The sequence below is a fragment of the Gobio gobio genome (genome assembly GCF_949357685.1).
Source record: "Gobio gobio genome assembly, chromosome: 3".
In the NCBI taxonomy this organism is placed as follows: Eukaryota; Metazoa; Chordata; class Actinopteri; order Cypriniformes; family Gobionidae; genus Gobio; species Gobio gobio.
In genome coordinates this window covers 39,740,932-39,978,447 of record NC_137099.1, presented here as the reverse complement: position 1 = coordinate 39,978,447, position 237,516 = coordinate 39,740,932, and the positions used below count along the sequence as shown (strand labels likewise).

At 37.9% G+C, this 237,516-nt stretch overlaps 4 protein-coding genes across 4 annotated transcripts; 1 reads left to right on the top strand and 3 right to left on the bottom strand.

The window, feature by feature from the left end:
* Positions 1–13,108: 13,108 nt before the first annotated feature.
* Positions 13,109–124,558, bottom strand: arhgap10 (Rho GTPase activating protein 10). The gene is made up of 23 exons (XM_079812007.1): positions 123,985–124,558; positions 68,519–68,614; positions 68,356–68,417; positions 62,251–62,322; positions 61,965–62,066; positions 59,697–59,807; positions 58,354–58,458; positions 57,137–57,266; positions 56,911–57,017; positions 56,712–56,806; positions 54,616–54,697; positions 54,241–54,280; positions 54,051–54,119; positions 53,624–53,698; positions 50,065–50,149; positions 49,248–49,306; positions 47,106–47,211; positions 43,393–43,552; positions 38,701–38,839; positions 28,021–28,180; positions 18,610–18,714; positions 15,416–15,507; positions 13,109–14,273 (listed from the first exon to the last, which is right to left on the bottom strand). The coding sequence occupies exons 1-23, from the start codon at positions 124,136–124,138 to the stop codon at positions 14,185–14,187; spliced, it is 2,295 nt and encodes a 764-aa protein (XP_079668133.1). The 5' UTR covers positions 124,139–124,558; the 3' UTR covers positions 13,109–14,184.
* A 227-nt stretch (positions 124,559–124,785) lies between these two features.
* On the top strand, positions 124,786–134,919 carry prmt9 (protein arginine methyltransferase 9). Its single transcript, XM_079813566.1, is given in 14 exon segments — positions 124,786–124,963; positions 125,518–125,768; positions 125,879–126,027; positions 126,966–127,202; positions 127,310–127,477; positions 128,164–128,266; positions 128,829–128,938; positions 129,142–129,334; positions 129,935–130,118; positions 131,771–132,461; positions 132,540–132,693; positions 134,043–134,165; positions 134,549–134,766; positions 134,768–134,919. Coding segments are annotated over 13 exon segments (2,583 nt in total). The 5' UTR covers positions 124,786–124,963; positions 125,518–125,570; the 3' UTR covers positions 134,823–134,919.
* A 131-nt stretch (positions 134,920–135,050) lies between these two features.
* On the bottom strand, positions 135,051–144,636 carry tmem184c (transmembrane protein 184C). The gene is made up of 10 exons (XM_079813567.1): positions 144,080–144,636; positions 142,978–143,108; positions 142,809–142,845; positions 142,280–142,485; positions 141,674–141,748; positions 139,002–139,095; positions 138,555–138,667; positions 138,205–138,304; positions 137,813–137,984; positions 135,051–137,201 (listed from the first exon to the last, which is right to left on the bottom strand). The coding sequence occupies exons 1-10, from the start codon at positions 144,194–144,196 to the stop codon at positions 136,906–136,908; spliced, it is 1,341 nt and encodes a 446-aa protein (XP_079669693.1). The 5' UTR covers positions 144,197–144,636; the 3' UTR covers positions 135,051–136,905.
* Positions 144,637–151,416: 6,780 nt separating this feature from the next.
* On the bottom strand, positions 151,417–167,668 carry ednraa (endothelin receptor type Aa). The gene is made up of 8 exons (XM_079813565.1): positions 167,087–167,668; positions 165,150–165,639; positions 162,455–162,582; positions 159,781–159,979; positions 158,277–158,429; positions 157,717–157,850; positions 155,026–155,134; positions 151,417–153,995 (listed from the first exon to the last, which is right to left on the bottom strand). The coding sequence occupies exons 2-8, from the start codon at positions 165,567–165,569 to the stop codon at positions 153,858–153,860; spliced, it is 1,281 nt and encodes a 426-aa protein (XP_079669691.1). The 5' UTR covers positions 165,570–165,639; positions 167,087–167,668; the 3' UTR covers positions 151,417–153,857.
* Positions 167,669–237,516: the final 69,848 nt, after the last annotated feature.

The following is a 237,516-nucleotide window of genomic DNA, read 5'->3' as shown; positions in this document are numbered from 1 at the left end:
CAAACTCCCATGAACCCTCCAGCACCCTGTAGAGGGTATAGAGCTGGTCCAGTGTTCCACGACCAGAACGAAAACCACACTGTTCCTCCTGAATCCGAGGTTCAACTATCGGCCGAATTCTCCTCTCCAGTACCCTGGCATAGACTTTCCCGGGGAGGCTGAGAAGTGTGATCCCCCTATAGTTGGAACACACCCTCCGGTCCCCCTTTTTAAAAAGAGGAACCACCACCCCGGTCTGCCATCCCAGAGGCACTGTCCCCGACCGCCATGCGATGCTGCAGAGGCGTGTCAGCCAAGACAGCCCCACAACATCCAGAGACTTGAGGTACTCAGGGCGGATCTCATCCACCCCCGGTGCCTTGCCACCGAGGAGTTTCTTGACCACCTCGGTGACTTCAGCTTGGGTGATGGACGAGTCCTCCTCTGAGCCCCCAGTCTCTGCTTCCTCAATGGAAGACGTGACGGCGGGATTGAGGAGATCCTCGAAGTATTCCTTCCACCGTCCGACAACATCCCCAGTTGAGGTCAACAGCCGCCCATCGCCACTGTAAACAGCGTTGGTAGGGCACTGCTTCCCCCTCCTGAGGCGCCGGACGGTTTGCCAGAATCTCTTCGAGGCCAGCCGATAGTCCTTTTCCATGGCCTCACCGAACTCCTCCCAGGCCCGAGTTTTTGCCTCCACAACCACCCGGGCTGCAGTCCGTTTAGCCTGCCGGTACCTGTCAGCTGCCTCAGGAGTCCCACAAGCCAGCCAGGCCCGATAGGACTCCTTCTTCAGCTTGACGGCATCCCTTACTTCCGGTGTCCACCACCGGGTTTGGGGATTGCCGCCTCGACAGGCACCGGAGACCTTGCGTCCACAGCTCCGAGCAGCCGCTTTGACAATGGAGGTGGAGAACATGGTCCACTCGGACTCAATATCTCCAGCCTCCCTCGGGATCTGGTCGAAGCTCTGCCGGAGGCAGGAGTTGAAGATCTCTCTGACAGGAGACTCGGCCAAACGTTCCCAGCAGACCCTCACAGTACGTTTGGGTCTACCGAGTCTATCCAGCTTCCTCCCCCGCCATCGGATCCAACTCACCACCAGGTGGAGATCAGTTGACAGCTCCGCCCCTCTCTTCACCCGAGTGTCCAAGACATACGGCCGCAGGTCAGATGAAACGACCACGAAGTCGATCATTGACCTACGACCTAGGGTGTCCTGGTGCCATGTGCACTGATGGACACCCTTATGCTTGAGTTATTTATATATATATATATATATATATATATATATATATATATATATATATATATATATATATATATATATATATATATATATATATATATATATATATATATATATATACAGTGTGGAAAATAAGTATTTGAACACCCTGCTATTTTGCAAGTTCTCCCACTTAGAAATCATGGAGGGTCTGAAATTGTCATCGTAGGTGCTTGTCCACTGTGAGAGACATAATCTAAAAAAAAAAATCCAGAAATCACAATGTATGATTTTTTAACTATTTATTTGTATGTATGATACAGCTGCAAATAAGTATTTGAACACCTGAGAAAATCAATGTTAATATTTGGTACAGTAGCCTTTGTTTGCAATTACAGAGGTAAAACATTTCCTGTAGTTTTTCACCAGGTTTGCACACACTGCAGGAGGGATTTTGGCCCACTCCTCCACACAGATCTTCTCTAGATCAGTCAGGTTTCTGGCCTGTTGCTGAGAAACACGGAGTTTGAGCTCCCTCCAAAGATTCTCTATTGGGTTTAGGTCTGGAGACTGGCTAGGCCACGCCAGAACCTTGATATGCTTCTTACAGAGCCACTCCTTGGTTATCCTGGCTGTGTGCTTCGGGTCAGTGTCATGTTGGAAGACCCAGCCTCGACCCATCTTCAATGCTCTAACTGAGGGAAGGAGGTTGTTCCCCAAAATCTCGCAATAAATGGCCCTGGTCATCCTCTCCTTAATACAGTGCAGTCGCCCAGTCCCATGTGCAGAAAAACACCCCCAAAGCATGATGCAGTATGGATGGTGTTCTTGGGATGGTACTCATCATTCTTCTTCCCAGTCCGAGGGAGATTGACAGTCATGTTTAGCTTCTTCCATTTTCTAATGATTGCTCCAACAGTGGACCTTTTTTCACCAAGCTGCTTGGCAATTTCCCCGTAGCCCTTTCCAGCCTTGTGGAGGTGTACAATTTTGTCTCTAGTGTCTTTGGACAGCTCTTTGGTCTTGGCCATGTTAGTAGTTGGATTCTTACTGATTGTATGGGGTGGACAGGTGTCTTTATGCAGCTAACTACCTCAAACAGGTGCATCTAATTTAGGATAATAAATGGAGTGGAGGTGGACATTTTAAAGGCAGACTAACAGGTCTTTGAGGGTCAGAATTCTAGCTGATAGACAGGTGTTCAAATACAACCCCAAATCAGAAAAAGTCGGGACAGTATGGAAAACGCAAAAAAAGAAAGAAAAAAAGAAGTGATTTCTAAATTTACTTTGACTTGTATTTCATTGCAGACAATATGAACACAAAATATTTCATGTTTTGTCTGGTCAACTTCATGTCATTTGTAAATATACATCCTTTCCTGTCATTCAGACCTGTAACACATTTCAAAAAAAGTTGGGACAGGAGCAATTTAGGGCTAGTAATGAGGTAAAATGGTTAAATAATGATGTGATTTGAAACAGGTGATGTCAACAGGTGATTGTAATTATGATTTGGTACAAAAGCTGCATCCAAGAAAGGTCTAATCCTTTAGGAGCAAAGATGGGCAGAGGATCGCCAGTTTGCCAACAAATACGTGAGAAAATTATTGAAATGTTTAAAAACAATGTTCCTCAAAGAAAGATAGGAAGAGATTTGGATATTTCACATTCAACAGTGCATAACAATGAAAAGATTCAAGGAATCTGGAGGAATTTCAGTGCTTAAAGGACAATGGCGCAAGCCTAAGCTGAACAAACGTGATCTCCGATCCCTCAGGCGGCACTGCATCAAGAATCGTCATTCATCTATAAGCGATATCACCACATGGGCTCAGGACTACTTTGGCAAACCTTTGTCAAGTACCACAATACGTAGTTACATCCACAAATGCCAGTTAAAACTGTACTGTGCCAAAAGGAAGCCCTATGTTAACAGTGTCCAGAAGCGCCGTCGACTTCTCTGGGCTCGGAGGCATCTGGGATGGACCATCACACAGTGGAAACGTGTACTGTGGTCAGATGAATCAGTATTTCAGGTATTTTTTTGGAGGAATGGACGCCGTGTGCTCCGGACCAAAGAAGAAAAGGATCATCCAGACTGTTACCAGCAACAAGTCCAAAAGCCAGGGTCTGTCATGGTATGGGGTTGTGTCAGTGCCCTTGGCAAAGGTAATGTAGCGACTATGATTCAGATAAAATAATAACTCAACGGGGAATTGAATTAAAATGAAAGAGACTCGAATGACACTATAATTTATAAATAATTCAGAATTAATGTTTACACCTTAACTTATTCGCCCGCCGATATGTAAGAACTTAAAGGGGACTCTGTTAAAGGGAAACATGTATATTTAGCTCAAATTAATGAATTAATGAATTCATAGGGAATTTTGAGAGTCTATTTTACAGCCGAGCAAATGGCTCTTCCAGCGTTCATTTGAACGGGCCGTAAATATCAACTCTGCAGCATATATTAATATCCGAACAATAGTGAAACACTATTTAACAGCCAGGTAACTTAGATCGGCAGTTCAAGACATTAAATTGATAAGCACATAACACAAGAACAGTTATCTTTGAATACAAACGGAACTTTATTGATTACTCTAACACATCAAACTAATATCTAACATAAACACACGCACTCGCACATTCACACGTTGCAGAAAGGAAGAAGGTGAGGAAAAGAATAAGTTCTAAGAGAGAGAAATTATATGAAATCCTAAGCAATATAGGCATTTATGACACATGATCTAAAGAAACCATTGATCAGTAATTTAACCTCCTATCGTTTCTTAGGCAGGGTTATTACATTTGATATAATGCACCAGTTCAGCTTGGAATCTAGAGGCATTACTTGCGTTTGTGTCTTGTGTGTTGTCTGACAAGTGGGGGTTTCCTTCTTTTGGCTGGATAGGGGTTTTCCCGGTTCTTTGATTCGCTGAAGGTCTGGTCGTGTCTTGAATCGACGTCTTGGGAAGCCAATCACGTGGCGTGTTGGCGGCTGGATGAAAGTCTTGTGGACGTTGTTTGAAGTTAAAGCGCGCTGTTAGAAACTCGTTGTTGAAAAACTTTTGCGGCGAAACTTAACAGAACCCGAGACTTAACGGAAAGAAAATAAACTTTAAGTAAAAGAAAGGAAAGTGAGAGAAAAGCAGATGGTCTGAATGAAATCGTTGTTTAACCCATTTTCTCTGATCTTGGTCTGCCACGATCGTCAGATCGTCTCCTGGGAGCTCTCCGTTCAGAACTCAACTCTGGTCAAACTGCTAGGACTTAACTCATCTCTAAAGGAACAGGCCTTGAACCGGCTCGAACTGCTGGCTCTGAACAGGCCGCGAACTAGCTGTGACGTGAACTGGAACCGAACTTGAGCTGACTTGAACTGGATACTTCGTTCGTGTTCTGAGATTAAACTCAAATTTTTGCCCATCCCCTGGATGGGTTCTGGCCAATTAGGCTTCAGGGGTGACTGTGTCTCCACCTCTCCCATAAAATTGGGTCATCTATAGTAATTTAGTTTCCTGCTCTTAAGCAGGGAGTAAATTTAGACCTAATTTCTTAATATAAGGACATGATCAATTCTATAAAGATTTCATTCAGCTCATCTTTTGGATTATACCCATACGAACACACAGGTATCAAACACGATGCCTTTTCATCCACTCATTCAATAGTTACATAATTGCATGAATTGGGAGTGATATACATGCATAATAGTCACGTGTATTCAGTTGTAAACACACTAACAAGCTATGTCGAAGTCTATTTGAATGAAAGTCCAATAATCAGTGATTTGATGCACTCCATATGTAACAGTTTCTGTGAGTTTGCTTGGAGTTTTAGCTGTGTCACGTGGAGTTAATTTACCGGTCATTGAAAAGACAGAGATCTGGTTGTTTCTTTGTCTTGTGATCACAACGAGTCCTTTGTCCTCTTTAACTAAGTTTTGGTCACATAGGAAGTCCATAGGAAGTCGGTTAATTATTTTCTACAACTGGCAGCTCCGGGCAGAATCGAGCCTCCATCTCTCTCGTGATCGATGGTCGATTTCCTGGGGTCTGGAGCTGAATTGGGCTTTGTGAAGGGGATGTTCATTTGATCGAATCATTTGGAAGATTCTTTCATCTATATGTCTGCGCCCATAATTGCTACATTCACTACAGTAACTTGCACTTCTGTGAAGGCACCATTAATGCTGAAAAGTATATAGAGATTTTGGAGCATAATATGCTGCCTTCAAGAAGACATCTTTTCCAGGGACGTCCATGCATATTTCAACAAGACAATGCAAAACCACATTCTGCACACATTACAAAGTCCTGGCTGCGGAGGAAGAGGGTACGGGTACTTGACTGGCCTGCCTGCAGTCCAGACCTGTCTCCAATAGAGAATGTGTGGCGCATTTTGAAGCGCAAAATGCGACAACGAAGACCCCGTACTGTTGCCCACCTTAAGACTTGTTTGCAGGAAGAATGGGACAAAATTACACCTGAACACTTCATCACTTGGTGTCTTCAGTCCCTAAACGTCTTTTAAGTGTTGTGAAAAGGAATGGCAACATTACAAAGTGGTAAATGCTTTACTGTCCCAACTTTTTTTCTAAATGTGTTGCAGGTCTGAATGACAGGAAAGGATGCATATTTACAAATGACATGAAGTTGACCAGACAAAACATGAAATATTTTGTGATCATATTGTCTGCAATGAAATACAAGTCAAAGTAAATTTAGAAATCACTTCTTTTTTATTTGCGTTTTCCATACTGTCCCAACTTTTTCTGATTTGGGGTTGTACTTATTTGCAGCTGTATCATACAAATAAATAGTTAAAAAAATCATACATTGTGATTTCTGGATTTTTTTTTTTTAGATTATGTCTCTCACAGTGGACATGCACCTACGATGGCATTTCAGACCCCGCCATGATTTCTAAGTGGGAGAACTTGCAAAATAGCAGGGTGTTCAAATACTTATTTTCCTCACTGTATATACTGTATATATTGGGTTTCGGCCAAATACCAAATCCACTGGTTAAGATTCGGAATCCAAAACCGAATACCGAATCTTACTCCCATCCTCAGTCCATTATCACAGAAAACACTGATGAAAAAAAATTAATGAAGAAAACAACGTCCACAGCAGTGTAGGGATGCTATTGACCATTTAACCGTTAACCGAAAGTAAGAACTTTGGCCGATTAATACTATCTGTGAAACAGTTTAAATGTTTTTAACGCTTTAAAAAAAAAAAAAAAAAGTTATGCATGGTTAAGAAAAATATGCTGTATAGCGTTATTTATTCACTCACGGAGCGCGTCAACATGTGCAACCACAAACCAGATATATCGCGCAAAATTAAGCAATGGAAAAGCTTACTGTGTGGGACCATTTTGATAAAAATACAGCAGTAGTACAAGCTCCTGACTGGTGGAAAGCAAATGAACCGTGCTTCCCGAGGCTGGCCACTTTAGCGAGGCGTTATCTCTGTATTCCCGGGGCATCAGTGCCATCTGAAGCCTTGTTTAAGGCTTTTTGTAGTGTGGTTTTGGTCAAGTTTACTGAAGTAAACATTGTCGCGTATGTTCTTCTCGCCGCTGTTTCCTGATGGTTTATAGAAAAATTACCCCGAGTCGCCCTCTGTCGTTTCAAAGAACAGCACAACGGAGAGCGCAGGAGGCGTGCGCGCTGCAGTGTGGAGACAGAAGGATTGAGAGGTTGTTTTCTGCCGCGGGTTTAACTGTCAACAGGCTGTGCTCCAGACTAACCCACATCACTTGGACATGTTACTTTAAAAAAAACAAAAAAAAAACATACAAGGTGTGGATTGAGGTAGCCTAGGCCTGCTATTTTTATTTGACAAAAAAATTCCGGTTTCTTCAAAGCTTCAAACGGATTCTGTCAGAGCCCTTACACTCCTGTATTGTTTGTCTTGACTTGTGTCTTCTGTCCTTGTGTTTTGTGTGCGGGGCGTGGTGTTCGGATCCCAACATTTCAGTCTAGTTTGGGTTTCAGTTTTGTGTTGGGATTCGGACATTCATGCTCCGCGTGTTTGTTTTCTGTCACGAGCGCACGGAATGAGCATTCGCTCGTTCTCGTGCGCTCTGTCTTGTCATGTGAGCCTGTGCTCTTCTGTCTGTGTTCTGTGTAGCACACGGTTCATATTTACATCTTTCATGTTTTGTCTTATGTTGTGTAGCACGTGGTTGGTGTTCTTCACTGGCTGCGTGCTTTTATGTTGTCATGTTTTGTGTGAACATGCAGCTGATGAGTTCTCATTAGCTGCATGTTCATGTCACGTTTGGTGTGAGCACGTCTTGTCAAGTGTTTCTTTGAGCCATGTGCTCATGTCTATTGTCTAACCCCGCCCACCTTGTCCTGATTATTGGTTCATTTGCCCCACCTGTCTTCCCTCGTTACCCTCTTTTGTTTGTTCCCTATTTAATCTCCTTGTGTTTGCAGTCCAGTGCGGAATCGTCGTCAAATGTACCTCTTGTTTTCCAGCTCCTGTCAAGTCTAGCCTAGCCTAGGCAAGTCAGTTTTTCCCCTTCGGGGTAGTTTGTTTTGTCTTGTTTTATTTTATTATTATCATTAAAAGACTCATTTCATCTGCCCCATTTTATTATTTTTATTTACATTTTATCTGATCAGTATGCGGCCGTTTGCACGGTAAAATAAAATACATTTTGGCTGCTGTCTTTAGATTCCCTCATGCACAACTCGTATTCTTTCGGGTGTTTCATATGCAAATGTTTTAACAGCGGCTGTTGTTTAGGGTCTTTGCCACCACGAGACAAATGGGCATTGCAAACTGAACATGTAGCTTGACTTGAATCGCCTTCTTTTGACTTAAAGTAGCTACTGGCACGTTTTCTGTTCATGAGTTCCATTTTCACTTTCAACGGCGGCGTCATTACGTTCGACCAGCGGAGCACGCATAGTGCAAGCCTAGGGTTCGGTTCGGTGGAAAAAAATTCTGAGGTTCGGCAGAAACCGAACCCCGTCAAAACGCCCAATATTCAGCTGAATCTGAACCCGAATCCTGGATTCGGTGCATCCCAAATATACACAGGCTTATAATTAACGTGAATAGTGCATAATGTATAATTCATTCTAAAGTGAAGGTCATGGTAACCCATAGTAATGACTCAAGTATTACCAAATCCTCAAGAAGGAAGTACTAAATATTTGGAACATTATTCTGAAGTGAAAAACATGATACCTCTCTAGTAATGACTGCAATCATTGTAAGCTTTTGAGTTTTTTTTTAAGGTTTTGGATAGTAATGACTAGCGTGCTACTACATCCTTCAAAAGGAACTAATCATTATTTGGATCGGTATTCTAAAGTGAAAATCATGATAACTCTCTTGTAAATACTGAAGCCATTGCAAGCTTTTGAAGTTTTTGGATAGTAATTACTTCTGACAGATTAGTAACACTTGAGTCCTTACTATCCGAAACCTTACAAAAACCTCAAGAGCTTACAATGACGTCAGTCAATATTAGGGAGTTATCATGCTTTTCACTTTAGAATTAATTATGCATTATTAATGTTAATTATGTATATAGTAGTTCTTAGTAGTCCTCTGGGAGGTATGAAAAAATAGTTACTGATTAGCTAATAGTGAACTACCTCATTCAACTACCTCATTCATTACTTACAAAATCGTTATTCTGAGTTTCTTGTAAGTTAATAGTAGTTACTAGAATGTTAATAGTGCGTTATTAATTTGTTCCTGTGTAGTTATTCATTAATGACGGAACAGTATTCTAAAGTGTTACTGGGAATGGATAAAAAAAAACAAAAAAAAACCTGGATACAGTATGTGGCAAAGCCCAGTGGAAAACATAGAGAGAGAGAAAGAACACTAAAAGAGGAGAGTAAGTTTGAGTGACCAAATCATAATTCAAACCTCTGTGGCAGATTTCAGTTTTAGCAAATTATATTTCTCCTGGGGAATTGAGCATGAATGAGGGAGTAAGTGATTATGGTAATATGAGTAGGAAAACAGCAAGTCTCGTCTGTATTTACTGGTGCAGCAGTGACGGAAAAATCCTCGGAAAACAGCACAAGAGAGCGAGATCTTCTGACAAAGAACATAAGCATTAACAATGTAACACCTCAACGTCCCCAGAGAGAAAATTCGCCATTAACCTCGTTAGAAGCCTGATCTAAAAAATGTGCTTGTTTGCCAGACTGTGAGAGTAGACAGTATTACTTTTGCTCTTTTGCGCAAATCCGCAGCCCACTCCAAATCTCTCCCAGATTGCCAATAGCGCAAGCTGTGTAGTCCTGCCAGATAAACAGAATCTATTGGATCAGGCAGATTTCAGGGCTGTGGCTTCACACATGGCGGCTTCTGTGCCCCAGATTCTCTGCTCGCAGACACACAATCCTTTTCTGCTTTGTTTTTCAATGTCCCACCTTCTCTAGTCTCATTCATTCGACATACAAAAACATAACCGTTTGCCTATATTTCATGCATAGCTGCATCCAGGGCAGAAAACGAAGCATGAAGTGAGTATTTTTAAAAAGTACAAAGAAAGTGTAGTATCTTTTACTGTACAGTACAAAAAATGGAGGAGGGAGGAGATGCTGGCTGCAAAACGAATGCGCCGGAGGAAATTAAATGAAAACATTCAGAGTTTGGTGGATAATACCAAAGTACACAGCAGCTTCTACATCTGAGATCGGATGCAGTGCTCCATTGCGCCGTCTAACTCTCTATGGCAGAGAGACAAAGGAACAGGCAACATGGTGCAAATAGTGCTTTGGTCTTAACTCATGACCATGCACAACAAAATGGACAGATGGGGAACTTTGTGGTTAAACGGCATCCAAGGAAACAGAAGTAAAGGGGAGACACAGAACGACAAAAAAAAAAAAAAAAAAAAAGAAAGCCAGAGGGTGAAAAAGTGAGATGAAGCGAACAGGAATGGCGGGAGGGTGAGTTTGCCCATCTCATTAGCTCGGGCTCATCTGATTATGTAAGCACCCGGCTCTTCGACACGTCACCTATTTTTAGCCCACTCTCATGTCTCGTCCTATCATATGCTCTATTAGTTATTGGATGTCTGTGACTCCGCCATGTCATGATAATTATGTAATACGTGGTACTCAAACACACCCATTCAGGGACACACATCTCACAGCAGTCTGGAAGACATTTGTGCGCTAATGATTTGTACAGTGCACTGAAGTGTGACAACATGCACACACACACGGCAAAGTCCGGAGGTGCTTTGTAAGCTAATTAGACAGAGGCTGTGACTATACTTCACTCTACAAGAAATCAAAATTAACTTTTTTTGTTATTTTGTGTGATCCACTGCACATTATTTCAAAGACAAAAGTTGGTAATCTTTGTTCGTCCTTTGAAATGTCTTGTTTTTTTTGTATGATGAATGAGTTTTATATTTCTCAATAGCTACATTTACATAGCCTGACAAGCCAGACCCACATCAAGATGTTGGGTCTGGGAACACACCATTGGCAGGGCTCAATCCGAGGGGCGGGATAAACGGTAGTCTTTCAAATTAACTCTGCACGCAATAGGATAATGCTACAACCAACCAGAGCAACGAAGAAGGTGAAGGTGAAGAATGATTTCAGTGCCGTTCTTTGCTCAAATAAAAGCTTAACTCCAAGTCTTCCTGAGTTACGGCCAAAGCAGATTCGAAAGGCCGCTGTTCGCCAGCTTCGTTTCAATGTAGCACGCGGAACCGCCGCAACTCTGCCGTCATTATGTTAAGCCCGCCCACCGACTCTATACACGATGTGATCGGCCTGACTAGAGTTTGGTCAAGCCAACGGAGAGTTGCTAGACGCCCTGGCTGCAAATTACATTTGCTGTTGCTAGGGTGCGTCTAGATTTCTTGGCTAACATTTACATGCACCCAAAAAGTCTGTTTATAATCAGATTGATGGCTCAATCAGACTGAAAAACCTTTATGTACAGATTGAGCTCGTCGCTCGATCTGAATGAAATTTCAATCAGATTGAAAAGGTGGTGTAGACCTCAAAAAGTGGTTCTGAACAGGGCGAATGAGCTCTACTCATGCGCTGAACTTTTTTTTGGAATACTTTTAGGCTAATGTACACGCAAACAGATTTGTGAATCAGATTGCAAAGTTTAGGGTTGACATAACCAGATCTTTCAGAATGTGAAATCAGATTGGATACAATCCAAACAGATTTCTACACTATATATGCACCAAGACAGTGCTCTTCTATTGCTATGAATGGAAGAAATTGCAACATGCAATATGGCAGCTCTAGATTTGCAAGTTCTGCCTTCCAAATAAAAGAGCCAATTGCAAATTAGTAAATTCATTGATCACTAAAGCTGCCATTAGAAGCTCTGGTTCTCACAGAAACCAGAAACCCGTGCTTAGGATTGTAATGCACATTGGCGAAACCAACCTAAAACATACTTTTTTTTAACGCTATTTGAGCATAAGAAACCACATTTATTAAAGTTATTTGAATGTCAATGGGCTCCAAAGTTGTTTTGGACCAATGAATGGGCAACAAACACAAACATTCTTTAAAATATATTCTGATCTCCGCAGAAGAAACAAAGTAATACAGATTTGGAACAACATGAGGCTGTGTAAATTAACTAAACTTTTATCAATGAGGAATCTATATTATATTACAGAAGTAAAATGGGATGTGGATGCCATTTTATGTTGACAGGAGCAGGAACCTCGAAAATCCCTTTAAGTGCACTTGAACAAACTAGTTATGCTGCAGGAAATGTCCACATATCATGTGTATCATCATGAAAGGGAACAGGAAATAAACTAAACCAGATCCAGTAACTCCAATCACAGTGTGTGTGTGCTAACCACTGCACTGTGGCTCCAACAAAATAGTCTATTTTTATTTCAAATGGCTTGTTTTCAAGCACTCCATCCAGTGTATGGTAAGGACCTAGCCTGCAGTGTGCTACAGTTCAAGCCCAGTATATGAGGAGGCAGTCAAAATCTGCTAGGAAATGAGGATTTAATCCACTTAATGGGGGAGAGGTTCAATGTAAAAGCTTCAGGGCTAGAATTGTGTGGGAGAGAGAATAAGCCAGTATACTCTAAATGTAATAGACAACAGTTCATTTACATACAAAACAAAATCGAAATTGTCACAATTGGTGACAAGTGGCAGGATATTTATCTATGTATGTATGCATATATCTGTCTGTCTGTCTATCTATCTATCTAGTTTGAAGTCAATCACAAAGCGCTGAAGAATCTACCGCAGCACACAAGGAATTAAAAATCATCATTACCTACATTATGGAAAATGTCATTAAATGGGACACTAAAACCAAATGTGTTAACAAAAAATAACTAACCTTGACTGAAACGAAAGAGCTTCTTTTCCAGCAAATGCATCTGCAAGTTTTAATGGCATTTTGGTGCTTGTGTGAATGGTAGTAATACAGATAAATGATGGACAGACATTGCATGTGTGAACAGCAGATGTGGTACATTTACCTGAAAAGATATCCAGCTATTTTACTGCAATTTAACAGGTTTTATGTGTGAAAGTGGCTATTGTTTATCATTCATACGTGCAATATTCATATTAAACAAATCCAAACATTTATGAGAAGACAGTAATAGTTTTGAATTTATTCAAGCTTAAGTTTTTCAGCAGAAGCCTAAAAGAAGACAGTCTTTTAAACCTTGATGAGAGCACATCCACACAATTAAGTTAATTGACATTAAGAAATTACACACAAAGTTTATTTTTCCTTAAACAACAGCCATATCACAAATGTTGTGGTTTATTTCCCAGAAAGCACATCAGGGGGTCCACAGAGCCTGCAGCATATGGCTTACATTATTTATATACACTTAGTTTGGCATATAAATAGAAATAAAAACCAAGATATAAGAATAAAACACTTTATTTATTTAACATTGATCAACAAGAGAGTCACCGTCAGAAAAATTATATCCATGCCAAAACCTTTGCAGAGGTCATAAATCACTGTATTAAATAACCGCCGTTACAACCAATCACAAAAACGAACTCTTGGAACAAGGGGTCTTAGAAAATGAAAGTGGTCTCATTAAACATCAGTGAAGTCCTGCCACTTTTAAGTTCTTTGTGTGTGTGGTGTCTTTAAAACTTTTAACCACTTAAAAGATGGAAAGTGCTTTGCTTTTAAGTGTTTTTGAACAAAAATAATTCTATGTACACAGCACCGATGTAAGACTTGGCAATATTTAATTTGAAGTCAATGTATGGGTTATTTTTTTTATTTACCGGTCTCTGTACTTCAAAATAACAACATTAACCTATGTACAGAATATCAAAAAAAGGTTGCTCTGTTCAAGTTGTTGAACAGCGTCACACATGCCATGCATACATTTAAGGCACTTCGATGCGAACGCATATACACTAATCGCATATCAATTTCAATAATCAATCATTTTGTCTAGCAAGCGCTCAAGTGTTCCAAGAAGCCAAACTGTTTATTTCAAAGTGAAAATGGTCACTGGGCAGTCATAACTTGACACATTTCCTCATATTTACTACTATACATCATACACCAACAAATGCAACTTGATAATATTAAATAGAAAAGATATTCAAGGTATCTTTGAGTATTGAGTAAACTAATGCTGAACAACTCAAACTAATTTTCTAAAATCATGAGACATGCATTTTAAAAGAAGAGAACACAAACGGTCACAATGATGTACGAATCCCAGGCAAAACTATATTTACATTTCCAAACTTTAAAAGTGCAGTCTCTTTATATGTATATAGCACTTCTTAGCTTATACTTGAACTTAATTCCTGTGCTAGCAACAGCTGTGTTTTTGGATACAGTATATATACTCTCTCAATGTCTTTAGTGTGAAGAAGGATGGATGAGCGACAAGCAGTGCTATTGTGAAAGAGCCGCCGAGACCATGGATACCATGTATAGAGAAGTCAGAGGGTTTTTCTTTTCGAAGTTACAGTATCTCCACATAGTTTTCAGGGATGAGTCCTCGCTTTCCCTCTAGCACACCCTCCAGCCATCCGGGCTCCCTGGAGAGTGTCACTGCAGAGTAAAACCCACGGACACACAGGTAAAAGTCTTACTGCGGCTCTTCTGTCACATTGCATGTAAGACAAGTAAGAATTCCTCATCGGATGGAAGACATTTCTTATGTGGATGGTTAGGCATGGCTGATGAATGTCAATTAGATCACAATGGGTACGAGTTTGGAAAGTTTACATAAAAAAATAAATAAATAACAATATTAAGAGATATAGCCAGGCCCTGACAAAGTCTGCTGACTTTTTCAGCATTTACAGTGCTAATTTGAGGAGGGGGGTGGGGTTGATTAAAAAAAGGGAAAATGTGGTACACACAGTTGAAAGAATTATTATTTAATTATTAGCCAAAGTGTTTAGTAAACAAACACAGAAGTGGTGGGAGAAAGACAGCAATATGGTAAAAAACACAAAAATGATTTACAAATGAACATGCGGATGCTGTGCTATCAAAATTACATTTACAATAACAAATTATGCAAATTGACTATATGCAGAAAAATAGACAGAATTTAAAATTCTATCTGATATTTTCATTCATATAAGAAATGTCTAGCAAAATATATTAACTTTTTTTTGTCTTTCTTGGCTTTAATGTTTTATGCCCATATTTTGACTATTTTTGTAAATTTTTTGCATGTCAGCATCAACACAGCATTTTTGTGTAACGCATGTCAGCATTAACCAGGGTGACTGTAATGCATTCGCTGGTTTAAAAAATTGAGCAATATTATTATTATGATTTTTTTTTTTTTACAATCATGTTTTTCATAAATGAAAAAAGTTACTTCCGCAATCTGTCACCCTAAAATTTCACTTTGTTCACTAGTTATAATCAAGATTTTGAGCCAAATCAGTGGATGTTAAATTCACCAAGACTGCTGAAAGGCTTCGCTGAAGATGTTGAGATAATGGCTTCAGAAAACAAGAGCTCTGATAGTTATTAAGGCCCTTATTTCCATTTGCTAGCTCTGTCTCGTTCTTTGTGGATTTATTTTAGGGGATGCTACACCCCTGCCCCACTTCCCTCCTTCCGCCTATGCTGATACAAGATCAGATTTTTTTTTGTGCTGGTAGGACCCGCCAAATCCAATATGTCTGCGGATTCGGGTGAGTGCCTGTGGCAGTGATAACGTTAACACTTACCGTCATGGAAGATTGCGCCAACCTGGAAAGAGAGTTCAGAATCGTGTTCAGCCTCACAGGGGTACACAGCCTTGGCTTTCATGAGGGTGACACTGAAAAATGGAGGCAATCAGTTAGTGGACCTCTCGCTTTTCGGAAGGGTGGGGATTAGGACACGACTTTCCAACTAGCTGTAAAGTGGACTCAGCTAAAGTTATCAGTGAAAGCAGTCTGTGTGATTAACGTCTGTCTGTAAAAATCCCTGAGCTGAGTTTTGAAGAAGTAGAGAAGTAAGATAGTCAACAAAGAGTAGATATGATTCAAATAGAGAAAAAATCTCAAGCAAGTGTTGGCAGCATCCAGGCATATCCTGCCATTTATTGCTCAAAAAATAAAACTCCTCTGGAGTGGATTTGGAGCATGTTCTCAAAGCACAGAACCGTTTCCACACCTTTTAATGCATTTCAATGGCTTTTCCATGACTTGTCCAAACATTCATACTTACTGCATACATATTTCCATAATCTTACAAAAAAATACAACTTATAATAGTAATAAAGCAATTTTAGTCAATTAAATAACGTCCAATGGATTTAAAGACATCCAAACCATTTGACTTATGGTTGGGCGACAAAGTGATAACGATAATTATCACAATATAATTTTCCTCAATGAGATAAACATAAGATATCAAGAGTTTTGATAAATGTTTATGCGTCAGAAGTGGAACGAAACGTATTTATAACCCTTTAACTCATACCTTGGGTCTTTAGTGACCCGGGACATCATTCACTACCCTCCTCCTCATAATTTTTTTAAAAGTTAGACATCAGCCATCTTAGTATTCCTCAATCAATTCATTATAAACAATATAACAAGAAAAAAAAAATGATTGCCTGTTTTCCAATTAAAAATTGTATAGGGTCACTAATGACGCGAGGTGTGTAACAATGTAAGTATATATTTTTTCTGCACAACAATAATTGAATCTTTGATGACTGAATAAATGCAATTTACCTTTATTCCACAAGGAATAAAAGGAATATCTGATACAAAATGATGAGGTGACATTTCACTCATAGTTAACACAGGAAGAAAACGAATAGGAAGTATCATCAGCAAAATTTGAAATGGCTCAGTGATTTACTGCAGAGCAAGTGCTAAACACAATCAAATATTAGTGTCACTGTCACTTGATGGTGGATCTGGTGAAGAAGCTGTCAGCGATCAAAATATTGATTTTGAAGATGATGGAAATTATAGTTTTGAGAATATGTCTGAGATGGCAAATATGAGCCAGAAGCTGGATGTCCTGGGAAATGAGCTCTGATGAGGACAGTGATGATGACATTAAACATCTGCTCAAAATTAACCCTTCAAAGCTCGAAAAGGTAACAAAATATGCTTTATTATATACCGCGCCACATGGACCATTTATCCGCTCGGCTCAAAGTCTAAAGAGCAGCGCAGCATGAGTTTACTAGAGCAGATGCGTTTACTCGCTGATCGCCTCAGTCACGCGACCACTAAACATCAGTGTGAGATCTAGTGAGAAGAGCTTGAATTCAGCGAAGAACACAAATGTCTCTGTGATTTAAACTAGTTTAAAACCAGACGAAACAGTGCTGATAAACAATAGAAACACTGTGCGCAATGATACAGGCTCTTCAATCTACAAATGGCCATCATTTACCATGGATTTACTGCAGTAACACTAACTGCACCATGGTATTGTGGCAGAAATAGACAGAAATTACAGTATTTTTTGTGATTAAGCTATAACAGTTGTGCATTTATACTAAATGTATTTAGGCTACTGGTTTTCATACAAATACCACAGAAACCGTAGTTACATTTTACCATGATATTGAGGTGCTACATGCATGGTTTTAACTGTGGTTATCAAGACTTGCATTTCTAAGAGACAAAATGTAATATTATTGCAGCCTGCACAGCAAATTGTACTGAAAATATGTCATCAAAGTCAGGCAGCACAAACCTCATGATTTGAAACAATATCACTCGTTAGCACATGCAGAAACTGAGAATTACATTTTTCTATTAAGATATTTTTTTTTTTAAGGAAAAATGTGAAATGTTTGTCATGTTCTGACAATAAACTCGAAAGAAATAAAGATTTGACATCACAATAAAGACATAGCGTGATAATTATCGATATCGACTGATATGAACATTTTTATTGGCTTTTTTTAACATTACGGGTTTTTTTTTGGCCATATCGCCCAGCCCTACAATGACTTAATGAATTGAGATTTTATTACATTTATTATTTTAATAAATAATACTGCGGTTACTGAAGATATAGCAACGATGTACTCTAGACTCTCTTCACTAGTACCTAACTTAATTCGACACTTGACAGTCTGCTGAATGTTTTATATATTGCCTCCAAACAACAACTTGCCCTTAAGTTAATACACCAGGCAGACACCCAGAATCCAGAAAGTTACTGCAGGAGTTCTAATGAAAGTGTGCTCTTTACAACAGCAACATAACAAAGACGTCATTCCTGAAGGTCAGTCGTTTTTTTCCAAACAGCTTTTTAACAGATTAAAAGACTTTAAATTGAATGAGTCTGATCACCTGCCACCGGGCATCATTAATTTTATAGGTTGGAAAGTTAATCCATCTTTGTGTCTGGATCAGAACCATAGATCATTGCAATGGCCCCTGCTTGGAAAGTGTGAGACTGAGTGAAAGTATGTGTGTGTGTGTACAGGTGTAGAGTCAGAAATAGAGCTGAGAAAGCAGAGATGAGAGAGAGAGAGAGAGAGAGAGAGAGAGAGAGAGAGAGAGAGAGAGAGAGAGAGAGAGAGAGAGAGAGAGAGAGAGAGAGAGAGAGAGAGAGAGAGAGAGAGAGAGAGACAGTTGTGTTGGCATGTAGGAGGAAAGGAAAAGTTGGCGAGTGTGTGAGTCGGAGGCTAAACAATGACAGATGAAGACTTTGCAAGTGAGTGAATGCATGTGTGATTGAGTTAATAGCCTGAGGCTGAGAGCTTAAGTGAGACTTGGAGTGCGAGTGAAAGAATCAATGAGACAGTAAGAGAGTGTGTGCGATAAAGGTTGAGCCAAAACCTGGCCAACTTGACACTTAAATCAACAGATTGAAACAAATTAATTACATTCTATGAGAATGGAGGTGTGGATGAGTGTATAATACATGTTCTTCAGCAACAAATGTGTCTACATCTTACCTTTCCTCTGGTTTATTCTTTTCCATTCCTACTGATCCAGGTTTCACTGGTATAAGAGAGGCAGGGGAGGCATTATTCATCCATGAAGCTGTGGCAGTGCATATCCTGTGAAAAAAAATGCAAAAAAAATGTATACTGTACCGCCTTCCTAAAGTAAAAGACACGTATTCTAGAAATACTGTCAAGCAGAAAAACATATTGACCCAAATTAGGACTGATAGAATTTTGATAAAATCCCCAAATTGCATACATGTTAAAAAAAACTCCCTCAGTTCCTAGCCTTATCGGTCTAGAAAATCGCAACTTTTCATTTTCCGTCGGTCTTAGTACACAATGTACCTATACACATCACAACATGTAAATAGGAAAATGTTTTGTATTACATTATTTTGTATTGGCGTTATTTTGTCACTTATTGAGAGCCATTTACCTCCAGTCTTTGTGCTAGGCTAGCGGTGGGTGCGTCAGACAGTTATGGCACGCACGGAGATGAGAATGGTATGTATGGACTTATCTAACTCTGGGGGATACGGTGAATAACCTAAAGTCCCCAAAAGTCGGCGTGTTCCTTTAAGCGTCTAAGCTACTTTTTGAACTACTAAAAAGACATCAAAACATATAAACACAACAGAGGCAAATAAAAAAGGGGTTTAAAAACACACAAATTCTGCTGCATATATTCCCCACACCCAAACCCCTTCATCATTATTCTTAGAGAAGCTGTGCAGCTCACACACAGTCTCACAATCTCAGAGAGGGAGAGAGAAATGAAGGTTATGGGGAAAACTGCCCAACGTCCCTAAGAATCTGAAGGATTTAGAAAATGCAAATACTGCAAATGAGCACTTTAAATCAGCAATATCTGACAGCAGGATCAGGCACTGCACGAGATGCACTGCAAATGTCAACATGAAATATTGACTACACTAAAAAACTAAACAAAAAAAACAACATTCCATAGTAAGAATTTGCATCTATTTGAGTTTAAATAATTTAATAATTTAAATAAAATAATTAATTTAATAACTCCTTAGAATCAGCATAAATCAGTTAATTGTGAAAATTCAATTTAATCAGTTGAAAAGTATGAAATTGGTTTGGATACAGCTAGTTGTGAAACAAGCGAGATTCAGTTAGTTAAAATATGAGATTGGTTAACATATAATATATTTGATTTATTGATGATAACCTGGTAAACGTGGTTATTGCATATTTAAAACAAGTTTGTTTTATTAATACTATTACATAAATCTTATTTTTAAAACTGTGTATTCCAAATGAATGGTCATTTTATATGCAACTGAAATGCATAAATCTTAAATATAGGCCAAACTATTTCTGAGCATAACTTTTTTAATTGATTAATCAGTACACGTTAAATAAAGTAACATAAAATAAATTAGTAAAAGGATGTTGCTAGTACAGTACATTAACAGAGGCCAGTTGTCAGGTAAAGAGCATAGCTGACCGTATGTCATTGAAAACAAACTAGACACAAGCTGAACACAAACGGTCAGCAGTACCGTTCGAAAGTTTTTGATCAGTAACATTTTTTATGTTTTTAGAAGAAGTCTCTTATGCTCAGCAAGGCTGCATTTGTTTTATCAAAAATACCACAAAAAAAGAAGATAAAAATAATTTCTGTGATGCAAAGCTGAATTTTCAGCATCATTACTCCAGTCTTTAGAGTCACATGATCCTTCAGAAGTCATTATAATATGATGATTTGCTGCTCAAGAAACATTTATGATCATTATCAATGTTGAAAACAGCGTAAAAATTTTTTTCTGGATTTTTTGATAATTAGTTCAAAAGAACAGCATTTATGTTAAATATAATCTTTTGTAATAAACATATTCAGATATCAAGAAGGAAACAAGTTTATGTCTTTTGCTAATTCAAGACATACTGTCTGGCAAACTACCCATGTAGACAAGGAAGTCACATTTTTGTATCCTCGTTCTGACATTGTATGGAAGTCGACAAAGCTGAACAAATACAACAGTTGGATGTTTGGATGCACTTTACATAGACAAGTTTGACTAGAATAATGTTGTTAGTGCATATAACAGGGCCAACTTTTCAAAAAAATCTTTGAGTGACATTTGGTGGGGCCAACCAAAAACTTGTCGCGTACAGCATCATTACCGTACACAGAATTTTTTTTAATGAAAAAGAATATATATATATATATATACACAGACATTACACACACACATCAGTGGTTCACAACAGAAAACCCTCTGCAACAGCATTTGAATGGGGTAGTATTGTTTTTTTTTTTTTTTGCCTATGATAGATAAGTATAGGTTGATAATTAATTATCTCTATTAAGACAAAATGCATCTATATGACGCTTTGTATATACAGTATATCCTATACTGCCCAACAAAACAAAAAGGCAGTAACTGCATTTTTGGTCAAAAATGAGTTATTATCATTTTCATGACATTCAAGGCATCCTTTGTTATGTGACAAAACATCTTATCTCAAATGTGTGTCGTTTTGGAGAAAAAATGGTAGTCGTTTGTACAGTAACTGCAAAAAGCCCTAGTGAAACAAAGCATGAGTACAGTAACATCCATTACTGTTTTCTTGTTATGTTTTACCTAACAAAAAATAACTGTGTCGCTGCGCAGTGAAGTTACTGTTTCCATGGTGAACACACACAGCTGATTTTGCGGCGTCCTCACGGGACGGTTTTAACATTTGCGATTTCACCCTTCTAACTTAACACAAATTTTGTTTGAGATGGCACAAAGCTGGTGGAACGGGCGTTGAAAAGAAAATACCCAGAGAATGGTAAGTAACAGTGACAGATTAAACATTTAGAGGCTAGGCTATCACAATATAAACACCTGTCAGCCGCCAGGGCGGGACTTCCTCTCAGAGGTCCACTCAGATAGTATTATGCTAATTGACAGGCGACGTTTTAAATAGCTGATCCCCTGATCCTCCCTGCTCCTAGCTGTAACTTTATCCTCTGTAACTTCACATCATCGCCGATGCCATGTCATCATTTTATTGTTCATGTCACAAAGTTATAATTCAACCAGCGGTGGAAAAATATTCAATAAAAAATAGAAAAGCACTCAGAGAGCACTAACCTCTGTCAAGGTAGCCTAATAGGTCACTGAGGCAATACAAATTCCAAATGTCTTGTGGAAAATATTGACCTAAAATGGTCAAATTATTTTGGGTTTGGTATATCCATGTTCAGGAAAACAAATGGTTCCAATTATTTCAAATACAGTGTATCTAACACACCCAGAGCCCAAGTTGTGGTAAAATAGTTTTTGGAGAATCTGTAGTTACTGCCTTTTTCCTTGGTATGGTGCCACGTATTTGGTAAGTAATACATAGCAAGAATACGGAACTGCAAAATTATGGTAAAATATCAAATTAAATATGAGGATTTATGTACAAAGAATAAGCTAATATAAAGTAACAAAACAGCCACATGTCCAATAATCTACCTACAACTACTTAGGCTGGATGACAGGATAACTTTAAAGTCATTTTTCTCAGTTCTGCACTCTGCGTAGTTACTGCCTTTTTGCTATGTAGGGCAGTATAGACACACAATTTTAAAGCACTATATAGAACCACTTTAACTTACAAGCTACTTGTAAGTTGAAGTATTTAAGTTACATTCAAGCTACCCTTTTGAAAAAATAGCTACACTACAAGTTACTATCAAAAAGTAGCTAGCAACATTGAAACTACTTTTCTTTTTTCTTTTTCTTTTAACAATGACATTGTTACAAATAACTGAATAATTGTTAATGAAGGTTATATTATGTGGGATTTAAAACAGCATAATGCAATGTAATTATGATTTCAAATTACGTTTGAATTTAATTCATTTAATTGGATTTTCATGAGTATAGGGTGAATTCAGGGTTATTGGGACACTTTTTTCCCAGTCATTTCAATGACAAAAACTGGCAATCAAACTATCCGATACACACAATAATCAAATATAGCCTATATCTCAAACTGGCTGTCAAAGTGCAACATCAGTGCAAGAACAAAATGTATGCAACTTAAATTAAATACTAAACTCAATATTAAACTCACAGCACATGCAGTGATGAAGCGCAGCATTCTGATCATAAACGCTCTTAAGCTGCTCGTGTGAACATTACACTTCGCTTGACTATTTCTTTTAGTTTAGAGTTGTTTCATTTAAAAGGGACATTTCAAGCTTTATATACACATATTTCTCATGTCTGTGAGGCAAGTAGCTGGCTGAGTTTCGGTTTATTTATGAGACGCGCTCTAGTTCATGTGCAATGAAAGTGATCGCTCCCGCGCCTTCGTGTCACGATTATAGTCTGCTATAGCCTATTTGCTTCTTATTTATTAAATCCAGGCAATTGAAACATTGATTAAAATTAAGATACAATTTATACAAAACGAAATTTACTTTAAAGAAAGGCTTTCTACAAACCAAACTTAATGAAGTCTTTGACATATTACGAATCTTTGCACTTTTCATAATAGCCTAGATGAAATTTAAAAATAGCATTATAATATTTAAACATAAATATGACACAAAATACATTGTTTAGTGGCTACAACAAGTACAGATAAATGTTATGTCTGAGCAGGATTTGAGCGAGCATTGTTTTACCGGTGAGCGCGCGGTTCATGAGTGGTGCACGTCTGCATAGAGCGGATTATTGAGCTGAGCGTTACACCGCACCGCTCCGCTCATTACAGGCTCTTTCTCGCCAGAACCCAAAACGGAATGTAGCTTTTGGTCGCACTACACCGTATTTATTTGCAGATTTATCTTGAACCCCCTAACCGAAAGAACATCTCTATAAATAAACTCATCTTCCAGGCATTTAACCGACCGGGTTGACACTTCAGCGTGAGAAATCGGGGGTGTGGCGTGTGAAACCAATCAAATGCATGTGTCTCACGGCCAATGCGTGAGAGTTGGCAGCTCTGTATATGGTCGGTAAGATTTTTTTTTTATGTTATTAAGTCTCTTGTGCACAAAGGCTCCATTTAATTGATACAAAGTACAAAAACAGTAATATTTTTAAATATTGTTAATTTAAAATAACAGTTTTCTATGTTCATATATGTTAAATTTTTTATTTATTCTTGTAATTGCAAATATCATTACGCCAGCCTTCAGTTACATGATCCTTCAAAAATTATTCTAATTGATTTGGTGCTCAAGAAACATTTCTTATAACGATCAATGTTGAAAACAATTATGCTGCTTAATACTTTTGTGGAAAGCAATTCTTAGTAAAAAATAGAAATCGTGAATTTTGATCAATGTAATGCATTCTTGCTAAAAAGTATTTAAGAAATCTTACTGACCCCAAACTTTTAAACGACAATGTACTTCTAATTTTCTTTTCTCTTCATATATATAAAACAGAGCCATACTCTTAATTATATTTGGGTAATACTGGTTTTGAAACTCAAGAGAATGGAGACGAGAAACATGTGTGCTGAAGGTGAGGGGAGGGGAGTGAAGGACGCACAGAAGCAGGGATAGCAGCAGCAGCAGTGGGGCAAATGAGGAGAAGCATAGTCCAGCAGGAGAGACAGAGGAACAGAGAAAGAGAGAGAAAGAGATATACATGTACAGTAAGTATATATATAGAGAGAGAGAGATGCTGTGATTTATGACTCTGCAGTGGGTCTGTGAGTCCTCAGCTGCTGCACATCAGCATGAGACTCCAGCAGCGCTGCAGTGCAGCAAATCCACTCATTAACCTCACACCAGCCACACACACACACACACACACACACACACACACACACACACACACACACACACCTCACACCAGCCGCATGAGTCCCAGCTAACACACCGCACACTGCTCGATACATAACGCTCATGCTCACACATTTCAAATCAAGGTTATGCTCACACACAGCAGATGTCACCAGGGTAACAGGAGTCACTCCAGAAAAAAAGGGGAGGGGGGGAGAAACATTTACACACTCTTAATCGTCAAATTTTGAAGAAAAACTAAATGAAGTGTGTGGGGGGGGGGGGGGGGGGGGGGGGTAAATAAAATCCAATATGGTTGCCCTGGCAACCAGCAGAACCACAGGGAAATGGTTTTAAAATGGTTTCCGAATATGCGTCTACAATTACAAATGAGCCAAACCAAGAAAATCACGCTCATTTTGAGCTATTAAAACCAGCACTTAGCATACAATTACATCTTATGTCTTATTTTCTGATCCTCAAAAATAGTGTCCTACTTGAAAGGGGCAAAAACGGGAACTAAAGACTAAATAAGAACTGAAAAACAAACACTGATCGACTGTGTTTAACAACTTAACCCAAAGTGTTGCTTACTGCTGAAAAATCTGTAAATATAATAAGTACATGCAGCATTGGATATATAGTAGATGACAAAAAACTTTTTCACAATTTAAAATAAAAATATGATTAATTACAACTTAATAATAAAAATGTTTTATGAGTGTATAAACAAATTGATCTAGCGCGTATCTTTTGTGTAACGGATAACATTTTTCTAAATGATGCCAGTTGTGGATACGCTAGATTAAAGAAACATTCTGTGCTGCAACACATTATCTTCAACAAGGCAAGACTAGAATGAATGTTTCATCAATTACACGGTGACCTGTCAATATCCAAAGCTTCATCAAGCGCGATATAGCACAATTCAGCATTTATCTTGACTAGATATATACTACAGCATCACTGTGATCTGTGCTCTACTTCAAGGCCAGGGGCTGAGAGATTTACAGATAAACAGGTGACAACCTCCTGACATATGGACAGGAGTAGCTCTGTAAGCGACAGCGCCTGCTAGAAGGGTAAACAAGGCGAACATCTCTCTGTGTCAATAGTGTTTACGGGGTAGGGCTGTGGCCACCTGTCCCTCGGACAAACAGCAGGCAGGATTTACAGGCGCACAGGGAGCCGCTTCCTCTGATGGCAGAGAGTGGGAAACGGCAGGGAGAGAAGCAGAGGGTTACATAAGACCAGCGCCGTCTGCGCACAGGACCGCAGGCCAAGAAGAGAGAGCAGCATGTGATCAAAGACTAGCTCTAATGTATATGGGAAAAGGGGGAAGGTGAGCACATGAACGGGTAATTAAGATATAAAGGGGGTGCAGGAACGGATGGAGGTTGTGGTTTGGGGAAATGAGAGAACAACATTTTTCCAAATTTGGAGTGGAGTGGTAAAAACAGTGAACAGATGTTTTTTTTTTTGTTGTAGGTGACTCTGCAGAAAGTGGTGGGCCCCTATTAGGATTCAACACATGAGTCCCAAACAAACACAGAGCATCTGAAGAGCTGTGAAAGAGCTGAGAAACCAGAGGCAAAACCTCTGGCAAATAACACTGGCACAGGATAAGACTCTCAGCCCAAGAACTAAATCAAGTTGACAAGCACAGGCTTGAGCTCAGAAACAACAAAATACCAACACAAAAACTCTGGAAGTGAATAAGGCAGAGCTGAAGGGATGGTCAAGTTATGCCTACAATGTATGCAGTAGTTTTCTGCTAAATTCAAATGATTTTAAATAGCTATAAATGTACAATAGATTAAACACATAATAAAGCTGCTTTTTCTGAACAGTGTTATTTTTGTTATTATTTGTATACTATTAAAGTTATTATTATTATTATTTTGAATGGGCTATTATGTTTATATTTTCATTTATATTTATATTTCATTTTAATTTTAATGCAAGCTTAATTTTTTGTCATTATTAGTTTTCTTTTTTTTCTAATATACTATATAATATTACTATATAAGTTTAATTTATTTTTATTTCAGTTTTGGTTTACTGCTTTAGTTTTTATTAATCTCCAGTTTGTAATGTAATGCTTCAACTTAAACTTATTTCAGTTAGTTGCCAAGGAAACATTTATAATTTATAAGTTGATTAGTTTAAAATATTTTATTTTATTATTTGAAAAATGCTACAAAATGTGGAATATTACAAAAATGTTTCAGTAGTAACAATGTACTAATAAATGTAGTAATTTTATATTAGGTAGCAATAATAGCCCTGCTTCTGACTTGCAGTAGACTGTTAGGGCCCTTTCACACCTACCTTGTTTGGTCCGGATTTTCGGACTTTTCAGTTTGGTCCGAATCAAAATTACAGGTGTGAAACCTCCCCCGTACCACGGTCCGGACCAAACAGATGAAATTTGGTAAGACGAAAAGAGGTAGTCTAGGTCCGGATCAAATTGAACAAAGGTTCGGTTCGTTTCTAGTGTGAAAGCATTTTCTGTATGGTTCGTACTTTCAGACCATTTGCAGTTCCTGTTTATGTTTAAATATTATAATGTTATTTTTTAATTTAATCTAGGCTACGTTGATTATGAAAAGTGAAAAGATGCGCAATATGTCAGAAGACAGAAGGTCACAAATGATTTTGAAAGACATTTTGTATGATTTTGCTTAGAAAGCCTTTCTTTAATGTGAATTTCGTTTTGTATAAATTGTATCTTAATTTTAATCAACGTTTAATCAGATAATTGCCTGGATTTAATAAATAAGAAGCAAATAGTCTATAGCAGACAACACGACCGTTTACAAACCAATCAATGTCCAGATGCAGCCCACATAGATGATGACAAGTGGACGCAAGTGTGTCATGTAAAGTTCTTTAGTCCGCTCGCATAATTGCAATGTGAAACCAAACCAAAACTAACCGAATGTATAAAATGTTTCAAAACATGAACTTCGGTTCGGACCTTGGTGCAGACTTTCAGGTGTGAAAACGCCCTTAAACAGCTTAGCACTAACATGCACAGAGATTACATTGACATAATTATTTAAGGTTTGTTTTAGGTTACACTATTTCAGCCATTAGACATTCTACTAACTATAAGTAACTTTAGTTGCAACAACTAATTAAATTGTGACTACTGCATTAGATTGGATTAGTAGAATAAGTTGGCATGTACTTGCAAAGTTACTTATAGTCAGTAGAATGTTTGTTGGGGGAGACCATCAAAATACAGCGTTAGAAGATATTAAGCAGACATATTCTAATGACTGGTAGTTGACATGTAGTTGTAAAGTTACTTATAGTTAGTAGAATGTCTAAAGTGTACTATAGAAATAAAGTGATACCTTACTTTGAAAATATTTAACTTTAAAAGTACAATCTGTCGTTAAGACTTTACACTGCAAAAGCAGCACAGGGGCGGCATTTGAAAATTATAAAAGCAATATAAAATTATTAGAAGCAAAGAGTGGCTTTTCTGAAGAAGCTAAACAATAAGATTTAATTTTAGTTTAAATTTTTTATTATATAATATTAACTCACAAGTCACAACTCTTTAATCATAAAGATATACCTTTTTATACATTCAACACATAAGCAATGCATATTATGACAAACGTTTTGGAGAGAGACGAGTCTTTGCTACATACCCGATGCTCCCTGGCATGGATGTGCTAATGGTGGCATGATGATTCTTGGATTTCTCGGGGGGCGTTCCAGAGGCGTTCGAGGACTGGGAGGAGGACGACTCATTACTGCCCGCTGATGTCTCATCATTACCCAGCACTGGGCTCTCAGAGGACGGAGAGACTGTCAGAGCAAGGGAGCAAGCAGAACGAAATCTATAATAATATACAACATATACTTTGAGAGGGAGAGAGAAAGTTTATGAGATCAATTCAGACTGTTAATGAATACATTATATGAATACTAAAATCCATGGAAATGAGTTTGGTAAGTCTCTCTCTGTGCTCTTGTGTTTGCATTACATCATGATCTAATGAGTAAAATATGCTTGACATTTTTTTTAAAGTAAAAAATTTGTCATTTAACCCTTTCCCAGAAAATCACAGAATTTTCCGTTATTGCTTAGAAAACGCTTCCCTGCCAATTTTCTGGGTTTCCGTGTTTTCACTGTTATACGCTAATGGGCACTATGATACATCTTCTGAAAAAGTACTGAATCTCCTGATCAAAGCACATGCGAAGACGTTACAGAAACAAGCAATATCAAATGTAATCATATGCATATATAAAATAACGCGATCACCAACATTAACCAGCATATAAATCAAAACTGCCTAATGTTACTGAATGAAATGTCAAGCAATAGGACTGTGAAGCTTTGGGGGCTGTTGATGGACTCGATTTACTCCATCTATGTTTTGATTATCGTTCGGAATCCAATCCAGATGTAGTCTTTGACAAAAACGTAATTTTCTCAGCTTTTTGCTCAAAACATAGCTTTTTTTATGAAACATACCCCTATTTAAGTTGATTAAAAAAAGAATGCATGAAGCTGGAGTAAAACAGTTTTTTTGCTTGGTATATTGCATGTTCAGATAGTCATACAACAAAATATTCTGGGGTCCATGACACTTGAAAAACGTGAAAAACGCTGGCGGTGGCAGGCAATAATAATAAAAATTAAAAAAACGCTGGCGGGGAAAGAGTTAAGAGTGTCAAATAAGTTTTTCAAGAAAAAAAACAAAACAAAAAACAGAGTAAAGGACTCAAATGGCACCTTCTTTTAAAATAAATTGAGGTGATATTTTTACTCTTTTCTTATCCTCTCAGTCTTTCTGCTAGCCTGGATGCCAGCCGAACTTAGCCCGCCCACAACATTTTTACTCGGGCAGTTCGGTCTGGACTTGATCCATAGAGAAGTAATTATGCCCGAACAGAAACTGTTCGGACCAATGAAATTGTCAGGGCGGGCTTTAGACGATGATGGACAGATGATCAACATTAACGTAATCATCCACGTCATCAAAGCCGCTTGGGTTGAGTTTGTTCTAATCCTAAACGGAGAACTTGTTCGTATATGCATTCACCTTTACTACTTCTCTCAGAAATGATGATTGTGTTGGTAAGTACTCTGTGTATCCTTAAATTCTTTTTTTTACAACACCGGCAAAGATCGTTTACACTCATCTTTTTCTTCTAACGTTAGGCTACTTATTCCAGCGTGCGTGCAGGTACAGGGTTGCCAAGTTTTTACAACAAAACCCGCCCAATTGCTAACGTTCCTCAAAACTAGCCAAAAACAAGCCCAATAGCTTTCCAGGGGGGTTCTCCGGGAAAAAAGGCATTTGGGGGGTAAAATATGTGTTATTTTGGCAGGGCTGCCTGCTAAAAATAGCATTCCTGGGTCTGTATATCACATAATTCGGGATCGCTTCAACCTGCGGACATGGCAACACAGTGCAGTTGAGTTCTGTTGACATTTGATAACTAACGTTATGCGTCGCTCCGTTGCTCTGATTGGTTGTAGGTCTATCCAATTGAGGTCTTTCCCGGTTCGGTTGAAACACGCCCCATTATCACAGCCCAACGGAGCAGTATCAGACTCATATTCTGACTAGAATTGAGTATGACGACGTCAGGCTATCTTTATGCCATAGGATGCATTAATTGACGTGTTTTATTTTTGAACCTGACAGGTCGTTATTGGTTTTAACACTCTTGTGTAGCCAACCAATGTGACTGCACTGCTGTCACAGTGTTAGAAGTAATAGAAACTGGTAACGCTTTTGTTCTAATAACAAAAAAAGACCCCAAATTCATAAAAAAGCAGAAAGTCATGGAAATCCCTGTTCTGTCCTATATTCTAGTTTTTTTTAAAATTAGGTATATTTGTAATGTTTTTTGTTTGTTTTAGCATAAAAAGCAATGGATTTTGTGTAGTTTTCTACATCAATGCCCCCTTCACATGAGTAACAACATTTTATCATGGTTTTGCCGTTGAGTATAATATAGTTTGCACTGCTCTATCCTTCACAAACAGCCTCTTTTCAAAACCATATTACATTGTGGCACCCCCAAATCTATACTGAAATGTGCCACACACACACTGATAAACTCTGAAAGACAAAATCTGGGATCTTGGAAAAAATCAGTGTCACGCCGTTCAGAAAGACAGACACATCCCTGTGTAACCATTTAAAAGGTCTACCATTTTCAATTTATTTTAACAGTTTAAATGCAGCACCACAACCTAGAGACATTTACAGGTGCATTCTCAAAGGCTGCATTTATTTTATTAAAAAAAAAAAAAACTGTATTATTATGAAATACTATTACCATTAAAATTTTCTATTTTAAAATGTATAAATATGTGATGGCAAAGCTACATTTTCAACATCATTACTCCAGTCTTCAGTGTCACATGATCCTTCAGAAATCATTAAATTATGCTGATTTGCTGCTTAAGAAACATGTATTAGTATTATTAATGTTTAAACAGTTGTGTTGCTAAATATATTTGTGGAAACAGTAAAAAAATTATCTGTATTCTTCAATGAATCGAAAGCTAAAAAACTAAATATTAAAAATATTTTTTTGTAACAATGTAAAAGTATTTTTTTAATCATTTTAATGCACCCTTGCTGAATAAAAGTATTATTCTCTTTTAAAAAAAGTGACCCCAAAACCTTTTGAACAGTAGCATGCGATTAATTTATTCACCAATAAAAGGTCACCAATATAAATTGTAAGTATAGTACCAGTAATAGAAGTATAATAGAGGGTATGCATGTGGTGTAATTTTTTTTCCGCCGGAACACGGAGTCAGTGGCAGAAGAGCTGCTGCGTGACTGGATTTAATAGGGGAAAACATGAGTAAAACAAACAAGTTTCAGTTTAAACTAAAGGTTGGACTCAATATAGTGTTCCTCACAACTTACCAAATATCCGGTGATCCATGGATATTGACATCACCGTTTCCTGACATTTATATATGCCTGATTTCGACGCCAGTGAAATACATGAATCAAATTTGCCTGTGAATGCTTTAAATAAATACAATATACGTAGGTCTAAATCCGGGTCACCACTTACATCACTGTTATATCGTCATATCGACTCCTGCAGCCCTAAAACTTGTATAGTTTTTGTCAGTGTTTATTTAAAAACATCCAATAATACAAAATCTAAGATGTAAAGATGTAAATATTTAATCGATGAGTTGTCAGTACAATATTTAACAATATATAGGTTATGTTTTTACCTCAAATTTAAACATATTGACACAATGATAACTGCAAATCCACATTTTGCTGACTGGAGTCCAGTTTCTAAATGTGTAGAATTATGGACCCTTTTAAGAGCTGCGTGCTCCCTGTTGAACTGTCTTTTTGAGTAAGATGCTACAAACTTGGCACACCTATTTTTGGGCAGGTTCTCCCATTCTTCTTTGCAGGACCTCTCAAGCTCCATCAGGTTGGATGGGGAGCATCGGTGCACAGCCATTTTCAGATCTCTCCAGAGATGTTCAATCGGGTTCAAGTCTGGGCTCTGGCTTGACCACTCAAGGACATTAACAGAGTAGTCCCGTAGGCACTCCTTTATTATCTTGGCTGTGTGCTTAAGGTCGTTGTCCTGTTGGAAGATTAACCTTCGCCCCAGTCTGAGGTCCAGAGCGCTCTGGAGCAGGTTTTCATCAAGGATGTCTCTGTAAATTGCTGCATTCATCTTTCCCTCAATCCTGACTAATCTCCCTGTCCCTCCCGCTGAAAAACATCCCCACAGCATGATGCTGCCACCACCATGCTTCACTGTAGGGGTGGTATTGGCCAGGTGATGAGCGGTGCCTGGTTTCCTCCAGACATGGCGCTTGCCGCCCAGGCCAAAGAGTTCAATCTTTGTATCATCAGACCAGAGCATTTTGTTTCTCATGGTCTGAGAGTCCTACAGGTGCCTTTTGGAAAACTCCAGGTGGGCTGTCATGTGTCGTCTGGCCACTCTACCATACAGGCCTGATTGGTGGAGTGCTGCAGAGATGGTTGTTCTTCTGGAAGGTTCTCCTCTCCCCACAGAGAAACGCTGGAGCTCTGTCAGACTGACCATCAGGTTTTTTGTCACCTTCCTGACTAAGGCCCTTCTCCCCCAATTGCTCAGTTTGGCTGGGGCAGCCAGCTCTAGGAAGAGTCCTGGTGGTTCCAAACCACTGTGCTCATTGGGACCTTCAATGGTGCCGAAATTTTTCCGTACCTTCCCCAGATCGGTGCCTCAATACAATCCTGTATCTAAGGTCTAGAAACAATTCCTTGGACTTCATAGCTTGATTTGTTCTCTGACATGCACTGTTAACAGTGGGACCTTATATAGACATGTGTGTGCCTTTCCTAATCATGTCCAATCAACTGAATTTACTACAGGTGGACTCCAATAAAGTTGTAGAAACATCTCAAGGATGATCAGTGGAAACAGGATGCACTAGGGGTGTAACGGTACACGTATTCGTACCAAACCGTTTCAGTACGAGGCTTTCGGTTCAGTGCACGCATGTACCGAAAGGTTTCCGAATACAATCTTTATCAGTTCACAGTCCGCTTGTTTTAAGAGCGGAACACACTTCAATCCGAGTTCCCACACGAACATATTAAGTATTCAGTCCATTTTATCCCGAAATTCAAACGACAAATGCCGTTTTGACGCTCTTTGTGGCGTGACTGATCACTGATCATTACACAGTTCAAGCGGCCGCGCGCGAAGGCGATTGATCAACTCTTCCTAAAGAATAAACATGAATGAACATCTGAAGGTGTGTTGAGGATACATTACAACTTACTGTCACGTATCATATGTGGTGTAATCGCTCAATCAGTGTTTCAATGGCGGAAAGACCTCAATATAACAGCTTGTAAACAATGTAGCATCACATTTACCTCAGGCAGTCATTCGATGTTCACAGCTGTGAGATGACTATAGAGATGAACTCTTTCGCTAAATATATGGACTATATGGACCATGCCTGAGGTAAATATTCATTATATTCTACTTAACCTGTTAGTGATGTCTTGTTAAATGTACTATGTTTAAACCTGTCATGAAAATGACAGACAGTGTGTTTAAATGATTATATTTCAAAAACGAATTGGTGAAAAAAATATTTTTTTAATTAGATTTTGAAGTTATTGCAAAAACTGCCTTATGTGAAGTTTACATGTTTGTGTACTATGTGTTATTTGAGTGTTGATTATAGGCCTGTCGCGATAGTCAATAAATCAATTAATCGCACGATAAAAAAAAAAATGAGCTCGATAATTTTTCCGGCCGCGATAATTTCGACTTGCATGCTTGTTTGTTTTCCTTGTCTCTCTCTCTCTCACTGACTGCGTGCGTGCCTCGTCCGTTTGGGGAGGTGTTTATACTCGACGCATAGACTATGTGTCGACGTGATGAGACGTCATGCTCGGCCAGATTCGCCTGGAGCTTGTGCATCTTCGGTAGCGGTAGCAAAGTTACAAAATTTGACGTGCTCACTGCCAAGCGAAATGGGGTCTCGCGCACTCAACGCGCACTACTGCCCACTCCGCGTTGACGCCATTTTTTGGCTGCGCGCACCCTCGCGCTCGTGCGGACGTGTCGAGTTTAAACAAGGCTTAAAGCTACACTGAAGTTGGCAGTTTGATAAATGGAAGTTAATTCTTCAGCTTAATCTTTGTGTGCTTCAAGTTCAATCTTTGTGTGCTAAAAAGGCACATAAGTTCCTGTAGAGATAGCAATACATATTCTCCTTTTTTTGCCAAATAAATGAAAAGCATGTCATCAATGTCTTCTCTCTTGCTGTATCAAAATCTCACCTAGCTTTCCTCAGAGATGCTCCCAATAATGTGCATATATGGATAATTAAGCTATCAAATTAAGCTAAATATCATATGCTGAAGTAAATTTCTGGAGAGTTAACGGTTAAAAGAAAAAACAACAACAAGAACCGAACAGAACAGAACCGAAAACCGTGATATGAACCGTGGGTTTTGTGAATAATATGCACCTAAAACACAATCATCCGTTGCAGTTTTTATCCATTTTATTAATTTTTTTGGTATTTATTCAAGTTCATTTTTAGTTAACAGACTGAGAGTCCATTGCTTTTATTGTTTTTGGTTGTTTTGTTCATTTATTTTGGATATTTAAAATGTTTTCCATTTTCAGTGTTAAATAGTCTTTAGAAATAAAAGTGTATTGATCTTTGAAAAGGTGTACCTGCATTATTATGCCATTATCATTATTTTAGATGAAAATGGTCTCAGAACTACAATATTATCGCTTATCGCAATAATTTCTTGGCCAATTTATCGTCCAGCAAAATTTGTTATTGTGACAGGCCTAGTTGATTATTATATCTAAAAATAAATAGCAACTGAATTTAGGCTAATAGTTTGGGCTCTGTTGTTAACCTTTAATATTAATGTGCAAGTAAGGGCTCCCTATATAGTTTACAGCAATATCTTCAATAAACTTTTAATTATAATTTAATTAATTTAAGGACAGACACTTTTTTTCCAGTAAACCACTGTTAAAAAAGAAAAGAAAAAAAAAGCCATTTTGTAAAACTGCTGTACCGAACCCGTACCGAACCGTGACTTCAAAACCGAGGTATGTACCGAAACCGTCAGTTTTGTGTACCGTTACACCCCTAGGATGCACCTGAGCTCAATTTTGAGTGTCATGGCAAAGGCTGTGAATACTTATGTGATGTTTCTTTTTTTTCTTTTTTTTTTACGTGCAAAGATTTCAAACAATCTTCTTTCATGTTGTCTTTATAGGGTATTGTTTGTAGAATTAAGGGAAAAAATAATACATTTAATCCATTTAGGAATAAGGCTGTAACATAAAATGTGGAAAAAGTGAAGCACTGTGAATACTTTCCGGATGCACTGTGTGTGCGCCTCGATCACCCCGTGTATACGGGTTATTTCTGACTTTCTGTTGCTCTTTTTAATGTAATTTTGTTTATTAAGTAACGCTGTGGACTTAGAACATTTGTGACAGACATTTACAGTTTCACGTGGTATAAAGTGCAAGCTGTAAAATGTCAATCGGCCCTGTGAAGTCTCCAGCCAAGCGAGCTATCCCTATTTCCTCCGGACACAATGCGTTACTGTGAATTGCAATCCATTTGCTTCCGTTTTCTGTAGGTTTGGTCAGTTTTTAAAAATATTCTTCTGGGGGCGTATTACAGAAACGTTCTATCTTAGGTCTTAACTTAAGATATGATAAGTAAATTTAGGATTTTTTACAATTTCGTATTACAGAAGCAAATCTTAACTTGATTTAGGATTCTTATCCTATCTTACAAACTCTCATCTTAGGAAATCTTAAACCGCTCCATCGAGTTCGGTAATCAACTGTATGTTACCAAGCAACCAACAATGCGAAAACTGCTTCTGAGGCAAACCTAAAATAAAAATGGAGAAATAACGGTGTATTTTTAAAGTCGGCATGAAACGGAAGTTGAGATCGTCTTTTTCTCCTTATTGTGACGTATATCCGAGTGAAACGGCTTCTGAAATTAGAAAAAATGTAGGGCGAGGCTTGATTTCGTCCTTCGGGAATTGATTGGATCGTTGGAAGTTGGGCGTTGCTAACAAAATGGAGGCAGATTTGAAGTTTGCACTCAGTTGTGGAGAAAAACTCAATCTATCTCTAAAATAAATGTATTTTCTTTCTAAATCTTTTCTACATAATGTTACTGAGCATATTTCCTCACTTTTCGCTGGTTTATGATACAGATTTTACTTATTTTAAGCCTTTTATGGCTTTATTTCTGTAAAGCTTTTTTCTCAGCTCTCCCTTATAAAGGGGGCGCGCCGTAAGCGCGTTCACACGCTGCATTCCTCAGTGCGAGTCGTCACGATAAGCTGTTCGTCCGACTATATTGAGTAATTTTTACATTAAAAAAAAGCTTTTATTTCTCATATATTTCTCTCTTTTTGCCTCAAGTCCTTCTTGAAGAAGGTATTGTGTATACCGAGAAAAATGCACCTAACCACGATCAGTGACAGGTTTCTGAGAGGAGGTGCAGAAACGAGACGGGGCGATAACCCCGCCCTCGCGCCATAGCACATGACCGGGGGAGAAGAGAGGTCGTTTCATGGGGGAGGGAGAGTTAACATATTTGATTAAAGATTATAAAGGTAAATGAATTTTTTAAAAATAATGAAGTGAAAAGATAAATCAGTTATAGTAAACACTACAATATTAATATAAAAATACAAATTGTAAAATTTTATTTCATGCCGCCTTTAATTCCAGTGCGTCAGAAAATGAAATGAAAATGAAAAGGATAAGGCGTTAGTCACTTGAACAATGAACTGGCATAAAGTTGGTTTGACATTATTAACCGTTCGATATGTGCTGTAAACCAACTGTAAAGTGTTCAACTAGGTGTCAGTCACACATTTTACATATTCCGTTTAAATGCTATTGAAGTTAGAAATGTCTAGGTATATGTTGTATATAACTTTAGAGACGGTCCTCAAATTTGCGAATATCGAACATCCAGCGTCAAACCAACTTTATGCCAGTGAACGACCGGTAATGCTCCGTGACGGCTCGTTGGCCGCAAATCATGTCGTGGGAGTCTGTAATTATTTACCAGCATTTTATCAAAGCACAGCACATCGTCTGGGTCCTCCAAAAGTATCTCCACCCTCAAATCATGTCGTGCACTGCTCTTCATCTTATATAATTAATAAATGTAACCCACTCTCGAAAAAGGCTTTTGTACTGTGATTTTTACCGTTGGATTTCAAAAACGTTTGAAGTTAGGACACCAGTGGGTTTGTCCTAAAGTTAAGACAGCTTTTATGATTTTTTGTCGAGTTAGGATGCTTCTGTAATACCCGTTTCCTATCCATAGTTAAGATAAGATTATGCACTTAATAAATGTCATTCTGTAATAGCCTTTGTCCTAAATGCGGTACTAACTGAAATTGCCATGGTTACCAAACAAATAAGATGGGATTCTAAAGTTAAGATGTTTCTGTAATACGCCCCCAGATTTACAGTCAATCTCAAAGCTCTTTCCCATTTTAGCTGAGTTTTTTCGCAACATTCACGCTGAAAACCAACGCTGCCGCTCAGTCTTTCTGCCACTCAGTGGGCGTAACCGCAGCCACTCCGGCCAACGGTGACCATGCGCATACCGTACATAATATACAGTAATATGTATAGTGTTTAGCTACATTTTACATACCCCACACAAAACTAAAAAGTGCATAGAGGTCATTCAACCCTGCAAATGCTTATGTAGAGATTAATAATGATGGTTTGGCCTTTTCATAAAACCGTAATTAATACACACATTTATAGTTTTCCACCTTAGTGTGTTTATTTTGGCAGTGGCCACCTCCCTTTTCTGAAGTAACATCCAAAACCACAAAGGGATCTCTACTAAACAAGTAACCAGTGTTTACTCTCTTGTGTGGGAAAAGTGTGGTTAATCTGAACCTGAAAACTGCAGTGTTTTCGAAACCCAACACTTTCTGGAAAGCCTTGTGACAATATGCTAATTCACTTTGTGAAAAGACCCAATACTAGTTTTAGTATACCTGCACAGCTGTAGTGTGGAAGAACAAGTAAAGACATAAAAACCTCATAATTCTTTAGCTGAAAAGTGAAACTTTAGAAACGATCTGCTTTGCTCTGTACTAAAAATAAAAATTATTTGCTCAAAACCTAGCCTAATCCTGCATTGATCCCAGTCTGAAATAAATCTGTTGGGTGGCATATCAAATCCAAATAGGAAACTGGGAGACACATTTCTAAGCAGTCCAGGGCCACTTAAGCATCAGTTATCCACCTAAATATGGACTGGCAAACTACATCCTGTAGCCCAGAGTGACAATGGGTAATCATCATGTTTCAGTAGAGCATCACGTCTGATTGCTCAGTGTGCAGTAGTCCTACATAGTCATGAACCCTCACTGAGACAAACGGTCAATGTCCACATGGAAATAAACTGCAAACAAACTGCAAAAAAGGCTGATTTTACCACCAGGTTTATCCAACTGAACATTTACCTCTATGGATAGCCGCAAAGTCTCTTTAATATTAAAGAAAAAGTAATATCTTAATAATTGATATATTATGTATCATATCTCTGGGCCCAGGCGGAATCTGCTGAATTTTCCCCCCTCAGTATTTTCTGCGATTTTGGTGCAATATCTATGAGAGTGTGGTTCTGCTCATCTTTCTCTTTCTGTTGATAAAGGCCCTATTTTATGTCATTATGTATTTAATAGCAAATGTATGTGACAACTCTAATTCCTTGTGCTGTTTCCTTGACCTCATTGTGCTTAAACCTGATTAGTCTCTCATACCTGTTTGAATATCCAGCACCTGCGGGTTGTACACAGCCAGCGGGCGATTCTGGCGGCTGAGCCTCTTGGACTGTCTGGTTGGCGCAGAGAGGGGTGTAGTTGCTAAGCATGGAGAGGTGCTCGGAGCATCCCCGAATATCTATAAGAACAAAAAGTTAGTGGGATTTGCTGGCTAGACTGAATGTGTGTGTGTGTGTGTGTGTGTGTGTGTGTGTGTGTGTGTGTGTGTGTGTGTGTGTGTGTGTGTGTGTGTGTGTGTGTGTGTGTGTGTGTGTGTGTGTGTGTGTGTGTGTGTGTGTGTGTGTGTGTGTGTGTGTGTGTGTGTGTGTGTAAAAATCAAAGTACATTTTTTTTTTAGAGTTTGTTTGTTTAGAGCAGACGCCTGCAGAGAAATAACAATGATTATGAATGCAAGTGTGAACGTGTGGTGGAAAAACACGAATAAAGATTCTGGATGTGCTCGAGACCTGTATCTTAATGGAATAGTCAATCCACACTCATGTATTTTAAAACTTGCATGACTTTCTGAATTTTTTTTTTTTTTTTACTGAAAACCAAAACTGAAAATAAAGTTTCAATAACTACATTTTGATTAGAAATCTTTATTGTTCACACATGTTGAAATTCATCTTCAGCCTCACAAAGACATATACATTTGACTTTACAATCCAATACAGCAAACACACAAAATACCTAAGAAACTTGCAAGAATTACTTACCCCATGCATTACAAACACAAGACATAAAATAAATGTATAAACTAATTACACTAAGACCATAAATAAAATGACTAAGTAATATTACTAAATAAATAGCCACCCTTAGTTACATAATGTACATAGACCTAATACTTAAGACTTAGTACATAGATAAAATAATGGCAGATGGTATGATGATATTTCTTTAATATATACATTTTTTCTGTGGGTACCTTATATCGTCTACCTGAAGGAAGTTTCTCAAATTCATGTTGGAGAGGGTGAGTAGAGTCCTGCGTTATTTGTAAAGCTTCCCTCCTGGTCTGATTTCTATACAGTTCCCCCAGCTGCCTCTGAGGGTCCAAGATAATCTTACTGGCTGTATTAATAATCTTTACTTCTAGCCCCCAAATTCCCATACCAGCAAGTGATGTTATATAAAATAATACTTTTCAGCAAACTGGTATAGACCATCCCCAGGATTTAACTCACATTAAAACCGTTTAATTTCCTCAAAATAAACAATCTTTGTATTGCCTTCTTATAGACGTAAAATTAAGACCACAATCTAAAATAATCCCTAAATATTTAAACATGTTGGCCCCCAATTATAACCGTCCGACGTATAGATGGCCATTCCCTAGTACTTCCCCTAGTAGTTTGAACAGTTGGGTAAATGAAATGTTGTTCAGGGTGTTGTGTTCTGAGGAGATAGTAAAGTTCTTTGGCAACAAGCCTTTCGATTTTACAGTCAAACATATTCTACATATTGCTACTACAGTGAGATTTCACTTGCTGTCTGTAATGTGATCCTCTCTGAGGTATAGCTGTGTCTTTGAACCTCACTAGTTTTGAGATGTGGCCACTCCAGTGAGAAGTATCCCCTTTACATGCTGTTCTATGAGAATTTCCACCAAAATGTTCTGGAACTTGAGGTCCATAATGTCTGCAACCGTTTCGCCAGCAGCCTCATGAGTGTGGGGCCAAACACTACACCCTTGTCATTAGAGAAACGCTATTTAAACTAAATCGTTTAGGTCAATGATTTCAACCCTTCAAAACCATTTCAGCAGAAAATTCTTTAATTTTTAATATTTTCAGTTGCCGAACTGTTGGTTTATTTTTTTTATTTGACTTCAGAACACACGGAATACAGGACACAATTTTATGATGCTTTTATGGTCCTTTTTAGAGCTTTTAAGTCATGACACACCAAGCCAATAGTCAGCCATCAGGCGATGTCATTGTCAGGCCATAGTTGAGCATCTGTCGACCTAGTTTTTGTGGCTTTTTCTGCACTATTGGCACTAGTCAGACCCCTGCCGGGTATGTTGAGCATGTTGACTTGCTGGCAGGGCCTGTCGGTGAGAGAGATCATTCTGATTAGCTGTTCAGCTTAACGAACCAGTCCAGTATAAAAACTGAAGTGATGAAAGCACAATAGGTGGCGCTGACCGAGAATAAATTTTTCCTCGTATGCATCTCGTAGGTTTTCCCAATTAAGATATATAAAGTTTGGTACTACACAGAAATCATCATGGAGTGCATGTAATAACTTGACGACTGCGATCTAAAGTGAATTTTTTTAAATGCATTATTTGTAGTATTTTATAATAAACTGAACGCTACACCTGCTTAGCATTTTTCATTCTCTATTGTTATTAAAATACCCTGAGCTGCATGAAAAACACATACAGAACATATAGGCCCGGTTTCACAGACAGGGCTTAGCTAAAGCCAGGATTAGGCCTTAGATCAATTAGGACATTTAAGTAACATTTATAAACATGCTTTAGAAAAAAGCATTACTGGTGTGCATCTTGAGACAAAACAATGGCATTGTCATATTTTAAGATATATCAGTGCAAGTTGCTTTCAGTTAAAACAGCTCAAAAATGCATTTTAGTCTGGGACTAGCTTAATCCTTGTCTGTGAAACCGGGGGTTAGTCGTAATCATATATTTATTTGGCTTCTGTAGAAACGTTTCTCTCAGTAGTTTGTGCGGAACTCACGCTGCACTGTTTACACTATGTCAACAGCGTAAGAGTTTGACACGGGCTAGAAGAAATTGTTGAATAAAGTTATTTTGGGGGTTTTATTGCACACAAAAAGTATTCTCGTCTCTTCATAAAATTAAGGTTGAACCACTGTAGTCACATGGATGATTTTAACGATCTCTTTACTACCTTTCTGGGCCTTAAGAGTGGTAATTAAATAGCAGAGCTCTTGGATTTCATCAAAAATATCTTAAATTATGTTCTGAAGATGAACGAAGGTCTTATGGGTTTGGAACGACATGAGGGTGAGTAATTAATGACAGGATTGTCATTTTTGGGTGAACTAAACCTTTAAAATGGGTAAATAAATAAACTTCACATTTTAGGTGAACTTAAAAAACTGACATGCATTTGAACGAGTGGCAGTCGTTTCCGTTTAGTCACAGGAAACATGTTTTCATAATAGCGTCCGCTTCATTATAGTCACGCAGTGTTTACATATGAACACCAGACGGGCAGTGTGAGTGACAGAGGTTAACAGAAGTGTGGAAGTCTGGACAGGGATGAACAAAGGAATGAGGGAGCTGGTAGAAGGGATAGAAATCTGATACCGTTGTGAAATTCTGCAGACGACAGCAAAGCCTGCTCTCTCTCTTTTTCCATCTCAGTCTTTGCCCATTCCTCTCTCTCTCTCACTCTCAGACTTTCTTCCTCGTCTTTCTCCATCCAGCTCTGCCTCTCTCGTTACCCTCTCACCCCTCTCTCTCTCTCTTTGCCCTTAGTCTACACACTCCCCCCCCCCCCATCTCTTCATTGTCTCTCAACTTTTCGAACTACTCTTTCTATCTCTCTCTACAGATGGACCTGAATGCAAAACACTGTCTGTTGAGTGCATCTGGGGGTATCAGCAGTCTGGAGAGGAGCTAATCAGTCTGCTGCTCTGCAGAGTCATTCCTTCTGAATCTCAACGCTGCCCACTTATTTTAACTTGCCTCAAAACAACATCAAGGTCATACGCAATATCATTTTGTCTAGAAATGCGGTATATCAAACATTAATCTGCTCATATATGGAATTGTGGATGCTGCTTCAAAGTGCTTTTCAGAACACTGACAAATTTTTAGATTTTATACATACACTAAGAACACATACTGAAATGAGTACTAATGTTGTAACGGGTAATAAAACAATCATAATGTTAACAACACCTTGCTTGGATGCATGTATGTCTCTTAAAACTGTGTATATTATATACAAAAAATTCAGAATTGTTGTTCTGTCAACATTTTATTATTCAAATGAAAACGTTCAGTTTAAGGCTTCTGTTTTTTTATAATAATAATAATAATAATAATAATAATAATAATAAAATAATAATTTCAAGGTCAGTTTAAAAAAGGATAATACAAAACAGTGAACATTTTATCTGCAAAAGTGATTAATAGATTCTAGTGTTTATTTTGAATACAGAACTAAAACATGATCACTGGTCACAACATTGCGCATAGTATGAAAGCAATTCATCAGCCTGTTTTAAATGTAGGCTAAATAATTCAGAGATTATGAATAAATCTCACTCTTGCTCTCTTTGTCTCTCAGACTGAACCCCATTTTTGGATTAACCAGATTACTGTCATCTAAAGCCGATTAAATCAGTGTTTTAACCTGTATTTTAGTCAAATGAGTATGGCAGTCCAACTGTATTTGAGCCATCAGAAAGAGAAGCTAAGTGAGCAGTGTTCAGTCAAAACACACATGGCTCCCCCTCCTGGCATTGAAGAGAAGTACAACAACCTCTGCTTGGGCAATGCCTTACAGAAAAGTTCTAAATTCAAACATTGTTCAAACAAATTTCACTCGGTCTGCTGTCTGTAATGTGATGCTCTCTGAGGTACTAGCTGTGTCTTTAAACCTAGTGATCTGCAAACCTAGACAACATTTTGGGCAGCTTACTGGTTTTGAGACATAGCCACTCATCTCCAGTGAAAAGTCTCACCTTTTCATGCTGTTCTATGAGAATCTCCACCACAATGTTCTGGAACTTGAGGTCCATAATGGCTGCAACTGTTTCTTCCTGCGGCCTCATGAGTGTGGGGCCAAACACTACGCCCAGGTTCGCCACTGTCATCAGGTTTTGTTTGCTGTTGGCAGCAACACTACACACACACACACACACACACACACACACACACACACACACACACACACACACACACACACACACACACACACACACACACACACACACACACACACACACACACACACACACACACACACACACACACACACACACACACACACACACACACACACACACACACACACACACACACACACACACACACACACACACACAAACACAAACAAACAAACAAACAAACAAACAAACAAATGTATCAAGTTATGATCAAATGTCTTGAAAGAACAGGAAAAATAAACATTACAGATATAGGAGATATAGCGAGTACATTGAATTTATTTGCATTACTTGTTTTGATTGTGAGACTGGATGCAGTTAACCTCTTATTACAAAGATTCCTTAGAGACACAATCTTCAGTCTCACTGCCTTGAATCCTTGCTGAATTTACTCTGGTTGTGTTAATTATAGACAAATTACAAAATAAGAGAGGTGGGTAAAAGCCATTACCCAAATTACTTTCATTAGGGAGGAGAGGGTTGGCAGCATGTCAAAAACTTGAGATATTTGAAGTGTTTATTTTTTATTTTTAAATGCATGCTGAATGACTCAAATTTAGTTTTCACACTTTCTGGCTATTAGCTTCACATTTGGAGAAGTTTTAGCCAAACTTCTTAACTCAATATTTTTCCTTGTACAGTAGGTCAAATTGTAAAACATCTGAAAGTGTTACTACCCTTTGGACGAGAAACCATTCCTTCCTAGGTCACGATGAAAAACAGTCTAGTGCAGTTAAATACCTACTTCACTTGGATCATTTGACTCAGAACCTGGTGCGTTTTCTCTTTTTAGTTTGGCTAATGTCAGCATATACTGTATGAACATGGTAATTCAATTCACATCAAACAAAACCAACAATAAGAAATACGCTCAGAGACCACCTTAAGGAAACCTTGGCCCTGGTATTAAGATGTGTTTTGGTCAATCGAATCATAAAGCTCCCATTCGCGGAGACACATTTCTGTTTATACCTGGTATTTTAATCCGTCTTCTTTGACCTCTTGATGCTATTCCAAGCAGACTCCAACACATTTGGTGAGAAGGCACTTTGATCACAATAAGTACACTACCGTTCAAAAATTTGAGGTCAGTAAGTTTTTTTTTAAAGAAGGGTCCCCTTACAGTCACCATTTTGCTCCGTCATGTTTCTACAGTAGCGCGTTTCTACATGTTTCTTTGTTCACCTGGTAGAAAAAAATGCTCTACAGAGTGCTAGTAACTCTCTGCTGTCTCAGATGACATCTTTGTCCTGTGTCGGCCACCATAACTTCTCTATGTGCTTCGAAAGGGAGGGGTAAGCAGTGGGCAGTTGCAATTCACAACCTCTCCACTAGATGCCGCTAAAACTTACTCAGTGCACCTTTAAACTGATCAAAAGTGATAAAGACTTTTATAATATATTAAAAAAAAAAGAGTTCTATAAAAATGAAATGCTGTTCTTTTGAACTTTCATTGCATTACATAATCCTGCAAATGCATCATAATTTCCATAAAAATTTTAAGCAACAGTTTTCAACATTGATAATAATAAGAAATGTTTCTTGTGCACCAAATGAGCATATGTGACCCTGGACCACAAAACGTCATTTTTTATTTATTTTTTATTTAACCTTTCAATTTTTTAAAGGGTAACTAAACCCCTGCTCAGAGCTTAACTCCACCCACTGGCAATTTTTGAAAAATGCTGGAAAAGTGGGCAGAGCCCAGCGGAGACAGAGGGGACGAACCGAGGGCGGCGCTGAGCGGAGGGCGTGCACCTGAGACCCGCAGTGACGGGTTGATTGACAGCTGTCTGACACGCCAGTCGTAAAGATGGGGAACGCGGCAACCACTTGCGTGTCAGGGTTTGAAAGCGCGTCTCATGTATGAAAATGATCCGTACACATGACGGGCGGCAATAATATCGCAAGAAAAGCCTGATGTATACTGACAACTGCATTATTTAACCGTATTTTCTTCATTACAATGTTAAAACAAGTGTCAAGTAAGTTTCATTCATAATGTTTCCACTTGATGTAACATGACAGTTCATACTGGAGTGAAGCCGTTCTCATCGTGTGATTGGGGGAAACATTTCTGAGGGCGTGGTGAGCTCGTGCTAGGGGTGCGGATAGTGAGCCGTTGGAGGTACCATCCTACGTCACGATGTACCACAACGTCCAATAGGAAAATTCAACTGCAGTAGCCACCGTTCAACCTTAAGAGGGCAGCACTTTGGCGGTTTTACACCATATTTTATAGAATTAAAACACTTTATACTCAAATGTTAAAACATTTACTCTAATCAATGAACAGCATTAATAAAGCCCCAGTATTACAGATCATTAACTAAAAAAAGTTGGTTTAGGGTTTAGTTACCCTTTAACAGTATTTTTGATAAAACAAATGTAGCCTTAAGAGGTGAGCATAAGAGGCCTCTTTCAGAAACATTAAAAAAAAGAATCTTACCTACACTAAACTTTTGAACGGTACTGTACATCCAATAGAGAACATTTGAGAAAAATATAGAGAATAGAGATAGAGAAAAAAGAAGAAGCATTTCCTCTGCAAATGGCTATTAAGATTCAGAAGATTGGAAGATTCAGAACTGGAAAATAACATTTGGTTTCAAAACAATGCAAACAAACTACAGACCTGAAAATGTCTGAATGCTAAATGCCTGAAACAGCCCAGTTTACCATTTTTAAAGGATGCACTTTTGAAAAGATCTGTGCCACAGACAGACAGCAATTAATCACCTCTCATATTCCATTTCAGATAACATGTCAACATTTGGCTTTTCCCTCTCCATCTCTGATGGGTGTGCAACTGCGCCAACTCCTAAAGCATTTTGCGAGGGCTGGAGTGGATGGAGGAGGAATTTAGCGGTGGATAACCTGAATTTAATTTCCAATTGCACATCATTGGCTGCCAGCAAATCCCACTCTATATTTTAAGGAAACGCGGCTGCCCAGTCACTGATTGCCGGAGGTTAGAGAGATTATGTGCTTATCTTCAATTTGCTTACATTCACATTATATAAAAATGTGAGGCCTGAGGTAAAGCCTTGTAATGGTAGGTAAAATTCTTTAGAAATATCTAACTGATCTAATCTCTAACAGAAAGCTGTTGCTTGACTCTCTACTCTAAGTGGGCAGTTGTTCGATGGAATGGTAAAGGCTTGTTCTCTCTAGAAAAAAAGTTGATCTAGATAACAGCATGGAGACTATGACAGTCAATGTGGAGTTGTCTTTGCTCGGCCTCTTTTCTCTCCAGAGTGCTGTCTGCCTGTTTGCTCTGTTGCTCAGCAACAGAGGTAGCCTACTAGCGCTGCCTGAAAGAAGGGTGTGTGTTTGTGTAGTGAAGGTAAGCACGGAAGAGAGGGAGTAAGTCAGAAATAATGAGAGAAAAAAGTGGCTGATGGCCGAGAGAAGTAAAAGGTTGGAGAAAGCAGAGAGAATGTACACACGCAAAAAAAAAAAAAGGTGTATGCAGAGAGAAAGAGAGAAAAAAAATGGTTTTCACTCACTTGGCGAGATGCTTGGTAACCAGACTGAGCACTAATCTGTTCCTCTCTGGCAGTTTATGAACCAGACAGTGAATGGCCTGCACTCTAGATTCTGGACTGGCACTCTCTGTGTAGATATAAAAAAAAAAAAAAGGTTTTTTTTTAGAAGACATCATGAAACATGCAGTATCACAATTCACACTTTACAATAAAAGTGATACGAGTTTTAAATTCAGCCCTAAAAGTACCATCAATACCTGATCCATTAGTTTCTTAAAGACGGAATACAAACACTACCAGTCAAAAGTCTGGACACACCTGGCTGAATTTGTTTCCATGAACCTACATGTAAATGCATATGCTTACATGTTTGGAATTAGTTTTGTAGACAAATATAAATTTTACCTATGAATACATTTTCTGAAAAAAATAAAATAAAATAAATAAATAAAAAAATTTAATTAGTAGGACCAAACAGTACAGGAAAAGTAGCCAACAAATGACCAGCATAGAAACTCCTAAAAACAGCTTAAAGAAGCATCCCAAGATACTGTTCAACTTTTCTTCTGGTTTGTACATACCTTGCATGCTTTCAGGTTTTGATGTTTTATTACGGCTGGTGTAATCAGTTTTATTTTTGTATTATTTATATACAGGGGTTGGACAATGAAACTGAAACACCTGGTTTTAGACCACAATAATTTATTAGTATGGTGTAGGGCCTTCTTACTGTGCGTTCACACCGCCGCCGGCGAGAGCGTCAAAGTGGCCGGAAGTCATTCATTCTCAATGGGAGCCCGGCGGCGAGCTCCGGCGAGAGCGGCGCGGCGCGTCTTGGACGATTTGGGCGTCAAGGAGAGTTGAAGTCAGGTCAACTTTATGGTAATGAGCTATGACGCGGTTCGGCGGCAACCAATGGGAATGTAGTAGTGCTCCGCTTGAGATGATTCTAGAGAACGCAGTGCTGTAAACTTCGGTTCCGACCACATTAGTTCCCAAGCAAATTAGAGGAGGTTGATCACTGCTGGTGCGGCGGGTTTGATAAGAAGACGTGCAACATTATTTATCCACCACACAAATGGCTTTTAATTGGTTTATTTCGTTAGCAAACATGTAACTATAATTGTTAAGTTCTTTCCATCGATCTGCTTTTTTTAAACTTTCACATTTAAATGATTTCATGAGGTTATATTATACGGTTATACCCTACTTGTGGTCAGTCAGCACAAATGCCGGTCAACATGAATGTTTGCTTTGCAGCCCCTTTAAATGCCGTTTCAAAAAGACCAAGCATTCGATCTACGTCAGAGCGGCAGCGCGTCCACGAATCTTTCTACAGCGTCGATGGCAGGGCGGCCAGAGCGAAGTTTGACGCTCTCGCCGGCGGCGGTGTGAACGCACAGTTACGCAGCCAAACAGCATCAGTTCGTCTTGGGAACGACAGATACAAGTCCTTCACAGTGGCCAAATGGATTTTGAGCCAGAGAGACGCACACCAACAATTTGTCCTCTTTTGAACTCTGATATGTCTCCCATTATGTTGTGTGGATTGCAACATTTTATGTACAGCTGTGCTATTGATCTGCTAATTCAGTTTTCAATAAAATTTTGGTTGATTTTCATTTTGATGTTTTGTTTTTAATTTTTTAGTCATGTGCTTTTGTCATTTTTATTAGTTTTTTTATGTCTATTTAGCTTTACTAACTGAAATAAAGTTTTTTGTTTTTCATCTAATATTTATATTTTATTTTATTTCAGCTGTATAGATCATTTTTAATAGTTTTAGTTAACAACAATATATCGGCCAAAGTGGAGTAGTGGCTAAATGTTGCTCCAACATTTAAGTCCCTGTGCCCCTGTCAAAAGATAAGTAACTAACAGTGTTATTAGGCCTGCCACTATTGACACCTACCATAACCTATACGACAACCTTCTGAGGACAACCATCTTTGGCGATGTCATTTTCATATTTCAGATGCCCTTCAATGGAATTTAATTCAGTGATACTTTTGACAAGCAAGCCCCCCCCCCCCCTCCCCTCAGAGTTTCACAAATCATAAGCTCTTTTCTCACCGACATGAACATATTCTAATTTTATGGCATTTGTCAAGTAATTGATTGAGTATTGCTTGATTATTGTCTAAGCAAGGACAAAGACCTTACTTGCAGGGACGATGAACTCCTTATACAGCTCGTATGTCATTAGTGGCTCTGGAAGGCTCCTTGAGAGAGAGGAAGAGATTTATTGGCTTTATTGGGCATTATTATATACACAACACTATGATTAATGTGGCTGATCACGGCAAGAAATTAGATGAGCACACACACACACACACACACACACACACACACACACACACACACACACACACACACACACACACACACACACACACACACACACACACACACACACACACACACACACACACACACACACACACACACACACACACACACACACACACACACACACACACACACACACACACACACACACACACACACAGTGATATCCAAGTTCATCTGAAGGTACTTTCGCTCAGTATCTGGCACACGTCCCAGCACCGTTAGCCCAAAATGAGCGCAGCACACCAATATCATTCATACTTGTAGTGGAGTACAAAGACGAAACACACATACAACTCTTCTGCTGCTGCGTTACTAAATCTGCCTTGTTCCATTCTATTGTTATGCATCAATTACAGGAATTAAAAGGAACATAAATTAAGTGTTGTAAATATACATGGAATTATATTGTCACTGAAAGGAATGTCCCCTTATGAATTTCATAAAATGCTGACATTTCACATGGACACATTTATCCTTGATACTTTTATTTGATATAAAAGGCTGAATGGACATGGTGAAGGCCTATTCTGTCAAATTAAAATCAGTACATTTAGAGAAAGGATATACAGAAACTATGCTGCATTTATCATCTGCAAACAGAAACGTAATGTGGAAAGTACAAACTCACCTCAGGTAAAGCTTTAACGCACTGGTGATGGTTTTGACATCCCAGTCCTCACTGGCTGCTAAATCGATTTCATTGCTCTTCTCATCTACAGATCACAAAACAAAGAATTTAAGTTCAAATTATTTTTATTAGGGGGCCAAAAATCTATAGTCGGTAAGTATTTAATGTTTTTGTATTGTCTTGTATGGCCATCAAAGCTGCATTTTATGGCTGCACAGTAAAAACAATTTAAAATATATTTATTTTATTTTAATATATTTTAAAATGTAATTTATTCCTATAATGGCAAATATGTTTTTTTCAGCAACCATTACTGCAGTCTTCGTGGTCACGTGATCCTTCAGAAATCATTCTAATATGATTCTCAAGAAACATTTCTTATTATTACTATGTTGAAAACAGTTGTGCTGCTTAATATTTTTGTGAAAACCATGATCATTTTTTTTCAGGATTCTTTGATGAATAGAAAGTTAAAAAGAACTGCATTTATTTGAAATATAATTTTTGGAACCTAAGTATTAATAGTAAAGCATTCATTTTAAACTGCTAAACTTTTCAACGGTAGTGCATTTTGAAAAGTCTGGCCAACAGTAAAATGGTACAATCAAAATAAACAAAACTCATTAAAAAGTAGCAGAAATTAATAATAAAATCTTTCTGAGCAGTATCAGAATAGAAGAAGTACAATGAGAAAGATAAAGAAAATGAGACAGAGTTCAGGGTACGGATTTGCTCAATCTTTTAAGATTGAACATTCTGCTCTGTATTTTCTATTGCACAAGAGGCGTGATCAACGGGCATAGTTCAAAAGACTCTGTACGCAATTGGATAGTCCTTCAACCAATCAGTCCAACGATCCGGGTGACGTACTTTACAGAGCGACGCAAAAACTCCAGGCAGGAAACGTGTCAACAAAACGTGTTGGTTTGTGGCTTTGATCAGCAGTTTGCAGAAGCAGCACAAAAAAAAAAACATGAAAGCGAGTGGTATTTACACCCACTCAAGGGATTTGTTTGCTAAACTAAAGAAGCCATTGAGCATCGTCAAGTGGTTAAAAGGAATTGGATTGACGGTCGTGCGAGAGACGCTTTTCTATCGTCATCCCGCCAATAGCGCACCAGGTGGATAAGCCAGTTTGTGATTCGTCCCCGCAGATTTGAACGGAAACAGGATAGAAAAATGTACAGGTTTCCAGCCTGAGCTGCAGGGCGAAATTAAATCGCCGGCAAATCCGGTTGGGTTTACCCTCTCTAGGTATGGATGATATGAGGGCCAGATATCTGGAGAACTGATTAATTCAGTTAATTTCTCTTCCTCACTTTGAGGTAGTATCACTGCTCATAAATGGATTTATGCATCTGTAAATAGTTTCCCGCTGGGAGGTTGGACAGAGTATACAAATGTGTGATGTGTAAAACTTTCTGCTTTGATTTTAAAACTCTTTTACACATTTGAAGAATTCAGCCAAAGCACTGACAATCACGTCTTGCTGTTACCATGGAAATGTCTGAGTATTTTTATATAACACAGTATATAATCAAAAATCTCTAAGGTCACTTATGTACATTTTAGTATATTTAAGTAAATTCATTCTCAATCAAACCTGAGCGACAGTTTGAACCGTTTGTGCTATTTGCAAAGGCATATAAATATTCTCCGTCTTAAACTGCAAGTCTGATGGTATTCAGTCAAGTCGCGGTTTAAAACTATTTACATTTTATAATGTAGTCTGCTGTTGACGACACAAACAGCAAAGAGGAGATGGAGAGATGCATTCTCTTTCCCAGTTCTGCTCTTTTAAAACGCTTTTGTTCTATATACCCTCACCTCAACCCTCAGACAGCCTGGAATACACATATACACAACTTGAAACTACAGTTTAAAAGTTTGGAGAATTTTTTTTTTTTTTTTTTTTTTTTTTGCAGAAGTCTACATTTATTTGATCAACAGTACAGCAAAAAAAGTAATACTGTGAAATATTACTACAAAATAAACTTTTAATTTTAATATATTTTAATATGCCATTTATTAAAGTGATGACAAAGCTAAATTTTCAGCAGCCATTACTCCAGTCTTCAGTTCTCAAGAAACATTTCTTATTATTATCCATGTTGAAAACAGTTGTTCTACTTAATCTTTTTAGTTGTGATTGTGATTAGTTTAAACTTGAAGTTGCTATAAGATTGATAATGTTCTGAATTTGCTGTTAATAAATGATAATTAAGTTGCATGGCCTCTCAAGACATGTCAACTACACGATATAATCATGATAGATATCCTCATCCTCCTGAGTCACTTTGGTGCAAAAGAGTCTGTCAGGAAAATGAACATAGCAACTGATATTGGCATACAGGCGTTATGATTATATCGGCATGGAACTGATTCATCTGGATACTTACATATGTGGTATGTTTCAGATTTCTTTGTAAAGTTTCACTTACATAATCCTACATCACTAATAAAAAAAATCATAATGCATCATTCTAATTGTGTAGAACTTAAAGCTATAGTCCACCCAAAAATTCTGGCATCATTTATTCACCCTAAAGTTCTTCAAAACCTGTATGAATTTCCTTCTTCTGTGGGACACAAGAGAATAGATTTTGAAGAATGTTGTTGGGGGGGGGGGGGGTGTATTGCAAGTGTATACGCCACAAACGTATAGTGAATCGACAGTTATCCAGGGATAATGCCATGATGTACTGTGTGTGTGTGTGTGTGTTCATATATGCGCCCACTGCGCGCCTCCCAGAGTTTGGCTGTTTTTGGAAAGAATCGGTACAGCGTATCTGTCTTTTATCAATATGATGAAGCTAAAGACTCTTCGGAGATATGAAAGATGCAATACTACTTTATAGGTACTCAAGAACCTGTTAATGACAGTGCTCTGAATTTGAAAATGAGATGGATAGTTGGTTGTGCTCTGGACATTTGGCAGGTTTTAAGTTCATGAACCAACTACAAGGGCTCAGGCTGTTCTCAGATGAGGACAATGGATCCGAATAGAGTGTTAATGGCTATTAGACTCTGGAGTGGCTGAGTTCATGTAGCAGCAGGGGCTCAGGCAGCCTGCCGACTCGACACAGCATTTAGCATTCAGAGCAGAGAGATACCAGCTCATGCTACGACTGCAGGAGAGAGAGCGAAAGAAAGAAAGAAAGAAGGAAAGAAACAAACAAAGGAAGGAACATAAGAGAGATGATGACAGAGCCTGAGAGTGTTGGATTTTTGGGAGAGGGGAAATAGGATCAAGGAAAAGTGACAGAGACAGAGACAGAGAGAGAGAGAGAGGAGAGAGGAGAGAGGAGAGAGGAGAGAGGAGGAGAGAGGAGAGAGGAGAGAGAGACTGGAAATCTGATTGCCTGCCTGCAGTAATGGAGTCAGGTGTCACCTAAAGGACAGGACAAAGGGACATACAGACAGACACCAGACAAGATGAATGTCTGAATGCCAATGAGACTCAATAGGACACAGGCTCAAGATACAATTATAGGGCTTCAAAGATAATCAACTAAATATGACCAACAATTACAGACCTATCAAATAAGGCTCAACTTACCAATCATTAAACTGAGAAGCTTCTGTACTTTTGAACTGACTCCAACCACTCTGTACAGACCCTGATCATTAATACCTGCAAAAAAACAAAACAAAAAAAAACAATAGCAGTTAGGTACTACAAACCCATCCCAGGCGATCAATCTGGAAAACTAAATACAAGCACACTAAGCTTTTCATGCATTATCCTGAATGAAGCACAACAGGTTGTTGGTTTGGGCTGAGAAAAACTGCTAGATCGTTCTGCTCTCTAGTGTTCAGAGGGTGTTACTACATTATGTAAACTTTTGAAGGTTTTAGGAGATGAGTCTTCCTTTGTTGATAACAATATACTGTAAATAATGCCTGATATCGTTTTATATATGTATAATATGCTGTTATTTTTTTTGTATATCATATTCATATATTAAAACATTACTGGGATTTACCTCTGGCTTCAATGGCGTTTATTGAATTTTTCACAAAGCTTATTCCCACGTCATCCAACTGGGCATCAACTATGGAATACACAAATATCATCAATATCAGCACTATATATATGTACCAGCAATAAATACAAGCATACAAAAATTCTTTAGCAGTAAAAAGTAGCTCTGATATTAATTTGCCTTCACTCACTTCCTCTTTCTCTTGAATGTGTCCGGTTGAGATACTGCATCTGTGCGTGAGAGATAAACATCAGAAAACACACACCAGACCAGCACGAAACATATTACACCAAACAGAACAGAATTTATATACCAAACAAGAGACTATTACTGATCATTAAAATGCTTTGATGTACACACTACCATTCAAAAGTTTGAATGAGTTTTTTTTTATGTTGTAGAGTCTCACCAAGGCTACATTTATTTGATGAAAAATACAGCAACAACACTAATATTCTGTAATATTATTACAATTTAATTTAACCTCAGGTTGTGTCAACTGAGAATCAGAGAATTATTTTGACTGAATATAGCTGTAGGGAGTTAAAGTGAGGGATTGACACACCGGCTCCTTTCCTCCCATCGCATGCATCCAGAATCTGTGGTCATCTTCTGAGAGAGCCTGAACTGTCAGAACTGTGCCTGGTCTAGAAACAAACAAACAAACACACAAACTTAGCCTGCTGCTATATACAAAATTAAAACGTATTTATTGAAGATTACTGGTCTTACGGTGCATATTTAATTTCTATGTAATAACTGTGAAGCGTCTTTCCATTTCATGTTTCTATTATTTAAAGGTTGTGACTCTGCATCTGACACGAGTCGTGTTGAGGGCAAATGCTTTGAGGTTAATGAAGAAAATAAAAGTCACCACAGGAATACAGACAGACCAGCCCCTTCATCAGTGAGGGCTATCTTTACATACAGGAGAAAAGTACACATGCAGCTTTTATGGTGAAAATCTGCTGTATCTATTACTTCCTTTTCCTTTTCACTTGGAAAAACATTTGATTCTGGAAATCAAAGGCATATTCATTTTGACATTGAGTCATCTCCTAATTTGGAAACATTCTGATGTGCTATTCATAAGATTCCACTAACCAGCCTCATGATGCACACGATTAGCATTCATCATACACTCTGTCCGGGTCAGCTTTGCCTTTGATTAATGAGGGCTCTGAGTGTATCCTGGATGATCAAAATATTTTGATTTTCCTTATCCTCTGACAGATGAGATGCAGTGCCAATAAATCTCATTTGTCTCGCACTCATGTTAAACCCAGTAGTTTCAGAGGGTTTTACGGTCCTATTGTTTTTCTTTTCTTGTCTTGTTTATTATCATCTTAAGTTAAAAGTATAACCAATAACAATAAAAAAGGACAAATTATGTTTGATTTATTTTTAAAGGGGTTATACAATGCATGTTCACATCTTTATATTATGTTTCTGGCGGTTAGCTTATGAAAAAATATTCAATGTTATCAAAAAATTTAGCATAAAAAAAAGATGTATTTGTAAAAATGATCATTTCTATCCTCATTTTCACTGTCACAAAACACTTATTGGCAAACTTCACACCACATCCACACCCTCCCCCACAGCATGTGACGTGTTTTGATGGTCGAGATGGCCAGCGCTTCAATAGATTCATATTTGCAAGAGTCAGATACAAAAAAATTTTTTCCAATGGAACCACAACTATTGCCTCTTAAGACAAAATACTTGCCACTGCTATAGCTTTCAATACAATATACTTAGAAAAACTGGCAGCTTTTTGAGAATAATTAAGAAAAGAATCCGATGTGAAATGAGACGAACAAACAAAAAACATTCTCTTTCAGTCACTCAGGCACGCTGTTAAAATAAACATAAAACATGCATTTCTAATAGCTTGATCTCTTGGAAGGGTATGCATAGTTTTGGAGGTGCAGTTTGTCTACATCCAGGGACAACACTTTTATTCATTACAATATTGCGTTACTCCCTTAAACAGTAACTATTTGCGTTACTTAGTTACTTTTTATGAAAAGTAATGCGTTATATTACTTTCTCTCAAAAAAGTCATTTTTCGCTTATGGTTTAACTGAATCATCAAAGGTCAGCAGCAAGTTGGTCAATAAAGTGAGAATAAATGCATACAAATATTTGTTTCATGTAACATTTAATTATTGGAGGTTTACATAGTATTCTGATTTTGCATTTCACTGATTTTATTAATTTTGAGGAATACTGAATCTTTTTTTGTGCAAGCGAGATTAGTAGAAACATGTTCACATTTAGTCTAGAACTAGAATACCCATCATGTTTACACACAACGCCTCCGCACTTACTCCAGATTTCTCTCAACATGAGGTCAGGAGAGCTGTCAGTCAATAAATGGGAAAACAAAGTGACTTGCGTTACTTATTTGAAAAAGTAACTCAGATATTTTGTTTTAAATTTAAAAGTAATACATGTTACTTTACTAGTTACTTGAAAAAAGTAATCTGATTACGTAACTCGAGTTACTTGTAATGCGTTACCCCAACATTGGTCATAGTAAAACACTGTACATGTTTTTATTTTTGATGTATAAACAACATTATTTCTGGTGAATCAGAAATGCATCATAACATGTATTCATGCTAAAAATCATAACTGGAGGCACGGCCAACATACCGATCTGTGATCTCTATGTCTAGGCAGAACCTCCTGTCAAGTGTGTCTGTAGTTTTGCGGACACAAGACTTCAGTGTAACAGAGTCCGTCTCACCCTGAAAGGATACAGAACATTCTGTGAACAGCAGATCAGCAATATATTTATATTTTATGAAACATGACATTATCAAGACTAATGTGTTGTGTGATGAGAACTTACAAGCTTCCCGCCTGATCTCTGGTCAAACGTTTTCATGTGTATAATTTTTTGTTCCTTGACAAACGTGCAATAGCGTTTCACCCAGCTCGATCCAAAAGGAGGAGGTCCTGCAGAAATACCAATAACTATCAATAATGCAACCAGCAAAGCACAGGATGCATGCCATGACAGTCAGTATAAGGTAATAGGCACCCCAGAGTTACATCATAAAAATTGTCTTGCGTACGTTTCTCCTGCATGTAAAGATAGCCCTCACTGCTGATGGGGCTGGTCTGTCTGTACTCCTGTGGTGACTCTTTGATTCTCTTCAATAACTCGAACACCTCAGAGCGTGTGCCCTCAAAACGACTCCGTGTCTAAAAGCAGAGGAACAACCATAAAATAATAGAAACATAACAAAATAACACAATCATTGAACAAGTTTTACACATTCTGTGAGGGCTTGGTAACTGGGAATTTACACTGATAGATTACTAAAAAAACAACAAAAAAAACACCTCAGTGCTTAAACATGCTAATCCATGTTTTTCAAGCTATACATCCTCAGAACTCTGACCTTGACCATCACAACTGATTTATAACTGATTAAAAACAAAACACCAGGGAGGACAGTGACATGGTCCAATCAAATAGGACGGGGGAGGAAGTCGGCTCTCAAACTTCCGGCTTAGAAGTTAAACACAATGGAAGGTCAATGCAAACAAAGGCCTTTAAGTTTCCCTTGGAAACCTTGGCCCTCTCAAAACGCTGCTGAATCCTGTCTTGGTAACTCTCTTTCCATGTCACTCTGTGAGCCAATAGCATTAACCAGAAGAATGTGAGTAAAGACAGTCAAATCTTGGAAAATCACTCTACATGTGTTGATAAATTTGGAGGACCAAATTACTCAAAATGAAATAATGAAATAAATAATGAATTTCAATTGAAATAATTAAATATGTGTTTATCTATTACTTAATTAATTAAATAAATGCATCCATTTATTTTGTTACAATCCATGAAAACACAAAATTTATTGTTTAATATTTTTTCACAATATCCTCTTTCACACACTATAATTTTTTCACTATAAGCTTTTTCAAAAAGCTGTTTTTTCATAATAATATGCTGAATTTACATATGATGCCTATTTGACGAATGTATTTCCAAAGCACGGTAATAATAGAGGACATTTCACAAATGCCAATCAACAGACAGTGGGCGGTGAAATTATTTAATTATTTCAGCACAAACAGGTACATTTAATTGTTGTTTTATTGAATTTATATTTTATTGAATTATTTCATTTTGAGTAATTTGGTCCTCCATAGATAAACAGTTTATATGCTGTTTAATGCAAAAAATGGATTTGGATATATGCAATGAAAAAAAAAAATCTTTATGGGTAAATCATTGAAAAAAGATTTAAAGTCTTGTATTAAAGTAATGACATTTTTTACTTACATTTTGAATATTGATTTGAAGCGCCTTTTTGTAATGGTCAAAATCTTTGGCCAACTCATATCCCTGATGATAGAAGGTAAATACAGTCTGAAAGAATGCCAGCATCTGCGAGAGAGAGAGAGAGAGAGAGAGAGAGAGAGAGAGAGAGAGAGAGAGAGAGAGAGAGAGAGAGAGAGAGAGAGAGAGAGAGAGAGAGAGAGAGAGAGAGAGAGAGAGAGAGAGAGAGAGAGAGAGAGGGGATGATGGGAATGGGAAAAATAAAAAAATTATAGAACAGACAGACATTAAATTGTTCATATACGTTAGTGTTTGTGTCTAAAAAAGTCACACAGGCATCCATAAACTGGAAAGTAATCAGCTAAAGTTTTTGCTCTGCTAAAACACTCTTTTAAATTAGAAGGATACTAATTTATTTGCTCATGCAAACTATCAAACTGTGTGTCCTAGGTGAATTAGTGAGAATTATTGAGAATACAGGCCCAAACAAACCCACTTGCAAATGGACTGGACACACCCATATTTAAAAGAGGCTTTTGTGTGTGGTAATTGTACCAAATGTAACCATGCTGCACTTACAGCTCTGACTAAACATCATTCTATTTCATTTATTTATTTGATATAAGGTAGCTACACTACTGTCTAAAAGTCTGGGGTCAGTGAGATGAATCACAGACGTTTCCACAAAAGTATTAAGCAGCTGAATTACTTCTGAAGACTGGAGTGATGGCTGCTAAAAAATATAGGAATAAATTACATTTTAGATTATATAAAAACTGAAAACAGTTACTTTAAATTGTAATACTTTAAAAAAAAAAAAAAAATGAACGCAGCCTTTGTGAGCATAAGATAATATTGTAAGTAGGGTTATGGTTAATAATATTATTATGATGTAACATATCTGTATATACTGTATATAGTGTCCCCTTTCATTTTATAAATCTAAGTGATTTTTAGTTTTTATTTTAAATTCAGTTTTGTATAAAATTGCACACTTACAACATGCCAAAGAAATAGTAAGGATTACAGTATGCCATTCCAAACATAGCCCTTATTTTTGCCCTTATATTCTGTTCGGTGCACATATCAGCTAGTTACTAAATGTTATGGCAATACTTATGAAATAATGCATATGTATAAATAAATGAATTAATGTCTATTTGTCATGTATTCTAGTGCTGTACAATCACTTCACAGCCTTGAGAGTATTTGATTAAATGTGCTTCCTTTCTGTTTTAGTGGCATGTGAAACCATATCAAATGCTGTTGATAGACAAACATGAAAGCAAACCATGTTGAAATAAATCAAGTTGAATGACCATCTGGATGAAGGGTCATGCACTCACAGGCTCAACACACTCAAATTTCTTCCTCTCCTGTATCTCCTGCAGCTTGCAAACGTACTCCAGAGATGTCTCCTGAAAATGCTGTTTCATTGTGTCCACCGACACGTCTGCCTGAAAAACAGACGGAATGAAAAAAGTGTCATAACAGTTAAGATGAAAAGGTTGAAGAAAGCCAAGAAGAGAAGTCATCATCTGAAAATTAGGAATGTCTTAAAGGGATAGTTCATCCTAAAAATGAACATTGCCACATGATTTACTTCAGATGACTTAACACATTATAAAGTAAAATATAGCTTCCGGCGGACCGCCTTCTGTATTCAACTTACGGAAAAAGTGTAATGGGCTCGATGATGACGTCTTTTTGAACTGTGAGAGGCGTTACACTTTCTGCGCAAGTTGAATACGGAAGGTGGTCTGACGGAAGCTAGATATTTTACTTTATAACGTGTTCAATATGTATTCTTATACAAACCCATCGATTCAATTCAGAAGGCCTTTATTAACCCCCTGGAGCCGTGTGGATTACTTTTATAATGGATGCATGGATTTTTCGACTTCAGATTTTGGGCTGTCATACACTGCCATTATAATGCTTGGATTAACAAGGACATTTTTTAATATAACTCCGATTGTATTCGTCTGAAAAAAGAATGCCATATACACATAGAATGGCTTGAGGGTGAGTAAATTATGGGATAATTTTTGGGTGAACTATCCCTTCAAGATGGAGAAATGGGTTTTTCCAAAAGGTGTCTGCCTGTCCATGTGTAGTGTAGCCTGCCTTACAACACAAAGGGCCTTATTCAGAAAAATTGAACATTTGAAAACAAAGAAATTACTTTGATGATGCAATTATGTAAAGTATTGTGTGAATGCAAACTGTGCCAAACAGTAACTACTGTAATATAGTTATTAGTGCAAATACAGTTAAATACAGTGCATCACAATGAAGTCTCTTAGCAACATTCCTTGGGGAACTCCATCATAAATAAACACTGTTATGTAGGCTTAAAGTCTGAAAACGTTACCAAAAAAAAGAAACTTGGAACTTGAACTTGCAATTGAAGGTGTCTATGCCCACATACACACTGCCAAGTTTTGGCAACTGCATTTAAATGTGGGAATTAATCACTTAAGCGGTTGTCCTGTGCATGTTATGGGTTCTGGAGTATATATTGAATACAGGAATAACTCCCAGATTCATTCAGTTGACATTGAAATAACCACAGCAATGTTTAGATTTCTTGTAAACAAGAAAATGTGATGCCAATAGTTTAACCCAACTGGTGTTTGTGACATTAGCTAGTTATACATTTTATTATAGTATTACTGGAGATGTAAACATCTGATTCTTCTTCTTATTTTTTATAAACCACCACCAAGAGTGGTTTCTGTGTTTTTTTATTTTTTATCTTTAAGCACATGCTTTAAACAGAGTGCCTTTTCTGCATTGTAAATGTCAGACTGGTGGGAGAAATTACTGCAGAGAAACACAGCATAAAACATAAACACATAAATAAATAGTCTGCATTGACACAGAGCAGCTCAGTCGGAAATCGATTTAATTAAATGTAATTTATTGAAAGCAGTCATCTAGAGATGTAACAGTGTCTAAAGATGTTTAAAAGTTCAGTAGAACTATTTGTTGCGTAATTGATTAGACTGAATGACCAAAATGCCCATCCCTAACCATATTTGGCTGCAGTCAATGTGTACATTGCCCATGATAACTTAAGTGTCTTATGAACTGAAGAACAATTTAGCAGTCCTCTAGCATTCTTCAGCATTTCTATGAATCATAAAGTTTGTCAGCTGTGAACACCAGTCTGACTCTAAATAGCACACTGCTAAGACCAAAACACACACGTCATATGGTCCACAGGAACATAATGACCCACCATAAATTTATCAACAGTCTCTAGTGCTTTTTGTTCTCAATGTATACAACACTCATGCCTGATGGGCATGCCTTAAAAGGTTATGTTCCCCCAGACCTTGTTCGGTCAAGACTTGGGATAATCATTTTTTTGGAGAGGTTTTGGGTGAGATGCCTAGCTTGCTTCTTAAATGTAGTAGAAATAATGACAGACTGTACCTTCACTAAACAGCTGCAATAAACAGTATTGTAAATAATATAGAAAACCATTGACCTTGACTTAAAAATCTGTTTTTTTTTTCTTCATGAGCAACAGAAGAGAACCAGCATTTCTGAAAATAGTTTGCATTACACATTCAACTTGTGTGTGGGAAGAATTAAATATGAAGTACCTCCTGTAATTGTGGCTCCTTCTTCTTTGCTGACATGTTCAAAAGTTTCTCTAGTGAACTGTAGTACTTCTCGGTTTCCTTCTCGTACCTCTTTCTCTCTGCCTGAAGATAGCATGAGAAAATATGAAATGGAGGAACTTGCTATTTTTAATATATGGAACGAGAAGAACGTTTTAAAAAGTTAACTGGTTTCAGTAAATGTACAGTTTTCCATTTCTTTTAATTAAATCAATGCAAACATCCTAAATGTGGGAGCTGACAGTGTAGATCTATTTTTTTTTTTTACCTTTGCTGAGCCGAGATGCTCTTTCCGAAAGTTTTCTAAAGGCTTCATCAGTGTCTCTGTGATGTTTCTCATCTGTGAAAATGCAATTCAGTTATTTAATATATGACATTTGAAAATGTTATGATATTAAACATTAGCAGAAACAGGATGATTTCCTTTCATTAAAACTTGAACACATTGTAGGTTTCAATTTTAATTGTCAATTAAAGCTGAAAACAGAGATGAAAGGGCCTTGGCACCCGGGGCCACCACCACCCGGTGGACTCAGGAAAATAGTGAATAGTGGGCGACATGCATGTAAGCAGGTAAATATAAGATAAATATGGCAAAGTCACTTCGATGCGCCACACTTCCAGCTGTCAGCAGGTGGTGCTTTGATTATAACTGAATATTGCCGTGTAGATGTCTTCAGGTCAGGACTATTATCAAACATTTGAAGTTTAAAAGGCAGATTGGACATTGTATGCCTAAGTTACAACAACTTCCTGTTTCGTGGCGTAAATCGCATACATTAGCACTTAGCCAATGTCTGGAAATGGCAAAAGCTGCAAAAATTTAGCAGAGAAAATTAAAAATATCTCACTTCCTGTTGGGCTGCCAGGGACTTTTTTGTAGGTATTGGGCTGTTACACGTGTCTACCGAATTTCATACTTGTATTTTGCCACGCCTTAATCTGAAACCCATATCAGATGTAAATTTTCACCACTTCTGACGCGTGTGCAAAGTTTCATGATTTTGGAAGAATCTTTAGGCCCTTAAAAATGCGATTAATTTCAGAGAAGAATAACAATAGATCGAGCAATTCCAAAAGGGTCCTCACACCATCAGTGTTCGGGACCTAATAAAGGTGACATTCCGTGGTGAGAACTAAACCTATACAGAAACTGTAATATACATTCACAGAAAGCTCCACAGATTTCTAAAGAAATTGAACGCCTGCCATTCATAAAATTTTACACTTTCCCCATTGCTTCCATATTTGTTAACCCTCTCGAGTCGGCAATCACGCCGGCGTGATTGGCTTGCTTTTTTTCTTATCAGTGCCAAAGAGACTCAAATAACTCTGTCGTTTTTTTATCATTCCGGCAAGTGTTATACATCATTATAATCTGTTAAGTTTCTCTTTTTTTTTTAGTACAGTCACAATAAAAACAAATGGTTGTGCTTTTTGCAAAATAAAGAAATCAAACATGATGCACGATCTGCAGCCTCTCTGTCAAAGACGTTCATTCAGATCTTCAGAAAATGACCTCTAGCTTAGTGAATACTTGTCTCACAAACATGAGACATACGTCTAAAGAAACGCTGAAATGTCAGGTTTTAAACACTGTAAACCAAATCAAAAACAAATTTTCTGTGTTTATGTAATCCGTTTGAAAGCAGATCGATGTTAGTCGTTCCTGAGCGGCTCATTATAGACTAATGCGACCACGCCCACAAAGCGTGCTCTATTGAGATTCAAATACTGAGGCGACGCCCACACACATTAACTCAAACAAACACATCGTGCACGAGGCACACTGAAGCTTTCTTTGTTTAAATTAGCTCAAAATTACTGTCAGATGTAAGTAATTACCTTGACAAACTATACATCATTTAAAAGATCTAAGACTCAAGCTTCCATTTTTGACCTCTGTTTTATTCTCAAAGTCATATAGTGACCGTCATTTGTTAATATGTGTCAGGAGTTATGAATATGAAAACCGTCGGTACCTTCTAAAGATTGTAATATGAGCGTCAGCTGCTCTCATTCATAAAAAACTCTTCATACTTCATACTGGCAGCCGGAGGGCGCTCCGTGCACATGTAGTCCATATATAGCACGCATGAAGAAGATATCTACATGTGCTATATATGGACTACATGTGCACGGAGCGCCCTCCGGCTGCCAGTATGAAGTATGAAGAGTTTTGAAGAGTTTTTTGAAGATATAAACAGCTTCCAGAAATCCCTCTAACAATGTTAGACTAACATGCAGATAGACAAGTTTGAAGATAATAAACACACAATCGCGACAATATATGGCTTATCTCTGTTATTTATACCATATTGGGTGTTTTCATAATAGATTATATTTATAATGCAATGCTACTCGAGCTTTTATAATTATGCAGAATCAGAGGTGTCAAAAGTATTCGCATTCATTACTCAAGTAGAAGTATAGATACTAGGGTTTAAAAAGACTTCTGTAGAAGTTGAAGTATCAACTCAAGCGTTTTACTCAAGTAAAAGTGTAAAAGTACTGGTTTCAAAACTACTTAAAGTATAAAAGTAAAAGTAATGTAAAGGGAAAAAATGCCATTAAAACTTTAAACTTTAACTGTCAAAATAATGTGATATTTTATTGCCATACCAATCAAGGTTGATAAGTAAGTTACCATTTTATCTCCTTAAAACATAACATTGATGATAAAAAAAATAATAATCTATTTCCCAGTAAAACGGATCAAATATGACTATATAGTATATGTCCAGGTAGAAACTGTCAAAACGACAATCCCTCAGAAAAACACATGCATCATTTTCAATGTCAACAGTAAGAAGCCAATTTATGTGCAAAAACTGCCTAATAAACCTATAGAGATTGGAAAAAGCAATGTAATTAACAGGCATTTCACACGTTAATGCACACACCACTGCGAAAATGCGTAATTCATTAATACTGTACAATAATCCGCCAACAAAAAATAACAACAATGCTCTTACCTTTGTGTTGCACTTTGCTTTGACAAAACTACAGTATGTCTTTCGTGAAGTACATGGCACATAAACTTAGCACAGTCAAAACTGATTAATGGTTGATCTAAATCTCTTTCAGCAGCTGTCGGGGTTGCAGATGTCCTAAGTGTGTATATGACGATGGACAGGACTCACGGTTATATTTATAAAGAGTCTTCGAGTCACAGGTGTAATTCACGTTTGAGAGTTAAGTCACTCTCCCACTCTTTACTGTAGATACAACTTACTGTATATTTATGCCACTGGCATAGCGATCACTGGAATATACAGCTACGAGTTATCGCGCTAAAAACATAGGCTAAAAACCCGGCTAAAGTCATGAATGAGCACGTCTGCCTGCTGATCGCTGATTGGCTGAAAGTGCGTGCTCGTCGCGAGAACCCGCCCTATCTGGCCACATGGTGTGTGTGATTTGTGCAGGTGCAGGCGTGATTGATCGCCTACAACCCAATAGGGTGTCTGAAGGGTTTGTGTTTATCCTTCTCATCCAACCACAATCAAATTCACTCTATCCGCATTGCGCGATTTATCTGGATAGTTTTTTTTTTTGACGACAAGTCGGAATGATCCAAAGCCAAATGAGATCACATAAGGTTATTTAAAACAATTGGTGTAATAAATCATAAATTATAGTTCAATAAATCATAAATTGTTGTGGCAGAGAATATAGATTGTTTTAAGTTATCTGGTCTACCTTTATGAACCAACTCTGCACTGTGCCTAAGCAGAATTTCCCCTTGGGGACAATAAAGTTAACTAACTAACTAAGCAAAAACTCACTTCATTTTGATTTTCCCCCCAGAAATGTTTACTTATCTAGTAAATTAATCTTAAGAATTTTAAATATTTGGACTGGAAACAAGAAAAAATACCAAATAAGAAGAGCATTTTTTGCAGTGTAGTCAAATCTTCTGATCATTTAAAATATAATAGGCCTTTGTTGATTACATTCCAAATAAAATAAACTACAAAAAATATATATTTCCTTTGCTCTGTTGCTCTCTGTCATTCATTATGCATCTCATTAATGCGAGTCCTTTGTTCTCTCAGGTGCCATCTCATCATTATTCATTAGATATCACGCCTCCTCGCATATTGGCTTTGTGAAGAGAAACTGTCTTACAAATTTTAAATCAGTGTATTGTTTTATGTGAATGAGTAGGCTCAATGATTCTCACATCAGTATAAAGAAAAAACTATATGCAAATACCGACAGGAGTCAAAAGTCTTGGGAACAGATATCTATTGTGTGTTTTGAGGCCTTAATTTTAAAACAAATTTTTTTGTTTTTTCAAAATCTGTGCATAAACATTTTTCTCTCAAAAATACAAGCATGTACATACAAGTTGCTCACATATTATGGTAGCCCAGTTTGTGCTGAATACAGTGTAATTACACTTTTGCCATTAACGTGTTTATAAGCAACTGAAAAAAAAACAAATGTCAGAGCATGTCAAAACTTCTAAAGGGCCCCAAAACAGCTCAGACTCCTAGGGGTTAAGTAACGCTGTGGACAGTATAGCGTTTGTGACGGACTGTTACGCGAGTTCGACAGGGAATAAAGTGTGAGCTGTGAAATGTCCATTGCCTCCGTGTCTGCAATAACTCCAGTTAAGTGAGCTATCCTATTTTCCTCCAGACACAACGAATTACAAAATCCTTTAAATTTAACGGTATTCAGGACAGATCAAGAATTTAAAATATCAGGAGGCTATAAATCAAGCAAAAACAAAATCATTTAATTAGAAACTTAAAGTAAGCAGTATAGCCTGACTCTCTCATTCGAATCTAAATGTTTCCATATTCGCGATGTATTTGGATCCTAAACCATTATTTATTATAGTACTTAACTCACGTCCCAATATTGATGGAAAAAATCATCCTCTTCACATGTGCAAAAATGTGCTTGGAAAAACCACAGCGGCGGAGCTCACGCTGAAAGGCACAAATTGTAGGCTACTACTGACTATTTAAACTGAGCTGTGTAACTTTTTATATGTTAGGTTGACTATTTTATGTTGATAATGAACCGACTGCGATGTCAAGGTTGCAATGCTGGAATATGTTGTGTGCGCTTGAGGCGCCCGCGCGAACAAGCAGAGGAAACATAACATTTTATGAAAACATTTTATGTTATTTTTTTTATTTTTAATGTAACTCCATTTTCCTTAAATCATCCATCGACCCATTTTTTTAAAGTCTTGCGACCCAGGGTTTGAAAACAACTGCTCTATACAATAATATGAATGCAGCTCTGCACATATTTAAGATTTGTCTTTTTTTTTTCTCTGTGTAAATGATCAAGCTTTTGAAGTTAAGGAACACTTTTCCCCATTTGAGGACATTCTTTGAGACTTCAAAAGCATGTCAGAAACCAACTATTTTTTAAAGCTTATATTTTAATAACAAGGATTCATAATATTCGTTAACTTATAAAAACAAATCTTTACCCTGAAATAAACCCATGATGCGACTGTTGTTACTCATTAAGACTAAGAATTAAGAATGAGCATCTCCGGGCTACCATTACTCTGTTTCTAACCCTGTCAGGGCCTGTTAGCTCTGCCCCTTCCACACATGCCTCCAGTGAGCCAAGGGGCCATATCATCACTGGCCTGCTGTGGGGTTAGGAACGGGTGGGGCTCAAAACTGAGCTCATAACAACTGTCAGCTGTTGCACTTTGAGTCATGGGCAGGGCCTTCAGCTCTCTAATTCTGCATACTAAATACTAACATGACCTACGTGCAACATGAGCCCTTCCTACCTAGATGGTTAACCACCTATTAGAATATATAGCCCTCTCATACCTTAAGAATGCACACAAAAATGTGCCAGAGATTTGGCAATCTAATAAGTAAAACTGAAATCTTTTATTTTATGTCTAATTCTTTACACATTTTACACGTTACAAGTTGCTAATACAGATAACACACACATTAGTCTTTGCAATATAAAGGACTTAAACCAAGTGCCATTGGACGTTCCAGCAGAGCTTTTGAAAGTACAGTTCCTACTCAACACAGTTGAGGTGACATGACTCAACATAAGCAGCGGTCTTGCGCAATCTCTGAGTAATCTGTGAGAAAGGACACAAATAACTTATGGCAATGTAACTCATTTCCTGTGTCAAAACTGTGACTCAAACAAAACTACAGCATGAAGGAACAAACAGAGGACTGACGTGGCTTCAAGGAGTATGTGACGACAAGTGTGCTGAACTCAATGTTAAAACTGATTACAGTTTGTGTCTCTCCTCAAATGGCCATGATGGCATGTTCCAAAAATATATTTTAGCCTGCAAGGAATTGAGTGAAATGTATAACAGAGAGTGTGTTTAGTGCAAGTCTCAACTGGTTGTGCTCACCATCAGCTCTCTTTGGTCTTCCAAGTTTCTGAGAAAGGATGAGAACTCTTGCAAGGATTCATCTGAAATGACACATATTCAGACACTGAGCAAAGCACGATATATGCAAATGTATGCATGTATGTAAATTAATATGCAAAAAGGGAGAACAAAAAAAACTCACCAATGCACTTCTCATCATCAGTTTTGGCATCCCCGATGTACTCAAATTTGAACTCACCAAGGCACTGAGCAAACTTCTTCTGGGCCAATGAAAGCTCTGCAAGGAAAAGGGCAAAGGTTTTTTTTTAAATCTGAAGGGAAATTAGGAATTGCTTTATTTTTGGATGTTCTGGCAGATATATTTCCCATAATTTTCATTCGGGAAGGTGTGCCACACATTAACTTGTGCTACCATTCAGAAATGTAGAGTCAGTAATATTTCGGTAACACTGAATATAATAGTCTCATTTGTTAACATTAGTTAACATATTAATTAACATGAACTAATGAACAATACATTTGTTACAGTATTTATTAATCTTTGTTAATGTTAGTTAATAAAAATACAACTGGTCATCATTTGTTCATGTTAGTTCACAAAGCATTAACTAATATTAACAAATACGACTTTTGATTTTAATAATGTATTAGTAAATGTTGAAATTAACATGGACTAAGATTAATAAATGCTGTGGAAGTATTGTTTGTATTCTTATCCTTAGTTCATGTTAACTAAACTGGTAATATTAACTAATGAAACCTTATTGTAAAATGTTACCGGAATGTCTTTTAAACAAATTAATTGTATTCAGCAAGGACACATTCAAATAAACCAAAAGTGACATGATATTTCTAGTTCTTTTGAGCTTTCTATTCATCAAAATGCCCTGAAAAATGTCCCACTTCTTTAAAAAAAAAAAAAAAATCCCCAAGACCCCAAACTTTTGAATGGTAAAGTATGTAAACCAATCCATGACATGACCTTAAACATTTAAAACACACACAATTGTTTTATTGTATCGCACTGGGAATATTTGGATAACATTGTCCTCTGTTCAGGTGACGCATTCCTGAAGAATAGCTTAACAATAACATCCATTTACAGATATGAGCTGGTCATAACGAAAGTTATGCTCTGCAAACATCCTGCTGGACTCTTATGTTGCCAAGAGCATCCTGAAGTAGCAGGTGTTGCTAATAGATACCAAGAATTACCCTTCCCTCAGAAAAAAGTGGAAAACCCAATGAAAAAAAGAAATGGAACTTCGCCTGGAACATGAGGCTGGGATATGATTTGTAAATCAGAGGGAGCAAATTTCATTCTGTGGATTCCCAAAGGATGATCCCGATATAAATGAACTCTCACTGTGGTCCGTGGGACAGAGGGCTAGGGTATTTTAGGCCGATCACTATGAGCAGTATCCAGTAATGTAGTGTCGTCAACATTGACAGCTGGGCCTGTTCGTGTGAAATGAGCTGGCAGTGTAGTAGACCTGTCAAATCTTATCCTGCACTATGGTGATTTCAAAAATGTTCTTACCATAATTGTCTCAGATTTACAGTCTTTTATCATTGTAATCCACTTGTAAAAAGTCATTAATTGATTCCATTCAATCATTCATGAATGACCCATATTTCATTTATGGCCACACAGCTACCCATTAAGCTGCTTACTCCACCCTCTTGCCCAGTCCGAACTAAAAACGCCTGGTCAACTCATCTGTGCGGGGTGAAGTGAATGTGGATTACAATACAACAAAGCTCAATCATGTGTGTCTGGCAGAGTGGACTTGCTGACTACATGCCCCAGGACAGAGCGGACTGAGAATGTCAAGAGATAAATGTGAATGATAAACACTATGCTCTAGGGCAGGGCAGGGGTAATCAATTAAAGTTCCATGAGACCCAATCTCTAAATTTTTGACTCCAAGAAGATATCTGTACTATGTGACATTCAGATTGTGTCTTAAAGTTTATGTAAACATATCATGGTATGTTGGACTTTTATTCAAATTGTGAATGGATTATACTGTATATAGCCTAGAAAGTGCACAAAGACATGTTCTTTGACACTATTATAATCACTAAAAAACGATCACTCATTGCAGTTCACGATCGCACAAAATTCCGTAGTAATCAATAAAGTTGTCTACACTGTACAAAGAATCTCTTATTTACATTGTATCTACACTTTGTTAATGAGAGGATTCACAAGCATACAGAACTCAGCACTGAAGACTGAACAAAAACAATGACGTTTTAAACACAAATTCACATAAATAAAAACATTTGACGTTCTCCATAACGCAAACACTAATACACACTGGAGCGTTTACCAAATCGGTTTTGTCAATATCAGTACGTTTACATGGACAACAATACTCCGATATTAATCTGATTAAGACCATACTCTGATTAAGAAACTACCATGTAAACAGCGATTTCTAATTACCTTAATCCGGTTAAAGCCATACTCGAATTAAACAAAAATCGAATTAAGACATGTGGAGTATGCCTGTTTTAGTCGCATTATCTAAGTGCGTTGTAGACATGTACACACCTTAATCTAACTATTAACGTCGTGAAGGAGTTTCCGCCGCGTTTTGTGACAGACAGGTCACACACACACACACACACACACACACACACACACACACACACACACACACACACACACACACACACACACACACACACACACACACACACACACACACACACACACACACACACACACACACACACACACACACACACACACACACACACACACACACACACACACACACACACACACACACACACACACACACCAGGCAAGTGCAGAGGGGAGGGCTTTGGGGGCTCGTATCAAAAGTATATAAAGTGCCCCTCTAAACAATCATCAATAATATTGTGACAAATAAAACAGAATTTGAATTATAATTAATATAACCGCACGTACAAAACAATGCGCTTAAATTCCCGTTTATCTTTTACGTACCTTTCAGTCTGAAATGTCGTTGCCATGACGTGTTGCTATGGTGCGTGACTGCGTGTCTTGCTCATAGACCGTAAAAACTCTGCTCACTCGGACACGGCCTCCTCTATATTTTTTTTCTTTGTGTTGCAATAATGCTCATTTTAAAAGTAAAATACGATCATTTTGTATCTGTAATCCCAGATTCATATTTGTCTGCTTACAACAGCGGTCGGGAACCTCTAGGCTTGCGAGCCATATGCCATTCAGTGAACGCTTTGTGGCTCGATAGCAGAAAAAAAACAATCCAAACAATCACGATTTTGAAACCTTTTCATCACATTTTCATCATTTATCAAAACTATTATTCGAAATGTAGGCTGTCAAGAAGGAGGCAAGATGGGCAGTGTCTCTTAAAAAAACCTGAAAGACAATATTTAATACTACAAAAAATAAAACTATATATATATATATATAATATCATAATATCATAAAAAAAAGTATAAAAATCACTCATTTTTATAAAGTCGCACTGTCCAACAGCGACACCCGCAGGTAAAGTTACAGCGGGTTGCCTGAGCCCATTGATTTGAACACACCCACGAAAGTCGCGCTATGATTGGACCCCGGACAGCGTAGCGTGGCATGGGGACGTAATGACGTACCAATAATCAAACTATGTTCTGTAACATGTAAAACGGGAACATGAACGTAATATTCTAAAAGCAACTCATGTAAACACCTTAATCAGATTATTGCCTTATTCAGAGTAAGGTCAATAATTAGATTACTGCTGTCCATGTAAACGTAGTCAGTGATATTACAGTACCAACTGGTGCTCTTGCTTTTGTTTCAGTGTGATTAGTTTGGTTCAGGGTTAGTTACTTGTAATTATGCATAATTTACTGTCATTACTATAGTAAGTACATGTAGTAACTTGTGCCACATAATTCAGTGTGAGGTATGACAATTCTGTTTATTGCAGAGAAGTGTATTAATGTCTAGAATAGATCTATGACAGCACACACTTACACAGCATCCATCCACCCATCTGTGAAGACAACATCTGTCTAACTAACAATGCCTTTCTTGGCTCCACAACACCACTGTGTGCAGGGGAGGTTGATCGCCTAATTCCAGTGGTGGAGGAAGTACTGAATCTCAGTACTTACGTAAAAATACAAATAACCAGAGATATATTTACTTTAGTAAAAGTAGAAGTTCCACAATGAAAACCCAATTTAAGTAAAAAGTACCTGATTTTAAATGTACTTTAAGTATTAAAAATTTTAATTTTAATTAAGTTGGTTTTGGGTTAATGTAATATAATGTTTACATTCTGACTTACAATTCTGGTGATCTGCAGAGTTAAATATCATTATTCTGAAGCAATTTTCTCAACAGTGTTCAATCAGCTTTGACGTATTTAAATTAGGGATGGGCAACAGTGTTCGAGTAATCGAGTACTCGAACGTGACAGCGATCATCGATCATGAGAACGATGATCGCCCTGAAAAAAATATATTTGTCTCTTTTTTATTGGTTATTGCATCATTTTGCGGAGGTCTGATTGGTTAGCGTTTTACAGCACGCCTCCAGACCGCAGCGAAATAAAGGCGTGCACTGCAGTGATGTCTGGAATCATGAGATCATTAAATGGTTAGTGCAAGATGTGCAGCGCCAATCTGTCATAGCCTACATAGCATTATAATGAAAACACGATGGAAATAGAATGCTGTAAATGATCTGGGCTTAGTTCCCCGTGTATCAGCTGATCCACAGAGAAACTAGCGAGAACACTCAGACTAGCGCGTGAAGTTCATGTGAGCATCCGCGTCCTAATCTGCAGATGCACATTGTAAGATACTTTTATGTTGTCTATATCTGATTAATCTAATATAAGCAGCGTTTGGTTGAGCTTAATAAGCTAGAAAAGCGCTGCCGTTATACCGGCTGTTGTTCATTCTCTTCAGTTTCAGCTCAAACGCATATTTCATGCTCGACATGATGGTTTAGAGACGGTCATATTCTTTTCAGATAGGCTATTTCTTTCTCAGAATCATTGATATTAGTAGTGCAGCAGTGCTATACTGTTCTCGTATTTTTTAACAGTAGACCTAGTTTATTTAAAGTTGGTTTTTCGCTATGAGTTCGAAAACACGCAGTTTCTTTCCCATTCTGACATTCAGTTTGGAGTTCAGGAGATTGTCTTGACCAGGACCACACCCCTAAATGCATTGAAGCAACTGCCATGTGATTGGTTGATTATATAATTGCATTAATGAGAAATTGAACAGGTGTTCCTAATAATCCTTTAGGTGAGTGTATAATATGTTGAATATAATGTGTAATAATGCAATGGGGGAATATTTGTGGGTCCTGATAATAATACACTAATAATAATATAATTATTTGAATAATAAATAAGTAAAATAAAAAAAACCCTCTTCTTTATTTTGTCTTAAAATATCGGGATACATATCGTATTGTGAGTTCAGTATCGCGATTCATATTGAATCGTGACAAGAGTGTATCATTACACCCCTACTATTGATTCTACTTAAGTAAAGTACAGATACGTGAAAAATGTACTTAAGTAAAGTAACAAAGTATTTGTATTTCGTTACATTCCACCACTGCCTAATTCTAGTGGGCATTAGAAAGGGCAAATGGCAGCCAGTGGGCACTGGACTAAATTAATGCATTGTTTGTTGAGCTTCTGTTCTTTCAGCCAGACTCAAAATAGAATCGTCAGGAAACTGTTTTCTTTCCTTTCTTCCATATGTGTGTAAAGTAAGCATCACTCTGTAAACACATGAAGACGTGGCTGTGGAAGTTGCCACATGTTACAACATGCTGTCAGAAATGAAATTCAAAACTAAAAGTGCCATGAAGAATGTAAGCAGATCAGAGACTGGCTCAACAGAACTCCAGGTAAACCATCTGCAATATAAAGGTTAAATGATAGTAAAAATACACATTTTATATATACGCAGACTACTGTTCAAAAGTTTGGGGTCAGCACGTTTTTTTTTGGAAAGAAGTCACTTATGCTCACCACGGCTGCTTTTATTTGATGTTGTGAAATATTATTACAATTTAAAATTACGGTTCTTTTTGAATATATTTTAAAATGCAATTTATTCCTGGGATGGCAAAGCTGGATTTTTAGTATCATTACTGTCTTCAGTGTCACGTGATTCTTCAGAAATCATTCTAATATGCTAATTTTCTGCTCAAGAAACATTATTATCATTATTGCTTTGCCATCACAAGAATAAATTACATTTTTAAATATATTCAGATAGAAAATATTTGTGATCAAATAAAAGCGGCCGTGGTGAGCATAAGAGACTTCTTGCAATAACATAAAACATCTTACAGACTCCAAACTTTGAACGGTAGTGTATAGATTCAACAGTTTTCACTAAACCTCCTCTATGTTAACCAGCTATATAACACATATCCTAAATAAACACTTACCAATCACCAAACTATATTAAAATAAGGCTTATGAGTAAAGTTCGGTTTTAACTGTATTATAAAAAGCGCCATTACCAGTTTTGAACTGCAGAACAATAATTTGACCCTCGATAATGTAGGGGACTTGTCTGGCTGTTACCAGACCAAGCTCAATTTAAGATTGAACATTGGTCTGGGGAGTCTGCTATGTATTATGTATATGTATATGTATCTGCTGCACAAGAGGCGTGATAAACGAGCATAAATTAAATGACTCTGTACGCAATTGGATAGTCCTTCAACCAATCAGACCACAACAGGCGTGATAAATGGGCAACGACCCATTGCTTCTCTATCAGTCATCGTGTTAAACCCGCCAATAGCGCGCCAGATGGATAAGCCAGTCTGTGATTGGTTCCCGCAAAAGTGTAACAGAAGCAGTAGAAATGAATGTACAGGTTTCCAGACTGAGTTGCAGGGCGAAATCAAATCGCCGGCAGATCAGGCTGGGTTTACCCAGTCTAGTAAGGGACATGACTCATGAGCAACTCAATTTAAGGCTATCAAAGAAATCTTTAATCTTTAAATCTACTATATACTTAGAGCAGTCATCTAGGCAAAGTCAGGTGAAAAAAACAAGTTCAGAAACTTGAGATGGGGTCTACCCCGTATACCCTGGTTGGACTCTAAACAACATCACTGACCCAGCAGTAATGTGCAGGCACAAACCGGACAGTCAGAGACCTGACTCATGGAATTGAGATCTGTTGCTCACTCATGGGGAATGCTTGAAGCATTGATTTGCTTTGGATGGAATATGACTTAAGCGGTCTTAGGATGTGCAATCAGAAAGGGCATAGTGTTGTGGGAATATCAAGAGGGGGGCGCTAACAGCACGCACACATGGAGGTTTGGCCCATTGACAATCCCCCAAAAATTCCCAGGTCAATTCGAGGGAATTCCTCAACAGTAAAGCATTTTGAAAACACAAACCAATAACAACACACCCTGGAAACAGTGATTGTAAGGTCAAACTCTGAGTACAGCCAAACCCTGGTGTTGACCCAAGCAAAATATTTTGTCAAATTAATGACAGACTCAGTGACCATTACAATTTTCTGCACCAAGCATAAGCCAAAGATTTGATAACAAATATATTTTGTAGAGCAAAAGGTCACTTGTTCCATGAAACTGACAACTGTCGTGTCAACCTATATATTATGGAGAGGATAAATACAGGTTTGGTGCCTTATTGTCAAAACAAAGGCACTGGCAGAGACATGTATTTTAGTTTCAAACACAGATGCCTGCGTTTAAAGTGACATTATATGTTTTAAATTGAGAGTGAACATAGACACACTTTGCTGATAAATTAAACTACAAGGCTTGTGCACGCCTGCACAATGACTTTAAAATACCCTTAAAATGTATTTTGTTCTCATGCGGCACACAATGAAGTTGTAAGGACTACATACTTGCTTTACTGGAAAAAACAAACAAACAAACAAACAAAAAATATTGATAAACTTGAGCAATATTTGATACCTAAATCTAGACGATCGGGTATGTTCTACACATTTTTGTCTACCACACACACACTCACACAAGCATGTATGAAGCTCATGGTTTTTCAGTGTCTGTATGATGACACTCCACATGAACTTCATGAACATGAACCACAGGAAGTCGATGGTGGAAGATTTGGGGCCTTATCAAACACCCGGCGCAATGCGGTGCCAGCACAATGCAAGTGTTTTTTACTACTTTCAGCCTGACGCAGTCATCATTTTCACATCCTGCGCCATGTTTAATTAGCAAAGGCATTAGCGCCCATTTGCATTACCACCTCGGGAGTGCATTATTTTTTGAATAATTTAACAGCCCGTCATCAATTATTCCTTACTTATTACACACCCAAAGATGGCAGAAGGAGGGCAGTTACAGCAGCGTTTGGTGAGCAAAAAAGGCAAAACCAACTCCGTTGTCTGGGAACAGTTTGGCTTCGAGGAATCAGACGACGAGCAGAAACATGCTACGTGCAAGATTTGCTACATGTAGTGGCTGCAACGCAAGGGAACATCACGAATTTGTTTAACCACTTGAAAATTAAACAGAGTGACCTATGACAATCTAAAAGAAACTAAAACTGACGAGAGCAGGGGTGCCGTGTAAACGTCCTTTTTTCCCCCTCATATTTTTCAAATAATTCTCTCTTTGTAAACTTTGCTCAATGCATGCGAGTGCTGCCGTATGTTTGAATATGACCAGTCGTTTTCACCGTCATCACCCGGGTTTAGTGCCAGAAGACGCGAATGAGAAGCCGCGCGCGCTGTGAGGAAATGTATCTCTGTGCACTCATCCGAGAGCGCGCACACGTCTCTCAGCGCGCAAATATTGAGTTCTCTTTCAAGTCTTGCTCTTGAACGGACAAACTCACACAAAACGTATGTCAACATGTCCATCTTGATGAGTATCCTAGCAGACATAGTCTGTATATGCCTAAAGTGAACTTTATACAGTCGATAAAGACGACGCATATCCGATCCGGATTGAATAGCTTTTGTAAGTTTAATAGGATTCATCTTTAATTTATGCACTCAAATATGCAATGTTATTTTACATTTGAGACATTTCTGTACCTGAAAACTAATGTTAGACGTACCTGAAAAGCATATCTAGCCGAACCCTATTGTTGATCTTATTTATTTGTGATTATCATTTTTACGTGAATACTTTTATACTTTGATTTGAATATATGTTATATTATTTATTTTAATAGTTCAAAAAGTACAACAAATGTTACAATTTCAATTGAATTGTTGAAAGGTGTATTTTTCATAAATACAACACATTCCCAAAGTCATGAGAAATAATCGTGTTACATAATCGTGATTTCAATATTGACCAAAATAATCGTGATTATGATTTTTTCCATAATCGAGCAGCCCTACTATATACAGCATGTTATTATGCATATGTGTTTGGGACAGAGCGGAACCAGGTCGCATTAACAGCAGATATATGCAGCCCATAATAAATAAAAGCACGAGACGTCCTGGGGTCGGAGAAGAACCCCGGAAAATGTGACCGTCTGTTGCAATACACGCGCCACGGTTCAGCTGCGCGAGAGAACTCTGGCAGCAGGGTTGCCAGGTTTACACAACAAAACCCACCCATTCGTTACTCAAAACTAGCCCAAAACAAGCCCAATCGCGTTTCGGGGAGGTTCTCTGGTAAACATCGCGTTCGGGGGGTTAAATATGTGTGTTTTTTTGCTTCAACCCGCGGACATGAGACACAGCCCGCGGCAACAGTGTAGAAGTAGCCCAATTCCGTGGGAAAAAAAGCGGACTTGGCAACACTGACTGGCAGTGTGAAAGCTCCCGCTCTCCACGCGCACAGCTTCTGCTCTGCCACCGCGCGCAATGTGAAACCGGCGTTACAGAGCGAACAAAGCACAGTTTTATTCGGCTTCTGTTTAAAGTACTCCCACACTTTTGAATGTCGCGGTCTGGCTTTATATGATAAATGATCATTTTCACTATGCCCGGGAACAGAAGCTGCCATTATTCTAGATCTTCTGTTCCATTCTAGAATGTAAATAATGTGCCGCCGACGCGTCGACGCATTTCACGCACGTCGACGTATTTTCGTAGTCGACGTCATCGACGACGTCGACGCGTCGTTGCAGCCCTAAAACAAAGATTTCTTTATTTACTTAAAAGTTAGCTAAAATAGGAAAGTCTTACTGCTCTCTGACAAGCAGGTTTACAGACAGCTGAACAGGACACACACACACACACACGAGACACTGTCTCAGCCTATGCTGTGTAACAGAACAGTGTTACTCAGTGTCTGATTACACATAAATGTCTTTGCTAGACACACCTCTCACTCCTTTGTAATTTGTGTACCGTCTGAACTGTCTTGTATAGTGCAGCAATGGTAACTCATGTCAAGTGTGGGTTTATTGAGCTTTGATGGTTTCTTTCCAGAGTAATAATGCATGAAACATCAGTTGTGTTGCATAGGGGTGTCACGATTCTCCAAATCCTCGATTCGATTACATTTTCGATTCTAAGGTCACGGTTCGATTCGATTCTCGATTTTTACTTTTTTTTTTTAAAGCACAGGTTGCTATGCCATTTTTAGACTAGACTTTTATGCAATATAATATCTGACCTTTGTTCGCAATGTAACACACTACATTGTCAAATTTATTTTAGTTAACATTTATTTACAACAATCTAACAACTTATATCTTCAGTGTTCAGTCAATTGAAAACTTGAGCAAAATAACCTGCCATCTAGTTTCTCTTTTGTAAGTGCAGTCTTCTTCACAGAAGATGACATTCAAGTTCACAACAAAACGAACAAAAACAATAAAACAGCCATGTCCATAGTCTTCTCTGAACAATTAAGTGTCTTAACAAACTATTTCCGAACAGTTGAACATATACCACACTGATGATAACTACTTTTTATCCCCTGAGAATGATGACTTTATTTTTTCATTCTTCCATGTTCTTCCTAAAGACGGATATGTTGTTTAGAGTTGTCAACTCTAAGTTGTCAAACATTTTTTATAATAGAACAAGACAAGACACCTGTAACAATTTTGCAGTTTCAAGTTCTTCTTAAAGAGGAATATGGAAAGAGACTGCTAAACTATTGCTAAAATACTGTAGTCAAGGCAAATTACATTATTGTACATGGAGGGAATCTCCGTAGCTGTGAGATGCGATCTACTAGGGATTTCTTAGCGTGGATCTAGCATGCTAATTAAATGCCTAAAACCGGAGTTTTCCACCACCCCCGAATAAGGTTGCATGTCTGCGGCTATGAATACTCCTAACGCGCGCGTAATTGCATTCGCACGCGAACGTTGTCAACATAACTGGAAATCCAAAATACTTCCACACTGGCGACTTCAGTGAAAGAGGAGGGGGTTCAAGTTCTGTCGATGGGTCTCCTGCATCTGCAGTTGCCATGCTATCTTTTGAATGGCTGTAGCGGAGGTTGACTCGAAGCACTTCAACACGTGTGTTTTTTTCCGCTTGGCAAGCAAACGAACGTGACATGGGGGCGTGGCAGCATCGATGATTCCATTTTTTAATTCGAAGTTCGAGATTGTGACTCAATTTCGGTCGACCCTTAGTGTTGCACTAACGTTGCAGAAAATACATTAAAGGAATATTAGCTGATCTTATTATGACAGATCCAACATTGCAATGATTTGTGGTTTATCTTGGTTCATCTATTTTTTGCCACTGAGCCCAGGAAACCAGAGAGAAAGAAAGAAAGAAAAAAACTGGAAAATGCCCCTCCTATTGCTTATCACAGGAAATCACACATCTGCACGCATGCAATACTGTAAGAACAGGGTACAGTCAATGTGACACGACAGTGAGGTATGACTTTTCTGCAACACTTTTCCCCAAAGGCATTTCGTACAATTTTAAAGGATGATCAAAACACGGTGTATTCTTTCCCAAGAAATAAAGACATGCGCTTCAGCAGCAGAACTGCCTTTGGACTGAAGACACACACCCAGTCTGAGTCTTAATCACTGCAATCATTCATATGCACTGTGAACCAATGAGTAATAAGAACTTTTGGAAACTTGTCATTAAGCAAATGCTTATTATCTTGAGCAATTTACAGTAAATGTCATGGGCTGTCTTTCTGAAATACCTTTGAGTGCCTGGGAAAGCGAATTTCAGTAATTCAGTTGTTTCAGTTCATGGCCAGATCTACATGGGATCAGATCTAGTTCAACCAGTTAAGATGTTGTGGATGTTTTAAAACCATCTAGTAAGAGTCTAGTACAATTGTTGATTAAGATTTTGTGAGAAGTCTGGTTTGAATTTACGTGTTCACCCAGAAATCCCCATTGAGTCACATACTGAATATAAAACAGAAACTTCATTTGGGAAAGTGATGTCACTCACAATGACGTCCTGATTGGACCCACATGTGTGATTTAGGTCAGGGGGTAAAAGGGAATCAAGGCTCAGTGTGCCTCTTGCAGATCTAAACAAACTAGCCGACTACATGAGCATACAGTTAATTAGTACTGCTGCATTTATGGAGATTTAAGGGAAAACAATGATCCTAACTTGCTCAAAGACTGATTCATGAAACGTGATGAAGAGAAATTAGCGTCTGATGAAAAGTTTTACATATTAAGAAATAAAATGTATTTTTGTTAGGAATCATCTGAATGGTGTATACTCACATGAGATTAAGACTGTACTCCCAGACTGTAATATTTTTTTAATTATGTATAGTGCGGGTCACTCCCTTAATGCATTTCACCATGTAGAAAGGATATGACTTCTTTTGTTTCACTAAATGTCGGAGAGAATCCTCATTGGCTGTTGACTGTAGAAACACTAGTAGTGTAATGTAGTTTGGTGATGTGGACAGGTAAAAAAAAAAAGATTTGCTAGAATTTAGGGGTGGGAGAGGGGAAAAAATAGATTCACATATGAATCGCGAATCTATCTTCTACCAATTTGCATCGATTCACAAATTTCAAACATCGATTTTCAAAAGTGTTACACTTCTTTAACTGCGCAGTACTACTTAAAGTTATTGATCTATTAGTGTTATTAATCACAAATTTACAATAAGTCGCAAAAAATTACTCAATGCGGAGCACAGATGCCGCCTCTCAGATGCATGCGATCCCAAATTCAGTTCTCTTTCACAGCTTACATACACACACACACAATTATGTCAAAATGCATTGTGTGGAGTATTCACATAAATACAGTCTGTTATGTCTAGGGATGTAACGATTCAGTTGGAGCAGGTTGAAAATCAATACAAATGTGTGACGATTCAAGTCGGTTGAGATGTTAAACGAATCGCGATACACGTTTTAAACAGCCTCACTTTACAGGCACGATAGCAACCAGCAAGTTGTAGCTAGCATTACGGACTGTACGTGCACACTGGCACGAAGAGCAGTGAAATAAGCAAATGTTTTCAGTTCATTCATATGGAAGTTGGGCACGCGCCGTCAAACAGAAGCATGGCGACGGCAAGCGCATAGTTTACGTTTATTTTCTGAAGACTAATAAATCACCACAGTGACAGGCTCCAGTCACCTCCGTCTGCATGTAAAAAGATAATTAAGGCCTCAAAACACAATAGATATGTGTTCAAAAGACTTTTGAATAATGAGTGTATTTGGATTGAGTTTTTGCTTCAAACTGATGTGAGAATCATTGAGCCTATTCATTCACATAAAACAATACACCGATTTAAAATTTGTAAGACAGTTTTTCTTCACAAAGCCCGTATGCGAGGAGGCATGATATCTAATGAATAATGATGAGATAACACCTGAGATAACAAAATAACATAATAGCCCGCATAATGAGCTGCATAATGAATGAGCTTATGTGACTGAGAGCAGCAGGACAAAGGACATTATATTGTACTTATCTAGTAAATGCATCTTGATTTAAGAATGTTTAAATATTTAGACTAGAAACAAGACAAAAATTACTAAGAAGAGCATTTAAAAAAAAATGTTATACTATTTTTTGTTTTAGAAAATATTATCTTTGTTATCTCAAGCTAAAAAAATAAATAATAAATAATTAAAATTAAGAATTTATACAAAACGAAATTCACTTTAAAGAAAGCAATTATCTTTCTACAAAACAAAACAAAAATCACTTTCTACAAAACAAATCTCTAGAATCATTTCTGACAAACTTTGATATTAAATAAAAAAATAACATTAGGCTATAATATTTATACATCGATATGAAGCAAAATATGTTTGACTGGTACTATATTTATAGCATCTGAGCAGACATTTGCAAATAAAAGCTTTATTGATGTGACACTAGGCTCTTTTACAATAAACAAGTTATAATTGTTCAAAACAAGCCAAAAAAATCTTGTCTGAACAGTCTTGCGTGTATGACATTTAATGTTGCAACAGGATTCATATTTAAACGGTCTTTTTGCATTTAATATTCACAGATGCTAACAGAATAAACTGACCTTATAATCAGCGGCGGAGTCCTTTGCGTTCAGAAATGAACAGCTTTGCATGAGGAGGATATTTGCATGAGCAGGATTATTGCTCAAACGCATCTCAAAACGATGTAGCTGAAGTAATGTTACAGCGCTTCACTAGATGTGTTTGTATGAGTTGATGTGTGGGTGTCGACTCTGGATCGTCAGTATTTGAATCTCAATAGAGCGCGCTCTGTGTGGGCATGGTCGCATTACTGGATAATGAAGTAGCTCGCAGGTTACTGATATGTATCGCTTTTAGGGCTGTCACTTTTGTAAAAAAATCCTGTTCGATTTTTGAGACACAAGTGTTCATTCATTGAATCGATTCTAAAATCGATTTTAAATGACGTTTTCATTTTCAATGCTAAATATAGCCTACGCCAATCCACGGACAACTAACGGGCATTAGGATGAAAGTAAAGAGGGCGCTTGAGACGCACAAGTCAGCAATATTTCTGATGATTTATTTTGTGCACAAAGACTGAATGTGAAGTTTGTGTGGATAATTATTTAACGTAATTATTCAACCGTTCAAAATTAAACTTTGAATGAACTTAGCTTGCGAACAGGCCATGTGTTTTTTTTAATTGAACATAACCGACACTTAGGCTATGCGGGCGTTACTGATGAAATGTGCAAATAAGGCTCTATTACAAATAATTGGACAGGAAAACAAGTCTATCAACATTTTCGGGGTCCAGAGCAGAGCGTTTTTTAGGTGGTTCCTTTTCATAAATCGAATTTCGTTTTATATAAATTGTTTCTTAATTTTTATCAATTGTTTTATCGACTAATATTGCATTGATTTAATAAATAATCGAAAATATAGCATACAATGACATGGAGGCGCTGGCTCCGCGTGAACAACGGCTTAAATGAACAACTACCCTACTAGGAAAAAAGCTTTAGTTGGGGCAGCCCTATAGCCATTTATTTCAGATAGACCTATATTTGTTCCAGCATGTCACAAAGGGCATTTCGGGTTGAGCGAGCAGCGCTGAGAGGAATGAGAAAGCTGCTCTCCATTCTGGAGGAAATAGTGCTCATTCTTTTCTACGCACACAGCATTGTCACAATATCAGGGTTTTTCCTACATTGAAAATGTTTTGGCGGCCGCCAAAACAAATTTTTGTCCCACCAAAGCCTTATTTGATCAGTTATTGTGATTTATGAGTGATGTAGAATAGAGGACTGCGTTTGCGTTAACTAAGTGACAGAGCGAACGATCAGAGCTCCTACCCCGCTCGCACTCTCTCTGTCTTCAAAATAAGCATTCTTAGCTTTTCTAATATTTCACATATTATGTTAATCAAAATCAAAAGGTCGGAAGACCGAATCCATGTTGCACGTGGCGCTATCAGACGATGTTTTCCTTTAATTACCGCTGGGTGTGAATTGCGCTCAAAATGTTGACTCTTCTCTGACCAGCTGACATAAACCATACTTTCAATAAACGGGAAACAAATCCTATCCGGTTATGAAGGGTTTTCTGTGTGTTGACAAAACTTTCGCGATGCTCTAACAGACGGAATTCGCACACACGGGATTCGCGTCTGCTTATGTCCGATTCGCGACCTAATGACTCCTTTCGACTGGTTAGAACAACTGATCTGTCCAACACTGAACTCACGAATCAGTTTAATCATTTACTCTGAACACATCTGAAAGGAGAACACAATTTAGCAAGAGTGGGTATAAGAGTTAGTTTTAATTATCCACAGTCTTTCAGCTTATTTATGTTCACAATGTGTAGTAAAATAAATAGCCTATAAATCATTTAGTTTAGACTGGAGTGAGGTAAACCCAGAACAAAAGTTATTATTAGCTAGCTGATAATTTTATGAAATTGTATAGGCCTATGGCAGAAAATTAGGCTATTTGTTAATTTTTTTAATACTACTTTTTAATATTGATATGATTATATACCAAAACAATTATCTGTAAATAGTGTAAAAATAAGGGAGCAAAATAAGATAAGCAAAAATTACAAACTTTCTATGAATTTATTTAAAATTTATTGTCAGTATTGCGCTTGCAGATCACGTGGGTAGGGTACTTTTTTACTGTGCGTGTGTGTGTGTGTGTGTGTGTGTGTGTGTGTGTGTGTGTGTGTGTATGGATGACCATGTCTGTCAGCCACCACCGAAGACCATTTTTGACCCAGGAAAAACCCTGAATATGACCTCATGCAAGTTTTAAAAACATATTTCAACATATTAATAATACCTGTTAATAACTTTATTTGTTTAATTCGTTAAAAAATAAAAGTGTACATATTTGGTTAAAATTGATTCCCTATTTTCGTTTTCGAAACTTGTGTTGGTTGGTCCGATCGATTGTGCAATCGATTTTCGAACGTAAAGTGACAGCCCTAATCGCTTTTCGAACAGATTACATAAACACAGAATATTTGTTTTCGATTTGGTTTACATTGTTTAAAACCTGACATTTCAACGTTTCTTTAGACATATGTATCATATTTGTGAGACAAGTATTCACTAAGCTAGAGTTCCTTTTCTGAAGACTATCTGAATGAATGTCTTTGAGAGAGAGGCTGCAGATCGCACATCATGTTTGTTCTCTTTATTTTGCAAAAAGCAAAACATTTTGTTTTTATTGTGACTGTACACAAAAAAATAGAAACTTAACAGATTATAATGATGTATAACACTTACCTGAATGATAAAAAACGACAGAGTTATTTGAGTCTCTTTGGCACTGATAAGGAAAAAAAGAGAGCCGATCGCGCCGGTGCGACCGCCGACTCGGGGGTTAAGTTAAGTGCACCTAAGCATTAAATGACTAGGTTGTAAATAGTTGGTTACTTTTAAAATTAAGTACAGTCAAGTGTGCACTTTATTATGCTGCTTGCTTGTTGCTACTGTGTGCAATAAATATTTATTTTCAAAATTTATTTTCAGCACTGAACTGAACTTTTTTTACTTGTTCTACCTCACCTGTTTTTACTATTTGTTAAATATAGTTTTTTTTAGTACAATAAATGTTCCTTTTTTAAATTGAGACTTGTAACATTGTTATCATCATGATCATTGTGTCATTTTTATAATGTAAATTGAGGGAGCAAAAGCAGTATCGGCTCCAAATATCGGCTCAAGTAAATCGCCAGCCTGTATCGGTCATCGGTTAAGGCTGATGAAAAAAAATCTGTATCAGCACAAAAAAAATCTGTATCTGTCAATCCCTAGTTTACAGCATTAGTTGAGAGATTTTTTTTCCTTGAGAAAATTTGCCATGTACTGTACTTGATATAATATCCAAAAAAATCTATATCGAATTGAAAGATCAAATCGTGAAATTTGTGTCAATACTCAGCCCTAAACAATAGTATTCAGGAAGAAATAATACAGAAATAAAATTTTGAATTTTGAAATTGAATTAGTTCACCCAAAAAAAAAAATTATGTCATGAATTACTCACCCTCATGTCGATCCAAACCCGTAAGACTTTTGTTAATCTAAAACAAGTGAAGATATTTTTTATGAAATCTGAGAGCTTTCTGTACATCCATAGACAGCTACGCAACTTAAACTTTTACACTTCCAAAAGTTCATAAAGAGATTGTAAAACTAATCCATACGAATGGAGCGGTTTAGTCCAAAATATTCTGAATAGACATGATCGTTTTATATGATGAACAGATTGAATTTAGGCTTTTCTTCTTTTATTTTTTTATTTGCTCTGATAACCTGTTTATTTATTGCTCTGATTAATTTACTTATTCAGCCTACATGCTATAGTTCAAAAACGTTTACAGGAATATCCTGCTTTATAATCGCGGAACCTGGAGGAATGTATAAAATTATGCACAATACCAGCAATTTTAGGCCGCCAAATTTCAGGCCCTGCAGATTAATGTACATCATTAGCACCTGCACAAAACAGATAAGAGTCACCAGTTGGTCATGAGAATGAAACTCCAGGAAGGTTAATAATAAAAGTTCTGAATAAATACCAGCACAATCTCAGTGTTCAGCACAGACATTCCCCAGTGCTCTCAACCAATTCCTTTTAAGGCATGCTGGGAGAAATACTGGAAACTGGCAAGATCTCCCTTATGAACACAAGAGGCCCATCTATTACTATTACTAGTCATCCATTACTTAAATAATTGAGTTTCAGTTTCCTCTTACTGCAAAAAGGACAGAAAGAAACTGAGACATTTATTAGATTAAATTGTGAGTGCAGGTTAAAAGAGCACCCAAGTCTCAAGGATGAAGGGGTTATGTAACAAAAGTATGCAATGGGATGTGGGGTATGACAGTAAAAATTAACAGATGGAGATGGGTTTATGGTAATAGTGATGGGTTTATGGTAAGGTTCAGGTCAAGTCCATTCTGAACTAATGAAGACGAGGGACGTGACTAAATGGGGACGTATGACAGTCTCAATGTCATACAAATGGTGTTCTTTTGAACAATGGTTCTGAAATTTCAACAATATATTAAAGTAGCTAATTCCCAAGCACTAACAATTGACAAAAAGGTGACTGTATAGCAATTAGGGATGAAACGATTACCGGTTTCACGATAAACCACGATCAAATTTAGTGACGGTTAGTAATATCGTATAAAATTTAATTATCATTAAAACCGCGTGTGATTATCACGATTGTGAAAACTCGCGGTAAATCTTGTCCAGTCAGCGTCAGTCTAGCGCAGCGCACCGCTGTTTGAATGAGAAGAAATGGCAGAAGGCAGTGACAGCACCGGGAGATTGATCGTTGTCATGTTTTGGCTTTTACAAAAGTCCTGAGGGGAACTTAATCGAAGTTGGTCACCCTGTCTGCAGAACATGCCAGAATAAAGTCGCTGTAATAGGGGGAAACACTTCAAAACTACGAACACAAGGCAAGTGGACTTTGACCTGAATACCAAAACTACGTCTGAGAGATAATAACGTGAAGCGAACTAACAAATTCAGACAAGACTAAGGTGACATTTAAGGGATAATAATCAGGGCTTGACATTAACAACAACCGCCATTTGCGGGTGTAACGTAACGTTATTTCGGCTGCACACTAGCCAATCTGGCTGTTGAATGTAATGTCTCATAATCAGAGGCGTTCAGATTAGCCGTGGATATGTTCAGAGCGCGCGCGGCTCTCACTCGCTGAAATCTACACTAAAAGCGGAGATGTGTGTGCGATGTACGCAGGAGATTCACTCATCATACAGAGGTTGACTGTTTTAGTTCTATTTCAGCAGCGAAAATAGTTTCAAACAAAAACAGCAGAGCTACAGCGCATCTGATATGACTGGCATAACGCTGGCGAATTTAGGGACCGTCTCTAAAGTTACATACAACCTTGGTAACGTTATACACGTTTCTGACTTCAATAGCATTTGAAGAGAATGACAGTCATAAAACTGACTGTAAAGTGATCATTTAGGTGTCAGGTATGATGCACACATTATGATATTTAATAAAATAAACTGTCAAATCATATGGAAATATGGATATGCATTATTTCACCAGGATACTGTTTGGGCTCTTACACAAACTATGCTAGATTTAAATGCATCATTGCTGAACACTGATGAGAAAATTGCTTGAGAATATATTTACAGAGATTATATTTATGACAAATTATTATTATTTATGCGTTCCTATTGACAACGGCCATTATAAGGAAGGAAATCCCACAGAATCTAGCTTTAAAAAGTGCATAGAGCTGCTTTAGTTATTTGTTGTTTGTTGATTTTCAAATATTAAACTTGTTGAAATGTTTTAAGTGTGTGCATCTGTTCTATTTGAACACTTTCATCTCGTTTGAACAAAACCGTGATAATATTGATAACCGTGATAATTTGGGTCACTATAATCGTGATGTTAAATTTCCATACCGTTTCATCCCTAATAGCAATATGATTGACAGGAGAGGAAACTCCAATGCGAGTGAGCGAGCGAGAGAGAGAGAGAGAACGAGCGAGCGAGAGAGCGGTGTGCCATATCATATCGTCCACGATAATACCGGTATATATTTTTACATGATAAAAAAGTGTCATATCGCGATATCAATGATATAGCGAGGCGATGGCGTATGGCGCATTTACGTTCCCTAGCATGCACAACAACGACACCTGTCAGAGTATACAAGAGCAGCATGTCAGCATCCGACAAGGACTTAGTACCTAAAAAGGGAGCTACTTGGTTACAAGAGGTCAGCCGTCTTGACAACTGACTAAACATTGACAACTTAAAGCTGCTATTGATGTTTGCAGCGCAATATTTGACCGGAAGGGTAACATTGACAGTTATTTTCGTCAGTTACGGCTCGTTAGATCTAGCATTCTGCCTTCTTTGAATCAGACACAGAGATAAAGTAGTGCGTAAGATTACATTTATTTGAATGAATGGATTATAGCATTTATTTGGATTAATGAGAGAGAGAGAGAGAGAGAGAGAGAGAGAGAGAGAGAGAGAGAGAGAGAGAGAGAGAGAGAGAGAGAGAGAGAGAGGTTCGTACCTGTGTGACTGCATCTGTTCAGCGTCTTTCTTAACGAAGATGTGGGTTTTTTACAGGAAAAATAGCAATGTAACCCCATCATTGCTGAGAAATATAATGTAGTGATCCAGTAACTTAGCTATTTTATTGCTAAAAGTCACAGGGCGGCGTTAATAGTTTCTGTGCTCATAAATGTGCAGCGCGATCTCTGCTCTCTGAATGCGAGTGACGCGTGTGTGTGTGTGTGTGTGTGTGTGTGCGCTTCAATAGCCCCGTTTACATGTCATTCCGATTAAAATCATTCCGATTGAACGATTCTGTGGACAGTTTACACGAGACGTTATCGAAACCGATCTGGTGTTGCTGTAAGAAACACCTCAGAAAAATAAATTCTTCTGTCAGGTGCAGTTGAAGTAGAAAGTGCCTGGGACGCTGTCAGATGAGATGGTGTAGCCAAGCTATGTCTGTGTCATTATTCCAACATTTATCTTCATAACTTGTTACTAAATAAAAAGTTTTACACTTCAGAAATATTAGTGTATCCTTATGAAAACAGTGTTTATATGCAGCATTTTCATTCGGACTTTCAGACTTTTAAACCGATTACAGTGCTCCGCCTAAACAGACCTGGAATGAAAACAGCGCATTAATATAGAACAAGGATTCATCTGACTTGGAACTACCTGTGCATTAAACAATTTTATTGCACACCTTCCAGCCAATCAGAATCAAATATTCAGACAGACCATGGCATAAATTACATTATTGTTAAACTAAAATGTTATGTTATGGTTGGGTTTGCACTAATAAATGCTGCTGCCTACCAGCTGCAATAACTAATAAAACTTTGTTCCATACATTTTTTTTCTATATCGTCATAAATATCGTTATCGCAAATATTCTTGAAATAGTGATATAATTTTGAGGCTATATCGCCCACCCCTAGAGAGAGATATCACCTTCATATTTGAGGCCCAAGTTAAAGTACAATTATATTTAGGGATTCACTGATTGTTCAGCAACCAAAATTATTCGGCTGAAAATAGCAAAAATTGCACTTTCGGTGTTCGGCCGTGAAAAGACTGAATAAATTTAGCCGAAAAATGACGTTTTTAATGAAGCGATCAAATATAGCAACCAGTGTGTGAGAGAGAGGTGCGCATGCTTCTAAATGCAGCAAACATGTCGGAAGTGTGGAAGCATTAAAGCGTCCGAGATAGACGCAAAAATATCCGTTTGCAGTCACTGTCCAAGCACCCTCAAATGCAAGCAAGAACACCCTCACTTGATACTGAATATTGGCAAATGCTCCAGTGCATATTTGTGTCTGTAAAACGTCAAATGTATCCATTTATAACGTATTTCTTCAGGGGTGACAGGCTCACAAAACCTATCATGAACAAACAAACAAAGTGTAGACACGAATCGATGCAAGTAAGATATTTATTGTGCATTGTTAGCAGCTTCATTGAACTGTGTACTTTGTGAGATCGCAATGAACTAACATAGCGACAGCGTTTAGTGATCATAAATAGAGCGGTCTTGGCTCGCTTTCGAGTCTACAGTCTATATAATCCATTGAATAAAACTATTGTTTCTCATGTTGCAAAAAGGATTAAAGGCACGCTGCAAAGTTTTGGAAGTGACAGTGAAATAGTAACGCATTAAAGTAATGTAAAGGCACACTAATAGATTAATAGAAAAATATTTGTTGCAAAATATTTTTGAAATTCTAAATCTTAAATAGGGCTGCAGCTATCGATTATTTTAGTAATCGAGTATTCTATCAATTATTCCATCGATTAATCGAGTATTTGGACAACTAGTACTTTTTCTTTATTAACCCTCTGGAGTCGGAGCTCTTTTGGGGCCCTTTAGAAGTTTTGACATGCTCTTACATTTGTGTTTTTTTCAGTTGCTTATAAACACATTAATGGCAAAAGTGTAATTACACTGTATTCAGCACAAACTGGGCTACCATAATATTTGAGCAACATGTATGTACATGCTTGTATTTTTGAGAGAAAAATGTTTATGCACGGTTTTTGAAAAAACAAAAAACTTTGTTTCCAAATTAAGGTCTCAAAACACACAATAGATATGTGTTCACAAGACTTTTGACTCCATCTTGAATAGGGTTGGGAATCGTGAGAAATTTTCCGGTTCCGGTTCTGGTTCCGGTTCCGCCTAACGATTCCGGTTCCATTAAAATTATTAAATATATATATTTAATATATATATATTCATATAAAATTAATTTACAGGTTGGCAATGTAAAAAAGTCCTGTACTGTACATATATTACAATATATTACAGTACAGTAATTAAGCTATTCTTGCAACACATTTTTTTTTCAAATGAACACCTCTGAAATTGTCTTATTACATTTTATCTCTCTGTCTCTAAATAAAACCAATTATAAATTATATTTATTAGTTATTTTTATTAATTAGTTGTATATTAATTTAATAGTAATTCAGTTATTCAGTGAACTTGTAAATAATAAATTGCAATTCAGCATTACAAAGGTAATTGTGCCTAAACGCTTACCTAAACCATGGTGACTCAACGGTTGACATTATATATATATATATATATATATATATATATATACACATACATACATACATACCATACATACATACATACATACATACATACATACATACATACATACATATATATATACACACACATACATACATACATACATACATACATACATACATACATACATACATATATATATATGAGGAGAATAGAGGAGTTTTATTATGAATGACATCAGCTGACGCTCATATTACAATCAAAGGTACCGACGCGGTTTTCATATTCATAACTCCTGACACATATTAACAAATGACGGTCACTATATGACTTTGAGAATAAAACAGAGGTCAAAAATGGAAGCTTGAGTCTTAGATCTTTTAAATGATGTATAGTTTGTCAAGGTAATTACTTACATCTGACAGTAATTTTGAGCTCATCGCACAGGTTTTTGCGTTTAATATTCACAGATGCTTACAGAGTAAACTTTGCCTACTTACACACAGCGGGGGATCGTTGCTTCCAGAAAAGAACAGCTTGTCATGGAGAATTATTCCAGGGTTATTAAACGCATCTCAAAACGATGTAGTTGAAGTTGGAATGCAGCACAGATGATGTGTGTGTGGGCGTCGTCTCCGGAGCCTCAGTATTTGAATCTCAATAGAGCACGCTTCGTGGGCGTGGTCACATTAGTGTATAATGAGCCGCTCAGGAGCGACTAACATCTCTCTGCTTTCAACCAGATTATATAAACACAGAATATTTGTTTTTGATTTACAGTGTTCAGTTTACAGTGTTTAAAACCTGACATTTCAGCGTTTCTTTAGACATGTCTCATGTTTGTGAGACAAGTATTCACTAAGCTAGAGGTCATTTTCTGAAGACTATCTGAATGAACGTCTTTGAAAGAGAGGCTGCAGATCGCGCATCATGTTTGATTTCTTTATTTTGCAAAAAGCACAACAATTTGTTTTTATGGTGACTGTACACAAAAAAAATTGAAACTTAACAGATTATAATGATGTATAACACTTGCCTGAATGATAAAAAACGAGTTATTTGAGTCTCTTTGGAGCTGATAAGAAAAAAAGCAAGCCAATCAAGCAGGCGCGACGGCCAACTCGAGAGGGTTAAAGCGCAATACTAAATATACAAGAGAAAATAAGACCGGTCTCTTAAGTTTTATTGCTGAAATAGCATACATTTATCTGTGAAAACTAAACCAATTTGGTGCATTCAATTGCCATATTATATTCAAAATGCAAATACAAATATATAATTTAATATACTAAACCTACGATCTATAAACCAAAATAATAGTAATAAATAATAATGCCTAAACATTGCATTCATGTTGCACAACTTAACTTTCAAGTTTCAGCTTCAGCATGACATAAGCCTTTAAGGTCTTCTTGAAAGGCTTTGTTGCTTTCGTAAGAAGCAAAAAATATTTGACACATGGACAAGAAGGTAACTTAGAATAAGACTGGAATAGAACTAGAGGTGCGCAGATCAGCTCTAACGTCACCGAATCCGCTGTTAAAGGTCCCATGGCATGACATTTTCATTTTATGAAGTTTTTCAACGTTAATATGAGTTCCCCTAGCCTGAATATTGACAGCCCAGACGAGCTGATCTTGAATTTTCCTGTTATGACCTCATAACAGGAACGGTTACCTCCCTTTCCTCCGCCCAGAGTTCAGTTCCTTCTGATCTGTGATCAGTGATTTCTGATGTATAGCTAATTATTCAAGTTCACACAGAACTGTATTATTCGTGCACACGCTGCGGCTTCTCTCTCTCCCGACAGACTGGTGTTTTCTATCTTGTGAGTCAGTGTTTTTGTATGTCCTCGTCGCGTCTATCTGATCTAAAATGTGGATACAGTCGAGAGTTTCTGCTCAACATCGGCAGAGTAACATCTTAAGATATAAACCTCACGCACGCCAAAGTTCAGGCTGCACTGACCGGTCGGCCTTCAACATCACCGACCCCCAGTACTGCATCTGGCCCACAGCGGAGGCACCAAACGCTGTGCGAGATTAAGCAGAAGGGGGGTAAGCGTGAGGGTATCCGGCTAGGCTAGCCAGCTATTCCCACAATAAACTGGATTACATTCGATTACTGCTGCTGCTTTGTTTGCGCTGTGTACTCAATGCGCGTCACTGACGCTTTTCATATGATAGGAAAATATCTAAAAATAATGCTATTATCAACACTTACTCGTAACTTGTTCATCTCGACAGCTGTAATGGTACATATGTGTTGGCAGAATAATGATGAAGACGGACTCGGCATGACTGGGACTCGTGTTTATTCAGAACTCTCAGATACAAACAAAATAAACTTGCGTTGACAGCGCTCTCACAACTCAGTAGTTACTATAAATAACTTTGTTAGCAATCGCTCCACTTCTGGTCCATGATGTCCGGTTCACAAACAAATCTTTCTTTTGAACCGGTTCTTTTTAGTGAACCGGTCGAACCAGTTCACCAAATCGGACTGAATCGTTCTAAACGGTTTGTGTTTCAAGTCAGCTCTGATCCATAATTTACTAAAGTTACTAACTTTCTGACATGAGTGACAGCCCCTCCGACTAGAAATAAACTAATAACCTGAAGTATATGCTAGTAACTACAACAGTTCACTGAACTGAGATGTGCGGAGAACTGATGAGAAGTGAACTCCGGTCCATCCGTCTCTCTGGCAGCAGGCTCGTGCCTGCTCGTAGACCTCGTTAAACCACGCCCCCTCCGCTTCAAATGCAAATATGTCAGCCAATCACAACAGTGGGTGTTTTTACTGAAGTCTCGCAGCAGACACGCCCCTTGAAACAGGGCATTCAGCCACAGGGCAAACATCAGTATAGAAAAAATTCCTTTTATTTCTAAATTATGATATTTTATGATGTAAAAATCATACTAACAATATAAGTACACCTCAGGAAACATTATAAAATAATAGAAAAATGCCATGCCATGGGACCTTTAATATGAGTTCATATGAGTTCATAGCCATTTATCTGCTGTCTGTTAGTCATCGCGTCACTTAAGCTCCGCCCACGTCCCGCCTTTTTGCCCATTTTCTGTTATCCGGGAGTGACACGCGATGACGCGCTGCCAAGATGGCAACGGCCATCTCGTCCCTACTTTGCGCTTCAGAACGGCTCATCAGAATCCTATGGGTGACGTCACGGACACTACGTCCATATTTTTTTACAGTCTATGGTGTAAACCGAGTTCTGGGTGTCCTGGGAGTTCTGCCTTTGAAAAAATGAGAGCTCAGACAAAAGCCGATCTGGAAACTTCCCTGTATGTCGTCATACGGGGAACAGTTACCTCCCCTTCCTCTGCTTTGCCCGCCCAGAGAATTTGGAGAAAATCGATCAACTTCACATCGTTTGTTAGTAGCATGAAACAAATCTGTTATTTCAATTTTGATTAGACGCTAGATTAGCGATTAATCAATCCGAACTCTTTATAATGTTCAGATCTGTCAATCACACGTCGCGAGTGTATCTGCACACTTGCCCAAACTGCCGTTATAATGAATAACGCTGTTATGCTGCACAAAGCTCTTACTGTATTCAAGTTGATGTCGTGTTTGCTGTTAGTTGTGGTGAAAGCATTTTGTGAGAGAAATAACGCTGCAATGACGAGATCACTGCATTCACGCGATCAACAGACTGTCTGTGTACTCAATACTCATCACTGCAGCTTTTCATGTGATAGGAAAATATCTAAAAATAATGCTATAAATCAACACTTTCATGAACCGTTCCTCTCGACAGCTGTAATGGTAAAAAAAACTTAGTAAAAGTATTCGAGAGGGTTCCACATGTTACAAAGTTCGTAGAATAAGGAGGAAGAAGACAGTCGCGTGACTGGGACTCGTGTTTATTCAGAACTCTCAGATACTAACAAAATAAACTCACTCTCACAGCGCTCTCAACAACTCGGTACAATAAAACTTTCTCAGCAATCTTTATCCAGCTCTCCGTCTGGTCCACATGCCTGTCTCTCTCTGGCAGCGTTTGTAAACCTCGCTAAACCACGCCCCCTCCGCCACATAATCTAATACTCATTTCAAATGCAAAGATGTCAGCCAATCCCAACAGTGGGCGTTTTCACTAAAGTCTCACATCAGACACGCCCCTTGAAACAGAGCATTCAAGCCTGAGGGCTAATATCAGTATAGAAAAAATGATTTTTATTTCTAAATTATGACATTTTTGGATGTAAAAAACATACTAACAATATAAGTACATCTCAGGAAACATTATAAAATAATAAAACAATCCATGCCATGGGACCTTTATAAACCAACCATCCACCCGCACATGATTTTCTCTGATTTAGACGCGATGCTGTCGTAACATACAAGCTACACTGAAGTATGTTGCTTTAAAAATTGCTTAAATAACCTAAACCAGGGGTCGACAACCTATACAGCACACGGAGGAGTAACCGCTGGAACGTGAGGAAAAACGAGAGATGTGTTTGTATTTAATTCAGATAAGGTAGGCTAGCTACATCACACATACAGATCTACCTTTTGAGCTAATCATTCATCATAGTACCACAGCTTGTTTTATTAAGTTAGGAGGTATAAATATGATTAAAGTGTGATATTTAAATTACGCAAATCAATGAAAGCAGGCAGCTCTGAATGAATTCAAGATGGCAGACATTGTGAGATAAATCTATTTTTTAAATTGCATTCACTGCCAAAAAGTATCTAAAAAAAATGTTCAGTGTAATTAAAAATAGATTTAGCCAATATTTGTATATGCTCTGTATTTGTTAGGGATGTGCACTACACTTCATTTCATTAACATTTTAACTGAAATTTTGTAACAGACTGAACTTCTAATAAACCCCCAGAGGACAGTCAAACAAGTATACAATCTATTTGAAATAGCCTACTTAAGTTATGAATCAGTCAAATCCTGAATTCCGTTGAATAAATATATACAATGTACTTATATATAATTTATGGGATGTGCTTGCCTAACATTATGATCATTGTATATCAAGTAAGTGTTCACTTCATCAGCATACTGAAATCAACTGAATCAATAGGCATTGCAGGGACAGTAAGTGCAAACTCAACAATAGCCTATTATAAACAAAACTCCTCAAATAAAAAATAGCCAAAATAAATAAGCACATGTCAAGGCATTGTTGTTCATTGCTTGCACATCCGGGTTAGAACGCGAATAACTTGTGTATGAAGTAGACTACCTGTACACATGACAGGCAGCAAAATTGCCAGAAAAGCTTGTACATTAAGCTAATACATTATTTATTGTATTTAATATAATTAACTATACATTTGTTTCCCTTTCAATTAGGCACATTATTTCATATTCTACATGCAACAAAACATTAAGACCTGACGTGTCTTCTTCATGTTACAGCTCTGATGTGACACTGAGGGCACAGTTAACCATCAAACTAAATTACGAACAGGACTGTGTTTACATCATCTCTTTGTCTGATCTTTCCTGTTCCACTCACTGATCTTTTCCAGGCCTCTCTTCTTTCCGACTCGCTCACCCTTTCTTTCTTTTCCTCCCCTAAGGCCTCTTTTGGCTTAAATGTCTCCAAGTTTATTAAGCACAATATTTTTTGTCAGAAGAGCATGACATCATTCTCAACCCTCTGGGCTCAGTTTCAGTATTAATTCCATGAATCCGTTAGAGATATGATCATTTTTGTGGAATACCACTGCAGCCGTTCCAGGGCTGCAACACATCTACATGCTGAACTGAGATAGAAGGCTTTGGTTTTGACAACTCACTTGACAGACAACAAAGATTTGTTCTGGCCTTATCGGTCTCAATTGAGTTTTCAAAACCAAAGTCTTCTAATTTGCCCTATTGTTTGTAATTTGCATCTTTTCTGTCCCTACATTGAAAGTGCACAAAGCCAAAACTTTGACGATTCAAAAAGTTCATAAAATACAAATCAAAGCACAAATAAATCAAAACAATAAAAATATGAATAAGATAAAGAGTGCTTTTAGGTTTTCAGGTAGGTCTATCGGTATTCAGGTACAGGAATACTAAATAAATAAAATGCTGCATTGTACAGATTAATCCAGATTAACACAGACAGCAGCAGGTTTATAGGCTGCTGTCACTTTAAGAGCAAGGATCCAATATACTGATACATATGTGTTTTCTTTCTTTCAGCTGTTTACGTTTACTTAAAGGGATAGTTCACCCAAAATGGAAAATAGTGTCATCATTTAGTCACCCTCAAGTTGCTCCAAACCTGTATGAGTTTCTTTGTTCTGCTGAACACAAAAGAGGATATTTTGAAGAATGTTTGTAACCAAGCAGATAGAGTAACCATTGACTACCAACCATAGTAGGGAAAAAAAATACTATGGTACACTAAAGTGTCTACCTTGACTAATGCCTATGGTGATGTTTCATAAAAACACCAACAAAACGTACTGTTCTCAGCAGTATGGCACGGCATCTGCACAACACATGAAGCTCATTTCCTAAAAAAGTAAACTTTCCTCTTCCATGATTTCATATCCATTTTAATTCTGTTTTAATTAATTATTATGACAATGTTTGGCAGACAATGCATTGAGATTACTGTGAGACTTTTGCCAAACTGAATCCTTGGCAAGAGTTGAGAACATCTCACAAACATTTATAAAACATGACATGCAGAGAGTGGAGGAATAAACTGTTTATTTGTTTTGCTTTGAAGACGTCAGGGGCCTGTACCATGAAGCCAGTTTTGCTGGCTAGCCAGGTAAGTTTCGGTTTAGATTGAGCCAATCATGGGTTTTAGGTACCATGAAAGTGGCTAGGCTTTTAGCTGTGTTCATGGTTATAGTATCTTAAGCTCCCCGGAGCAGTTCTGCGTTCCACTCCAGTTTTAGACACGCACTTACAAACTTCCCTAAGCACTTCCCCTCGGGGGAATCCCTGCCTCCATTTTGAAGTGCGCTCCACTTCGTGAAGTGGACAAGGGAAGTTTATATGGACAGACCCACGCTCCCTTGATTTTGACAGAGGGAGCGAGTCTACTTCATGTGTACACTTCAGGCAGCTTCATATACCACAATCCAACACGAATGTGACGTCACCCCACATCGTGTTTAATTTACCCCACCACAAACAACTCTATGACATTTTAATTATTATTTTAAAAAAACATTTTTTTGTGTGCTTCGATCATTAAATAATTATGAATTTAATCCCTTTTAAATTATCACTTTGCAGTGTAAGATTACAGCTAACACCTTTAAATATTTAAACATATATTCAATTCAGTAAATAACTGAAACAAGCACAACAGACAGGCAAAATAAAAGGGTTATAAATGTATGATTCATACATTTCTACATCACTATAGAATATCTATACATCTGTGTTTGTGGAACTAATGGTCACTCTTTTATTTGTTAAACACAATCCAGAATCCACTAAGTACACACTCATTATAGAAAAAACAATAAATGAATAAAAATATATAATCCTAAGCTATGACAATAATATATATTAAATTAGGTGAGTGGATAGTTAAACAATTGCAATTACAAAAAGTAATTCATAAAAAAAAATCTTTGGACTAATTTTATAAAATCTAAACATGTTAATGAAAAGGTACAAATTACTTTGTGTTCTTATTAAATACATTTATGAAAAACATTTTATATTTAATTTATATTTATATATGAATGTAAATAATTATATGGGCCTACACAAATAATATAAAATTACAAGATTTATAGTTTATTGTAAACGTAATGTGCAGCACTGTAAAGGGACAACAAATATATGATATATACGTGAGAACAAGATATTTTTTAATAATCTTTAAGTGCACAAAACTATGAATATATATGAAACGCTTCAAAACAGAGCGGCAAAAAAGCACTTATGCGCATCCCGGGTGCAGAATGATGCGCTTAAAGCAACATGGAATCAGTGTGGGCAGTGCAGCGCGAGTGCGCATTGAAAAGTTCACGGCATAAAGAGAAGATGAGCGTTGAGCGCACAAATGCTAGTCTAATATGTAGCCTATATCGGTCCAAACATTCACTGATTATTTGTTTCTTCACAGTTTTTAATTCCGGTTAATGTGCGTGTGATGCTAATTAATAATCCTTGTGTTGTCACCCGGGTAGCGAGCATAACATCGTTCAGAAACCGCTAGATAAACTCCAGGAAGATAAATTATTTTATCAACATATCAAGTATTATAACGGGAATATATCATCTTGGAGTGAGCTTTACCGTGCTGCTGCTGACTGGAACCGAACGCGACGCGCAGTTTGAATGCTGAACAGAGAATGATTGACAGCTACAGCTATGGAATGACTTTGTACTAGCAAATTATAATATACTAATAATGATTGCTGAAGGATCATGTGACAATATATATTTCTGATGATTATTTAATTACCACGACATGCCTAATCTGAGCAAGTGACTGCCTGTCTTGAGTTTTGTCGACAGACGGAGGCGGCACGAAATTTGACGGAGGCGGCCGCCTCATAATTCTCTGTGCAGGAAAAACCCTGTATACACATATAGAATGCTGCATTAAACAATTTCCATAGTGGATTTCAAGTGATCAAGGGCTTAGGGAGTTCCAGTTCAGCCCATTGCAAAGGTTCCGCCAGTAGTGGGCACTCATGCAACGTAAGCAATGACCCACATCCGAGTGAATGAGACGGAGGGAAGTTAGCAAATGAAGGGCATAATAAAAACGAACTGGAACGCAGCACTGGTTATGTTCTGGATAAGAGATCTCAAACTGAAATTGGACCAATCATGTGCATTTATAAGTGCACACACATATATGTAAACACAAACTTTTATTTTGGATGTAATGTATCGTTTTGACAGCACTAATATATATATAACTAGGCCTATATAAACTGATTTTACAGCAGGGTTGCTGCAGGTTTCACCAAGTCACATTTAAGACTTTTTAAGATCTTTTTAAGACCATTATGAATTCAATTTAAGACCTATATCACACAATAAAAATAAAAAAACTTACAAAGGGAATGCAGAATCACAAAATTACTTGGAAAGCAAATTAATTTATTCAAACTGAACAAATTATTAGTAAACTTGCACTTCCTCATAGCTCAATCTCAGGATTTCACTATATATATATATATATATATATATATATATATATATATATATATATATATATATATATATATATATATATATATATATATATATATATATATATATATATATATACATATATATACAATTTGTTTTGTTTTTGTTTTTTTCACTCACAAAATAGTCACACATGACAATAAAACAAAATGCATGCATCTTGTTTGGTATTACAAAAAAAGGCTGGTCCAGTGGTGTGCTATCTAGCTTTAATAACATTATCGCTTAGGGTGGTGGGAAATATGACCAAAATCTTACAAGTAAGCAATTGCTTAATATAAGTAAAAAGTTCTCAAGTAAATGGTCATTAATAAAATAAGAACTTATTAACCAATTACAATAGGACAAATAAATACAACCTAAAGATACGGATACAAACAGTGCTTTAAGTTGAAGTAACGTTACCGTTTTTTCCCTGTTGTTGTTGTTTGTTTAACATTAACACACAGACAGGAGCGGGTATAAGCTGTATTAGTATGCTTTCACTTTAAGAACTACAGTAATGTGCAGATCCAATACTGACACACGTCCCAAACTTTTTTACTCAAGAGTCAAGACATAACCGCCAATAAAAACATAGGGATATGAATGTGTGTATGATCGTTCAAGAGTAAGCCTAGAAATAGACACATTCGGTACACTGTAAAAAAAAATCCTAATTTTACGGAAAATAACTCTAAATTGTTTACAGTATTTTCCTGTAATTTTGAATTATGTTTAAAACTATGTAAAATTACAAACAATATCTGTAAATAAACAACTTGACTGTTATTTTAAGGATTATATCATTAATGACAAATTACAGTAATTCTCATTTTTATAAAGGAAAATTACTTCATTATTTATACAGTATTTTTCTGTTTTCATAAATTACATACAAATTCATATAAAATTACAAAAAATATCTGTAAATTAACAACTTGACCATTATTTTATCATTAATGACAAATCAGTCATTCTCATTTTTTTACAGGGAAATTACTGTATTATTTATACAGTATTTTTCTGTTTTCTTAAATTACATACAAATGTATGTAAAATTACAGAGCTAATCTGTAATAAAATATTTAGCTCATTATATTAAAGGTTTATGTCCATACTAACAATTTAACATTATTCTTTGTAATTTTAAAGTAAATCTTATTAGTTTCACTGTAAAAATAAAATCGTAAAAAAATGGTAAATGACTGGCAGCTACGGCTGCCAAACAAAAACTGTAAAATTAAAGTAAAATATCTTAATTCAAATAAAGTGCAAAAACTTTATGTAAATTTACATTAAAAGTTAGAGAGAAAAATTTTATTTTACAGATTTTTCCTTATTTAAATTAAGATAATTTACGTTAATTTTATGTTTTTGTTTGGCAGCCTGCTGCCAGTCATTTGATTTTTTAAATTATTATTATTTTTTACAGTGTAGGTGTATTTTTACACTCAAACTGTAATTCTGGATACAAATATAACTATATAGGAAACTAAATATCAAACAATAATCTGTTTTTAAAGAGTACAAATCTGCACTGCTCTCCAGGTTGAAACTTTCAAGCCTCTGCCCACACCACAAAACACCACTTGACCAATTAATTAAATATAACAGCAAATAAAAATAAAAATACACATTTGCTAGTTTAAAACAAACATTATTATTTGTAAGGTTATTTGCTGTCTTTACGTGTTCACTTGAGCGTGATTGGTCAATCTGAACGTCATCTAGAAATCTGGCCAATGACAGTGCGCGCCTTCTACCGAACAAATTTGAAAATGCACCCGTTGCTGTTGGAGTGCTCTGCTCGCGCGCACGGCAATTCTAATCTGCTACAGGACTGCTTCGTCGGTCCATTAATGGCATCACATGGATCATTTAACATCTGTTAATCTTATTTTGGACGAATTTTGATTGTGGGATGCATGGATATGAACAGAGATTTAAGTTACCGATGGCGGACAACAGACTGCAGAAGGTAAATAAATCCCTTTATATTTTTTCTACTGTCACATCAACATATATAACGTTAGTGTATTAAAGTTATATGCTAATTGCGAATAACTTGCATATTCTGTTTCAGTGTTTTGTTATGTTGTAATACTGTTAAGCTAGGACTGGGCACTATGATGATGATAGTGACTATCCAATATTGCACACAATTATCTCAAAATCCCTGTCATGTGAGGTATTCGCTTGATGATTTGAACAGTCAGTTATGTTTGAAGTAACGTTAGAGTTAAACGGTTCAAGTTAACGTGGGGAATCCCGGATGCTTGTCATTGTGCTTTCGTTCTTAAAGGGGCAGCAGCTTAATAAACTGCCGTCTCATAATTTGAATCAAACAACAAAAGACTAGAGAAGACCATCTGCGTTTTTAAGAATCAAGTGATATTAATGCATAGAATATCATGCAGTGAAGACTAAGCAGTATTATTCTGTAGTATTTCTTAATAAAATATCTATAAAATAACTATACTGTGATATTGTTATTGTGAGATAAAATTTCTCATGTATGAAGAATAATATGGTCATAATGCCCATCCCTACTGTCAGCTAGTTTTAAGATCAAGCTTGTCATAAAAGTAAAGGAGTATTGGAATGAGTAATCGGAGAACACTGTCATGTACACTCATTCAGCAGAGAGGACAGGAAACCACCATCCTTGGACTCTGAAGAATTACAGGAAAACCAGGAGTTTGGATCTACTGTGAAGTTTTTGTATGGACCTGGTGAGTACATTTTGCAAGTCCATGTCTCTGTCAGTAAGTTGATAATTAATATTAATATTTTATCAAATAAATTAATATTAATTTGTGTGTGTGTGTGTGTGTGTGTGTTTCTTCCCCCCTCATAATCCTGAAGTTTTGGGAATGAAAATCTGCCACATGATCTTCAGAGGAAGTGAGTATTCATGTCATATCCAACATTAATACTATTGTGGTACCCTTATGTGTGTGGAAATGTGAACACAGGCAACCCAAGGCACAACTCAGGTTCAAACGTACCTTCTAGAGTTTAAAAGCATTTCTCACCCTCATGTCTTATCAAACTTGTATGACTTTCTTCTGTGAAACAAAATATTTTGAATAATGTTGGTAACCAAGCTACATTGGACCAAATTTTATGGATAATAATTACCAATAACCATCTCAAAGCTGAGCGGACTCTGTGTTCATATAGCCAGAATATCTCAATGTCAAATGTTGTTTAAAGGAAAGGTACAAAAACAAAATCCTCCCTTTTTAAGGACTTTTCAGTAAATCAATGTCTTTTTCTTTCTTTCTTTTACAGATCCAGCTGATTATTGGATATTTGGAAGAGGATTGCTCATTATCTGCTGTGTCTGTCCCTTCTGGTGCAGAATCATGGACCTGTTGTATGTTTTGATTTATATTTCTTATTACACTATATAGCTTGGATTCTGAATTAAAAGGTAAATGTTTGTCCACATATATTATCAGAGCTATATGGAGCCCTCGGGGGTCAGTTGAATATAGAGGAAAAGAACATAAAACTTATTTGGAAAATACAAAGTAAATACAAAACAGTAAATGGCACAATTTGTTATTTTGTTATAAGGTGAAATCATGACCTCATCATGATATTAGTAACCCTAACTTACAGGATAAATGCAATTTTTAGTTTTTCAATTCCTCCTGGGGGCTCTGAAGAATTTGTTTACTTAAATTTACATCTGAATAATACAAGTTTTAGAATCAATAGTGAATCCGTGACAATCTTGTAAATGTATCAGTTTTGTACTTTTTTTTTCAGTTTGAAATTGTATTCAACTTTAAAAATTGTATGAAACTGTTCCACTGTTATCTGTATTTGAAATGTATTATGTATTGTATTGTTTACAGACTGTATTTTGTCTTCCAAAATAAAACTGTAAATTTAACACTTTATTGAATGTTTTTTTTATTGTAATAATCTGTAAAATAACAGTGTTTTTCTGCAGAATTTTTAGTACTGTCACTTTATTGAAGGTGTTTGATCATAATAATCTAGGAAAAAATCAGTAAAATAACAGTTTTACACTGTTAAAAAATGGTAAATGACTGGCAGCTACGGCTGCCAAACAAAAACCGTAAAATTAAAGTAAAATATCTTAATTTAAACAAGGAAAAATCAGTAAAATAACAGTTTAAAACGGTAAAAAAAATGGTAAATGACTGGCAGCTACGGCTGCCAAACAAAAACCGTAAAATTAAAGTAAAATATCTTAATTTAAACAAGGAAAAATCTGTAAAATAACAGTTTTTAACTAAAACTTTTAATGTAAATTTCTGTAAAATTATTGTTTTTGCACTTTATTTGAATTAAGATATTTTACCTTAATTTTATGGTTTTTGTTTGGCAGCCGTAGCTGCCAGTCATTTACCTTCTTTTTACGATTTTTTTTTTTACAGTGTACACTTGCGCAAACTGACAGGCGGCAAACGCGTGCACAGAATCCACAGCCATTCTGACATCGGTCTGTGTGTCTACCGAATTGAGTTTGTGGTTTACATCGCTTTTATTAACTCTTTTTAGTGCTATCGGACGCATCATACTTTTATTTGGTCATTATGCGAGATGGCAGGTGAGAAAGATTCACCTTCGCTGTCACGATCGCGTGAACTGGAAGAACTGGAGAACTGAAGCTGAAGAATAAAATCTTTGCATTTGATGCGTCTGAGAAAGACCCGTGCCAATAACATGAAAGCTGATTGGCTGCAATATAAGATGCATGCTGGTCTCATTTGTAGTTGTAATACAGCGAACTATAGTAGGACTAGCGAAAGAAAGAACTACAACAGCCCGGAATAAACACACACACACACAAAAGCGCTGCAAGCATTTCAATGAGCATTAGAGGTAGCATTACATGGACGTAGGATAATTTAAGACCTGTTTAAAACAATTTAAGACCTAGAACTCAATAGAGAATTTAACACTTTTTAAGGCCTAAAATTTAGATTTTGAAATTTAAGACATTTTAAGACCCCGCGGGAACCCTGTTTACAACTTTCACTTGCACTGATAGCAAGATATTTTCTCTATTTTTATTATCTTTATTTGTATTATTATCATCTTTCTTTATTATCTTCTGAGTAAATGCATTTCAATACTTTATATACTTCTATCTCTTAATCTTCAGCAAAAGAGTTTTGAATCACGTTGGTTCTCTCGCGAGAAGTGAATCACACTTTCTCTGTGTTGAAAGGCATGTGATTGGCTGTTCACTACTGATGTCACACTTTCATGTGCATGTGCTCGCCTCCACAAACTCAGGATCAAAGCCTGAGTTGACAGAGAAAGCTGATGATCAGCATCATGGTACCAACAAAGCCGGATTGGATTGGTTTGGTTTTGTCAACTCGAAACTATTCCTGTAAGTAACCTCGAGTTTGTTCAGCTACCATCATCATGGTACAGGCACCAGGTGTCCAGCTTTCTGCTTCCAGTATCCTCAAATGTGGAAATAAATGTTAACGTTTCAGCAGAGTATGAACAAATCCTGCAGAAGCTGATGCATGTATTCTATTTGTTTCCTATGAACAGTGATGAACAAGGACCACATCTCCCCTGGGGAGAGGGGAGGATACGAGGACAGGTCAAGAGGTTGTGTGACAAAGACTGGCTGCTCTGCAGAGGAAATGGACAAAAACAGGAGCGCATCCTCTGAGTCCATCTCATCCACTGAGGGATTCCTGTTCCACAGCAGCTGACAGGCTGGTTGTCACAGGTCTCTCTGAAACAAGAATTCCATGGCCAAATACATCCTCCCAGACTTCCGAAAGGTGGAAAAATTAAGCACGAAGGCTCAAGTTATAGTAAAACGTTCCTATTTGCAGAATATGTAGATTAATTTGTGGATTCTTGTCTTATTAAGTGGCATGATTTATATGATAAACAAGTTTAATTCAGAATTTCAGAAACATAACACACATACACTGTAAAAAAAAATCAGGTCTCCAATTGAAAATTTTCTAGTGAGCGATCACATCTAAAATTTTCAGTTGGCCAAATTGAATTTCTTGAATTTTAATTTAATTAAATTGCATCAATTCACAGAAATTCAATTTGGCCAACTGAAAAATTTAGATGTGATTGCTCACTAGAACATTTTCAATTGGAGACCTGAATTTTTTTTTACAGTGTACATAGATCACATCAAATATGGCAAATGGAAGTTCAACAGTGCTTGCTTGAGAACTAGGGCTGGAACTTTCAATCATTAATCTATAAATTATTAATTTCTTGATTAGTCGATTAATCTAATGATTATTTTTCCTTGGTAACTCTATTTTGTTTATTTTCTAAGTTTAAACAGTTTATTTTCCTATGCCATTTAATTTGTACAGAGAGTGCAGAGCACCATTTTATTTGGTCTCTGTATAAAATGTTTTTCCACACTTTACAGATTTTTTTTTGTAATAATGGCTGATTTTCAGCATGCCCAGGAGCCACCATCAGTGGGCAACATAAACAGCGTGACGAATCGACTCATTTCACACAAACTAATTCAACTAATTGACGTAATGAAAGAACCAATGTAATTTGTTCTCCCATGTCACGCAAGCACACTTCAGATTAAACAAGAACTGCCATCAACCATATTTGATGTGCTCTATGTTAGGGGTGTGATGAGACGAGACACGAGATTGGGTTCACGAGAACGAGACAAGATTTTTACATAGTATTTTTAAGAAATCCTCAATGATGAAATACATGACTAGAAAAATTGTTTCCAGGTGAATTTGAAGTGTTTTAACTAGAGGTCGAATTATAGTGGATTTTACCGATACCGATAACTAGGTTGGACTGCACTTGCCGATAACCGATTAATCGACCAATATTTTTTTCCCATGGATACTGGACAAAAAAACATCAGTAAAACTGTGCTGAACTTTATAACTAGAAAGAGCAGTACTAATCCATGAAAATGTGCTAAATTAAAAACATATAAGAATATTAAAATGAGAAGTTCTAACAGAACAAAAAATTCTGAAAATAATTTAAACATTAAAATATTACAGGTCAAATTTGTTTCTTTATCTATAACCTAGAAACATGCCTGAACATTTCATAGGTAACACTATGCAAGTCCCTATGCAACAAGGATGTATTAGCTTACATGAACTATAAGCATAATGCAATATACATTGAATATTGTATGTATTAATATGAGAAATACAATTTTACCTTCATGTTAGTTTAGTGCATTAACAAGGTTAACAGATAAAAATAAAAATTCAAACTCAATTTAATGTTGAAATACTAACTACTAACCATGAACAATACTTCCACCACATTTATTAACCTTAGTTAATGTTACAAATGGAATATTATTGTAAAGTGTTACCATTTCATATAATCAAACTGATTTTTTAGAAGGCGATTATCTAATAAAAAAAACAAGTGCGCTTCTGCTTTGTTTATATTTCTGTCGGCAGCATGACGATTAGTGATGCACCGATCATGATTTTACATGGCCGATTCCGATTTTTTTCAAGAAAACTGGCCGATTCCGATACCGATTATTTTTTTTATTTTTTACACAATAAAAGAATGAAAGTATACATGAACAAGATGTTCATTTGGTATTTAACAGGCTAAATTGGCTTTTGGCTAATGAAAACAAGTCAGCAATCTGAAATTAACAGGAAATTTAATTGGAAAGGCAACAACTGCATATTCTGCAATCCAAACAAAGATGTTACTTAAATCAACATTTGTTTTTAAATTCAGTGTAAAGAAAAAAAGTCTTTACCAGTGAAATTCAATAAAACCAAAGTATATAATTGTTCCAAAATGTTAAATCAAATAATGTTTAGTGCAACGAAAAAAACTAAGATGCTACAGCAGGTGCTTTATAAATCAAATTAAGTCAATGTAATTTTAAGGTAAAATAAAAGGTAACACTTTAGAATAATGGTCATTAGTTAACATTAGTTAATGTATTAACTAACATGAACTAACCATGAGCAGTACATTTGTTACTGTATTTGTTCATCTTTGTTAACGTTCGTTAATATAAATACAGCTGTTCATGGTTTGTTCATGTTAGTTCACAGTGCATTAACTAATGTTAACAAGATTTTAATAATGCATTAGTAAATGTTGAAATTAACATTAACAAAGATTAATAAACGCTTTATAAGTGCAGTTCATTATTAGTTAATGTTAACTAATGTAGTTAACTAATGTTAACTAATGACCATTATTCTAAAGGGTTACCAAATAAAAATTATCATCCTATTAGGCTACAGAACTGATAGTATTTAATTTCAAAAGTGTATGCATGTTCTTCTTTAGGCTACAAAAAGAAGTATTTCGGCTTTGTCACAAGTTAGTCTGTTTCGTTCTCATCCGATCCAACACGTGAGAAGCTGAGCTGAACAAACACTCACTATCTGCGCTTGTGCAGGGCGCGGAGAGGTAAGCTCGCGTAACTTCAGCTCACGCAGGAAAGCGGCTCTTCATTCCCTTCAGCGTATCTCGTCTCTTCCCTCAGTTCTCCAGTTTCCGTTTGTAACACACAAGTGACATGTTCGCAAATGATTGCAATATAGGCGTATGTGCACGCGGGCGCACTTCCGAATAAATCGACAGAAAAATACAGAGAAAACCGGTTCCGGTTTTTGGCCGGTCAACCGGTGCATCCCTAATGACGATATGGTTTGCTTACTCACGTCACTGATTTTATATATGCAACATTTGGGTCGGACTTGCGTGTGTTTTATCACAATGTTTTACCTGCTTGAGGTACTGCTAATGTTAGCGTCCTCTCAGCCTCGTCGACAAACATACACACTGCTGTTCTTTACTTGCTAATGCAGTATCTAGTCAACAAACTAATTACTTCATAATGATTTAGCAACAAGTACTGTAGTGTTCTGTATTCATACCGTTTTGCTGTCATGTTTTAAACGCGCATCTGATGTGTCAGCTCTCCGTGCAGCATGTGCTTTCCCTGCAGCGCAGCCTCACGTGTGAATGTAAACAACACGAGGCGTTAGTGAGTTGTTATTTGGCCTCTAGAGGCTGCTCTCGTGCTATATAATGGCGGCAGCCTCTTCTCAGAGCTCTCGTACTGTGTAATGACAGCGCACCAGTCTCAGCCGCTCCAGCAATGGACGCAACCCGGGAAAAACTATCGGTGTGGATTTTTGCCGATAACCGATTGTTCCACCAATCAGCTATCGGTGCCGATTAATCGGCAAAACCGATGAATCGGTCGACCTCTAGTTTTAACTCATCATCATCTTGTAATGAATGTCATTTCAGTTCTACTTTCTGAGTATGAATTATAATATGCAGTAAAAGACAACAAGCACTGTAAAGGTTTTGCCAAAAACTCAACTGACTGGCTTCTGTCCTGTATGATTGTCTCAGAACCTCAGAACTGAGCTTCTTTTGACCTCCTAACTGAACTCCATCCCACAAATTGATCATAGATATTAAGTGCAAACAATAACCATAATACCATAATCCATAAGTACTCAATATTCAAAGTGCAAATAGAGACCACATTTTTCTTCAAGCATGATACAGAGCTAAGAGATGGTTACAACGAGATTATATTGGGAAATATTCGCGTGCCTCAGGGAGCCGCTTTCAAACACCGTTGACGTATTGAAATTGCGTTTGAATGCGCGCTCCCGTTTACTTTCAATATTCATTTCGCGATCGTGCGTACTCTGTGAATAGGGAGCGGTGTTGCTGAACGCACATTTTAAAATATAAGTCTGACGCTTCTGCTGCGTAACGAATTCTCCACCACTGTGCAGTCCACTAACATGTAACACACACTCGTACACACGCTCAATGCGAGCGCTTCAATAACACTTAACACACACTCATAACACACTTATTTTACATTTATATATTGGTTTTATTTATACAAAGCAAAACTAGAGAGGAGGCATAATGTAAATGTAGCGTTGGCATATTCTATCCTAACTTCACCCTCACGCCCTGTCATGACAATATGACACGAGACAACTTTTCACCTCGACGGGAAATCTCATCAGTTTAGTCTTGCGAGATCTCGTCACACCCCTACTCTATGTGCATTGAATCAATGTGTACATGTGAATAACAGCATACATTAAAATGTCTAAAAAAATATGTCTCTTCATAAGACCGCTCAATTCATATGGATTCCTTTTTTTGTCTTTATTAACTATTTGAAGTGTCAAAGTTTTGTGTGGACTTTTAATAGAGGGACAGACTCAATATAGAGGGACAGACTTTTACCACACTCAGATATGCATACAATATGCATGTTACCGCCATTGTTTTAAAGGTGAACTATGTAGGATTTTTGCAGTAAAACATCCAGAAACCACTAGGCCAGTGTTATATATTTTGTTCAGTTGAGTACTTAGAATATCCCAAATGTTTTCAACTATTTGTAAATCGTGAGAAAATTGCTATTTGAACCAAGGAGCCGGGACGTGTGAGCTATGCGTGTGAGGGAGTCGCCTGTCGATTGCGTCATATCTGCGTCACCCTCGGTCTCCGGTTTTATTCAGTGAAACGCTTTACTCTCACTGCAGTGTGAACAAGTGTCATAGCAGCCGCCGAGCGAACGTCATAACTTCCTTTTCAACACACTCAGATATATCTAATACGATAAACAGAGCTGCGTTACTGCACACTCAGCACTGGAGAAGAGGAAGTGCCGCCGGCAACCGTGTCATAATAAAAGTCCCGCCGGCGACTATGCCATAATAACAGTCCCGCTCTTCAATCGCTCCTGCGGCCTTGCTCAGCTCCACAACACTCGGTCCTGCTCTGCTTCACTACAGTAATGTTAATAATCGCATCCATGAACATGATTTCTGCCCGAGTCCTATCCTGACTGTTTTCCACCGGCTGTGAGGTGAAGACCACATGTCCCAAGATTCTGCGCTCAAACGTGGCGTCATCAAACTACGCCTTTGTTTTGAACAGGCGACCTCTAGTGGACGGAAAAGTTACATAGTGTAGCTTTAATCTATAATCAAATGCAAAATACAAAAGTACTGGATATTACTTGGCGCAGTGATTGACATCACAATGCTGAGTTTGCCTACACTGCCGTTGTGATCTTTGCGCCATCTGGGTTGTGTTGACAGAGTTTAGCCATTTGGAGAAGAGAAAACTTCAGAATAATGTCACAGAGTTCATTCATGGAGCTGTGAGAACAACACACGGCATCCGTGTAGAACTGAGCACATACGCACTTTGGTTAGAGAGGTAATAATGTGATTAAGGTGTTTACATGCCTGTTTATTGTGATTAAACCGGTGTACCCCACATAGTTTAAAGGTGCACTATGTAAAACATTTTCAGTAAAATATCCAGTAACCACTAGGCCGTTGTTACATATTTTGTTCAGTTGAGTACTTACAATATCCCAAATGTTTCCAACTATTTGTAAATCATGAGAAAATTGCTATTTTAACCAAGGAACCGGGACATGTGAGGAAGTCGCCTATCAATTGAGTCATATCTGCGCTACCCTCAGGTTCCAGTTTTATTTTGCAGAAACGCTTTACTCTTAAAAAAAAAAATCTGCTTTATTCTTACTGCAGTTTGTAACAAGTGTCATAGCAGCCACCGAGCGAACGCACAGAGTAACGTCAAAACATAATTTTCAACACACTTTACGCGTTACCTCATACTCATGACCGGAAAAGTGGAAGTGGCGCCGGCGACTGTGGCATAATAACAGTCCCACTGCTCGCGAGGTGTGTGTTCCGCTCTTCTTATTAACAATCGCTCCAGCGGCCTTGCTCAGCTCCCACAACACTCGGTCCTGCTCTGCTTCATACTACAGTAACATTAATAATCGCATCCATGAACATGATTTCTGCCCGAGTCCTATCCCAATTCTTTTCCACCGGCTGTGAGGTGAAGACCACATGTCCCAAGATTCTGCGCTCAAACATGGCGTCAACAAACTACGCCTTTGTTTTGAATACGCGACCTCTAGTGGACGGAAAAGTTACATAGTGCAGCTAATGCAAATGCAATTAGCTGCTTTAATGCAAATATGGTTACTACGATATGAGCTTAATCACATTAGTTTGATGGAAGTATTGCGTTTGCATGAAAATCCTATGCCAAAATATTATGCCAAAATCCTATGGCTGGGTAAAAAAAATTATTTCTCGATTTTAATCGATTTACGAACTGATATCGATTCTTAAATCCCAATAATCAATTAATCGTCCTGTTTTCAGTTGATGAATGAACGGAAGATTGTAGCGTGCCCCCCATTCAATAAATCACAATAATATTTGTGCTTTTGGTGTTACTGTTGATATGAAACAAAGTCATATCAAAAATACTGTTTTGGTGCTGTGGCAGCAAGAAATTAACTCTAGAGAGGAGCATTTTGCTAAATATATGCACCATATCACATATTCATTATAATTTGTAATGTTCTTTAATATTTAATGAATGTATTAATAAATCTGGCAAGTTTTTATGACAGCCACCATTTAAATGTTTACATTTAAAAAAACTAATTGGAGTAGAAATATGATTATGTAATTGTAAAATTTATATTATAACTTTATTATTTATGTAATTTATTTATGTAATTTAAGTGTTTGTATACAATTTTTTTTTTACCTTCAATATTATAGTAGGCTAATGTAGTCTAGTAGGCTACAACTGACTCAGATAGTTTACAGCATAGTTAAGAGATTTGTTTTCCTTGAGAAAATATGCCATGTACTGTACCTGATATACACTCACCTAAAGGATTATTAGAAACACCTGTTCAATTTCTCATTAATGCAATTATCTAATCAACCAATTAGGGATGGGCGATATGGACTTAAAAATGTATCCCGATATTTTCTAGTATTTATTGCGATAACGATATCAATGACGATAAATGTAGTATCATTTCCCATGTTTTTGGATACAAGTGAAAGCTGCACGCATTCTTGCGAGTTTCAGAAAAACAAACAATGATCTAAAGTAAAATGTACATGTCATCAAATAGGCTCCTATAATACATAAACAAAATAATAAAAAAAAAAATTAAAAAAATGTGTATATATATATATAATTTAAAAAAAAAATTATGTGAAATTCCTCACCAGCCTTTTCAGAAATGGAAAAGTTGCAGATATAATTGTCTTCTGTAAAAGTGCAGGTAATGTTTAAGTAGTGCAACTGTGCTAAAAAACATCACACAATACAAACAATAATAATTTTGAAATCAATGACAAGTTTTAAATGTAAACCGATTCTGTATTTATTCATACATGGTGCAAACAGTGGTAAAAATAGCAGAGACAGCAAAAGTAATTATCACAAAAATGTCTTCAGATTACAAAAAAGTTTAAAATAATGATTTAATGATAGAACTTCAGTAATTTGAGTTAAGATAATAATACCACAAATTCTTCTACTAATAAAAATAAACTGCACTAAGGAATAATGAGCTTCTGGGTTCATGAATATTAATCATGTTGTCAGCGCTCATTCTAACTGATTTGCTGAAATCAAAACAGGCACAGTAATAGGTGCATGCCAGCCAATGAGATTCCCGTTTGTGCATTTGTTTCTTCCTGTTCATGAAAGGCTGAATAATTCCAAATAAACGCCATTATTTTACAGGAAAATACAACAAAGGATATTGTTTACATGTAGCACGTCAATTCTGTGTTGTGTAAGACTCTCTCGCTCTCTCTTTGAGTGTGTGTGAAACACTGAGCGCTCTCAGTCGCGCCTCACACTAGTGTTTAATGTGCGTCAAATACACTGCGCATTCATTGAGATTAACTGAAATAGTTTGCTTTACCGATCGATTGAGACAGAGCGAATCTCTTAAGCGCTCAGTCCAAGTGCTCAGCGAGTGAAAATACATCTGTATGGTTCAGATTGCCCTCAGGTGCCCCTCGTTTAGCTATGAACTCTTCCGCAGCTTCCGCTATAGTTGTTTTCGCTCTGCACGTGAGATGCGGATTCAGTGCCGCCGCTCCCATTGCGCGGCGCGTAGGACACCGGGCACCACAAGAAAATTCTCTCTCCAACCCCCGTTCAGCCATACAAAGTGACGAACGCAGCCACCGCGGCCATCATAGAGTAATAACGGCCAGCGGCGGCACTATGCGGATGGGTCGCGCCATCAACTAGGCTTTATCGTTATTATCGCGGGAAGACAAATTCTTATCGTGGGGAGAATTTTTACCGGTATATCGCACACGATAACATATCGCCCATCCCTACAACCAATCATATGGCAGTTGCTTCAATGCATTTAGGGGTGTGGTCCTGGTCAAGACAATCTTCTGAACTCCAAACTGAATGTCAGAATGGGAAACAAAGGTGATTTAAGTAATTTTGAGCATGTAATGGTTGTTGGTGCCAGACGGGCCGGTCTGAGTATTTCACAATCTGCTCAGTTACTGGGATTTTCACGCACAACCATTTCTAGGGTTTACAAAGAATGGTGTGAAAAGGGAAAAACCTCCAGTATGCGGCCGTCCTGTGGACGAAAATGCCTCTTTGATGCTAGAGGTCAGAGGAGAATGGGCCGACTGATTCAAGCTGATAGAAGAGCAACTTTGACTGAAATAACCGAGGTATGTCGCAAAGCATTTGTGAAGCCACAACACGCACAACCTTGATGCGGATGGGCTACAACAGCAGAAGACCCCACCGGGTACCACTCATCTCCACTACAAATAGGAAAAAGAGGCTACAATTTGCACGAGCTCACCAAAATTGGACAGTTGAAGACTGGAAAAATGTTGCCTGGTCTGATGAGTCTGGATTTTTGTTGAGACATTCAGAGTCAGAATGTGGCTAAAACAGAATGAGAACATGGATCCATCATGCCTTGTTACCACAGTGCAGGCTGGTGGTGGTGGTGTAATGGTGTGGGGGATGTTTTCTTGGCACACTTTAGGCCCCTTAGTGCCAATTGGGCATTGTTTAAATGCCACGGCCTACCTGAGCATTGCTTCTGACCATGTCCATCCCTTTATGACCACCATGTACCCATCCTCTGATGGCTACTTCCAGCAGGATAATGCACCATGTCACAAAGCTTGAATCATTTCAAATTGGTTTCTTGAACATGACAATGAGTTCACTGTACTAAAATGGCCCCCAGTCACCAGATCTCAGAATCTCATTATGAATCACATTATGAGGGTGCATGTAAACGCACTGATTGTCATCATCAAATATCAGTGTTACCCACATATAGATTAATTTGTGGCGGTGCGCCACAGAAACAACACCGGCCGCCACACATTGCGTGTCATTATTCATTAACTTTTTAACGCTATTTAAAACACACAGCGTGTTTGTTCATTTCCTTTCCCCGCTCTCCCTCCATCTCTCTGTCACTCATGCGTCTCTCTCGCTCTCTCTCTCAAACCTGCTTTTGATATTAAAGTCTAAGCTTTTAAAATTTAATACGAAATGCAAACAATAAATAGCGTTTTGGCACTAATGTGTAACAGTTAAAGCCAGAGGCGTTGAAAAACAGCGACCTGCTCTCATCTCCCGGCGCGCGCGCGGTCACGTGGTTCACGGAGTGCTCAATGTTATAAACAAACCCGTGCTGTCAATACATTTGAATGGCTTAAGCCGCGGATACACAACAGTTTCACTGTACAGGTGTTTGCAGCAGGTTTTGGTACAGTACAGCATAGTGTGCATTGATTATTACATCAACCACATACAGGATCATTTTATTATGGAGAGTGATGATAGACCCAACATTGTTACATTAAAGTCCTCGTGAAATCAAAATTGATCATATTTACTTTGTTAGCGCAAATTGCTAGTTTTGTGGTGAACAATCCATCCGTGCAAGTCAATCCGCATCAAAAAATTATTTGGCTTCGTAATCTTTAATCAAAATCTGAAAATGCTCCTCCCCTCTACATTGGTAGGCCTTTTTTGATGACGTCTGTTTGACGGCTTGGGCTTCGACACCGACATGCCATCATTAAACCAGGGTTTTTCCTACATTGAACTTTTTTGGCGGCCGCCAAAACAAATGTTTGTCCCGCCAAAGCCTTATTTGATGAGTTATTGTGATTTATGAGTGATGTAGACTGCTGCGCTTGGGTTAACTGAGTGTCAGAGCGAACGATCAGAGCTCCTCCCTCGCACTCTCTCTGTCTTCAAAATAAGCATTCTTAGCTTTCTAATATTTCACATATTACGTTAATCAAAATCGAAAGGTCGGAAGAACGAATCCATGTTGCACGTGGCGCTATCAGACGATGTTTTCCTTTAATTACCGCTGGGTGTGAAATGCGCTCAAAATGTTGACTCTACTCTGACCAGCTGACATAAAGCATACTTTCAATAAACGGGAAAGAAATCCTTTTCGGTTATGAAGTGTTTTCTGTGTGTTGACAAATCTTTCGCGATGTTCTAACAGACGGGATTCACACACAACACGTCTGCTAATGTCCGATTATGACTAATGACTATTTTGAACCGAATCATTTTAACGACGGGTTAGAACAACTGATCTGTCCAACACTGAACTCACCAATCAGTTTAATCATTTACTCTTAACACATCTGAAGTGAGAACACAAGTGTGCTTACACAATTTAGCAAGAGTGGGTGTAAGAGTTCGTTTTAATTATCCACAGTATTTCAGCTTATTTATGTTCACAATGTGTAGTAAAATAAATAGCCTAAAATCACTTAGTTTAGACTGGAGTGAGGTGAACCCAGAACAAAGATGTTGTTAGTTAGCTGATCATTTTATGAAATTGTATATGGCAGAAAATTAGGCTATTTGTTCATTTTTTAATACTACTTTTTAATATTGATATGATTATATACCAAAACAATTATCAGTAAATAGTGTAAAAATGAGGAACAAAAACAAACATCAAGGTATCCCATACTATAGTATATTATAGTAAAATTACTCTAGTAAATACTAGTGTTTTTGAACCATACTATAGTAAGTACTACAGTAAATTGTAGTATATTGTAGTATTTACTACACTTTGTTAATTTACTGTAGTATATTTACTATAATATACTATAATATACTATAGTATTTTTTCATGTGGGATCAAAATAAGATAAGCAAAAGTTACAAACTTTCTTTGAATTTATTTAAAATGTATTGTCAGTATTGCGCTTGCAGATAACGTGGGTAGGGTACTTTTTTACTGTGCGTGCGTGTGTGTGTGTGTGTGTGTGTGTGTATGGATGACCATGTCTGTCAGCCACCACCGAAGACCATTTTTGACCCAGGAAAAACCCTGTAAACACGCCCATCCAACTGATCAGTCTGCTGCCCGCAAGCTAATAAACAGAGATGGCGAGGAGGTGCGTTTTCTGAATGAAACGCCTACGTTTCTATATCCAATCAGTTCACAGGGAGGAAAAAACAAACCACGCCCTCTGTTCTGCTCATTTAGTATTCCGTTTCTCTCGGAAATACGTCAAATCACTGAAATAAAGTCGGTTGCAACTTCCGGTTCACTGGGACTTTAATGTCAATGTTTTTCTTGTATTTAGCCCTCATTGCTTACTAATTGGCTTTATGCACAGCTGCACTACTTCCTGAACTTCAGCCAGCTCCTTTGTTTCCTGTCTGCCATTATTGGACAAACTGATTAATCCAGGTGTGCCTGAGCTCTGTAGTCACAGCAACAATAATCAGGCACACCTGGATTAATCAGTTTGTCCAATAATGGCAGACAGGAAACAAAGGAGCTGGCTGAAGTTCAGGAAGTAGTGCAGCTGTGCATAAAGCCAATTGTTCACATCATACTCATTGATGGTCAAATGTGACCATACACCTTAACTATTTTTCAATTAAATAGCCTATATGTTCTATATTTTAGTTTAAAAATATTTATTGAATATTTTGAGGATATTAATATACAATATGCAATAATTGTGGTCCATTAATGACCACTTAAAATATTTTGTATTATTTATATTACAATTAGTGTAGTAATTAAGGTTAAAATAGAGAATTCCAATGCAAAGAGGCCTGTATGGCTCTTTAATAAATATACAGTACTAATAAATAATATGTATATATTTGCTCAAAGTATTGCAGATCATATCTTCTTACTTATTTTTAGGTTTTGCATTTGAATAAATATTTATACATGATCAAACACTATATTTCTTTAAATGTGAAATTTTAAAAAGTTAATAACTTACATCCTAATATTTTGAATAATACTTATATAAAGCACACAAAAGTGAATATTATTTGAATGTGAGCAAATATAATTTAAGAAAAGTTTAAAATAGTTACTTATTTTTCCTTATATGTACAGTAGGCTATATAAATATGAATTGATACTGAATCAAGATCGAAATCGATATTTGTGGCAATCACTGAACCCATCCCCTCCACCTGCCCCATGCCCCCGCCCGCCACCACAAATTGGTTTCTAATCTGTGGGAAACACTGAAATATGTATGAATTTTAGCAAACATATGACAAGCGATTTGGTCGATTTCACAACCACAAGAAAAACAAGAAAAAGTGGAAGAACTCGACCCTTTAATGGTTATTTGCCTCAGGGACAATTCTGTTTAAGATGACATTTGAAAGTCATTTTAAAGAAACTAAGTTCCTGCCTATTGAGAAACTTTTTCTGAAAAAAAAATTTAAAATACAAGCTTTTTATACAGAGTATTTATGAAATATTATGATGATTGTGAGGCATTACACTATACAATATGTAGGGCACTAGCGTTTTTACGTTTTAGATTTTACTGTCAATCAGAGTCAATTTTTTTTTATTCTCTCGGTTCATGACCATAAGTTAATTGGTCATTTTTTGCTGTAATATGTTCTTAGGTCACTGCATGGGCATCTGTACAGGACACCATCATTTTGAAGTCAATTGAGCAGCGAGCACTGGGACAAAGCCAATCCCTGCAACATTAAGACATACTCTGGATACATCCTGCTTCAGAAAGTCAAATGCCAGTGAAAAGTGAATGCATGCCAAGTTAAACTCTGCTAACATGGTGACCAACTGTTTGTATAATATTCAGTTATGCCAAAATTGTTGTCACGTTATTTTGTTGCCAAATACAGTTAAATGTCAAAATGTCATTTGACCAACACAGATACTGAAATGGTAATGCGCAACAATTCGGAATTATGGCCACATAAGCTGCCTGTTAAAAAGTGCATACTTCAATTACATTGCTAATAACACAGTTCAACATGTTGAGTTAATTCAGATCATCTAAATGGTAGCACATCTAATTTGTAAGCTAGCTGCAGTTTGCTGTATTTACTACTTGAGCGCACAACCAAAGATAAGATGCTAACTATAGGTTCTTTCACACTTTTTGTGTGGGCTGGAGCATGATAGTATAATACTCACATATACAATACATACAATACAATACATAGTGCGCGAGCGCAGGTGAGACCTGAACAGCACACTTTGTGTTTAAACTAAACTCATTTAAGTCTTGCCAATTTAAATATTCATGAGCAAGACGCGAAAGAGAACTTGCACACACAGAGGAGATTTGTGTGTGTAGTGTGCACTCATCTGAAGCTGCGCACAAGGCACGTCGCAAATAGCAAGGAAATATTGAGTTGTGTTTATTCAAGTCTTGAGCTTGAATGGACAAATTTACACCAAAAATATGTCAACATGCCTGTCTTGGTGAGTAATCCTAGCAAACATAGTAGGTTATGTCTTAAGTAAAAAGAAAACAGTCGATAAAGACGTGTGTTCATGTGTAACAGTATGTACTGGTGTGCATTATTTAGGGCTGTACGATTAATCGAAAAATAATCGGTTATTCCGGTTTTCACGTGACTCCGCCCCATCAGTCACATCAAGTGCAGTTTTTCAAGAGAGATGCAGGAGCGGTTATCTTTGTTTATAGATGCCCAGAATCACTATAGTAACTGCATGTTTTACACAATTTATACAGGTCAGTTAATTACTATTCTTATAGCCTATGTCCTGCCACACACACAGCGCCACGCAAGCCCCGAAGCCAGATCGTTTTCACTTTCATGCTCATAAAGTTTGTCAAGTACATGCGTTTAAAGGCTTGCCAGTTTCAACATTTAAAGCAATTGTGCACTATTCAAAAACAACAATACGGAAAACGTATCCGTTCAGTGCTCAACTTTTTTCTGACACAGAGAGCCGAGCCGTGTCGCGTCTCTGACAACGCGCGTGCCCTGAAGGCAGACCTCTTTCACCTGCGTCCTCACAAAGCTTGTCATTTGTATGTGGTTTAAGCCCTGCCAGTTTGAACATTAAAGCGAGTTTCAACCATCAGGTGTGTATTATGTTGAACTAATGCCTGATATATTGTGACAAACGAACACTCAGACAGAAGCTTGCACATCACGTGAAGATCGCGCGCAGAGAGGAGCGCAGAAACGCAGTGTCAACGCTGTCCTGTGACTAAAGTAAAGTCACTAAAGTAGCTTAGAAACTCAACCGTTATGGGCATATATTTTAATACCTTTGAAGTAAGTACAAACCACAGCTTCATAATGAATAGAAACGGTATGAGTAATTCACACACACCATCACTCTCTCATTAATGCATTCAAATAAATGTAATGTAGGACTACTGTGCTAATTTACCTGTAGGCTATCTGATGTACAACAAACAGAAATCTGCCCCATAGACAATAACTGCTGAAAGAGAACCGTTTCCTTCAAGTATTTTAAAATCACAAAGAAATGCACTTTTTCATGAGAATTTTTTTTTACACCTTTAATAGTAGATAATATTTACAGTACAAACATTATCAGTGAACTTACTCAAAAACCTTATGAGGGCAAAAAAATGAAAATAAATAAATAAATAAAAAATGTAAAATGTTCAATTAATCTATTATTTTTGGTCAAATTGCTACAGCCCTAGCATTATTTCATAAAGGGACAGAAGCCTATTCCTGCTGTCTGTGTTTTTTAACTTTCACTACTGAATAGCTTGTGTAACTTCAATAATGATTCATCTTTATTTATTTATACAGTGAAGATTATAATATGCAATGCTATTTTATATTTGATTACTTTATTTAATTTCTGTACCTGGAAAACCTGAAAAGCACTGTTTATTTTATATGCATCTTTTATCTATTGTATGTATTTGTGCTATTGCTTGTAGTTTGATTATTTATTCTTATTTTGTTTATTTTTATTTGACAACTGTCCTAATTACCTTGAACATAGCACATGCCGAACCGTACCGAAACCGTGACCCTAAACCGAAACCTTGTGCAGCACAAGTCCTGAAAAGTGAAGAAAAAGTACCTTGATCGGCCCCAGGTGGTTGGTCCTCTCCGTGTAATGTAATGCAACGTGGGACACACTAAACAACTTACACTTCAAATTTTTTATTTTTTTTTCCAAAGATGGTCTCTGTCATTTTAGGTAGTTTTTATAACTAATGTAAGTTCAAGGGTTCGTTTTTTTAAATAAGATTAATGACGGTCATAAGGAAAGAAATGCCACAGAATAGAATATTGTTTAAATAAAAAAAATGCATAGAGCTGCTTGTTTTATTTGTTGTTTGTTGATTTTCAAATGTAAAACTTGTTGAAATGTTTTCAGTGTGCGCATCTGTTCTTTTTGAACACTTTAATCTCATTTTAACAAAACCGTGATAATATTGATAATGGTGATAATTTTGGTCACTATAATCGTAATATATATATTACAGTGTCTTTGGTGTTTTCATGGTTTTTACGGAAATCATGGGTTGCACGGATATGACGTTATTGACAGGTGACTCAAGGACACGGCCCATAACATGGTTAAAATAGCTGATTTACATATTGTGCCTTTAAGTACAGACACCAATTGAACATGACACCTGCTGAATGACAGCACTCAAAATTACAAAAGAGCAGACCAAAAGGATAAAAAGAATTTGCTTGTTTTTCATCTTACTCCTGAGGGAAACTCTTGAGTGACCTAAAAATCAACCTCTCCCAATGGTTGGTTCATCTAAAATGTATGTTATTATTTGTTGTTGGTGATTGCTTTATGCTTCCTATGTTTTAAGCCAAATAAAACTAAGCTAACCAAGCCACGATTATTATGTAGGCAGTGGATGTGTGGGCTTATGTACCATGAGCCTGCTTTGCCGCCCTGCACATCTTAATTTAGCCATATTTACAGTACAGCATTATCTGGACGCTGTGACAAACCAAAACTGTGCATTGTGCATAGAAAAAAGAAAGAGGAACTAACCACACAATCTTAAAAAATACATCAAATAAAATAATAAAAAACAGATTCAGACAAAATGTGCTTTAGCATAAAGCCATCCAGCACCTAAAAACGTTTGGACTTTCTTTTTCATACAAAAATGTACTGATGTCAGAACACATAACGCTCATATTAAAGATAAGTCTACCCAGACACTGCAGATCCTAATAATTCAAACAAGTCCAAAAAAGGCCTGAACATCCAAGGCATAATACGCAAGCTTTATTTTTAGCCAATTTGTTCTGCCCCGTCCTAAACTCTAGAAAAATGAATGCATAAATGGGAAGAGGCATAAAATGTTTACAATAGGCCTTACACGTGGAGGTTAAGGGGAGGGTCACATGACAGAGGTGATAAGCCATAAATGAAGATGCAAAACTGCTGATGTCTGAACTGACAGTTGGCTCAGTAATGTGGACTTTTAACTTACAGATGTGGTGCAAAAATTCCCAATGTAAACAGATCAAAAAGCAGACTTTTAGGACACCTGGTGATTTGCACAGTTCAAAAAACGTCTAAAAAGGTCAGCAAATGTTATGCCACGCAAGCTCATTTCACCAAACGAACCAGCAAAACTACCCTCACACCCTCTCGCATAAGTAATGACATGGTGACCTTGACAATACAAAAAAAAAAACCACACAAAAATAACCTGTTGGACTGATTTGGGTTGATGATAGGCTATCATAGATAATGCATTTACATTATACTGGACCACGTTGACTGAATGGCTAGCAATTTCATTTAAAGCACACACTTCAAGTTTTAAGTGATAAAATGACACTTACGTTTTGTGGCATTGATGAGATTCTTTCCATCTTTATACAGCTCTTTGATAAATCTGCCGGTTTTGTCCAGCTCTGCTTCATGAGCTTTGATTTTCTCCCTGAAAGCAGGACTGTCCAGGTAACACTCACTGAACTCCAACGGGTGTAAACCCATTTTTACTGGATTCAGCTAGTTTACGGACTAGCTAGCGTTTAAATCCCGTTAGAAAGCGACCAGCGAATGAATAAAACCTGGTCAAATGGAGAAACAAAATGAAAAATGAACACGAAGCTGTACTAAAAACGATCTACTAACGCGTCCTCGTATATTTTAGTAAGACCCAAACGTGTCGGGACTTTTTTTTTTGGTAATAAAACTCTGTCCAAGTCGCACAAGTAAACTTGTTCCAATGTGTATAAACTATGTCACAGGGTTAAACTCTCGCAAGGTAAGATAAACAGTTATGCGCTACACGGATATCTGATAAAATAAAGGTAATAATGTCCAGTCAGGTTTTTGGTCCGCGAATGACAGTCGAGTGCGAGTCTCCTCCCGCCTCGTGCAAGAGTCGACTCTCAGGGCTTTTTCTGGCTCACGTCATCACGCTCGGCTCTCTGGAAAACAGGGATATTTCGGGGAATACTGTACCGCGGGGAGTGTTGTTGTGGACATTTAAATATGTTCCAGGTGTATAAATCATTCAGCATAGGTATTAGATTTTTTGTTCATCAAAAAAATTCTACATTAATACGATAATACTAATGGGCTGGTCAGAGTCAGTAAATCTTATGTGGAACTCGAAAATAGCGGATGTTGTTTCCGCCCGCTTGGTTGTACTGAACGGACCTGCAGTACAGGAGCAGAGCTTCTCCAGAGATAGAAAAAATATAAAAATATGTTTAAATCGCAGTTTGGGGTTTAATCACAGCGATAGACTGGAGTCGCAGAGACACTGATAAATATACATCCCCGTGATCTCAACTAGCAAACCTGAAGCAGGTAAATAGAATCATAAATCAGCTTTAACCTTTTCAATCCAGATTTTGGAAACGTTACAAATAATGCTGTAAAAATGTTAAATTAATTATTAATGTATGCATATTAAATTGCAAAATGCTTATGTATGTGGGGGGAAATGATAATATGCAATGATGTTATTCTGATATATGAAAATCCTTTCTCTTGTCACCACATCACATTTGCTACATCTACTAAATCTACACATTTTTGGAATTAACAGATTTTTCAGATTTAATATTAATAATTAACACTGCTTAATAATTAGTAATATCATATTATATTGCATTGTTATATTATTGTATTACACTACATTACAACATGTTATGTTATATTGTATTATTATATTATATGATTATTATATTATCACATGAGTAAATATCGATACTAGCTTCAGCCATCCAGTATAATCATATCAACTGAAACTGGACAAACACAAACGTGTTACATTTTACAATAAAACGTTTGTGTATTTATATTTGACGATGAATGGCTTGTATTGAATTTATGTATTTTTATTTGTGTCTATTTTTCAGGTTTTTCAGCTTTAGCAAGTGATACATTATTAGCTCTGCCATTCACAGAAAAGATGCCTAATGCCACTACAAGACCAAAGAGGACGAGGCGTCATAGACGAACTCAGAGAGAAGATGCTGCGAGAAATGAGCTGGTGTCTAGATCATTGGAAAGTGCTCAGCAGTGTCTGTTCAGTCAGGACTATGGCACTGCTTTTGTTCACTATCTTTTGGCTCTAAACCTTGCCCCAGCTCTAAGAGACTTTGCAAATGTAAGCTTGATTTAAAAAAAAAAAATCGTCTTCCATGTTTTATTTTTTTATTATTATTCAGGCTTCAGAACCTCTTTTGCAAAATCTGTAAATGTGTTTTGTATTTACAGGAGTCCTTTAGATTCACTCTGTTCAAATGGGCTGAGGAGCTGGACTCTCTCGGACGCATCCAGGACCTTTTTGATTGCTATGAACAAGCAATGGAATTGTTTCCAGCAGATGAGGTTATTGTGAACAGCATGGGAGAGCATCTCTTCAGGTTATTTATTAGTCGTTTTTTGTAAACTAAGAAAATTCACGTTCATCGCACCAAGATTATGTAATTATGTCTTACACACACTACCGTTCTAAAATATAGGGTTTGTACTATATTTGATCACTTTAAAAAGAGGACTCTTATTCTCACCAAGGCTTTTCATTTATTTGATGAAAAATAGGCCTACACTAAAACAATAATGTTGTGAAATAACATTACAATTTAAAATAACTATTTTCTATTTTAATATATTTTAAACTGTGATGGCAAAGCTGAATTTTCAACAGTCATTAATCCAGTCTTCAGTGTCACATGATCCTTCAGAAATCATTCTAGGTAACACTTTATTTTAAGGTGACGTAGTTGCATGTTACTGGATATACTTACTGTAGTAATAACAGTAAATTATGCAGAATTCCAAGTAATTAACACTTAACCAAACCCTAACTCTATAGTAAGTACATGTACTTAATTAATATTACTCCGTAATTATTTGAGTAAGTACAATGTAACTATATCACCTTAAAATAAAGTGTAACCTCATTCTAATATGCCAATTTAGTGCTCTAGAAACATTATTTTTATAAATGTTGAAACCAGTTGTGCCGCTTAATATTTTTGGAAACCGAGATACTTTTTTCCTCAGGCTTCTTTTTTAATAGAAATTAAATTTAGTGTATAGAAATAGAAATGTAGTTAATTTATTTGGAATATATATATTTTGCATATGCATACACGTATACATACATGCATATATATTGTAACAATGCATTTTGATGCATCCTTAAGGAATACAAATATTTATTTAAAAAAATAAAATAAAATAAAAAACAGACTGACCCCAAACATTTGAATGGTGGACCTGTACTGTACGTGTTGTTAATTTAAAAACATAATCAATCAAACATAGTCAATTGTTGAATTGGTTTCTTTTGTTTCAGAATGGGATTTCGGGATGAGGCTGCTGGCCATTTTTACAAAGCCCTTAAACTCCGACCAGACTTCCCAGAGGCGAAGGAGAACTTCTACCGTGTTGCAAACTGGTTGGTGGAACGTTGGCACTTCTTAATGCTCAACGACCATGGGAGGAACCACAAGTACCAGTTGGCTATTAAGAAAGCTGTTGAGGGAGGATGCAGCTCCGTTCTGGACATCGGAACTGGCACTGGCATCCTCGGGTGAGATTTTTCAGAAACTTTTACATAACATTGTTATATAACAAATGTCTGCTGCAACTGATATACAACTGTGAGTGTGGTTTGATACTGTTCGGTTGGTATGTTAGAATGTGTGCAAAGATGGCAGGCGCTGCTGAGGTCTATGCCTGTGAGCTGTCAAAGACAATGTATGAGCTGGCATGCGAGGTGCTCTCAGCCAATGGGATGGCAGATAGCATCAAGATCGTTCACCTAAAGTCTCTGGACATGGAAATTCCAAAAGACATTCCAAATAGGTAAAAAATCTCTTCATACAGTTAACAAGATCCATATTGAAATGTTTTTAAACTGGGAAAATAACATCTGTGGTTTCTTTTGCGAGCATAAATCCCAGAAGTTTTACACTATCGTTTAAAAAGTTTGGGACCCCAGTAAGATTTTTAAACGTTTTTGAAAGAAGTCTCTTATGCTCACTAAGGCTGCATATATTTGATCAAAAATACAGTAAAGTAGTAATATTGTGAAAAACCATTACAATTTAAAACAACAACAATTTTAAAATGTTATTTATTCCTGTAATGCAACCCTTCAGAAATCATTCTAATATGTTGATTTGTTGCTCAAGAAACGTTTCTTCTAAGTGTCAGTGTTCAAAACAGTTTTTCTTAATTCTTTAATTTTCAGGATTTTTTTGATGACAAGAATGTTTTTTACAATTTAATGTGAAAAAAAAAGAAAATCATTCTGACCCAAACTTTTGAATGGTAGTGTTTAACTTTTAGTAAATTATAAATTAAATACTAAAAATGTCATGTATTGTTTGTAAAAATATTGCATTCACGAAAGCAAATTCTGACCTACTTATGTGAATAAAAAAAGGGCTGCAGAGTGCATTGCATTTTTGTTTTTCATTTAAACAGTTCACTGTGGTACCCGTTTACAATAACAAGTGTTTTGACCTGTATTATGTTCCTTTCCTTAGAGTATCTCTGGTTGTAACAGAGACAGTAGATGCAGGGCTGTTTGGTGAGGGCATCATTGAGAGTCTGATCCATGCATGGAAGCACCTACTGTTACCTCCACCTGTAAGTCACTTTCTGAACGATTTTTCTATATGTATGCAGTATTGATTGTTCTGAACCTACAGTGAGGTCACATGATGCCACAAACTAAACTCTGATTATGGTGTAATCCTTTTATACAAATTACTTTATCCTGTCTGATCCTATGTTTATCCGGCCGTGGTCAGTGACTAAGAGATTTTTGACTCTGTCTCTCTTAATAGCAATCTTGGCAAAAAAAAAAGTCATACTTTGCCGTCTTAGAACCAGATCCTTTTTTCTAAATCCTTACATTAAATATGTTAAGCTTTTTCAGTATCATTATCAGAGAGTAGCCTCATGTTATATTCATATTTAGCCAATAGGGACACCTAGTGGCTATCCGAGATGCACACATTTGTTCAACAATAAGGATTTCTTCCACTGGTCTGAAAATGTATAAATTTTTTGTATTATATTTTGTCTTTATTAATAATGGTTAAAAAGTATATTTATATATAGTAGTTATACATTCATAGACTTTGGATTTAAAAGAAAAATATTAGTTAGTCATAATTTCCAACTAATTATTAAATCGTCTTAACAGAACTTTCGAGAACCCTTGTCCAATCCCTCGCAAACGGGCCGTGTAATACCTGCCGGTGCAACTGTGTTTGGAGTCGCTGTGCAGTGCCATGAGATCCGCAGACACCACAGGTGAGAAACCAAAGCTGCTTATGCACGAGTGACGCATTGTGAATGTCAAAGTTTATATTAAATTTCTCTTTAAACAGGTAAAAATAAAAGCAATTATCAAAGAAGCAGGCATAAGTGTAATCTTAAAACGAATACAGTGAACATTCAGTGACTGAATTACTAAAAGCATTGCACATCTTAACCATCCAATCAACCCTCTGCAGGCTGTGCGTGTCTTCATTGGGAGGCTTGGATCTGTCTGTAGTAGGACAGATCTATAGTCCTGTTAGTTGTTCGGCTGATACTGAGGACAGCACAGAGCCATACACCACTGAAAGACTGAGCCGCCTGCGTGGAGGATACATTCAGCTTACACAGCCTTTCACAGCTCTGGACATAGACTTCAATAATGTGCAGGTATTAAACTCAGTCAACATATAGAGCCATGTATTTAGCAGTATTTTGATAATAAAACAAGTCTCAAACAGGTCACAATGTTGTTGTAAGAAATTAATACTTTTAAGTGACAGTAGCAACAATTACAATGTCATAAAATATTTCTATTTCAAATAAATGCTGTTATTTTACACTTTCTATTCACTAAATAAACCTGAAATGGTTTGCAAAAAATATTAAGCACCACAACGGTTTTCAACATTGATTATAAAAATAATAATTAAAAAGATTGAGGAGCAAATCAGCATATTATAATGATTCATATAAGGACCATGTGACTGAAGATTGGAAAATTCAGCTTTTCCATCACAGGATTAAATTACATTTTAAAACACATTCAAATAGAAAACAGTACTACTTTAAACTGTATTTTTGATCAAATAAATGTAACCTGGGTGAGTCAAAGAGACTTGACAAAAACATGTAACATTTAAAAATCTCACCTGTAGTGCAACTGCAACATACTGTGAACATGGGGCAAATGGTAGAGAAATGACACGACTAAAACACATATAGTGACATGAGCATAGTAAGAGGTCCTAAACATTCTCTGTGTTGCAGGAGCTAGAGGGTCTTTGCTCTAGAGAGGTGATGCTGATGCGGCTGTGTGTGACGCGGGAGGGTATTCTTGATGCTCTGGCAGTATGGTTTCAGCTACACCTGGACCAGGACAACCACCTGTCCACTGGCCCACAGGAAGACACGTGCTGGGAGCAGGCCATCTATCCAGTACAGAGTCCATTCAGTAAGAGCTGCTGCCTATCAATTGAAAAATATAGAGAGTAGGGTAAAGAGGACCATTACTCTAGAGCTGTGGTTCTGAAGCCTTTTTATAATGAATGTGCAGAATACTAAATAAAATAAAATATATATATAAAAACAGTATATATACACCGATCAGGCATAACATTATGACAGGTGAAGTGAATAACACTAATTATCTCTTCATCACGACACCTGTTAGTGGGTGGGATATATTAGGCAACAAGTGAACATTTTGTCCTCAAACTTGATGTGTTAGAAGCTGGTAAAATGGGCAAGCATAAGGATAACAGCGAATTTGACAAGGGCCAAATTGTGATGGCTAGACGACGGGGTCAGAGCATCTCCAAAACTGCAGCTCTTGTGGGGGGATCCTGGTATATCAAAAGTGGTCCAAGGAAGGAACTGTGAAGAACCAGTGACAGGGTCATGTGCGGCCAAGGCTTATTGATGCACGTGGGGAGCGAAGGCTGGCCTGTGTGTTCTGATCAAACAGACGAGCTACTGTAGCTCAAATTGCTCAGCAAGTGAATGCTGGTTCTGATAGAAAGGTGTCAGAATACACAGTGCATCGCAGTTTGTTGTGTATGGGGCTGCATAGCCACAGACCAGTCAGGGTGCCCATGCTGACCCCTGTCCACCGCCGAAAGCACCAACAGTGGGCATGTAAGCATCAGAACTGGACCACGGAGCAATGGAAGAAGATGGCTTGGTCTGATGAATCACGTTTTTTTTTTACATCACCTGAATGGCCGGGTGCGTCACTTACCTAGGGAACACATGGCACCAGGATGCACTATAAGAAGAAGGCAAGCTGTCGGAGGCAGTGATGCTTTGGACAATGTTCTGCTGGGAAACCTTCGGTCCTGCCATCCATGTGCATTGTTGCAGACCATGTACACCCTTTCATGGAAATGGTATTTCCTGGGGGCTGTGACCTCTTTCAGCATGATAATGCGCCCTGCCACAAAGCAAAAATGGTTCAGGAATGGTTTGAGGATCACAACAACGAGTTTGAGGTGTTGACTTTGCCTCCAAATTCCCCAGATCTCAATCCAATCGAGCATCTGTGGGATGTGCTGAACAAACAAGTCCGATCCATGGAGGCCCCACCTCGCAACTTACAGGACTTAAATGATCTGCTGCTAACATCTTGGTGCCAGATAGCATGCCTTCAGGGGTCTGGTGGAGTCCATGCCTCTACGGGTCAGGGCTGTTTTGACAGCAAAAGGGGACCAACACAATATTAGGAAGGTGGTCATAATGTTATGCCTGATCGGTGTATATACTATACTAATCACGTGTTTGACAGGCTTTTAGTGTGCATGCTCAGAGAAGCGCAAGTTAAAAACAGTGCATAAGCACGCAAATTAAATGTTTAACCGGCAAGGCTTCAAAGCGAATGCAAATAAGGAACTTTCGTGATTGTGAATAACTATAGTGTTCCGTGAGTATAACTCTACCACTAACGTGTGATGTGAATGTATGTCGCCTTGTTCAGTATATTGGGATGGAGGCAAATGATAGAATGTGTAGAAAAAAAAAGAAAAAAAAATTAAAGCAAAAAAAAACTGAGAATTGTGGCATCCCTAATAGATAGATTTGATTGATTTATCAATTCATGTCATCCCTCAGACACTGTGAAATGTGGTGATGAAATACTGGTGGAAGTTTCCTGTAAGGACTCTTATCTGAGGCTGTGCTGCATCGCTATCGTAAGAGACGGACACACGTTTCATATGGACAATGTAACGAAAGGACCTTCCAAGATCCTCACTGCAAACCCAGAGTCAGAGCTGTGCAGTGCTCTGGCTGGCCTTCAAACCAACCAGGAGAAACCTTCTCGCGCTTTTATGCTGGAGTCCTCAGAGATCGCCCTCCTCAATAACACAGCATATCATAACAGCTTCCAGAAGGCCATGAGCAAACTTTTGGTTTCTCTAAAGTCAACTAGGAGGTCACAGGAGTCAGACACAGAACTCGACCCAATCTATGTGCTTGATGTCTCTGAGGGCTTTTCTGTGCTCTCCTTGATGGCAGCCCAGTTGGGCTTCAATTCAAGCGAAGATAAACAGACCAGCCCTGGATTGGTTCAAGCCTACAGCTCAGTTGAGAAGGAACATCACCAGACTATAATGAGACTGCTGGCCAAAGAAAATGGTGTGCTTGAGAGTGCACTAGAGTTCTGGTTGAGTCACGTGGAGGACGATTCTGCAGTTCTTCAACGGCCATCCATCGAGAAGCTCTGGAGCGGCATCATACTTGACTGCATAGAGACCTGCGGCCTTATTAGACAGAAACTGTTGGAGAAAGCGTCGTTAGCTAGGTAAGAGTGAGTGTTAAACATACTACGGTTTGTTCTTTTCTTTAGGTTTGCTTAAAGTTGTTCTTGTGAACATTTCAGGTGTTTGCTGGAGGACGGTGGACAGATTTTTCCAGAGCGCATTGTGATCCATGGTATGCTTGTTGAGTCAGACACGCTGCTTCTGGAAAGCGCCGTTCAGGGAACAGAGCCGACTCTTGGGTTCAACATTGCTCCATTCATCAATCAGTTCACAGTATGTTCTTCAGCAGCTCTGTGAATACTGTGCTCACTCTTCATTTCTTGTCTTTTGTGTATGAGGCCACCAAACCAAGTGCAACCAAATCTATATGCCTACATCAGTTTTCATAGTAATTTGCAAATGCTTTATTTAAAGCTTTGTTAAAGGAGAGGGTGAAAAATGGAAATGTTGGCTTTGCTCATCTCCGTCATAACATCTCACCATTGTGCTGACTTCACAATTTACTAGATATCAAATGCCACCAAGTTCATTATATGGGGAAATAGTGAGAAAAAAATAATGCATTTTCATTATAATGTAAACACAACCACAAATGCAGCTTTGCCATCACAGGAATGCATTACGTTGGAAATTATACAGTATTCAAAAAGAGACGTTGTTTTAAATTGAAAAAATATTTCACAATTATTTCGTTTTTTACTGTCAAATAAATGCAGCCATGGTAAGCATAAGAGACTTCTTTCAAAAATAACAATCCCAAAAACTTTTGAACGGTAGTTTATGTTTGTGTTTTTTCATGACTGTCTGAACAAAGGTCATTCTGCACTGCTATAATCAGAGTGGCTTATAAGACTTATATTTTTTTTTTAAAAACGATGTGAAGTATGGTAACCCATACTCAGAATTTGTCCACTGCATTTAAACCATCCAAGTTAGTGCTCAAACATTAGGAGCAGTAAGCAGTGAATACACACACATCAATAGCAGTGGGCAGCCATTTCCCTGCGGTGGAAGAGAGCACTGTTCATTCACTTCCCTGCCTACATTTTTCCTGCCGGTATTGAGAATCGAACACGCAACCTTTGGGTTACAATTCTGACTCTTACCATTAAGCCATGACTGCCCCCAATTGTGTAATGTTTGCATTCGGTTTGTTCAACTTGACTTTGACCTGCAAACTCAAGGGCACATTCTAGTGCAGATGCCAATATTGGGTCTTTGCTGTTTTTTTAGGACCTATTGAATTGAATTTCAGTATACGTTACATTTGCCACTTTCGGTACCAAAATGACCAGAAACAGCAATTCTATTTGGGTTATTGTAAAGCTGTTTAATCGAGTATTCCTAAATGCCATACGCCCTTAACAGGAACAACAGGTTCATGTCATACAATTAGAGAGATGAAAGATGATCATCTTATCAAATTTTCCATTTCATGACCCATTTTATTCAAGCTGTATATGGCAAGGCAAGGCAAGGCAAGTTTATTTGTATAGCACATTTCATACACAGTGGCAATAATATGTACGGGGTGAGAGAAATTAAATAACGTACATGTTGTGGTTTTCTGCAAATTACACATCTGATAAAGTGTCTTTTGTAATGTGTGTTTCCTCCCTCAGGTACCTGTCCATATGTTTCTGGACCTGTCCACTCTTGAATGTACTCATCTTAGTGAACCAGTTGAACTATTCGCGCTAGACCTCATGAACAGCACTGCCAATTACACCGACAAAGATGTCAAAGTGAGTTTTTGGTTCTCTCTATTAGTGTTGTTTTAACTAAAATCATTTTATTAACTGTAATAAAAAAATATATTTTAGAGCTTGGCTAAACTGGAGGAAAAAAGGTATATTCATTATAAAATTGCCTATGGCATTTTAATTTGTTTATTAATTTATATGACTTTTCCCAAGTCTAGAAAAAGTTGGGGGACCAAAGGAACCCTGTTTCTTCAGAGGAAACAAACAGTAGTTGAGGGGGTGAATTAAAACAAGAAATATCTTGATATTTGGTTGTTTTAGCCAATTTTAAAACTTCTTTTGTCTAATTGTAAGTCATTTCGAGTCCCCCACAGTTGCCCCGTGACTTTCTATCAAGGTGCCTTTTATTCTCTTGCATATGTTAGGTGCAGGTCAGCACCTCAGGCAAGGTGACTGCCATTCCTTTCTGGTACCAGATCCATCTGGACTCTGAGCAGAGCGTCAGCACCTTCAGTGAGGACTCGCACTGGAAGCAGGCGGCGGTGGTCCTCCAGCAGCCCCTGGCGGTCAGCAGAGAAGAGTGGGTCCGGCTCAGTATCCGGCTCCATAAGAGCAGCATCTCCATTACAGCTGTTAAAGAGGAATGTGGGGGCTGATGATGTCATCAGGAAGGCAAAGCCTGTGACCAGTGACTCATGATGGGAAGGATTCTGTACCGATATATAGTTTAGCACACTCCAAAACTCTGCTGCTAATGGGCAATTATTAAATTGCTGTATGGTAAACAAATGTATTATTTTTAGCAACAGAACACATTTTACATTAAAATAATTTCACCATGACTGTGTGGCGTGATGCTTCTTGTTCTCATATGTTTAAAAGGAACGTTTGTCCAAAAATGAAAATGATTTGAAATCATTTACTCACCCTCATGTTGTTCCAAGCCTGTATGACTTTCTTCTGTGGAATGAAAGAAGATATTTTGAGAGATGTCTCTGCTTTTTTTTAATTGTGTGTGTATAATGGAAGTCGTGGTAACCAAAAGTCTTGTCTCAGAAAAAAGAAAGTCATACAGGTTTGGACCAACATGGGGGTGAGTAAGGGGCTGTTAACACAACACCATTTTCAACTAAAAATGGAAAACTTTGTATGCGTTTCGGCTGTTCATTAACTGCATTTTGAGGCCCTGAAAACTTTTGAAAACAGGTTTCAAAGTGCAAATTTCCAACAAAACCGTTATCATCTCCATGTAAACTACAAAAACTCGAATTTGTGAAAACTGACGCCATGTACATGCGTATATTATGTTCAGTCTCAATCTATAGTGTTTATTTTCAAAGTGACATTTGCCAACTACTGGCCTGACATGCATAACAAGCGTTTTTTGTCGTTTACTTGGATCATTCTGACAACGTTGACGTCTGTATACGAAAAACGCAAAGGAAAACCTTTCCGTTTTTAGTACATCGTTGTCGTTTAAACACCCTAAATTACAAATATCCCTTCTATTTAAACAGACATACTCGATACACATTCCCATGTGAAGTTTAATTATTCGTGACAACCACTGTTAGATAAGGCAATGCAACAGCAGTACAACCCATTGCAGAAGTTGCATCTCTGAATGGAACAGAGAGACATAGGTCCCACAGGTCCACATCTGTAATGATAAAACGATCTTCCTGTGCTGTTATGTTATATATCTGACATGTATAGCTCATGTGCAGATAATGCTGTGTACTAACAGACTATTAAAACTCAAAATCAACAAAGAAAAAGACAATTTCTTAAAGGGAAGATTTCCCCCAAAATGAAAAATCTTCTGAAAAAATCAGAAATTTTCATTTTTGGGCAAACTGTCCCTTTTATAGCAATAAGACAGCTTTGGCTAATATTTAAACATTGCATCATTCCCCGAGGTGAACTTAAAAAGTCAGTATTCGACATTTTCAGTACTTTTCAAAGTTAGCTTTTAAACAATTTTCTTTGTCTAGCCATTAAAACAACTAAAAATAAAAATGTAATTACTTGTTTCTAATTACTAATTTCTGACAAATACAAAAGAAAGAAAAATGACCTACGCATTTATGTTTTGATGCAATGGCATGAAGCTGTTCAGAAGGCAAGCAGACCAAGAAAGGTTGCTAATCTCTGAAGCGAACTGAGCAAAGATATGAGTGTTTCAGTACTTTGTGCTTAAAAGCCGATGTACAGTCAAACTGTAGTTGCTTTAACGCATGCATATATTCAGAGACATAATGTTCCAAATCTCAATGACATCCTGGCAATTTCATATTACTGTCCATGAACAAGGTGCTGCTCCTCCTTGCATTAACAGATAAAACTGTCAAAGTAACACTAATGATAAAAAAGGCGTTAAAAATGACTTGCTAACAAAATCCAGGAGAACGTCAACAAAACTGCGAAGTAGCATTATCAATATATAGTGTTTCTTAGAGTTAACATTCATAAAGCTGTCTTTAAAAGAACCGTTAACTGATTATATGACATTTAAAACGGGTATTTAAAACTACTATTATTACTGTGCTTGACTTTAAGGTCAGTTTACAATTTGGTCATGTTTCCTGCAAAATAATGCAAAACGGAGGATAAAAACAGCGGACCAACACTGCCTAAGTCCTTCATATATGTTCTTGCTACCAAATCTTCGCCAAGCCCCTGAACACATATTAGCCACAGGTATCCAATAGTAACCAGAGTTAATGGTAGCTAGATTGATTGATGTGCTTTGAAAAGCTTTGGTAGCTGAAGCTCAGTGATGCTAAGTAATCGGCGGATAGTCTGATCCCTGTTGGTCTGTACAATCGCCAGATATCACAGTTGGTGGGATGTCATCCACATCTCCTTCCCATGGTATGCTACCAAGGTTTGCAGGAGCAGAGATGGAGTGGGGGGTTACGGTGTGGCCCATGCCCTGGTAACGGCCCTTGGGGGATGGAGGGGTGGAAGACGATTCAACTGGATCCTGAGCTCCAGCTGACAGCAGTCCTGTGTTCTCGTCCTGGCAAGCCTCTTCACCAAAATATGTTTTCCTTGGTCGACCCATGACAGTTCTCCCTGAAGTAATAAAACAAAGCACATATGTATAACTGTTTTAAAGGGGCTGGGAAGACGAATGCGTATTTAAATTGGGTCATTTATGTAGTAGAAATGTGAAATGATTTCAGAAGTTGGTGCCTTCTAGACTGAGAAAACCCAGAAAATGTATTTTTGGCTCATATGGATGAAAGACAACAACTCCCAGAATGCACTTGCTTCGCTTAACTTTCATAGAAATTCATTGAAAACACCCGACAGCTCCGTTATCAATGCCTGAGCAACCATGCTCATTTTGCATTCTGTGAGTGAGAAGACTAGATTTGCTGACGCTAGGGTGCGTCTAGATTTCTAGGCTAAGCGGACATTCAAACAGATTTTTTTATTATGAACAGAGGACTCACCTGAAGGAAAATGCTAACTCTGAATGCAGGTAATACACTCGATACTTCGCGTTCTCTCACATATGTTTTATATTTCCTCAAGAAACTTTGCTCGCTTTGTAAACAACAGTTTCTCGGGGGAATACAAGTGTTTTTCCGGGGGAAAGCAAAGTTTGTAAAAAAAAAAAAAAGGTTTCTAGACCCTCTGACCATGCAACGCTAATAAGAAAAGACTGTGTAGTGACTCACCGACATTGCGCACTTGTTCTGAGATGTCAGCCCGTATGTCTGAGATATCCCACATGGCCAGGAAGGAATCAAAGCAGGAACCTTCCTCTGCTTCCTGTATGTAGGGTTTGTAAGTGAAGCTGAAGTGATGGGCAATGGCTGCCAAAAACATTTCCACACAGATGATGAAGTCCTACGAGAACAGAGAATCACAGACTATTAATCTAAAAAGGTTACTTACACTAGTGCCTCAAGAAGTTGCAGCAGCAATGGTATATGGTGAGCCAGTCAAAAATAATTGATATAAATATCTTAAACTGGCAGATCTTGCAAGCCAAATTCCAGTCATAAGTCACATTTCCATAAGTGTTGTTACGAAAAAGTAGTTTAGTTCTCAGACCAAAGTACCACACCTGCAATCCAGTGGCTACAGCCTCCACACTGTCCCATTCCCAGGTGTGAGACTCTGAGATCACACCAACCTTCACTAGAAGCGCAATGACCACAGCTTGCCTAAGACAGATAAAACAACTGAATTAAATAAAACATTACATGGTGACATAAAAATCACCAATACATCTTTATAAATATCTGCCAATAATGACCATTAACTGCCATGACTCTAGTTGTGCAGGCAATCCTGATGCTATATAGAGTCTTAGAAAAGTTCTAGAAAACTACACTGAATAACACAGGAACTAAACATGATTATAACTGCAAGTAGATCAGAATTGTTATGTGTGATGTGTAGAGAACAGTTTACCAGAATGACACAAAAACCACCAGCTTGACACAGAGGAATTTGCCCACAGGTTTGATAGGACTCAGCTCTTCTCTGAGAGCTTTGTAGAACAGCACAAGACAGTACATGGCAAACTGAAGAGAGAAAACAAGCGCACCAATAGCACATTACTATTAGGTTATCAGGTTACCGTTTAACTTGAACTATCAATAATTTTACAGTGTTGTTGCTTCGTGTTCCTTAAGCTTGTATTGTTTATAAGCTGCATGAACACAACCGAGAGGCTGTCTGTTTTGTTTTACTGTTGATAAAAAAATCCATAAGATGTCTCTGTAAATAAGGCTTTAGTTACATTTGATCTTCCTTTTACTGCTGTTTGGTTCCTGGGTGTAACTGTAGACTTATTCACAGACATTAGCTCATGTGACAGTATTGCATAACATTCAGGGGGAAAAAACAGGTACTTACAAGCTGAGAGAGATTGTTGACAATAACCAGATATGTCCAGGCATTTTTTGAACTGAAGTTGCCTTCATCATAAACACCACAAAGCTGACAAATCCTAATTTGGTAGGACAGAAATGACATTGAAATTACTGACTAACAGCTAAAGTCTTATTTTGAACTGTTGCGTGCTCAATTTAAGTGTACATTTCAAAATATTGTCTATAATAGAGGATTTCATTTTAGTACTAGGAAACTAAATAGAGTCCTGTGTTTAAAAGCATCACAGCACAGAAACATGTGGAACCATTAATGTTGACCAAAGGGATTGTTGATCTACTTTCACTAAAATAAATGACACTACCATTCCAATGTTTGGGGTCAGAAAATAAATTACTTTTAATTCAGAAAGGATGCATTAAATTGATCGAAAGTCACAGTAAAGACATTTATGTTACAAAATGTATATTTTAAAGAAATTCTGCTCATCAAAAATCCTGAAAAAAAGTATCAGCTTCCACATAAATATTAAGCAGCACAATCTTTTTCAACATTGATAATAAGAAGAAATGTTACTTGAGCACCAAATCAGCATATTAGAATGATTTCTAAGGATCATGTGACTGAAGACTGGGGTAATGATGCTGAAAATTCACAATTCAGCTTTGTCATTACAGTAAATCAATTCCGTTTTTTATCAAATAAATGCAGATTTGATGAACATTAACAGACTTCTTTCAAAAACATAAAACAAAATTGTACAGACTTTGAAATATTTGCATATATTGTGTCTTTTTATGGTGTAAAACCAAATAAAACACAAAAATATAACAAAGCTGATATTAAATGCTGGATTAAAGCCACAATATGTATTTTTTCGCCGCTACAGGTGTAGCTTGATGACACCTTGATTTCACTGAGCTTTTATTATGCCGCTGACTAGGGGTGTGCCATATCATACCGTCCATTTTTACATGATAAAAAAAGTGTCATATCGCAATGTCAATTATATAGCGGTGCGATGACGTATGCCGCATTTACGTTCCTTAGCACGAACAACACCTGTCTGAGATTAAAAGAAGCATCATGTCAGTCTCCAATGACGATTTTGTACATAAAAAGGGAGCTACTTTAACAGTATGGTAGTGGTTTGGTTACAAGAGGACAGACCTCCAACAAAGGAGGTAAAGAACCGGCTGACGTGAAGCGCTTATGCCATGGTCATTTGTCAACATTGATAACTTAAAGCTGTTATTGATGTTTGCAGCACAATGTTTGACCGGAAGAGTAAAGTTGACAGTTATTACAGCTTGTGAGAACTAGCATTCTGCCCACTCTGAATCAAACACAGAGATAAAGTAGTGCGTACGATTACATTTATTTGAATGAACGAATTATAGCATTTATTTGAACTAATTATCAAGGGCTAGAGAGAGAGAGAGATTTATACCTTAACAATGAAGATGTGTGTTTATTATTTAAAAATAGCAATGTAACCACATCGTTGTTGAGAAATATAATGTAGTGATCCAGTAGCGAAGCGATTTTATGATTAAAAGTTGCGGGGTGGTGTTGATAACAAGTGTCTGTGCTCATGAATGTTTGTGTGTTTGCGCAGCGCGATATCCGTGCTCTGTATGCGAGTGTCGTGTGTGTGTGCGCGTGTGTGGAGCGATCTCTGCGCTCTATATACGAGTGGCGTAGGCCTATGTGTGTGTGTCTGTGCGCTTAAATGAAAACAGCGCATTAATATAGAAGAGTGATTCAACTGACTTGGAATTATCTGTCCACGATTTTATTGCACACCTTCCAACCAATCAGACTTAAGTATTCAGACAGACCATGGCATAAATAACTTAGTTATTGCTACATTCAAATGTTAAGGAGTTATGTTATGCTTTTACTTAAAATTTCCAGGGAAAACACTACCGACTTGTACCATGGCTACTTTTTTTTTTTTTACTTTGCTTACATTTGATTGCAATCACCAATAAAATGTTGGTCCATATATATTTTTTCTATATCGTCATAAATTTCATTATCGCAAATATTCTTGAAATATCATGATATAATTTTGAGGCTATATCGCCCACCCCTACCGCAGACGACCACTTCCGCTTTTTCCGGTCATGCGTTTGTGGGGTAACGCAGCGCTGTTTTATCATATTAGATACATTTCAGTGTGTTATAATACTACTCTGTTCGTTAACTCAGCAGATACTATGAGACACTTGTTTGCGTGTACAATGAGACACTTTGCAGAAAAGTAAAGTAAGCTAGATTGATATTAGGCATGGTAAAACATGGTACTCGTCGTAAATCAAGAAAACGAGATTTAAACAATAAGACTATATAAAGCTATATATCAATGTTTCGTTTTCTGTTGATGAATGTATCCAAACCTGCTCACCTGTCTAATAAAGCACATAATATATTAAAGCGTCTTTGGTGTTTCAATGGTTTCTACAAAATATCAAGGGTAACGCGGGTATGATGTCATTGATAGGCGACACACGGACAAGTTAAAATTGCTTATTTCTCTGTATTTAAACACTCTTGGAAACATTTGGGATAATGAAAGTACACAAGTCAACAAAATATATAATATTGTTCGAGTGGTTTTTGGATATTTTAATCCAAAAATCTTACATATTGTGCCTTTAACCTCTACAACACACAACATGAATGACACTTACAAAGCGATGACTGTGGTGACAGGTCTCACAACTGTGTACTGCAGAACTCCCAGTTTGCATCTCAGCAAAAGTACTCTGTTAAGAAAAAAAATTCTGTTCTTAATATAAAAATAGAGGAGAAGGGGCTTTGAGAAAATATTTCTACGATATAAATAGATGTTTCCACGGCATTGCATAAATTCACTTAAAGTTAAGTTAACAGGCCCAACAGAGCTTCACTGTTCTCTGAAGATGTACACAAACATAATTTTTCAGTTTAAAAAATTGCTGGTTTAAATCAAGAAACTCTTCACACATTACCACCACCACAGCCTAACGTAAATTTAAAAGTCTCTGCTGTCAGCAGCGATAGCTAAAGGCAGCCAATAACCACAAGAAAGTATTCAATCTGCAAGCAATTAAGACAAATCCCATCCTGCTGTATCTAAACTTTAATTTCTCATCCTGCACTTTGAAGAAGGCTCCAAAGGAGAAGATGGAAAACAGGTAATAGAGGCACTCAATATAAGAGCCTAAGCCAACGTCTTGACAACAGATATGCATTAAAAATCACATCCTGCCTCATATTATCCCCCATTTATATTCTGTGTTTACATAAACACTCACTCTCCCATGGGCCACGGTGGGCAGCAGCAAAGAGGAGGGAGATGCTTTTGTTGCTCCTGCACCTCCAGCATCAGCACCAGACTGGGATACTGGTTCCCCAGATAGTTGAGAAGGAATATCATGAAGTTGTAGATAACATAGGCCTCATAGCACTCTCTACATGTGTCTACATAGATGGCGATGCTGGGATACTTCAACGCAATCCACTGTGAAAACAGAAGAAAGGTCCAAACACATTACAAAAAAGGGATTCCACATATAGAACACAGACATGACAAACGATACCATGCTGCTCAAAAAAAAGATTAGATGCACATGAGTTTGGTCAAATGAGTTTCTGGTCTAACTCTTTAAGTAATCTAAGTCATGAGCATCTGCAGCATCAGGCCTCACATTAACGGATTGTCAAACAGAAAAAGGCCAGTATTGAAGTCATGCCAATCTAAATTGGATAGTAAACATCAAAGAAGCCATTTGCGAAACAAATACCAACATTTTAGCAACCATTAGGTGATCACATGATACTCACACTATCCAGGCTGTATATAGGAACCATCCATAGTATTCTAAAAATGTACAAAAATTAAAAAATAATAATAAGTGAGAAAGAGAAAGAACAATTGCACAGAAGATAATGTTCTATACAATATTGCATAAAATAAACTAACTGCAAAGTAATATTATCTATACATCCATACCTGATAATGGGTTTTTGTAGCTCCGGTTGGGTATAGTGTACTAGATGCTGCAGTATTCCCCACAGTGAGATGGGTATAGTCATGAACACGAATAACCCAGCGATGAACCATGCCTTATTTTGAATACTAACCTATGAGATTAGAAAAGAGAAAATGCCATCACTGAGAAAACCATTGTCAAAATGATCAAAACTTAAAAAATAAATAAATAAACACACATATACATACATACATACATATCCTATATAATAATAAACTAGCTTTTATTTTCAGATTTTCATTTAATTTGAGTTTTAGTAACTTTATGCACTTTTGTCATTTCAATTAGCTTTTTTAATATTTCTATTTATTTTAAACTTTATATATAAAATACTAGTATATCAAGTCTTAGTTAAAAATAACATTTGACCTTTTAGCATGTCATGCAGCTTTAAATAGTTCACATTAGAAAATGTTGATTTATAAATGGCAAAGGCTGACGCCAACCCTTGTGAGGACTTCAGATGGCGCCAACTCTGAATCAACATGCACCACTGCCAAATTATCATTATGATCACAACTTGTAATAACTGCTTTTATGAGATCAGGTCATTGTTTCTGCCGGAATACATGATGTTAGCTAACCGCACGAGTTCCATTATCTTAGAAGTTGAACTGTACATTTTTGACATATGGATATTTCTTTAACACAGTCACCTCTGATAACAGATACTCTAAATTGTAATTTGGAAACATGCATTTTTCTGTAAAGCTGCTTTGAAGCTATATGTATTATGAAAAGCGCTATACAAATAAATATCAATTGAACTACAGTAATTGCTATAAAACACATTAGTATGTTAAAGTTCTTTAAAATATTCAATTTAAACACCCATTCCCTATAACAATACATTTTGGGACTAGATAAAAAAATGTATATTTCCAGGTTTTTTTATTCCACAATAAAAAAGTCATGAATTATTTATTCATGGTTTTGATTGTAGGTCAAATTAGACTCAAGGGTTACATTTCAAGTTTCTTAAAACAACAGCATTTAAGCACATATTTGACAGTCAGCTGCTAAATGTTTAATGTGTGTAGTAGTTATAAAAAGATTTCTGACCCCTGATTTTTGAAGTTCCCATATACAGAGTGGAAGGACAACCAGAAGGAGCAGAATGTACAGCAGCACCACGAGAGGCCGAATCCATCTCCTCCAGTTCCCGCATGTGCACGGCATCTTTCCTACTGACACTGACCTCTTACATTACACCTCAATGGAGTTTGGTACATAGACATGTGCTGATAAAAGCTGAGTTAAGTTCTTGGCAGTTCTACCTCTGCGGTTTGATTTAGATGCATATGATTAGGATAAACACAACAGAGATCTGGATGAATCATGTGTGTTCAGCGAGTCAAATAATCAGCTGATTCCTCCCAATGCTTTCCGCCGCTCCCACATACATCAACATGCACTGCTTTCAAGAGCCGCTCGCGATCGTGTCCATTATAAAGTCAGCGCACAATCATATTTAAATCTCTTTTCGCTGAAGTCATGTCATAAACTCATATATAACTTTACAGACATAATAAAAAGTCAACGCGAGCGAGAAGTTGATAAACAAAGCTGGTCGGAACTTCCTGTTTATCTTGTTGTCGTCATTGTAGGTTCTTCGCCTCTTTGTCGAAACATTTTCAATACTTAGCCCCACCATGCGGTTCGGAGAACCGCCAAATCATGGCGTGCAAAAACTTTATTCGCCGCTGCACACTTTAACAAACAAAAAGTAAGAAACGAGGCGACCGGTGAGTGTTGTAAATCATTTTGTTTCGACGTCTGTTTAGTGTCGTTTTTCAGAAGGTAGCCTTTGATATATTCCCACAGGTCTGCTGTAAATTCAAGTAGTTAAAAAATATAACTATTCATAATTTGTGTAAATATAATCAAGTAAAAAGAGTGTTGTCACAAATTACCCCGGGGTGGGTTGTACTGCCGATTTAAAATATGTGCATTTTGAATGTTTGAATCTACTGTGGTGATTCAATTGGCAAAAAAATTGCCACCCCCTATAGCACCCCCAACCTGCCCTCATGCATTAAACATTTGAATTAAAAAAATGGAAAACATTAATTGAAAACTACAAATACAATGGGGAACAAATATAGAAAAACATAAAAATATACATTTGGCTAACAACTAAAAAAAAAACACGTTTGCCCATTTTGTGGGCAAAGTTGAAGTACTACATTAGAAAGTAGTGTGACAAACCTCATATGATCAACAATTTCTAGTATTTTTAATATTTAGGTGAAAAGCTTGTAATGCCATATATAAAATTAAATACATTTGCCAATTCAGATGATACAATATCCGTCATTCTGTGTGACTGCAAAACAATTAATTTACTAAACATTACATTTTGATTTCTTTCCTCAGATTTTTTTTATTTGTAACTCCTTTATATATTTTTTTCTCAGAGACTAATTTTGTGCACATTTTATATTGTGCACATGATACTCTTTTGTTAGCTTGTCTTTGAATTACTTTACTGATTTTTTTGTGTCCTTTTTCAAGACTGACAGCCTGCACTTCGATGTATTGCCAACGTCCTGCTACAGAATCTACTTTGGTGTTGTTACATGGAATAAAAAACGTCATATGAGACGACATGAGGGTGAGTAAATGATGACAGAATTTTCATTTTGGATGAACTGTCACTTTATATTTATAGATTTTTACATGCTATTTTGGCATATTTCTTTTTAATTAAAATTGTACTTAAAATTGAAAAGCAAAGATTAATACAATAGTCTCACAGAAAGGAATGTATTAAACAGAAATGACCTCAGAACTGCAAGTGAAAGTGCAGTGTGAAATAAAGGTGAAATTGTTCAGACTTAAGGTGGCTCACTAGATGGCAGTGTGTGGCAACACTTTCCATGCTGGAGTATCCCAATAATCCATTTGCTTCTTTTGTTTAAAGTGTTCCTGAACAAAAAAAACAACAAAAAAACAAGCTAAGTCTCTAAGCCCGTCTTTTTTAACAGGATGATTGTGCCACATGTTTTTAGTTTGTTTTCCTGAACAACAGAACAGTCGTCAAATTACTGTTTCTAATTAAGATTCCTGGGGTGTGAGAAAAAGATCTATTTATTTTTCTCCCTTTGCTAACCCAATTATGACAAATGCCGTATCAGCACGTAAGTACGTTCGGGTAATAAAGAGTAACACAACACAGAACTCCAGAGGTTGTCTGTTTCTTATAGTGGACTAGCTAAGCAACTGTTTTTATTTTATTAGGAAGCTTGTGCAAGTATACAAATGTGCTATCAATATACACAGCACTTTAAAACAGCACATCTTAAAAGTAAAAAAAAAAGAAAATGTGTTTATGCAATTTATGAGGTCAAAGAGCTCTTCCCATGCTATATTAAAAAAACAAAAAACTTGTGCATTTACTTGAGTGTGCAATGAAGAATAGCAATAATTTCCAGATGCTTTATTGGGTAGGCCTGATTTTATCTCAGACAGTCTTCCCTTGTCAGACCCAGCAGTCCCGCAGAAAACATAAGAGCGCAGTTTCACTAGCCTGTTTCAATTACCCACAAATGTGGAAGACGACTTTAATGGTCTTTTACATGAAAAATCAGCTAGGCTACAGCTTAAACTTTTCCATGATGAAAGCGGGGGCAGGAGCTTGACCTGTAAAACTCAATACTCATTCTTTCCTCTCTCATGCCGTCGTGTTTATAAAAGACACAGACTGCAATATAACGTTACCTGCCAGTAATCTGCCAGTCGCAAATTTAAGGTATATCCGGAAAAAAAATGATATTTGAGAACCAAGGAAGATGTACAATGCTGAAGTAATCCTGAATACGCGGAGGCAGAACTTTTCCTTTATGTCGCTGCGCTGTCATCATACTGCCCCCCAGTTACAGAAATGGCTCATTGTGATGGGACAGATTGTTCATGAATATTGAATCGATCCTTTTGGCTTTTATAAATTAGAAATCGTTCTTGCTACACTCATGTGAGTGCCTTGTTGCATGACTTGGAGGGATAGCTCTGCAAAGTGGCATGCGGGACTCTGCCATGTCGGGGCAGGGAAGACAAACAGGCGGTGTGTTTGAGAAAATTGGATACACATTTAAAGTTTAAACGCAGACTGACGTCCATAGTTAACATCTCATGTGACTCCCAGAATGAGAGTTCTGCTTCTGTGTTTAGTTTGGATTTAATTTAGACGTCAGTACGTGTTGGGCTAAATGAGGAGAGTTACTGGATCATGGTTTGTGGCTTTATGCCTTTGAACGTGTGAATTACAATCTTCATCAATTGGTGTTATGCCAGATGGATACCTTCAGGACAGAAAAAATAGAAAATATCGCCTATGTTTGATTATTTATTAATCTCAAACATCTGCCCAAAGATTTATGGCAGAAATTGTTTGAGTGCACAAATGATTCTATCCAATCAATATTGTAATATTTAAAAGTATCTGGATGCATTAGTGTTCTTGGAGCTCAGTCATCGCAATACATTTCTGGATGGTTTTGAAATCCCTTGCATAAGAGATATGGTTAGCCTACCTCATGCTCATAAATAGAGGTGACTGCACTGCTCGCTCTCACAGTCAAGACCAATTTATCCATTTGATCCAAATGCTGTTGGTTTCTTGCCTTTTTAAGTGTGATGGCAGTGGTGGTGTGTCAAATGAGAAATGTGTTATTAATATAATCCATGGCAGAGCACAGTCTTATGAAAAATGTTAGGATACAGTCAGAGCTCTATCTATGTTTGCTAGTTTGGCATTGGAGAGCACAGTGTTGTTTTTCCTCTGAAAATATGTGGTTTGTTAAGAGACGTGAGCTGAAGGCAGGATCAATTGTTATATTATATTTATATTATACCATGGTCTGTCTGAATGCTCAATTATGATTGGCTGGAAGATGTGCAATAAAACTTTTTAATGCACAGGTAGTTCCAAGTCAGTTTAATCACCGTTCTGTATTAAAGGTAGAGATGGTGATTTGTTGAATAGGCATGTGATGGTATCAAATTTTCATGTTGCGATAATTTCTGAAGTTTTTATCACGCACGGTATACGGTAGGGCTGTGTGTTATGACAATATATCATGGATAGATTCAATAAAAAGTCTATCGTTTCAAATCATGCTCTATCGTTTATTTCGTTGTGTCGCAAAACACATTGTTTACGGCAATACTTTTTCATAATTTGGATGACTGCAATCGTACATGCCACCACGAGGATGCAGGCAGAAACTTGAATAACAGCATGGCGAGTGAAGGGGAGACAGAACCGGGTGGCTCCGAGCAGGAGTATGTGTTCATGTGTGTGTCACAATTAGGCATGTGCCGGTATCAAATTTTCATGTTGCGATTAATTGCTGAAGCTTTTATCGCGGTATACGGTATTATCACGATATTGACATTTGTTGCAAAAAAAGCGTTGTCATACTATAACAGGTTTAATAACTTTCTTATAACAAAAAGAACCAAACATTTAAATACAATAAAGCAATACACAAAAATGTATAAAGTAAACAAATATTTAAAACATATTAAAGTGCTAAAGAATTATAAAGAACAATAGGTAACACTTTAAGGTCTCACTTGTTAATGCATTAACATCAACAAAGAGCGAATAGCTACATTTTTACAGTTATTATTCTTTAATAACGTTAGTTAAAAAAGCAACTGTTAGTGTGTGTTAGCTCAGGTCCATTAAATAATACAGTTCCAACTTTTGATATTAATAATGTGTTATTAAATGCAGAAATTTACATTTAACTAAGATTAATATATGTTTTAGAAGTATTTTTCATTGTCAGTTTGTTAACGAATGGACTAATGTTAAATTATAGAGCCTATTGTAAAGTGTGCGACTGAACAACAATCAGAACATATTCAAACAATATCTAGGGCATGTAATTTAGTCCAGATTAAAATATAACATTTTTAAGTTTGAAAATGAATAGCCTTACGCCTTTAAGTATTAAGTATTTGGTATGTGATGCGATTTGTTTTACGAGGATTACCGGGGAAATGGCTACATTTCTGCTGTTTCCGTCACTCCTTCCGCCATGTGCTCATGCACGTTGGGTTTGTTTACATCAGTCCACGTATTGTTCATTTTAAACGGTTGATGGGTAAAGTAATCTTAAAATGCATTCTAAAAATCTGAATAATTCGTACAAAATAATTATTCACGGTATTTTGAAGTGCCCACGATAACAATATTGTGCATGTTCATTATTGCGGTTTATCGTATTACCGTTTACCGGCACATGTCTAGTCACAATGCATCAGTAGCTCAATACAATGATACATATCAGATGGTCTACAATCGATTAAATGTACAAACTGGCAAGCCTTAAAACACATATAATTGACAAAGTTTAGTGAAGACACAAGTGAAAGTGATCTGGCTTTAGGGCTCGCGCGTTGTCAGAGACACGACGTGGATCGGCTCTGTGTTACAGAAAACAGCTCACGAGCACTGAAGTGCGATGTTTTCCATATTGATGTTATAGAATGGTGTAAAATCACTTGAATGTTCAAACTGGCAAGCCTTTAAACACATACAATTGACAAACTTTCGTGAGGACGCTGTCTGCGTGTGTTGACTGTGTTTGAGTACGCCTCCGTTTTGCTTCCATGCCACTGAATGGACAGGGCGGGGTCACGTGACTACATGTGCTGTTTGTGAATAAATCTTTTAAATGAAGGATTCAATGACAAACACCTCTAAATAAAGGGAGAAAATTAATGAATGAGTACGTCAGTTTATTGACTATTAATTGATCGAATTTACAGAAACGGTAGCCTACTATATCGTGATATATATCATTATCGGGATATGAGATGACTTATATCATAAGAGATTTTGTTCATTGCCCAGCCCTAGTATACGGTATTATCACAATATTGAAATAAGTTGCAAAAAAAGTGTTGTCATACTTTAACAGATTGAATAACTTTTTTCTTGTAACAAAAAGAACTGAACATTTAAATGCAATAAAGCAATACACAAAACTGTATAAAGTAAACAAATGTTTCAAACAGATTAAAGTGGAAAAGAATGATAAAGAATAGGTAACACTTTACAATAAGGTCTCATTAGTTAAGTTTAGTTCATGCATTAACTAACATTAACAATGAGCTATAGCTACATTTGTTGCAGAAGTGAAGGGAGTGTGGAATCTTATGCTTTCAAAGCTAGCGTGCTGTTGCTAGCCTCACCGAAAATGATCTACCCAATATTTAATGCTCTGTTTTTATTGCTGCACACACACACAGAAACAGGACCACAGAAACTTGTTGTAAATGCACAACATTTCTTAATAAATTAACTTCGCTACTGAATCGCTACATTATATTACTCTGCAAGGAGGTTGTAACATCACTGTTTTTGAAGTAATTAAACATCATTGCCAGTAGAGAGATGCTTCACAGATGCAAATCATTCACAAAATGTATACCCCCGCTTAAGCCTAGTCCCAGACTAAAATGCATGTTTGAGTTGTTTTAACTGAAAGCCACTTGCACTGACACATCTTAAAATATGTCAGTTCCATTGTTTTGTCTTAAGATGCACAGCAGCAATGTTTTTTTTCTAAGTCACGTTCATAAAAGCTACTTAAATGTGGTAATTGAACTAAGGCCACATCCTGGCGTAGTCTAAGCCCTGTCTGGAAAACCGGGCCTAAATGTTATAATTCAGTCAATCTCTGATTTAAAGCTAGAATGCTAGATCTAACGAATGGTAGCTAAATAACGTAATTTTAACACTTCCAGTCAAATTTAGCACTGCAAACATCAGTAACATCTTTAAGTTGTCGATGCTGGCAAATGACCAGGGTATAAGTGTGATAATCCACGATTAGCTGTGCACTAAACAATTTGAATGCACTCCGTGGAGGCATGCATCCTTTTGTTACTTTGAGCTTCATTGCTTCTTCCTTGGCAGGCTCAGTGGTTCCCACCAAATTCCTCGGACCTAAAACCATTCCTCCTCCCTGAAGGCAGTTTCATGAGAAAAAATATCTCAAACCTCTGACGAGAAGTCATTTTTTTTACATTAATATGCTTTCAAAAGTTTGACAAGACTCTCAAAACAGACTTGTCTCTGTCTTTAATTCAGTTTCTAATTCCATGTGTGATAAAGAATATCTTAAAACAAACACAAAAGACATTTTATAGTAAATTATTAAGTCCATGCTTGTTTTGGCTTGTGCACGGGGTATGTTTATATTCAGCCTAGAACATTGTGTTGCAATGACTTTATATCAACCAAAAAGTATTAGCATTTTAATTAATACACATTTGTAACTGTCAGAGCATAACTCTGCATTAAACAAATAATGCTCCTTTTCAGATGAATCATGTTTAAGACCAGACAATTTGTCTACTGTGCTTATAAATATGCGTAATCGTCATTATATAATTCTTTATTTACTTACAAAAACCCACACAAGCAAATAAAAAACACATTTATATTTCCAAACCAATATCAGACTGATTTAAACAGTAACTTACATTGCAGACAGATAATGGTTTAAGCTCCACGGTTTACATCAAGGCTTTTAATATACCCCATTCACATCCTCTGGGTTGACACTGTTGACCCAGAGGGGCCGTGTTGCCTTGTGGGTCAAAGTGCATCACAAATCACTCCCATACTGGAGCTTCTTCCCAGGCCAAAACAGACAGCTGTCACAAGGCACCTATATTTTAACACTGAAACCTCATTACCTTTGGAGATAAGACAACATTGCTTTAAGTGGTAGAATCAATAGTCTGGTCCAATACACTTAAAATAACTAGCAGCTAATCTAGAAAATTAGACTAATGCTATTACAGTCTATGAGAAGAAATGTTAAGTTTTAACCAGTCAGTCATGATATGTAAAATAATCTATAGTTCATTCATTCACTGTACTGCATAGCATATAGAGTAAACAGAGGTTCGGTTGTTATAGTTCTATAATACGTTTACATTCATATATAACTGTGCAACATTCCTCACTCAGTGGTCGTAAAGATTAAATAAGGTTAATCTGTGACATCAAATTCCACTACAAACATGACCTTTTGTGTTTTATTTCTTTCTGTCATGCACAAATATATTCCTCAACACGTAGCATGTAAAATTAACAAGACCTATGTAGATCTCTGTCAGAATGTGTACAATGTCATTCACATTAGTTTCAAATTATGTCAAGAAGAACATTTCTTAAAATTCCTTATACACTGCTGTTCAAATGTTTGGGGTTGGTATGATTTAATAATGTATTTTTAAAGATGTATCTTCAGGTAACTAAGGTTGCAATTATTTGATAAAAAAATACACTAATATTGTGTAATATTAGTGCAATTAGTAATAGCTGTTTTACATTTTAATAGACTTTAAAATGTAATTTATTCCTGTGATGGCAAAGCTGAATTTTCAGCATCATTACTCCAGTTTTCAGTGTCACATGATCCTTCAGAAATCCTTCTAATATGCTGATCAAGAAACATTTCTTGTTATTATTACCAGTTTTGAAAACAGTTCTTTGGTAAATTTTTGTCAGGGTTATAGGATAGAAAGTCCAAAAGCATTTATTTGAAATGAAAGTGTTTTGTAACATGAAAGTCTTCACTTTTGCATCCTTGCTGATTAAAAATATAAATGTCTTTAAAAAATGCTTATTGACCCCAGACATTTGAATGGTAGTAGTATATATTTTTGCTACAAGATAAAGAAAACCAATATTTCAACTTAAAATGCAGATAATATACAAATACTGAGGCCATTAAATATTAATAATATTAAAGTAATGTATACAAGGTTAATAGCATGCATGAGTTCTCTTCACAGAAAATTCACAGTGTCAAAATAAAGCAATGATATGTTTGTATATCTTGGGCATTATTATTATTTTTTTTTGAATTGCACAAAAGCCCCCTTTCCCACGCCCTTATGCTCTTTTTTTTTTCTTCTTCTTCTTTTACGCCATAACCCAGCATTTTTTGCAGTTGGATTCATTCCTAGAAATTATTCTTAAGGTCAAAGTTTAATTTGCATCCTCATTGCTGGAACACAATGATTTTTTGATTTCTAAGCTTACATATTTGTATAACACCTTTCAAGCATATACATATGAAACTTAATTTGGCATTCAAACACAAAGGTATATCTTCATTATCTTCCTACTCCACTAAATAAACAGAGGTGACGTCCAGCGCACAATATGATTCACCTAATAACTAAATAAACTTGGCAGGTGGTGACCTGAAAGTTCCTGTTTTACAAACTAGTTTTGCCTCAAGCTTCCATAACTGCATTCAATGTGCTAACAATAACAACCGGACACTGAATTTGAGGGATAGGCTGCCTCCTCAGCGGCATGGGAGTTTCTTTGGCAAAGCTCCTAGGAAGGAACCCAGAAAACACAGATTGACCCTCACCATTTCACTCTTCCTTTCTGCGACTTCCTTTCACATCAGACAGTGACGATCCAGAGCATGTTCATAGTGCAGTATTTATGTAAGGAAAACATGTCGAGCTCCTGATGAGGGTTAATTTGTGACTGTTAGGTTCAGCTGCATCCTGTTGCTGTTGGTCTTCACTCCCACCACTTCTCACACAGCAAAACAACACTCTGAATGTCTGGGAACAGCTGCTGTAGGTCTACGGAAGACTTTAAATATATCAGGTCCATTGTCTGGTCTGAAGCTATATATAAAAACAGCCTGATACTGTGCTGAGCACAGGGCCTTTAGTTTCATGTGAATGGTTACAATGTCTTCCACCTTAAAGTTTGACACTGAGGATGTCCGCTTTTCTAATGCGTTTTAAGCGTGTAGACTGACTGGAGCGAGTCCTCCACTTCTCAGTCGCTGTCTTTGCGAAGGCTTCTGTCGGTATTGAGGTTGCCAGGCTCATGGTTTTTGCACTGAATGCTAGTGCCGTTCATGGGGCCTGAGCTGGACACCTGGTTCCTGGTATAACACCAACAGCACAAGCAGGACTGAAATGGTGATAAAGAGAAAAAAAAACATCATTTGATTGCTGCAACATAGGCTCATTGGGAAAAAAACAAGCTGCTACTTTTTGAATTTTGTAGAACTTCAAAAATGTATACAATTAAACTCGCTATTAGCTCCATTTATTGGACATTTCAATTTGAAAGTATGCATGGCACATTTCTTTCAATGAGCTTGGTTTGGATTTTAAAGAGATAGTTCACCCAAACATGAAAACTCTGTCATCATTTACTCACCCTCAAGTTGTTCCAAACCTGTATACATTTCTTTGTTCTGCTGTACACAAAGAAAGAATGTTTGTGTAACCAAGCGTAAATCTCGGATCCCATTGACTACCATAGTAGGAAAAAAAATACTATGGTAGTCAATGGGGGCCGAGGTCTGCTTGGTTACAAACATTCTTCCAAATATCTTCCGTTGCAGAACAAAGAAATGCATACAGGTTTGGAACAACTTGAGGGTGAGTAAATGACGACAGAGTTTTCATGTTTGGGTGAACTATCCCTTTAAGTAGTGCACATTTGTATTGTATAAGAGGTGAATAGGTTTAAATGAATCCGTATTTCTTATCTGCAGCACTATGTTTGACCCATAGTAAATCAATGTTGAATATTTCTCTTGGACCCACACCATCTCTTGCATAGATCATTTGCTTGTATTTAGGGCCATGAACTTGGGTTGGCCAACTGAGTTGGTGTTTTGATTTGTCTTCAGCCACATTATATCTTTGGGATCATCCTCATTACTGAAAAGAGGCCCACTTAAGATTTGACATCATTGTCGGTAATACGCTCAGTATGAAGACAACCAGGTCCGGGCATGGCTTATCTCTCTCTGAGAATGACTCACAGGACTCTAAACATTCATCTCCATAAATCAAGCACAATTTGCTGATAGAATGTTCTGTAGCCGCTGATTTGGCGCAGCCGTGAGGAAACGTATCCATTAATTTGTTCTGTATGAGTCTGATTGCAGTGGCTGTTTAATGAAGGAAGCAAGCACTTTTAAACATACCTTAAAGCAATTCTTGAACTTCTTGCTTACGAAGTAGAGGATGATGGGGTTGATGCAGGAGTTCACAGTGGCCAAGTTGATTCCGAAATAATCCATGACCAACAGGAAGCTGAAAGTTTGGACACTCGTTTAGTTTTGTGGTGCATAAGTTTACATACCACTTTCAGAATCTATAAGATGTTTGTCATTTTGTTATAAGATTATGATTTTAGAGGTTGCACTCCCAAATACTAAATACTAGCTGACTATTTAAAATACAACAATTATTTTAAAGCTGAGCTTACATATAAGAAAAATCACACTAGAAATATTGTACCATAGTCACATAAACCAAAATAATAATAATAATAATAATAATAATAATAATATTTTATTAATTTCCATGACTTGTTAAAAAAAGTTTAAAAATTCCCTGATATTTCCAGGTTTTCCATTATTGTCCCTGGTCTGTCCTGAGAAGTGAAGCTGCCCAATAATCTTGACAGAAATTCCCTAAGGTCCTGTAGTCTTTGGTTTCCCATCATGCTCTATGCTTGAGTTTTTTTTTTCAACAGTGGCTATATTATGGCTGAATCCAAAATCACCCCCTAAACCCTCATTCACTATTTCCTACATTAGTCCACTAATATAGTTCACTTGAAGGAGTGAATGTGTGTACATCGGCTGTTCCCTCGTTATTGCGGTGCAATGTGGGATTGAATGAGTGCACTCAATAACGTCCACTATGGTTTTGGACACCACTACAATAGGGCATTATTTGAGGGTATCGGGGGCGTTCTCGGATTCAGCTTATGTCTTCAGTGGCCATCTAAGGCCCCGTCCACATGGAGATGCGTTTAGCTGTATACATTAAAAATTTGTACCATATCAGCGTTTCGTCCACACGGATCCAGCGTTTTGGGAGCATGAAATCGATGTTTTTTGAAACCGGGTCCCCGAGTGGATAAATCTGAAAACAACACCCTTGCGTTTTCGTCTGTACAGCCAATCTGTATATTTTGTGAAACGGTGATGTCATCACACCACGTCCCGCACGGGAAAGACTAGAAAGGGATACAACTACGGGCACTGGACATGCGCGCATCAATATTGCGTCATTTAATTACTGTATTTGCATTATTGTAAGGGTAGGTTTAGGGTGTAGGCGTTAATAAAACCCTTCTGGTAAGAAGCACATTTATTTATTTTTTATTTTATTGTGAGATTTTGCCTCACTTCCTACCATTGCTGTACCCCTTCTAGCCACAACTCTTCTTCTCCGTTTTTAGTTTATTTCTGAGGCAGGATTACAGCGCCACATACTGGCCTGGCATGTATACTACATCGTTTTGAGTCGTTTTCATTGCTCTAGTGTGTACGCAGATATTTCTTGAAACAAAGAAAAAAAAAAGATTGGATAGGGAAAGCTCTGGCTTCGTGTGGATGGGGCCTAAGACAGTGATTCTCAAACCTGTCCTGGAGTACCACCAGCCCTGCATATTTTTTATGTCTCCCTATATCTGACACACCCATTCCAGGTCTTGCAGTCTCTGCTAATGAGCTCATGAGTTGAATCAGGTGTGATAGATGAGGGAGACATAAGCTGCATCTCATTTCGAAAGGTTACGTCCTCCAGAGGTCGCATTTGAAGGCTGCATGCGTCATCAAGGCTGTCTCATTTCAGAAAAGTAAGTTGGACACTCCGAATGCGACCTTCAAATGTGCCCTTCTTTTCAGGAATTCGGAGTGTGCATGAGGTGTATCCTTCGCTGCTGCAGATAACCCACAATTCTTTGCGTCGCCATTAACAACCGTCATGTTTTTTAAATATTATTTGCAAAAATGGCGCCGCCGGCAGATATACATGCAAGCGAAGATATGGTGTTTAAACTTAAGTAGTTTCAAGCTTGTTTTTGTTTTTAAGCTGTATTACCTCAAATAAATAGTTGTAGTAAACAGGATTACAAGTGTTTAGTGATTTTTAAACGTTTAGAACAGTACTTTGCTGTCAAGGCAAGAAACGTTTCATAGTAATTTTCAAGTTATAAATAATTTTCATTCATATAACTGGTGTGAGAGCGCCACTTCACTGTGCACGTGTTGGCATAGCAACGTGATACTTCCTGCCTGTGTGTCCTACGAAGGACGTCTCGTGTAATTCTGATTAAGGACACTCCGTATACCGCATCCTTCACAGGATGTGTCCTCCAGAGGATGCAGCCTTCAAAATTAAATGAAATGAGACACAGCTATACAAAATGTGCAGGGCTGATGGTACGAGGTTTGAAAACCACTGATCTAAGGGACTCATACACAACTATCACTATTTATGCGTAACTATAGTTTATGACTTATTTGAATAGTCCTGTAAAACTCTAAACAGTACAATTTGTGTAAATTCATATATTATTTTGTCTTGTGTGTGTGTGTGTGTGTGTGTGTGTGTGTGTGTGTGTGTGTGTGTGTGTGTGTGTGTGTGTGTGTGTGTGTGTGTGTGTGTATATATGTATATATATATGTATATATATGTATGTATATGGATATATGTCTTATTTTTAAGATTTTATCTCATTTATATTTTATTGAAATTCTACAAATCTTACAGTTTCTGCACTGTATCAACACTTTAGAGTACAAATTAACTTTAATGCCAAGAAAAAAAAAATCCATATGCACAAGCATGTATAGGGTATAAAATAAAGGCTCACTCACTTAAATAGGTCACAACGTCTTACATCATCTTGAACATAAACCATTTTCTTCAACAGTCTACTGAGATGAAGGGGGAACCAGCAAAGAGCAAAGATCAGCACTAAACAGAAGACTGCTTTAGCCACTTCACGCCGCTGCAGAACATAAACAAGCCATTAGAACCACAGTACGTTCAGTGTTATATAATATACTGGCAGAGATATTGCTTTCAGACTTTACCCACAATAGCTCATGCATATCAGGCAAAAAAGATTATTATAATATAATCTAATTCAAGGATGGGAAACTTCGGTCCTAGAGGGCCACTGCCCTACAGAGTTTAGCCCAAACCCTGATCAAATACATCTGAAAAAGCTAATCAAGGTCTTCAGGTTTAGAAAGGCAGGCGAGTTTTTTTTTCTTCAGTGTTGGAGCTAAACTCTGCAGGACCGAACCCTGATCTGATTGTTAATAAAGAAAAAAACAAACACAAAATAAAGTCTAAATGCAAAAAAAAAAAAAAAAAAAATGTTTGAATGGTACTGACTTTAGTGGCATTCGTATTAAGGACTTTTTCTTACCTGTTTAAGGTGTTCGCTGAGGACAATCCGAAGGCTTCCGTTTCTACGGTTGAGCATTTCACATGTCATGAGGGTGTAGAAAACAGCTGTGCAGGCCAGAGGCACGCAGAAGTAAAAACCAAATAACCACCAGTCTTTCAAATTTACATAGAACTGAAAGCAGATGAAACACACATTCTCCATTATGTTTACAGTAACAAAACAACAACAGTTACTGTGTCATGCAGTGTTTACAGCCACTAAGAGATGTCACAGCAATTACTTTGTTAAATGTATTTTTTACTGTTGTCCATGACAAGATACTGGTGCTACTTGTTTTTGTTTTTTTTTCTCATACAAACATGAGTTAGAATAGCTAATTGAAAGTAGTAAAAATGGCCTCAGAAGACTTAAGTATTGTTTTAATTGTGAGCTTAAACCTTTTATGTTTAGAAGCCGGAAGAGCATCAAACCGGTAAGAAAAAAATAAAGAGATGGATTAGAAAAACAAAAACAAAGACAAGCTAGATATGCTATAAACGATTTTATTTTTTTTTGTTACAAAAAATCTATTTCAAATAAATCCTGTTCGTTTGAAATGTCTATTCACCAAGCCTGAAAATAAAATATTTCTAATAAATATTGAGCAGCACAGCTGTTTTTAATTGTTATAATAATAAGAAATGTTTCTTGAGAACAAAATCATCATATTAGAATGATTTTTTTTGAAGGATCATGCGAGACTGAAGACTGGAGTAATTCAGCTTGGTCATCACAGGAATAAATTACATTTTAAAATAATATACTGAATAAAACAATTATTTTGTAATTTCTGAATTGTAATCTTAATTTTTTGGTTTGTTTGCTATGGACTTAACAGAAGCACAGGAAGCAACTTAAATGAACATTTATTCAACGATTTACTTATTTGTAGCAGTGAAATGAACAGGAAAGACATTTTGCATTGCATCCAGATCATCCTGCTGGGTTTATTTTACGATAATGATCAGCTGACATTATCCCTAGGTCCCTATAGCATAACTGTTAAACATAAAACAGTACTCAAAAAAGTGAAAACAACACAACGTTAATTTAATTTTTGAAAATGTCATTTGTGCTGTATTAAATTGTCTATTGTTTCTGAGATTAATGGCAGGGTTCATATGAGAGAATGAATTCTGTTTCTCATCCACACATATGGCTCTGCTTGAGAGAGATACATCAGCTTGTAATTGCACTCATGGTCTGCTATCAATTTACTTATTTGGACTGAACAAAGAAAAAGAAATCTCCAGATAGCGTCTGCATAGGGAAACTGAAGAAAACTCCAAAGGTTTTACTCTTATTCCCTGAGTTGTCTGTGATTTACGCAAAATGTTGCTTTCAGGATCAAAGTTTGTAAAAGATCACAGAAATCGTGCATAGCATCCTGCTCAAGGTCAACCGGACAGGATGCACCGTTTATTACAAAGTGTTTGAGTGTTTATGTGAACGAAAGGAAAAGATCCCTCCGATAAAAGCGTACCATCATGAAGTTACTTTCAGGCTTGAGCATGCAAGCGCGCATGGTTTGGTTTTTGTAGGTGAAGGTGACCATGTTGAAGCAAACCGCCTCTGGTACAGCCAAGATAATAGACAGGACCCAGATGGAGAAGATCTCAATGGCAGTAAAGAGGGGAATGCCGACCCCCTGCACTCTGCTCCAGGAGGCTACAGCCCTGTACCTGAGCCACAAAAACAAAATCTGTTTTAACATTTCACAACAGAGACATGTCATTAGCTATATTTTCATCCAACGTTGTGAATGTGGAGTAGTGAAATATTGCATAAAAACAATTGCAAATAAAGCACCATTTCCATCCCATGTATTTAAGAGAACAAAATTGTCACTTCCTGGTAAATTGGCTCAAAATATCTGTAATAAAAATGGAAGTTCGGGGAAGCCAATGTGGCTCGTCTTCTACATTATAAATGAATTGTGCCTTGGAGCGTGCAGACGAAATGCAGTGAATGCTGTCATGTTATCTTGCGTTCGGAGGTGGATGCCTGCTGTTTGGGAAATCATTCATGCGAGACAGTTCTGGGAGGTTATTATACCCAACAATTTGATGACAGACTTTGGCTCAGGCATTTCAGAATGACCAAACAAACATTTAAGATGTTGTGCAATGAAAATGGTCTGCTGTTTAGGCCAGTAATCCAGTCGCTCCCTCTATCGAGGCAAAGTCATGTGAGTTTTTTTCGTCTTGCCCAATAAAAAAATCTAAAATTTTGCATAAAACAGGTGGATGGAAACCACCATTTAAGATCCCCTTCATGTTTAATCTTCACCGTTTTTAATTTAACACCATTTTCTTTTTTTTACCTCAACACCTGCAAAGCTTGACTGATCAGATTCCTATCGTGTGGGAAAGCTTCTGTGAAAATATTGCAGTGCAGCTGTGCCAACTTTCAGCTTCTGGTTTATAGCTACAGTATCTAAGATAAAAGACTGCTTTGCATTGTAATATGCACATTACTAAACTGCTCACAGATATACTTCAGCTGTTTGTTTGGATAAAGTCACTGGTTTGCCTGGCTGCTTGTTTCCCTTTGCTCATTGTCACGTTTGATTGTTTGTTTCATTAATATCTTTTCTCTTGTGGGTGTTTCTGTAAAACGGTGCATCAAGATTTTATATAACTATATATTTTTTTTATGATCCATTTGAATATTCCTGTTTAACAACAATGGGATATTTATATTTCACTATGTAGAGATGTATCCACTTTGCCAACACTCAGATGGATGGGAAAGACATGAGATGCAAGCTCACACGCACGAATCGGACGAGATGCGCGGAACATTTCCTCGGCATGATTCAGAAACTAATTGAAAGCGGCTGTGCTGTTGTGAAATTAAGGCCAGACGTTTGATTCAAGTGATTCATTCTTTAAAAATTGCGAGGCTGCAAGACATTTGTGGCTCAGATTCACTTGTGGTTCTGAATGTCAGTGAAACTTGAATCTATTAAGTCTTTTTTAATTAATATATCTGAAGGAGCTCAAATTATGTTGAGGTTATTTGTCAAAAGAAAATTGCACAGTATCTTAACAAGTTGGCCAAAATACAACATTTTAGTTTATTTTTAGTGTATAACCGACAAGATAATATCCATTCGTCCTTGTTTATGGTAGCGTTTAAACTAAGGTGGGCAGGTGGCTTCAGCCTCCTGATGAGGAAAATACTTTCTAATGAGAGGTGCCCATTAGAGCTGACCTTATAAACTGGAGGAAGTGCCCTGATTCATACAAGAACTTGACAAGGTCACGTCCCGCCTTTTCCCCTAAACCACATGGGCAAATGCACTAATGCTTCCTGAGAAGGTTTTCATTGGAACCACCCTGATCAGGATGATACGGGAAATACAGTTTGTTTGTTTGTTTTCTCATTTCATACAAAATACTGGTTTAAAAAAATAAAATTGCCAAGAGATCTCTGGTTTGTCTTGGAAAATTCTTAGAGAGAATACAGTGGATAAATTGAAAAGAAAGAAAATAAGCTACTTTTTGACAAATAATGTATATAATTTGATTTTCTATAGTCAAAATAATTGCAAATTAATGTTCTGAACTACAAAAAATACAGATGGACACCAAAGTTCAACGATTGTAATTGTATTGTTGTTTTAGCTGATAAAGACAGCATAATGCATTCTGTGTCAGAATATAAATGAATATAATTGTAGATGGATTCCACAATGCTTAGAACTTATTAGGGGGAAAAAAAAGTAGAGTCTGAAAAGTTAGGGAGATTCATTCAGGTTTAAAGATAAACAATAACCATACAAGTATTGTGATATATGCTTTTTTATAGATATCTGCATTACAATATAGTTTGGTATAGGGGGAAGAGTGAAAGACTATAACAAATCTAGGCCTAAAACCATAAACCCAGCTTCTGACCTTTGTCTTTCCCTGACCCTAAGACCTCAGCAGTGAAATCTGAACCTTGAACCTCACGGAAGCCTGATGTTTAAAAGTTGAATCAAAGAAAGGTGTGTGGGCAAAAGGGGTTAGCTTTTTTATTAGATGAGTTATTCTCATCAGTAGAAAAACTCTTTGACAATTTAAAGATTGTGAAAATAAATGAGAAAAGGCAAGTTTTTGGAATGAGCTTTAGAACATGCAATATTTCAAAATGGCGAAACTGTGATTTACCTGTCCACACTCAAAGCACACAGATTGAGTACTGTAATCCCAACAGATGCTTTCTGGAGGAATGGAACCAGTTTGCACAAGAAGAGTCCAAATGGGCTGTCATGAAATGGCCATGTTGTTACAAGCAGCTGCAAGAAAAATAGAATCATTCATTATGATTCCTCAGCCATATGACCCACAAGCTCTATTAGAATACATTGCATTGAGATGAATGAAATGCGGATGAATTGAACAGCATGTTCTTATTTATTGTAAGCGCTTATGTCTGTACATTTATTTATAAAGTAGGAATGAAATAGAGATGTTTAACCATAATTGAGGCAGTCTACATTTCTGGAAATTTGCTGGTTTCTGAAACAGATTTACTTAAATAAGTAGCAGATTTTTTTTTTTGCTTTGCTCTCTGTTCCAGTCTTTGGCCTTAAGGGCACACATCTTGTCTTAATGAAATGGCTTTAGAGCAGTTTCAATGACTACTTATTTATCGGCCCAGGCACTTCTTTGGTCACGGTGTATTTTTGATAGTCTTCACCTTGGAAGTCCCCATGTGTTGAAAACAAAATCCTCATGTCTTCTTTTTTGAAGTGTACCCCTTTTTGTTTTGCATCAGAAGAAGGTTTTTTTATTTTATTTTGTTGGTTTGGACTCCTGCAAAGTCTCATCATTCAAGTGGCCTTGACAAGGTTCTCTGAAAGGGTGTTGTCTTTTGTTAAACAGGAAAAGTATGAGGATTATGCTCAGATTTAGAAAGGAAACTCCTCACGGGTGTATCCTGGCCCTGTTTGTATGAGGAGTGCAGAGTTTAATCTGTGGGACAGCTGGAGAAGTGTGTTTGTATGCGTGTTTGATGTATATTGGAAGCCAGTGGTCTGGAGTGCACATAAGTCTGTGCGTCACAAAACAAGACATGCTAACTGCCGCACTTCCCTTTTAAAACTTGCTTTCTTTTTCTTCTTTTTTTTTTTTACATAAGCTTTCAATGTTAAATGGACATCTTCCATCCTAATAAAGACGCTCTCTAGATCTCCTCCCAATATCCTGTTAAAAAGTTCCTCAAAATGAAATTTGTTCAATATAATAGCTAACTTTATAAATGCTGAAAAATTAAAGACAAACATTCTGTGCTAAAAATGTCGTGGTGAATCTATCAAGTACAAAGTAATAAAAAAATAAAATAAATGTAAGTAAATAACATATTATTATACATTGAATACATATAAGTGTGTACCCTACATATAAGTATAATAAATAAATAAATAATATATTTTTCTACGTACATTTTTAAGTAAATTTTTTGTGGGTCACACCACATGCTATTTTACAACCTGAACTAACTGTACATTGTCAAGGTCAAATGTTTTAGAACAAATATTGACCATGTCACAGTCATGAGGGTTTGTAGGGATCCTCTCTATGATATCATTTCCCTTTTTTCTGCACCAAAAAAAAAATAAATGTGTGTGAATGTATATGTGTGTAGCCTATGTATGTGTGTATATATATATATATATATATATATATATATATATATATATATATATATATATATATATATATATATATATATATATATATATATATATATATATATATATATATATATATATATATATATATATATATATATATATATATATATATATATATATATATATATATATATATATATATATATATATATATACATTGAAAAGGTCATTGTATGTCAGAGTTGCTCTTTTAAAGGTGCACTGTGTACATTTTAGCGGCAACCGCTCACCCCTCCCTTTCGATACTACAGTGGCTGACACAGGACAAAGATAACGGCGCAAAATAGTGACTTCACTGTAAGGGGACCCGCGGTGTATGTAGATAGAAATGGCTCATTCTAAGGTTATAAAAACATAACGGTTCATTATGTAAGGTCTTTATACACCACTGAAAACATAGTTATGTATATTATATTGCATTTCTGTCAATAGATCCTCATAAATACTGCACACTGCACTATTAATGTATTTTTTTTTTTATTTAGAGCATCACATTACTGGCCAATCTGCTAGAGGCCTCTGTTCACTGTCAAGTACTGTGTTCACTGATGAGCGAAGAATCAGACAAGAGACTTTGGCTAGTGATGAAGCACTAGTCAAAACAGGGCTGTTCATTTGGATGATGGCCCTTCAATCCCCTGTTTATTTTATCAGGCCATATCCCAGCTGCACTCATCACAAAAGCCTCAGTAACCGTAATAGGACGGCCCTGGAGATAAACTCTGAATGACCGTATAATTGTTTAGGGCCCTTGCCCTGTGCATCTAAGCACCCTCCCAACTTCCTCTGCCAGCTCATTCTCCCTTCCTGTGCTCAAGTACTCTCTTTTGTATTGTACTTTATACACTCTTAAAAATAAAGTTTCTAAAAGAGGGTTTTCACAGAGATGCCATGGAAAAACAGTTTTTTTGATTCCTCAAAGAATCTTTCAGTGAACATTTCTTAAAAGAATATATATATTTTTTGTCTTAATGTGAAGAACATTATAAGAAACTTATTCCACTTTAAAGAACCTTTTGTACAATGGAAAGGTTCCATGAAGGTTCAAGAACCTTTATTTTTTAAGAGTGTAGACTTTCTGCCTGGTTTGTGAAGAATCCTTTTGAGAAAAACAAGATGTCACGTTTGCTACCAATTTAAAATAATGAAGAAACAAAGGTGCCTACCTTGTAGACATTAATAGGGATGACTATGGTGATGTAGATGAGGTCTCCAAGAGCCAGGCTGGCGATGAGGGCATTGGGTCCATTCCTCATGCACTTGTTTTGATAAATAATCCTCAGCAAGGTGGCGTTACCCACCATTCCCACCACAAACACGGCACAGGAAATAATTGTGTTAATATACTTAAAATATAGCTTGATAGAAGTGGGATCCTTGCAGGGTGGAGGCCCCTTAACTCTGGTATTGTTATCCAAAAGGGCTTTTTTGGTGGTGGGCTGGAGACTGTTATGCACATTGGTTTTGGAGGTAGTCGAGATTTGAAAGAAAGTGTCCTGGGCTTCCTCTGTTCCATTTATCTGACATATTCCACCAGTGGCCAGGACGGCCATTAGCAAAACCAATTGTAGTGTCGTAATGCCCATTGCAGAACGCAGTTCGCTTTTTGATTTCCAGATAAGTTGATAAGATCCTGATTACAGCTATTTAGCGCAGCTGCGGGAAAAAACAACAACAGGACAGACATCAAAAACACATAATGTTGTAAAGCAAGTTGGAGTTCAGTTTGTCACAGCTCGCACACACAAAATAAAGATACATACTATTCAGGCCTCAGAATAAAACAAAATCAAAGAGAATTACTTAAAAGTATAACACTAGATGCGCAAAACTTCAACACAACTTCAAAAGGGATTTAGCGGAGGAGCACAGATGGAGAGTGCCAGCACGAGTTACTGTCACGCTATGGGGACGAGACGTTGCCTTTCCTGTCATCCCCGGCAAGTACCCATCAGTGTTGGCATGGTGCTAGTGGCACAGCACCAAGCTTTTGTTTTTTCATTTGTAATTTTAAAAATGCACCCGTTGCATGACTTTCATCACTTTGGTTTCCTCAACACACATTTCCACTCTGGTTTGCGTTTGGCTTTCATTAGGGTAGCTTCCCAAACTTAAACATGAAAAAGATGTCTTTTGGAATTTCACAATAGGAAATGTTCAAACACATTAGCTTAATAACAATTCATATCATATCAATACCGTTTCGTATCAGATACCTTTTTGTTAACACTTTACAATAAGGTTAATACATTAGGTAACATAAACTAACAATATTTCTAAAGCATTTATTAATCTTAGTTAATGTTGATTTCAACATTTACCATTTCTACATTATAAAAATGAAAAGTTGTATTTGTTCATTTTATTTAACGGACCTGATCTAACATGAACTTAACATTAAAAGTTGTATTTTTATTAACTAACATTAACAAAGATTAATAAATATTGTAACAAATGTATTTCCTATTGTTAGTTAATGCATTAACTAACGTTAACTAATAGGACCATATCATGAAGTGTTACCAAATAACTTCATATTTTGACATTACAGTGCAGCAATATAGATTCCATCACATATGCTGTTCGAAAAGAGCATTAAAATGTCTGTAAAGCTTAGTGTACTTGCCCATGAAAATACTGGGTAATAAAAAGTAGCTACAGGTGTTAAGGTTATGTTCAAGGTTATTGTGATAATTACATAGTATATACATGGGCAACAGGACTGTTAAATAAAGTGCTACCTTTATTTAAACAAAAAAGAAATGATTTGAATCTCTTTCAAATAAGTTATATGATTTTATCCATAACAGATGTAGCCTATACGTACACAACAATCACAAGTGAGAAAAGTTAATCAACTCTCATCTTGTTTGGAATCATTCGAAACCCCCTTTCATTATCTTGACAGCAAAGGAACACTTCTGAGCCAAGATGTGTTTCCTGTTCAAAGTCCCTGCCACCACCTGGTACACAAGGAACTATTTAGTAGACAGCCCTTCAAGTAGCATCTCAGTTTAGCATCAGCTAGGCACTAAAGGGATCCTTAACGGCACGTAAACTGTTACACTTATGAATTATAAATGCCTCCTGGTTTTTCACCTACCGCTCCTTAAATGTCTGCCTTCCCCAGGATCCCGTCAGTCAGTCAGTCTGTGAGTTAGTGAGACGAATATTCGGCTAGAGCCCCCCAGACATCTGTGTGGTATCATATGAGTAATTAACCAACTATCAAAGTGTAGCAAGATCCCATTTGGACGCCACGACGCACCAAAGCTGCTGTGAAGGGGCTGCGCATTCTGTCTCCTGCTTTTCCTGTGGAGAGTTGCTCTATGTGTGTGTGTGTGTACGTGAGTGTTTAAGAGAGAGCACTTTGACGGGGTGGGATTGCAATTCTCCACCTCCCCCCTCGGCCGGGAGGGGGGCCCCAAAGGAAACACCAGCGCTCGGTGAGGCACAGCCTGCCTGACTGTCAACAGTCAGCCGAAGCTTGGGAAGCATCAGGAGGAATTACAAATCCTCTCCTGAGGTTTGCCTTCTTTCTCTCCCTCGATCTTTGTCGCTTTCTTTCTCTCGCCCTGACAGAACCCCTGCCACCATGTCATAACCTTCTCCCAAATGATCGGCTGCGATATTTGCATCTGACAAACTCACCTACGAGTCCTTTGCTTTAGATGCGATACTGACTGATATGCGGGAGGGGGTGTGGGGGACGGTGTTGGGATCGAGAGCCAAATATGCCTTGAACTTTCTATGCCTGAAATATCACAATGTGGGTGGTCAGACTCAGGGGAAACGTGATTGCTCATGTGAACATAAAAGCCCACATAAGCCTTGGGTTCAAGTCTGCCTTACCAGCCTTACATAAATTGGAGCTATTTTGGATTCTTTTTCATTATGAGCTCTGGCAGCATGATAAGCTTTCTTTAAGAAGGTCGAATGGAACATCAAGCTCATCTAAAGCAAAGTTCCTGGCTGACTACATCAATGTCCATTATGCAACCGATACGATGCCTAGTAAAATGGGCCATTATCAATATGGGGTCTAAGTGCAGGAAGGCTGCTATCAGTACTGCAAACAGCAGCTGTACTTGTTTCTAATAAAACACTGACCTGAATATCATTAAAACTCACTGGGCTATAGTGATGTTTTATATATGCCTAATGCCTCCTCATTACAGAAGCTTTATCAAATTGTCTTGAGATTTGAGATTGAACCTATCTGACATCATGCAGGCTGTTCCACTGGTAAAAAATTATTAACAAAACACGTTCATTCTTTCAAATATGTTAATATGTATTGCAATCAGCTGGTATATTATGTTCATCACTCCCTGTCAAAGACTTTTAAAACTGAAGATTTTAGCTGATGTCCGAGCTTTAAGCATAATACGTCTCTTATGCACACCATGGCTGGATTTATTTGATCAAAAATACACTCTGATATTACCAATTAATACAATTTTGTTTGCTATTTTAAAGGGTTAGTTCACCCAAAAATGAAAATTAGCCTAGGGCTGTGCAATTAATCGAATTTCGATTTCGATTTCGATTTTGCCTCCCAACGATCACCAAAATAGTACAATCGAGAAAAAACGATTATTTTGCCTTGCGTTCTGAATGAAACGCGCATGCGCTCATCCGCCCCTCCCGAAGCCACAAACTTTCTCAGATCGGGAGTCTCGTGTGCATATCATCCGCTGGAATTTAAAAACTCTGCGCGAGTAAAGATGGCAGAAGGAGGGCAGTTACAGCAGCGTTTGGTGAGCAAAAAAGGCTAAACCAACTCCGTTGTCTGGGAACAGTTTGGCTTCGAGGAATCAGACGACGAGCAGAAACATGCTACGTGCAAGATTTGCTACATGGTAGTGGCTGCAACGCAAGGGAACACCACGAATTTGTTTAACCACTTGAAAATTAAACAGAGTGACCTATGACAATCTAATAAAGAAACAAAAACTGACGAGAGCAGGGGTGCCGTGTAAACGTCCTTTTTCCCCTCATATTTTTCAAATAATTCTCTCTTTGTAAACTTTGTTCAATGCATGCGAGTGCTGCCGTATGTTTGAATATGACCAGTCGTTTTCACCGTCATCACCCGGGTTTAGTGACAGAAGACACGAATGAGAAGCCGCGCGCGCTGTGAGGAAATGTATCTCTGTGCGCTCATCCGAGAGCGCGCACACGTCTCTCAGCGCGCAAATACTGAGTTCTCTTTCAAGTCTTGCTCTTGAACGGACAAACTCACACAAAACGTATGTCAACATGTCCATCTTGATGAGTATCCTAGCAGACATAGTCTGAATATGCCTTAAGTGAACTTTATACAGTCGATAAAGACGACGCATATCCGATCCGGATTGAATAGCTTTTGTAAGTTTAATAGGATTCATCTTTAATTTATGCACTCAAATATGCAATGTTATTTTACATTTGAGACATTTCTGTACCTGAAAACTAATGTTAGACGTACCTGAAAAGCATATCTAGCCGAACCATATTGTTGATCTTATTTATTTGTGATTATCATTTTTACATGAATACTTTTATACTTTGATTTGAATATATGTTATATTATTTATTTTAATAGTTCAAAAAGTACAACAAATGTTACAATTTCAATTGAATTGTTGAAAGGTGTATTTTTAATAAATACAACACATTCCCAAAGTCATGTGAAATAATCGTGTTACATAATCGTGATTTCAATATTGACCAAAATAATCGTGATTATGATTTTTTCCATAATCGAGCAGCCCTAAATTAGCCCATCATTTACTCACCCTTAAGTCATCCTAGGTGTACGTGACATTCTTCTTTCAGACAAACACAATCAGAGTTATATTAAAAAAGTCCTGGCTAATCCAAGCTTTTTAATGGCAGTGATTGTTGTTCTGTTTTTGAAGTCCATAAAAGTACATCATATAACTGCTCCACACGGCTCCGGGGGGTTAGTAAAGGCCTTCTGGAGCGAATCGATGCGTTTGTGTAAGAAAAAAACAAAGTTCCGGCCGATCGCCTTCCGTATTCCACTAAACTTAAACTTAAAGTGCCTCTCGCAGTTCAAAATGCTTACGCTATGTCTGACGAGCGTAACTGGTGTGCAATGTCGTCAGATGTAACTTTTGGCAGAGGCACTTTTCAACACTTTTTCCGTAAGTTGAATACGGAAGTCGATCGGCCAGAACTTTGCTTTATAAAGTTTTAAATATGGATATTTTTTTTATACAAACTCATCGATTCGCTTCAGAAGGCCTTTATTAACCCCCCGGAGCCGTGTGGAGCAGTTATATGATGGATAGATGCACTTTTATGGACTTCAAAAACAGAACAACAAACACTGCCATTATAAAGCTTGTTTTTTTTTTTCATATCATTTTATTTGTCTGAAAGAAGAATGTCATATACACCTAGGATGACTTGAGGGTGAGTAAATCATGGGCTAATTTTCATTTTTGGGTGAACTAACCCTTTAATACATTTTAATGTAAAGCTGAATTTTCAGCAGCTGTTACTCTGGTCTTCAGTGTCACATGATCCTCCAGAAATTATTCTAATATGCTGATTTGGTGCTCAAGAATTAATATGCTGATTTGGTGCTTTTTCATCATCATAATCATTATTGTTAACACAGTTGAAAATGGTTGTGCTGCTTAATATTTCTGTGGAAACAGTGATATTTTCAGGATTCTTTGATGAATAAAAATGTTGTAATGTGAAAGTCTTTTCAGTCACTTTTGATCAATTGATCAATGCATCCTTGCTGAATATATATTTTTTTTCATTAAAAAATACTAACCGAATCTTTTTTTACATGTATCATTATTATATTACATTACATTACATTACATTACATTACATATTTAATTTCTGGCCTACATATCTGATGTACCTGAGGAGAGAATTATATCTATGTTGTCACACTATATTGTTACCCTCAGAAATTATAACCCTCAGATTATAAACGTAACATTCTCACTTTGACTTATCAGCAGTACTCCGTCTGTCCTGATTAACAATGTACAGAGACTAAAACAATATTGTTAAAGACTTTTAAAAATCTTCACAAAGACATCATATGATGCCTCTATAGTTCTCCTTTGACCATCTAGCTCATATTCTCATCACGTTTCCACATGGCCAGATGCTATGGGCAGTTTAATTCCCCCTTTCATTCCATTTGTACGTGCATCTTTTAATTGAAGTGTTCATTTGCAGCTAATCAGCCTGCTTAGTATTAATTGTGACTTAATTGGGTAATACTAATATTTATTGCCATTCAATTTTAAAACGATTGTGTTTTCTTTAATTGTAGGCATGAATTTATAATAGCTCTTGAATAAGTCATGGTCAACAGTGGCATATATTTTATTAATTGTAACGTGATTTGCTGACAGGATCCTTTTTCACAGAGTCCCTCAAGTCTGCCGGTAGTTTCAATGGTGTCACAACTTTTGGGGGAAAGGGAGAGAGAGAGAGTATGTGTGTGTGTGAGAGAGAGAGTTGAGTTTGGAGTCTTTGTTAATCAAGACATTAATATATAAAATGATGAAACCTTTACCTGGTCCCAGTTGTTTTGGGCTTTCATGTTGTTGTGCTGTTGTTGTTTGGGCTCTTCATCTGGTATTAATGGCATTCTGTCTGAACTCAAAGATGGCAGGCTGCCTGGTAATTCATATGCTTGTTCTCTGATGGCATCTGTGAAAATGTGCTCCGTGCATATTGGTACATACCCTGTGGGAGGGAGCAGGAGCTCAAACCTCTGACTGAGTGGGATGTACGTGGTTTCATAACTGGGGCACTTGCACCAAAAACAAAAGAGAGAGAGAGAGAGAGAGAGAGATGGAGAGAGAGGGGAAGAAAGATTGGGAAAGAAGGCCAATTTGATTTTCTCATGTGGTGACTGTGATAGACATGCTGACACAGGGAGTATGGTGATGGTGGACTGAAGAACCAGCACAGAATAGTTTGTATTGTGGTACTGAAGAGAATTAGAATAGTATAATGGGTCATATAGTATATTACTCATTACCTTCATCTCTGCCATTCCATTTGCGTCAAGTAATTCCGTTAAGTGAATTCGTTAAGCACATTTTATGGCTTTTTTTTTTTTCAACATTATGGGCCCTATTTTAACGATCTGAAACGCAAGTGTAAAAACGCGAAGCGCAAGTAACTTTGTGGGCGGGTCTCGGCGCTGTTGCTATTTTCCCGGCGGGATAAATGGCTCTTGCGCCCGGCGCAAATCTAAAATGGGTTGGTCTGAAGTAGCTTCATTATTCATAGGTGTGGTTTGGGCGTAACGTGAATAAACCAATCCGAGCGTCATCCAACATTCCCTTTAAAAGCAGGTGCGCAAGTTCCATAATGGATTGCTATTATTATGGCGTATTTACCAGGCGCACGCCAGGAGCGGTTCACAGCCGAGGAGACTGATGTTCTAGTAAGAGCAGTGAAAGACAGAGAAGTGAAGTTGTAATGTTGTACATTATGGTAAAGGTGATTTCACAGTCTTTTTTTTTTTTTTTTCAGTCTTTCAGTTTTTTCAGTTTTTCAGTCGATTTTTTTTCCTGGTTCTTGACGGACAAACCAATTTGTCAGATGTCCTTATATACATATATGTCTTGCCACTATTGGGCAAACAGGTCTTATCCTTAATTATTACAATTAGCCTGAATCATTTGTAAGCTAGATTTATGCCTATTTTTTCACATCTTCGTGGCACACCACAATGATTTCCGTCATCTCATGTGTTAATATTTTTTTAGTGTAACAATTTATGATTTGCAAAAATAACTGTTGCATCTGTGTAGATTACATGAGCAAAGTGTATGCGCGTTGTGCACGCTATACATTATGGTCAAGCATGCGCCCTTAAAATAGCATAATGAACAACGCGCAACGCGCCACTGACTTTAGACTAGTTTTTTTCTGGCCAGTGGCGCAATTGTTTAATGGAACAGCAAAATAGCATGTCACAAGACAAAGTCAATTGCGCTGGGTGCAAGATAGGGCCCAAAGACTTAAAGGGCCCTATCTTGCACCCAGCGCAATTGACTTTGTACACCGACGCATGTGTCATTCCTATTTTGCACCCGCGCAAAGCGCGCTTTTCCCTCCACAGAAGCACGTCGCTAAACTAGTGAATGCACTTGCGCTCCCTGGGCGGTTCAGCGCAAAAAAGGAGGCGTGTTCCGGCGCAAACAATCCCTGGTGCTATTTTGCTGTTCCATTAAACAATTGCGCCACTGACCAGAAAAAACCTAGTCTAAAGTCAGTGGCGCGTTGCGCGTTGTTCATTATGCTATTTTAAGGGCGCATGCTTGACCATAATGTATAGCGTGCACAACGCGCATACACTTTGCTCATGTAATCTACACAGATGCAAGTTATTTTTGCAAATCATAAATTGTTACACTAAAAAAATATTAACACATGAGATATCTTCATCTTCATCCGTCATATGACGGAAATCATTGTGGTGTGCCACGAAGATGTGAAAAAATAGGCATAAATCTAGCTTACAAATGATTCAGGCTAATTGTAATAATTAAGGATAAGACCTGTTTGCCCAATAGTGGCAAGACATATATGTATATAAGGACATCTGACAAATTGGTTTGTCCGTCAAGAACCAGGAACAAAAATCGACTGAAAAACTGAAAAAACTGAAAGACTGAAAAAAAAAAAGACTGTGAAATCACCTTTACCATAATGTACAACATTACAACTTCACTTCTCTGTCTTTCACTGCTCTTACAAGAACATCAGTCTCCTCGGCTGTGAACCGCTCCTGGCGTGCGCCTGGTAAATACGCCATAATAATAGCAATCCATAATGGAACTTGCGCACCTGCTTTTACAGGGAATGTTGGATGACGCTCTGATTGGTTTATTCACGTTACGCCCAAACCACACCTATGAATAATGAAGCTACTTCAGACCAACCCATTTTAGATTTGCGCCGGGCGCAAGAGAATTTATCCCGCCGGGAAAATAGCAACAGCGCCGAGACCCGCCCACAAAGTTACTTGCGCTTCGCGTTTTGACACTTGCGTTTCAGATCGTTAAAATAGGGCCCAAAGTATTTTTCTCACATAAACTTATCCTATGTCTTCCAAAGAGGAATACGTTCTGAAGGCTATTTATATCAAATAAATGATAAGGTTAGATCAGATAGAAATAGCTTAGAATTGCAGCTAACCACTTTCACTGATGGATTACTTTTGTGTTACTTCAAAAGGGCTTTTTTGCTCTTTTTGGAGTTTGAAAAAAATATAAAATGTATAAAAAATATAAAAAAATTGCATCAATTACTATCTGAGCACCCTTTTTCCATGCAATATTTTGTTTAACATCCCTCCCTGGTTTTGCGACAAAGAAAAAATAAAAATAAATTAAAAACATGGAGCAACATGAAAGTGAGTGAATTACGATGAAATTTTATTTTTTTTGTGGGAACTATTCCTTTAATTATACTACCCAGGCATCTGCATCTGTGGACAGCAGATAATTATTTACACTTAAAGGGACAGTTCACCCAAAAATTTAAATTCTGTCATGAATTACTCACCCTCATGTCATTCCAAACCCATAAGACATTCGTTCATCTTCGAAACACAAATTAAGATATTTTTGATGAAATCCGAGAGCTCTTCTACCCCTCCATAGACAGCAATGTAATTAAGACTTTCAAGGTCTAGAAATGTATAAAAAACATTGTTAAAATAGTCCATGTGACTCCAATGGTTCAACCTTAATTTACTGAAGCGACGAGAATACTTTTTGTGTGCAAAAACAAACAAAAATAATGACTTTATTCAACTATTTCATTCTAGCCTGTGCCAGTCTCCTATGCAGTTTACAATACAGTGCAGCTCCCACTCATGCGTTGAACAACATCGGCTGCCATAAAGTCTTTTTGTTTGTTTTTGCACACAAAAAGTATTCTCATCACTTCATAAAATTAAGGTTGAACCACTGGAGTCACTGTGTAGTCACTTTACTACCTTTCTTGGCCTTGAAAGTGTTAATTACGTTGCTGTCTATGGAGGGGTCAAAGAGCTCTCGGATTTCATCAAAAATATCTTAATTTGTGTTTCGAAGATGAACGAAGGTCTTACAGGTTTGGAATGACATGAGGGTGAGTAATTAATGACAGAGTTTTAATATTTGGGTGAACTAACCCTTTAAGAAGAAAACTGAAAGTTACAAAAAGTATTCGTTACTTTAGCAGTCTCCACCATCATCACTTTGTCCAATCAACCTCCTTTTGTAGGGATGATTTATGAATGATCTGGAAAACTGTTCACATTAGTCTTTTTACTGTGACACCAGAAGGTCTAAGGTCATGAGAAGTGTTCCTATTATCTGTTCGACGGCACAGACAGTTATGCTCTAGATTATGCTCCTGCATTTAAAAGAAGCACTTTTTAAACAAGAACGTTTAAAAAACTTTTGATGAGCTGCTAAGTTAGATCATTTTAGATGATGGTTTATTTCCTTTTGTCAAGCTTGTTGTACATGTACTTTTATGCATTTCAAATCCTTGAAAATGATTTGTGGTTTAATTAAATGATATAATGTAGAAAAATAACTTCAACAGACATACTTCAAACATAAAAACAAGACTTTTTCTTGTCTACTCAAACTTGATTTTAGGTCAGCTAGATGCCCTATAGTCAATAGGTGGACATTATCAAGTGAGACAACTTCATTGTTAGCACTGTGTGTCTGTCCATACAAAATTTAAATAAAAGACATACTATGCTCTGTCATGAATTGTAGCTTTCATGTTGTGTTGATGGCCAAACTCAAACTCTCTATATTGTAAGAGCTAAGAAAAGTCAGTGAGGCTTGAGACACATTCCTGAAGAACCCCTCGCCTAATCTGCCTTTTGTCAGACATGCTCATTGCAAGAAGCGATAAGGTCTTAGCGCACGTCTATATCTGGGGCATGCTTGCTGCGTAAGCTCTTAAATAAACCTTTGGGGGACGTCTTGGACTTAATAACTGCTCATCCTCCAGGAAACTCTTTCTAAATTTCTATTTAGCAGAGACATCAGTCACATGTTTGCCAAAAATTCGAAAAGTTTGGAAAACACAAGCCTTTCATTTGTTTGTAGTGAAAATTCAAAACAGTCTAGAGAGAAGGAATGAATTATTAGAAAGGTGAAACATAAACTAGCAAAGCAACGAAACACATCACTCTTTCTGTGCCAGCAGATGCTTTATTTATTTTGCAGATAAATAAATCAGAGACTAGATTACTTGATTTTGTCCAGTTGTTGAAGACAACACAAAGTAAAAACACACACAAAAACAAAGCCAGAGTGTATTGTTTACAGTAACATCCACAAAGATATATAATTTACAGACTGTCCAATGAGTCCATGGGGATTTATTGATTGATTGATTATAAATCCCTGCAAGGAAATTTCACATGCTTTACACATAATACAGTACATACAAAACCACGGTATAATAGCGTAAATTAAAGTTAAAAAGTTCACTAAAAGGACTGGGTACTCAAAAACCACAATGATAAAAATATAAATAAACAAATAGGCCTGTGTAAACTTTTATTCATCAAGGATGCATTAAATTGATCAAAAGTGAAAGACATTTGTAATGTTACAAAATATTTATATTTCAAATAAATGCTGTTCTTTTGAACTTTCTATTCATCAAAACATTCTCAACAGTCATTTTCAACATTGATAATATTAAGAAATGTTACTGAGCACCAAATCAGCATATTATGATTTCTGAAGCCCCATGTGAACTGAAGACTGGAGTAAGGATGCTGAAAATTTTGCTTTTTCATCACAGGAATAAATTACATTTTAAAATATATTAAATAGAAAACACTTATTTTAAATAATATATAATATTACTATTTTACTGTATTTTTGATCAAATAAATGCAGCTTTGGTGAGCATAAGATACTGCTTTCAAAAACATCTTAAGACAAACTTGTGTACCGTATGTATGTGTGCATATATGTAGTGCAGCTTAAGGGAAGTGGTTGTAATGCAAGTATAGTCACATTAGTACAGTGATAAACTGTACTAGACTAATGGCAGTGGGCAGGAATGATTTTCTGTCTGTCAGTGGTAATTCAAGAACTGCAATTGCTCTTGTTATGGATGTATCAATATTGTTTGGAAGTTTCCATAAAGTTTGCAACGCACCCTCCTCTTAACCACCACCTTCAGTGAGCTATATACTCTCCCAAGACAGACCTCAGCAATTCTCTATCCTATATTATATAACAGCACTCCACTGCATAAAAATGTTACTTGCTACCGTTGTCACAATTTTCTAGGTTCCAACACCAACCAATCACATGGCACACCCTTGCCTGAGTACTGCTCACACGCACCTGCAACATGTCTACACACTCATCAGGACTGTAATATAAGCGCACACCTCGTCTTCGTCGTTCTTATAAAGTGAGATGCTTATCTGTACTCCAGCATCAGCGATATTCTCCAGCATATGCTCCCTCCCTACGTGTCTTCTTCTATATTTCCTTGTGAAAAGAAGTTTGCGATTCTACTCCCCGCCATCACAATGAGGTGTGTGCACTTCTCCATTCATCCCTCTTCACATCCACAATCTCCTGCATCTGTAAGAAAAGGCATTATTCACTCTCTCCATATTCAAGATTTATCCGTTTACTCACCTGTCTTCCCGTTTGCTCAAAACTGCAAATAAACTCTGTTAAGTTTAACAACTGTAGACTGAATTCTCGTTGTTCTAAATATGCTGAATGACCGACTAAGACCTTCCTTGTATATGTTCTGGATGTTATTTGACCAGTCATCCTTGCAGTTCAGGTACATTCCCACGTATTTAGAGGAATCCACTGTGTCAACATTCTCCCAACAGATGGAAACTGGGGTGGAAGGTTTCCCCTTCCTATTAAAATCCAGAGCTATCTTCTTTGTTTTCTTCCATATTGAGCTCAAGAGGATTCTGCTCACACCAGTCCACAAAGACAGACACTAGTGATTAATCTGTACTATGCCTTCTCTCACACATCCAACAATCAAAGTATCATAGAGTATTCATACAGAGTATGTCTGTACGTGACATGACCAAGTGTTGTATTTCATGTTGGCTGTATGAAGTGTTAACAGGAAGGGAGCCAGGACTTTACCCTAGGGAGCTCCTGGAATAATTACCACCTGATCCGACACACAGTCCTACAGCAAAACATACTTGGAATCTTTTTTTTTATTATTATTATCTTAATACTTATATTCAGAAAGGATGCGTTGAATTCTTCAAAAGTGGCAGTAAATTATTTTACATTGCATTGCATTTAGAGAAATATCTATTTCAGATAAATACTGTTCTTTACATCTTTGCATTCATCAGAGTCCAGAAAATAATGCAATGTTATGGTTTCCATAAAAATATTAAGCAGGCGACTAAAAAGGCTTTATTATGCATACCAGCCAACAATTAATTTAGCAGTCTTTTTGTAAAAGAAAAATGTGCCTGTGCACATTCGTATTCAAACGTGCTTACCTGTGGACTAGACATGTAATGCTTACATGCATGCCGTCACCATTCTCACAGATTCACTTTTTTTAAGGCTAGCACAAGAATGATAGCGGTATCGTTTCAAAACGATTTCAACACCTGTTGGTCAGCATGGGCACCCTAACTGGTCTACGGCTATACGCAACAAACTGCGATGCACTGTGTATTCTGACACCTTTCTATCAGAACAAGCATTAACTTTGTGAGCAATTTGAACTACAGTACACAAATAAAGAGAGAATATGTTGTTTTCTTGGTGGCACATCAGGTAAGGGCTGCTATTCTCCAGTCATGATCCTATTGCAATGGAACTTGCAGTTGATTAAGTAGAAGTCATACAGTTAAGTATAAGTACATTAAGTGTAAGTTTGTTGAGGAGTTGTCCTGACAGATTTGGTGTGTCAATTCAGTGAAACAGTCAGACTGATTCACAGTGTTGGGAAAGTTACTGAAAATTTGTAATTTCTTAAAACAAGTAATGTTACTAATTACTTGTTTTAAGAGTAATTGAATGACTTTACCAATTACTGTATATCAAAAGTAATTAGTTACTAGGGAAAGTAACTTTTAAGTTACTTTTATGTCTGCTTTTTAAATGTAAATATGAACAGTACTGAAATTGTAATTGCGTTTTTTGATTAAAAAAAATGTGTTACATGTGTACTAAAAGTAGTGGAATTACTTTGCAGCGCGTTACTCCAACACTGCTGATTCAAATCTGTAACTCATGTGGACTAGTTAGTCATCTTTTAGTTTCTTTTTGTTTCTTTTACACTGATCATAAATACAGTTAAGTCAGTTAACAATTTTTTTATCTGAAAAGTAAGACTAATTAGCTGTAACCAACTGATAGTTGTTCACAGGACCCAGTTTGAAAACTGTTGGTTTGGGGTTTCGGGACTCCCTTCTTATGTATGGGAACCAAAACTAGCCTTTTTATGATTTCTTGGAAGCTTGAATGGAGACTGTAAATAAATGTCTACTTGCAGAATATTAGCCACTGACCCTGAACAACATTTTAACGGAGCATTTTGAGTTCCCATCTCACTGCTAAGCTCCAAACAAAACAAAAAAAGTTAAATCACCCTCAAAATCTACTGAGCATTCTTATGTGCTCCTTAAACATCACCTCACCGAGAGCAGGTCGACTCAAAGCATCTGCAAACAATTATAGAAATAGCATGTGAGATACAATATCAACACAGCTGGCCAAACCTGAGTGATCAGCAGAATCACTCAAGGGGAAGTTTTAGTTTTAATTCAATAATTGCATCCATGTGATCTATAAAGACGGGCTTTTGTATCAAGTGTCAGATATTATAAAAAAGAATTGATGAAACTAGTAGAACCTGGAGCTTTTTATAGCATGTTATGTTGTGTTGTTGATGGAGTACACCACCGTTAAAAGGTTTGGAGTCAAAATTATATATTTATTAGTGCTGGGGAATTTTTTTTTTTTGATTAATTGCATCCAAAATAAAAGTTTGTGTTTACGAAATATATGTGTGTGTACTGTGTATAATTATATTTATATATAAACACACACACATGCATGTATATATTTAAGAATTTTTTTATATTTTTTATTAAAAAAAAATTGTATATATAAGATAAATTATATATACAGTATATACATGCAAATATGTCTTGAATATGTAAGCTGCCTGATGTATATTTCAAATAAATGCTGTTTTTTTTTTACTTTTTAATTAAAGAATCCTGAAAACATTATCAGTTTCCATAAAAGTATTAAACAGCGCAATCATTTTCTAAATTAATTATAATAAGAAATGTTTCTTGAGCACCAAAACCAGCATAATAAATTGATTTCTGAAGAATCATGTGACACTGAAGACTGGAGTAATGGCTGCTGAAATTTCAGCTTTGCCAACATGGGTATAAATTACATTTTAAAACATATCATTTTGATCCAATATCAAAAAGTGTATTTCACACTTCACAGTGCTTTCATGTATCTAAAATGATTGAATGTGCGTATCATATTTTAAAAATTATGATTTATGAATACATCTTGCGTAAGCTGTTCAGGACATGACCTCTTGCAGCTGCTTAGAAATCAGTAACACCCTAAACATACTTTAGCCGCAGTTCCAAACAAGTGGCAAATGAGCATAATCAGTCAATGGGGCCCAACCCTCTAAACAACTACAGAGCCTGTCTTATTATTTACAATTCCCCCTCTCTCCCATTACACATGAAGCTCGGAGCTCATTCTCATGTGAAAACAAAAGTATACTTCACTCCGATGTTCTCCCACTCTTTCTATGTCTCTCAGTGTGTGCCTCGTTTTCCTTTTCTCTCGATTGCAAACAGTGTAACGTTTTGATGTTTACCACATGGACGATTACCACAAAGTCATTAGAGGGCTTTTATGAAAGCATTCTCAATGACTTTATCTACACTTCAGCCTTTTTAAAGGATCGCAGAACATTTATGTGAGTTAATCAACATTGGCCCTGCTTTACTTCTGTTTCTCCGCCTGATTTACTACAGCTCTGGGCAATGATTTGTCAATTGGCAATTTCCCTGTGTTCCTCAGCCAATGATGGTACCAGAAGCAAGTAACCCAATACATTGTTTTAGGAGTACAAATCTGGATTGTGTGTTCTTTTAACTAAACAGTTTGACCCCATTTCGAACAAAATGTCAGGCTACCAAGCATAAAATATTCCAGTGGACGAAGATGACATAAATATGTTAAATCTGTGACTGTTAAACTGCTCGGGTTATGTATATAACCCGTGTTCCCTGAGATAGGGAATGAGCACTGCATCGGAACAACACTTTGGGGATGCTCCCTTAGCATCAGCGAATCTGAAGTCAGAATGACAACTAGGCCAATCCGATTGGCGTGCGTGATGACGTAACCGTGACGGCATACCCGGAAGTATAAAAGGGGATCTGGAACGTAATGTCGGCAGTAATTGCTCTGAAGCATGCGCTCCAGGCGCGCCGAGGTGTGGCGTCGGGATGCAGTGCTCGTTCCCTATCTCAGGGAACAAGGGTTATATACATAACCCGAGCAGTTCCCTTTTGAGGGAACTCGCACTGCATCGGAACGACACTTTGGGGAACGAATACCCACTAGGCCACACTGAAGGTAGCACCTGCCCTAGTGTGAAGCCGGAGACCGGGCACAACTAGGACTGGAGCACCCTAGCACCAGGCGTCGTAGGGAGATCCAGGCTATAAAACCTGATAAAGGTGTGTGGGGTAGCCCACCCGGCCGCCTCGCAGATATCCTGCAAGGGGACCCCAGAAAGAAGGGCCACCGAAGAGGCCATGCCTCTGGTGGAATGAGCCCTCACGGCCACAGGTGAAGGCAAACTGTGCACCTGGTAGGCCATGGTAATTGCCTGGACAATCCAATTACTGATTGTCTGAGTAGACGCAGGCAATCGCTTCCTGGGTGAGTCAAAACACACCTAAAGTTGTAGCGATCTCCTCCACTGTGCAGACTTCGCCAAAAAAAAAACTCTGAGAGCCCTAACCGGGCAGAGTAGGTGAAGTCTCCCCTCTTCCGCCGTCACGTGAGGCGGAGGATGGAATGCCAGCAGAATCAATGACCTGACCACCCTTGATGGCACCTTAGGCACGTAACCCGGCCTAGGGTGTAAGATGGCCTTTTCTCCTCCCGGGGCAAACTTCAGGCAGGTTGGCGATACCGCCAAGGCCTGGAGATCTCCCACTCTCCTGAGAGAGGTAATGGCGAGGAGGAAAGCCACCTGAAGGGTCAGGTTCTTTGGTTCAGCTGACTCCAATGGCTCGAAGGGGGCCTCAGCCAAGCCTTCGAGAACCACTGCCAGGTCCCACGTTGGAACTCTAGAACGAGCTGCAGGCCTCATCCTCCGAGCCCCACGGAGGAACTGTACAACCAGCTGGTGCCTACCCAGAGGCCCATCACCCATAGGAGTGTGGAAAGCCGCAATGGCAGCCACGTACACCTTGAGTGTGGACGGGGTTAGACCCGCAGAGAAGCGATCTTGGAGGAACTCCAGCACTGAAGCCACTGGGCAGTTAACTGGGTGCACCTCACGCTCCCTGCACCACGTGGAAAATACATTCCACTTGAGGCTGTACAGTCTCCTCGTAGACAGAGCCCTGGAACTGAGTACGGTCTCTATCACCTCTGCCGATAGGCCAGCCTCTAGGTACCTGGTCCCCTCAGGGGCCAGACCCACAGGTTCCCAATCTCCAGGCGGGGGTAAAATATCGTACCCGCTGCCTGAGATAGGAGATCCCTCCTCAGAGGAATCTCCCATGGCTGACCTGCTTAGCAGAGCTCTGATATCCGAGAACCAAACTCGAGTCGGCCAACGGGGTGCTACCAGAAGTAGGCTGACCCCCTGTCGCCGGACCCTCTCCAGGACTCCCGGGAGCAGAGAAATCGGGGGAAATGCGTACAGACGCAGCCTCGACCACGTCTGAACCATGGCATCCAACCCCAGCGGGGCTGGATGCGTGAGGGAAAACCACAGTGGGCAGTGGGACGTCTCTCGAGACGCAAACAAATCCACTTCCACTGGGCCGAACCTCTTGCATTTGGCCTCCACCACCTTTGGGTGGAGTCGAGACTCCCCGGGCCTCAGCCCCTGCCTCGACAGGATGTCTGCTCCCTGATTTTGGACCCCCGGGACATACATTGCCCTGATGGACAACAGTTTCCCTTGGGACCACAGGAGGATGTGATGCGTCAGTCTGCAAAGAGGGCGCGACCTCAAACCGTGCCCCAACCAGTGAGGGAGGCGTCTGTTGAAACGGATTTCCGGCAACAGGACGCTCCCAACACTGGCCCTTGGGACAGAAACCAAGGTTTATTCCATATGACTAGGGAACAAAGGCATCTGCGCGTTACCCTGATCATACAGAATGGTTTTCCCCTCGAGGAAAACCCCTTGATTCCCAGCCCTGTAATGGTGCGTTCACACCGGACGCGATTCGCGCGAGTGATTTACATGTTAAGTCAATGCAGAGACGCGAAATGGCATTCTGCGGCGCGATTCGCGCGAATGAGGCGGCGAGATTCGCACGATTGAGGCGGCGCGAAGGACGCGAATTGAGCGTTTTGAACGCGCGATTCGCGCGAAACGCTCAAGTTGAAAAATCTGAACTTTGGCGGATATTTCGCGCCGCGTTAACCAATCAGGAGAAAATCTGTATATTAATATCTGGTTCAGACAATATGATTATCACTGTGACAACATTAAATGACATGAAACACAACCCAGTCTCTTTTTGTTAAATGCAAGTTTATGTATGATCAATAATACAAAAGTATAAGTAATGTATAACAAGCTATACATGAAATAAAGCAAGCAATGCAGTCAAACATTCAAAGTCAGTGCTAGTCGGCTAACGTTACAACTGCAACGTACAGTTATAGCCAAAACAAATATAAAGTAATGAAACTTATCTTTGCCCTCAGCCTAAACGATTTGCCAGGGAACAAATTATAGATCCATGAGACCAAAGATCGGCCGTTACAAGACGAATTATAGCTCGAGACACACCACAGAGACATCAGAGCCAGCGGTAGACGGCAGAAGGACTGGCCGAGGAAAGGTTGCCCTCGCCGGCTTTCACGTGCGCTGAGCGCGCTGTCCGCTGGAGCTCACAGCTCCGACAACGGCAGATAAAATGTTCAAATAGGCACTGTTTATGTAAATAAACCACAGATTTGAGCTTTAAACAACTACATTATCGACTGAAAAAGTCTTAAAACTACGTTTTGTCACACATTAACAGTAGATATGAACAAAAAAAAGACATGTAAACACAGCCCATGTCAGCCATTTCTCAACGAGACGAGCTGCTGTCGGAAGCCCCGCCCATGACGCGATTTCGCATCTGTTGTGCAGTGAATGTCACGCGCGATTCGCGCGAGTAAACTCAAAATGTACACGCGTCCACCTTCGCGCGAATCGCGTCCGGTGTGAACGCCACATAAGGGTCTCATGCAGCAAGCCAAGAGATATTCTGTTGGACGCAGCCGCAATGAGCCCCAGCAGTCCTTAAACTGCTTCACAGTGATGCTGTGGCCTAGCTTCATTTTAGAGACCACCGCCCGTATGGACTCGATACGTGCGGGAGAAAATTGTGCCCACAACGTAGAGAATCCCATACGACTCCCAGGAACACAGTTCTCTGAGAAGGCGTCAACACGCTACTGCGTGTAGAGTCTCAAAGGGCTAGGCCGCCTGGAAGAACCCGATATTGCTACGCTTTGCCCCCAAAAGCGAACCTCAGGAACTTCCTGTGACACAGAAGGATGGATACAGGGAAGTGTGCGTCCTCTTCAGACCTATCGTGACAGACCAGTCCTCAGACTGGATCTGAATCACAATGGAGGAATTGCTAAGCATCTTGAATCTGAATCTCCTCAGGGAACGATTCAAGTACCTCAGGTCTAAAGTTGGACGCAACTCGCCATCCCTCTTAGGAGCTATGAAGTACCGGCTGTAGAACCCGGACTCCCTGTCTGGCGGAGGAGCACATTCTGTGGCCTCCCTACCAACAGGGAGTGAACTTCCTGTTCCATTGCCCGAACCTGCCCAGGGACCACTGCCATCCAGACCACTCCACTGAACTTCGGGGGAAGGTAACTGGACTGCAGTCTGTATGCCCTTTTCTACAGTTGCAGGCCCCAAGCTGATATATTCGGAGGCATAACCATGCGCCGAGATAATCTGCGAAGGGAACCAGCCTCTCGAGGCCGGCCTCGGGTGTCAACCGAGCCTCCTCCCCGACCCCCTGAAGCGGCTAACCGGCAGGGCGAAATCGAGGAAGATTTTTGGTGTGCGTACGCGTTTGCTGGACCGCCCGCAAGTCTTACTAGAGGTGGCTTGTGCAGCGCACGTGCGCGGGGAAACGATGTGGCCCGAAGCGTACTAGACGGCGGGAGCACAGCATCGATTCCCGAAAACTCCACAGGGGAGGTGACCTCGATCGCTCCTACCTGGGAGAGGTGGCTGGCCAGCAGGGGCCTCATCTAAGGGAGCAGCTCGACAGGGCCGCAACACTAGGGCGGACACTGCGATTAGCAATTGCCTGAAACTGATGTGTCCCGCAGGCCACAAGGCGGCGAGAACGACATCAACTTCAGGAGGGCTCCATCTTAGATGAATATCCAGTTTACAAGTTAAACACGCTTGGGTGACAGAATTAAAGTATCCAACTTATCAAAGTCGGATAACATGACACTCAATTACTCGGAATTAAATGCCATCATAATCACCAAACCCATGCAACCTGATTTGAATGACAGGCTGAATAAAAAATACATCTAACTCCTCAAAGTCAGATAATATTTTAATTTAATTCCTCAGAATTAAATGCAGCCACAATAAGGTGAATCATAGTCTGAATGATAGGCTGAATATCTAACTCCTCAAAGTCAGATTATATTTAATTTAATTCCTTAGAATTAAATGTAGCCGTAATCATCAGACGACACTGTTTTATTTGTATTTATACGGACTCATAAACCCCGTGTTGCCTCAGCAACGTGGTTCAAGCCGTCATAATACAATTGGCTTTCATCCCTCGAGAAAAAAGCCAAAAAGTATTACACAATACGGTGAAACATGGTCTGAATGACAGGCTGAATATCTAACTCCTCAGAGTCAGATCATATTTCATTTAAATCCTCAGACTTAAATGCAGCCATAGTCATCAGACGATACTGTTTTATCGTACTATACGGACTCGAAACCCACACGTTGCCTCAGCAACGTGGCTCAAGCCGTTAAGCCAACCAGTATCCCATGCACACCGATCGCGTGTGTTCACTTTAATTGCAGACCCATAACCTGTGTGCTGCCTCGGCAATCGCGAGCTTGAATCTTGCATATATATAGAAGTGCTTATAACTTCGACTGCCTCGATGCTGAGCACGTCTAATTCCTCAGAATCAGACCGCTCACGCATCGGGTCCTCCGCCCCGGGGGAAGAAGCCGCAGCGCGGGCTTCCATACGGGGAAGGAGAACATCTGAACTGTCAGACAAAGACTGGGAAGATGCTTCAGCAGTCCCAAGTCCCGCTGACAGTCCATCCGTGAGCCCCATGACCGGCCTCGGCGGATGCGGGACCGATCCACGGGGCTGGCCGGCCTCATCGAACACGGCCAGCCAAGAGCAGAGCAGCCTGAGTGTCAGCTTTCACATAATGCTCGCAAGCGGCACCCTCGAGAGCCGCCCGAGCATGCTGAACACCCAGACACTGCACCCACACAGCAGGTGTGCATCCGAGCCCAACATGTAACGGGGACACGGATGCACACACTGCTTAAACTCTCTTATCTTCATCATTCACACACTTTTGCTTTCACTCTGACAGAACAACAGTAAATAGACAGACAATTGTTTTCAACAGAGAGCGCTATGCTGAAGAGCAATAACTGCCGACATTACGTTCCAGATCCCCTTTTATACTTCCGGGTATGCCGTCAAGGTTACGTCATCACACACGCCAATCGGATTGGCCTAGTTGTCATTCTGACTTCAGATTCGCTGATGCTAAGGGAGCATCCCCAAAGTTTCGTTCCGATGCAGTGCGAGTTCCCTCGAAAGGGAACATCAGTGTTTAAAGTGTTCAGAGGTTTGGGGACGGTAAGATTTTTTTTTTAAGTATCTTATCACTGAAAAAAAATCCAACCTAATTCAACTTAATTACTCACCCTCATGTCGTTCCAAACCCATAAGACCTTCATTCATCTTCGGAACACAAATTAAGATATTTTTTATGAAATCTGAGAGTTCTCGACCCCTCAGACAGCAATTTAATTACCACTTTCAAGGCACAGAAAGGTAGAAAAAACATTGTTAATATAGTTAACATAGTTAATATAATTTGACGCCAGTGGTTCAAACTTAATTTTATGAAGCAATGAGAATTCTTTTGTGCGCAAAAACAAACAAAAATAACGACTTTATTAAACAATTTTGTTTTGTTTGGACATCGACTTTACATTTTCACACTAAACATGATGTGGAAAACAAAATGAACTGTGATTGGTTGCTTTACATCTCAGTTCTCTTGGAAGCACATTTGAGTTTAGCAGTTGCACTTGGTCCGGTTGGTCCATCACTGTGTATATCAACCACCAAGGTTGATCGCTTCTGCTAACGTTAGCTGCAGCTCAGGTCGCTCCGCGCCATTTACATTCCAGACGAGCTCAATCGTGCGGCCAACACGCTCTCACACTCCTGGGAGAATGGAGACTCCATCCTCAGTCTGTCCAGCTAATCAGGAGTCAATTCGTGGTTGTCTCACTGCCAGCTCTTATACTCCCTGACCAAGGACCCTCTTGGATGCATTGGAACACAGCTGCCGCCGGGGCCTATGCAAATATGCATTTCCCACTGTGCAAGGTCAGGGAGGACGAGGAGCATGTCTTGACGGTTGCACCTTACTGGCCCACCCAGACCTGGTTTTCAGACCTGATGCATCTCACGGCAGCCCCTCCCTGGCGTTAGATGCCCCATGTGTTGTGATTTTCCCCTTGGTAATCCCCTATGTATATTCTTCCACAATAGTTATGTAGCACTGCCCTGCGGGCCAGTCCATATGTGTATTTCCACATATTCCTCCCTACGGGTAGGATGTGGCCTCCATAGCGTCTCTCTCTATTGGACTAGGTACGCTTCCCCAGCGTTAATAACACTTATCATGGCAAAAAAAAAAAAAAAGGAATTGAGAACCAAAGCACTCTTCCCGTGAAATAAAATGTTAAAGGAACAGCAGCTACAACCATCTCCCTGGTAAACTTTGTCCCTTCCAATCCCGTTGACACACGGAGGACTAACATTCTGGGCTTACGTGGGGCGCTGGGTAGCGAGAACGAGATGGGCATATGTTAATACATTTTCCTTCCCCTCTGTATAATGAATCTCAAGTGCCTAATTTGTTGATTCGCATTGTGCATTCGAGACAAAAATACGAATGGATTGTGATCAATAAAGACATGCACAGGAATATAACTTTATCCCACATACATTTCAAAATGTTGTAATGCCAGCAATAGAGCAAGTCCTTCTATTGCAATAACACTGTAGTGTAACTGATGTGAGAATTTTGAGAAGTACGCTACAGTATGCTCAACCCCATTAATATCATCTTGTAAAAGAACTGCTCCGGTAGCACTAGCATCAACATTGAGTTTAAAAGGACGTGAGTAATCCAGTACAGATAACACTGGGGCACTACACAAGTTTTTACAGATTCAAAAACATGTTGGCACTCTTTAGACCACAGGAATTTTTGCGAGGCACAGAGCAGATTAGTTAATGGTAGAGCCATGTCAGAAAAGTTCTGCAAAATGCTCTATACTGCCATTCCTAAAAAACGGCAAAGATCATGCTTGGATTGTTTGTATTCTTTCCCGAATACATAAGTTCCCTTGGCAAATTCACACTTAGTCCAGTTTAATGTGAAGGAATCTTTAAGCAAATGCGTGAAAAACAGTAAATAGGGTGTCCTTATGTTCTTTCCAGCTAGACAAATACACCATCCAAATAAGCTTTACAGTTTTTAACATAAGCCAATATGGTGTTCATTAAACGCTGTGAAGTTTCTGGTGTGATCGCTGCAAACCAATCCTGGGGGCAAATGCACATGATTCTGCATTTCTGCATGAGCATCTTGAAGGCTTGTGAAGTGCCATATTCAGGACACGCAGGTCCAAGATTGGCTGTAACCCCCCCCCCCCCCCCCTCTCTCTTGGGTACGATGAAGTATGGGCTGTGAAAACCTTTATTAAACATGGCTGGAGGGACAGGCTCTAATGCATCCTTCCCCAGGAGGACCGCAGGCTCGAGTGGCACCAGAAGGACAACAGAGATGTACCCTTGGGGTGGCAGCGAGGCACGCTGGGGCCTAACCTGGGAAGCAGAGCATCCTGAAAAAGAGCAAGAGCAGGCTGAGGGACAGCCCACAGTGCCCTGGTGACGGAGGTGTCACAACGGGGCAGGGTGTGCATAATGGTCTTAGTCTGCTCCTGGACTGATGAGAACTGCTGGGTGAAGTTCTCAACAGTGTCACTGAAGAGGCCAGCCTTGGAGATGGGAGCATCGAGAAAACTAACTTTGTCGGCATCCTTCATCTCAGCCAGATCCAGCCAAAGGCTGAGGGCCCACGCTGTAAATTTCATTGCTGTGCGCAGTTCTTGCATCAACCCCTGCTCAGAACTAATCTTGTGCAGCTCTTTGAGAGCTTTTGCCTGATGGACCTGCAGGATGGCCATGGCATGCAGGGTGAAGGCGGCCTGTTCAGCGGCACTGTAACTCTTAGCAGCCAGGGCTGCTGTCATCTTACAGGCCTTGGATGGGAGGTGTGGACGATTCCGCCAGGTGACTACACTTTGTGGGCATAAATGCACTGCAACTACACGCTCCAACTGTGGAATGTCTACGTTACCCTTGGCGGCTCCGCCATCGAGGGCAGTGATAATGGAGGAGGCAACAGAGCTGCTTTGGGCAGTAAAAGGTGCTTTCCACGACTTCTCATTGCATTTCTGGGAAGAAACGCCCTGGGGAAGAATGCGACTGTGAACCGCGTGCCGCACCCAGGAAGAAATAATCTAACCGCGAGTGCTCGGGGCAAGGTGGAGGGTTCCACTCGAGCCCGATGCCCACACGGCCCGGGCAAGCATGGCTATCAACTCTGAATCCGATTCAGTGTCAGCGAATACCCCGGAGGTGGGAAGTTCAGCTTCATCTTCCTCTCCAGGGAACAATAGCCTGCTCTCTGATGCAGCGATTGACATCTGGTCCTCATCCAGAGCACCAAATGAGACACAAGGTGCCCCACGAGAGGGACCCACGGCATCATCGGCAGCTCGATGACACATAGCATGCTAGAGGAATGGGAGATGTGTGGGGGCTGGCCCGGCGGAAGAGCTCCCACTGTAACCCTCAGGTCTCCCAAAGTGTTAACCAGACCCGCTGCTCAGCTATGAGAAGCGGCAGTGGGCTGGGTAACAGCAGAGGGGGACTTGTGCCGCCCGCGACCACAATTCCAACATGGACATGCTCTCGCAGTGAGATCAGGCACCATCCACGATAGCTCTCTCAGCATGATCTCAGCCCAGACATGTGCATGTATTTATACCCGTATGTCCGGGTAAGTGTGGCTCGGCATGCAAATCTCACTGTCCAATGTCCATTGGCTCATTTAGTTACCATTTGAAGGTGATTGGGTTCCCAGGCAAGGCCCAATACGTCAGTATTGATGCAACGTCGAACGTGAGTGACTGATTGGGAACTACTTTTATCTACAATGAGTAATACAGGTTTATGCATTAGAAATGGCATGGTAGCCAGCATTGAATTGCATGCACCTTGTTTATTGGTGACCATACCCATGGCTCAGATGGAGCATTCAAACCCGTACTGTTCAACAACAATTTGTCTACAAACTTCACCTAACCTAAGCACAGACATTTTGAAACATATGAAATATAAGTATTAATGGCACATAGCAATTAGTTTACTAGCATACAGTTACTATTTACTATTTGCAAAGACTGACCCAGCCATGCAAGTGCATTATAAACCATTAACCGCTACGGGCACCTTAGCGACGAACCATAATTTTGACACTGTTTGATACAGCTTCACCAAACACAAGACAAATGTCAATGTATGAACAAATGTTCCCAACCTTTCCGCTAAGAAAGTAAGTGTAAGCATCCAGCCTGCAATATGCTTTTACCGCATCACTCGTGTAGACGCACACAGTATCAACCAGATAATGATAGACACCCTGATAAGATACATAAGTAACGTTATGATCTGTCTGAAAAGTTTGTTACAAAGTCTTATTTAGAAGGTCTAGTAATTCCACATCATCGTTTATTTACAGTTTTCTTTTGTAAATAACCAAGGGTTATATATCAGCATGTATATTGAAAATAGCAAAGGGCTTACAGCAGCCTTGCGGCACTTAATTAATTTGTTACATTTACACAGCGCTTTTCTAGGCACTCAAAGCGCTTTACATAGAAGGGGGGAATCTCCTCAACCACCACCAATGTGCAGCATCCACCTGGATGATGCGACGGCAGCCATATTGCGCCAGTACGCCCACCACACACCAGCTGATTGGTGGAGAGGAGACTGAGGGATGATACCAATCGTATATATATATATATATATGGGGATGATTAGGAGGCCATGATGGACAGGGGCCAATGGGCAAATTTGGCCTACTCTTTATCGAAGGACATCCTGGGATTTTTAATGACCACAGAGAGTCAGGACCTCGGTTTAACGTCTCATCCGAAGGACGGTGCTTGTTACAGTATAGTGTCCCGATCACTATACTGGGGTGTTAGGACCCACACAGACCACAGGGTGAGCACCCTGCTGGCCTCACTAACACCTCTCCCAGCAGCAACCTAGTTTTCCCAGTTGGTCTCCCATCCAGGTACTAACCAGGCTCAGCCCTGCTTAGCTTCAGTGGGAAACCAGTCTTGGGCTACAGGGTGATATGGCTGCTGGCCACTTCATAATTTAGGCAAGGCAAGTTTATTTGTATAGCACATTTCGTACACAATAGTAATTCAAAGTGCTTTACGTAGAAAAGGTATTAAAATATTTATAGAATAATCACAACAAAAGAAATAAAAGGACCATGTATAAGAAAGAAAATAACAATTTACTGACTTATAAAACAAAATAGCAACTGTCAGATAGGTACGATCTAGACCATCTTTACAGTACCTGAAAATAAAATGTGTGTACTGTTTATATTGCTAAGTTAATATTAGGTGACATTTTTTTTTATCCAACTGAACTATTATGATAATTTTCAGAAATGTATAAAATATAAGTTTGTTTGTTTGTTTGTTTTTTTTCTCACCCAGTTCTTCATCTTAGCTTCAGCTTAGCTTCAGTGGGAAACCAGTCTTGGGCTACAGGGTGATATGGCTGCTGGCCACTTCATAATTTAGGCAAGGCAAGTTTATTTGTATAGCACATTTCGTACACAATAGTAATTCAAAGTGCTTTACATAGAAAAGGTATTAAAATATTTATAGAATAATCACAACATAAGAAATAAAAGGACCATGTATAAGAAAGAAAATAACAATTTACTGACTTATAAAACAAAATAGCAACTGTCAGATAGGTACGATCTAGACCACCTTTACAGTACCTGAAAATAAAATGTGTGTACTGTTTATATTGCTAAGTTAATATTAGGTGAAATTTTTTTTTATCCAACTGAACTATTATGATAATTTTCAGAAATGTATAAAATATAAGTTTGTTTGTTTGTTTGTTTTTTTTCTCACCCAGATTTCTTTTTTTACTAAGCTTGTCGCAGTACATTATTGCCGCTTGAATGCAGTATCCGTTGGCAGCTCACTAGTTTTTTAAATGATCTGTATTTTTGAAAGTGTATGCAAATGCAAACAGTGATTAGTAGTTAGCCTCCAGCAATTGAATAATCTCTGACCCCAACGATGGCATGTCAGAGACTCTTCATAACCCTTTCCAAGCACATATCCCAGGGTTCTAATCAGCAGATGTTTGTCTAAAAGAATGATAATGTGACAGCAGATACAGATCAAAACAAATTTATAAACACATTTTTTAAATCTAATGCTTATCTGTGTATGTGCCCCGAGATCTTTACAATAACTATACATCCCTTGAATTGTTAACCAGCTGAGAGGGTCGCTTCCCTGCGCCTTCGAGTCGGGGATAGGTCTCTCACTGTCGTTTGTGCCTACGGCCCAAATGGCAGTGCGGAGTACCCGGCCCTCTTGGAGTCTCTGGGAGGGGTGCTGGAAAGTGCTCCGACTGGAGACTCCGTCGTTCTACTGGGGGACTTCAACGCCCACGTGGGCAGTGACAGTGACACCTGGAGGGGCGTGATTGGGAGGAACGGCCCCCCTGATCTGAACCCGAGCGGTGTTCTGTTATTGGATTTCTGTGCTAGCCACGGTTTGTCCATAACGAACACCATGTTCAAGCAAAAGGGTGTCCATCAGTGCACGTGGCACCAGGACACCCTAGGCCGGAGGTCGATGATCGACTTTGTGGTCGTGTCATCAGACCTTCGGCCATATGTCTTGGACACTCGGGTGAAGAGAGGGGCGGAGCTGTCAACTGATCACCACCTGGTGGTGAGTTGGATCCGATGGCGGCGGAGGAAGCTGGACAGACCCGGCAGACCCAAACGTACTGTGAGGGTCTGTTGGGAACGTTTGGCTGAGCCCCCTGTCAGAGAGATCTTCAACTCCCACCTCCGGCAGAACTTCGACCGGATCCCGAGGGAGTCTGGAGATATTGAGTCCGAGTGGACCATGTTCTCCACCTCCATTGTCGCTGCGGCCACTCGGAGCTGTGGCCGTAAGGTCTCCAGTGCCTGTCGAGGCGGCAATCCCCGAACCCGGTGGTGGACACCGGAAGTAAGGGATGCCGTCAAGCTGAAGAAGGAGTCCTATCGGGCCTGGATGGCTTGTGGGACTCCGGAGGCAGCTGACCGGTACCGGCAGGCCAAGCGGACTGCAGCCCGGGTGGTCGTGGAGGCAAAAAATCGGGCCTGGGAGGAGTTTGGTGAGGCCATGGAGAAAGACTATCGGTCGGCCTCGAAGAGATTCTGGCAAACCGTTCGACGCCTCAGGAGGGGGAAGCAGTGCCCTACCAACACTGTTTACAGTGGAGATGGGCACCTGTTGACCTCAACTGGGGATATCGTCGGGCGGTAGGAAGGAATACTTCGAGGATCTCCTCAATCCCACCGACATGTCTTCCGTTGAGGAAGCAGTGGCTGGGGACTCAGAGGTGGACTCGTCCATCACCCGGGCTGAAGTCATCGAGGTGGTTAAAAAGCTCCTCGGTGGCAAGGCACCGGGGTTGGATGAGATCCGCCCTGAGTACCTCAAGTCTCTGGATGTTGTGGGGCTGTCTTGGCTGACACGCCTCTGCAACATCGCATGGCGGTCGAGGACAGTACCTCTGGACTGGCAGACCGGGGTGGTGGTCCCTCTTTTCAAGAAGGGGGACTGGAGAGTGTGTTCCAACTATAGGGGGATCACACTTCTCAGCCTCCCCGGGAAAGTCTATGCCAGGGTACTGGAGAGGAGAATTCGGCCGATAGTGGAACCTCGGATTCAGGAGGAACAGTGTGGTTTTCGTCCCGGTCGTGGAACACTGGACCAGCTCTATACCCTTTCCAGGGTGCTGGGGGGTTCATGGGAGTTTGCCCAACCAGTCCACATGTGTTTTGTGGATTTGGAGAAGGCATTCGACTGTGTTCCTCGTGGCATCCTGTGGAGGGTGCTCTGGGAGTATTTGGTCGGCTGCCCCCTGCTTAGGGCTGTTCAGTCCCTGTACAACCAGAGCAGGAGCTTGGTCCGCATTGCCGGCAGTAAGTCAGACTTGTTCCCGGTGCATGTTGGACTCAGGCAGGGCTGCCCTTTGTCACCAGTTCTGTTCATAATTTTTATGGACAGAATTTCTAGGCGCAGCCAAGGGCCGGAGAGTGTCCGGTTTGGGAACCACACGATTTCGTCACTGCTTTTTGCAGATGATGTTGTCGTGTTGGCTTCCTCGAACCAGGACCTTCAGCGTGCACTGGGACGGTTTGCGGCCGAGTGTGAAGCGGCTGGGATGAGAATCAGCACCTCCAAGTCCGAGGCCATGGTTCTCAGTCGGAAAAGGGTGGCTTGCCCGCTTCAGGTGGGTGGAGAGTTCCTGCCTCAAGTGGAGGAGTTCAGGTATCTTGGGGTCTTGTTCACGAGTGAGGGAAGGATGGAACGGGAGATTGACAGACGGATCGGTGCAGCTTCTGCAGTAATGCGGTCGATGTACCGGTCTGTCGTGGTGAAGAAGGAGCTGAGCTGCAAGGCAAAGCTCTCGATTTACCGGTCAATCTACGTTCCTACCCTCACCTATGGTCATGAGCTGTGGGTCATGACCGAAAGGACAAGATCCCAGATACAGGCGGCCGAAATGAGCTTTCTCCGCAGGGTGGCTGGGCGCTCCCTTAGAGATAAGGTGAGGAGCTCGGTCACTCGGGAGGAACTCGGAGTAGAGCCGCTGCTCCTCCACATCGAGAGGGACCAGCTGAGGTGGCTCGGGCATCTATTTCGGATGCCTCCTGGACGCCTTCCCAGGGAGGTGTTCCAGGCACGTCCCACCGGGAGGAGGCCCCGGGGAAGACCTAGGACACGCTGGAGGGACTATGTCTCCCGGCTGGCCTGGGAACGCCTCGGGGTTCCCCCGGAAGAGCTAGAGGAAGTGGCTAGGGAGAGGGAAGTCTGGGCGTCTCTGCTTAGACTGCTGCCCCCGCGACCCGGCCCCGGATAAGCGGAAGATGATGGATGGATGGATGGATGGATGGATGGATGGAATTGTTAACGCCGCAAAATCCAATGCATCAGGACCAAATTAATGCCAGTTTGTCCTAGCACATGCTGCTCTCTGTGTCACTTTGTGTAATGACTATACACAGTACAATCACTATCTCTTCCTTCATCTCTATAATGATCAAAATCACCCAAACAGGCGTTCACATATCAGATATCTGAAGTTAAAGTGACCCATCACCCAACTTGTTCTACGTTAAAGCAGCACTAGGTAGGTTTTGCTCTCGGGGTCCCCCTACAGTTGGGAAACAGTATTGTCCTCTACTACTGTCGTAAACTGTCATTCTACATCAGGGGATGCATCGCAGGTGCATTTATTGACATGACAATCATGATGGCCCTGAACACTGCAGGAGTTCACATGCAAGTGTTCTGCTTGCGTCACGTGTGAAATGTCTTCATCCCAGGTACAGTGGCATTTGTTTCAGCATGTCATATGAATATAATTTCATGGGTTTTATTTTTTTTCAAACGCCAAATGATCGCGATGCTCACGTTTACAAGCCAGCATCATTATAGTAGCCTAGTCTATTGGTTCCTGTTTTACAGAATCTATATGATACTTCAATTCAATGTTTGAGTGGTAGGTAATAACCATATATCGTCAATATTATAATATCGAGCTACCATAGATGAATCTGCAAATTTGAAAAATCGATTTGCATTATAGCTTGAGGCAAGACAAATAAACAAATGTCACAGACATGTTAGGTATCCTAAAATATGATTTTGTACGTCTTACGTATTTACTTGCAAGAATGTAGCCCCTCCTCCTTCAGCTCACGCCAACGAGCAAACGCTGGCCCAATGTTGATCCTCGTCCTGCCTTTAATCTGATCACTTTCTCGTTTCCTTTTTTTGCTTTCCTCCGACAAAACCTTTGCTTTCTTATTTTTCTGTGCTGCTTCGGCCATGACTATAACATTCGGCAAACAAATGATAGTTGGGCTCGCACGTCCGAATTTAAGGAAGTGGGGGTGGTGGTGGAAGTGATGTATATGCCGTAAAGCAGTCAAATTTTGTAGTTCTTTTTTTTCTCAGGTTACCACCCGAAACCCGAAGTTTAAAAGTACTATTAAAAACGATACAGACCCCGTCAGGCTATGGCAGACGTGTCATTCAACCTATTGTAAGTCGATGTATCATCACAAGAGTCTTGAAAATATATTATAAAGGTTCAAAAGTTACCTAGTGCTGCTTTAAGAGAGGGAAATATGTATGGGTGGCTGTGTTTTTGCACATAGTCTGTTGTGTTCATAGAAATGGGTGTGCTTCCTGTTCTTGGGTGGGCGCTTAAAGGGTTTGCTGAGATAACTGTCAGTTTGGTTTGAGACAACAAAGAGTAAAGTGCATAAGAAGCATTTTTACTGCTTCTTATGATGATACATTGATATTGTATTATTATGCATTCTATGAAGCATCTATTTGTGCCCAATCTTACAGTACAGAACTTTAAAGTTAAGATAATATTCAAATGCATTGTGATGCAAAAAGCTTTGTTTGCTGTTATGTATGCCCAAAACTGCACAAACATCTTCATGACTGGTGCCCAGATGTCTCTCAAACTTCAAATTCCAGCGGTTCTTTTTCTTTTCTTTTTTCTTGCGCATACACAAACATGCAGTCCTGGAACTGACCTCACCGAAAACATGTCTTGCGTCTTACGACAGTCATCATTTTCTCTAGCTGTTTACCACAGAATGTCCTCAAGAAGTCTTCTGACGATGGATTGATACATTTATTGTGAAAGTATCAAAGTATGAATGTGAATGTCAGTTTGTTGCAGCTTCAGTGTTAGTGAGGGTGAGAAAAGAGGAGGGAGAAGTACTCCGCTCTCACACTCTATTTCTCATCATGCCTCACAATTTATTTGTTCTTTTTTCATAGAGGGCAACGTGACTAAGGGGCCTGTCCCTGAGGGATTGCTTAAATGAAGTGCTGGAAAATCATGTGTCTGTACACGTAATCACAATATAAAATCCTGCAGTTGTCAAATTGATTTAAAATGTTTAATTGTGATTCATCTCAATTTCTTTGCCATTTTAGCTTTCAGTTCCTTTTAAGGAACAAAAGCTAAATAATATGTCTTTATATAATTATTAGGTTCAGCAATCTGTGTAAATAAACATTATGCAGTGCTCTTTATCTCTCTCACACAAAACATTATATTCTCAAATGTACATCAAAACGCATTGGAAATGCAAACAGAGAACTCTTTTCAAATATTACCATCTACAAGAATGATGGTATTTAACTCATGCACAAAACACTGGGTTAAAAACAGAACACATGCTGGGTTCATATTAATTAATGTTCACAGATTAACTTAAATCCCCTAAACTTTAAAATACTCCACACAACCACTGTTTGCATGATCTCTCTCGATTTTACAGTATAGCATATTTTAGGTCATTTTAGTACATATTGCCTACGTTTAAGCTCGTTTAGCAAATATTAGAAGTAAAAATTATACATTTAGAAAGTGTAATTCACCAGTCTCTGTTATCCTGTTGACGCCATAATGGCCTGGATCTTTTGCCGGTGCTTGTATCATGTTCGGCGGGGGAACTTCTCAATTGTTCATTGTTTGTTCATGTAAGTTCACAGTGCCTGTGCTAGTGGAAAAGTAGCTTGAAACATATTAAGTTATACAGAAAAAAAGGAGAAAACTAGAATACATCTTCTATTTCCAAGTGTATTTGTTCACAGATAAAGCGTTTAGACATTTCAAACATCTGATGTTACTAGTAAATTTGTGATTAGAGAGCTGTTTGTGAGTTCAAAACCTGGAAGTAGTGATGCATGAGTCACAACCATTGTGCCGTAAAACAAGGCACATAACTCCAGGTTACTCTTGGGGGATTGTCTCTACGTGTGCTGTGAGTTGCTTTGGATAAGAAAGTGTCTACTAAATGACAAATAATCTTACTCAAGGCTGAAAGCCTCATATAGCCAAACTTTGGACTAAACAGCAACAGTTTGCTAAATTCTGTGGACATGCAGTCTGAGACCAATAGAGACATCTGTGAGGTTTTATTCTTCCTTTCTTAATTCTCAGCCGATGGGAGATGCAAGAGAAATGTTCTGTGATCAGTAATGCAAAACTGGAGATGGAGAATAGAGAAAATCTCAGAAGCAATTCATGTTCCTTGTAAGGGAAAGCTACAATATGAGTATAAATGAACTAACGAAAACACTTCCTGAATTATACACCCACACTCATGTTAAACGACATCCTAAGATGACGGGGAGAAAAGGAAGGAAGAACCATAAAGTATGGAAGAATCTGCAAGAGCCAGCATCGTCTGTACAAGAGTAACTAAGATGACAAGATATCGACACACTTGATTTCCTTTGCAGACAAAATAGACTTCCTCTTTGGAAAGAACCCAGATTGCTTAATATGTAAACAGTTCGGTATAAATACCCCTGTATTTTTTCTGTCGGTGTGCATTCCTTTTCGATTTCTTTTGATTGATGTACCATCATTGAGAATTACTCTCTCTCTGTATTTTTATTTGCATTGCTCTGCTGTATCAATCTGACTTGTATTGCTCGGACGAGAACAAGTTACTTTTTACATCTATTGCTTGAAACTGCATACCAGGTATTTCAAACCTTTATATTGACCCACTCATTCATGATTGTCTGAGATTGGATAAGCTGAAGTATTATAACCTGTAACCTTTTATTATTTTGCTAATTACTTTTGGATCATTGTTTAACCAGTACTTTTATCTTTTGTATAAATAAATTTTCATTTTATAAAGAAAAAGTATTTTTCAGTTTTTTACCTCAGCTTATAAAGTCAATTGCATAAAGAATAGATAGAGCATTTTTATCGCATCTGACACGGCCAAGGGGTCAAGCAACCATCGTTGAGAAAAACCACCGGGTGGTGAGTATGGTCTCATTACAAGGGTTATTGACTGTTTATTGATTTTGTATTGTTCATTAAGGGACGAGATGTTCATATCACTAGATTAATGGTATGAGATAACGAGCTAGTGTAGGCTTAGACCTAATACTGACCTGACAGCACAAGACTGCTTATCTGCAATTAATATAATTGTATCTTAAGGGTTAATCAGGAACTGGGATAAATACCGGATCCCACTACATGGGGGCTATCGTCCGGGATTGTTTAATATTAATATAATTTAATATTGACAAACCTAAAAAGAATCCGAGTGAACAATAATAATTTAAATCAATAAAGCGTTTTTATTCAAATGCTCCATCAGAGTCTCAAAGCACAGAGAGGAAGCTACTAGGAAAGTAACTTCCGCATTTTTTAACTTCAGTAATATATCTCAGGGACGCCTGAGAAAAGATATTTCTGTTGTTAAAACTGGTAATAAAATCTGGAGGACAGCGCTGTGGGACCAAGAGAGTACCCAATACTAGGACCTCAAATGTAAAAGGATAATTACCAAAAGAGAGGAAACAGATACACAGCTAAGGATAATATAACTAATATCAATTTGCTCTCCCAAGATGAATTAACTAAACGACTAAAAAATGCGGGATATGAAGGAAGTGAGGAAATATTAACCACTAGAAACACTTTATACACCGCTAATGTAGAAAGTTTACGAAAACTAGTCAAAAAGGTTGGGGAATCGAGTAAAAGAAAACAAATTATAATAGATATTGAAGACAGTGAAACCACCGTTCCAATTGTTAAAGGAATTAACATACGAGTGATTAAAAACGGTGTTCCCAATACGGAAGCATTGGTCTTAGCAAACTCGCCTACCCCATCAGAATCTGACAGGGAGGGAGCGACGGGTTGAGATGCGGACCATTTAAAAGAAGGAAGTAGAATAATGCCAATGGAGGCAGGGGCGATTCCTAAAAATAGTGCTTTCCTTAAAAGATTCAGGCCTCTGATAACGGGGGGAGGATCATGGGAATTTGGAAAAAATGCGTTTAGACCGTATTAAACATCCACGGAAAGAAAAAGTAAAAGATAATTACAGAATACGGGTAGAAGGTAGATCTGATAAAAGTTCTGGTTCAGAATATAGTGAGGATGAGGAAATACCTCGTAGAAAGAAAATTATTTACAAAAAAATCTAGAAGCCAATCTCGTGAGGGGCTAAGTAGCTCTCATTAAAGAGAACATGACAGTTTGGGAGGAAGAACGTTCTTAACCTGCCCCGGTCTTGTTCTTAAAGCAGGATATTCGAATCTAACAAATATAAAGGGACCAGGCCAAAAAAGTATTAAGTATCTGATTATCATACTGAATAATACTTAAATCGATTCTGTTCAATCGAATTGAACAGGTTCAAAGGCTAAAATAGATATGTTAGCAGAACAATTAGATTGTATGCAGAAATCGTTGTGTTACATGCTGTTAGATGATAACAGAAACGACAGACAAGAACCGACTAACAACGAAATTTGGAAGTTGAGAGAATACACACATCAGGAGCTACCGCCCCGTAAGGGCAAAGCTCCCAGAAAACAATTAAAACCTGATAAAACTAGAAAGCTTATCAGGGAGAGTAGTGAAAGATACTACAGAATAGAAAAATATGAAAGGAAAATAGAGGATGAAGAAGAATCCTCAGAATCTCTGTCTGAATCTGAGTACTCAACTTCTGACAGAGAGGAGACCAGCAGCAAGAAACAGTTACTTCCTCCTAAGCCTCAAATAGATTTGTCACTAATGGCAGCCATCTCTAGGCAGGAAAAGGGAAGAGTAAACTCAGAATCAGATGAGGAAGTAAGGCCTAAACTGAGGCGTGGGCCGAAAAGACAGGCAAAAACTGACAGCGTCACTTCAATTCAGCTACTGCAGAATATGAGATTCCAGGGAGAAGGCGAAAAGAACATGGCCAAAGCTAGGATGGTAGCTGAATTGGGGGAAACGTTAAATGTCACAAAAAGACTGATTGAACAAATGATTAAGTATCATACCGGGTTGTCTCTAAGATTGGAAACATTAAAAGATCATAATTCAAAAGTAATTGGAATAAATGAGGAAGCCGAATTTAGGAAAGAAGTAGAGATAGTAAAAACCACAGGATTGTGGCCATATTTATCTGAAAAGGCTGGAAAAGGCTGGACTGAAACAAAAATGCTAGCCAGATTAAAAAAAAAAAAAAAAAAGATAGTTGTAGACCTACCAGGTTGCAGAGAAATTGCAAGTTGGGGGGCGGAAACTGACTGGTCAGAATTGTCTAAATTTGCAGCAAGATATGACAGAGAAACAAATAGAAGACAAAGAATGAAAGACAGTTCAGGACCAGAAAGGAACAGACCAGCGGAGAGAGCGAGAGACAAACAAAAATCTAACTTTCAAAAAGATAAATTCCGATCAAATGACCGACATAAGCTCAGGCCTAGTGAAAAAGCAAATATAGAGTGTATGGATTTAGTAAGGAAATGGGGCCTGTCACTAGAGATAGATATCTTTGGGAAGGTTTGCATTGCATATTAGGCAGCTCAAATTTAATGTGTTTGAAAGATGTTATTTTCGTTAAAGAAATGACAGAGAAGGTTCCTGAGGAGATCAGGGAAGTTAAGTGGCTTAAAACAGTCGACCTGGGGCAAGAGATAAATAGAGTTGTAAACGAGACTCTAATACCAAAAGACGAGTTAAGAAAATTACTCGAAAAATATAAAAATAACTGCGCAAAAAGTAAAAACGATTGTGGGAAGTTATCAGATAAATATGAGTATACTATAGTGGGAGGAATCCCAACACCACAGAGGCAATAGCCGCTAAATAAAGCTGCATATGCAGAAATAAAACAAACTATAGGGGAATTGCTTCATAAAAAGGTTATAAGTATACAGGAAAATTGTCCCACCAACAGCCCAATTCAAAGCATGGAAAAACCGGATGGGACCTATCGTTTAAATTTCAAAGCATTAAATAAAGTAACAGTACCTGACACCAGGTATTTAATTAATGCGAGAGACGCAACAAATGGCCTGCAAGGTGGTAAAATCCTGTCTAAAATAGACTTAGCTAATGGGTTCTGGTCAGTCCCATTGGCTAAAGAAAGCCGACCACGTACGGCCTTCACCTTTGAAGGGAAACAGATGATATTTAACCGTTTGCAAGGGTTCTGCAACCCTCCTAAGGTATTCCAGGCAATAATATCGGAAATTTTGGAAGGTTTACCTGTCACAGTGTACATTGATGATGTATTAATTGCCACGGAAACCGTAAAAGATCATATGGAAGTCCTAACGGACACCATTGGCAGATTAGCAGAAGCTGGCTTCCTGTTAAATCTGAAAAAACTAGAGTTGGGGAAGGAGAAGGTCAATTTTCTAGGGTTTGAAATTTCAGGAAATGAAAGGGGAATTGCACAATCAACCCAAGAGAAACTTAAAGAGTTAAAAAATACAGAAATAAAAAACTTGAAACAGTTGCAAAAACTGGCTAGGGAGATTAAATTTCATACGAGATTTAATTCCAGGATATAGTGCTAAAGCAAAAACAATGTATAAAAGCCACAGCCGGGGATAGCTTTAAATGGGATGAAAACCTAGAAAAAATCAAATGTGACCTAATAGAAATGGCTTTAAACTCAGGGAGGATTATCCGAAGAGATCCTGATAAGAACCTGGTAGTTAAAGTTAATAACACAAATGAAGAAATGGAAGTTCTCCTATATAATGAAGGTAGCTCAAAATCACCAGTGATGTTCATTTCGCATGAAAAACCGGCAAATCAAAGAAAGAATGAAAATATGTCATCAGTTGACATATTAGCGACGTTAGCAAGAAATTTACTGACAATTAAATCCTTAGCTGCAGAGAAACTGATAATAGTAGTAGCTAAAGGCGAAGGTATAGATTTACTGGTAAGAGAAGCCAAAAATCTTGTGAATGAACAAAAGATGATTCACACCTTTACCTGGGTGAAATGGAAAAAAAAAAAATTTATCTTTGATAAACAGATTGAATTTAGAAATGAAAAAAAAAAAACGCCTAAAAAGGAAAAACAGACTATGATAAACCCGAAACAAATGTGTTACTTTACTGATGGTAGTTCAGAAAAAGGCCAAGAATGGTGGGGTTTCTTAGTCAAGCTAAATGGAAAAATTATCCATAGAGAGAAAGGTAGATAGTAAAAGTGGAGGATAGTAAAAGTGCTCAGGAAGCTGAAGTAACTGCAGTGGACAGAGCAATTTCACATATGAAAGATAACAATCATAAAGATTGTATACTAGTAACGGACAGTGAATATGTATATATGGGTATAGTTCAAAATTTGGACATAGGGCAACAGAATGAATTCCATAATGCAAAAGGGAAACCTTTAGCACAAAGAGAATTATGGATGAATATTAAAGACAACTATGAGATTGCTAAACCAAAAGTATTGAATAAGACAAGCCACAGTGTTCAAAAAACGGAAGCTGCAAGAGGAAAGGTCGATGAATACATTCGAGTGAGAGCAGTTACGAAAGCAAGCGAGGGGACCCTATTGCAAGAACTGCACGATAAACTGAAGCATCCTTCCACAGCGTATATTGCGAAATACTGCCAACAAATGGGTTTGTATGTGCAGAACCTGAAAACCAGCTATCACAAAATCAAGCTTAACTGTCCTGATTGTAGGAAGGTAATGACCAGTGTATATCATGATTTTGGAAAAATCAAAAACTGAAAAAGAGAATGTCGAAATAAGCCTCGATTTCGCGGGTCCCTTGAGACCTAAAACGAAGAGAAATAATGTTTATTTCTTAGTGATAGTGGACAATTGCTCAAATTTCACACAAATATACCCATGTCCACAGGCTACGAGCACAGTGGTTGTGAATAGCTTAAAGGACTGGATAAAATACAGAGGTGCGCCAGACCGTGTTCGTGGAGATAATGCACATAATTTAACAGGGCTAGAGGTTGAAAACTTTTGTGAAGAACAAGGTATCACCTTAATTAAAGCAGTTAAATAACAGCCAAATTCAAATAGAATAGCTGAGAATTGTGTGAAAAGATGTAAAAATTGGTTTATTAAAAATCAGAGTCTAGGAGACTGGGACCTACTAATTCCAGAATGCCTCCATTTTCTGAATTATAGGGTTTAAAAAACAAATCAAATTACTGAACCGACTGACACAAGCAAAAATCCGTTTAAGGTAGGCCAAAAAGTTTATATCTTATTAAAACAAAAACAGGGACGTTTTCGAAGTAAAACGGGAACTGAAGATAAGGTAGTAGAATTAACTTCAAATACGACCGTTAAACTTGAGGCAAACGGAATTTGGTCAGTTAGAGATCTTGTGGGGAGCAAAGACTAAGAAAACTATAATGAACAAACAGCGAGTGACCTCTCAGCAGGATTTTAAGTATCCGACGGAGGGCGCTGTAGTAGTTGTTAAAGATTTTAGTGAATCCTTTTTGGTGAAAACGTGGCATAGAGAGAGTCGAGAGGGCACTACCTCTATCCGACGGAGACCAACTGACTGTGTGATCTGTGGCAAACAGGAAGTTTGCAAACTCCTCTGGGCAGGACCTCGAGAAATGAGGGAAAGCCACACCTGGCTTAAAGCGCAGGTGGAAACTGTGCCAAAATGGTTCTGTAGTGAAAGAACCGTTGGCCCATGTGCAATCGGAGACATTTCAATCTGTGGAGCATGTCGGATAAAAACGCAGAATTGGATCGTTTGGCAGTACGAACTAACCACTGGGAATTGTGGTTGTAAAAACTGTGTAGATTGTAAATTAAAATTTAATCTACGAGGCCAAGAGTGTAAGTGTGTTCTAGTTGAACAAGGACAACTTAAAAGGTGTGACAAGTGTGTCATTCTTCTGAAAAAACGCTGGATGGTTGTGACCAGCCAGAAAGGAGTATGGCAAACTAGGAAAAGTAGTACCAGTTTAGGATGTTTCCAACATGGTAAAATTATGGAAAAATGGGAAGTGAACCCATTAGCCTTAATCTCTGACAAAGAAAAGGCATTTTTATGGGACAGGCTGTTTATTTGTGGACAACAAATACCGTTAGATTCCGACCCGTTCCGAAAAGGGGAGGTTCTGGACAAAACCTTGTCTAGAGACACTGACCTGAATCTATGGAAGCAAGTGGTGAAAGAATCATTGCATGACGGGGATGGTCTTGTGAACTATAAAGAAAAGGGAGAGTACAAGGAAAAATTGTTATACGATTTGATGATTGATGTAATTAAAGAAATGTCTTTCCAGGAAGAATTCCCTATTTATATGCCGAGAGAGTATAGTTTTTATGTCTGGGAAACGAACCTTACTATCCAAGCACGTCGTCAGAGGACGTTTACAGGGTCAGAAATAGTAAAGGTCAAAATAGAACCTGGACAGCACAGTATAGAGTGGGAAGTGAAAGTCTCACTAACAACTACCTCAGATTACATGGGGGTTGGAAGATCAATAGAGGGGGTTCATGTGGAACGATCAGTGATCCCTAAAACTAACTCGCTGAGCAAAGTAACCAATTGGTTCAGAAAGCAGTTAGGGAAAGTTTAGGTTGACATGTCTCTCTGTGTCTCTTTTTCTGTTTTGCAGCAACATGAGGCGAAAAGGAACGGAAACGAGACGAAAGCAGAGGACGCTGAGAGGAAAAAGGAGAAATATTTGTGGTTTCCGGGTATAGAACAGGCTTGCGACAAAAAGATGTTCGATGAATGGACTGTTAAAACCCCAGGTGACATGTTCAGCCCTAATATAACATGGATGTATAAAGGGGAACACTTATATTGTACATTTAAAGACTTGATGAAATTGGGCCAAGACAAGATTGGAAGTTTGGTAAATAGGAAGATATGACGTTTTTTGGAACTTGAATTGTATTAGTTTGTTATCATTGATGACGACAGATGAAGAAGACGAATATTCTGTATTTTGATTTTTTCTTTCAAAACAAAATTTTTTTTTTTTGGAAAATTTATGATCTATTGCTCAAATTATTCATTTTTTTTTTTAGTTATAGACTAAAGCAGATTTACGAGTAATTGATAGTAAATTTTTAATAGTATGTTAAAATGTTCTCTGTTTTTATTCTGGCCAAATAAAAGCAGACAACAAAGAGGATTTCACTCTTTATGATTGATAAATGATTTCTTTTTGTTTTTGTTGATTTTTCTTTCTTTAACATAATCTACCATCATCTAACATTGATTTGGTTTGGAGGTATTAGGTTTTCTGTCATTGAATGAACTATGATTAACGGCAACATTATAAGTTGATTTATTTTTCTCTCCCTGCTTCTTTTATTATGATTAATAGGACGATAAGTTGATTTATTTTTGTTTTCTTTTATTTTTGAATTAACTATCCTAGATAGGGCAGGATAAATGATTTATTGTTTTATGATTGTGTGTTACATTAGGTGCCTATAATGAAATAGACACCGGGCGGGGCAATGCAGAGAAGATGTCACGAATGTGAAAAATATTGTTATCCTTTGAAATTAATAGTTTATAAGAGAGAAATGTTGATGTATGTGAATTTTTGAACAGAATGTGTAATCAAACAGGGTTATTACATGGCTGAAATAAGATCTATTACATTTTATAAAGCGATGGCGGATTTTACTGACCCAAAGAGCACTCATCATCTCGATTATCACGCATTGAGCTTTATTATTGACATGAAATGGATAATTGTAGACCTAGACGAAGCTGTTGAGCTTTTGATTGGACACAGAGAAACTATTTCGAAAGGACGGTGCTGTGCGGAGATTCAAACCTATCTATGGCGGAAAATGGTTGTTCCGGGGTTTTGTACAAGGATGGCGCGTGTTAACGGCCAAATTGTCTTTGTCTATGTGCTCGATCCAACAGCTCTGCTTTGTACGTCTGTCGAGAGCCCACTGGGTTCCAAGGATGGTAGACGAAAGCATATTGGAGAGTGGTGCCGAGTTGGCGTTATCTCCGCAAGTGCTGATGGCAATGGATCGAGCCCCGAGGAGAAGGAACTCATTCCGATGGATGTCCGTGTCGAAGACATGGTACCGGGAGACGGTTAAGAATCTGTCCGCACAGTACGGGACTCTCGTGATTGGTTTCTTCTGGAAAGAGAGTGAGACTAGGTATCGGTTTCATGAGTGTTGTTTGGATTATGTACTTCCTACTGTCTATGTTTTTAATGTTAGATTGGATGAATTGAACGTAATATACCCTGACAAAGTTAATAGTAAAAGTATTTCCGTGAGTGCAAGAGGGGGTGTAAGGGAAAGCTACAATATGAGTATAAATGAACTAACGAAAACACTTCCTGAATTATACACCCACACTCATGTTAAACGACATCCTAAGATGACGGGGAGAAAAGGAAGGAAGAACCATAAAGTATGGAAGAATCTGCAAGAGCCAGCATCGTCTGTACAAGAGTAACTAAGATGACAAGATATCGACACACTTGATTTCCTTTGCAGACAAAATAGACTTCCTCTTTGGAAAGAACCCAGATTGCTTAATATGTAAACAGTTCGGTATAAATACCCCTGTATTTTTTCTGTCGGTGTGCATTCCTTTTCGATTTCTTTTGATTGATGTACCATCATTGAGAATTACTCTCTCTCTGTATTTTTATTTGCATTGCTCTGCTGTATCAATCTGACTTGTATTGCTCGGACGAGAACAAGTTACTTTTTACATCTATTGCTTGAAACTGCATACCAGGTATTTCAAACCTTTATATTGACCCACTCATTCATGATTGTCTGAGATTGGATAAGCTGAAGTATTATAACCTGTAACCTTTTATTATTTTGCTAATTACTTTTGGATCATTGTTTAACCAGTACTTTTATCTTTTGTATAAATAAATTTTCATTTTATAAAGAAAAAGTATTTTTCAGTTTTTTACCTCAGCTTATAAAGTCAATTGCATAAAGAATAGATAGAGCATTTTTATCGCATCTGACACGGCCAAGGGGTCAAGCAACCATCGTTGAGAAAAACCACCGGGTGGTGAGTATGGTCTCATTACAAGGGTTATTGACTGTTTATTGATTTTGTATTGTTCATTAAGGGACGAGATGTTCATATCACTAGATTAATGGTATGAGATAACGAGCTAGTGTAGGCTTAGACCTAATACTGACCTGACAGCACAAGACTGCTTATCTGCAATTAATATAATTGTATCTTAAGGGTTAATCAGGAACTGGGATAAATACCGGATCCCACTACATCCTGAATATTGTGAGCGGCATTCTCTAAACTTCAAACCACAGAATGCTTCAGCCACGTGAGGACTTTAGCCCACGTTAAGAGCTCAATTGAATCCAGATGTTTCTCACCATTACTTTCACCACTAATCATTCAGTTTCTGAAGGAAGGTAGTCAATCACCTAAAATGAATCGCTTGTTCTTTTTTGTTAATTACCCTCCAAAATATATATATTTTTTTGTTCAGAGAACTTTCTTTCACACGTTCTGGAACAGAAAATGCTCAACATGTTCAGTGAGTGTAAAAATTGGTTGATTTGGTTCTTTAGTTTCTGAGATTAAGATAATGATTGTCAAACAAAGCAAAAAATAAGTAGCTGGTATTTCCTCCAAGGAAAACAAATTTGATGAATTCTCTCTTTGTTGTTTAATGTCTGGAACTCATTTGATTCTGTTACATGGGTTTGCGTGCATACGCAAAATTAGTCTTTCTTCTGAAACTGTGCTTATCACATACTATGAATATTCAGACTTTGAAAGTGTTGTGTTTGATTGAACAAATAGCTCAAGTCAATAACTAAATATTCAAAACCTCAAAAAAACTGTATGAGGACTATAGAAAAGCTACACTGGGGTCCAACAGCTGTAAAACAAGAGGGAAAACATTATTTAATTTCATTTGCTTTGGATCAGTAATATTTTTTGTTTTCCTTAAAAAAAGAAAGAAAAAAGAAATTAATACTTTTATTTAGCAAGGATGCATTAAATTGATCATAAATAAGAGTAACGAACTTTTTTCAAATTAATGTTTCAAAATTTCTGTTAATCAAAGAATCCTGAAAAACAAAACATTTCCACACTTTCCACATTTCATTATGCAGCACACATATTTTCAACTAATAATACGAAAGTTTTCTTGAGCACCGATCAGCATATTAGAAAGATTATATAACACTGAAGATTGGAGTATTGGCCACTGAAAATGGAGCTTTGCAATTACAAGAAAAATGTATTAAAATATAAAAAATAATAATATATTTAAAATTGTAATTCTATTTTACAATATTACTGTTTGTTTTGGCACTTTGTTTTAATTAATGCAACCTTGGAGAACATTATGCCTCTGTCAAAAACATAAAAAATATATATATATATTCTTATTTAATCCAAACCTTTGATTGATATTTGAATATTAAAATTCATAAAACTTTTCAGGTTTTAATGGAAAAAATAAATAAATAATCCAGATTTAAAGCTGCAGTCCATAACTTTTTTGGGTTAAAAATTATTAAAAATGTTTTTTTGATCTGCTTACCTTAGCTCAATTTACAACGGTAAGCTTGTAATAATGTTTTTAATTCCAGTGGTACTGGAATTCAAGCATGTCTTTGCGTCATTACATCAGATCTCTACACTTAAAGAAGGTGTCCCGGCTAGGAGTGTGAGGATGTTGGAGGTGGAGATTTATAGCCTTTTCTCACAGCACTTGATAAAATTAAACTTATCAATTTGATGGCGGATCCAGAAAGGTTCAAACACAATCACCAGTGATAACTGGAGATTCACTCGTTGTAAAATGCAAAAGACTTCGGACTTTCGGGGTGCGTCTCAATCAGCTCCCTAGCTCAGTAGTCAGGGCACTGATCAGGACACAAGTCAATGGGCTGACTCCCTGATCAGTGCCCTGACTACTCAGTTAGTGAGCTGATTGAGACACACCTCGGAGTGGCTACAGAAAAAAAAGAGGGCTATGCAAAAACAAGGATAAAAAGGGCTTTTGAAAGGTGGCGTGAACTCCGTGTTTTAAAAGGGTTCAAAACGGACGCAGAGACCTCTTTTTTTCTGCTGGACAAGACATTTCAATGGTTCAATTATGTAATAGAAGCACACTTGTTCACTTAATTCATACAGTTACAGAGTTTTCTTTGTTGTGCCTTTCTTGTTTTGCAATGTGCATTATGGTAAATGTCAATTATTTTGTGCTAGCTATGAGAGGGATCAATTCACCTCTACTCCACATTAATTTGTTGGTATATGACAGTTAGAAATTAGACTGCACAGAAATGGAAACTAAACTACAGGTAGCCCTAATACACATTAAATGTAGTCACGCTATGCTGATGTTGTTCACATTAACAATTTGAAAACAAAGTATAATTTGCACGGTTTGACGTGATATGATAAGCAATCGTTAGATTTAATAATTGCGATTTACTGCAATGCTTTTTTCCCTTAGTTGGTCAGAACAAAAGTGGATGTTATCTACTTACTTTAGATGACATTTTCCGGTGAAAATTATTATGTTGTATGTATAATCTGTGATTCTGAATGACAGTATCCACACCGGCACGGTGACTGACAGCCGCACATTCTCCTCAAAACATTCGATTCCTCCGTGCTGTGCCGTGCCGAGGCACAATTCACATGAAGTTGATAATTCCGCAAATAACTGCAATTGCAGATTTCGAACAGAGATGGCGACAAAGAGGAAAAACTATGGACTGCAGTTCAAATAAAATGTATGTGGTCTCAGACTTGTGGACCCCACTCTTTGTATTTAACACCCACTCTTAAATTGCCCTTTTGTTCTTAAAGGTCCCGTTTTTCCTGTTTTTTTGAAGCTTTGATTGTGTTTACAGTGTGCAATATAACATGTGTTCATGTTTCGCGTGTAAAAAAAACACAGTATTTTTCACACAATTTACTTATCTGTATACCGTTGTTTTCACTGTCATAAAAACGTCTTGAAGATTTCCTTATTCTATGAAGTCCCTCCTTCAGAAATACGTAACGAGTTCTGATTGTGCCAGCGGTTCCCGTGTTGTGATTGGACAGCAGCTTAGCGCACGTTACCCGGAAAGGTCACGCCTCTCACCATAACGGGGAGATGCATGTGCTCAAAGTACAGCGTCCCTGAAGGCCAAACAAAGGTGATTTGACTCGGGGATGAAAATAACAGCGTCTGGACGACATGGCGACAAACACGCTACAAACGCAACCGAACGCAACACTTCCTCTTCTCCATGTGGGAGAGCAACAAGACCACGCCCCCTTTTTTGCGTATTCTTGTGGGCGGAGGTTAGTCAACAAACTGTTCTACTGACGTCATTAAAGCAGGATGTACAGGGATGTAGTCCAAACCGGCCGTTCGCTGTAGGCTTTGAAAGGGAACTTCTGTTAAATAAAATATCTCGCTTGGCATTGAACTTTGAGCTTTATCATTTTACAGGTATTATTTATGCTCTAACCGCAACATTACACACTAACTAAAGTTTGAAAAATGGGATCACGAAGAAAAGGACCTTTAACTTTTTCTTATTAAGATCAACTCTTGCAGATGAGATATTCTTGTTTACTGATATCCTCATATAAGCCATTTTATTGTGAAAAACAAATCGGTAAGAAGAGCTACAGTATGTTACAAAAGCGAGTCATGAGTTATTTTTAACAGCTCTCATTCGTTGCTTCCCTCTTTTGCTAAACTGTTTGATTCAGTCACAAAATCACAGTTTCTTCCATATCACAGCTGGCTGGCTAACATGAATAAATGTATTTACACAGTTGTGGCAGGTTGTCTGAGCGTGTTCTCTCGGATACAGACATGAGTAACGGGCGCCGTTACGCTATCAGAGCTCCGATTTTGACCTCTGGATGGCCTTAACTGTTGGCCGCTGCTGCGTCTCTCACCGCGGCCATTCCGACTGTTCATCTATGCTGATACGGACTTCACACTCCCTTAACGCTTAGATCCAAATCAGTCTACATGCCTCTCTGCTGCAATATAGCGTTTGCTGTTTACTTTGGCCCTCGTCCCAACAGCCAGTTAAGCGAGGGCTGGACAGAGTCAGGCTAAAGGGATCACGCATAGCATTGGTTCAATTTCTGTAGTGCGTAACCCTTTTCTGAAAGCTGTGGTGATAAGTGACCATATACAAGGCACGCTGGACTGACAGCAGTCTGTTTGTAAAATAAATAATGCTCGATGTCTGAGCTGTTGAAATGTGCAGTGCTATTGCTGATACGTCTGTATATAGACGCTGCATGTGTGTCTGTGGTTCGTTTATAATGGGCAGAAAGGGAAATTGTATCAAGTGTGTGCGCGTCTGCCTATTCAGAGATTCTCGTCTGTATTAGATTTATGTTAAATTGAAACAATAAGTCTCTCTCTTCATCTCTGTCTGTGTGACGAAAGAGCAAAGCTTCACTTCCTGTGTGTATTGTTCAATGGGGCACCATCGTCATCTCTCGTTATGCAGGGCTGGACTGAGCATGGGAACCTGTCACATAAAATGAGCTCTGGGATTTCTTCACAGTGGGGTTTTTATGAGCACTCTTTTTTTTTTTCTTCCACATGACCCTATTCTGACTGAAACGCATAACATCATCCATAATGGTTATGATAGTGATGGTGTTATATTAAATTATGATTATCTGTAATATTCAGATAAGAAAAAAAATAAACACCAATTGAAATGGGCTTATTTTATAAAAACCAACTCAGGCTGACTGGAAAAAATGTGCCTGGGACGACATTTCTGCAAAAAGATATTACATTGCTTCTTTCACATTTCACGACACTGGTGAGTGTCGCTAAAAGTGCATTTAGTTTTAGTGGCACTAAAAGGTTAAAGCTCTATCACGTTTTGAAAATAACGTAGCACCGACACTTAACCGTACTAGTATGTCATTGGACTCGTACCCGAACATCAATAAGTGCAGTGCTGTACCGGGTGAGCTACCGACCAAGTTTACTATATCAGAAAAGCCATACATATGTAGCTGGTTATATCATACAAATATCAAAATGTATTAGTATATACAGAGCATGTATAGGGTAAAAGCGGTTTGAGCTCATAACATTTTATTTTTCAGTGTCGTTGTTATGTTACACTTACCATTGTAATACCAGTAAATTATGCATAATTACACGCAACTAACCCTCAACCAAACCCTAATCCTACCCTAACCCTATAAGTACATGTAGTTAATTAATATTACTCAGTACTTAAATATATAATTACACTGTAACAATGACACCTTAAAATAAAGTGTAACTTTAGTGTATAAATAAAGTGTATTTTGCAAGAAACTGCAATAATAAGCCTTTATTAATCAATAATCTACCCCTGTAATCGTTATTCATGTGAAAAATAATAAAGGTGTGTTTACCAGAAGTCTTGGAATCTGCAGTAAATTGTAGGGCTATCTATTTGCAATTATTGTATGTGGGTAAAGGCATGTTTTTTTTCCAATGAGCCTATGTTGCACAAAACGTGTTTTATTCTTATTCTTATTTAATTATTTGATTTAAGAAATTCACATTTTTATCCTTTCTTTTTTGATTTCTGAACCCAGTATGTCCAGTCGAACAACCAATACCAACTCCCCCTAGAGAGCACTGGTCAACAAACTAATCACACCCCCCACATTATTATAACAAAGAAATGAGAAAGAAAACATCAAAAAGTCCTTCGTCAGAAGACGGAGTTCTTGTAGAGGCTAAAGCACTTGGGAGCGGCCGGTGCAAATCCTTTAATAATAAACACAAGTTGAGAAGTCCTTTCTGTTCTAGTAAGAAGTTCCCTCCATGGTGGCCTAAAGGTTCTTGTTAAAATGGCCGTCCACCCTTAGCTGCTCATGCATATATATATGTATGTATGTATGTATGTATGTATGTGTGTGTAGGATGACTCTGGGCAAGTCGACTCAGTAATTGGAGACATACAGTATCTATATGAAGTGTGCAGAGTTGGAGTTGTTTTCCACAAGGCTGAAATCCCAGCATGGATGCAATCCCACAAAAGACTTCCAAGGAAAACAGTGGCCCCTCTGACCCGAGCGAAGCCGAGGGGCGATGCTCTGGAGCCAAGCACGGGTCCCGAGAGAGCTCCACCGGGTGACTGAGTTACAAAAGAAAACAGTCAAAACGGAGCAAGGCAGAACCCATCGCTTCTGTCTGTGACTTCTGAGAAGGGGATGATGAAAAGCCACATATGTGGTTTTTATTAACCTGAGGAGGGCTTTTGTTCTGCTCACCAAAACATAGTCACCGCAGCCAAATATGATGCGCATTTTTTTTAATATACACCACTGTTTAAAAGTTTATATATATATGCATTAAATGTATCAAAAGTGATGGCATAGACTTTTATAATTTGACCAAAAAAATTGTATATCAAAGAAATGCTGTTTGTTTGAATGTTCTATTCATAAATGAATCCTGAAAAAATGTAGCACCGTTACCACAAAAATATTAAGCAGCACAGCATGACTATTTTCAATATCAAGATCAGTGTGTTTCACAACACTGATAATAATAATAATAATATAATAATACATGTTTCTTAAGCACCATATGATTTCTGAAGAATCATACGACTGGAGTAATGATGCTGAAAATTCAACTTTCCCACAATAGGAATAAATTACATTTTACAAATATATGACATTTTAAATCGTCACAATATTTAACAATAATGCTGTTTATATCTGATCAAAGAAAGTCAGCCTTGGTGAGCTAAGAGGCTTTGACATAAAGAAGCATAAGACAGCAGCAGTGTAGTGTAGAGATTAAATATATGCACCAATCAGGCATAACATTATGATCACCTTCCTAATATATATTGTTAGTCACCCTTTTGCTTTAAAACAGCCCTGACCTGTAGAGGCATGGACTCCACTAGACCCTTGAAGGTGTGCTGTGGTATCTGGCACCAAGATGTTAGCAGCAGATCCTTTAAGTCCTGTAAATTGCGAGATGGGGCCTCCATGGATCAGACTTGAGATGCTCGATTGGATTGAGATTTGGAGAATTTGGAGGCCAAGTCAACAACTCAAACTCGTTGTTGTGATCCTCAAACCATTCCTGAAAAAAAAAGCATGTTTTCTTTGTGGCAGGGCACATTATCCTGCTGAAAGAGGCCACAGCCACCAGGGAATACCGTTTCCATGAAAGGCAGGACCCAAGGTTTCCCAGCAGAACATTGCCCAAAGCATCACACTGCCCCCACCGGCTTGCCTTCTTCCCATAGTGCATCCTGGTGCCATGAGTTCCGCAGGTAAATGACACACGTGCACACGGCCATCCACGTGATGTAAAAGAAAACGTGATTCATCAGACCAGGCCACCTTCTTCCATCGATCCGCGGCCCAGGTCTGGTGCTTGCGTGCCAACTGTTGCCGCTTTTGGCCGTGGACAGGGGCCAGCATGGGCACCCTGACTGGTCTGCGACTATGCAGCCCCATACACAACAAACTGTGATGTACTGTGTATTCTGACACCTTTCTATCAGAACCAGCATTAACTTCTTGAGCAATTTGAGCTATACAGTAGCTTGTCTGTTTGATAGGACCACACGGGCCAGCCTTCGCTCCCCACGTGCATCAATGATCCTTGGCCGCCCATGACCCTGTCACCAGTTCACCACTGTTCCTTCCTTGGACCACTTTTGATAGATACTGACCACTGCAGACCACGAACACCACACAAGAGCTGCAGTTTTGGAGATGCTCTGACCCAGTCGTCTAGCCATCACAATTTGGCCCTTGTCAAATCCTTATGCTTGCCCAATTTTCCTGCTTCTAACACTTTGAGGACAAAATGTTCACTTGCTGCCTAATATATCCCACCCACTAACAGGTGCCGTGATGAAAAGATAATCAGTGTTATTCACTTCACCTGTCATGTTATGCCTAATCAGTGTGTATACACACACAGTGTTTTCTATTTGAATATATTTTAAAATGTCATTTATTCCTATGAAGCAAAGCTGAATTTTGAGCATCATTACTCCAGTCTTCAGTGTCACATGATCCTTCAGAAATCATTCTAATATGATGATTTGCTGCTCAAGAAACATTTATGATTATTATCAATGTTGAAAGCAGTTGTGTAAAAAAAATATTTATTTGATGAATAGAAAGTTCAAAAGAACAGTATTTATCTGAACTAGAAAGCTTTTGTAACATTGTACTACCGTTCAAAAGTTTGGGGGTCGTAAAATTTTATTTGTATTTATTTAATTTTTTGGGGGGGAAAGAACTTAAAGAAATGAATACATTTATTCAGCAAGGATTAAATTTATCAAGCGACAGTATAGACATTTATAATGTTGTAAAAGCTTTATATTTCAGATAAATGCTGTTCTTTTGAACTTTCTATTGATTAAATAATCCTGAAAAACATTTTTAACATTTATAATAATAATAATACATGTTTCTTGAGCAACAAATCGGCATATTAGAATGATTTCTGAAGGATCATGTGACACTGAAGACTGCATTGCATTTAAATATATTCAAATTGAAAAAAGTTATTTTAAATTGTAAAAATATTTCACAATAATACAGTTTTTCTGTATTTTTGATCAAATAAATGCAGCCTTGGTGAGCAGAAGGGTTAGGGTTAGGTGTGTGTATATGATATATATATATATATATATATATATATATATATATATATATATATATATATATATATATATATATATATATATATATATATATATATATATATATATATATATATATATATATATATATATATATATATATATATTTATGTATGTATATGTTCATGTTCTTTCAAAACACAAATTTCATATACAGTGGTTCATTGTTGCCTAGACTAGACTGAAATCAACATTTGATTCATCTGATTTTTAATCACTTATCTAATCTAATGAAATATGGCTGAATTATTCACAGTGGCTGGAAGAGTTTTAAAGGCATTGAAATAATAATAACAATGTTATACAAGACAAAACCGAATCACTAGCATGTCTGTTTTGCTTCTTAATTTGCACTCCTCTTGATAAAACATTCACATGTGACCCGTTTGTGTGGCAGACTTATTATAGTAATCAATTTTAGATGATATGTAAATATTGTTAATGTTTGGATTTTTCAAGTACTGTCTGTCATTACAAATGCAGTCTCAAAGGTCTAGTCAGGCCCAAAGCAATCACGTATGTGTTAATATGCCACAAAATCGCTGCTAACATTACCATAAATGTCCAACTAGCCTTGTTTACAAATACTCTCGCTGCTCATTCAAGAGTGTCCGAGACTGAGCCCCACCTGGATATCAATTCACTCAAAAAGACAAACAGTGTTAAATCAAACGACTCGTATTGTCTGTTTCAATATAAGAGTGAAGTTTTATTCCACCGATAATACAATGCCTGTTATTTCTTACTAAAGAATCCAACATATTCAAATGGAGCTTAAAGAAAAGGTGTTTTATATTATCTGCCTATCCATTATTGACGACTATTCAAAATTGCATTAACGCTGTCAAATCTTTGTAATGGTTTTAAGTGGTTGACTGAAGGTTCTAATTGAACTTAACAATCGGCATTAAGAAGCAGAGATCTATTTATTGGAGTATATAATGGCTCTAAAAGATACATGTAAAACCTTACTGCTTACGTTAAAGCTCTTTATAGAGCATGAGAACGAAATATATTATTGTGTAAATGCCACTGATGCACTGTCAATAAAGTGGTAATACAAATCTTTTTTTCTATTTTCTTCTATTAAAAAATAAACATTTTAAATCCACAAAAACAAAAAAACAAAAAAAAATGCTAGCTTGTTTTAACACAATTTTGGGTCAAATATGTAAATTAAACTGTAATTAAAAAATGTAACCCAACGGCTGACTTGACCTGACTTGACTCGGCCAGATTTTGGTTGAAACAACCCAGCATTTTTTTTTAGTTTAGTTATAAAATATATGTGGACATATGGTTGTTTATGAAAAACACGTCATATCATGCTGAATTTCATATATAGACCAAGCAGACAGCACTTTTAGGCTCTGCTATTTAAAGCATGACAATCATTTTCTGCGTTTTAAACGAGATACTGATCAATGATTTCAAATAATAGAAGACTAAGATAGCATTAACCTTAAAGCAGTTAATTTATTCTTGGACCTCACTTCACACAGAAAATATGTGTGATATATTTCTGAATTATCTTTGACTGTCTTTCACTGCAGTCAGAGATAATGTCAGCTATAAAAAGAGAGAACACATTCGAACCAAATTAATCAAGTGGCATTAATCAATACATACATGTAAATGCCCAACAGCAAATTTTGCTTTCATACACATTATGAGAGACAGTGTTTATCATTCAAACTATTTTTGCATCAGCAAGCTAGCTTGTTTCGAATAATGACTCTATAGTAATACAAATTGACAATAGGATAACTTGCATACAACCGGCTGGTGGCAATTTATATGTGTAGGCTATTAATGTGTTCTATAAAATATATATTGTGTCCAAAAAGTCATAAAATATTATACTATGTAAAGAATGAAGAAGTTTTGGAAAAGAGAGCGTGATAACCTTCTACATTTCCATTTTCCTGAAATCAAACTAAATTACAAAAAAGAAAAGCATGTGAACATCTTAACCTTTATGGAAGAGTTCAAATCTGTCTTTTTTATTTGGCGATTTGCCTGGATGTTTCAAGCCGTGCATACTTTCATCTGCGTAGTCACAAAAAACATATTTGAGGAGCCTTCCTCCAATTTCTAATATCTAACAGTCTAAACCCAATTATATTGCATGAAAAAAAAATGTTTTCCTATTTATTTATTAATTATTAGTTTAAAAGGTGTAATGTAACCTACAGCTACAACAGAATGGAAAAACATGAGGAAATTATGCAGTTTCTCTGTCTCTCAAACATATGTAGTTTGACATCTTTACCACTTGGTGTCAGAGTTGCCTCCTTTTAAAGACATGTTAAAAAATGCATTTATTCGAACTGAATTATTTCATTTAATGCATTTATTCAAATGTTTGCAAGAGGCATGTTTGATATAAAATTCCTAATTCACCAGTATTTTGTGTATATTAGTAATGTTCTGCTTATACATGGGGAGAATTATAACAACAGATACAATCCTTGAGAATGATGCACACATATTCACGCTGAAAGTAACAAAACATTATTACAAAATTGTATTAATGTCAACTTACATTTTTATAGTAAAATATATATTAATGTAGTATAGTAATAAGTTATTTTTAAAGGTAAGATAGAGGTTATATATGTTTGTATACTACATTATGTATACTAGCATGTCTGCTAGTCTAAAAATATTTTTATAATAGGCTCCTTTACAACAGTATATGGTCAATAAATTCTATGGTCAAATCCTCCTTATGTTTTCCAGTAATCATTTATGTCAGTGTTATATTGTAGAAAATCAACAATTGTGAATGGCATTTCTCTCGCTCTCTCTTTGTCTCCTGCATCATCAATAGCACTATGAGTAGACATGATGAAAGTCACTCACGGGCTTCCAGATTCGCAGCAGTCGTTTTGAGCGCGCGCACACACAGTTTCACACTGCCACACACTTTAATTAAAGCCTTTGAGAATTGTACGTTTTCAGCATCAGGCAATGCGCAAACTTTCAATCACTTGACAGGTATATTTAAGTTTTTCAAGTTTGACCAGATGAATGTAAATGTGAAGGCTGGAAAAGCTACATAAAACAAATCACAGAAGTAAAAATCATAAGTGCAGTGACTCTTGGTAATCTATTAGTGCGTTTGAAGTTCGGGCCCATCTGTGACACATCAGATATGAGTTGAGTTAAGATGAGCTGGCAGGACATTAAAAAGGACATATAAATCACAACAGTTGTGCCCCTTCATGAGGATACTATGATACTTCTATGATTCATGTATGCATTTTTACTTATCAACATTTGCACGATGAGGGACTAACAAATATCAGAAAGTCAACATCAATCGAAAGGCAGCGCGGCCTGCACAATATGTTGAATTATATCCGTCTGGTTATTTCACTGAAAGTGTCTCTAGGAGCCAATGTTCAATTTGAAAAGGTCCATGTTACCCCCTGCTTTTTTGACAGCTTTCCCAATCCAAGTGATATGCCTTTTTGAACATCAAAAATTCACTTCAAAATAGGTCTATTGAGCATTTGAGGACACGTGTATTTCTACCGACGCGTGTCTTTGAACTTTTACAAGATACAGGAGACAACATGCTGAAGAATAAACATTTCAAATGCACACTGAAAGATACCTTGAAAGCAAACCGTTCGCTGGTGGTGCTAATCCACCAAAAGAAGCAACTGTGCTTTTTAAGAGGTGTCTTTGCTCCATCTAGTGAACCTTTTGGGTAGGATGAAAATGAATTTAATCTACCCTGAGCGCTCCTGCTAAAATCATGTGCTTATTAATATTCAAAGCAGTGCTTCATTTGAGACTCCTGTCCATCCTGTTACACTTTGATTTCATCATATTGGTGGATTAAGGTAATCTTTGCTTCCTGATCAACTAGTGTGCAAATTATGAGCTCAATTGATGATATCCTGTGTAAGACGCCTGTCTGCTTCCCATCATTTTTAATTAGTTTCATAGAGGAAAGAATGGCCAATATTGAATACATAAATGCATCATATTTAGTTGGTATTTACAATAAGACTCCATTGTCTTTTATAAGAAAATGGAGGCATATGGACACACTACAGCACTGATGGAAAGATGTCTATACTGTATGACATTGGCTTCAGAAGAAGCTATTTAGATTTAAAGCGGCAACTGCAACTTCAGAGAACGACAGTTTTGTTTGTTCTTTGTTTGTTTTTTCTTGTTAAAAAGTTTGACTTTTTGAAAAGGGGAGACAGACCAAAGAGTGTGATAACATTTTATTTCACAACACAATATGTATTGATGAGCAATACGAAATCCGCTACTTAACACTAATTTAGAGATGACATTAATATGTTAAGGTTAAGTACAGTGCTTTCTATTTTTACACAAATACATATATTATCTTAGGTCACCTACAGAGGGTGGTGGTCAAATGTAATGATGATTTCAAGTCTTTAGCTCATTTTCTAATATTTAAACTGATGTTATGACTATTTATATTTAATATACTTTTGTTGTGCTATGTAGCATTCTTTTTTTGACAATAGAATTTAGTGCAAACAAATATAAGAAACCCTATCTTGTTCATCATGAGTGAGTTTGAAATATTGAGCTGAGATATTGTAAATATAGACTAAAAAGCTATAATGCAGTTGCGTTGTTATTTCTTGACAGTCGTTTGAGTCTCAGAAAAATTGACATTTAGGTCATAAGTTGTTACATTGTACAAAAAAAATGAATTATACATCCTCAGTTCTGCTAGACAATCCTCTCATAATGTTTAATTAAAGCTCAATAACATAGACTGCCAATTAAACGCAGACAGCAGTCCAGTGAATGGTTGAGTGCTTTGGGATTTGGCTACATGGCCTTTTACATTTTCCATCCCTGTTATTTTTCAATTAGTGTGAAAGAGGATTGTGCAACAACTTGTAATAAGCATAAAATGGATATAAAATTAATCTCAGATAGCCCAAGCAAAGGCACGATGGCTGTTTCTATTCTACTTGGAGATGTTTCAATGGTGTGAGATGCAGATTAGGTCTTCTGAAGAACTCGGATGCACTGTAAAGCCTAACGCCTAAAATAGTTAATTGGTTTGAGTATGACAAACTTAAATGAAACAAATTAGTCCAGTCAAATGAACTTTTGTGAGTATTTAGCACTTTCCTTTTCTTTCAAGTTCACAGAACTGATATATTTTAAATAAACTGAACTGCTTCATTGTTTTGAGTTTTATGAAATTCTTTCTTTTAATTTAGACAAACTTAAGTTCAACTGAAACTGGGCTGTGATTTCTATTTCCTTTTTTTGTGTGCAAGATTAATGTTAAGTGGGAGATTTAGTAGTGATTTCATATTTTGTTACGCTAATGTAGAAGAGTTTCTGTTAATGTGAGTTTTTGGAGAGGTACCGTCATTGTGACAAATAGTGCATGCGGCTTGGTTTGAGAGCAGGTCTGTTAAATCAACGTGATCTCATGAGAATACGTGTGTATTTTTTAGGACTGTGCTCAGAATATCGATACAACGATACATCGTCATGAACTCCTGACGATGCGCGTATCGATACAGCAGCTGCCTGTGTGCTTTTGTAATCAACGCGACGCGAGCAGCAGTGCAAGACATTCAAAATGGAGAAGAGGTTTTCAGTTAATGAATGAACTGAACATTTCAGCGTGCCTCACATCCATTAAATAGCAATACTTTTTGTGCTTTGTTGCTATTGATATAAAACAAAGTCTCGGATTTCAAATTACATCCATTTTATTACGAAATTCAAAAACATAAATACCGTTTTGGCGCTGTGGCATGAGATTCTTTTCTAGAGAAGCGGCCACGCGCAGCCCACGTGAATGGATCTTCTCTTCCTCCTTAATACTTAATCTGAACGTGTGTTCAACTTACCGAAATCCGTATCATGTCACATGGAATGGCTCAATCAGTGTTTCAAACGCGGAAAGGCGTAAAACAGCTTGTAAACAATGTCATGTAACATCACATTCACCTCAGAAAAAAACATATCCAGTGTCCATAAACTCATTAGTCGGCTAGAAAAATGTACTCTAGAGAGGAGCATTTTGCTAAATATATGCACCATATTCCATATTAATTATAATTTTTAATGTTCTTCAATATTTAATGCATGTTTGAATTAATCTGACAAGTTATGACAGCCACCATTTAAATGTTTATATTTAAAAAATATGTATATGATTATGTAATTTGTAAAGTTAAAATTATAACTTTATTATTATAAAAAACATGTAATTTAGTGTAATTCAAGTGTTTAATTTTTACCTTTAATATTATAGTACAACTGACTCCCATAGTTTGCAGCATTAGTTAAGTTTTAGATTTTAGATTTATCGCGAGATATGTTTTACATTCCAAAATTTGCCATGTATTGTACCTGATATATATCCAAAATAATCAATATTGAACCAAGCCTTTCCAAAGTTTTTTTGTGACAATTTATTTTTCATTTAACTCATTGTTTTTTTTTAATGACAAAAACAAAATATTTTGTCAGTTATCACAACTGTCCTAACACTGGTTATAAACATATTACTGTTACTAAACTCTGCTCAAAAGAAATTAAATTCCAAATTGATCCATATCGTGATGCGTATCGTATCGTGACTTTAGTATCGTGATGCGTATCGTATCGTGACATTGTTGGTGATACACAGCCCTAGTATTTTTACGTAAAGTTAGATTCTTAACACACTAAAACGTTCAATATTGACGTATTGACAGCACTAAAACGTACAAAATTGACATATTGATAGCACTAAAACGTAAATTATTTACGTAGCCAAGTGTGAACGTGTACCAGCTCCCATGTATGAATATTAGAATCGTAGAATTAATGTTTTGTTTCTATTTAAATGTCACATCAATACATGCTTTCAGTTACATTTATTAAATGCATTTTACTAATCTACTTAATATAAAATAACATTTTGCTCTGTTCGTGACTTCTGCTGCAAACTCATTTAGGATGATTTGATAATGTTCAAGAAGACAGCATTTTAAAACCTAAGAAGAACAACATTTCTGCAATCGTTTAACCATTTTGTAGTACTTGTTTGCCGTTCAGCAACTGACGATCATAAGATACACCAAAACACAACATAAATTCACAAAACACATACATTTTATTCGTTCGCTGTAATCCATGTTTGCAAGGAACAGGTCCAAATTCAGCTCCATCTCCATTCTCAGCAGCGACCGTAAACGTCAAATCCTGCGCTCGTTGTAATGAATTAAAATTTTCAAATTCAAAAATCGCACCCTCATGAAGCATTACGAAATGATTTACGGCAGGGGCATCGAACGCTCATTGGCTCTCGTCTGCTTCGTCACAGATTGTGACGTGCCGTGTTTCAGTCGATTTGTATTTTAAATGGGAAACGTGCGCCTTCACGGAGTGAATTTTCATTGATTAATAACTTACATTGTGTTCTGTACCAAACTATTATATATACAATACAAAACTATTATATACCACCAGAGAGGACTGCGACTTCAACACATCCTCATTTGAACTCCTTTTGGTACCGCTTTTGACATTTTTGCAATAAATACATTAATGAGATGACACTGGTCTGTCTGTTATGCTTTTATTTATAACTATGTAGTTTTAATAAATGGTTAGGGGTAGGTGTATTAGCCGTTCAAAATATCTTTTTAATACTATATTGTTACTAAAATCGTCATTTTCCAATACATTTCTGTCCATTACGTTTTATTCTCTATATTCTGTATAAAATTAGGGTTGGGGGTAGTGTTAAGGGATCTTACATTAATCAATAAAATGGTAAAAGGGAAATTATACAGATATCTTTATGATATAACAAAAAAGATTTGAATCTTTACTCGTATAAAGATTTGTATTCTTAAAAAAAGATTCCATGGCGGATTCGTAAATATTTGACGTTTTTTAGCTGTAAAAACGTTTTAATGCTACGTTTAAATGTTGCACTTCTCCAAATGTACAAAAACGTAAGTTTTGTCTCTTTGAGTATTAACAATGAGACCAGGCTGGTTACATGCTTTATATTATTATTAACATGCTAGCAAATTAACAAGTTAGCATTTTCTGAATTAGCTTGTTATAGCCAGCTGAGTTTGTACTAATAAAAAGGTTCACATTGAGGTTACATTCAATTTTTATATCAAATGTATTAAGAACAATTAAAATGTCCAAGTACAAAATAAAAAATCTGCCAGTTCTGCTTACTTAAAAAAAATTTGAAGCCACTAATTGCCTCAACTTATTCGAGTTTACAGTGTGCAGATGATTCAGAATAGGGTGTGTTGCAGCTTTTTTTGTCTGACCAGAAAATACATGATTACCCAATAGTTTGACATTAATATGAATTCATGTTTTTACAACAGTAACATTAATTAATGACATAATCACAACACAAATTCAACATATATAAACTGTAATGCTAAAACTTTCTCCTGCAATAGCGGAGTACAATATCAGTGTTTTCTTACTTCCAATAAATAGTGTATAAGTGTTTTCAGTGGAGCTTCAGCTCCACCACAGAAGCTGTTATTTTTCAGGTGTAATGTATTGAAATCACTGTCATGTATTTCTAATCTAACCTCCGCCTCCGAAGCATCAATAAGGAAAGGCCATATCCCTTCTCCCTGAAGTGATAATTACCCACATCACTATTGATCTGCCTATTGATGCATTGCTAATTGTTTGCGGCTCTTTTTTATTTATTTAATTCATTTCTGTACTAATGCGTATGTGTTAACCTTGAGTCGAGGAGTTTTGAATGCAGATGTGGGGATGCCAACGTTAGGATTCTACTTTAAAATGGCAGAGATTTTGTGCCGTTTGCACTTTGAGGCTCGACTGCTTAAACAGAATGTCAATTCGAGCCAAATTTGAGTTGCCGTAATGATTCTTTCTTGACGTTGTTGAGATATTGAATTTCATCCCTGCCTTGAAAGTTTTCTGAGTGGTCTCACAGGTGCTTGTTGAAGACGGCACAAGATGCAATTATATTGACAAAACTCGAAACCACATTAAAGATGAGATGGAATAATAATTACGATTTTTATGTATCAAGAGATTTGAATTAAAAACAACAAAAATGAATTCAATTTGACTTTAATTATTGATTTCTATACCCATTCAAAACTCAAGGCTACCATTGCGTAGATAAATATACATTTGCTCACTTTTGCTCCATTTAAAAAGTAAATTTTCTAAGAGAACATGTTTGCATTTTTTATTGTAAAGTTGAGGAAATATCGACAGAACGAACTTGGTTGGTATCTACCGTTCAAAGCAATGAAATCTTTGATATAGAACTTGATATTCACACAACAAGTGTGATTTTATCAACCACAGGCACATAAATCAGGAAAATTATCCATAGAGTAATGACAAAACCGGCGGCAAGAGTGTATGAAGAAAAAGAGAAAACGCCGTGTGTGAATATGAAACTATATGCAGTGTTGGGTATAGTTACTTTGGAAAGTAGTTAGTTAGGTTACAACGTTACCATCAATTAAAAGTAATCAGTTATGATACAGCGTTACCTATTCATAAAAGTAACGCGTTAGAGTACTCATGCGTTACCAAAAATTAAAAGCCGTTTGCAGCGGCTCACACATGACAGACACAGCCCCCGGCCCCTTTAAATGCACCTAGAAGTCGTGACTCCCGACAATGAATAACGTCAGTCATCCGACTAAATTAACACTGCAGGATAACAATAACAGGAAAGACAGTCAGCAAATGCCTACAAAAGACAGATGAAATTTAATATGAATAATTGATCCATGTCGGTATACACAGCCTAATATTTTTCACTTAGGCTATAATTAAAAAAAATAGCCTACAAAATCAAGATAGCCTATTTACTTTTTATTTATTAAATCCATCCAGGAAATTAGTTAATGAAACATGGATTAAAATTAAGATACAATTAATACAAAACGAAATTCGTTTTAAAGAAAGGCTTTGTGCTTTCTTTTTGAGGTCTCTGTGAAAGTTTTAAAGTCTTTAGTGCCGCGGCGCTTTCAGGGTGGTCGCGTCCGTAATGGAGAAGAACTGTCACGTAACATTGTTTTTTCCTCATAAATGACAAAATACTTAAAAAAAAAATACAAAACCATAATTATTATTTTTTTTAAAGGATGGATTTATAGCGTTTTGGGGAAAAATGGATGGATGACCTTCTATTGCCTTTGTTAATTCTCATTTTTTTGAGTTTGTCACGTAAAGTTACCTCCTTCGCCTAAAAATATTTTAGTAAAGCTTGGTAAGAAATGAGCAAAAACAAAAAACAGACGAAAAAACAATTTTACCTCAACTATAACATCAGGCAGGCGGCAGGCCAGATGTCATCCGGGAGAGACTGTCTTTTAAATCCAGTGTTTTTGCATCTCCTCGACTACATAACCGGCCACAAGTTTGTGAACCTCACTGATGGGGACTGTTTTAGCAGAGTTAAAACTCAAACGCTGTTGCTTTGGAGCTGGTGCACCACCGTCGTCCTCCTCAGCAGGCTTTTCACCAACGCAGAGTGGGCATTTTACCGTTATGTTCTTTTCTTTTTCGTTGACAAATTGAAAATAATGTGCGTACTTCCATAAACCAAACGCTGTCCTCTCTGCCATCTTGCCGGGAGTTCGAAAAAAAAAAAAACCCCACACACACACAGGGTCAGGCGCAGGGCACAGACGTAGGTTCTTCAGAGGTTCTTCAGCGGTTCTTCAGAGGTTCTTCAGCGGTTCTTCAGAGGTTCTTCACCGGTTCTTTGACTAAGGTGCTATATAGCACCTCTGAAGAACCACTGAAGAACCACTGAAGCACCAAAATTGGTGCTATATAGCACTAAAAAAGGTTCCCCTATGATTACGAGCCTTTTTTTTTAGAGTGTATCCACCTAATTTTGCAACATAAAAGTGAGCTACTTTCTTTGAATGCATGTAACTTCCAATTCATGAAAAATTATACTCTAATAAAGTACAGATACTGCGTTTTAGTACTTAAGTACAGTAGTGAAGTAGTTCTACTTCGTTACTATACATCTCTGCGTATCACAGCCATTGACTTTACGATCACAGAGCTTCGGCTCCGCTGATACATCCGCAGGTGGCACAGTAGACCTAGGCCTACTGTCTGACAAAAAGCAGGCTGCAGTCGGGATTTTCCTTTCCTTAAAATAACGGATTACTTTTTTTTTAAAAATAACGAAGTTACTGATTACTTACGCACGAAACTAACGCGTTAAGTTACACATTTCAGGAAAAAAGTAATTAGAGTACTCTAACGCGTTACTTTGTAACGCGTTACCCACAACACTGACTATATGTCAACTATAACACTGCTGTTTTTGCCATGGCCTGGATCTACAGTGCATGCGAGTGACTGTTATGAATATGCACAGTCAGAACAGAAGAACATCTAGGGCTAATGTGTGTGAGCGATAGCGAGAGATAATGCATTTGTGTGTATGTACGCGAGTTCGCAGAGCTGAAGGTGTTTGTGCTGTTATGCCCTCTGGCTTGGCTGCCAGCTTCTTTCCCCCACTTCAGAGCCAGGAGGCAGACTGCCGAGGAATACCGATCACCTTGGCCAGAGATGCTCCTTTGAGCCTTTCTCTGGCATCTTTTCCCCTTCTGCCAGCTTCCTCCTCTGCTCCTCTCTTCCCTTCTGAAGTTGACAACAAAGACATCCTCGGGGTCCTCCTTGATGTAAGACCCGCTCTTGATCTTTTTTCCCTATGTTTTTTGTACCTTAGTGTTGCGCTACTTTCATATTCCGCTAGCACAATATTTACACTCCAGAAGACAAAGCCGGGGTGAATCTTTCATGCTGGCCAGGGCCCTTCAGAAAGAACCAATCATCTGGCCACTTTTGGGCTTCATTACCTGGCCAGGCTTATCAGATATCAGGGACAGGTAACCTCCGGCCGCGCCACACTGTCGCGCACCATTCCAATCCTGCGCCAAGGATGAGCCGCCTGGTGAGTCGGAAGACTTTGTTCCCATCTTGATTTGCCTAAACCCATCCGTTTATAATTGAACCGCTCTTTGCCGAGTGCAAGAACGGCAAGAGAGCGAACAGAAAAAAGTGGCAAGCACGGACTGAGTTACATCTATCAGCCTCAAAGTTTTTCATCTCTTCCCTTCTTCTCTGACATGGAGTACCTCCATCACGGCTGCCACAGTTCCCACTTTCCCCCCTGCCCTCCCTCACTCTCTCGCTCTCTCATTCCTTCCCCGCTTCCATGAGGAGAACTCTCCAAAGAGCTAATTAGTGGAGCGAGTGAGTCCAGAAAGTCATAGAGGAGCTGAAGGAAGAGACGCGTGCCTCGCTCACTCACCCGCACGCTCGCCGGCTGACGGTCAGGGTCCTGCAAAGGGGTCACCAGAGTAACCGGCAGTAACTAGTGGCAGGAAGACCGACAGAGACAATTGAGGGAGCTTCTGAGAGTGATGAGCCACTGACAGGAGGTTTCCTTCAAGAGTCCAAATGGCTTGGAGAGGGACAGGCTCAAAGTACCTAGAAGTACAGAAGCGGCGATGCTAACTACATGCTAACACAGGCTGTTCCATATCGCTCACACTTGTCAAGGGAGAGAGCTTCGCTGACATACTTATATGGAAGCCAGGGGCATAAAAAATACAAATAAAATGCTCTCCAAAATATTTGCTTCAGTGAACAAAGGCAGTGCTCAGATCACCCTATATACTCAGCAGTATATCAGTATCAGCTAATCGAATGGCAAAAATATGCGTACAATATACTATTAATTAACATAATATTTTGAAAAATGTCCATTCTATGATAGTCAGTGTTGTTTTGTACCTCTTTGATTTTCAGTTTCTTCTTTTTAAAGCATTTCTCAAAATATTTTGTTTTGTGTTCTGCAAAGAAAGAAAGTCATACAAGTTTGCAACCAGATGAGGGTGAATAAATGATTGCCACATTTTCTTTTTTGGTGTGTGAATTATTTCTTTAAATTATTTTATTCATGTCAGAAAATGTTACTCACTTTAATTAAATCAACCAGGCACACTAACAAAAGTCATTTTTATTAGTTAACTTCAGAAGACAAAAAAGCATACAGGTTTGGAACAACATGTAAATTAGACACTTTTCACAGCCTTTAATGATCTACAAGCTAGCTTATTACTACAAACTGCAAAAGGGGTAAATAAAAAAATTTCAACGCAATTAAGCAACTTTTAAGTAGACTAACCATAACCAGATGAATGAACAACACTCAGCACACAGTAAATACATTTAGTAAATACAATGTGAAGATATAGGAAGGCAGCTAAGAGTTGATAAGTGAGCATAGGTGATGTCACGATGGGATCTGGAGTGAGAGCCAAGCTAGGTTAAACGCAAAAGGAAGAACAAAAGGATTCTGGGAATGTCCGCTGGGCCCTCCATTGCTTGCAGACCAAACTTCAGGAAAAGGTTATGGGGTTGCCATTATGTTTTCATGATGATCATTTATTTATTTGTCAAGCAAATCCAATCAGAATAGCAGCCGGGCTTTTCACAAAGCATACTGTGGTAATTAGCAACAGTGGGAGTGGTGGCAACTTTTATGTGTGTGTGTGCTGAGAGGTGTGGGTTTAAATATTGATGGAGTTGCTAAAGCACATTGTGAAAACTACAAACAATGTTGTACTGGACTGGCAGAGCACCGGGGTTATCAGATGGCATGCCAACTAACTTGTACAAACCTAAGCTGCTGAAACTCAAATAGTGGACAAGCTCGTCCAAGCATGGGTGAACTCTTTGAAAACTCACTTTTTGTTTTGCTCCAGCTATCCTAACTATTTTAGCACTGTGTTAAAATAATAAGGTTAATCTGTAATGATAACAATAGTGCTTCCTACAGTATTTTAGGTTGGAAAAAGAGTTGGCACTTCTTTGATAACTTCTAGTGGAGATTTAATTGAGAATTAACTGCATAACAGTATTTTTTAAGGTGTCAAATAAATTCAAATGAAAAATTTTTGAATTACATCATAAAATCCTTATAAAATTATGAGCGGAATTTGCAATAAGGTGAAACCAAGTAGCAGTCCATTAAAGATACATTAGTCATATTTTCTCATGTACTATTCTTCACTACTTTCTTTACTTTTGAGTTTTAAATCCTACAAAAACTGATGAAAGTGAGGGAAGTAAAAGCGAAAGCACAAATGTCCATTTTTCAACCAAAATAAATGCATTAATGCTACGCACATGTCTTACTGTAGCAACACACTGCAGAACATGACAAAGCTTCCTGTTCAGAGCTGTGTGTTTGTCTTCATATAAAATGTAACATCCTGCCGAAGCCTTGTGTGCCACATGGGACCTCACTTTGCAGGTCTCTGGTGTAATCCCATGATTCCTGGCTCCTCAAAAGGCCGTTAATTACAAAAAAAATCTTCATTTCTTTTAATATGGTTCAGGCCAATTAAACAGCACATTATTCACACAAATATTTTATTTGAAATGACGTTTTTTTTAATGAGGCTTCTGCCTTGATTGTTAATCGCCATGAATGTATTAAAAGAAAGGGAGTGCGACACAGAAAAGTGCTTTGTACATCTGCTTTTCGATGAATATTTAACATGTACCCCAGATTTTGACCATGTGCCATCCTGGTTCCTTAAACTGTGCCGTCCTTTGTCTAACCATTCATGATCTAATGTGTCGTAGTGAGAATTTGGTTACACTTTATTTTAAGGTTATCTTGTTACAGTGTAATTATGCATTCATCAAGTACTATTAATTAACTACATGTACTTACTATAGGGTTAAGATTAGGGTGTGGTTTAGTTGCATGTAATTATGCATCATTTATAGTTACTAATTGCGTGTAACAAGGACACTGTAAGATAAAGTGTTTCAGAGAATTCTTTATAACTTAAATCAAACAGAAGTCATTTGTATGAACACTAAAAATGTTACTTTATGCAGGCAGATTCAACACTGGTGAGCATATAAAAAATATATAATATTTAATGGGAAGAACGGAGTAATTCAGATAACTATTTGTATATCCAAATGCATGCAGCGCCTGTAATTACAATGAATGGAAACATGAGGCTTGTATCCAGTTCCTACTTGTCCCCATTTTCAGAGCACTTGTCACAGCTCCCGTCTTTAATAAATTCTTGCTCTGTTTAATAATTCAGCCTTTTATCAATAAAGCTCAATGTTACTCTATCTCTTAGTCTTCACATTCAATTGTAGGACTATTTCTTTATTCATTATCTGTGTCATTTTGTCACGTTCTAATGTGCGGCTCTCTGAAACGGCAATCTGTATTTTTTCTAGTTCTCCATCTTTTCATCTCCCACATCCATTTTTATTTTCGTTCCTTCCCTGTGCGCATGGAATGGAGTATTATCAATGTTCCTGACATGTCCCCTGTTGTCCATCTTATTCCCTGACACCGAAACAGAAATACTAAACTTTTTGGTCTAAATTTGTATTGATTTTGTGGATTAGCTCAACTAATTAGATACTTACTGGGGTCAATATGTTTTCTAATGAAGTGCAGAGAGCCCTTCCACATTTAATTCTCAGTAATCACAATAATCTTTTAATAAGTACTTTTTTTCCCCCACTGTTGTGTGAGTCACAACATCTGAGAATACCTTAGCATAACAGTGCGCCCCTAAAATGAAGTGTAGGCAGTGATGCACACTCCTGATATCGATTTTGCACTGTCCGAGACGACATGACAAATAGATTTGTCCGCAGTGGCAGTATTTCAGGGATTAACATTGTCCTGGTTTGGTTAATCTTCATTTGTTTTTTTCTTTTCAGTACCTCTGGGCAGCATGAATTATTAAAATGCCTCTAATGACATGAGTAGTGCCAGATAAAACCATGACCTTGTAAGCATTGATCTCCCGAGATACACCAATAAACTCTAATTTGGACGCTCTTGATATGGCAAAATTCAGACTTGTATTCAAAACGCCATCGATCGTCAGCCAATTATTCTCCACCTTTTCATTCCACTCGGCCTCATTGATTTCATGCTGTTGTTTGAGTTGCAGAATTACTGCTGACAACATGCAGCGTAAAACTACGCAAGTATCATTATGATTCCATACTGTATATTATTCCTTGTAGGTTGTTTAGTACTGAATATGAAGACTTTAGATGCAAAAGCCTCTAAGTCCGTCTGACGTTTTTCTTTAAAATAAGCATTTTTGTCAGGCTCCTATGTATAGGTTTCTACCTAAGTACCGGTACTTCTGAATGGGCTGAGGCTGGGATTTAGTGGGTTTGAAGTGACAGTATTTGATGAACGTAAACTATATGCGGAGACGGAGAGCATTCACTCAGTATCGTTGTCTCATTTTTGACCCAAGTGGCTTTTAGAGGCTTTTGCATCTGAACTCTTCATATGTAAGTGTTACTGTAATGATTACTGTAATGACTTTAGATTGCAGTACAATAGCAATGAAACAGGTTGCAATTAAATGGAAGTAGTGTCAGATATTGTCCTTTGCATAGTGATGAACATCCGAGTAAAACGGACTACCAAAGTGAAAAAATGTAAAGCAAGGATTTGCTTCTATATGCATTGGTTGTTTTCTGGATTTTGAGATGAAGACTTTGCACTCAAAAATGGAGGCAGATGAACGTTTTCTGGGGTGGTGTTTAAGCTGGCTAAATGATTGGAGAAATCCTGCATACGTCACCATAGAGAAGTCTGTCGTTTCAACTGAAGCTCCAGTTATGACATTTTGATTTATTATTTGAGGTCAAAGAAAAAAAGAAAGAAAGAAAAAACATACTGTATACACAGATTAATCGTTCACAATAAGATCTATAACATGCATTTTGAAAATAAATTTTCATTTAATGGCGTTTCCTTTTTTTTTTTATCAAAACATAGTTAGAGTATCGAGTCCATCAACACCCCCAAAGCTTGCACAGTCCTATACCTCTTTGTGGGTTCAACATTTCACTTGGTAACGTTACGCAGTTTTCATTTGTATGATGTTTAATGTTTGATAATCGCATTAGCTTGTGTGTGTGTGTGTGTGTGTGTGTGTGTGTGTGTGTGTGTGTGTGTGTGTGTGTGTGTGTGTGTGTGTGTGTGTGTGTGTGTGTGTGTGTGTCTGTGTGTGTAAGCAATCCTTCTATAATTTTTTGTTCTTTCTGCTGCTTCTTCACTTGTTTTTGGATCCAGAGAATTCGTAATATTACAGAAGATGCGTAACAGTGCTCCCTACAGTATAACTTGGAAAAATATGGATTGCTGGAAAATTCTGTCACTGGCAGAGAAGCGTTGTGTCATGAATTACAGAAAATTCCATCAATGGCAGATAAAGAAAAGTACATTTTTGACTAGATCAGAGCTCCTGATCACTGTTCTGTTGTAAGTACTTAAAGTACTCGTAAAGCTTAAAGTCGGTATGAAATCAAAATGTACCCTTTCTATGCATTCTTTCAAGTTTCTGATCCTATTGTGAGTGATAACATGGTTTTTATTAGGAAAAAAATTAGAGATGCACCGATGGACTGGCCAGGGACCGGAATTAGCCGATTTTCCTCATGATCTGCCCGGACCAGTGACCGGCCAGTCTTTCAGATTCCTAACCGGTCCATTTTGTTGCACAGGCAATAGCGTCAGCTGCTCGTTTTCGCTCTCCTCTCCGACTGTGAATGGACACACACCCCTGAAAAAAACTCTCTTGCCTCATTTGCTCTCATAATGATCTGAGCGCATGGTCTGAAGCGAATGACGCAGGTGCACTTAGGGCGTGTCCGAATCCACTTTTGCTTATTTATCAGCGGAAAAACTGTCGGCGTGCCAGGCGCATAGACCAAAAGGGTTGTACCTAGTCTCTTAATGAGTCATAGGTGAAGCACACAATGGCGGATTCGCTATTTACATGGCAGAATTTGCTAGTGAAAAGACTGAACGCATCTCCAGAGAGGAATCCTTTTATTTTAATTTTTTTTAAATGTTTGTGCTGTTGCGCGTCCCTGTGTGTGTAATAAGCAGAGCGTACGTTCGTTGCACATTACACACAAAGAAATACTGAGAAAACTTTAGACCAGGTTTTTATTGGTCTATGGCCCAGTCGTTTTCAATTGCCTCAATATAGCAACACACCAACAATGCACTTGCTATTTAAACAACGTGGCACTGGATGTAAAAATGAAACCTGTGTCGGGCTGATACTAGCAAAAAACACTTGCTCAGCGCCTGGCGTCGCATTATGTCGGGTGTACACCGCAGTCTAATAAACCGTCTTCTGTCTGTCATGTCTATAAAAAAACAAAAGACAAAGAAGATCCTTCTCTGCTCTTGACTGAATAAGTTTTATAACTTTAATTGTAACCATTCATCTGTATTTAAATTTTACAATGAAGACTATCCAATGTTATTTAACCTTTGATTACTTTAATTTCTGCAGTAGCCTATTTCTTAGCTAAATAATAGCCTATACTGTTAGAACCTACCCACCGGAAAAACGTAAAGCCATGTTTATTTCATATCTCTCTTTATTCTATTGCATTTATTTTTGCTGTTGTTTGCAATTTACTTGTGTTTTTTTATGAAAATAAAATGCGTGTTGAAGAAAAGTAGATTTTAGTTTGTATATGCTGTCAATTATAGTTCTCTAGAAAATCGGAATCTGCAAAAATCGGTATCGGCAGGTCACACTTACAAAAATAAATCGGGAATCGGCCAAGAAAATTGCAATCGGTGCATCTCTATTTGTAATCTTTAATCTTTTAATACATGTAACATGTCATCACTTAACCCGTTTTAGTAAACTCACAAAATTTTGGTATGTAACTGATTGGCCACTTTTCACAACCCAATCAGTTTGTGATGCATTAAATTCCCTTCTTATCGAATATCAAGTTTCACCCATCACATTTGTCAGAAGTGAAGTGTTGCAAATGGCAGTTCGCATTGACTTTAAATAGTTGTTTTTAGCATACTCACACTATATTTAGTCTCCACAAAATTATCTCGTTGTTTCACAAAAAGTCCCTTGAGTGTGTGTGTGTGAGAGGTTATTTCATTATATCCTACTACTACTGTTCCAGTGAAAAGACAAAGAGTGTGTATGTGTAATGTTGGACAAGGAGTGTGTATGTGTGTTTATGTGTGTTTGTGTCTGCTGTCTGAGAATCTACAAGCAGAGACCGCAGTGGGACTTGTCTGTGCGTGGGGCTAAGTGAAGGTGACAGTGTTTCTGAGCAGCTTCCTCCCGCACAGGAGAGTGATGAGACTCCCTGTGATTGAAGGAACATTCCTGCAGGCGTCCTGCAAGGCTTGTAGGATTCAGAGCACCGTCACCAGGGGAACAGCAGCCGCGGCTACCCCAGGCTTTAAGGTGTTAGCCTCTCACGAACAGCCACCGGCGCGCTGGAAGTGACCTGGCAGAGACAGAAGTTCAATTATAAACTGCATCTACAGGATTAGCACAATAATAACCATAATTCAAAGCACATTGCATTAGGCTATTCTTATTATAATATTGAATGAAAGAAGAAAAGTGCATCAAATATATAAATGTTAAAATAAAAAGAAAGTTTTAAGTTCAAAGACTGCATTTAAGAAGGCCCTTCCTTGCTGGAGGATTTTGTTCAAGACTATGCGCATGATTATGAGTATGTACTGGAAACCGAACAACTTCCTAAGATCCATATTTGCGGAAAAACATCAGGTAGGGTGGAAGAGGCACGTAGCACAGGCTGTCAAGGTTCTTAAAGGTCTAGTTAGCAGAGGTAATAGATGAGAGTTGTCAGTTTCACAGTTTATGAGCCCCACATGTCCCCTGAGAGCTACCATAGCCTCTGGCCATTCTGCCCTTACCTAAGGCATGGACCGCTGGAAAAAAATATAAGAGAACCTGATGCTTCTAGTCATTCTGCATCCCTGCATCCATCTCAAAATAATTGGTGAGGCACCTTTCCACAGAAAAAGAGAAGGGGGTATGAAAGAGTAATAGCTTGCAGCAAAACTGCACAGGTCTGTTGGTTCAACTCTGATACACTGA

What these genes read in the sequence shown, in the direction of transcription:
- arhgap10 (XM_079812007.1), bottom strand. Translation starts at nt 124,138, where the DNA reads ATGGGTTTACACCCGTTGGAGTTCAGTGAGTGTTACCTGGACAGTCCT. An exon ending in AGCATCTCGGCTCAGCAAAG is followed by an intron (nt 62,067 to 62,250) that starts GTAAAAAAAAAA and finishes TGCTATCTTCAG; the next exon opens with GCAGAGAGAAAGAGGTACGA. An exon ending in AAACGCCATTGAAGCCAGAG is followed by an intron (nt 53,699 to 54,050) that starts GTAAATCCCAGT and finishes GTTTTTTTGCAG; the next exon opens with GTATTAATGATCAGGGTCTG.
- tmem184c (XM_079813567.1), bottom strand. Translation starts at nt 144,196, where the DNA reads ATGCCGTGCACATGCGGGAACTGGAGGAGATGGATTCGGCCTCTCGTG. An exon ending in GGGAACTTCAAAAATCAGGG is followed by an intron (nt 143,109 to 144,079) that starts GTCAGAAATCTT and finishes CTAATCTCATAG; the next exon opens with GTTAGTATTCAAAATAAGGC. An exon ending in CTATATACAGCCTGGATAGT is followed by an intron (nt 142,486 to 142,808) that starts GTGAGTATCATG and finishes CTGTTTTCACAG; the next exon opens with TGGATTGCGTTGAAGTATCC.
- ednraa (XM_079813565.1), bottom strand. Translation starts at nt 165,569, where the DNA reads ATGGGCATTACGACACTACAATTGGTTTTGCTAATGGCCGTCCTGGCC. An exon ending in TGTGCTTTGAGTGTGGACAG is followed by an intron (nt 159,980 to 162,454) that starts GTAAATCACAGT and finishes TTTGTGGCTCAG; the next exon opens with GTACAGGGCTGTAGCCTCCT. An exon ending in AGACGTTGTGACCTATTTAA is followed by an intron (nt 155,135 to 157,716) that starts GTGAGTGAGCCT and finishes CCAAACTTTCAG; the next exon opens with CTTCCTGTTGGTCATGGATT.